General features: G+C 43.9%; 1 protein-coding gene across 4 annotated transcripts; it reads left to right on the top strand.

Annotated features, from left to right (window-relative positions):
• Window positions 1–32,576: 32,576 nt before the first annotated feature.
• Window positions 32,577–228,106, top strand: SYK (spleen associated tyrosine kinase). 4 transcript variants are annotated; one of them, XM_029618695.1, is made up of 13 exons: window positions 32,577–32,705; window positions 105,709–106,164; window positions 124,967–125,127; window positions 143,217–143,355; window positions 145,159–145,240; window positions 150,879–150,928; window positions 192,177–192,240; window positions 200,486–200,663; window positions 203,352–203,561; window positions 207,415–207,604; window positions 211,797–211,937; window positions 214,643–214,755; window positions 227,671–228,106. In XM_029618695.1, the coding sequence occupies exons 2-13, from the start codon at window positions 105,763–105,765 to the stop codon at window positions 227,741–227,743; spliced, it is 1,803 nt and encodes a 600-aa protein (XP_029474555.1). In that variant the 5' UTR covers window positions 32,577–32,705; window positions 105,709–105,762; the 3' UTR covers window positions 227,744–228,106. The 4 variants fall into 4 exon arrangements, with proteins under 4 accessions (XP_029474555.1, XP_029474582.1, XP_029474574.1 ...); XM_029618722.1 differs by having other exon boundaries at window positions 192,180–192,240; XM_029618714.1 differs by lacking the exon at window positions 32,577–32,705 and adding an exon at window positions 37,752–37,787.
• The last annotated feature ends 60,252 nt before the right edge of the window (window positions 228,107–288,358 follow it).

The raw sequence follows: 288,358 nt of genomic DNA on the forward strand, positions 1-288,358 counted from the left end.
GGAAGCATGCTCACATGGACGCACGTGAGTAGGTTTTAAAATCTCCCCCTTAATATTTAGCTGATCCCTTTAATCGAAGGTGAGGCAATCAGAAAGTTCTTAATGGCAAAGCATGGGTAACACCACGGGAGCATTATAAAGCCATGCGGCACACAACTTCAGGACGTACAGCCAGAGGTCAAGGCAAGGATTCCAGTCACTGCAGAGAGAATATATAGAGATTGATTATTTTAATTTTACATTTACTTCCACAGAGCTGTTTGGTTCACTTCACAATTATTTCAGCTTACTTTTCCTCCTGGTTTGGAAATAACTTCACAATTTTAAAATGTAATTAATAAAACAGAATGCTTTGAAATTAAAAGAGCAGCGTTTCTGTATCATTTGCATCAGTTATAGTGCGAGCCCCAGTTACGATTCAGTTTATCAACAGACACATGTTTGAAGAAATAGTTTGCAAATCAGGTCACATGTCTTGGAGGAAGACACATCGCCTATAGTGTATAATCTCTCCTTCATCTTAAAGCGAATGGTAAGTTCATCCAAAGATATAATAGTTGATTAGTGCTACCATAACTACTGTGATCACAGGGCAGGGCCGGTCACACAAGAGTTTTCAGAGGAGTACAAATGAGATGATAAGTAAAATAAGCAGTATGTGCTGCGGAATATTCCTTGTAAATTAGAAGGATGTGTCTTCTCCAGCCATCTTAATTAAACATTTATCTTTGAATATCTACTTCATTGTATCTGGACTAATACTTTGCACTTGCAGTTCATTAAGGAGGGTCTTCTAAGTGATTTTTATCAGATTGACCTGGATCCTATGACCCCTCTTCCCCCAGTCGTTCCTGTTTCATATAATTTACAAATAGCCTTATGTTTATAACTGAGAAATATACCATAAAATTGTGACTTGTGAAATTGTTGCTCATCATAATAAGGAAAATGTATGTCATGTTGTATATATCACATGGAGGAAATGTTAAAACTCTGTGGGGGAACCCATGGACCTGCAAGACCTTTCTTTTGACAACTGGGGTCTGGCAGGGAAAAGTATCCAAGAGCTTTGTACCTGCTTTGCAGCAGGTGCAAAAATAGACATGGCAAAGCAGTACAGAGATTTAAAAATGAAATCTCTGTGCAGATGTTACCTCCCCATGTGCTGGCCCTGCCCCACTGTACCAGGAAGCAAAGTGCGTGTACTGTTTTATAGCACATTTACTTTTGAACCCTAAGGAAAAGGTAATTTTTAGCCCAAGAAATGTATTTAAATAACTACTTAATCACCCTGGCATGTTCCTTTGAACATTTTCCTCCATATAAGAAAATATAATTTTTACTTGTAAAATGGCTCTTCTATAAAACTGAATTATTTTCAAATTGTGTCTGTCCATTTGCATAGATGACTTCGTTCCTAGAGGAGTAAAGATGCATAAACCAAATGAAGGTGAAAAAGGCAATACATGGGAACAAGGAAGCTCTGAGCAGATTGTCCCCTGTCTAAGACTTGTGGGCATGACTCTGGCATGATCTGGCAGCTCCCTGAAGTTTTAGAAGAGCTGATCACTAATCAGGGCAAAGTTGTGACTGCTCTAGCCTAGCCTGCCTACAGAAGGAGTTTAAAAACGATCCTGGATTGAAGATTATAAATGTAAATTAAGGAAAATATGAATAGACTGGTGATTAAAGCGATTGTGAGAGAGGTTTGTTAGTGAGGGGAAAAACAGAAATGAATGACAATAATGATAAATCTACCCCCCAAACTCAAGTGTACAAAAATCTTTCCATTAAGAGAAAACATTGGAGTCTTTTGATTAAATCATTCTTCATGTAAAAATAACCCTCCAGTGCTATTAGAGGTCATGGCAGCGGCCTGTGCAGAGCTAAGAATTATTATGAATTCTCAGAGAGCTGCAGAGGATGTTAAATGCACACATCACTTAGATACTTTATCTGATGACAGATGGTTTAGGACCTTTTTTTTTTTTTTTTTTTTAAATGAAAGTGCCCTATATTTACTTGTTTACTCATGTAAGTTAAAAGACTTCTGCCTGCACTCTGCTGAAGTCCTTCAAATTAACTCAGCTGTCAAAATACATTTACTTTTTCCAACTACAGGATGTTAGCAAACCACAAGTAAGCTGTGAAAGGTCACCAGGAATGAGTGGCAGTAAGTAATGCATTTCACAGTCAGGCCACTGGAAGTTTTCACTAGCATGGCTTTTGGAGGGAGTTGCTGTTCAGACCAGCAGCTCCTTTTGATTGCTATTTTAAAGAGCACAGTTACTTGTATTGCCTTGAATTAATGCTCAGCTAGGCCGTGCCATAGACTGGCTGAAGCCTGGTGGGCATAATAAAATAAAAATTAATGGAAATAGTAAAATGCTATTTCATGTTAAGAAAAGCTTCACATGACAAAACAAACATTGTACTTTACTAGGTTAATCTCTACATTATTCCAATAATTCTAACCATTTCCTATCTTCTAATTGCCTGAGATTCTTCAAATATGTTAGAATTGGAAGTATATTACGTTTAAACTATTTGTGCATTGTAGTTACTTTAATATCAAATTTCACTGTAGTTTGGAGTATTTGCTATGACTTATTCTTTGCAAATTCCTTTGAAGATAAAGTTATTTCCAAATCTATCTGATCTATCTTTAGAATTGAAAGAACTATTTAATGGAATTCATCTCAACAGTACTATCTGGACAGAATGTCTTTCACTGGTTAGAAAGAGAGAATGGGTTGTTCCTTAGTGAAGTTTTAAGTAAGGTTGTATTACAAGTTTTTAGATCTTTGCTTTAAAAAACTATTATTATGTTGGAAACAGAAAACTATTTATCAAACACATCTATCCTATGGTACAGAGACTTAGTAGGAGAACATACTAATATTAACCAATTTTAATATAGAACAGAACTTCTGTCACAACTGGCAACAGATGTTTATTGATCACAGCACGCACCATAATGCATGTATACACATAGGGGCAGGTTTTCAAAGGGTTATGTGCGTAACTCCAAAAACCTGTCCCTGCACGCGCCGAGCTTATTTTGCATAGGCTCGGCGAAGCGCGCAAGCCCCGGGACACGTGTATGTCCTGGGGCTTTGAAAAAGGGGTGGGAAGGGGGCGGGAAGGGGCGGGGCACCAGTCCGGAGACGGGACCGAGGCCTCCATCACAGCGGCTGTGCCGGGGCTTTGCATGCCGGCACTCGGCCGGGGCGCGCAAGTTACGCCTACCCAGAGGCAGGCGTAAATCACAAAATAAAGATAGGGGGGATTTAGGTAGGGCTGGGGGGTGGGTTAGATAGAGGAAGGGAGGGGAAGGTGGGGGGGAGCGTAAGGCCACTCCAATTTCGGAGCGGCTTCGGAGGGAACGGGGAAAGCCATCGGGGCTCCCGTAGGGCTCGGCGCGCGCAAGGTGCACAAGTGTGCACCCCCTTGCGCACGCCGATCCCGGATTTTATAACATGCGCGCGGCTCCCAGAGACTGCTCCCCCATGTCCATCGTGGATTACTCCCGCCCATCAGGTCATCCTTCAATCGTAACTTTCCGTCCTTCTAGCGGCGGACACGGTAGAACCACTTCCCCGTGAGCAGTGCGGCCACGAGGAAGTGGTTCTACAGCTTCTACTCGAGGTACTTCCTAATTCCAAAGAGGAATGGCGGCTTGCGCCCCATCCTTGACTCAGTGCATTAAACCAATTTCTCATAAGAGAAAAATTCAAAATGGTCTCTCTTGGCATGCTGATCCTACTCCTCCAAAGAGGAGACTGGCTCTGCTCCCTTGACTTAAAGGAGGCTTATGCCCATATTGCAATTGTCCCCAACCACAGGAAGTACCTCCACTTTCTGGTTGGGATGACACATTTTCAGTACAAAGTGCTGCTCTTTGAACTGGCTTCATCCCCATGCGTCTTCACGAAATGCTTGGTGGTGGTGGTTGCCGTCATCAGGCGTAGCTCAGTCCACGTCTTTCCATACCTGGACGATTGGCTGATCCGGAGTGACTCACACTCCGGGGTCCTGAATGCACTGGCCTTGACAGTTCCGACCTTACAGACCATTGGATTCGTTATCAACTTCCCCAAGTCATATCTCAATCCATCTCCATGGCTGGACTTTATTGGCACCAGGTTGGATATGGCACAAGCGAAAGCTTTTCTGCCCAGGGATTGAGTGGTCATCCTCTCCTTGCTGGCCACTCTCATTCGCAACAGAAAGAGGGTGCCGGCCTGTCTGCTGCTCTGCCTGCTGTGCCATATGGTGGCCTCAGTCCACGTGACCCCCCTTGGCCACCTCCACATGAGAGGCCCGCAGTGGGCCTTGCGGTTCTAGTGGCAGCAGGCATCCCAGAATCTGGAGGTGCCGGTGATGGTCACAGACCCTCTTCGTCTCTCTCTTACCTGGTGGAAGGCCCTTCCCAATCTGGAAATTGGGCTCCCATTTTCAGTGCAGGAGGTCGCTCCCGGACCCCCGCTGGACTTTTGGCAAGTCTTGTGGGGGTCAGGAGGCCCCCCCAAGCTGGCCAAAAGTCCCTGGGGGTCCAGCGGGGGTCCGGGAGCGATTTCCTACACTCCTGACGTCGGGGGACAAAAAACAAAATGGCGCCGGTGCTACTTTTGACCTGTCATATGACAGGGCAAAGGTAGCGCCGGCGCCATTTCTACAATACACCGCAGGCCCGAGAGTAAAAGATCACACCGGGACCCCCGCTCTGGACCCCAGGTAATTTAAGGCATTTTGGGGGGGTTCGGGAGGGTGGGGGATTTATTTTAAAGGGTCAGGGTGGGTTTTAGGGATGTTTTAGTGTTCCGGTTTTCCCGCCCTCCCCCGATTTACGATTTACACGATATTTACAAAAACAAAACCACGACGATCCGATTCCCTCCCCCTCCAGCCGAAATCGATCGTTAAGACGATCACACGATTCACATCTCTAGTCCTCTTATTGGTTGCTGCAAGACGAAATGCAGTCCATCTATGGGAATCATCATAGATACCATCTTTCATGAAGTGGGTTCACACTAGAAAGTTTTCACAGTAGAAATGATGACTTTTTATGTGAGAAACAAATATCGGAATGTGTAGAAAATCTGGGACCCTTTTTTGAAATTTGCAGGTGAGGACATTGAATTGGCAGCTTCAACTGTTAGTGGCTGAGATCTGGATATTTTTTGTCTTTAATCTCAGCCAGGTGAGGGGTAGAAGTTAGTATGTCGTTTAATTTCCTTTCTAATTTTTTCATATTGTTTTTCAATGGACTCTAATTCTCTTTCTAATGAACAGATTTAATCCATTTTGGACATTTTATACAGAACATCCAGGAATATTGAGAGGAAATTAACCTTTCATATGCTCCATTGTTTCTCTTGTTCAGATTGAATACTGTGTTACACTCAAGTGTTTAATTTGGGATCTATTTTATTGATGTGCAGATTTGCAGTAAAAGTTGGAAAAAGAAATCTGCTGTCTGATATTTTTGTGGAGGGTCCTCTAGTCTTAGTATAATTTTAAAGGGTAAATACTTGTTGTACCCCACTCACGATTTTATAATCCCCTTTCATATCCCCTTTTAGTTACCTTTTCTCCAAGTTCTGTTTCGCAGGGAGGTGGACCCTTGGCCTAGTGCATGATTGGTAGGCTCCCTGGTCAGACCTAGAGAGCGCCTGCCACCAGGAGGCGGAGCACAAGAGGAGACAGAGGCTAGCTGGAGCTTCACCAATAGCAACATGGGGTTCCCTCAGGTTGAGCCCTTGGTTACCCGGGCCACCTGGTCTTAGGTGGGCCTCGCAGGATCTCATTGAGACAAAATTCAGAGGTGTACCCACCACGATCAAGGTTGCGCGGTCGATGTTCAGGCTAGAAGTCCGGGGTGCCAGAGAAGGCCAGAATAAAGTCTCTGAATGTATGGCAAGGATCAAGGCCAGAATCAAGGTAGCGTAGTCAGCCAAAGCAGGGGTCAATACCAGTGGTCAGTCTGTGGATAGTCAGCCAAAGCAGGGGTCAGGTTCTGGGCAGCAGTCAGACGTGGTCAGTGGTCAGGCAGAGGTCAGTTCCAGGCAGTGTGCAGATGTGGTCAGTGGACAGGCAGAGGTCAGTTCCAGTCAGCATGCAGACATGGTCGAGGAAACAGGCAAAGGTCAAATCCAGGTGACAATCAATGTAGTCAAGAACAGGCAGAGGTCAGTACCAAGAAGACAGTCCAAGAGGTACTACCTGGGGAGACGAAGGAACAGGAGGATGAAGGAACAGAAGGATGCTGGAACAGAACTGGAACGAGACTGGAACAAGACTGGAAAAAGGCTGGACCAAGACTGGAACAGACACTGAAAACGCAGAGGTAAACTAGAAATCACAGCATGATTGACCCGATTGCCAAGGCAAGGAAATGCAGGCAGGCACTTCCTTTTAAGCAGCGTTCAATCAGGGCACGCTGCGGAGCTTGGATCCGCCCCTGGCCCTTTAAGAAGCCAGGCGGTCTGCGTGTGCATGCCTAGGGGTGAGGCTGACGCCTCGGAGGACGCCAAGCCCCGCCATGAGGCCTTGCTGGAGGTGGAAGGCCCGGCGACCGCCGCCACACGCCTGGCTGAGCTCACTGCTGAAGCAGGGGAGGATGACCCAGGACCCATGGAAGTCTTGGTGGGGTGAGTAGGCCCGGACGCGGGCCGAGTGCCGACGGGACACGCAACAGTACCCCCTCCCTTCATGCACTAAAAGAAGCTTTTTGTTCTGGTACCTGTTTATGGCATCCAGACCCAAACTGCCCATTTGTCGTTGAAGTCGATGCGTCCGCCATCGGAGCCAGGGTGGTGTTGAGCCAGTACTCCTCCAAAGGTACATTGGTACTGTGCTCTTTCTTTTCCCACAAATTTTCACCTCCTCGGGCGAGACTTGCCTGGGTGTGCCCTATGAAAACCCCGTAGAAGATCCTTGTTGAGGATGTTTTGTGAGGCTCTCAGGAGTTTTCTTCAGCCCCATACTCTTCCCAGGCAAGGAGATATTCCCAGCGGCCTCGACGCCGACAGACGTCGAGTACCTCTCTTATATGGAGGGTGTTGTCGGGTTCTGTGGAGACCTGTGGAGGTAGAGGATCTCTACAAGAAGGCCAAGAGAGCACTAGTGGTTTTAATAAGGAGAAGTGAAAGGTATTGTGGATACCCATGGATCGCGGCAACTGGAGTTGGTAAGTTACTGCTCTGACACGGTGGAGGATTGGGAATGGCCCAATATACTTTGGTGCTAGGCAATGAGAGGGCAGTCGCAGTCTGATGTGTCGGGTACTCAACCACACCTTTTGGTTGGGTTGGAAAAGTGGGGCTGACCGCCGATGAGCATCAACAACCGTTTTGGAACGTTCGGCAGCTTGGGTCAGACGCTTCTTTACTTGGTTCCATACGTTGCGGATGGTCTGTGCTGTGAACTGAGCTGCTGGCGAAGGCACGGAGAGGGGTCCTGGCAAGGGTAGTGGTGGTTGATAGCCAAACACCACAGAAAATGGAGAGACGTCCATGGCGGCAGCAATGTGCATGTTGTATGACAACTCAACCCATGGTAGCAAGTCAGCCCAATTGTCCTGTTGGTCATTTACATAAGACCTTAGGAAGGTCTTGAATGTACGATTAGTTCTTTCTACTTGGCCATTAGCCTGAGGGTGATAGGCCAATGTGAAGCTCAGGGTGATGTTGAACCTCTGGCATAATGATTGCCAGTATTTCGTGGCAAACTGTGGCCCTCGGTCCAAAACTATTTCCTTGGGTAGGCCATGCAGGTAGAAGATGTGCCTCAGGAATAATTTGGCGAGTTTGGGAGCCAAAGGAAGATTCTGCAGAGAAATAAAGTGTCCTATCTTAGAGAAGCGGTCAATGATGACCCAGATGATGGTGTTCTCTTGAGATGGAGGCCGGTTGGTGATAAAATCGGTTGATATACTGGACCATGGTTCAGTGTGGGCTGGAAGTGGTTGGAGAAGTCCTCATGGCCGACCTGTAGGAGGCTTTTGTTGTGCACATACAGGACATGAATCAACATAATTACAGGAATCTGTTACCATGCTGGGCCACCAGTAGAACCATCTTAACATTTCCAGGGTTCTGGCTCGACCAGGATGTCCAGCTAGCTTTGAGTCATGGGCCCAGCGGAGTACACGTACACGTAGTTGGTGTGGGATGACCGTCTTTCTGGCAGGTACCATGGTGGTAACCGCAAGGGACACACAGGCTGGGTCAATAATGTGTCTTGGGGTGTCCGGTGTGTCCTCTGGTTTGAGGGAGCGCAAGAGTGCATCTGCATGGAGGTTCTTCAATGCTGGCCGGTAGCACAGCTCGAAATTGAATTGCTTGAAGAATAATGCCCATCAGGCTTGTCTTGGATTTAATAATTGTGCCTCTTTTAGGTGCTCCAGATTCTTGTGATCTGTGAATATGGTAAATTTGTGTTGTGCACCTTCTAGTCATGGGCGCCACTCCTGGAGTGCTAGTCTGATGGCTAGGTGTTCACGGTCTCCAATTGTGTAATTTTGCTCTGCAGGTGAAAATTTGTGGGAATAGAAAGAGCACAGTACCAATGTACCTTTGGAGGAGTACTGGCTCAACACCGCCCCGGCTCCGATGGCGGACGCATCGACTTCAACGACAAATGGGCAGTTTGGGTCTAGATGCCGTAAACAGGTACCAGAACAAAAAGCTTCTTTTAGTGCAAGGAATGCAGCTTGAGCCTAGGGACTCCAAACCCGGAGATTGGTTCCTTTCTTGGTCATCGCAGTGAGTGGAGCAGCTAACGTGGAATAGTTGGCGATAAAGCTCCTATAGTAATTCGTGAATCCGAGGAATATTTGTAAGGCACGGAGACCTACTGGCTGGGGCCAGTCAAGAATCCCTTGAAGCTTTTTAGGATCCATAGTAAATCCTTGATCAGAAATGATATATCCCAGGAAATGCAGATGATTTTGTTCAAAGATGCATTTCTCTAGTTTCGCATAGAGGTGATTCTCTCTGAGGTGTTGAAGAACAGTTCTGACGTGGGAGCAATGAAACTTTATGTCCTTTGAGAAGATTAAGATGTCATCTAGGTATACAACTATGAATGAATAAAGTAGATCTCGGAGGATTTCATTCATCAGGTGTTGAAACACCGCAGGGGCTTTGCAAAGGCCGAAAGGCATCACTATGTACTCTTAGTGGCCATTCCTGGTGTTGAAAGCTGTCTTCCATATGTCCTCAGGCTGGATGCTTATGAGGTTGTATGCTCCTCGTAGATCAAGTTTTGTGAAGATCTGGGGCCCTTGCAGGCAGTCAAACAATTCACTGATAAGGGGTAATGGGTAACGATCCTTGCAGGTGATGGCATTCAGCCCCCAATAGTCGATACAAGGACGTAGTCCTCCATCCTTCTTCTTCACGAAGAAGAAGCCCGCTCCTGCCTTTCTCGAGATTCTATTTGATGTACTTGGACATCGCCTGGGTCTCATGAAGTGAGAGTGGATAGTAGGGATGTGCAGAGGGACGCCATACGTTGCATTCGGGATTCGTATTCGTCGGGGGGCAGATATGTTGCATTCAGCAAGGGGGCCCCTGATATGTTTATACATTAATTCTTATTCGTTTCCTGGCTAAAATTAAATTAAATACAACCCCCACCCTCCTGACCCCCCCCCCCAAGACTTACCAAAACTCCCTGGTGGTCCAGCAGGGGGTCCGGGAGCCATCTCCTGCACTCACACCCTCGGCTGCCGGTATTCAATATGGCGCCGATAGCCTTTGACCTACTAGGTCACAGGGGCTACCGGTGCCATTGGTCAGTCCCTGTCACATGGTAGGAGCAATGGATGTGCTCCTACCATGTGACAGGGGCTGACCAATAGCACCGGTAGCCCCTGTGACATAGTAGGTCAAAGGCTATCGGCGCCATTTTGAATACCGGCAGCTAAGACTTGGGGGGGTCAGGAGGGTTGTACTTAATTCAACTTTAGCCGGGAAATGAATAAGAATTAACGCATGTACTATTCGGGGGCCCCCCTTGCCGAATGCAACGTATCTGCCCCCCAACGAATACGAATCCTGAATGCAACGTATGGCGTCCCTCTGCAAATCCCTAGCCCCGGCACCCAAGGGCTCAACCTGCGGGGAACGAGGGCTGGTATAGGTGAAGGTCCTGTCCGGTCTCCTGGTCTTGCGCCACCTGGCAGCTACGAGTTCTGCTGCAGGCCTTCCTCCAGTGCAAAAATGGAGGTTAGACGCCAAAGAAATGTCCAATTGCAACTTTGGGCACATATAAAAATCATTGGTCTCCATTTTAATAAAGTTGCAATTGGACATTTCTTTGGCGTCTAACCTCCATTTTTGCCCAAACGGCTTTTTTAGATAGCCTACCCTCCTGCTTTTTTGGTCTTCCTCCAGTGCATCCTCACTACACTCTAGCCGGTCCAAGGGTCCACAACCATAACAGAATCAATGCTTTCCTGCATTATCTGCAAGGCGCAAGGTAGGAGCACTGTGCTGCTTTTGGGTGCTATGCCCCTAATGTCCTTGCCCCTCCGTTGCTGATGCCATCCTTTACTGACTCTGCCTTCTCCCACCCCTGCAACACATGAACTGAGATGAAAGTGAGAGCAGGAAACAGATGCTCTTTCAGGTTGAGCCTCTTCTTGCCTGAGTCTGCCTCTAGTTTTCCCCTGCTAAAAAGAAATCGTTCTTTAGCTTGAGTGGGGAAGACTTGTTCTTTTCCATACTATAAGTAGTTCCACCAGTACTTGTGCTTGTCCTAGGTCCCTATGGTGGAAAAGCCTTTCATCTTCCTTGTGCCATGTCTAATGTCTTGCTCCATGTGGCATAACAAAATTTGACTCAGTCGCTTTGTCACTAGACGTGATAAGTACTGGATAATTGCCGATATTCAGCCTTATCTGGATAAGTTAAACCTGCTATTAAACTGATCTAAAGTTCGCCAGATAAACTTATCCTGCTAATTAGTTGACAGCCAGGTATATTCAGCAGCTCAGCTGCACTGCTGGATAGCCCAGTCAAGTTAGCCAGATATGTTAATTCAGCTAGCTTGGTCAGCCGATTAGCAACTGAATATGGACCTCGCCGTCTCTTACTCCTGCCTGCTCAATGATACAGCACAGCAGTAACACTAACACTGAACAAAAAACAGAAAATTGTAGTTTCTCACTTTACACTCAGTGAGACTGTGTGCCAGTAGAAAAGAGGACAGCCCTTCTTACTTTAAAGTTCTCTGTTATGTTTGGCCGGCTGCGGGAGGATCCTGCTACTGGTCACATTCACCCCGGACAGCCACCAATGCAAGATTGCCTGTCTTCATATCTGAGACACTACCTTATGCTCCTCTGATGCCAGTGTGGCTGGGACATCGCCACCCTGCCTCGGTCATGAGCTTAGCTAGGTGTGCATGTGTACTGCTGAGTACAGATTAAAGGACCTGTGGTGGGAATGCAGCCAGTGGTGCCTCTCCATGACATCAGTGCCTCCCTATATTTAAGCTGAGATCTCCTGTCAACCCTTGCCTCAGCAATGTGTTTCCTGCCTTGCAACGCATGTTGTGCCGCCTAGTTTTTTATTGGATCGGAGAGAGGTTCTCCAAATGATGGAAATGGGGGAAAAAAGAAAAGGACTTAAAGGATTCAGTGAAAGATTCAGGTGTTCAAGTCCCTGCTTGAGCACCAATTGTTTAGCCTGGCTAGCTCAGTCGGTAGAGCCTGAAAGTTTTGGAAAAGGCTAGCATATTTGCTGAGGCGTGTGACTACTGTTGTGTGTGCCGGCTGTAGCAGGCCCGCGGCTAGGCCCTCTTACCCTCGTTTGCCTGCTCCATCACCTGGTTCTAAGAACATAAGAACATAAGAAAATGCCATACTGGGTCAGACCAAGGGTCCATCAAGCCCAGCATCCTGTTTCCAACAGTGGCCAATCCAGGCCATAAGAATCTGGCAAGTACCCAAAAACTAAGTCTATTCCATGTTACCATTGCTAATGGCAGTGGCTATTCTCTAAGTGAACTTAATAGCAGGTAATGGTTCTGCCTCTCTTGTGGCCGTAGGTAGCCGCCTCCATGTCTGGGCCACTCCCCATGCTCCCAGCTCCTCCGTGGATGTCTTAGCTCCGCGGCAGGCCTCCCCGCGTGGTCCATGGGGAGACACCGCTGTATCATAATGCGCCCCTCTCTAGGCACGCGCACATCAGCTCTACCTTTAAAGGGGCCACAGCGGGAAATCACCCCGCGGCTCCGGATGATGACGTCACTGGGTCCCGGTACTTAAGGCCGGGCCCAGCCAGTGCTTCCTTGCCTTGGCAACAGGTCTCCACGCTTTTCGTGTGCTTAGTTGCTTGTTCCTGCATTTCCTCCATGTTCCTGATTTGTTCCTGCTTCTTCTGTGCTCCTGTTCCTGATCCTGGTATCCATTCCTGTTCCTGTGATCTGTATCTACACTGCTTATCTACCTCTGACTAATACCCGGCTTGACCTCTGCTTCGTCTGATCACACTTCTGATTGATACTCGGCTTGACCTCTGCATCGTCTGACTACGCTTCTGCCTGTCTCCTGGTTTGACCTTTGCCTTGCCTGACCATTCTCTATCTAACTCCTGGTTTGATTCGTGCTTGTCTTACCACTCTTCCTTGCCTGCCGACTGCCCTGACTTCAGCCTGCTCTACAATGCTACCGTTGAACCTACTCTGGACTTAGCCTCTCAGGCTTCGGCCTGTTCTTACTCAGGCGCCCCCTATCTGTCTCCTGCTCTCATTGGCGCCTGGGTCTCTGGGTCTCTGCCTCACCTGGACTGGACCACCTTCTTCCACCACTGACTCCCTTTTCATCCCTAAGAAGACCTCGGGTGGAGGCCCACCTAAGTCCAGCCGGTCTCGGTACCCAAGGGCTCAACCTGCAGTAAACAAAGGCTGGTATTGGCGAAGCTCCAGCTGGCCTTCGTTAATCAGCCAGCTCCGCCTGCCGACGGTGGGGACCTGTAGGGCTTGCCCTGCAGGTAGCATCAACCCCACCTCGGCCCAAGGGTCCAACTCCTGTGCAACAACTACATTATTACGTGGCTTTCCTTATTTTCTCTCTGGGCTAAACAAATAAGAGAACTGATTGGGATATTGATTTTGGTTTTAATACTTATAGCTGAGCACAAGATTATTATTATTATTATTATTATTATTATTATTATTAATAAACAAATGATACTTATAAAAGAAATGATTATAACTAACTTGTAATAATTTTCATATTTCTACTAATAAAAAATATACAATAAATAATCCTGAATACAAGTCTTTCTCTTCCTGTAATATATATATATATATATATATATATATATATAATATAAGGTAAAAGAGAGAGAGACATTTGGGGGAGGAAGGTTTAGCCTGACTAAATTGGCAATCTCCTACAAGGAGAACTGAAACACGTCTATTTCCAGAGTTATAAATAGTAAATGTAGGGTAAAGTTCAGTCGGGCTAAACACCTTCTCTATTACCATGTGGTAGTTTACCTGGATGACATTCTAGTCTTCTCAAAGTCTTCGTCAGAGCACCATCATCGTGTGAAATAGGTCTTCCAGAGACAGCGATGTGCATTTGTTTTAACCATGCAACACACAATGAATAAGAGTCAATTTGTTTCATTTGGGGGTCCCCGTAATGAATTGAGAGGCCCCCTGAGTTAAACAAATCTTATTAATTTAATGTAGTTAAAATTTCCAGTCGGGTCTATATCTAGGCTGGAAGCCAGGGCTAAGGCCCAAAGCAAGGGCCATGGCCTAGGCCCAAGTATGATGCCGGTGACTTGGTCTTCACCTAGACCTGAAGCTGGGAACTCACCAGGGCATAGGCCCAGGCCCAAAGCAGAGGGGTGAGCATAGTGCCAAGATCTGGACCTAGGCCGAGACCCAAGCAAGGGCAGGTTACACAGGAAACTTTTCCCCCACTTAATCTGTCAAGAATCTGTAGTCACAGGCAGGCCAGGTACCGATGCTTGAGCCTCAACCCATGCCCAGGCCCGACATTGGGACCCAACCGGAAGGCCAGGTGCAGATGCCTAGGTACTGGGGCCTGGTACGGAGGATTGTTTCTGTGACCTAGACCTCAGCCCAGGCCCAATGCCAGGTCCTGACTCCTGGGCCTTGCCCAGGGTCAGGTCCAGACCCCAAGCCCAGGCCTCAAAGCTCAATTGAACATGTCTTACTTCTTCTTCTGTATTCTTGAAATGACACCGTCCACTGTGGTTGTGATGGAGTTAATTAACTCTGGTGCTTTTTGATGTTCAGCAGTTCAATTAGCTGCCATACATCAAAATGGCCCTGTCCAGAGTTAATTACCTCTGGCACAACTCCAGCAGATGGTGTCGGTTCAGGAACACAGAAGAAGAAAGATGTTGCATGCATTGGATCTCTGAGGCCCAGGCTTCAGGCCTGGGCCTGACCCAAGGCTGAGGCTCTGGCATCAGGACCCAGCCTCTGGGCCAAGCCGTGGCATCAGGCCTAGGCTCGGGCCCTAACCTAGGCTGAGGCCCAGGTGTCAGGACCTGACTTCCTGACCAAACCCTAGCATTGGGACAGGGCCTGGGCTCTGGGCTAGACTAAGGCCAGGAATCAGGACCCGGCTTCTGGATTGGGACCTGCCATCGGGCCTGGAACTAGGCTTTGGCTTAGGTTGAGACACAGGTCTCGGGACCTGGCCTTCGAACTGGCTCCTGTGTCAGGCCCAGGTTCCAGCCTAAGCTGAGGCCCTGGCATCAGACCTAGGCTGAGGAATCAGGACCAGGTTTCCAAGCCTCGGCCTTGCATAGAGCCTAAGCCAAGGTCACAGTGACCTACCATGGCCTCAGCCTACAAAAGGTCAAGGCTTTGGCTTTTGCCTAGGTCTTGCTAGAGGATTCTCACCAGGCTGAGCTGTTATGGTTTTGAGGTGTTGGAGTGGATTCTTGGGTACTGCGGTGATGGCCACTCCCACGGGGAGGAGCCCCGTGAGGAACCGCACTACTAGACTAGACTCGAGACACGCAAACACAGAGATTTGTCTTTTATTATACAGCTGGATGATACCACCAGAGGTGGCAGTAGTGAGGTGATCCAGTAGTAACAGTCCAGGGACCCTCAGCAGAGGAGACCCGTCTCAAAATGGTAGATGTTAGCAGCACACAGTAGTATAGAGAGTTCTGGTTGCAGGTTCCCAGTGTAGAGCTGTAGATGAGACAGACTGATAAAGGTTAGATTACTCACTAAGCTGGTAGCTGTATAGATGTAGATCCCAGCAGGCAGTAGTTGCATTAAAGGCACCAAGGCAGGGAGAGCAGGCCCTCAAGGAGCGAGTATCTGTTATCCTAGATAGGCACCTGAAAGAAAGCAAAGGGCCCCCAAGGAACGGGTACCCAGGTTAGATGAAATACCCCGAAGGGCAGAGAGAGCTTCCAGCGGCAGTACGGAAGCGGCAGAGTAGCTTAGACCGGAGGCGTATCCAATCCTTGCTAACTCGAATTGTTAGCAAACGAAGGGCAGACTAAATACCCGGATGGCGTGATGTCACTCGAGGGGGATGCCCCCGAGGTTCCCGCCATGACGTGGATAAAGATGTGGGTGGCATGCGCATGCGCGCACTCTAGGAGACCCTCAGGAGAAACATGGTGGATAGCTTTGCCATAGCTGTTCTGGGGACGCCGGAGAAAGCGGCATGCAGATGCGGCGGTAGCCATCTTCCCAAGGCTAGCAGGGAAAGCAGAAAGAAAGGTGAGGTACAGAGGTCGAAGCCATCTCAGACCGACGGACGAAACATGAGTAAGTCGATGGAAGGGGTGATCCTGGCCCCAGCATTTTTCTGGGTAGGAGTGATGGATGAAGGGGGTCAGGAGGCCTTGGAAATTCCTGTTTGTTTTTTTATTCTGGGGGGGGGGGGGGGTTTGAGATATTTGATTTGATTTTTTCAAACTAAAGAAATAAATCAAACATTAAATAAATTGAAATTTGTGGGGAAAAAAACCTTCCAAAAATGAACCAAAAAACGAAACACATTTTTTACCCCTGCACATCCCTATCCAGAGACTCCATGAGCACCACCTCTACACCAAGTTAGAGAAATTAATGTTCCAACATGTAGAATTTTTCTTCTTGATATATATTATCTCTCATCAAGGCCTCTGTATGGACCCAGATAAATTAAAAGCCAAAGGCTTTTAATTTATTTGGGTCCATACAGCTTAAGGCCCACTGGCCTTAAGCTGTAGCCTCTTAAGGCCAGTGGGTTTACCTGTTTACCTGTGGTTTGTAAATGACTATAGGCAATTTAGCCATGATTACTCCTCCTCACAGCCTTAACTAAAAATGGCTTGGACACCAAGAATTGGACCACAAACTCTATCCAAGCTTTCAAGCATTTCAAGGAAGAGTTCACCCTTGACCTGTGCCTGCACCATCCAGATCCAATCAAGTCATTCATCTTGGAGGTAGATGATTCTATTCTCAGGATAGGTGCTGTTCTGCTACAGAATAACCATAATGGTACATTAGTGACTTGCTCCTACTTTTCAAAATATTATCTCTGGCAGAAAAGTATTATACCATTCAAAATTGGGATCTACTAGTGGTCAAGCAAGCCATGGAAGAGTGGTGACACTTGCTGGAAGGAACCAAGCACCCAGTAAATATCTAAATAGATCACAAGAAACTAGAACATCTAGCGCAAGCACAGAGACTGATCCCACGGCAAGCCGCTGTTCATTGTTTTTTAAACGGTTTGACTTCAAGTTGCAGTACCATCCCACTGAGAAGAACCGGCAAGCTGATGCCCTCTCACATTTTTTTGATGCTGAGGGCTCTCTGGAATCTCCATGGTATATTATTGACGCAACAAAGATTGTGGTTGCTGTTATATTCATAGTTCCTCCCTGGAAGACCATGGTTTCCCTGAGCCTATGACAGAAGGTTCTTCAGTGGACCCATGACTCCCACTTGGCAGGACACCCAGGTATCACCTGAACCTTGGAATTAGTTGTTCGACCCTACTGGTAGTCTTAGTTGAATGTGAAGCATTACATAGAATCTCACCTCACATGATAAAAATGTGCGAGCATGACCTTAGGGGTTGTTATAGCCCTTGCCAGCCCCCAAGGAATCCTGGACCCATTTGGCATCCCCTCTCTGGTGGCAATACCACCATTTGGGTGGTAGTGAATAGATTTTCTAAGATGACTCATTTCACACTCCTTCTCAGTCTTCCATCTGTGCCTGAACTGGCTAAACTCTTTGTCCAACACATCTTTCGGCTGCATGGGATTTCTCTTCACATCCTCTCAGACTGAGGGTTTCAGTTCACAGCCTTCTATTGGTTAAGGCTTGTGCAAGAAGTTTGGAATTACGTTGGATTTCACCTCAGCTTACCACCCCCAAAGCAATGGACAAACTAAGCAGGTAAATCAAAGTCTCAAGGCCTTTCTATGAGCCTATGTGAACCAACAGCAGGATAACTGGGCTTCCCTCCACCCTTGGACCGACTTCTCACATAATAACCACATGAACAGTTCCACAAGTTCATCACCTTTCTACGTTTTGTTCAGGCACCATCCCCATACACCCAGACCTGCCCTGTTTCAGACTCTCTTGTCCAGGAGTTAACCTAATAGGACAGGAACTCTAGGAACTGTGCCAGAAGACACACTGTCTTCTTGAGCAAGCAGCTGAGAATTTTAAAAAACACACTAACAAGAAACTCCAACCCACACCTCAGCTGCACCCAGGAAGCCAAGTGTGGCTCAGCACTAAAAATCTATGATTGAAGATGCCATCTCTGAAATTTGCACTGCAATTTATGGGTCCATTTCCCATTGAGTGACAAATGGACCCTGTAGCTTACAAATGCAAGCTACCAGCATCTTTATGAATTCATGAAGATTTCCATGTCTCACTGCTGAAGCCTACCATCCTTTCCTGGCTGGGCAGACCACCCCTCCAGATCCCCTGCAGTGGCTACAGAAGAAGACACTTAGTTCAAGGTCCATGAGATTTTAGATTTCTACAGAGCCTGAAACGAGCTTCAATATCTTACCTCTTGGAAGAGCTATGGACCCAAGGAGAATTGTTGGGAAGTGGCCTCCAACTTCTAAGCTTCTCAACCCATATCTGAGTTTCACAAGAGATTCCTCAGGAAACCTAAACCCTGAAGTCTGGGGAGGGGCTTTGGAGTGGGTACTGTTATGTTTGGCCAGCTGCAGGAGGGCCCTCTGATAAGCAGCACTCAACCCAGACAGCTGTTGATGCAGTAGAGCCTGTCTTCATGGCTGAGATACCACCACTACCATGCTCCTCTAGCATCAGTGTGGCTTGGATGCTGCCATGCTGCCCCAGTCACAAGCTTCCCTAAGTACACATGAAGCAGATTAAAGGACATGTGGTGGGAATGCAACCAATGGTGCCTCTCCATGTGTTATGTCTATGGCTGCTGTGCAGCCTCCTCACCACCAGAGGCCTCTCATGAGCAAGCTCCCCTGGCTGGCCCAGTCTGTCCTACCTATCTGCTCCAAGTCCCAAACTCCCTACTTAACCCTGCCTAGCCCATGCCTCGGGGCTTCGGCAAGCTGTTGCAGTTGGGCAATAGCCAGGTATGGTGAACACCACCTGCAGTGGTGACTTAGGACATGAGAGTAGGAGCCAAAGCAGAATCTCTGGTAAGGCTGGTTAGAGTCTCTGGATCTGGGTGCAAGAAGATAGGAGTCTCTGGTGCTGGGTGCTGGCTGAGAGGAGTCTCTGGTGCTGGCTGGAAAGATTCTCTGGTACCGAGTGCTGGCTGGAAAGAGTCTCAGGTGCTGGGTGCTAGCTGGGAAGAGTCTCTAGTGCTGGATGCTGGCTGAGAGGAGTTTCTGGAACATGGTGCATGAGGGTAAGGGTGAACTTTGGGAAACACTGGAACAGCATGGGGGTACGCGTGGATGTGAGTGCAGGTAAGCGTGGTCTGTATACACGAACTGAGTGCAGGTATGGGTGGAATCATGGTAAGCATGAGATTGAATGTAGGTAAGTGTGAGCTGGATAAGAGAACCAGGGTGAACAGGACAGATAATGACTGGACTAGACAAACCAAGTCAAGACTACACTGAACAGGAACCACAAAGGCCGAAGACAGCGAGGCAAGGAAGCAGGGGGAAGTATGTTTTGTTTCCACCGCGGTCACCCATGAAGCAGTTGGTCCCAGCCAGGAAACCCCAGGGTCCAGCCAGCAATCCCCAGGGACCAGCAGCACAGCAGGAACAGAGGGGAACAATGAAGCAGGCAAGGTGGAAGGCTACAGGACAAGAAGAGCAGAGGCCCAAGACCACAGAGCAAGACAGGTAAGCGAGAAGCCTGGAGACACACAAGATAAGTAACATGAGGCTAAAGCAGGGCGCCCAAGGGAACTCAATGCCGAAGCACCGGGCGCTGGCCAGCCAGTGCTCCTACCATGTGACAGGGGCCGGCCAATGGCACGGATACCCTGTCACATGGTAAGGGCAAAGGGCCATCGGCGCCATCTTTATGAGTGGCAGCCGACGGCCCGAGAACGGGAAATCACTCCCGGGACCACCACTAGAGCACCAGGTAATTTTAAAATGTTTTGGGGGGATCGGGAGGGTGGGAGAAGCTAAGGGGTCATCTTTAAAGGTTCGGGTGTTTTGTTTTTTTAATCGGGCCATCGGCGCCATTTTTGAGTGGCAGTCAAAATGGCACCGAAGGCCCGAGAGTGGGAGATCGGTCCCCGCGCCCCCACTGGACCACCAGGTACTCATAAAAGTTCGGGGGGGGGAAGGTAAGGGGTCAATTTTAAAGGGTCGGGCATCACAAAAAAAAATTAACGATGTGAATCGGAACCGATTCCGATTCACATCTCCAAGCAGACTAAGGACAAATGGCACATACAAATTCAAACAAACTTATATATTTTTTTTTTATTTGGTTCAGAGAGAGCTTCAGAAACACATCCTCTGTCTGAGATCCATCAGAGAAATGAGGAAATAAAATGGTGACTGCTTAAGGGTTGCTTTCAGTTTCTAGTTGAAAAACATAATAAGGAACTCATTGTTAATCTATGCAAGTACCTGTAAATGGGCAGGCAGCAATAGGTGTACCCATCATTTGGCATAAGATGCTCACAATGCTAAGAAGCAAAGTGCACCTCTGATGCCAAATGAAAAAAAGGATTCTTGCTGCCATTGGTATCTATGTCTTATGTTTTGTTTCCACTGCGGTCACCCACGAAGCAGTCGGTCCCAGCCAGGAAACCCCAGGGACCAGCCAGCAATCCCCAGGGACCAGCAGCACAGCAGCCCTTTTACACAGGCCCTTCCTGGTGGATGCTCAGACCCAGGTAAGTGAGGAAGAGGAGGATCAGCAGTAGCTATAAGCTCAGGAGCCATTACAGATTCTCCAACCCCTGGGTTCTCCCAGCCCACTCAATGTGTCCCTCAACCTCTGGCTTCATGGAGGAAGTGGGAGCCTATAGAATTGTCACAACCTCAAGCCAGCACACCACAGCACCAGCCTGAAGCACCACGCCCTTGGCAGGAGCAGCCCAGAAGCTCCATCATGCTACATTTGGAGGCCCAAATTTCTGCACTCCACACCACCATGATAGTACCGCCACTATCACTGGTACCAGGCCTCGTACCAGAACTAACAACATCCCCATCACCAACAGAGGAGTCCATGCACAAGCAGCTGGACCAGCTGAAAAGGAGGCATGGGGTATACCTCCAAACATACGGGTAGAACTAGTGCACCTCAAGAGGGCTGTCAACAGGCAGAACCAGATCCTGTGAGATCATATTGCCGCAATCATGAAGAATGTTACGATGTTTGCCGCAGCAGTCAATAGCATGATGAACGTGTGATTAAGATCCTACAAAACATGCCCAAGCAGCCATCTGAGTCTTCCCCAGCATCACTGGAGTCCACATCCCACAGCAGTCCCTGGGCTGACAGATCCCCAAGGGGTAGGCCCTCCAAAATAGATGCCCCCCAAGTGGCAAGCCTCGATGTGGCAAGGGGCCATAATGGACCAAAGGTTGTGGCATTGAATGCCAAATAAGAAGAGTTGTATCAAAAATCCTGGGCAGGCTCCTCTACAGAGTTCCTATGCCGGCTAGATGGAAGAAGCCTGTGGGCCCATCCTCACTACAGAGTTCCTGTGCCGGCTAGATGGAAGAAACCTGCTGGGCCCATCCTCAGTACAGAGTTCCCATGCCACCTAGATGGAAGAAACCTGCTGGGCCCGTCCTCAGTACAGAGTTCCCATGCCACCTAGATGGAAGAAACCTGCTGGGCCCATCCTCACTACAGAGTTCCTGAGTCAACTAGCTGGAAGAAGCCTGCTGGGACTGTCCTTACTACAGAGTTCACGTGCCAGCATGCAGAAGGGAAGGTCTACTGTCAGCCAGTGTGGTCCAGTAGCCTAACCCTAACGCCCTCCTCGATGCTCTGCTCATATTCCATCTTCTTTGATGTGGCCTCCAGTCACGGTCCAGCTGCTGTCTCTTCGCATCATGTCTCATCTCCTGCTCTAGATGCTGGTGTCTCATCTTATCTCAGCACATGCTGCTGCTGCCTCCATTCTGCTGTGTCTTCTCCTGGGCCTCCTGCATCCATTCTGCTGTGTCTTCTCCTGGGCCTTCTGCTTCTATTCTGCACTCTTTGGTCCTGGTTCTGCTGCCTTCACTTGAACTCTGCTACCTTCCCTTGAGTGCACTCTTTCAACATGAACTCTGCTGCCTTGGCCCTTAGGTTGTCCCCTTGAGTGCACTCTTTCAACATATACTATCTGGGGCCTTCATGTGAACTCTGCTGCCTTGGCCCTTAGGTTGTCCCCTTGAGTGCACTCTTTCAACATGAACTCTGCTGCCTTGGCCCTTAGGTTGTCCCCTTGAGTGCACTCTTTCAACATGAACTCTGCTGCCTTGGCCCTTAGGTTGTCCCCTTGAGTGCACTCTTTCAACATATACTATCTGGGGCCTTCATGTGAAATCTGCTGCCTTGGCCCTTAGGTTGTCCCCTTGAGTGCATTCTTTCAACATGAACTCTGCTGCCTTGGCCCTTAGGTTGTCCCCTTGAGTGCACTCTTTCAACATATACTATCTGGGGCCTTCATGTGAAATCTGCTGCCTTGGCCCTTAGGTTGTCCCCTTGAGTGCACTCTTTCAACATATACTATCTGGGGCCTTCATGTGAAATCTGCTGCCTTGGCCCTTAGGTTGTCCCCTTGAGTGCACTCTTTCAACATATACTATCTGGGGCCTTCATGTGAAATCTGCTGCCTTGGCCCTTAGGTTGTCCCCTTGAGTGCATTCTTTCAACATGGTCGGTCTGGGGCTTTTCCTAGCCATCACATAGCAAGGCTGCTACCATCCCCAACATTAGAGCTGTACTGTAGCTACTGGGGGTACCACTTCTGCTTTCTATGGTCTTTGTTGTAATCATGATTGTGCCAAAAGGATAAGATGTTAAGCCTCTTTATGTAATGATGCCATTTCAAACAATGAATGTACGGTCTACACAGAATGTGCTGTGCATATAATTTACAATGTTTTGTGCTACTTGCTATCTTGTCTTTTCAGATTGTGATTACCTAAGACTTTGACTTGGTTTCAAACAGTGGCCTACATGTATTCCCTAATAAAGTGATCACTGCTTTGAAAAATATACTTCCTGATTGGCTCCTTTCATTGTGTGATTTTTGTGTTAATAGTTCACTAGGTACAAGGTTTGCCTGCCATGTAACCTTGCATGTTAGAATGCCCTTGCAGATTCCAAGTAGCCACTTATCTAGCAGGCAAGACTATATGGGCTAGGCCATACAACTGAACACTCAGGGGTAGATTTTTCAAAAAACGCGAATAGGCGTACTTTTGCTGCGCCAGCAAAAGTATGCCTATTCGCCAGCAAAAGTACGCTGGATTTTAGTAGATACGCGCGGAGCCGCGCGTATCCACTAAAATCCTGGATCGGCGCGCGCAAGGCTATGAATTCTGTATAGCCGGCGCGCGCCGAGCCACGCAGCCTACCCCCGTTCCCTTCCCCTACCTAACCCACCCACCCGGCCCTGTCTAAGCCCCCCCCTTACCTTTCTCGGGAGATTTACGCCTCCCAGAGGGAGGCGTAAATCTCCGTGCGCCAGCAGGCCGCTAGCGTGCCGGGACGCGACCTGGGGGCGGGTCCGAAGGGCGCGGCCACGCCCCCAGACTGCCCCGGGCTTTAGCCACGCCCCCGGGCCCGCCCCCGGAATGCTCCCGACACGCACCGAAAACGCCGCGCGGTTTGGGCCCGCCCCCGACACGCCCCCAACACGCCCCCCTCCGAAAACCCCGGGACTTACGCGAGTCCTGGGGCTCTGCGCGCGCCGGTAGGCCTATGTAAAATAGGCTCACCGGTGCGCAGGGCCCTGCTCGCCTAAATCCGCCCGGTTTTGGGCGGATTTAGGCGAGCAGGGCTCTTAAAATCCGCCCCTCAGTGTATACTTCTAAGGAAGACAGCAAGCGGTAAAGAGGAATTGTATTACTGGGGACATTCAGTATTGCCTCTTGTTGCCTTCGTCACACAGCATACTCTTAGCTAACTCCTACTTACATTTGCCTGTATGTAAGATGACAGTAGCTAGCTGCCCAACACTGTATATTGTGTACATGTAGAGCTTGTTTGGTGTTACTGGGAAGTTAAAGTCAACCTCACACAAGATTTTCTGTACGTTTTTTCAATGCGCTCAGCTATTAATGCCTGCTCCAGGCAGACGTTAATAGCTGAGCGATAAATGTGCGTCTGAGGCGCACATTTATTTTTTTGCATTGGAGTGAATGAGTAATAACCTCATTCACATGCATTTGCATGTGATGTGCGCTATCTCATTCACTCCGCGTCGGACGCACGTTAAATAGGCGCTAATCCCCCTATTGCATTAGGGGGTGGATTAGGGCCTATTTAACCTGCGTCTGACTGCGGGTTATACAGTGCGCTCGGCTGAGCGCACTGTATTGCATCGGCCCCTTAGTATCACTATGAGGCAAAACACATTTCGGCAGTCACATGTATTGTATGTCATCTTTACTTTCACAACTGTTTTTCCAGTACTATGTATGGCTCCATTGTCAAGACAAATCCAGAATAGGCATAGGAGTTTTCTGTTACATAATGACTCAAACAGAGAAGCAGAGGTAAATAAAGATGATAGTGAGGAGAGCAGCAGCTAGCAGTCTACTGGCCTCCCTTCCCTGGAAGGGGATTTGGTAGATGAGGCCTATCAGGCAAAGTAGCATTGTATAAAGTTTTGGCAAAGCTGGCTGCCACTCAGCGTGGTGTCCTCGGCTCGTGCGGGGACACATGGGGGATCCAGGGGAAGATCAGGAACTATATCCATTCGTAGTCCATGGCGTAGAGCGAGATTATGGAAGACACAGCTGAACAGCACTGTATCTACAACTTTGGGTGGGGCTTACATTAAAGCTCCACCCATCTTGTTCAAACAGCAAAATCGACTTGAGAACTCCGAAGGTGCATTCAGTGATACGGCTGATAGCACATAAGGCCTCGCTGTACCTAGTCTCTGCCTGCATGTTGGGCATAGCATTGTCACTTGCAAATCTGGCTTGTAAACCACAGCATCCTATAAGACTATATGAGGTTGCCTGCACCTTTCCCTAAGCCTTAAAGGCTGATTTGCCCAGCCTGTGCATGTCACATTGTTCTGAGCCAATATAGGTGCAGGATAGCAGTAGCCCAAAATAGCTCTGCTCTTCCAGACTATTAAATCGCATCTGGATAGTCCAACAATTGCATGCCAGGCCCTCACAACCGAGCTAAGGTTACTGGTGTGTAGCAGGCTTCCAACCATGAATCAGTACATAAGAGCTGTGGAGAGATGTGCATTCTTTTTTGCCGAATTGGAAAATTTCAAAGAAATTGTCCAATTTGGCATGGGTCGGAGGATCCGAATCCTGAGACGGATTTTCCCTGAACTTCGGGGAAAATTTGTTGTTTGGGTTAGCGTGGTGGGAGGGGAGGGGAGGGGAGGGGCACATTTATTTTTAAAAAAAATCTTAAAAAATGGCGTGGGCCATCCATTGCTCCTACCATGTGACAGGGGCTGGACAATGGCACTGATAGCCCCTGTCACATGGTAAGGGCAAAGGGCCATCAGCGCCATTTTGATTAGTGACAGCCGATGGCCCGAGAGGGGGACATCGCTCCCGGGAACCACGCTGGACCACTAGGGACTTTAGGCAAGTTTTGGGGGGGTTGGGAAGGTGGGGGATTGTAAATAATTAGATCTGAACATTGGAGTGGGTTTGGGGTTTTTTTTTCTGTGTGCCCTTTCTCCCCCCCCCCCCCCCAAAATGATAAGAAAACCACACAATATTTTGTGGGGTTTTCCTATCATTTTCTATCATAATACATGACTAATTAGGAAATATCCTACGATATTTTAATTCGTCACAAAAACGATGCACATCCCTATTGGCCTCAGGAGCACGATAAATAGTTTTTTCACTGTACTGCAAAAAAAAAAGTGTAGTTATTTCCCGCATTAAATCCTGTGACAGTGTGCGATACTCTATCTCATGCCGTGCCAGCAGACCCTCATTTCCATTTATTCCGCCCAAACTCCTCCCACTCAAATACTCAGTGTTTAATTTGCATACATATTTTGCACTGCATTATTTATCAGACACGTTATGGCGTTATCGTACATGTTATGGTGTTATCGACTGCGATAAGGCCCTAATGCTAAATTATAAATGACCCAGTTTGTTCAATATACAGTAGATACATAGTGAAAATAAGAGCACATTCTTGGCATTGAGATAAAGCTTAGAAAGCTGAATAATCTTTCTCAGACAAAATCAGATAAAGAGGATCCTCTTGTGACAACTTTACTGCTTAAACAAATGGCATATTGCTGAGACTGCACTAAAGCACCTGCTGCAACAACAAACCAGCATGGACTTGCACTACCCTCTGCAGGCACATGAACGTATTTCTCCAAGTTTGCCATCTTATTTTGGTAGCCAATGCTAAAATTTCTCAGTTGCATTTAACTTACACCTAGGCAACTTGTTTGGGGTCCCCCCCCCCATTTTTCAGGAAAAAGAAACTCTGAGTCATATAGAGCAAATGTAGCAGTAGCCACCCTTTTCTCATCTTCGTTGACACATGCTTTCCCCTTTTCCAGCACTTGGTGACTGTATCCAAATTGAAGCTCAGGCACATGCTGAATAAATATAAAAACCATTTTGTTGTAACCAGGAGATTCATTCATCCTACTTTGGCACTGATTGTAAGACCATCGTGACCCCAGTTGGTTTGGGTGACAGCAGGCATTGACACGCCCCCCACCCCCTGTTCTATTTTGGACAGGTTCTCAATATCAGTGGAAAGGCCAAGAAAAGACTGGCCTCTGCCCATAGCCTGGACCCTATGGTTGGATCTTCACCAAAAGGCCAAGAAGCAGTTTGTTGCCATACCTATTCAGTCTATTGCTATACTGTAGGTAAACACGGCTTTGCAAACAATATTTGAAGCATGACACCATTTGCTCATAGACAACATGCTTTGAGTGATCCCATGTTCCATCTGTGGCCTTATGCCTAGTCCTACACTGCAGTATGTTTACGTAGCATACAAAGCACACCCTAATGTGTTTTGTGGTTTAATTTAATTTATTACAGAGTTCTTATTCTGCCTTCCATGACCAAAATAAAGATTACATTCCAAGGCAGATTACATTCACTAAAAATTACAATAAACAGAAAAATATAGTTTATATCATCTTAAATCCAAAAATATTAAAAGCAAACAAAACAAAAAAAATGCACAGCTTAATCCCCTCCCACCAAGCAATTGTTCAGTTTTAAAATGACTCAAAGAATCAGTCAAGCACTGCAGATGGTCATATGTGAATCACATCAATCCATGCAGTTTCATAACTACAAAAATCAGAATAATCTAAACTGCCAAAATGGTAGAAATAGTTTTTCCATGTTAAATACAACTAAAGTAAAATCATGCAAGCTATTATACAAGGTTGTTTATATGTGTGTGTTCATTAGTTTGTACACAGTTACTGCCCTTCATCAAACCAATAATACAGTATGTGAAATTGCCCATTTGTAAACATCACTCATGCTAATTGTTTTGACAAGTGAAAATACATCTTTGTGCGCCATTTTATTTTAATTAGTAATTCTTCACATTTACTGGCACCAATTATTTTGTAAATGACTTTCATATACTAATATGTAACATCGTAGTAGTTTTCAAGCACAATATAAATCTGTGGCTACATTAAATTAAGGAAATTCCAGACAGGTTACATATAGTGATTGCTTATTTTGTAGAGAAAGTGGAGATTCATAAATCAGAGAACCTTAATAGCACAGCATGAGCATATTTTTCAAAGGTTTTTGTTTGGTTCAATGCTTGATTTAAAATGTGGGCGTCCGTCCATAGAGGGTATGGGGTGGGGGAGGCCTAAAATCCAATCCAGACCCCCTCGAAGTCATCAGAAGTACAGGGGGCGGGGAAGGGCACAAGGTACCCCAGATTACCACCGCACAGGTCCTCCCTTCTCCAGTCCTCCCCCCCTCACCTCAGAGCTGTTTGCTTTGTAGAGCGGCAGTGCCATGGTCCCTCAGCAACACTAACCGCTTTAAAAAGAAAATTCAGTGCAGGTCCTCAGAGCCACCGGTCACACGCTCCTAGGCCTTATGACGGCCTTCCCAGTCCTCCCTCATGGGCTTTCTGTTATTATGGAAGTCTGTTTGCGAGTTGTTGCTGCCGAAGGGATGCTCACAGGCCCTGAGCTGCATTTCCTGTTTCAAGTTGTCTGTGCTGCTATAGGGTTGGGGCATCACCTCTCTACATGACAAGTGGCAGCCTGGAGGCAGGCCCAAAAAGAGGCATGGGGGCAGCAGCAATGCTCTGGTGCCTATCACAATTTGGTGTTGGAAGCAGTTGCCTATGTTACCTAATCCTAAATCCAGCCCTGATGTGAGTACAAACTAACAGGCTCATTTCTCAGTTTGCATTAGGACCCTAACGTGCACGATAAATATTGCAACACACATTAGTAGGGATGTGCAGACCAAAAGTTTATGTTCATAAGTCCATAAGTCGAAAGGGGGGGGTCAATTTCGGTCAATATGGACATATGGAGAATTCCATAAGTTGAGTCTATGTCCATACGTGCACCGATTCCCTAAATAAAAATTTAAACCCCTCACCCTCCTTAATCCCCCCCCCAAGACTTACCAAAACTCCCTGGTGGTCGAGCGGGGAGTCAGGACGCCATTTCTGAACTCCTTTGCGAGGAGCACATGACGTCGGCGTCACGTCGGAGTGACGCGGCGTCACGTGATTCCCCGCGGGTTTGCTCTGGGACCCTCGTTGGACCCAAAAGGAACTTTTGGCCAGCTTGGGGGGGCCTCCTGACCCCCCCAAGCTGGTTTAAATTTTTATTTAGGATCAACAATCGCGATTTCCAACGTATTCAACATAGCTATGTCGAATAAGTTGGAAATCCGATCGTTTTTGCCTCATCACTTTTTTAAGTTAAAAAAAAAAAAAAGTTGCGTTTTACCTATAAGTTCAAAACGAATGCACACCCCTACACATTCGTATGCAACTTTTACATTTAGTATGCAAGTGGGAGGAGTTAAGGGAAATAAGGGTCTGCTGAATGCGGTAGAGTAATACACACTAACGCAGGATTTAATGTCAGAAATAACTACAACTTTTTTCCGTGTGCTGTACCGACACTAATGGGGAAAATGGTTTTTGCTTTATATATACACACACCCCACTGAAAGAGGGGACACTTTAAACAACTTGCGCGCTCCTTCTCTCAGGGCTGCCCACTAAATCTGGCGGCTGCCTGCCCCTGCATCTCTGTGCCCTGGCCAATGGGTGGACAGCATTCAAACTCGGGCTGCTGACTGCCGGGATCCCTTCCCCCCCCCCCCCCCCCCCCCCCCCCCCCCCCCCCCCCCCCCCGTAGGTTCTCCTACTCTTCTTTTCCCACCCAGCTCCTCTCTCTCGCTTCCCCCTCCCTCCCTCCCTCGTTGCTTCTATTCTGGCTGCTATTCGCGCGCTTTCACCCATGTTATACTCGCGTTGCAGGATGAACCTGCCCCGCTTGTCATTAACATGGGGAGTGAAATACATGCGCTCGGTTTGCTGTCCCAAGTCCCCCCCCCAAAAAAACACGCAACAACAGTTTGGCTTTAAATTAGGCTGCAGTTTATTGACTAACTAACCCGAGCCCTTACAATCAACTTTAACTATAACAAACATGTGCCTCTTCCCAAGGCCCTCTTCCCCTCCCCCCCCCCCTTTTTCATTTGTCCTCCACCACCTTTACCCCAGTGGTGGATTGGCCCCTCCCCCCTTTCCCACTTGCTCCGCCTCGAACCATCGAGAGCAAGCTCTACCATGAACCTTAGCCCCGTGGTTCTCCGGTCATCCCGTATAGCAGCCCCCCCCCAACTAAAGGAGGCACTACCCCCCTCCCCTAACCAACTCCCCCCCCCCCCCCCAGCATGCCAACATAACATGGGCTCAGGTTTTCCGCCACTAACTTCTCTCAGGGCTACCCGCTAAATCTGGCGGCTGCCTGCCCCTGCGTCTCTGTGCCCTGGCCAATGGGTGGACAGCATTCAAACTCTGGCTGCTGACCACTGGGCTTCCTTCCCCCCATCCCCCCCCCCCTAGGTTTTCCTACTCTTCTTTTCCCACCCAGCTCCTCTCTCAATCCCTTCCCCTTCCCTCCCCCGTTGTTTCTACTCTGGCTGCTATTCGCGCGCTTTCCCCCATGTTATACTCACGATGCAGGATGAACCTGCCCCGCTTGTCATTTATTTTTATTTTGAGCAAGAATGTTATCTCGAGGTCTCGAGCTCTATGGGACTGTAGTGGGAGCAGCGATGGCCCCAGATTTGGCAAACTTGTATATCACTCCTTTTGAAGAGGTTTTTTTATACAGATCTGAGTGGTTTCAGTTCATACTGTAGTAAAGTGGGTTAGGTACATAGATGATATGGAAATCATCATTACTACAATTACAAGAATTTTTTTAAATGGCTACATTCCTTGGATAACAATTTGAAGTTCTCAGTGGAGTACAGCTAAGAAGAAGGTCCATTTTTAGATACAAAAATAAGTAAAAGGTGTCGGGGTTAAGTACAACTTTGTATCAAAAAGCCATTAAAAGAATTATTTACGTTTTGAAAGTTTTCACCGAGAGCAATGAGAATGAATTTGCCGATTATCAGTTTCTCCATATTTGCCACTTATGTTCCAATCAAGAGGATTTTAAAGTCTAGGCTCAAGACAAGGCCAGAAATTGTCCAGCTCACAGACTTCCCACATGGGCAACTAGAAGAGTTTAAAAACATGCTTTACATGCCAACAGAGCTCTTCTTTTAACTGAGAAGAACATTTCAGAGATGCAGCATCTAATATGTGGATTACATTGTTCCATCAAAGCCACAGATATAACAACTATCATATGTAGACACTGGCATATTATTTTAACCTTACACAAAATGTTTGAAAAGCAACCGTATATGGCGTATGCCTGCATCTGCAATATTAAAGAATGGATAGTTAAGTAGGATTTACCAGTTCCAAGTACACAGAGGAATAAAGAACCACAAAGGCCTTATCTGAGTGGTAAATGCAGGGCAATAATGGCAACATCCTACATCCCAGAAAATCTATGAAGGGTAGCACCAACTGTGAGTTCACATATGTAGTGTACGTACATTGTGATAGATCCATGTTCAAAAATATAAATAGGGAGAATAACAAGGGTGAGAAGAAAGCTCATCTGATTGAGCACCTATGTTGTTTAACTACTGGAGAAGGACAAGCCCCAGTGGTTCAACACAGCATAGAACAGGGACATCACTTTAAAGTGGTCTGTATTGGAACCCATTGGAGAGGGGGAGATTGGGTCGAGTGATTAAATTTGAGAGAACAATTTTGGATCTTTACATTGAAGGCACTGCAACCACTGGGACTTAATGCAGAATCTGAGTGGAATTCAGCCATTTAAGGACATTTACATTTACTGCTAGGTGACAAGAGTGTGTTTTTTTTTTATTGGAGGCTCTCCCTCCCTCTCCCAAATGGACATATATCATGGCAGAGTTGTAGCTGCTTCAGAAAAGCACTGAACAAATATTTGACGTTTTTGAATGTTAAATAAAAGAATATTTTTGGTGATTTATAATTTTACAAAAGCTATACTAAATGTCTGTATCTCTTTCATTTATAGTGTCACCTGAGAAGAAAATGAGAGTGTGAAACATTCACAGTTCCCGCTGAAGAAGAATAATTCAAAAGACAGTCCTGTGCTGGAGAAAAGAAAAAATGAAGATTTTTTACTTGCTAAATACAGGATAAAATTTTTGAGTGCAAATTTTGAAAAAAAATACTAAAAAGAGAGTCTTGAAAGTAACAAAGACTTGATATAATATGGTCTAGGATGTCCATTATGATGATCCTTAAATATTTTATTTGAATTTTTATGGTGTCAACTGAAAGAACAAATGTAAAGTGGAGAATGGCGGAGGATTTTTTTTATTTTTGAATGAAATTTGATCTTCTATGTTTAAAGTATGCTTTCTTTTCTAAGCACACAAATAAAATGACAAATAAATGCAATATTTTTAAATTGTAGAGCTTTGTGCATGCTTTATGTAGTGTGACAGTGTTTATTGCAGGGCATGGGATTGGTTTGTTATTTGCATAAATGTAATAGTGTGTGCACAGTTGTGTTGCTGCCTGCCCATCTTCCTGGGCCAAGGTCCGAGGACTCATTCTATCCTCATGAAGCCAACAGGAGAAGTCATTGACCTCTGTAGAAATAACTACAGCAGTAACTGAATATTGTGGGCACCAAGTGCATTTAACATTCTTTTTCTTTAGCTACTATGCCTGTAAGAATTTTTTTTCCAGATAAATCTGGCATATTTTCTATTTTTTTTTTTTTTTTTTTTTAGTTCCTAGAAGGGGAGGATAATTTTCAAAGTGTTTTTTCCCCACAAGTTTTTCTGTGGGTGACATACAGAAAGCTTTAAAACAATGCCAACTTTTCTCCACCCTTTTGATCCATCTTTAGTTTTGTTTTTTTTTTATATAGAACAGGAAGGAAAGCAAGATAAACAAGTTTTATTGCTGCTACCAATAATCACATGGTTTCTTCATAATAATAATAATAATAATAATCTACATTAATTTGGACCCTCCATCCAAACATGTTTTATAATTATTAATTTTCCAGAGCTATTCATGCAGAGCCATCTCTTGAAGAGAATTAATCTCTGCTTGACAACTTCCAAATAGGAGAAGGGCAAAGTCCCACAGTGCTTGTCATTAGGACTCAGTTACTATTGGATACATTCAAGCATATGGAGATAGCCTGCCAAAAGTCCCACAAAGGATCAGTGAAAGAGGAAAGTTTGTTCTGAGTTGAGTTCCTAATTGCCTTAACTAGATCCCGCCTCTTTCACCTCTTAACAGGTTTATCATCTGAATCTAACTTGCTTGTAAGGAAAATAATGAGTCATGCACGACATTAAGGAAATCCAGCCACTGCCTTTGAGTGAGAGCTAAACTTTTCTAGCCTGAGAGATCGGCATGAAGGGAAGAGGGGTGTTCGATAGGCAGACAGAAAGGTAACGACAATGTTAATTTGTCTTATGCACTGTATACATAGTAACCATTAAGCTGATGCCTTTTGATTGTTGTGACTTTTAATCAGTTTGATCTTGCTGTAAATTAACAAGTAAGCATTTTGGTGATGATCATTCACTAGTAGATTTTTTTTTTTCTAAAACAGAAAGGAAAAAAATTCAGAAACAAAATTCAAGAGAAGAAGCCTATTGTTATGAGTTGCAGTATAATTCATCAGGCTTTGATTTGTAGGGGACAGTAAACAACAGTATTGCCTGTGATTAGTTTGGGCAGTGGAGAGTTTGCCCTACATCCAAAACTTTCTTACTTCCTCTTCAGTGTTTACTGTGTTTTGCATGATGTACTAGTCATGCCTGACTGAACAATTAACCCATAATTTGCCACACCAAGTGCACCTGAAGAAAGGAAAATGATTTTACTATGGCAAACGGGGAAAAAAAAAATAAAAGCATGAGCTTGGCTTCTTTTGTTTTGCACTTTATAAAGTTGAAGCAGGATTTGCAGAAAACAGGGTTTTTCATATGTTAGTTTCTCTTTCTGAGGGTGAGCTATATTTTAGCACTGTCTACAGTGGCAGGAAGCAAGTTGTTAGCTGACACAGAGCCACTGAAATTGACCGTCAATAGAAGTCAGTGGCATCATACTCAACTAATGAATGATTCCATGAAATTGATGAAACTTACATTTTTATTTTGGAAAACCACAAAATCACCCTTTCTTAATAATTCAATGAATTGAAAGTTTTAAGATAGGTCCTGGCATGCTACCCTAAAGTGGTTGAGCGAGAGTAGGGCTGATTTAAAGATTGTCAATATATATATTATTAAATAAATATATTTAATTGCTTTATTTTTATGCCTTTTAGACATAAGAAATACATAAAAATATTTATGAGCAATTAGGATATCCCACTTCAGAAATATGTGAAATCTCAAATCAAAATTTAAATCAAAAGTAAGATTAAATAAACAATTCTTATTTCTCATGTATCACTTGTGTCCTATAGCTATCGTACTTCTAAATATTGTATGCCTTGAATTGTAAAGAAATATGTCTTTAAACACTGGGACTCCTGGCATGTGAGAGAATGGTAAAGCCCTTAGGGATAATATTTTTTTTTCTGTCCCAGGGGGTGGGGCTGTCTGCATTCGGAAGCTGAAGAGTCAGCACCTCGTTTTTCCAGCAGTGAAGAATCCAGCTCCTTATATTTTTGGCTAATTTCTGACAGCTACATTTGCTGTGTCTGCCTGGCCTACTCTTCATGCCCTGCCTCTCTTCCTGTTCAGCACCTTGCTGTGATGTTGGGCCACTGTTGCTGTCCAGTCTGCTCATCCTACTCTGCCTCTCTCCTGGTTATACTGAGGTGTTTTGGCCCAACCAAAAAAATACATAAACAAGAGGAAACCTTCTCTTCCCTGGCCCCTTTGGGATCTTGGAGTTTTGCTGCTGCCCTTCACCTGGCCTCCTCTTCCTCATGTCATGCTTCTTTTCTGGTTCAGCACTTTGTTATGTTGTTGGGCCATTGTTGCATCTTGGCTTGCTTTTCCTGCCCTGCCTCTGCCTTGGTTCACAGCCTTGTTGTGTTGATGCTACTCCTCTTGCTGCCTCACTCTACACTCTTTGCCCGGGGATGTTTGATGCAATTCTTTTTGATCTCTTACCCCTCACAGTATCTTGGGGTGTTGATGCTACTCTTTTTTTGCTGCCTTACTCTTCACTTTATGCCTTGGGGTGGTGTTCATGCCATGTTTTGTGCCACTTTGCCTTCTTTGGATGCTTTAGGGTATTCATCCCTATGAGGAAAGACGAAAGAGGTTAGGACTTTTCAGCTTGAGAAGAGACAGCTGAGGGGGGATATGATAGAGGTGTCTAAAATCATGAGAGGTCTAGAACGAGTAGATGTGAATAGACTAGGGGGCACTCCATGAAGTTAGCATGGGGCATATTTAAAACAAATTGGAGAAAGTTCTTTTTCACTCAACGTACAATTAAACTCTGGAATTTGTTGCCAGAGGATGTGGTTAGTGAAATTAGTGTAGCTGGGTTTAAAAAAGGATTGGATAAGTTCTTGGAGGAGAAGTCCATTACCTGCTATTGATTAAGTTGACTTAGATAATAACCACTGCAATTACTAGCAACGGTAACATGGAATAGACTTAGTTTTTGGGTGCTTGCCAGGTTCTTATGGCCTGGATTGGCCACTGTTGGAAACAGGATGCTGGGCTTGATGGACCCTTGGTCTGACCCAGTATGGCATGTTCTTATGCTGTTTTGCCCCTCTCACAAAGATTTGGCTTGTTCACATCACTCTTGGTACTGCTTTGCCCTCTTTTTGTGCCTTGAAGTCTTAATGCCACTATTGTTGGTGCCTTTGCTCTTGTCTTGGTGCTTTGGGGTCTTTATGCCTCTGTTTGTTTGGGCAGCTTTGACCCTCACGGTGCCCTAAACTGTCCATGCCAAACTGTCCATGTCACTCGCCTGTCCTTTATCTTTCCAGCTGCTCTTGCCCCTTGCCCCCCTCTCCCCCTTCTTGCCTGCTTCTCCTACCCCCACCGTGTTTATTGTAATTTCTGCCTGCTTCAGTTTTTTGTAAACCGGCGTGATGTGACCTACGAATGTCGGTATAGTAAAAGCTTTTAAATAAATACATACATAAATAAATGGTGTTACTTCTCCCCCACTCTTGGTGTCTTGAAATTATGTTCCTTGTGCCGCTGCCTGAAAGTTTCATTAAGCTTGGATAGAAAACCCCAGTGTAAGAGTTAAAAATAGGATGCATTGCTTCCTGGCTTCAATAAAAAGAAACAAATACAATAACATAAAATAAGCTAATTAACTTGGAAACTGAAATGAAGAAAACTAATTGAAAAAGTAAACAAACAGAATAAACAAATAAAGGGGGACATTTATCAATCCACAGTGCTTTACTGCCAGGGGAGAGAGGAATGCATTCCTATAATATTTTGCTCCACGGGAAAATATTGCAGAAGTTTTGTGCTGATTTTATTGAGGAAAAACCTATTTGAAAAAATATTGTTGCAAAATATGAAAAAACATGCGATTGTCATCATATTAAAGGCCAGGAGGCCCAAAATCACACCTTCTCCTAAAGTGAAAGAATTCCCCAGAGGGGTCCTGGAAAACCCATGCCATCTCTAGAGGTGGCCCAGCAGTCTGAAAATATTTAAAAAATATAAAAGAATAATCGCTGAATGATGCCCTACTCCTTTGGCATCCCTTCTTTCCAAAATTGTCACGTTCCTTAGTTCTAAATCCTGCTCAGTTCCTCTTCTCACTGCCAAGGCTTCCAACACCACCCTGCTCCCAGACCTTCATTCCATAACTCAAGTCCCTGGTGTTTATTGGCTCCCACCCCTAGACCCCCTCCTTAGGTAAAAATGTTTCTCGTAGTCTAGTGGCCCACCCCTAACTCCCCAGACCCATCATTACAGGAGACGACATCCCTGGTGTCGAGTGGTGGACTGGAGTAGCCTCCCAGGATCAGGGAGAGTTGACGATATTATCCAAAATGGCACTGACAGTTTTTTGCCCCCATCATGTGCTGGGGCAAAGCTCAGTCAGTGCCATTTTGAAAAATGGTATAAACTGACTCAGGGCCTAGGGGGTGATCTTGGCCACAACTTCTCAAGTAATGGGGGCATTCTGGATAGTGGGGGTGGGCTACTAGATTACCAGGAATGTATTTTTACCTGGCCCACAGGACACCAGGGACTTGAGCCATTGAAGAGGAGGGGCAGGTGGGGCAGGGGAGTTGGAGGCCTTGGGGGGGGGGGGGGGAGGAGAGGAACCGGGGGTGATCATTTTGGAAAGGAGCAGGGTTTTGGAAAGGAGAAGGGTATTGCTGCACAATTATTTTATATATTTTAAAACTTTTTGGATTGCTGGTCTGCCTCTAGTGACAGGGAGAGTGGGTGGAGGTCTTCCAAGATCACTTGGGGGAGGGTTGTTTTTGGGCCATGTGGGCCTTTAAATTTTGCCAAAGGAGCAGCAGGACAAGAGCTAGCATCCTGACACTCCCACGGGAAAATATCTACACCTCTTCAATTTTTGTTAATTGTTCAACTGTTTATTAAACATATAACATCTCAAAAATGTGACGAGCGGATGCTCTGACGCTCACCATACATACAGAAAGATATCCTATCCTTTTATTACAATCATTAGTAAAGCACCCCTCCAAACCCCTAAAGCAAAACCAACCCAACCCCATCCCACCCCCCACATCAACAAAAAGCAGGTTCTGTTTTCGATTTTCGTTAAAATAACACGGCTTCCCTTTTTTTTGAGAAACCACATTATTTTATAAGCATTGGATTACCTATGCATTAGCAGTTTTGCATGCATTTGAAACATTTATACATATAAATGCATGCAAAGCAGCTAATTTCAAAAAGGGCAGATTTTTAACAAAATATTGTGTGATATTGCAAATATCATGTGATATCGCTGCTATATAGGTACTGCATATCATGTGATAAGCATTGTTTTTTCATGTTATAGCCTTACTGCAGCTTAGGAAATGTATCCCCAAATTTTTTGCTGTGAACATTCCTATTGTTACTTCCTTTTTATTTTAAAGAAAGTATTGAGTTGTTGAATTATTTTAGATTTTATTGGATATTTATTTTTATGTACATATTGCTCTTTTTAAAATATTACTTTACTTGTAATATAACTTGATTTTTGTGATTTTATCACCTTGAGCAATATATTGGAAAAGTGGCTTTACAGATCAAAGAAATAAAATTAACACAATTTCTGGGGGGTTTTTTATGCCACAACTTTTGTCCTTCTGTTGTGATTTTCAGTTTGTTTTTTGAGAATAGGAAATTAAGATCTTCTTTTGTTAGTGCAGCATGCTTTATCATGTTTTGAATCTTTCTCAGTATTTTTGTTACTTCTTGGCTCATCTGACGTATTTATATACCAGTGACACTTCTTCACTCAGCCAATTTATATTTCTCTCTTTGTATGTTGTTTTCAGGGAGGACTTATCTTGAGCCTTTTCTTCCAGCCTTGTAGTCTTGTTGGTAACGTTCTAGGTAATGATTTTCACTGCACAAAATTGTAGCATCTCCCCTTTTAGATTGATGTTACAGTGCATTTTATTTCCCTTTTGTGGCTTCCATATCAGTCTTAATTAAATGATTATATTGACTATACACAGCATATCATAAAAAAAAATACTGTATCTTCTCTAATGCTATTGCTCAGAATCTGGAATCCAACTCTTGAACTCTGGTCAAGCTAATTTGCCTATCTGCAACCCTGCTACTAAAGATATAATAAGCTTTGGGTACCCAGTTTTCATATCCTGCAGGTGTTATTTTCTGCTTCACAAAGTTTGCTTCAGTAAATACCATAGGAGAGAGGCCTCAAGCAAAAAATGGAAGTTGCAACTTAAGAAAGAAGAGACAGAGAAGAAATGTTTGTTGGGCTATTTTTTGTTTGATTAACTTTTTGGTTCAATTTCATTTGTGTCTTCTTACTATATTATATTATACTATTTTTAGTGTTCAGAGCCACCAGCTGATGTCATCTATTGAGTCAATTCTAGATTTGCTTAAATCTCTAAACTTTATTATCTGTACTCTCTGGGAACCAAAAGGAGATGTTTTTTGTTAGCAGGGAAGAAGTCTATGACATGAGAACTGTTCCTCAGCCTCCTGGGTTGACAGCCAAGCTGTAAAAGAAAATAGACAGCTGAAGCTGTCACTGGGTGGCTTGTCCCCAAAGAGCAGAGAGGTGCCAGTAGTCAGAAAAAAGTGTGAATGAGCCATGTAAGTGCTCAGGACAAACCAAGGGGCTGAATAGTTGGCAGTAGGGATGTGAATCGTTTTTTGACGATTTAAAACAATCGTCAGATATATTTTAAATCTTCAAAAATCGTTAGAGCCGCGATACAATAGCAATTCCCCCGATTTACGATTTTTTGACCATAAATCGGGGGCAGGGCGGGAAAACCGGCACACCAAAACAACCCTAAAACCCACCCCGACCCTTTAAAACAAATCCCCCACCCTCCTGAACCCCCCCAAAATGTTTTAAATTACCTGGGGTCCAGTGGGGGGGTCCCGGCGCGATCTCCCGCTCTCAGGCCATGGCTGCGTTAATAGAAATGGCGCCGGTGGCCCTTTGCCCTTACCATATGACAGGGCAAAGGTAGCGCCGGTGCCATTTTGGTTCCTGTCACCCGACGTCACAAGTGCAGGAGATCGCTACCGGACCCCCGCTGGACCCCCAGGGACTTTTGGACAGCTTGGGGGGGCCTCCTGACCCCCACAAGACTTGCCAAAAGTCCAGCGGGGGTCCGGGAGCGACCTCCTGCACTCGGGCCATATTGCCAATATTCAAAATGGCACCGGCGCCACCTCACTATGCCCTCACTATGTCATACGACCCGTATGACATAGTGAGGGCAAAGGTAGCGCCGGCGCCATTTTGAATATTGGCAATACGGCCCGAGTGCAGGAGATCGCTCCCGGACCCCCGCTGGACTTTTGGCAAGTCTTGTGGGGGTCAGGAGGCCCCCCCAAGCTGGCCAAAAGTCCCAGGGGGTCCAACGGGGGTCCCGGAGTAACCTCCTGCACTTCGGCCGTCCGATGCCAGAACTCAAAATGGCACAGATAGCCTTTGCCCATACTATGTCACAGGAGCTACCGGTGCCATTGGTTAGCCCATGTCACATGGTAGGAGCACAAGATGGCGCCGATGACCATGTGACAGGGGCTGACCAATGGCACCGGTAGCCCCTGTGATAAAGGCTATCGGCGCCATGATGAAACCGGCACCGAGGGTGTGAGAGTGCAGGGGATGGTTCCCGGACTCCCTGCTGGACCACCAGGGAGTTTTGGTAAGTCTTGGGGGGGGGGGGGTCAGGAGGGTGGGGGGTTGTAGTTAATTTTAGCTGGGACACAAATAGAAATTGCCGTATTAACGCATCGGGGCGCCATACGGCCGAATGCAACGTATATGCTCCCCGACAAATCCGAATCATGAATGCAATGTATGGCGTCTCGCTGCACATCCCTAATATCAGGGAGCTCTCTATTCCAACCGTAGCTTCTTTTGATTGGGTGCTTTGACACCTTTTTTGGGCAGCAACTGCTGCTGCTGGAAAGAACCAGTGTCTGTCACACTCTCCTGGCTGACTATGGCTCCTTGCAGCTTAGCTAGGAATAGAGGAAGTGATTTTTGCCTGAACTGGGAGATGTCAACACAATGCCCAAGCTTATTCATTACCTGCACAAGGAGTGGCACCTGTTGAATTTTTACCACATGCCTAAAACCTTGATTATGGCCCCCATAGCAACCCTTGTGGAACTCAAGTGTGGCCCATCCTCCTGTACTGATGCTGCACCCTGGGTTAGTGCAGTCACAGGCTTCCATGCAATGATCCAGGAATCTGTTCCTCATGCTTCCTGTGGACCTGGAATTCCTGGGCTGCAACAAACCCTGCTAAGCAGGAACAGGTAGCGCATGGTGTTCCAGTCTAGCACAGGTAATGGATACAGGCACCTTGGGGGGGCCTCTTTCTGCTGCTACCTCAACTATTCACATTGTTCATATTTGTCCTCACCAAAATGTTGAGTGCATAACAGTGCACAACCATAATAGTGCGGTAAAGAAGCAGCTATCAATGGGTTCCCCACCCGGCTCAGCTCTAGCAACACAGCTGAAGCTGGCTGGTTCAGACCTCCACAAGCAATTAAGTTATTAGGAATTAAACAGGAAAGAATGGAAAGAAAAAGAGAAGAATGCAGGGAGACAGGGGTCCAGACCAAGTTTTGGTATAGACTTTTGGTATGGAGATTTTGGAGGAGGGGGACTTGCAGGTTGTATACTTGCTGCTCCAGTGTCTAAAATGGTACCGACTGACCTTATGTGCTCTTTTATGAAACATGCAGTTAATGCTTTATGTACTAAAGACTTTATGCCCTTTAATACATTGAGCATTAAATTCTCAGAAAACACCCATGTTAAACTTGGGATGTTAACGTGTTAATGAATGATTTTTTTTTATCATGCCTTAGTACATAGGTTCCTATATTTAGAAATTCTGTCTCTGGCAGTAAGATCCATCCTTTTTTCCATTTTTGTTAGTAATTCTGTTCTGCTCTTTCAAAGTGGGGAAAAAAAAGTTTCTATAGCTTAGGACTGTGTGTTGGAAATTCTTATCGGGCCGATTCTATATAGTGTGCTCGGCCGTGCGCACCGTTTAACACGCGGTTGGCCGAGTGTTTTGACACATGTCTATTACTCCTTACAATGTAAGGGATTTAGCGCATTGAAAACTCATGGCCAAACCCCCTGGAAACTAATAGCACTTATCACATGCAAATGTACAGAAAAGCAGAAAATACTGCTTTTCTGTACACCCTCTGACTTAATATCCTAGTGCTAATAAGTCGGAGGAACCAAAAATGTTAAAAATAAATAAATAAATTAAAAAAAAAGTGCCAGCCAGTCCGGTTAGGAGAAAAGAAGTTCAATTTTAATGGCGTACATTTTCCTAACCGATGACTGTCAGCAGGTTTGTAAAACCAATGCTCGTAAAATTGAGCATCTGTTTCCTGAACCCGCTTACAGAGCCACCTCTCCTAGGCCTAGGAGGTGCTAGGGGCACGTAATCATCCCTAACTCCCTCATTTAAATATAGGATCACATGCCCAGGAGAGGTGGCTGGGCGCGTGATGGGAGACCGGGCGCTCAACACAGAGCGACCGTTCTTCTGCATTTCTTACTGAACCGGTCAGCATATTAGGTAATTCATAAAACCCCTTCCTCAAAATTTCCTAGGTTACAGCCTCTTGTGCCTTTCCCATTTCAGCCATGAAACCAAGCCAAGGTATGCTAACCTGTTTTTGATTGATTGATTTGCCAAGCTATCTAACCAGCATCACAAGAGATTAGCATTTCCATGACAGAAAACACAACAGAGGCAAAGAGTAGAAATCTTCATGGGAACTATAAGTGAGGTTTAGAAATCTCTCTCACTGTGCCCCTGATTAGGCAGCACCTGCAGTTCATGTTCCTGCCACCCCCAGTCTAGTTACTGCTCTGATTTAGTGTTGCATAATAAAATAATAATATGCATTATAAAAAAAAAAAAAAAGAACAGTACTTTCCTCTGTGTGTCTTCCTTGAGCAGCGATGCAGGTTAAACACTGTTGACACCCACCACATCCTGCTAGTCGCTAAAGTACACTAGCTGTGGTACAGTGTAAATTTGCATGTTTTTAAAAAATCTGTCTTGTATGTCCTCTGCCACAGATACTACAGTTCTTTCACAATTTTACAGATGGATAGAATATTACAAATGGGACTACTAGAACAGGAGTGTTGCTCGAAATTTCAAACTATGTAATTTGTCGCCTCACCTCTAACCTCCATGGCTACTCATGGAGGTTAGAGGTAAGGCGGCAATCCTTTTTCTCCCCTCATGCTGTCTCTGACTAGGTTGAACCACTTGCTGTGTATCTTCATTTCCTTGTCTTCTGCTGAAGGTTTAATATTGAACCCAGATGCAGGAGACATCTGCATGTAATATGCGATAAACTGCAGATTCAATGAAGGAAATTTAGGCACGCTACTAGATAAGTATCCTCGTACCATAAGATCTTGGAACAGTCCATGTATCTTCTTCAAGCTGTGAGGAAGGGAATAACATTCCCACTATAGTTACCATGTTTACTGTACATAAACTCTCTGAGGTCCATATTCAGAGGCATTTAGCCAGAATACATAATTCAAATCTATACTATTATCATCAAAGTACTAAAAGTATTTAAATAATATACTTCTTTTATACTCATTCCATTTTATTATGTGTTTAATTCCAGTATTAAATATAAACTAAGAAGGCAATTTTACCAGCAAAAATTATTTTATTTTTTTTTAATTTCCCACCATCCTTTTCAGGTAAAATGAAACAACTGTTAATCTGTAACAAAATAAATATGAAGTACTTTCTGGGTCTTCTTCTTCCAATAGTTCTTAGGTGAACTTCAAACAATATAAGGCAATTGATGCAATAGTCTAATCCTTCTACAGGTTGATTTTATAACCCCCTCTTTCCACTCTAGGCAAGGACAAAGGGGCACATTTGGGTGCTGCAGGCATTGGCTAGCTTTCTATAGCCCAAGGGCTCTGTAGTGGGGAGAAGGAAATGCACCAGGGCCTACAAGGGTTAGGACATATGCACCACAATAGAAGAAAGTCTACTCTTTACACCAGGAAGCATTGTTCCAAAAGGAAAAATTTACTGAAGTACTTGAGCAATTTGGATAATGTTTCTTAGTGTGTTCTCTCTTCTACTGACATCCATACAGAAACAAAAAGTTCAGCCTAAGAGGTTTCCCTTCTCTTACACCCTAGTTAGACTTTCCTTGTATTGGTACATGGGTAAGATTGCTAATTTCCTTTTTTAGCGAGAACTTGACAGTTTCTCTTTGTGAAAATCATCTTGGTCGCACAGAGATGTCCTTTAGGTACAACCTTTTGAGTAAATTCACCAGACTAGCAGCTATCCTTTTCTCCAGACAGTACATTCATCTCTTAAGACAGATAAAGTTAACACAATTGCAGACAAGAAATTAGTGCTAACTCCATTCTCACAAGGATCACCTGTATGTTCTTTCCCTCTCAGGATCCTCCTATACCTCAAGCTTACTTCCCCTCCTAGAAGACCTACAGACTCTGATCTTGAGTCTCAGCCATTTTCTCCACAGAAAACCCAGAGCAGAAAGAAAAGAGAGAGAACCTTCTAGGTTCCTCTGCTAAGTAGCCTACCTACTAGGGATGTGAATCGTTTTTCAACGATTAAAATTATCGTCCGATAATGTTTATATTGTCTTAAATCGTTATAGAACACGATACAATAGAAATTCTAACGATTTATCGTTAAAAATCGTTAAATCGTGTTAGTGCGCACTAACTCGAGTTAGTGCGCACTAACTCCCCGTTAGTGCGCACTAACTCGATTTAGTGCGCACTAACTGAAAATGATACAAATAAACACTTTCCAGGTCACTGAAGGTCAGTTAGGAATGAATATGTGTTCCTATTGGCTGGCTGCCCTCTTATCTATTGATGTTACCAAGGTTACCACTGAGGTGATGGTTGGGGGGATGGGAAATGGAACTGGAAACTCATGAACACCAGCAGAAAATGAAACAAAGTGTTCACACTTCCCAGGTCAGTAAGGTCACTTAGGAATGAATATGTATGTATGTATTCCTATTGGCTGGCTGTGCTCTTATCTATTGATGTTACCAATATGGTTGGGGGATGTGAAATGGAAACAGTTGGAAGCTTGACAAAAAAAGTAATGTAATGATCAGCACTCACGTGACTAGAACTTGTTTGTTTATTATTTTTGTTAGCAGGCACCTGAAATGCTAGTGCATGTTGAATTTGCCAATCACTGTGCATTTTAGAAAGGTGGTCCTGGCTGGAACTGTACACAGTTCAAATATATGTAATTGATTGTTGGTAAGTGTATTTTTTAAGTAGCCACACTGGCACCAGTATGTTTACTTTTCCTCCTACTTAACTCACTAGCTCAGCTTTGTAAGAAGGGCTTCTCTGCTTGTGTGTTGTTTTTGTTTGGTGTGAGGAGAGCAGAAACATCAGATCTTTATTCAATCTACTACAGTCATCTCTTACAGTGCCCTATCCCTATTAATACCAGGAGTGTTGTGATCTTCCTGCACACAGTGCCCTAACCCTGATACCAGTCTGAGACAGCTCCCTCCCTGCATTACTAGTGAGAGGCTGGCTTCACAGACAGGGGGGAGCTGCCTGACCCTCACTCCTGACTTCCCCCATGTCCCAGCTAGTGAATGGTGTGTGGGTGAGGGGGGGGGAGGATGGTGAAGTCTGAGACAGCTCCCTCCCTGCATTACTAGTGAGAGGCTGGCTTCACAGACAGGGGGGAGCTGCCTGACCCTCACTCCTGACTTCCCCCATGTCCCAGCTAGTGAATGGTGTGTGGGTGAGGGGGGGGGGGGGAGGATGGTGAAGTCTGAGACAGCTCCCTCCCTGCATTACTAGTGAGAGGCTGGCTTCACAGACAGGGGGGAGCTGCCTGACCCTCACTCCTGACTTCCCCCATGTCCCAGCTAGTGAATGGTGTGTGGGTGAGGGGGGGGGGGGAGGATGGTGAAGTCTGAGACAGCTCCCTCCCTGCATTACTAGTGAGAGGCTGGCTTCACAGATAGGGGGGAGCTGCCTGACCCTCACTCCTGACTTCCCCCATGTCCCAGCTAGTGAATGGTGTGTGGCTGAGGGGGGGGGGGGGGAGGATGGTGAAGTCTGAGACAGCTCCCTCCCTGCATTACTAGTGAGAGGCTGGCTTCACAGACAGGGGGGAGCTGCCTGACCCTCACTCCTGACTTCCCCCATGTCCCAGCTAGTGAATGGTGTGTGGGTGAGGGGGGGGGGGGAGGATGGTGAAGTCTGAGACAGCTCCCTCCCTGCATTACTAGTGAGAGGCTGGCTTCACAGACAGGGGGGAGCTGCCTGACCCTCACTCCTGACTTCCCCCATGTCCCAGCTAGTGAATGGTGTGTGGGTGAGGGGGGGGGGGGGAGGATGGTGAAGTCTGAGACAGCTCCCTCCCTGCATTACTAGTGAGAGGCTGGCTTCACAGACAGGGGGGAGCTGCCTGTCCCTCACTCCTGACTTCCCCCATGTCCCAGCTAGTGAATGGTGTGTGGGTGAGGGGGGGGGGGGTGGATGGTGAAGTCTGAGACAGCTCCCTCCCTGCATTACTAGTGAGAGGCTGGCTTCAGAGACAGGGGGGAGCTGCCTGACCCTCACTCCTGACTTCCCCCATGTCCCAGCTAGTGAATGGTGTGTGGGTGAGGGGGGGGGGGGAGGATGGTGAAGTCTGAGACAGCTCCCTCCCTGCATTACTAGTGAGAGGCTGGCTTCACAGACAGGGGGGAGCTGCCTGACCCTCACTCCTGACTTCCCCCATGTCCCAGCTAGTGAATGGTGTGTGGGTGAGGGGGGGGGGGGGAGGATGGTGAAGTCTGAGACAGCTCCCTCCCTGCATTACTAGTGAGAGGCTGGCTTCACAGACAGGGGGGAGCTGCCTGTCCCTCACTCCTGACTTCCCCCATGTCCCAGCTAGTGAATGGTGTGTGGGTGAGGGGGGGGGGGGGTGGATGGTGAAGTCTGAGACAGCTCCCTCCCTGCATTACTAGTGAGAGGCTGGCTTCACAGACAGGGGGGAGCTGCCTGACCCTCACTCCTGACTTCCCCCATGTCCCAGCTAGTGAATGGTGTGTGGGTAAGGGGGGGGGGGGGGGGGAGGATGGTGAAGTCTGAGACAGCTCCCTCCCTGCATTACTAGTGAGAGGCTGGCTTCACAGACAGGGGGGAGCTGCCTGACCCTCACTCCTCCGGGGTATTGTGATCTTCCTGCACACAGTGCCCTATCCCTGATACCAGGGGTGTTGTGATCTTCCTGCATGCAGTGCCCTATCCCTATTAATACCAGGAGTGTTGTGATCTTCCTGCATGCAGTGCCCTATCCCTGATATTGGGATGTGTGCAAGAAGATCACAACACCCCCGGTATCAGGAATAGGGCACTGTGTGCAGGAAGATCACAACACCCCCAGTATCAGGAATAGGGCACTGTGTGCAGGAAGATCACAACACCCCTGGTATTAGGGATAGGGCACTGTGTGCAGGAAGATCACAACACTCCTCGTATTAATAGGGATAGGGCACTGTGTGCAGGAAGATCACAATACCCCTGGTATCAGGGTTAGGGCACAAGTTCTAGTCACATTGACTGATCACATTACTTGTTTTGTCAAGCTACCAACTGTTTCCATTTCCCATCCCCCATATACTGTCAGTAGGAAACTTGGTAACATGAATAAATAAGAGGGCAGCCAATAGGAATACATATTCATTCCTAAACTGACCTTAACTGACCTGAAAAGTGTCAAATTGTATCATTTTCAGTTAGTGCGCACTAACTCCCAGTTAGTGCGCACTAATCGGAAAAAACGATTTTTAACGATTTTTTAACTAAAAAATCGTGCCTAAGACGATTTTCTTGCCCTGCCACACGATTTCTATCGTTAAGACGATATGGAAAACGATTCACATCCCTACTACCTACTCTGGACAAGAATACTCCCAGTGAGAAGTATGTGAACATTAACACACACTCCTCCTTTTTATAACATCTATGCATGCCTGTGGAAACCTTAGGTAATTAGTAAGGGGTACTTTTGGGTCTGCCTTACAATTAAATATAATTTTTGGAGGAAATTGGCCTATAATGTGAACAGATCGAGTTGATCTACTGCTTCACTCCTTTTCATATGGAGAATGAATACTCAAGAAGCTCCTAATTCTTCCAGTGCCAATTCTCCCTCATTTTCATGGCTACAGCATCCATGGCATTAAGCATCCTCATCTAACAGGAAGATGCAAGATAGCAGGAGTTCCAGCCTTGAAACCAGCGGAGCCTTCTGGGTCTGAGCACAAAACTTTCTTTTGACCATGGCTTTTCAACACCTGAACTGATGATGCCCAGGATTGCATTTTTTAGGACAACTCTCTTTTTTGGGATCACTTGTAAGGCACCCCCATCCAGACTCCACTGCACAGGTCTCTATCTCCTCTTTTGGTAGCATGCAGGATTTTGCAATGAAGATTAAGTAATAAAATCATTCCTTTCCTCCAGCTGTGGTCATTTCTGGAAGCTGCAGCTACTGAAAGGAAACTGAGAGGTTGAGTGGATGGAAATGGTTCAGAAAAGAGCTATTAAAATGATACAAGGCCTGGGGGGTGTTTAAAAATGGGGCAGGTTTAGCAAGTAAAGGGAGATAAATAACTCTGGTGCATTCACCCCAGCAGACAGCACCATTAACTCTGGCGCAACCCCAGTGGATGCCATCATTGTAATGTGGGCTAAAGAGAGAAAAGGACACCTGAAGATGAGCTCCAAGGTCTGGGCATAACCCTGGAACAAGGCCCAGGTGTCAGTACATGGCCTCCTGGCTGAGGCTCCAGCATCAGGCCTGGGTCCGGGCCTATGCCCTGGCATCAGGACATGGCCTCTGGGTCAGGTCATGGCGTCGGGCCTGGGTCTGAGTCCTGGCCTAGCCTGAGGCCCTAGCATCAGGACACTTCCAGGTTGGGTTGCGGCATCAGGACTGGGTCAATGTCGAGGCCCTGCATAAAGACATGGCCTCTAGGTTGGATCACAGTATTGGGTTTGGACCTGGGCCCCAGCCTAGGCTGAGGCCTCGGTGTCGAGATCCAGCACTAGGTCAGGTCATGGCAATGGGCCTGGGTGTTGGCTGAGGCCCCAGCATCAGGACTTGGCCTCTGGGTTAGGCTGAAGCATTGGGCTAGGGTACAGGCCAAGGCCTTAGCATCAGGACCCGGCCTCCAGGCCGGGCTGCAACATCGGGCCTGGATCCAGGCACCAGCTTAAGCATCAAGCATAGTGTTAAGCTGAAGCCTCTGCATACTCAAGCCCAAGGCTACGGGCCTAGCACTAGGCTGAAGCCTCTGCCTACGCAAGTCCAAAGCTTTGGTAGGGTCTGAGATGGTGGATCCCCACCAGATCGGCTAAGTAGGGCTGGGGGGAATTGTGGCCCCAGTGGTTTTGTGGGAGGGAGGGCTCATTTTCCTTCTTTGGCCATTTTTGGGGGAGGGGTTAATTTCTTGATTCATTTTTTTCACACAAATGAAATGAATCAAGCAATCCATGAACCAAAATTTGTGGGAAAAATTCTCCTGAAAACGAAAAGAAAAATGAAAACACATTTTTTTTCCCTTTGCACATCCCTATTAAATATACTCCACTGCACTGACATCATCAGGAAGTGCCATGAGTCTCTTTCCCACTGTGGGACCTTGAAATCTACTGAGGTTGCATGCATGTGTGCCTACAGAAGTTGAATCACAACTGTCTGAAAGCATGCTGGTGAGGTGTTCGCTGCAAGGGAAGGTATTGTCGTGTGGGTTTGGCAGCTTTTGGGGTAAGCTCAATTGGTCATGGAGTCATCCCACAACTGGCCAAAACATTACAGCACTCCCTCTTCTATGCCATCTCCCCATGGCTCTGGGTTTAGGCTTACATGGGAAGAGGCGAAGGACACTTGAGTGAGACAGAGTACTTGGACTTTGGAAGCCAGTAGCCAAGAGTTTTCTTTGGGATCAAATCCCTTCCAGGAGATGAGGTAGTGGAGCTTGTTTTGGATGTGTTTGGAGTCAAGGATATCTTGAACGTCATAATCCATGTCCTCCTCCGAGGTTATCTCAGTCGGTTTAGGAAGGGATACTGAGGGCCAAGACAAAAGTAGAGGCTTGAAAAGAGAAACGTGGAAATCATTGTGGATCTTCAGGTTAAGAGGCAGTTTTAATTGGTAATCAACTGACTCCTAGATGATGAGTGACTGAAAATGAGTCAATGGAACAAGGTGGAAGCTCTGTAGATGAGTATTTAGTCACACAAAATCCTCAGGGTTAAGATGAAATGCTGACTGGCGTTTTTTGTCAGCTTGTGTCTTCTATTTTCCAGTGGCCAAGGTGAGAAGTTGGTGGGTCCTTTGCCATAGTTTTTCAAGATTTTGGCCCACTATGTCAGCTTCTAGACATGGGGCTGGCAATTGCAGTAACAGACCCCATGGGAGTGTTACCGCATAATTAAGACAGGACACCACATAGTGCTGCACTTCATGCCGCATATCATGCCGCGCATCATGCCGCGCATCATGCCTCACTTGAGGTCACTAATAGTGATGAAAGAGTAATTCCAGTGTTTTGGTTACCCCAGAGTGATCTGGCAGGTGGGAAGCATGGGTCCACAAAGGACCTTCTCCCAAACACCTTTTTTCCCGGTAGTATTGGAACTTCAGCAGCTATCACAATCCTTGCAGGATTGATAATATGGTGAGGAGGTTCAGTCGGATCTTCTGTTTCAATGAACTGCAAAAGGGCATCAGCCTGCTGGCTCCTCTCTACTGATCAGTATCGAACTCAAAGTGGTTAAAAAATGAAAGACATTTGGGTCTAATGTGGATTCAACCACTGGACCTGCTGGAGATACTGCAAGTTTTTATGATTGGTGAAGATGGTGACTGGGTGTCTAGCTAGTAAGTGGCACCATTCTTTTCAGGATAGTTTCACTGCCAGAAGTTCTCTGTATCTGATGGTATAATTCCTTTCCATGGGCATGAACGTTTTGGAAAAGAAGAAGCAAGGTGTAAGAATACCTTTATCATTATGCTGTGTGAAGATTGTCCCCACCCTAGATGGGTCAGGGTGTGAGAGACAGGGATCCTTAAGAAATACTTGCTTCAGGTAATGTAAGGCTTTGACAGCATCTTCAGATCAATTCCTGGTTTCAATAACTTGTTAAGAGCAGTGAGAGGAGGTGCCAGTGAGGAGTATCCATGTACGAATTGCTAGTAGTAGATGACGAAGCCTAGGAACTTTTGCAAGGTCTTGAGTCCCACTGGCTGAGGCCAATCCTGAATGTCCTTCTCTTGTTCCCGATCCATGCACAGACCACAGTGGGAGATAATATAGCTAAGGAAAGGTAGCTTCTGCTGCTTGAAGGTACATTTCTCATGTTTGGCATACAGGTGATTTTCACAGATCCTCTGCAACACTTGTTTAACCTGTTCCTGGAGCATGAAAAAATGAGAATTTTGTCCATATACACTAGGACATGAGAGTAGAAGAGGTCTCTAACAATTTCATTAACCATGTGTTGAAAGATTGCAGGGACATTTCAAAGACTAAATTATATGAGTAGGAACTCATAATGTCCAATGCAAGTGTTGAATGCTGTCTTCCATTCTTCCCCTTCCCATATCCAAATGAGGTTATATGCTCCTCTAAGGTGCAGCTCCACACAGACGGTCAAAAAGTTCCATAATTAGGGACAGCAGTTATCTATTGTTGCATGTTATGGCATTGAGACCCCTATAGTCAATGTCTGGCCTGAGGAATCCATCCTTTTTCCCAACAAAGAAGTGTGCCCCTTCTGGAGAGGACGAAGGGTAGATAAATCCTCATGCTATGTTTTCCTTGATGTAGGTTCTCCTAGCTGACGTTTCAGTAGTGGATAGACCATGCCCCTAGAGGACATTTTCCCTGGGAGCAGTTCGACAGTAGTAGGACCTGTGGGTTGGTAGTGTTTCTGTGTGCTAAAGATGTCTGCAAATGTCATGTACTGAGGGGAAAGGCCCAAAAGGACCGGGGTCAGAATTGGGCTACTGGCACTGGTGAAGAAACCTGTGTGAGGCATTGTTGCTGACAGAAAGGTCCCCAGTAGGCAATTTGCAGAGGCTGCCAATAAGTGGGACTGTGTAGCATTAGATTGACCATTTTGGTCAAAACTTGGAATGATGTTCTCCCTTTGCAGGAGCCTGGTCTGAAAAGTGAGCGGCAGGGTAACCATAGTCAACTGTCCAGGGAGTGGGTTCTCTGTAAAATGAGGAGATGGTAGCTGGCTTCTCCAAGTTCATTGTGGGAAGGTTGAACTGGCATATTAGTGCCTTGTCAATGAGATTGCCTTCAGAACCAGAGTCCAGGAATGCCTCGGTATGCACCTCTACATCATTGGAGGTGAAGTTGATTGGAATGAGTACTTGGGGAGAGGATAAGGGCCAGCTTGGGGTTGCCTCTTGAACCTACCTTAGGCTCAGATGTTTTCCGCTTTCTTGTGACAACGGCCAGCAAAGTGCCCCTGAGTGGTATAATAGAGGCAGAAGTTAAACTACCAGCCCTGTCAAGTTGCATAGGTTCTTGATTGGAGGAAGCAGATGTGGCATCCTTGATAGGAATCAAGGAAATTTGGGCATCAGCCTGAAATATCATCGAGAAGCCTCTCTCTCCTGTTTCCACTCTTGAAAGAGGACGTCCATGCAAATGCCAGGCGTGATCCTCTAATCTGAGTGGCAGGTCTTGGCCAGCTAACTCATCCTTGATGCACTACATAAAGCCCTGCCAAAGATGGCAGTCAGGCTGTCTTCACCCGATGAAGCTCCAAGGCTAGCATCCAGAACCAAATGGTGTAGTATCCAATGGTATGGATGCCTTGCCTAATGTGAAGCAATTCAGTGACAGCTGAGGAGGACTGACCAGGATCATCAGAACATTTCTGGAACTGCTTAGGAAGTTGCTCAGATTCCCCACAAGGGTATTGTTCTACTCTCATTCTGGTGAAGCCCAGGCTAGGGTGGAACCAGTCAGAAGAGAGTATGAATGTCATCTTGGTATGGTCCGAGGGGAAGCTGGCAGCCAGTAGTTCAAAGTGCATCAAGCACTGGTTAATAAAGCCTCTGCAGGCCTAGAGAGCCCCTTTATACCTGGGATATGGAGGCAAATGTAACATGGGTCCCAGCTGTCGAACCAGAGCAGCTGGAGGAGGTACTAGTATAGGTGCATGAGCTGGAATGGAGTCCATTCAGGCTGCATGGTCTTGGAGTATTCTGGTCATATTGTTGAGTTGGTCTTGATGTTGCTGGATTTGGAGAGCCAACCCTGAATTAGCCTCAACCAGGGATGAGTCCACCTAGATAAGGCCTCAGCAATCTGTCATGGTTGTGAGCCCTTGGGCTGTGGCATGGTTGATGTAGTCTAGGAGGCAAACCCACTAGGCCTATGCTGACGGCAGGTGGACTCACTCTTACAAGGACTAGGACTAAGAGTTTACCTATACCAGCCCTGTTCACCACAGGTTGAGCTCTTGGTTTCCAGGGTCCAGCAGGGCTTAGATGAAGATCATGTAAAAAGCAGTCAGACAAAGTCAAGTAGCAGACCGAGGTCAGGGCAGGCAATGAGTAAGTGGTGTCAAGGTCCAGGCTGAGATCAGGGCAAATGGAGTTCAGGCAGTTTCGAGATCCAAACAAAAGGTCAGGGCAGGTGACTGTTCAGTGAAGTCTGTGTCCAAGGCCAGGGTCAAAACCTGAAGTGAGGGAGAGAAAGATAGACAAGACAGGGGCAGAGCACAAAACTGAGACATTGCAGGCAGACATGGGGCAAAACCATGATGAAGCAAGGCAATGAAACAGTGAGGCAAGATAACAACAAGGCAGGATGAGGCAAGGAAACAAGAAGGCAAGCAGGGAGAGAGACAGAGGATTCTTTATAAGGCTCTCATATAAGTCAACTACTTATATCACTAAGGCAAGAGAACATTGTAGAAATCTCATCTTTGTGAACCTTTCCTCACTCAAAATCACATCAAATCTTCATTGATGGGTACTGTGCTGTTTGTGCGTCTCACTGTGCAGGTAAAACTGGGCCCAAAACTCTAGACCATGACCAAAACCTCACCTCGAGTTACTAGCTTGCCTTCCGATAGTGGTACAAATAGTTGACTACTATGTATGCCCCCCCCAAGAGTCTCTCTCTCTCTCTCTCTCTCTCTCTCTCTCTCTCTCTCTCTCTCTCTTTCCACTCTTCTCTCCTCTCCATACCCAAAACAGAATTTGAGATAAATATTGTGAATTATGTTTCAGGCATATCACACAGCTTAAAACCAGGAAAAAGCTGTAGTTATTTCTAAGCATTAAAAACATGCATTACGCTATCGCACACTGCGTTAATGCCCCTCATTTTCATAGACCCTACCCAAATTCCTCCCCTTTGAATATATTTTCAAAATTTGCATTTGCATCTCGTGAATCGATAAATAATGCATGTGATTATGGCGTTATCATGGGCATTAGTGAACTTTGATGAATGACCCTATTAGTTAGACCTGCTGTAAGTTAGCTGGATAACTACAGTCACAATAATCCACCCAATGCCTGACCACTAGATATGCAGTAATCTACGTAGCCGAATAAGTGACTTATCCAGTAAAATGACAACCAATGAATGTACCTGGATATTCAACAGCCACCATTTAGCCAGATAAGTTGCTTCTTATTCGGCTAAGTAGCACCAATTAGTTATTTATTTAGCTATTTATTTGCTTTCTTATTTATTTAGGAGCATTTATAAATTGTCTTACAGATTACAGTAAATATCTCAAAGTGGGTTCAAAAGTCTTCAATGACCTTTTAAAGACTTGTGGATCAACAGTAAGTCACAAGTGCTTGGGAATTCCAAAATATGAGTTCAGCAATTGAAAAAGCTCTATCATGCATTCTGCCAGATGGGCCAGTTTTGGTGAGGGTACCTCTACCAGGGCACAGTTCACTGATCTCAATACTCTAGGTGGCTTGTATATATGGAGGGTCACATTAATCCATGGAGACGTCTTATGAACCAGCATAGCAAGCTTATAATATATGCACTATTAGTTTGGAAGCCACTTCAGTGCAACTAATGTAGAACAGGATTAACATCTTCCCTGATACTGCTATCTGTCAGAATATGGGCACCAAGTTTTGAACAATTTCTAAGGCCATGAATGAAGAAGCGGGCAAATCTACAAATAGAAAATTGCAATAATGTAATGGTGGAAAGATCAAACCCTGTAAGATGGATCGAAAGGCACTGGGGTCTACAAAGGGTTTTAATCTGCATAGAAGACATTGTTTGAAATAAAGGCAGATTTTATTGTATCTTTAATATGATTGTGCATGGACAAAGATGGGTCCAAAATGATCCTCAGATTTTGTACCTATGATTTAATGGGTAATTGATGACTATCAAAACTAAATGTTGATGAAATATCATTAGAGGGACATCTGCTCAAAATTAAAACTTCAGACTTGCTCACGTTCAGGGCTAGTTGGTTATGAAATTGCCACTGCTTAATCACTGATAAACAGAAGGAAATGCATTCAAAGGTGGTGGACCATATGAAGTACCAGGTATAAAAAACTATATCATCTGCATATTTTGCATTTCACACGATGGGACAGCCGAAAGCATATGTCATGTTTGCGGATAAGTTCACCAGGGCTGAGCAGAGGCATTCCTGGGCAGATTTGGGTATGATTTTGGATTTATGCACATACATTTGGATTTTAAAATGTATGTGTGTGAATTTCCACCAAAAGATTTGTGTGGATGATTTAGCAGGGGTTATTTTTATGGGTATATTTGATGGGATAATTTTCAAAGTGGACTTATATGTGTAAATGGATTTGTACGTGTAAGGGAACTTAAAGACTTTGAAATCTCAGTAACTTCAGCACACATTTCTTCATTTTTTTTTTTTTTTATGTATGAGTTTTCAAAATTTATCCCTAAGAAGGTCAGAGTGCCATGCTTTTGCTGAGAGAGAAACTTGAAATACAGAGAGGTGAATTTCCCTCAGACCTGAAAGCTGCAAGTATCTTGAGTTTTTATCAAAGAATTGGGAGTCTTGACATGTATATTAAAAGCAAGTAGCCAGACTAGTCAGTTTTAGAGGACCCGTGGGTAGTCGTAGTATTGTCATCTCTCTGGCGTGGATTGTGGAAGATTTATTTATTTATAACATTTATGATCCTTGGAGGAAATATGGATTAAGATTTCTCACATGGCTGGATCCATTGTGATGGATTCTGCTGAGCAAGCAGCACCATCGCTGGCTGATAAAATCTCACTTAACCCCAGAGCGTTGAAGATTTCTTCTCCTCCTGCCCAGATGACATCTACGGGAGAGGCTCTATAGTCAAGCAGCTCCCTGTGCCTGGTTGTGATTTGGCTGCTTCTAGGGAGGTTTCCTTTCCCACTATCAATGGATCTGGACAGATGACCTCAGCGGGGGTTTTGTCTCTACTGGGAGAATTTGTTTCTTATTTGTTGGGGAGAGCTGCAATGGAGTGCCCCCTGTTCCAGGCCTCAACACCCATGGATGGAGGGGAAGCTGCTGGAACTAAGCCAATTGACCAGGATTCCGGTAATGAAAATTGGGTGAGCACTATTCAGCATGTTTCATTTACCAAACCCTCATTTATTACGTTGTACTCAGTATGGACTGCCTTAGGGCCTCATTTTCCAATATCGCATTGGTATCGCATGCGATACCAAAAAGGGGTGTACCTTATGCTAATAAGCATGTGCATTGCAAATTGCGATATCAGCTATGTGAAAAGCTCTTATTGCAAGTTGCACTATTATCCCAATTTGGGATACATTGTCAGTATATATCGCAGTTCATGATGTTTCTGGACAGGCCTCTTTCAGTATGCTGCAGGCTGAGAGAGAGAGAGAGAGGGGGGGGGGGGGGGGGAGAGAGAGAGAGCGCCTGAGCCTTGCTATAGTGCCTCCTCCCTAGACAGGTATTTGTATCCCTATGGGAGGCCCACCTAGTACTCGAGGTGAGGGTTAAGTATTAGTGTAGGGGGGTAGGGGCCACTTTGACATTCAATGTGAGATGTACGAACAGAACAGTGGTCTCTTGTGAAGATTTGCTGGCCTTCGGAGTGAGGAAACTCACTCCAAGATGAGATTTGGGCAAGGTTCTCTCCACCTAGCTTGATGGACTCTCTACCTGGGTAACAACAAGCTAGGTGGAGAGAACCTTGCCCAAATCTCATCTTGGAGTGAGTTTCCTCACTCCGAAGGCCAGCAAATCTTCACAAGAGACCACTGTTCTGTTCGTACATCTCACGTTGAATGTCAAAGTGGCCCCTACCCCCCTACACTAATACTTAACCCTCACCTCGAGTTACTAGGTGGGCCTCCATAGGGATACAAATACCTGTCTAGGGAGGAGGCACTATAGCAAGTCTCTCTCTCTCTCTCTCTCTCTCTCTCTCAGGCCTGTCTGGAAACATCATGAACCACAATAAACCTTTACTAGCACATGATAAATCCTCCCTACTTTACATTTGCTCCGCCCTCTGAATACAAAATTAAAAATTTGCAAATCGCGTTAACGGCTGTTAGCGCGATTTGCGGAATTATCACCCGCAGTAACTCCATGGAAAATGACCCCCTAAGACAGGAGTATCTTCACTTGTGGGGAAGTTTTGTAGCTCAACTGAAATTTCCTTTACCGAATCATTTAAGAGACTCAGCCTTATCCCGGGGTCCCCCCCAATTCACTTATGACTCCATGCATTTCCTCTATCCAGGCCTGTCACTACAGCGGGGCCATGCCAAGACAGAGATGGTGTGGCTGATGCTCCCGGGCTTAGGGAGATCTAATAGGCTGCACAGGGGACTTCTGCTCCGCGTCCACCATCGCAGCAGCCATCTCAATGGGAATAAAATCTGGCATCACAAAAAACTCTGAAATCTGCAGCTGAGCTGGGCCATGTAAGGGAGAACTAGTAGCTATCTCCCTTACTCTGGATTTGCGTTTAGTATGAGGCATTTTTTTTCAAGGTAAACAAGTTTTTAGGAAAATGCCAAGGAGAGAAGTCTTCATACATCTCAATAGGCAGCCATCTTGGCTCCTCCCCCTTGGACCAGGGCACTTTCAACTCTCCATCATCTCTCTTATGGCTACTAAAATATTGGTAATATTGGTCAAAACATGGGGGCTATAAGACAACTAAGTATGCAACAAAGCTCACTTGCAACCTGATTCTATGTCCCTGCTGGCACTGCTGTCTGCCTCAGCCAGAACTCACCAGTGTGCTATCAAGAAGAGATACACATGCATACCATTCATAGTGGTCCAAATATTGCTTGTGAAATGCATGCTAGTCCCCCTCTACCTTAGCCAACTGCACCTAGATGTGGCTACAGCACCAGTTTTACAGACTGTTGATGATTTTCCTACTAAATGTAGTCCTGGAGGGTAATTTGTAATTGGGGGCTAACACATGCAGCAGATGCTTAAAACCCATGTTCCCCATTACCTGCAGGGACTGGTCATCAAGAGCAATCATTTTTCCAATGTTTCTCATTACAACATATTATGCTGCTTCCTACTTTTTCTGTGATAGTGCTATGGAACACTATCCTATTTTTTTCAATGGTGGGTTGTCGCTTCAGAAACATGACAGCAGGCTGCTGGCCTTCCACCTGACTGCTGGAAGGGGCTGTAGGATCAGCTTTTGGAAAAGTATTCCTCTTCTGATTTCCTTTCCTCTAGCTTTTACCTAGAGTGGCAGAAGGGGTCCCCAAGCTAGTACTGCCACCCTACCCTGATACCAATGATAGCATGTGATTCTTCTTCAGATGATGCTGCATAAGGCATTTGTCAGATGCCTCATTTTCTTCCTTCAACTAATATCCTTTGAACATTGAATACATTGAGCAAAACATGAGTCTTCCCTCACTTTGAAGTCCCACCAGATCAGATATTTTTCTCAAAATCCCTTCTTTACCTCTTCAGGGCTGATTCTGGCACTGGAGTTTTATAGGTGAACTCTGAGGAACAATGCCAGGGACATCACTCACACTTTTTACCTGCACTGGCTGTTCTTCCTCACAATTCTGCTTTTTCAATCTCTTTCCATTAATGAAGTGGAGTCTAATATGTAATTAAATAATCCTCACAAATTTTCTTCAGCTAGTAGCTCTTCAATTTCTGATTCAGGGAATCACATACAGGATTTTTCTTCAGAATCAGTTGATGCAAATACTGCCTTTACTGCCTCAGCAGCAATAACTAAAGATGTGTGCACTGCTGGTTTGAGGCATTTTACTTTTGCTACCTCTGCTGCCCTGCTCCACTCTGCTTTTTACTCTATTAAATATACAACAGGAAGAAGAAAAGTTAGTGGTGGCACATCCTCTCCAAATTACAATGTCTTCTGCCTAAAGCTTTTGTCCTCTCCTGCCATAATGGACTTCAAAAAGACCAACTTCAATATAGGTGTGGGACTGCCTTTTTTTTTTTATTGCTTCCAGCCATGCCAACATTCCTTTGTCTCCCCTTTCCTGACATGATGGAAGTTGTTCAGGTTAGTACACTCAAATATAATAATAATAAGAAGCCACCAACATACTTGAGAAAAGTTACAGGAAAAAAATTAATACAAAAGGGAATTTTTTACTTGCACATAATTACCTACAACACATATTAAAAACCCACATCCCGGAGGTCACGTGATGCGGTGATCCGTGGCAGACGTGCTGCACGGAGCTCCGGGAGCTGCCCCACACTAAAGCCTAAATACCGGTGTTTACAGCAGCAATTATCGCGGTTTTACTGAGGCCACCCGGCTGCTTGATAAGCCCAGATTGCGGTTTCCAGATTCCACAGCTCAGCATGACTTCTAAACTGGTGAGAAAAGAGAAGCCTAAAGCGGCTGACCCGGACCCTAAGATGGCCGACGGCAAGGGGAGCCCGGAGGGAGGAGGGCTGGATGATTCAGCGATATTGCGCCTAACTGAGGCAGTCCTTACAGGTTTAGAACCTAAATTTACAAACCTCAATGACTCTTTAGCCGCCCTCAAGGAATCCCTGAGTGATATTGGCCGCCGAATAGATATCGCTGAAGGGCGGATTTCAGCCGTAGAAGAAGACCACGTGGCTTTAAGCGGGCGGATGTCGGAGGTGGAAAAATCGCTGCGTATGGCCGAAAACAAGGTAGAAGACCTTGAAAACTGGGCACGCCGTAATAATTTAAAGTTTCTGGGTTTGCCGGAAGACATCTCGGAGGCTGCACTGAAACCGTTATTGGAGGAATGGCTACCAAAAGATTTACATCTTCCGGAGCTGCAGGGAAAATTAATAATAGAAAGGGCACACAGGCTCGGCCCCCGGAGAGAGGCAGACCGTTGCCCTCGCCTGGTGATAGCCAGATTTCTGGACTGGGCCCAGCGTTCGTTAATACTGGCAGCTTTCAGGAAAACTAAGGATTTTAAATATCAGAACCAAAAAATTGTGATCTTCCAGGATTTTTCTGCGTGTGTGGCGGCTAAAAGGAAGCAATTTTCCCCTGCCTGCAATGAGCTCTTTAATAAGAACATTAGATTTGCTTTGCAATTTCCAGCGACTTTAAAAATTTGGAAGGATGGCAAGATATTCACTTTTGACGCTCCGGACAAAGCTGTGGACTGGATTACCTCCATGGAGTCTCACCGCTGAAGCCTTACATGGACCTCTGCGGCTAAGGATTGGATGGTCAGATTGTGAGACCTTCAGATGCTGTGTCAGATTTCTTTATAAGCTTTTCTTTTCATTTTCCTTTTATTTGTTTTTCCGCTGGTCTGGACAGTATGGATGGGGAGGCTCCTGAACACATCTAAACATGATCTCCCACCTCGTTCTAGGGGGGTTTGTTAATTTTCTATGCCAGTTTGTTATCTGTTATTGGGGGAGTATGGAAAGTTGGGGATTTCATACTAAGGGGTGGGGAGGGGGCTTTCAGGAAGGTTTGGGGAATGGGGGGTTCTTGGGGACTGGGGACAAATTTATGTTCGTGGATCTCTCTCATAGCGCTATCACTAGTGTCTTGGCTAATTGGGCTCTACATCTGTACCAGATACAATGGAGATGTCAGGGGCTGGGGGTCCAGGCTGGGGGGCCCTACAGCTACTATTTTTATAGAAACCATATACAAGCATGGTTGGGAGCTGTGGATTATGGTCTCCATACGGTATAGTTCCTGGAATGTGGGGGGGATAGGTTCCCCCATTAAGAGGCAACAGATATTAAGCGCATTGCGCAGATGTTGTGCGGATGTAGTAGGGATGCAGGAAACACACTTATCGGAGGGCGAAAGTCAGAAGCTTAAACGAAGTTGGGTGGGAAAATGTTTTTATAATCCAGCAGTTGGAAGGAAGGCCGGTACTGCCATTCTCATACATAAACGGCTCAGTTTCACTCTGACCCAACAGCTTTCTGACGGGGAGGGGAGAATTCTCATACTGGTGGGCACCTTGCAGGGTAAGGAGGTCACTATCTGTTCAGTCTATGCTCCTAATGCTTACACTCATTCATTTTTCCAAAAGCTTGTTACAATGCTCCTTCCTGTTATGAAGGGGTCTCTTGTATTGCTGGGGGACTTTAATTGCGTGCATGACCCAAGTCAAGATAAATCTCTCACCTCTCCCATGGTTAGTGGATTGTATGACAGGGGCATTGCTTTTCTCTGTAGGGAAATCCATCTGGTGGACATCTGGAGACGATTGCACCCGACTGAGCGTGACTACACTCACGTGTCGCGGGCACATGCTACCCTGTCTAGAATAGACTATGTATTGGTGGCAGACAGATTATTCCCTAGAATACAGCAAGCAGAAATTGGGACCATTCAGATATCCGACCATGCTCCCGTGTGGGTGGATGTTGGGATGGGGCCGGAGGCACATTTACCTAAGATGTGGAGATTCCCAAGCTCTTTGTCCACAGATAAACACTTTATTACATTTTTACAGGATAAATGGAGAGAATTTGAGTCTCATAACCAACAACATAAAATTGACCCACAATTATATTGGGAGTCTAGTAAAGCGGTCATGCGCGGGGAAATTACGTCGTATCTCATTGGAAAGTCCCGAGCAATGCATAAACACATTAGTGATTTGGAGGCACAATTAAACCAAGCGAAACTGCAGCTTGCCCAATGTAATTCGAATCAGAATCAACGGCTGTACAAAGACATTTTGCAATCCTTAAATTCTATGTTGCATATGCGCGCTCAACAGGCCCTGCAGAAAGATGCGCATAGACTTTTCCGTTTTGGTAACAAGGCGGGGCGCTTGCTGGCCAATATGGTAAAGATGCAGAGGGGGAAAACATACATTGATAAATTGAAAGATGCGCAGGGACGGCCTATTACTGATAGCAAGGATATATGCGCAGCATTTCGTAAATTTTATCAATCCCTGTATACAGAGGATAGGGTTGGTGGGCCTCAGCAGGAAGAGGAATTTTTTAAGGACCTGCATATTCCAACTATTTCGGAGGCACAATTGGAAAGGTTGAATGCCCCGATAACCCTGGCGGAGCTCCTACATACTATTAGAGGAAGTAAATTAAACAAGGCGCCAGGGCCAGATGGGATGAGCGCCGAATACTATAAAATTCTATTACATCAAGTATCGGAGGATTTGCTCAGTTTCTACCAGCAGGCACAGCAACAGGGCAGTTTCCCGGCAGCACTTACCAGAGCATTTATTACTGTACTGGAGAAGCCTGGTAAAGATCTGGCTTCCCCGGCTGCATACAGACCGATATCACTCCTCAATTTCGAAGCAAAACTGTTTGCAAAAATTATAGCAGATCGCTTGGGACGGGTTTTTCCTGACATTATAACGAGCACTCAAGTTGGGTTTGTAAAGGGGAGGGCTATTAGCTTGAACATGACTAAATTGATTGTCTCCATGGAAGAATGCCAGAGAACCGGTCAGGGGGCTGTGGTAGTGGCCTTTGACTTGGAAAAGGCATTTGATAGGGTATCCTGGCAGTATTTATTTTCCATCCTAGAGAGATATGGTTTCCATGGGGACATTGTAAAGAATATTGCTATGCTGTATCATAACCCAACGTCTGCGATATTGGCGAATGGCCAGGTGTCAGAGGATTTCCCCCTATTTAGGGGGACTAGACAGGGGTGTCCGCTTTCCCCGCTACTATATATCTTATCTATAGACCCTTTATTACGTAAGTTGGAGGCGGACCCCATGATTCAGGGATTCCCCTGGGGGAAGCAAAGTTTTAAGGTTTCAGCATTTGCTGATGACGTTTTGGTCTTTCTGTTAGATCCTCAACAGTCCCTACCTAGAGTTTTACAACACCAAATTGCTTTTGGAAAATTTGCGGGTCTTAAGATTAATACTGACAAGTCAGAAGCTTTGCCACTGAGTGTGTCCTTGCAGAAGGAATGGACGGGTACCTTCCCTTTGAGATGGGTATCCAAGGAAATGTGTTATCTAGGAGTAAGGATTCCTAAGGATGTATCCTCCTTGTATAGAGTCAATGTGGAGCATTTACTTAAAAAGATGGAACATAAATTACAGGCTTGGGTTTCCCTGCCACTGTCCTTAACTGGCAGAATCTTTTTACTTAAGATGATGGAATTGCCCCGCTGGCTCTACGTAATGCACCAACTCCCGATATGGTTGACAAATAAGGATCTTACCAGGATCAATCGAGCCATTAGTATTTTCATTTGGGGCAAACGTAAAGCCAGGTTATCGCTTCCCTCTCTGATGGCGGAAAGAATTTATGGGGGGCTCTCGTGTCCAAACTGGCAGGATTATAATCTCGCTTGTATGCTTAGGCATGTCTATGATTGGGTCAATGGCACGCAGATCTCTTCTCCCCTTCTGTTTATTTTGGAGTGGATGCACCCCTATAGACCAGAAAACCTGATGCAGATTCCAAAGGGTGATATCCCGAGTGGGTTCAGACAGAGCCTTCTCCTTACATCGGGAAGAATGGCATGGTCCTATCTATGTAAGGGGAAATTACGGATGAAGGGGATACTCACACCATTCCTATCCTTGAGGGGTAACCCACACTTTGTAGGTGGCCTAGGCTCGGCAGTATTTGCTAGATGGGCCCAGGGGGGGCTGCGTTGTCTGGCGCAATTCTTGGAGGAAGGCTCGGCTGTCCTAAAAAGTTTTAGTGACCTCCAACAACAATATCGATTACCGGCCACAGATTTTTTTTGCTTACCTACAGGCGAGACATTACGTTCAATCTGTCTTGATCAATGATCAGGACTGCCAGAAATATTATCGGTTACAGGGGATTTTACAACCTAAAGGAGCTAAATCTAATTCTTGTTCTAGATTTTCTGTGGAGTTGAAATGTTTTCCAAATGACAATATCTTGACTTCTATACAAAATAAATGGCTTAAGCAAGCAGGCCTTACAATATCCTTTGCGGAGATAACTCGGGCACTCAAATCTTGTATTACTGTTTCGGAAAATGTTTTGATACAAGAAGTGGGGTTCAAACTGCTTCACTGTATGTATATGCCCCGGGCGTGTGTATATGCCGCTAAACTATGTGACTCCGATCGTTGTCTGAAGTGTGCTACTGAAAAGGGAACCTTCTTCCATAGCGTGTGGGACTGCTCCCAGATCCGTCAATACTGGGAAGAGGTCTTGTCAGCCTTGGATCAGATTTTAACAAGGAACCTACCCAGAGATCCGACCTTTTGCCTCTTTCGCACTACAGACATCATACGGCCGACTATGTCGGTCACTGACAGACTGTTCCTGGACAAAGTTTTGCTGGTGTCGCTCCAAGTGATTACAACTCAATGGATGTCATCAGACAGGCCGACCCTAGGCCATTGGAAAGGACGTGTCTTCACGTTGTACTTATTTGAACATATGACTGCCAAGACCAAATCTATTAAAGCCCAACAGAAATGTTCGGACATTTGGCGTAAGTACGGAGGGACACTCCCTGATTCCCAGAAAGACTTTATTAAAAGACTTCTGGATCTACACTACGAGTCATCTTCTAGATCTCCGAGCACAAGCATGTAAGGAACAGGCTGAATCGAACATTTATTACAGCTTAACCTTTTCAGAGCCTAGAGACTGAGCCTAGTGATGAGAGAGGGTGGGGGGAGGGGGGAAGGGAGGGAGGATTCTTACCACTGTTAGTAACTGAGTGTTAGTGTTGGTTTATCTTCTCTGTTGTACAACAATTCTGCTTTTTATGTGTCTCCAATACTACATTGGAAATGTTATTTTTGTTTATACCTGTTAAAAATCAATAAATAAATAAATAAATAAAAAAAACCCACATCCCAACTACCCAGTAGGTAGGTTAGTATTTTTTGGTATGTAACTGTACTACCCAGTAGGTAGGTTAGTATTTTTTGGTATGTAACTGTACTCCCACTTACTGTACTTGCTAAAAGGTCCATATATGCACGTATGTGGGCCATGCATGAGGGATGAACATTTTAAAAGCCGCATATAGTGTGTATATATGTGCATGCATGGGCTAAAAAGAAGGGGGTGGAAAAGTGGCGGTGTATGGGCATTCTGGGGCATGGTCAACACTTATGCATGTAAATTTGTATTATAAAACTGGGGACTGCAGCTCATAGCAGCTTGTTAGTCATATATACTGTATATTCTGCTGCTCCTGATGAGATGTAAGTCTACAGAAATCACTTTTTAAGCCTAACATGATGGGGTGAGGGGTTCATGTCAACTGGGGGGAGTTCAGACTGAAGAACCAGAGGGTCTAGATAAACTTGAAATAGACTGGGTAAACTGATGGACTACTTGGCAAAACTGGGAATGCCTTTCATGCAAGCATATTTTAAAATCTGCTTACCTGTGTGCATTAAAGCAAGAAAAGTCCTAAGGAAGATATGTGAAGTTTGTTTGCTTGAGTAATAGCTTAAAATTAGGAGCACACTTATATGCAATAGGCATAATTAAATCATACACACACAACTATGTACATGATTTAAAATTCCAGCGTATGTTCACTCACAAACCATATGCATATTTATGTGTGCCCATGCGCTTGTTTTAAAGTTACTCTTCCTGTGCAGAGAACATTCTGTTTCTCTCTCTCTCTCTCACACACACACACAGACGTACCCACACACACTGACAGTACAGTTTATGTCTGTGCTGCATGTAGTGTCGTGCACTAGTGCTGACAGACTCCACACATTAAAAAAGACTAGTGGCTTGGTATAAACTCTTTACTTCAGTTTTCATGCACTGCTCAGTCATCTTTCCGCTGCCCAGTCAGAAACAAAAATATCTCTAGTACTGCTGCAACTCCCACCTTCCCTTAGTGCAGGGAAAAATCAGTAGCAAGAGACACTTCCTGTCTTTCTCTGATGATTGGCACAGTGAATGAAAACAGTGCAGCTCAAAGAGAAGTAGCCCTTTTTTTACTAGTGCCATTGCCAAAAATAAAAAAAAAACTGTTTTTAAACTCTGACAGAGATTAAGTACATGCCCTTCTCTGACCAAAGCTAAAGAAGAAATACAGTGCTTCTTGTACATGCTTAAAATATATGATCACTTGATCCAGGTAGCAGTGATCGGCTACTTTAGGAAAATGCTTCACTGTGATTTGTTGTGTGTGGTTTCCTTGTCAATATAAACTGACTCAGCTCCAACAAGATCGTGAAGTCACACAGGGAAGGTCTGGTTACCATAGTTACTTTCACCTATTGCAGAGCCATCAACTTTAATGGGCCATAGAAACAAATGGGAAAATATAAACAAATGGGATGAATAATATTTTCATTTATGGAACCCCCTCCTTTAATTGTGGGGGGGGGGGGCACAAATTAAATGGAATGATCCCATTTGTTAAGTTTTACCCATTCACTTCAAACAAATGCATATTCCTAGTATTGTCTAACTTTGCTGAGATATTTAGCAGTGCAATTGTGCCACTGAATATTCTTGGCTATGTTAAAGTTAGTCAGAAAATTGTAATAAGCTTTAATAAGCTTTTCACCAATAGACACAGAATGCAAGAAAAGCTTTAGTAAATTAGGGCCTAATTCAGTTGAAATGCAGTTTCCAGCAATCCTAAAATTAGCCAGATATGTTAGCTGAATTAAACTTGTAGTTCAGCAAACTTAGGGAGTCATTTATCAAATTGTGTTAGGCCTTTATCATGGGCATTAGGGCCCTAATGCCTGCGATAATGCTATATGGCGTGTGATAAATACTGCATTGCAAAATGCATGTGCAAATTTAAAATTTGTATTTGAGTGGGATGAGCTTGGGCAGAGTAAATGGAAATGAGGGTCAGTTAATATGGTGTGGGATAGAGTAGCGCACAGTAATGCAGGTTTTCATGAGGGAAATAACTACATCTTTTTTTCTGTGCATTATACCTGCTTACCTGTGTGTTACCGGCAAAACAGTTTTTATCACAAATGCTGGTTGAGGAGGGGAGAGAGAAAGAGAGAGAGAGCCTCTGTGAAGGCTCATATCTAAGTCAAATTTGTACACCACTGTAAGAGGGAGTAATATGAATGCGGGGTGAGGTTTGGGGATGGAGTAGATTTTGGGGGGCTGTTTTTACATGCACGGTTATAGCTACAAAGAGCATAGTTGCCATCAGTGAAGATTTTATGTGATTTGGAGTGATGAATGCATCAAGCTAGGAATAGAGAACATTGTACAAATCTATCTTCTTTTACCTTTCATAACGCCAAATCACAAAAAATCTTCACTGATGGCAACTGTGTTGTTCATACCTATGACTGTGCATGTAAAACTGCCCCCTCTTACAGTGTAATAAATAGATGTGAGCCTCTCTCTCTCCCCAATCCACCAATTGCAATTAAAACCTTTTTAGTCGGTAACGCAGCATGCGATGGATGTCTCGACTTGCAATGTGAAAATAACACAGATGTGGAAAAATACCTATGCAATGCGGTATCAGGAAAATTTTCCTATCCATGCTCCCTTCATTATTGCTGGCACTAATTCTGCGATATTTATAGCATTTCAATGAATCTAGGTCTTAGCTAGAATGCCCCCGCCTCATTCCAGACTTATCCAGATAACGTTTTAGATAAATGTTAGCTGGATAAAGCTGGGCTGGTCAGACTGGTAGAATTTTAAATCCTGTGGTTTATCTGGCTAACCAGGTAATTAATCAAGGCACTTTATTTATTTATTTATTTATATATATATATTTTTCCTATACCGACATTCTTGTACAGATACAAATCATACCGGTTTACATTTAACTTCAATTTTGCCTTGAGGCGGTACAAAGAACTACGTTAGAAAATAAAAAATTTAACAGGAATGTAACACTCTGGTCTAAGCATAGACTTATAAGATCAAGGGAGATTATTTAAACATGTCAGATACTAAGCTCATCCAAAACAAGAGAACTTGAAATACTCATATAGTTAGAAGAAAGTAAAGTTGTATGGAAGGTGAGTTAAATATCCTGAAAGGCTTGGCTAAATAGCCATGTTTTTAGTCTCTTTTTGAAGACAGCTGGGCAGGATTCTCGTCTGAGGTCGTGGGGTAGGGCTATAACATTATAACTATAACATTAGGGCTATAACACGTGATTTATTGTATTTAGCGTGTGATATCGCACAATATATGTGATATTTTGCATCTCTCCACCCAGATAACCCCCCCCCCTATTACAAAAACCTTCTTTGAATGTGATTTGCATGCGTGAATAATGCAAATGCTTAGAAAGAAGGTCATTACTAGTCAGTTTGAAGATGGTCAGCCGTGATAAACTAACAACACCTTTTTGACTAGCGTTTAGAGGTGCAGCGGGATTTTAGGACCCTAAAGGGGTCGTGAGGCTCCTGCCACACAATTAATGTGCAGAAAAATAATTTTAAAAAAATGTGGTTAAATGGGGAGATTGAACTAGGGGTCAGTATGTCCATGACAGTGGTGGCCCCTGAAGTCAAAGCCCTCCCACCCCCCTAGCCCTCCAAAGTGAAGCAGTACAAGCCCCCTGAAGTGATTCAGTCCCACTCCCATGCCCCCAAAATCTAAAGGTTCAGCACCCCCATCTCTTGTACCCTTCCCACACATGGCCCCCTCCAGAAGTCCTCCTACATTAAAATGTATCCCGGGTCAGGGCCAGGTGCACCCACACTCCAAGCCCAATCTGTGCCATTTTCCAAAATGGTGTCAACCTGACCTTGCCCCAGTCATAGAGGGGGACCTCTGGGGGGGGGGCGGGGTGGAAAGTGCAGTGAAGTGGTGGGATGGAACTGAACCTTTTTTAATTTTTTGAAGGAGTTGGGGTGGGTAGTGAATGACATCAGGAGGGCAACGGGGTAGTGGTGGTGGGACTGCTTCACTTCGGGGCGTTGGGGAGTGGTGGGCTTTGACTTTGGGGAGGCTGACACTACCGCACTCATAATGTAAACATATTTTTCTAGTTTGAGGGAGTCAGGGCTGCTTTGGGTTGAAAAAGGGGTACATAAGCACTGACCTCTGCTCAACCTCCACGTTTGGCCATGTTTTTGTTTTTTGGGGTGGGGGGGGAGGGGAAGTGGCCCTTTAAGCTGATGGTGGTACTGTGAGCTTGAGGCTGCCATTGCATTAAAGGGCTGCTCGCCATATTATTTTGTGTTGCAGTGTTTGGCCGCAACATACAGGAATGTACCATACAGCCATTCGCGGGAGGGGCCCCATTATCACACTAACCCCCTCCTGTAGAAATACATCGCAGCTTGATGAGTCTAGGGGTAAGTTTGTGACTAAGCTGGACAAACCACTTTCAATATTGACTTCCCAGAGTTTTGAAAGACTGGATTTTTATAACAAGTCTTGACCCATAACTAGTCCCAAATTCATCAAAACCCGACACTCCGTTCTGGGTAATTTCAGTAAATGCAGAAAGCACAATCTCCAAAACTGGCTCTCAGAATTTTTTGAAACATGGTCCTAAATATCTGCTAAATTGCACTTAGATACTCCGTATGTAAAAATGAGAAAAACATTTACAGTCCTATGTGAAAGGAAATAATGTGGCAATAGAACCGTTAAGGAAGTAACTGTGACCAACAGAAAATGAGGAAGCAAGAGCACTGCGTGTGGTTCCACAGTGTACAAATCTGACAGGCTTGGGGTGTTCTGTTCTTTTCATGCTGCTTTTCAACTTTGTGGCATGATTCTAGCAGAAGTACCTACTTTTTACAATTGGAATTCATATGCATTAGCTGATTTTAGTATTGGTATCTGTTTTACTGGGAATCCTGAGGTTTTGTGGATTTTTGGTGCGCAGGAGGCTCCCTGTTTTTGGTTTTAGCAAAGTGAACTGCATTTCCGCAGTTAATGTGCACCAGACATTGAAGACGCCAGGAATCGCCAGTGCTCTTTCTCTAGATATACGTCTTCCTTCCTCACTGCTCTCCATTGTTTACCATTCACCCTCTGCTCTGCCAGTGACAGAGCTGCAGTTTTGCACTGGTGGGTGTTTCCAGAGGCTGGATCTACCATCCAGAAATTCATACACAGCAGGTAAGAAGTAGCAACTAGAATTCAAGTGTTTCTGCAAAGACCTTCCGAGGACAAAAAGCAATGAATCCGTTTTCTGCTTCTTATTTAGAAAAACAATAATTCGTGGGACCAATAAAATCTTAAAATCCTGGTAAAATTAATTTAAAATAACAAATTATCTGTTTTTTATTTACAGTTTTTGTCTGTTTGAGTTGTTTTTGTTTGTTTAAATTATTTATACTCTAATATAAAGATTAAACATAAAATAGCATGCTATTATCTACCATCTCCCAGAACCATTTAAAATTAAATACATTTATTCATGTAAGAATAATGATATATTTCCTTCTTTTTTCAACTCAGAGTTGCTCAGTTCTAGTAGTAACACTGTGTGAGTGTAGATTTACAACTCAATTTTAACTTTATTAATATTTATATACTGCCCTCTGTCATAGCTCAGGTGGTTTATAGCATAAAACATTCACAATATAAAATACAGATTTTGAAAGGTCAGTCTCAAAAACATCTGGAAGGTCACGGTTTCTGATTCAAACGCACATAAATCGATTGTCCTTTAGTCATCTAAGTTATAGGACTCAGTGAAATTTTGCATTATATCATGTGATATTTGCCTTAATTACAACAGATTTTTTTTCCAAAAGTATTTTTTTTTCTGTAAATTTCTGAGAAACATGGCTGATTAAAAACCTGATCTGGAGATCTCTATGAACACAGCATTCCTCACAAAGTTTAGTCTTTAAAGCAGTCTGACATAAGATGCCAGTTTTTGTTACTATGCTAATTTTTGTATTAACAATTCATCCCAACCATTTTTTTTTTAAAGTACAAATGAAAAGAAAAACAGAAACAATTTTAAGCCAGTATGATTTAATGGCTGCTACTGCCTGGAAGAGATTAAAGGTGAATGCTTTGTAATTTAAAATAAAACATTCTGATCCTTTTGATACTGCTTGCTGTGTGCATTCAGAGCTCTGAAAGCTTTCATGGCAGATTGCAGTATACACAGTGAAAAAGATTTTCAAAATGAATACAATGATATGTTAAGACTATGAATGTTGCATTTTTTTGGCACACACAATTTGGATGGCAAAGAAACCAGGGGTTACATATTGCTTTTGTTTTTTTATTTGGCTTTATTTCTAAACTTCCATCATCTGAGAAAAGCAATTCAGAAAAATGACTGGAGGAGAAATAAGGCACCTGGGTACAAAAGGGATTTTAGCAGTAAGCTGGAAGAGCAGGAACCTATTGCTAGTGCAGTTGAAAATTGTTTTATTATTCCGGAACCATTCAGGTTATGCTCTGGCAAACTTTTAGCATGCTTAAATATTTAATCCTCGAACACCTAGAAATACACTGAAAATGCCTCATGCGGCTCTAGAGGGATGCAGCACTGCATTTGAACATGACAGTATGCAGCGTCCTTCCTTCTTTTTCTTTCTCCTTTTGGTCTTATTTCTCCTCCATTTTGAAATAAAAATAGCTGCTGGGTGTAATACCGCAGGAATGAGTGCCTGCTAAGACCCATGTGCACAGTGAGAAAGTGCAGACAATTTTTTCAGCATTGCCTGTTGCTATCAACCTTGAGTCCAGTGGCCAAATTCACACTTAGTTTTCTAGGACATATCCCTTGCTTAATGAAATAACATTTAAACTAAAGAAAGAAAGACTCGACCAGATACATTGACTGATGTGACCTTTTCTTGGTGTCTAATCCCTTTAAGATTAGGGGATGTGAAGTCAGGAAGCAGTCTTTCAATGTAATCCTCAATGAATATTAATTAATATCCATTCCTTTGTGAGTCCATCAATTTTATGTACATTTCTTGTGGTTTCACAGATAAAACACCATAATCTTGACTTCCAACAGCACTTGTCATTTTCATAGGTACATTCATATGACAATTTATTTGTCATAATTATCTTAGTGCAGTATGTTAAAATGTTTTATTTTAAAATGTTAAGAAACATCATTACTATTTTTACAGTATCTTTGTATTATGTCAAATCATCCAAAGTTTCATCTACAGTTCCTTGCTCTTGCTAGAGTATTAGTGGGGATTACTACTGTGTATATCGAGCAGCCTGAAAAAGAAATGTTTAGCCAAAATTCCCTCACATTTTCCTGCTTCTTGAACTTCACATTGGGAGGTAATTTTGAATGCATTACATTTCCCCGACCACAAGCCAGCTACACAAGTGAAGCTATGAAGAGAGCCCACAAGAAAGTTACTAGATGGAACTTATCAAAGAGTTTCTGTGCTCTTCAAATAGTACAGGAGGAAGTTGCTATTTTTGTGGAACAAACTTTTTCTCTTCTGGGAATTGGGAGAGGGGAGTGGGGCAGGGAGTGGGAAGGGGGGTTTAGGGGATGGAGGAAGGATAGGGGTGGGAGATTCAGTTCCAGGGAAGGGAAAGACCTGGGAGGGAGGAATCCCTCACTTATTCGTCCTTCCCACTGTTGCCTGATCATTTCTTTCTCATCCCCACCTCCCCCCAACCCAGCTTTAATCATCTCTCTCTCTCACACACACATATACCCCATCTCCTTTCTCACATACCCTCACTGTTCCCTGTCCTTTCTCTCACCCTGCTGATTCTCACTCTTCTCTCCTTCTGTTGACTTTTATTCTTTTCTCTGCCCTTCCTGTCAATGACCCCTCCCCATGCTGATTGGTCAGCACCGTAGTAAGAGGAGACCAGTGGGGCCTCGGTCTGTGTCCAATTCCTCCCCTGCAGTCTGGGCCCTTACACACAGTTTAGAGACCATGCAGGACACAATACTGCCACGCAGTTGAACTGCAAGTCAAATTTATGAGCAGCAGGGGAAGAGGAAAAAGTCCAAGGCACTGCCTTTCGCCTCTCTCTATTGCTGGTCAACCAGCACACATGCAGGAAGTAAAGAGACTGGAAGGGGCATACCCCTGCATGTGTCAACTGTGTGTCCAGCTAGCTAGCTGCTACCTCCCAAACCAGCTGTGGTTGCTTAAAATTACACAGAGGACAACAGAATTTTGTGGCAAGGGCAACATTTTGCAGCCCTTGCCCAGCCCTGGATTTGTCAATAGGCACCCATTACATTTGTACCTAGGGTGACAAACAATAAGGGGTGGCAGGGTGGCTAAGATTTGCAGCCTTCCAGCTCCACTGAATCTCATTCAGCAGAGAGCAACCCTCTGCTACCCTGTGACAGCCCCTTAGAGAAGATGGGTCTTGTTGAAAGCACTAAAAGTGTCCAGGGCCAGCAAAATCCTAAATATGGCCCTGCACTTGCCACACCTGTGGAATCATGGGAGACCAGGTGTGCTGATATGAGTGCTGAAATGTGAGTGCACAAGTGTGGTATAAAAGAGAAAGAAGGTATGTGTACAATGTACATGAGACTGGTGTATACATGATGGGAAGAGGAAGTATATATGGCTAGTGAGTGTGCGGGGATGTTTAACAGGTAGGTAGGTAGGGACAGTCAAAGCTGCTATAACAGAAAAGTCCCGTGATGTGCTGCAGCTGTTGCAGTACAGTCTCTAAGGGATGGCAATTTTCAGAAATTATGTGCCCATGTGAATGATAATTGACATGGGTAAAAAAAAAAAAGAAAGGGATATTTGATATTTGCACATACTGTATGTGGATAAAATGCATGCTGTGGTCCACATCATGAACTTGTTCCCAGGATGGTGTTAGGCTGGGAGAAGCAACAATGCATAGTTTTACATTTCTGTTGGAAAATTATCCACAGAAAAAGCAGGTGCAAATTTCAGTGGGAATTTTTGCCTTGGACAGTTTTCAAAAGGATTGCACAAGTACACTATCCCTTTGCGAGCTGGTGTAAAATCCATGGATAAATGCACCTGTACACTTTTCCCATGACTGCACAGTTTTTTCAAAACTACTCCCCAAAGGCGCTGAGGAATGGCTCTGAAGCAGGACTTTATCTCCAGCTCTTTCCTGACATTTTTCCAATTCCATTTCAATAGAATAAGATAGTTTAAAAGGAGAGAAGAGGCAGGGGGCAGTTCCCATAATTTTCTCTGGGAGGAAAAGAAACTGTAGAAATATTTTTTCGTATCATATGAAACGATAGGATCTAAGTGGATGCGAGAGAGGCCACCCAGACTTATTCCTGCTCTAATTGAGAGGCCATGGAGACCAGGCTCTGTGACCATAATGAACTGGGTTCCGAGCATGGCCCAGCCAGCACTCAAACATGAATGCAGAGTAGTATAAGGGAGGTGGAGCTTGAAAGAGAACTGTACCTTCCCCATAGATTAGCTATGGACATGATTGGTGGCATGGCTGATTGGTAAAGAGGCCTGGGGAGGCGGGATCTAAGTCTGGAGGTTGTGGCTTTAAAGGCTGCTGGTTTGCAGTTTTCATCCTCTGTGCCCAGCCATCAGGATCATGGCAACCTGCCCTCCCTCCCTGTGTTTCACGGTGCATTGCATGCTGCATTCTGAATCTTAAGGGGTGTCGCGGTTTGGGGGTTGGAAACATGAGCTAGTTTGTTGAATCTGTGTGTGTGTGTGTGGGGGGGGGGGGGGTCACTGACTAAGTTGGAAGTTAATCTTACAATTTTGGGATTGGAGGATGCCGATAGAGTGCTGGGTGTGCATGTTGGTTAGACGATCAGGAGTTGACCACTGGCATCTCTCTCACAAGTAGCCACCCATGCTGGGTCGTGGTGGGGGTGGGTTTCAACTGATAGTGGTGGTCCTAAGTGAGTCGTAGGGTGTCCCGCTAAGACTGGTGGTGGTCATCCATGATTCAGAGGAGGGCAGGTGTTCCTTGTTATGGCTCGGCTCATATGTTTACACTGTAAGCCCTCTGGGGATAGGGAAATACATAGAGTACCTGAATGTAATCCATATGCATAAATCCCATTAATGCATGGTGGTTGTCTAATGTGACCTTGGAGTCACATTAGACAACCACCTTAATTTTAAAAAACACATCAACAACATTATTAAAGATGGGTTCTTCAAACTACACACTGTAAAAAAAATTAAGACCATTACTCTACCAACACGATTTCCATACTGTACTGCAATCCCCCATTTTTTCGAAAGTTGATTATTGTAATGCCCTTCTGCTAGGCCTACCCAAAACTACCATTCTACCACTACAAATGCTTCAGAATACAGCAGCACGCATTCTCACCAACACCAGAAATATCGGAACATATTACTCCCATACTCAGAGATCTGCACTGGCTCCCCATTGCGCAGAGAATCATAGGGGTGTGCATTCGTTTTCGCCGTATTGGCAATCCGCAACGTATATTGCACAATTCGTAGTATTCGTGGGGAAGCGAAACGTATTGCGATTACCCTCGAATACACAAATCTTCCCCGAATTATACGGCCACCTAAATAAAAATTGAAACAAACCCCCCCACCCTCCTGAACCCCCCAAGACTTACCAAAACTCCCTGGTGGTCCAGCGGGGGGGGGGGGTCCGGGAACCATCCCCTGCACTCACAACCTCGGTGCCGGTTTCATCATGGCGCCGATAGCCTTTGTCACAGGGGCTACTGGTGCCATTGGTCAGCCTCTGTCACATGGCCATCGGTGCCATCTTGTGCTCCTACCATGTGACAGGGGCTGACCAATGGCACCGGTAGCCCCTGTGACATAGTATGGGCAAAGGCTATCGGCGCCATTTTGAATACTGGCATCGGACGGCCGGAGTGTAGGAGGTCGCTCCGGGACCCCCATTGGAGCCCCAGGGACTTTTGGCCAGCTTGGGGGGCCTCCTGACCCTCACAAGACTTGCCAAAAGTCCAGCGGGGGTCCGGGAGCGACCTCCTGCACGCCGGCCATCCAATCCCAGTACTCAAAATGGCGCCGATTGCCTTTGCCCTCAACATGTCACAGGTACCGATGGTCGGCCCCTGTGACATAGTGAGGGCAAAGGTGATCGGCGCCATTTTGAATACTGGCAGCAGATCGCCTTTGCCCTCACTAGTGTTCTAAACATCAAAATCACAGAACATATAGAAAGACATGGTTTAATGGAACAAAGTCAGCATGGCTTTACCCAGGGCAAGTCTTGCCTCACAAATCTGCTTCACTTTTTTGAAGGAGTTAATAAACATGTGGATAAAGGTGAACCAGTAGATATAGTATACTTGGATTTTCAGAAGGCGTTTGACAAAGTTCCTCATGAGAGGCTTCTAGGAAAAGTAAAATGTCATGGGATAGGAGGCGATGTCCTTTCGTGGATTGCAAACTGGCTAAAAGACAGGAAACAGAGAGTAGGATTAAATGGGCAATTTTCTCAGTGGAAGGGAGTGGACAGTGGAGTGCCTCAGGGATCTGTATTGGGACCCTTACTGTTCAATATATTTATAAATGATCTGGAAAGAAATACGACGAGTGAGATAATCAAATTTGCAGATGACACAAAATTGTTCAGAGTAGTTAAATCACAAGCAGATAGTGATAAATTGCAGGAAGACCTTGTGAGACTGGAAAATTGGGCATCCAAATGGCAGATGAAATTTAATGTGGATAAGTGCAAGGTGATGCATATAGGGAAAAATAACCCATGCTATAATTACACAAAGTTGGGTTCCATATTAGGTGCTACAACCCAAGAAAGAGATCTAGGTGTCATAGTGGATAACACATTGAAATCGTCGGTACAGTGTGCTGCGGCAGTCAAAAAAGCAAACAGAATGTTGGGCATTATTAGAAAAGGAATGGTGAATAAAATGGAAAATGTCATAATGCCTCTGTATCGCTCCATGGTGAGACCGCACCTTGAATACTGTGTACAATTCTGGTCGCCGCATCTCAAAAAAGATATAATTGCAATGGAGAAGGTACAGAGAAGGGCTACCAAAATGATAAGGGGAATGGAACAACTCCCCTATGAGGAAAGACTAAAGAGGTTAGGACTTTTCAGCTTGGAGAAGAGACGAATGAGGGGGGATATGATAGAGGTGTTTAAAATCATGAGAGGTCTAGAACGGGTAGATGTGAATCGGTTATTTACTCTTTCGGATAGTAGAAAGACTAGGGGGCACTCCATGAAGTTAGCATGGGGCACATTTAAAATTAATCGGAGAAAGTTCTTTTTTTCTCAACGCACAATTAAACTCTGAAATTTGTTGCCAGAGAATATGGTTAGTGCAGTTAGTATAGCTGTGTTTAAAAAAGGATTGGATAAGTTCTTGGAGGAGAAGTCCATTACCTGCTATTAAGTTCACTTAGAGAATAGCCACTGCCATTAGCAATGGTTACATGGAATAGACTTAGTTTTTGGGTACTTGCCAGGTTCTTATGGCCTGGATTGGCCACTGTTGGAAACAGGATGCTGGGCTTAATGGACCCCTGGTCTGACCCAGTATGGCATTTTCTTATGTTCTTATGTTCTTATGTAAGGCGATCGGCGCCATTTTGAGTACAGGCATCAGACGGCCGGCGTGCAGGAGGTCGCTCCCGGACCCCCGATAGACTTTTGACAAGTCTTGTGAGGGTCAGGAGGCCCCCCCAAGCTGGCCAAAAGTCCCTGGGGGTCTCGGAGCGACCTCCTGCACTCCAGCCGTCCAATGCTCCTACTCAAAATGGCGCCGATAGCCTTTGCCCATACTATGTCACAGGGGCTACCGATGCCATTGGTCAGCCCCTGTCACATGGTAGGAGCACAAGATGGCGCCGATGGCCATGTGACGGGGCTGACCCATGGCACCGGTAGCCCCTGTGACAAAGGCTATCGGGGCCATGATGAAACCGTCACCGAGGGTGTGAGTGCAGGGGATGGTTCCCGGAACCCCCGCTGGACCACCAGGGAGTTTTGGTAAGTCTTGGGGGGGTCAGGAGGGTGGGGGGTTGTAGTTAATTTGATTTTTAGCTGGCACACGAATAGAAATCGCCGTATTAACGCATCGGGGCGCCATATGGCCGAATGCAACGTATCTGCTCCCCAATGAATCCGAATCACGAATGCAATGTATGGCGTCCCTCTGCACATCCCTAGAGAATCATGTTCACAACCTTATCTCTAATACACAAGACCCTACACAATGAAAACATGACATGGTTCAATAATGAACTTTACTTCCACAAACACTCCAGAACCCCTAGAACACAACATGCAGCCACCCTACACACCCCCACACATAAAACCACCACTTTTGAGTCAACTAGGAAGCGTGCGATAACCATAGCTGGACCGAACTGTTGGAACAAGATGACACCGGAGTTACGGCTAGAAACATGCCCAATAAAATTTAAGCAAAAACTGAAAACATGGCTTTTCCTACAAGCTTATACTTAACCCTTACGCTCTCCTCTCTCCCTTACTCCTACAGCCTTGCCCACTAATGTACTTAAATGTATATCCCCTATTGCTTTATCTCCACACCTAACTTTTTGTTGGCAATTTTTCATATCGATTGAATATCAATTGTATATAAGACTTCTAACCCATTTCTTTCTCTCATACCCAGCTTTTCTCTTTTCCAATTGTGTTTTTATAAAATTCATTCTATTTATTTATAGACTTATAAGTTCAGTGAGATAACAATTTGCTTTGTACCACTATATTATTTTTCCCTTTCATTGTTTCCATTGTTCTCTCCCCCCCCCCCCCAGTTAACAAGTTTATTGTAAAGCACTCTTGCATATGTTCGTTAACAAGTTTATGGTAAAGTTTATTGTTTATTGTAAATGTTTATTGTTTATTGTAAAGCACTGTTGCACATGTCCGTTCTATTTGGCACAGCTGCAATGTTTCTGTTAATTGTGAACCGATGTGAGGTTACTAAACAAATGTCGGTATATAAAAACTGCAAATAAATAAATAAAATAAATATGTATTTGGGTGCATGAAAAATTGCTACTGTTTATAACATGAGTGGATATGATATGCTCATGTTATAAAATATGAGTACATATGTATACACAAATGCTCACATATAAAAACCATGAGCTGTGCAAGTTCAGACTTATCTGGATAAGTAGCAGCATCAAGCTAGGTTGAGAGAACATTGCACAAATCTCATCTTTGAGTGAGTTTCCTCACTCCGAAGGTCATCAAATCTTCACAGGAGAGCACTGTTCTGTTCGTACGTCTGACTTTGAATGTCAAAGTGGCCCCTAACCCCTACACTAATACATAAACCTCACCTCAAGTTACTAGGGGGTTCTCCCATAGAGATATAAATACCTATCTAGTAGGGATGTGAATTGTTTTTTGACGATTTAAAATATCGTCCAATATATTTTAAATCGTCAAAAATCGTTAGAGCCGCGATACAATAACAATTCCCCCGATTTATCGTCAAAAAATCGTAAATCGGGGGGAGGGGAAGGGGGAGGGCGGGAAAACCGGCACACTAAAACAACCCTAAAACCCACCCCGACCCTTTAAAATAAATCCCCCACCCTCCCGAACTCCCCCCAAAATGCCTTAAATTACCTGGGGTCCAGAGGGAATGTCCCGGTGTGATCTTTTACTCTCGGGCCTCCAGTGCGTTGTAGAAATGGCGCCGGCGCTACCTTTGCCTTGTCATATGACAGGGCAAAGGTAGCGCCGGCGCCATTTTGGTTCCTGTCCCCCGACGTCACGAGCGCAGGAGATCGCTCCCGGACCCCTGCTGGACCCCCAGGGAATTTTGGCCAGCTTGGGGGGGCCTCCTGACCCCCACAAGACTTGCCAAAAGTCCAGAGGGGGTCCGGGAGCGACCTCCTGCCCTCGAATCGTATTGCCGTATTGCAAAATGGCGCCGGCCACACGGCCGGCGCCATTTTGCAATACGGCAACGAGTGCAACGAGTGCAACGAGTGGGTAAGGGTAGTAACTGCCACAGCAGCAAGTAACTGCCACAGCAGCAAGTAACTGCCACAGCAGCAAGTTACTCGCATGCATGCTTTCTTCGTTTCCTTTAGGACTTGGCCAAAGAAGCAGTCCTGTGCTTTTTCTCTCGTGTCCACGCAACAGTAACCTAGACCATGGAAGTTGGGCCCTCGGTTGATGTCTGAATCAAATTCCTCTTATCCCTCTGCTGTTTAAGCAGGTAACAATGTGGCAGTTTCATTAAAACATTCAAAGCATATTGGTTAAGAGTAGTAATCTCCATGACTTCTGCTAAGGGTAGTAACTGCCGTATCAATAAGTTACACACCCTCCCCACCACCCCGCATGCTTATCTCATTTCTGTCTTCTAGCCTTTAGAGATCCACAGTGTTTATCCCATGCCCCTTTGAATTCTTTGACTGTTTTATTCATCACTACCTCCTCCAAAAGGGCATTCCAGGCCTCTACCACCCTCACATTTGACGTTAGGAGCTGCTTATTACCATTAACTCCATCCAAACTCCTCCCACTTACACACAAAATGTAAAATTTGCATACTAACACGTGTTGCACTATTTACTACATGCGTTGCAGTGTTATTGCATGTGTTAGGGCCTTAACATTAGCGATAAGGCCCTAACACAAAATGATAAATGATCCTGTAAGTTAGCCAGATAGGTAGCACTGCCCAGTTCCGCCCACTCACTGTCTATCTGGCTAGCTATTTACAGAGATAAGTGACCAAAATCAAATTCAACCAGCTAAATAGCATTTGAATATGGATTCTTCAGTGACTAGTTTGCTTTCAAAAACACTGAAACCACCAACCTTTTCCCGTACATTGTACCATGTTCTCAACATGAAAATATAATTTATATGCCTTAACTGGAAAACAATAATGAATATCTTAGTACACATAAGACCCATAATTAATTAATTTCCTTTTTTTTTTCCCTTTTGATATTTTGCCATATCCCTGACAAGCTTAAAGCAAATGCCAAGAAATCAAGCACCAACAGGTAGATAAATATAACTTAAGTATATATTAAAAATCCACAAAAAATAAAAAACTTCATAAATTATTAAAACCTAGAAAACAACTCAGAAGTTTAACCATTCCCTCTAGAACTAACCTTAAACCTGGGGGAATAACCAGACTAGGTAACAAGTTCCCCCATGCCTCCAACAGAATAGAATTACAGATTGCTGGGCTAAAAGCGCTAAATGCAGTTTCTGATAGAAATTATTTTGCTTATCCTAAAGGGGGTTTCATCAGCAGAGGAACTAAAAAATCTACTAGGCTGATAACGATGTGGTAGTAGGGTCAAGTAAACTTCACCCAGTTAATTTAAACATTTTAATATAAATGAAAGCACTTTAAACTCAATCCAGCTCACTTAGAGAATAGCCACTGCCATTAGCAACGGTAACATGGAATAGACTTAGTTTTTGGGTAATTGCCAGGTTCTTATGGCCTGGATTGGCCACTGTTGGAAACAGGATGCTGGGCTTGATGGACCCTTGGTCTGACCCAGTATGGCATTTTCTTATGTTCTTATGTTCTTATGACAGGCACTCAGTGCAACTCCTCCAAAACAGGCAGGATATGATCTCCCCCTATCAAGATATATGCCGCTGTGTTCTGAAGAATTTGTGGATGCTGTAAAAAGCTATCTGCAGTTCTCAGATAAAGGCAAATGCAAGAGTTGATTCTCTTCATAATTGAGTATATAATTAAAGCTAGGTCCTTCCTGTCTTGGAATGACCGTACCTGATGAATATACCAAAAATATATCAAAGAGCTCTTAACTACCACTAATATTTGTGTGGCCATAGTCAACCTGGGATTAATATAAATCCCTCTGCTATGAACCATTGCTTTCAATTGCAAAATGATTCCCTGAACAGATATCTACTCATACACAACATTACCTGTTCAATGGTTAACAGGATTGTATTTAAGTTCCATTTGCCAAACCAGAAAAATATTGAAGCCCATTTGAAGAATAAATAAGAAATTGGTTTCTTATATAAATAATTATTTTCCCAATTTTAGTTACAAATTTAGTGGCGGGAGCAGCTAGCATCATGTTTTTTGTGCACAAAGTAGAGCAGAGGTGGATAGCTCTGATCTTTGAGGGACCCTAATTGGTTAGGTTTTCAGGATATCTTTAATGAATATGCATGAAATAGATCTACACGCATATTACCTGGTTGTATTCAAATCTATTTCATGCATAATCCTCAGGGTTATCCATAAAATCTGACCAATTACAGATCCTCGAGACCAGAGTTGTCCATCCCTTTTGTAGAGAGTCACTCTGAGCATAGAAAGACTGAAGTATGAACTTGTAGGATGTAAAAATGATTCTTGCCTGAAGTAAGAAAGAGAAGTGCTGCGTGAAAAAATAGCGGCGACAGCAGCATCGGCCCCCGAGCAACTGAAGCAGCCGGTAATCAGGAAAGGAGAGAGCAGCACGAGCCTCCTGCGGCCGATGGGATTCTTCCTTCTTGGCCTGCAGGGGCTGGAGGAGGAGCAGCTACCGTTTGTGCTGGGGGGGGGGAGGAAGTGAGTGAGAGAAAGAGAGAGAAGCAGCCAGCCTGCCTGCCTACGTGTGATTGAGAGTCTGTGTGTAAGTGAGAGAATGTATTTGATGGAGAGCATGTGTGTGTGATTGAGAGAAACTGGTCAGAGAGCTGATGTATGTGTATATGTGAGAGACAATGAAAGTGACTGCTCAAGGAGATGACTGATGTGTGAGACAGTCAGGGATGTGTGTGTGTGTGTGTGTGAAAGAGAGAAAAAGCATGGAAGTGAGAACTCTGGGTATGTGAGAAAGCATGGGAGTAAGAAGCCTGGTGTGGGGGTGTATGTGAAAGAAAGCATGGGAGTGAGAGACTGGTGAGTGTGTGTGTGTGTGTGTGTGTGTGTGAAAGAGAGAAAAAGCATGGAAGTGAGAACTCTGGGTATGTGTGTGAGAAAGAAAGTGATTATGAGAGTGAGAAGCCCATATATGTAAGTGGAACACGGGAGTGGGAAGCCTGTGTGTGTATGGCATGAGAGAAACTGTTCAGGAAGGTGACTGGTGTGTGTGTGCCAAAGACTGTTTGGGAGATGATTGGTGTGTGAGAGACAGAAACTGGTCATGGGGGCATGACTGATATGGTGTGTGTGTGAGAGACATGGGCATTAAGGAAGAGGACCATGAGTATAGAGCTTAGCCACTACTGCTGCTTCTGGTGTGTGCTACAGCCTGCATGGAAGAGGAGTAAGAGAGCTGCTGGAGGGGGTAAGTAAAGATGGCTTTTTAAGTTTATTTTTCTTGATTGACTGCCATTTTAATTATTTAATATTATGTGATGTGTCTGCTTTTTTTGTTTGAGCAACAAGTATAGCTTTGGTTTATGTTTATTTTATTTATTTTTATTTATTTATTTATAAAAGAGTTTCTATACCGTCGATAAGACAAATCATCTCAATGGTTTACATGGCATAAAAATGTCAAATAAGTGTTCTGTTATAAATACAGACTTCGTTATTTTCATTAATGCACAATGTAAGTTAATTGTGTGTGTGTGGGGGGCGGCATAGCTGACGTTTCGCCTAGGGTGCCTAATACCCTTGCACCGGCCCTGTGGGTATCCTATACCCTGAAGAAAGGAGGTAATATTTGCAAAGGGCTGGATTCTACTTGCAGAAATCAAGATTTGAATAGTGCTCAGTGTCTAACTTCCAACTTGAGAGAATTAATCAGATATTTAGATAAGTAGATTGTAAATTGTAGACTCAAGTGATGGAAAGGGAGCTAATGACTCAATATAAAGCTGTTTAGTGAAAATAATGTTAATTTACTGTAACAATCTTTTAAAATGAGACTGTAGCCAAATAGCAGAGTCCAGGCCCCTACTTACCAAGGCCCTACCCCTGTTTTGAGTCTATGGGAATAGACTTCCTATTTCATAAAACTGCAAGACATTCAAGAATTATGAAAATTAAATTCAGAATTAGAGGAAAGATATGGCTAGGAAGAACATGTTTTCTTTGGTTCAAGCATATAGCTGTAGGAGACAAATTGACAATTATATATACTGTAGATATTTGTGTCTGCTGACATGTGACCTATTTTTATAGGTATTAGAGACAGTTTAATAATAGTGGTCAAACGTTTTGTGAATTTTACATGCTCTGGTAAAACAATTGCCATAATCAGTTTGTAAATGAATGAAAATGGAAGCAAATAGAATAAGGTTTTTATAAATGTAATTTCATTTTATTTTGGATATCTGCTCCATCTTTCGTGGTTAGATGGTTCCTTCAAGGTGAATTACAATAAGATTTTTACAGACAGATCAGCAAATCTATTTCTGATCTACTTATTGTAATGTATTAACATGTATGGCAACCCTGCTATATATTTATGAACTGCTTCATTATTGAATGACTCGGTATTAGGTACCCTAGATGAACCTTCGGCTTTACATCCCCCTCTCTCCTCCCTCCTCCCTCCTCCCAAACCCTAACCATCTCACAAGCAATTAAAAAGTATGCATTTATAATTCACCACAAGGATCCATGAACTTTCTAGCACTATACCTTCTCCATATATGGTTATTCACCACTAGCATATACCGCTCATCATTACCACTCCCTATTGGCTATATTTACAGTGTTGACTTTTCATAGGTTTGGTTGTTACTTTTTGAGTCGTGGCAATTAGTACTGTTTTGTTATTTATTTATTATATTTAAATGTAATAAACAGGTGCACAGGGGGTAACCAGCATGGAGCAGCAGCTACAATCCCTAACAGAAAGCATGGGCATTACCACCCTTAACCAATTAGCTTACATGATTTTGATGCAATTGCAGCATTGCTCTCTACTTTGACAGTGGGGGGGAATAAAGGGAAATTAGGTGCAGACAACAATGAATGCTGAGCCCTGACTTTTATGATCCAGTGTACTGATATGCAGACCTTAGGAGAAAGCACCGGACTGCTCTTACAGTCAAGCCCAAAAGCAAAGCACATTCAAGCAGCAGCGAACTATCAGGAAGGCTGCTCACCTTGGAAAAATGTTGCTAGCAGTAACTTTGTTATGGATTTGATAGTTGCTTGGTTTTGATTTTTAATATTACTACCCTTAACATAAGGCTTGGGGGTAACCAGCACGGAGCAGCAGTTGTTACCCTTAAAAGAAATATAGGGGTATCCTGCATGGAGTATCAGTTACTACCATAAGAAGCTTTCTGGGCAGACTGGATGGTTCATTTGATCTTTTTTTGCAGTCATACTGGGTCATTCATCAAAATGTGTTAGGGCCTGAATGCACGTTAAATGGTCTAACGCATGCAATAAATAACGCAACGCAAGCTAGCATGCACATTTTAAATTTATTATGCAAGTGGGAGGAGTTAATGCAAATTGGGGTCTTCTACTGAAGATGCGGTAGATTAACACACAGTATTGTGGGATCTAACATCAGAAATAACTACATCCTTTTTCTTTTTGCGGTAGAGGGGATAAACTGTTTTATCGTGCAACCACAGCTGAGAGAGAAAGAAAAAAGAGAGAAATGTAACAGGGAGAATAGGACTCTATATATATCTAGCACTGTAGATGGGCACATTCAACTCAGGGTGAGTTTAGCGGGGTGGTGTTACATACACAGTTTGGTGAGGATCTTTTCAGTTATGTTAATATAGATGGTTTTAAAGTAGTCTAGATGGGAGAGTACTACTGATTTTATGACTGTTTTGAAAGCCAATGGTTGCTGGAAGAGTGTAGTTATTTTACTATGTGTAGATACCAGAAGGCTTTCTGTGTTACTGCTATTATTTGGCTCTTCATAGTGAGAGCTGAGTCTAGGATGACTCATAATCATTTTACCTCTTGCTATGGATATAGGGTAATACATTAGAGAATAATAGAAGGTGAATTTTCTGGACATGGAGTATTATTCACCCTAGGGTCTATGTCTTATCTTTGCTTAGTTGAAATCAGCTAGTGTTTATCAAGTTTGTTGCTGTTTTGAGGCATTGATTGAGGAATGCTTCCATGCTATTTCATGTGTTCAGATATGGTAGAAGCATTTGAATGTCATTAGCATAGATGCAAATTTTGAGTTTGACACTTCTGATGGTGGGGGATTAAAGGTTGGAAGTTACCCTTGGGTGATTTTTATCTGGACAACAGTATATAAAGCTGGATGAATGAATGAATGAATAAATAAATACATAAATAAACATTGAAAAGGATGGGGAATAGTGGGAAGCCATGAAGCACACCCTAAAACAAGGACCAGAATTTGGATGATATCCTGCCTTATGATATGATGTCTGTGAGCCAGAAAGAATTGGATTCAGTTAAGAATGCTGTCCCCTATGCTTATGTTTCACAATCTGCTTAGCAAGATTTGGTGGTAAACCATGTTGAATATGGGGGAGTAATCAAGGAGAACTAAGAGAGTTGATTTCCCTTGTACTACCAGTAGCCACAAGTCATTAATGAGTGAAATGAGGACTGTTTCTGTGCTGCAGCCTGTGCAAAAAACCTGATGGATATTTGTGCAATTTGTTTGTCTCTTTGAAGTAATTTTTCAGCTACCTGGTTCCCATGGATTCTATGAGTTTAGCAAAGGAAAATGGGCAATATTTGGTGCATGCTAATGGGCCAGTATTTTAGTATTGGTCTCATGTTGTTTGTCTTCAAGAGATCTGGATGCCCTTGTAAGGTTTCCCTGTTTTGAATAGGTGCTGGAAAACTGACTAAAGCAGGTCTTTAAGGAGGTAGGAGGGACAGAAATCAGAGGAGCATAGTTTATCTAATTTCCTCATTAGTCTCTTGATGTCTTCATGCCCTAGCCTGTTGAACTGGTTAAGTGGTAGTATTAGTCTCCCGTGATGTGAGTGCAGACGTCGGGTCTGTCTTTCCTAGCTTAGGAGAGAGCAAGGTGCCTGACTTCGAGTATGGATAGTGGGTTTTGACTCTGTTTCTCAAGGGATTTGGTTGATATATTTTAATTTTACATTTTCTGATTGTGTTGGCTTCCCCCCCCCCCCCCCCCCTCTTGTTGGTGTGGCAAAGTTGTCAAATCTTACTTTTGCTTGCTATAGAGTTTGGTTCGCCAGACATTGATTGGTATGGGATGTGGTCAGAGGTAGTCTTGGGTTTAGATATTCTTTATTTCTCAATTGAGTCCCTTTGTCTGGTCTTTTTTGCATTTTGATTATTTTGTTTTGTGGAAGAATTTGGCAAGTCGGGAACATTCCGGGTTTTTTTTTTTCCAAAGATCTGACCTTAAACTGCAGGGGTGCCTATCAGGCTCTTTACAAGAAACAATTCTTTGGTGGGGTTTTCATCTCAATTATGGTATAGAAGTCTTTTTTTGGCTTTGTTAATTGTTTTCTTTTAATTCTTGAAGGATTGCACCCAGTTTAGTCTTGCTTTTTGTTGCCATAATTATTTCCATTGTCTTTCTTCTTTATGGCAGATTTTGTATAGTTGACTAACATGTTCTGAGAACCGAGGCATAATTTGGGTGGGGAACAACTCAAAATCCTTTCTAAACTTTTCTAGAAGAATTTCACTATATCCCTTTGGGAAATGTTTCTGGACCTGAAGCACATTTCCTGACCTAAGCTTTCTGTTAGGACTCCTTGTGGTGTTTGAGGGGTTAAGAGAGATTTCCTTCTTTCTTCATGAGACTCACTGCGGCAGCTGATAGTGACATTTTGCAGCTATGTGGTTTGTTTTTTTTTGTTTGTTTTGAAGGTCCAGTAACTGAGTATATCACAAACGGAAAGGCTGGTAAAAGAGTTTCATTTGTGGACAGATAAAAATCTAAACTAATGAGAGCACAAAGCACTGGTCAAAATGTGAAATTCAGACAAAACAGTGGAAAAAGGCCTCCAGTGAAACATCAGTTATCTGTTTGTTTGTTTTTTTTGTTTTTTTTTTTGGGGGGGGTATTTTCCAGGTTATTCTTATAACAATACTAATTTTCTTTAAAATTAATAGCTCCTCACAAATATATTTATTTATTTATTATTTAAAAACTTTTATATACCGGTATTAGTATGCATACATCATACCGGTTTACAATGTAACTTTAAAGGTAGAAATTACAATGAACAGGGAGGGCGAACAAGGAGGAGTATACAAAGAGCAGGAGGTGGAGGAATTAAAGCAATAAATAAAAACTGCAACGGACTATTTACAGGAATATACAAGGCGTAGGCAAGATACTTGCAGAAGTCGGTGTACTTAATCAGGGTAGGCTTGTCGGAAGAGCCATGTTTTAAGTTTTTTTCTGAACTTGGCGTAACATGGCTCTAGCCTGAGAGTGGTAGGGAGGGCGTTCCATTGTTTAGGGCCTGCAATGGATAGTGCACGGTCCCTAGTAGAGGAGAGGTGGGCTTTTTTCAAAGGGGGAATGGAGAGGGTGCCTTTGTTGACAGTGCGAGTGGGTCGTTCAGTGCGTATAGGACGAAAGGGTTCATCCAACCAATTGGAATTGTGCGAGTGGATGGACTTGTGCACTATGGTTAGAATTTTGAAGAGAATTCGGGATGCGATGGGGAGCCAGTGGAGTTCTTTGAGTATTGGGGTAATGTGATCAGCTTTCCTTGAGTTGGTGATGACCCTGGCGATGGCATTCTGGAGCATTTGTAAGGGCTTGGTGGTGGAGGAGGGTAGGCCAAGGAAGAGGGCATTACAGTAGTCCAGCTTTGAGGAAAGGGTGGCTTGGATGACGGTGCGGAAGTCATGATAGTGGAGGAGGGGTCTGAGTTTCTTCAGGATGTGAAGCTTGAAGAAACCTTCTTTGAGGATGGAGTTGATCTGTTTTTTGAGATTGAGTTGTTGATCTATGATAACCCCAAGGTCTCTTACTGTGGGTTGGGGTGTTATGACGTTGAAAGCTGGATCGTTGGAGATCGGTGGTTTGGGAGGGAGGTGAGGAGAGATAAGGAGCAGCTCTGTTTTGGAGGAGTTTAGAGCGAGGTGGATGTTGGTGAGGAAGTCATTGATGTTGGCAAGACATGTGTTCCAGAAGGCAAGGGCATCTGAGAGAGAGTTGTGAATGGGAATGACGATTTGAACGTCATCTGCATAGAGGTAGAATTTGAGGCCGAGGTCTGTGAGGAGCTGACATAGAGGTGTGAGATAAATGTTGAAAAGGGTGGAGGAGAGGGAGGAGCCTTGTGGGACACCTTGAGACAAGGGATAGAGTGTGGAGTTGGCGAGAAGATTAAATAATAGTTCCTATATATTATGGCACTGGGAGTGGCAAAGTGACACAGGATGTGAACTGCTGTCATTTTAAAATTTGACAGCAATGGGGCAGGTAGGAGTTATGTGGTTTCCCACTCCAATCTACTTCAGGACCTCTTCAGAAGGGGTAAGCGGAGTTTGAACCTGCTAGGGAAAGGAAGGGGAGGTAGGGAATGGATAACTCAAGGTATGAAGTTTGTACCAGGAGTGTATCAGGTGAATTGGAACATCCCATCTTTGTGCCAGGGACTGGGAAGGGGGATCAGGGCATGCAGTCCCTTCACTCTTTATGCCATCGTGGGGTGTGTGTGTGTGTGTGTGTGTGTGAGGTTTGGGGGGAGCGGGTCAGGCTATTAAGCACCTTGATCTTTGATCCAAGGGGTGGGGTAGAAAAGCAACAAAATCTATTGAGATATCCCTGGCCTTTCAGCTTTGCTTCAGGGTGCAGTGTAGGGTATGAAATGCCTCTTAATTACTTTGGGCCAGTTGGCAAGGAGAATTTCAAGACTTTCTCGGGACAGTGAAAATGTTACACCAGATCCTACAACGGTGTTAATGTTTTGGGCTTCACCGAGCCCACAGAAAATAACGGGTGTGGAATGTACACCAAATTATCTCCCATGAGCCCAATAGAACCTCACTTTCATCTCTCTCATTTACATGTAAAGACAAGCTAATTTTAACAAGCCCTCATTACATGTAAGTTATGTCCTTCAAACACAGCAGCCACTTTTTTGAAGCATACTGTTTTTAGTGTGCACAAAATGGCCTTAATGTGCAGGCTAAAGTTTATTGCATAAGCCCCATATAGTTTCTAAAAAGATATTTTTAAAGGACTGTAAAAATGTATTGCTGCATCAAAATTCACCAGTTTTCACACATGGGTGGAATCCATTGAGTAAAGCTGAGAAGTTCCTTCACAGTATTTTCATGAAAATATGAATAAGGGAAAGCTAGACTTGCAACAGTGCCTTTGTACAGATCATTAAAAACACATTGGAGAGTAGAAATAGGCTTTCATTTGAAATGAATTAGGAAATTTCATTGATATCTCCTATTTCATTTGCTTTCATATGAAAATGAACACTAAACACGCTCCCACTACTACTGTTATCATTTTAGTTAGCCCTCCTCTCCCTATCCTCCTGTCTCCCCTATACTCCTCTAGACTCTCCCCAGCTTACCTGCAATCATAGGGGCTTCCTGTTACTTCTGCCCAGGAATACTGCTTGGCGCTATATTCCAAAATGGCCCACTCGAGGGTGATACGATTTTGGTGGACCTAGGATCACTTCTGTCCCTGGAATGAGACCATGATTGCAGGCAAGCTGGAGAGGACCTTCAAATATATGGAGGGGATGAGGATAGGGCCCTTGTACTTTTGATGATGGTGGGATTTGGAGGCTTTTAAAATGCTTTAGTGCACAATATTTGTAAAATAACATGCACTAAAATAAATAAATCAAGAAAATATAAAATCAAAATGAAACAACCCCCCACCACTACTGATATGAAATTAAAACAAAATCCCTCCCTCCCCCCCCCACCCCGACACATACACACACACACTCACCTCTATTAGAGTATGAACACAAAATTAGTAAAGGAATTCAAAAGGATGTGGGATAAATACAGAGGATCCCTAGTGGTTAGAAGCTGGAAATGAAGAAACAGGGTAATCTGTTATAACGTTAGGTGTAACATTTCTGCATGGGTGTACCTGCATGGAATGGCAGTTATTATTCTTACGGGAAGGCATGGGATAAAGGGGACCTGGATTCAGATGACAGCCAATGCTGGGCCCTGACGTTTACGGTCCGGGATAGTGATAAGCAGACATTAGGAAAAAAGCGCAGGACTGCTTCCATGGCTTCTAAGCACCTTCAATCCAACACCATTGTATGAATTAACAAGAAGGCTTCTCACCGTTTAAAAATGTTGCTAGGACTAATTTTGTTATAGTTTTGACAATTGCTTGGTTTCTATTGCTAATATTACTATCTTTAACATAAGGCTTGGGGGTAACCTGCACAGAGCAGCAGTTACTACCATAAGAAACTTGCTGGGCAGAATGGATGGACCATTTGGTCTTTTTCTGCTATTATTATTACGTTACTATGTATTAGGGATGTGCAATCGTTTTTTGATGATTAGGAAATTCGTACAATATTTCCTAAATCGTCATGGATCTGGAAATGATTGCATTTTCTCCGAATATACGTTTTTTTGTTAGTGCGAACTAAAGGGAGTTAGTGCGCGCTAACTCCCGTTAGCGCGCACTAACAAAACTAACAAAAAACAAAAATGAACAAAAATGAACGTTTTTTTGTTTTTTGTTAGTGTGCGCTAACAGGAGTTAGCGCGCACTAACTTCCTTTAGTGTGCGCTAAGCCGAAAAACTATATTTTAACGAAAATAAATGCCGATTCACAGGAAAATGAGATTTTCTCACGGCCACACAAACCCAAAAGCGAAAACAATCAGGCACCCGATGCACATCTCTACTATGTATGTTGCTATGTAACCCGTATGGAGCACCATTTGCTATCCTAAACAAATTGCTGGGCAGACTGGATGGACTATTTTGCCATCATTTACTATATTACTATGTAAAAGACAAAGAATGGTCAGTGATGTGAATCGGTTATTTACTCTTTCGGATAATAGAAAGACTAGGGGGCACTCCATGAAGTTAGCATGGGGCACATTTTAAAACTAATCGGAGAAAGTTCTTTTTTACTCAATGCACAATTAAACTCTGGAATTTATTGCCATAGGATATGGTTAGTGCAGTTAGTATAGCTCTCTTTAAAAAAGAATTGGATAGTTTCTTGGAGGAGAAGTCCATTATCTGCTATTAATTAAGTTGACTTAGAAAATAGCCATGGAATAGACTTAGTTTTTGGGTACTTGCCAGGTTCTTATGGCCTGGATTGGCCACTGTAGGAAACAGGATGCTGGGCTTGATGGATCCTTGGTCTGACCCAGTATGGCATGTTCTTATGTTCTTAAGTGTATCAGTAGGTTCAGATTTGAAAGAAAAATAAAATCATTAGTTATAAAGAACATAAGAAATTGCTATGCTGGGTCAGACCAAGGGTCCATCAAGCCCAGCATCCTGTTTCCAACAGAGGCCAAACCAGGCCACAAGAACCTGGCAATTACCCAAACACTAAGAAGATCCCATGCTACTGATGCAATTAATAGCAGTGGCTATTCCCTAAGTAAACTTGCTTAATAGCCGTTAATGGACTTCTCCTTCAAGAACTTATCCAAACCTTTTTTGAACCCAGCTACACTAACTGCACTAACCACATCCTCTGGCAACAAATTCCAGAGCTTTATTGTGCGTTGAGTGAAAAAGAATTATCTCCAATTATTCTTAAATGTGCTACTTGCTAACTTCATGGAATGCCCCCTAGTCCTTCTATTATTTGAAAGTGTAAATAACCGATTCACATCTACTCATTCAAGACCTCTATCATATCCCCCCTCGGTCGTCTCTTCTCCAAGCTGAACAGCCCTAACCTCTTCGGCCTTTCCTCATAGGGGAGCTGTTGCATCCCCTTTATCATTTTGGTTGCCCTTCTCTGTACCTTCTTCATCGCAACTATATCTTTTTTGAGATGCAGGGACCAGAATTGTACACAGTATTCCAGGTGTGGTCTCACCATGGAGCGATTTAGAGGCATTATGACATTTTCCATTTTATTAACCATTCCCTTCCTAATAATTCCTAACATTCTGTTTGCTTTTTTGACTGCGGCAGCACACTGAGCCAACAATTTTAAAGGATTTACAGGATTACTTTCACTGTACTTGGTCTTCTAAAGTCTTTTCAACACAACTGTTCCTACTGAATCATTACACTTAAGGCTCCTTGCCCCTTTCAAATCAGAGGAATGATGTTTCTGAAAGGGTAACAACAACATAATTCTTTAATTCAGTGTATCTCAAGTTGGTGCTGGATAACCCCCTATCCCGGGGATAGTTAATCCAGTCCTTGAGTGCGGCTAAGACAGTCAAATTTTCAGAATATTCACAATGATTATGCATGAGATGTATCTGCATGCACTGGAGACAGAGCATATAAATGCATCTCATGCATATTCAGTTTGGATATTTTGAAAATCTGACCCAGCATGTGGCACTCAAGAACCGGAGCTGCCTAATCCTTCCCTATCCAATCTGGTTTTCAGGATATCCGCAATGGATAGACATGATACAGATCTATCTGGATTATGGATATCCTGAAAACCAGACTGGCTATAGGGGTACTACAGGACCAGTTTGAGAATCACTGCTTTTTTTTTTTTTTTTAATCAAATAGTGCTGCTGGGCAGCAGGTGATGCAGCTACGTAATCAATAAGGATAGCAAGTTCAATTACTCCCTTTAGAAAGATGATGACCTACACACCCTGTTTTTGTTTTGCGTTTTTAAAACTATTGCTGGTACAGCAATGTAATAGGTGTAGAACTACCATGACAAGTGGAACACTGAAGCTTATCTAATGCAGAGACTTCTGAGAAACTCAGCACTTTAGATATTGTTTTAATAAGAATAGCGCAGCAGTCTCAGGTAGCATGCAGTGAGGCTCTAGTCTTTACTAAAGCATTAGTTCTGGCACTAATGGCTTAGAATCACTATGCCATGCCAAAATCCCAGGTGGAACTAATATTCAACATAATATTTAAAAAAAATCCACCCACATTCAGCTAGTTATATATTTAGACCAGAACCTCCGTCAAGCATTGCAAAGACCATCATACTATTGAAACAGTTCTGTTATATAGTCATCAGTCTATAACACTTTTATATTTATTGTTTCAATGTTGTCTTTATAATTTTTACTTTAAATGCTCTATAGTGCTTTTGTGTATGATAAAAATTTACAAACCCAAATTTATACGTGACAACTGTTCCTCTTACTGTTGTTCATTCAAATTTAGATATGGCAAATGTTCCTCTTATTACTGTTGTAACAAATGTCTTCCCTCACTGTTGCACATCTTCATTAAACTTCATATCAGCAAGCAGAAGTAGAGGCACAAATCTGTATCTCAGGCAACAATAAATCCAAACAGATACTCGTCTGAGTGTTTTGCAGCCTTGCTCATTGTACATTTGTCTCATAAAGGCATAAACAACTAAACACAGCCCTGTATTTCCAGAACTTGCATCAGTGGGTGCTGCATAATCCCTAGGTCCTGGTGTTGAAGTGCACAAGGATAAGAAACAGTCTTTTTTCAGATACTTTCAGAGTATATAGCAAAAGCCAATTGGTTCAAGCCGAGATATCTTCTTGATTGGCTCCTTCACCATTCTCCTGTTTAGAGGTGGACCATCCAACTATATTGCTCACCTGCCATGCTACACTCTCCATGAAGTCCAGCAGTCATCACAGAATTCAATATAAATAGCCAAAATTGTTCATGTTTATTCTTAAAAGGATCTATTTTAAGCTAAATGATCAGAGCAGATGGACTTTCTTGGCACATGCTTAGACTTTTCAGTGGGAGGGACATCAGAGTAACTTGATCCAGATGGCAGCAATAGCCTAGATAAAAAGATGCATTACCATGATTTGTCCTTGGTCCAGCCTCTTTGCCAACTTGTCCTGACCAAGCTCACTGGAGACTCCGATGTCACACATGAAAGAGTTGTTGTCTATAGTTACCAATTAGATACTGCACCGGTTATTCTTTTGGTCGGCATAGCCATAAACTTCAATAGGCCATAGGCTTGAATAGGGAACATAAAAAAATGAGTCAAACATTTGTGTTTACATTTGTTGTCACCCTCCATTTGTTTTGAGGGTTTACAAATAAAACAAAATTGGACTAATTTGTTGCAGGCCATGCCAGTGGAGAGGAGGAGGATTTCTTGTCTTAGTAGAACTAAACCCATAGAAACATAAGAACATAAAAAATGCCATACAGAGTCAGACCAAAGTCTACCCCGTCCAGCATTCTGTCTCCTACTGTACCCAGCAAATCTAAAGGGGCGATCCATTCCCTATTGCTAACTCCAAGAAGCAAGAGATGGCAATTGTCATGTCTATCTTGCCAATAATTGTTAATAGATCTTTCTTCCAGAAACTTGTACAGCCTATTTTAAATAAACTATACCAACCAAAAACCTGAGCAAACAAGTCCTGTAAGTATTAACTATAAGCAAAAGAAAAAATAAGGACTCCAAACAATATATTGCCAATGTAATCCACTGGCTCTTGCACAGAATGATCTGCAACCAGTATCATCCGACTGAACTCTTAATTTACCTCATTTACCTTTTCCCATTGTAAAACTATTAAATCTTAAACCTCTATCAAACAGTTTTCTTGTACATGTTATTCTATTTTGTTACCTTATAACCTTATATCTCTTAGGAACCATCCAATTAATTTTTCAAATATAACCGTAAAAATCAATTTAGCCTATCAGCAGTGGTCCTGCTTTTTTATGATAGCTCAAAAGACTGAAGTGTTCAATCATTCAAAAGCGAACACTCTCCCAATGCTTTCCCTACTCTCCCAACATTGACAATGTTTTGGCTCCTCCGTGATCACCATTTTTTTTTTTTTAAGAAATTATGTGAGCCATTGAGGTTAGGTTGAGAGATTGTTAAGGTTCCCCTGAGGCAGGCACGGGGGTGCCAAAACATTGTCAATGTCTGGAGAGTGTGGAGAGCATTGCGAGAGTGTTCACTTTTCAATGTTTGAGCACTTTTGAGCTGTCATAAAAGAGCAAGGCCACTGTTGATAAGCTAAGTTGATTTTTAGGGTTATATTTGAAAAATTCATTAGATGGTTCCTAAGAGATATGAGGTTATAAGGTAACAAAATAGAATAAGATGTTCAAGAAAACTATTTGATGGATGTTTAGGGTTTAATAGTTTTACAATGAGGCAAATAAAGTGCTCAATTGTATGATACTGGTTGCAGCCCTTTGAGGGCAAGAGCCTATGGATTACATTCGGCAAGAGCAAGTTACAATCTGATACTTTTTTCCCATTAGATATTTTTTGATTCCTTGTTTTTTCTTTTGTTTATAATCAAACTTTTAAATTCATTCATATTATCAGCTTTGGTACAGAGAAGGGCGACCAAAATGATAGCGGGAATAGAACAGCTCCCCTATGAGGAAAGACTAAAGAGGTTAGGACTTTTCAGCTTGGAGAAGAGACGGCTGAGGGGGGATATGATAGAGGTGTTTAAGATCATGAGAGGTCTAGAACGGGTAGATGTGAATCGGTTATTTACTCTTTCGGATAATAGAAAGACTAGGGGGCATTCCATGAAGTTAGCATGTGGTACATTTAAAACTAATCGGAGAAAGTTCTTTTTCACTCAATGCACAATTAAACTCTGGAATTTGTTGCCAGAGGATGTGGTTAATGCAGTTAGTATAGCTGAGTTTAAAAAAGGATTGGATAAGTTCTTGGAGGAGAAGTCCATTACCTGCTATTAAGTTCACTTAGGGGCGGATTTTCAGAGCCCTGCTCTCCTAAATCCGCCCAAAACCGGGCGGATTTAGGCGAGCAGGGCCCTGCGCGCCGGTGAGCCTATTTTACATAGGCCTACCGGCGCGCGCAGAGCCCCGGGACTCGCGTAAGTCCCGGGGTTCTCCGAGGGGGGCGTGTCGGGGGGCAGGCCCGGTCGTCACGTCGTTTAGGGGGCGTGTCGGCAGCGTTTTGGGGGCGGGTACGGGGGCGTGGCTACGGCCCGGGGCGTGGCCAGGGGCGTGGCCGCACCCTCCGTACCCGCCCCCAGGTCGCGTCCCGGCGCGCAACAGGCCCGCTGGCACGCGGGGATTTACTTCTCCCTCCGGGAGGCGTAAATCCCCGGAGAAAGGTAAGGGGGGGGTGTAGACAGGGCCGGGCGGGTGGGTTAGGTAGAGGAAGGGAGGGGACGGTGAGGGGAGGGCATTAGAGGATTCCCTCCAAGGCCGCTCCGATTTCGGAGCGGCCTTGGAGGGAACGGGGGTAGGCTGCGCGGCTCGGCGCGCGCCGGCTATACAGAATTCATAGCCTTGCACGCGCCGATCCAGGATTTTAGTGGATACGCGCGGCTCCGCGCGTATCTACTAAAATCCAGCGTACTTTTGCTTGCGCCTGATGCGCCAGCAAAAGTACGCCTATTCGCGTTTTTTGAAAATCTACCCCTTAGAGAATAGCCACTGCCATTAGCAATGGTAACATGGAATAGACTTAGTTTTTGGGTACTTGCCAGGTTCTTATGGCCTGGATTGGCCACTGTTGGAAACAGGATGCTGGGCTTGATGGACCCTTGGTCTGACCCAGTATGGCATGTTCTTATGTTCCTCCAGAAACAAATTCTACATCTTATTTGTGCATTGACTGAAAACATGCTTTCTTAAATTTGTTTTAAATCTGTGGCCAGATGTTTTAATAAAATGCCCCTTGTTCCTAGGGTAGGTAACCATTCCTTATGAACTTGTTTCATACCCCTCATGATTGACAGTTTGGTTTTAATGACTTGGAGCCATCTAGTAACTAGCCTAAGTAAATCGTGTTTAGAGTGACATATTATAGAGGCCTTTCTACAAATTAATTTTAAACAATGATGACTCTGATGACACAAAACACATATTTTTATTTTGGCACTTATCGTTTATCCTGCCCTGATTTCATACTCTGCCTTCTTTCTCCTGATTTTTTACTTAGCAAATGGAGGCAAAGATTTGGTTGTCACAAATTAATTTTTGTTTCTTTGGTGTCTAGTGATTTGGGTCTTGCAGACAAACAGAACTGTCTCCACAGTTTTAGCCTTCCTCTACTCAATTTTAATATGAACTTTCGGTGTATGATGCAGGTTCAAATAGGGTCTGTTCACAATTCAGAATAAACAATTGCAAACTCATTTCTCTGTGTGATTTGATGCATGCAATCCTTTGGAAAATGAAGTATGTATTATACTCTTTATAATTCATTGAGATGAATAGTATACTGTACTTATAATGCCTCATAGCTGCAATTAAGGACCAAATATACTAATGGGATTTTCCCATTTTGTGTCTATGAGAAAAAAGCTTGGTACATTTGGTCCTAAGTTTCCCAGGTGCACAGTAGTGAGCAAATGATTGAGAATCTAGGGACTTTTAAAATTAATGCCTGTTAAAATCAAATTAATTAAAACCTATAGTGCATGGTGAAGAGACCAGAAAAAGCAAGTCTGGATATTAAAGACAGATGTTTCAAGGTAGAAACATTTGCTTTAGTTTTCTGTTTTTTTTTAATATAAAAATTAATAGCTGTGAGTAGTCTGTTTCTTCAAAGCTACTTCAGCAGACGTCAAAAGCACCATTTCTTTTGTGGTGGTAGTGGGGGGGAGGTGAATGCTGAATAAACAGGATTAGTAATGTATTTCAGTGTGTCTTCATTTTAAAACTGGTAGATAAGAATTGGAGAAGGATTGCTAATTGGTAGCAGGGTACATATGGTATGCCTCATCATAGAAGAAGGGCAAACCTATGGGACCAGATTGGATACATACTAGGATATTAAGAGAGAACAGAGAGGCTATGACAAGTCTGCTGAAGGATCTGTTCAACAGATCCTTAGAGATGGGAGCAGTTCTGCAGGACTGGAGAAGGGTGAATATTGTCTCTCTTTATAATACTTGTGACAAAGAGGAGGTTGAAATTACATTTCAGTTAGTCTTGCAGTGGTGGTAATAAAATTACTGGAGACTGTACTAAAGAAAAGGATAATAAGGATTTAGAGTTGCAGTATCCAAGGCAGCATGGTTATATCAAAGGGAAAGAGTGTCAAACAAGTTTGATCAATTTATTTTATTGGGCAACTAGAGAATTTGATAAGGGGCATTAACTGGATGTGGTGTTATTTGGTTTTTCAGCAAAGCATTTGACACCATCTCACATAGCAGTCCTATAACTGAAATGAGAAGTCTTGAGGTGGGCCCAAAAGTGGAGGGCTAGATTACAAACTGGTTGAGTGCTGGATAATAGAGAGTAATGGTATTGGTAAATGGAATTCACTTAGAGGAAAGAAGGGCGATGATTAATAGAGTGCTTTAGGGATTGGTCCTGGGGCCAGTTCTATTTAATATCTTTGTGAGAGACACTTCAAAGGGATTAAAAAGAAAACTGTCTTTCTACAGTTGACAAAATGAGAAATGATCCAAAAAAACTCAAGTAGTTGAGTGCTTAGCATGTAAGACTCAATAAAAAAAAAACTGCAGAGTCATGAATTTGGGGTACAGAAATCTAAGGGCCTAGTACATGATGTAGGATGAACACTAGGAGAGAAACCTTGAGGGTGATTGTGTCAAATGACCTCAATGTAGATTAATAATAATGTGATAAGGTGGTGGCCAGAGCCATAAGGATGCTAGGGTGCATAGGGAGTGGTATAATGAGTAGGGGGTGATAATACTTCTGTACAGAGTATTGTGAAACCTCATCTAATATATTGTGTCTAGTCCTGTATTAGAGTTGGCTATCAAAATGGTATAGGACCTACACCAAAAGCAATGCGATAATACTAAAGGGCCTAAATATGTACTCCCTAGCACAGGGGAGAGAGAGAGGGAATTGATTTGATGTATGTTTTCATTGTAAACCGCTTAGATATTTCTTTACAATTGGTCTATTAAATCTAATAAATAAAAATAATAGGGATGTGCATTCGTCCTGGTTCTGCCACCCTGAAAAACAAAGCGGATTTTCCCTAAATTTCAGGAAAAATTATTTTTTCGGGGTTAGTGTGCACTAACCCCAAAATTCAGGGCGGCTGAAAAAAATCGGCCCGAACCGCGGGAAAACAACATTTCCTGCGGTGGCCAATAACGAAGGCCGAACCAAATGGCTCGGCCGAATCACATCTCTAAAAGATAATATGACAGAGGAATTCATATGTCAAAGTTATAAATAATGTACAAGAAGCAAACCTTTTAAAGAAGAAAGAATGCTCCACTTTGTAAGGCTCCAATGAGATAGATCAAGAGAAACGTCAGAAAATATTTCTTCATGGAATAGGTGATGGACGCATGGAGTTGATGTCGTGGAGACAAAAACAATAACAGAATTTTAAAAAAGCATGGAATAAACATAAAAGATCTGTGGTTTTGAAGCAGTGAGGGGAAATCCAGACATCAGCTGAGGTCTAAGGTATTGCACCAGAAATGAATTTGGGCAGACTAGATTGGTCTTACTTGCTTTATCTGCCATCATATTGTTTCCATGTTTCTATGTTTTAAGAAAAGGATAAGGTTAGTACATGATCAAAGATCCCTAAAGTATTATTGCTGGAAATGTGAAAGGTATGTCAGTGATAGACCCATGTTCTGTTTCTTAAACATAGGACCTTTCTTTCTCAGAATTATTTGACTTCATCAAGTGCCACATACATTTTCAAAAGGCATGGTATCATGAGAAATTGTCCCTTTTTTTTCTGATTCTGCTGCTCTGGGTCACCGGCCCAATTTTGGACACTGACTGTTTCATCACAGTGTTTTGCTCCTCACCCAAACTCTCCCTTCTCTGGCCAACCTTACCTTCCTATAGCCACTTTAGGCTCGATCATCTCTCTTTCTCCCTCCTATCACTGCTCTTCTTACCATTCGGGGCCACTGCTGTCATTTCTGCCTTCCTGATGTCTTTCAGCTACTATCATAAGTTGCACAGTACTTGCTTCCCTCCATCATTGTCACCATGTGTAAAACTTCAGTTTTCTGCCACCTCTCCTTGCCATTTTGCTAATTAAACTCAACAATCATGATGACCCCCATGTCCATACATGCAATCTATTTATTTATTTACAAATTTTATATGCTGTTCAACTCAGCCAAAACCACCAGAGTGGTTTACAATAAAACACATACATAATAACTACAATAAACAAACATTAAATATACATTATCAGTTATATGTGGCCTCCTTATTCACAATGCATTGCATTCTACATATATAACTCACATCATTTTTTCATCCCCAATAAGTTTCAGCCAGCTTACCCTACCGTATAAAGAAACTTGTTTCAAAAATAAAACTAATTAAAAATAAATAACGGAATAAAATACATATCCTAAAACATATATGCATTTTACCACTTGCCCCATTTTCCTATCATTAATCACTAGGTATGTGAATCGTTTTTGAACGATTAAAATTATCGTCCGATAATTTTAAAATCGTTCTAAACCGTTAGAGTACACGATCCAATACAAATGCCCACGATTTATCGTCAGGAGCATTTATATTGTATCGTTAAATAGGGCACGGGAATTATTTGGGGGAGGGTGGGAAAACCTGCACACCAACACAACCTCTAAACCCACCCCGACCTTTTAAAACAAATTCCTTACACTCCCCCACCCTCCCGAACCCCCCAAAAATGTTTAATTACTTGGTGGTCCAGTGGGGGGGGGGGTCCCCGGCGCGATCTCCCGCTCTCGGGCCATCGACCCCATTTTGGCTACCACTGATAAAAAGGCGCCGATGGCCCGAAAAAAAAAACCCACCCCGACCCTTTTCAAATTACCCCTTTGCTTCTCCCACCCTCCCGACCCCCCCAAAAACCTTTTAGATGTACCTGGTGGTGTAGCGGGGGGTCCAGGAGCCATCCCTTCAATCGTGCCGGTGCCGGTGCTGGAGGTTTCAAAATGGCGCCGATCGCCTTTGCCCTTACCTTGTCACAGGGAGCGACGGTCGCTCTCTGTGACAAGGTACGGGCAAAGGCGATCGGCGCCATTCTGGCAGTCTATCGCCTTTGCCCTTACCTTGTCACAGGGCGCGACGGTCGCTCCCTGTGACAAGATAAGGGCAAAGGCGATCGGCGCCATTTTGAAACCTCCAGCACCGGCACTGGCACGATTGAAGGGATGGCTCCTGGACCCCCCGCTAGACCACCAGGTACATCTAAAAGGTTTTTGGGGGGGTCGGGAGGGTGGGAGAAGCAAAGGGGTAATTTGAAAAGGGTCGGGGTGGGTTTTTTTTTTCGGGCCATCGGCGCCTTTCTATCAGTGGTAGCCAAAATGGCGCCGATGGCCCGAGAGCGGGAGATCGTGCCGGGGACCCCCCCCCCACTGGACCACCAGGTAATTTAACATTTTTTTTGGGGGGGGGGTCGGTGGGGTTTTGTTTATCTGCTCAGGCCTCACTAAAAATTTAACAATGTGAATTGGAATCGGAACGATTCCAATTCACAATCTCTAACGATCCGATTTTTCCCTCCCACCATCCGAACCTGATCGTTAAGACGATCGGGCACACGATTCACATCTCTATTAATCACTACCAGAACCTGGAAGTAAAAAACCCTTTACCATTTTACGAAACCTTAGTAGATTCAGTTTAGCTCTTATTGAAGTTTGCAGTTTATTAAATAGATCTGATGCCATTTTTCTAAAAGATCTTTTTTCAATCCTCTGACTTTTAACCATATTTGGAACTTCCAGTTAATGACTTTGCAAGGACCACATTGCCCATCCAGGTACATAACATTTTAACTTCCTACATAAGTATTCCAGGCCATTGACTCACATATGTTTAAAAACTATTACTAACAGTATGAATTTTACACACTGAGATACTGGCAGCCAATGTGATGTAATGCTGCATTATTTTACAATACCTGAAACTTCATGATCATTGTCTTCAAGACTCCCAACAATAGTATTTACAGTAATACAATATCTTTCTGGATATCCGGCAAAATGGCAATTTTTTAAACATTGGGCCACTTGTCTGGTTAAAATCTAGCTTGAAAAAAAATAACATCTCAGGGGCATTCCAGGGTGGGCCTGCATTATCCAGTTAATTTAGTCAGTTTTCAGTTGTATCTGAAGATTGTATCTGATGATCTTAAGGTAGCCCAACAGGTGGATAAAACAACTGGTAAAAGCCAAAAAGATGCTTGTTGCATGGAGAAAACAATGGTCAGCCGAAAAAGAGAGGTGGTATTGTCTTTAGATAGATCCCTGGGGAGATCTCATTAGGAATACTGTGTACAATTCTGGAGGCTGTACCTTCAAAAGGATGTAAACTGGTTGGAGTCAGTCCAGATGGTGGCTTCTAAAATGATCAGTGGTCTTCATTCTAAAGCATATAGGGATAGACTTAAAGATCTAAACATGTATACCCTAGGGAAAGGCAAGATAGTGGAGATAAAATAGAAACATTTAAATATCCCAAAGGCTTCCATATACAGGAGACTCTAGAACAAGGGGTCATGGGATGAGGGTGAAAGGAATACTCTTAGGAAATATTTTTTTACAGAATAGTGGATACGTGGAATAGCCTCCATAGAGGTAGAGATGAAAACAGTATTTGAATTTAAGAAAGCATGGGATAAATACAGGAGACCTCTGAGGGAGTGATGGGAATTGCAAGGGCTACATAAATTGAATGGATGTATAGACTTGATGGGCCACATAGTCTTTTTCTGCTGTCCTGCTACAATGTTTCTATGAAACTTTAGATCTGCTTCAGTGAGGTCTAAAGTTAAATGGCCTTGTGCGGAGGGATAACTTTCCACGTAGTTATCCCACGGAGGGATAACTTTCCAGATACCTTCAAAAGATATCCCACATAGTTTTCATCCATTTCAAATTCAGGTTGACCTTTTTCCAGTCTGCTATTGCACTTTCCTATTACTATGTCCCTCTGACAAATTATTTTGCACCAAACTCTTGCTAAATCTGGGCCACACTCAATTCCCTTCTCAAACTTCCTTCATCTCCCTCCCCTCTTCACTCTCTGCCCAGCTATGATTGATTACTTCCATGACAAGATTCACAAAATTAGTCTTGAGTTTTCAACCAGATCACCTCTACCTTCCTCTCCCCCACTTCTTTCTTTGACCCTTCCCCTAGCCTCCACCACTCTCTCCAAGTCTCATGCATTAAGTGTGATACTTATGCATCAGGAGGGGTCTCACACGCTCATGCATTTGGCTGCTGGAAGCAGTGACAGCAAAATCAGTAGTGTAAGTACCTGTCTGCAGGAGCCAAAGAAAAGAAGAGAGGCCTAGTGGAGCTGTGGCGGACCCCATCCCACCACAGCACAAAGAGAAGTGCAGTGGGGCCACAGTGTACTCCACCCACCATGGCCCATAGGGAGGGGGAGGCTCTGATTCTGAGTGCGAATGTGTATGAAAGCATGGGTATATGGGTATGTGTGTATATATATATGGGAGAGAGAGAGAGAGAGAGCAAGGTTGGGTATTTGTATGAGTGTGAGAGAGAGAGAGAGCATGAGTGAGTGTTTATGAATGTGAGAGCACGGGTGGGTGTTTGTGTGCCCTTCCCCCACATCCTCTCCCCACTAATCCACAACAATCACAAGGTGACTGGAAATCAGAAGTTCACAGGTATGGGGACCGGGGGATATTTTATCCTTTATAGTTTTAATTATGGCCTGCTGGTTGGAAATATTTTATTGGTGTTTTGTTAAATTTTTTAAATTGAGTTTTTATCTATTGGATATTATTTTATTTATCATCTGTTTTGAAATATGAATTGTTTTGAGTAGTGTAGTTTTACTGTTATGGTTGATATTTTATATTCCTTGATTTTATTGTTTGACATTTTATTAGGAATGTTGTCATGTGTCTTTTCCATTGTTGCACTTCATACAGAGTCTGGCTTGTGATTTCCAGTTCAGTCTTTGTCTATAGGTTTCTGTTTATATTTTATGGTCACTTTATTCTGTACTTGGTGAGGGTCTGTCTGTATTCTGGATATGTGATTGAGGTGAGGTATTCTGCTAGCGTGTAGTTTCTGAGTAGAAGTGTATAGCAGCCTAGCCTGTTCTGCTTTCCTAATAGGAGGTGTATTGGTGTTTTAGGGCCTGGTGTAATATTTGTAGTACTGCCTTTTCAGAGGTAGGGTTGTAACCATTTGAGAGCTGTCTGTTACTGTTTTTACTTTTTGAGTGATACCCACTGGTTCAGTCAGTGCCAGTGGAAGGGTCTGCTACCATCCCAGGCAGTCATCATGTGGCATCATCTCTCTCTCTCTCTCTCTCTCTCTCTCTCTCTCTCCACCAACCCGGGTACCTCAAATCACACACCATCTCTATTCCTCCCTGTGGCTCAAACCTCCTTTCCTCCATTCAAAATAGCCACCCTGAATTCCGACTACACCACCCTACCCACTTCCAGCATCCTAGGTGACCACCTAGTCTTCCTAATGGCCCTGAGTTCAATAATCCAAAATGATTCTGGATGACTAGAACTGGATTACTGCTGTACAACAAAATGTTATCAGTCTTTGGGTCAGCCAGCTCCATTTTGATGGTCAGTAGTTGAAAGGGAAGGAGCAACTGGGGATTGCTCCTTCCCTTTCACAGGATGGAGTATGAGAAGGGCAGTCTGAGAGGGATAGTGAAAAGGTCAGGGTTGGAGTGCTTTTTCAAAGTTTTAAAACCAGATTATTTGGCAGGGGTGATGGAGAAAAAGTAAATAAAACAAAATGAAAATAACTTAAATATTCATTTTCATTTCATTTACAAAAACAAACAGAACGAAATAGGAAATGATGTTGATATTTCCAGGTTATTGTGTAAGTTTCATTTTAGATTATAGCTGAGCAATCAAAAGGGTCAATTTTTAAAAAATACAATCTCCCTAAATTAGGCATTTAAGTTTAAGGACAAATTTTCAGCTGAACTTTGGAAGCCTAAATTTAGACCTACCAAGCATCTAACATAGGGTTTCCCAAAACTGCTGGGTTTTCAGAATATTCACAGTAAGTCTCCAGTCTCTGCAAAATTATCTTATGCATATTCATTGTGATTATTTTGAAAATCCACCTGGCTGTGAGATCCCTAGGACAGGTTTTGGAAGCCCTGGCCTAACATTTGTTTCTCACCCTACTTCCTTGTTGCCACTCACTTTTTAGGCACCTAATCCCTTTGAAAATCTATGCCTTGTTTTTATTACTGTAAATAAGGACAAAACAATCTATTTCCTGTCAAACATTTTCATCTGTTCTAGCATAGCTTGAGAAGCAGAAATTGGGCTTTGAAATCAAACCCAGATCTTCCAACTTGTAGCACCACCAGTGTTTTATTGGACCCAGCCCCTCCTGTCCTCTTTGATTGTTAATGTGTCTTTATTTCTTTAACAATGCATATTTTCTCTTTTATCTATCAGGTATAAAATATTATTTTGAACCACTGGGCAAAGAGAGAAAATCTTTCTACCAGCATGGCAGACATTGCTAACCATCTGCCCTTCTTCTACGGCAACATTACACGCGAGGAAGCAGAAGACTACCTACACCAAGGGAGAATGAGCAATGGACTCTATCTTTTGCGTCAAAGCCGCAGCTATCTTGGTGGTTTTGCCTTGTCTGTGGCTTATGAAAAGAAGTGTCACCATTACATGATTGAGAGAGAGATGAGTGGGACTTATGCTATATCTGGGGGGAAGTCACATGTGAGTCCAAGTGATCTCTGCAACTATCATACTCAGGAGACAGATGGCTTTGTTTGCCTGCTCAGGACACCTTGTAATCGACCTCAGGGAGTTGAGCCCAAAACTGGACCATTTGAAGATCTGAAGGAGAACATGATCAGGGAATATGTGAAGCAAATATGGAATTTACAGGTAACTTGAATGGTATGCCTTCAATAAATAGCCTCTAGCATCTCTTTATTCTTACCATAACAACACTCTTTAGTTAAGATCTTAACATAATGTGTGACACCGTATTTTCTGACCAATTAATATTAAAACCTTGAGTTAACTACATATTATTATTATTAACATGGGGATGATTGCTTCTAAAATTAGCTGTGCTCACTTATATGGTCTAAGTTAGTAGTTATATCACAGCATTGTCAAAAAAGTTCATGGTAAGTTTTCATTTTAGCTTTACAACCAACATTTAAACCACAAATTTATGCAAAGAAAATATCAGTAAAACATGTAAATAAATCATGTTGCAAAAATCAACCTGGATTTAATGAATTAGTGTTTTGCAGTCTATCAGTAATATTAAGAAATTGTGATTGCTTCTATATGATATGGATGCCCACCAATTTGATTTCTTGCTTTGTAGTTTTTTTGTGAGACATTGAAATTGTTCATTTCACATAAAACATTTATAATATATTTTAGTGCATACATTTTCAAGATAAATTAAAATCTGGCTAAAGATGTTGACGGAAAGCAAAAACCTGACAGTATAAATATCATTAGTTTCCATTAGTTTGCTCAAGTTTAGGAATTTTATTTGGAGTGAGTGCTTCAACTTTAATTATTCTATTTAAATATTTTGTTTATTTATTTATTTATTTATTGGCATGCTTCTTTAGTTATTCATTTATACATATTGCCTGCTAGAACATTTCCAAGGTGATGTTCTTGCTGAATAGCATCAAAAACAAAACGTAAAATTGTCAATATGTCAAGTCATCAACATTACCATAAACTTCTGCAGAAAAACAGGATAAGATAAAAAGCCAAAAAGAAATTATCAATGAATCATAATATGTTTATGTATAAAAAATCAAATTTAAAAAGTCATCAGTATTAATAAAACAAATATAAAACTAGTCTGACAGAACAAGGCCCTATCAGGTATAATCCAAATGAAAGACCCAGGCTTTGAAAAGTTTATTGATTGTAAATAATCCAAATACTGCCTGGTCTCTAATAGAAGGTTTGTCCTAGGGATGTGCATTTGTTTTTCCCAAATTAGGCAATTTCAACGAAATTGCCTAATTTGGTATGATTCGGGAGAACCAAAAAACAAATTGTTTCTGAAATTTTGGAAAAATTAATTTTTCGGGTTAGTGCACACTAACGGGAGTTAGTGTGCATTAACTCTGACACATTAGGGCGCACTAACCCAAAAATCGGGCCCCCCCCCAAAAAAAAACCCCCCGAACAGCAGGAAAAATGAAATTCCTGCGGGGGCCCGAAACGAAGCCCGACATGATACCAAAATCCGAAGCACATCTCTAGTTTTTCCAAATTACTGACCAACACTGCTGAAAGCCATCTTACAGGATACAGAGAGGCAGGCTGCTTTCAGGGAAGTGTAGCCAGAAAAGAGGCCTGCGAGGAGTATAGTTGATGGCCTGGTAGATATCATGAATGACACATAGCCAAATAATCCTGCCCATGGCCCTGCAATGCTCCACATAGGCCACTTTAAAGATAATTTGGGGCCAGTTGGCAACTGTGTTAATTATAGAGAACAGGGCTATGATCTCTGTATCTAGCACCTGAGATAATACAAGCGGCACAGCAGTATTCTGGACCAGCTGGAGACAGGCTCAATACTTCTTTGCCAATGAAAAGACTATTAGTGTAGAAGTCCTGTCAGATCTCTATCAGGAACTATATAGAATATTCCATTTGTGTGGGAAGGAAGCATAGTAATTATGTATGTAGTGGGTAGCAACCCCATGTGGGAAAGTGTACATGGTATGTACCTTTGATATAAATACTCTGACCATCATAATATGTTGTAAATTTTCTGTTTCTTCTTCAGGGGAAACGTTATGGCTGTCCCCTGTTTTTTTTCTATTCTTTGTCTTATTACCTCTTTCCAGCCTTCCTATTCCTTTTATATTTTATGCTGATTTTTTAAAATTGATTAGGGGCTCAGTTATGTTCTGTTTTTCTGATTTATCAATTATGGGAGAGGTTCCCTTTACCAAAGAGGAATCCAAGATCATTGGGATCTGTAGAGAGGGATGACTTCAGCCATTCAAAAGCGAGAGAGAGGGGAGAAGATATGAGTCATCATGAACCTCATTCCGTTTCTTTTGCATCTATTGGAGATTTTGGGAGACGAGGAGTGACAGCAGTAGTGTTATGATACTAAAAGGGAAAAGAGCAAATAGCTGAAGCCTGTGAGGAGACTAACGAGTATGAGATGACAGCATGAAGAGGAAGGAGATAAATGACTGTATAAAACTGGATGTTATCTTTAACATTTCACCTATATTGGGAGGGAAGTAATACACTTGCCCTATGCTAAGGATGGGAGAAACATCAGATTACATTAATTGGTTTTACTTTAAACAAGACTTTGAGAAGTCACAGCTGTATTCAGAAGCTGCTGTAACATTTACAAATGAACCAAACAAATATAAATATATAGTGAGATGAGTGACTGAGAGGAACCCAATCGGGAGACCACGCCCCCCCCCCCCCCCCCGACATCACTGAGAGCTCCGTCGGCAGCTGAAAACCGCCTCACCACCAGGCGCCGCGCGCCGGCCATCCATTACTACTACCATGTGACAGGGCCTGGCCAATGGCACAGATACCCTGTCACATGGTAAGGGCAAAGGGCCATCGGCGCCATTTTTATTAGTGGCAGCCGATGGCCCCGAGAGCGGGAGATCGCTCCCGGGACTTCCACTGGACCACTAGGTACTTGTAAAAAGTTTGGGGGGGGGGGGGGTTCGGGAGGGTGGGGAAAGCTAAGGGAACAGTTTTAAAGGGTCGGGTGGGTTTTTTTGTTTATCGGCTCGGGCGCAGCCGATCAACAAAACCGTGATCGGGCCGCAAAGGAGATGCTTTGGCTTGGAGACATAGAGGAGTCTAATAGTGATTGGTTCTTACCCATAGTGTTACTGCTGAAGCCAGATGGGAATATAAGGTTCTGCATTGAATTTAAAAAAGTTAGTGAGGTCTTAGAACTTGACACATATCCAATGCGTCTGAGATCAGCTCAGTTAATCTATATCCTGGACCTTACAAAAGGGTATTGTCAGATGCCTCTCATGCCAGTAGCAAAGGAGAAGACCATCTTCTCGATGCCAGGGGGCTTTTCCCAGTTCACAGTTCATCCTTTTGGAATCCATAGAACCCTTGCAATGTTTCAGCACGTGGTCGACTGCCTGCTCCACCCACATCAAAGTATGCAGCTATCTACTTGGATGATATTGTGGTATGCAGCCCAGATTAGAACATCCATCTATGCCAAATCCAGGCCTTGCTAACTGTCCTGAGGAAAGTAAGATTGATGGCCAACCATAAGAAGTGCTTGCAGTGAAGGCAAGAAGTTCAGTATTTTGGTTATACCCTGGGGAAGGGCAAGTTCATTCTGCAGACCCGGAATATTAAAGTGATCACCCAGATGCCATTCCCGAAACAAAAGTGCAAGTGAGAGCAATCCTAGGCTTCAAGGGGTATTACAGATTAAACAGATTAAATAATTAAACTCTAGAATTTGTTGCCAGGGGATGTGGTTAGTGCGATTAGTGTAGCTGGGTTTAAGAGAGGATTGGATAAGTTCTTGGAGGAGAAATCCATTACCTGCTAGTAATTAAGTTGACTTAGAAAATAGCCACTGCTATTACTAGCAGCAGTAACATGGGATAGACTTAGTTTTTGGGAACTTGCCAGGTTCTTATGGCCTGAATTGGCCACTGTTGGAGACAGGATGCTGGGCTTGATGGACCCCTTGGTCTGACCCAGTATGGCATGTTCTTATGTACAGAAGGTTTATCCCCAATTTCTCAGAGTAGGCAGAGCCTCTCATAAGGCTGTTGTGAAGAAAGCACCAGAGAAGGTCCAGTGGTCAGCGGAAGCAGAGGAGGCTTTCCTGGCTCTGAAAGAGGTGTTATGCTTCAAACCAGTCCTGATAAGTCCAGACTTCACTGTACCCTTCACGGTAAAGACCAATGCTTCAGAAGTAGGCTTAGGAGCAGTCTTATTCCAAAAGAAGGATGGCCAAGAATATCCTGTGGCATAATTTGGGCAGAAGCTGATGCCTCGGAAGAGGTGTTACTGAATAGATGAGAAGGAGGCCTTGGTGGTTAAGTGGGCCTTAGAGGCCTTGCGATACTATCTGCTGGGATAGCAGTTCACACTCTTAACTTGGATGGAACTTTTCAATCTGTGGCTAAGATCTGCAGCAGTCTATTAAATATCATATTGTTAACCATCTCTGTGTGTGTGTGTGTGTGGGGGGGGGGGGTATCCAGGGCATTATTTTACTGATGCACTGTGTCACCACCTTTAATGCTGCCTGTCTCTTTCAACAGGTAGCAATGTGCTAAAACACCCCATCTCCTTCATGGTGGCTTTTTGCTGACATTAAGGACCAGAGGAGAGTGGGAACAGGTGGCAGATGCTCTTCTCCTTTGAGCTTCTTGCCAAGCCTTGCCACTGATTTCCCCCTGGTCAGACTATCTCACTTTATCATGGGCAAGGGATTCCTCATCTTTTCACCACTATCATCAGTAGTGCTACTTGTGCACACCCTTTAGAGGAAAGCTATTCCCACATCCTCCGCCATTGCTATTGCTATTATATCCAAGTCTACTTTTTGGTCCCTGAGGCATGATGGGATTAGAAACTCTCAGTTACAAGCAGTGGCTAGGGGTTTGTAGTCTTACAATGTAGTGCACTCTATTAATGGGTACACCAGTATTATTGTGGAGACACACACAGACAGCAGAACAGATCAATTTTGTCACAAAATATGCCACATGCTATCTGCTTGCTGTCTATGACTATGTAGACTTCCAAAGTTAAATGACAGCTTGACAGTTTGTGGAAAAAAAGTTTCTCTCTCTCTCTCACTCACTCACACACATACGCACACACACACACTCTCTCTCTCTCTCTCTCTCTCTCTCTTTCACTCTATCTCTGTAGTCAATGCATGTAGTCAATACATACTGATTTCTTTTCCTATACACAGAAAATCAGAGAACAAAGAAAAGAAAGGATGTTTTTCTGTCTGGTCAGTGGAAACAAGACACTGCAGCTGTTAAAAACAAATATCTCTCTGCGCTGCAAACATTAACACATTCTTACTCTTGCATGTTCAATGATATGGTAACTCTGCAACAGTGAACAGACAGATTAAATTGCAGTGTCTTCTCCAGTGGCGTGCAATCAGGGCCTTTGGGGGGATTCAATGAATCCCTGAGGCTCAGCCACTGGTGAGCTGGAATATTCAGGGAGAAGAGTGAGGCTGGTGCAGAGGAGCCCCTGGCACAGAGGAGTGACTGACAGAGCCGCCACCACCACCTACAGCAACACTTTTGCTCACATCCTTCTTCTCTCTCCCTGCCCACTGAGGGGAGGTAATTGGTGATTGTGCCAGGGGATGGGAGGAAGGGCAGATGGCTATGCTGGGGGTTAGAGCAAGGCAAGGTGATTATATACCAAGGCCAGACAGAGGAGACAATGTCAGTGTCAGGAGCCCAACCTCATGCATCCCCAGCTATTAGATGGAGGGAGGTTGGGGCAAGATGGAGGAAATAGGTGATGGGAAGGGGAAGAGATGCAGGGACGGTGATAGGAGAAAGAGGACAGAATGAGAGGATATAATTGGGAGAGAGGATGAATGGTAGAGGAATGTGGAGCAGAGTGGAACCGAAGATTAAGCGGGAGAGGGAGAAGGAGATGGGGGTGCTCTGAGAGCAACAGTGAAAGTGAGACAGAGAGGTGGGAAAGGGGACACAGCTGGCTGGGTATGTCTGACTGGAGGAGAGGTCCAGGGATCATTTGTGGGGAGGGGGGAAGGGAGGAGGCAGGCAGAGGGAAGGACTGAGAGGGAAACTGACTGGGTGATGCTGACAGTAATGTTTTTCAGTTGGTGCAGAAAGGACTCAGGCAGCAGTGCATGAGCAGTCCTGAAACTGTGAGGAGAGAGGCTGTGATACCAGAAGCAACATCAGGTACAAAACTTAGATTGCAAGCCCTCTGGGGATAGAGAAATACCTACAGTACCTGAATGTAAACCGGTGTGATATCTCAATTGAGATCGAATGTCGGTATATAAAAATAATAAATAATAATAATAATAATCTTATGGGGCAATGTTAGTGGGAGGTGCAGGGTGGTGGGGTGCTGTTGCAAGAGGAAGCATCTGAAGGGGTGAGCAGTGTTGGGGGATAGTGGTGTTTGTGGTCCTGTCTGGACAGGGACTGGGGGAATAGGCTGCAGTGTATCATGCTTTATCTTCAGGGGGATGGTGTGCATTATTGGTTAAGTAGTACAGTGAGAGGCATCCAGAGGAGCAGAGGGATGGGATTTCATCTGCAGTGGAGAAATGTAGGGAAGGCAGTGGGAAGGGGCGGTGCAAGACAGGGCTGTGCTTTTTCATTTAGAGCCATCTTTATGATGTGATTCACAAGTTATGCTAATTTGCATATTATTGGTGATAAACAATGTTTTGAGATTGATTGGTTTTAAGGTTTAACCTTTTGTATCCTTATGAAGAAATGTCAATAATGAGTTTAAACACTAAAAACCAAATGTACGCTTGTAGTTGTCTCTGTTGACCTCACCCCAACTCCTGGGCTGCCCATATTTTAAGCAATGGAATATAGGCATGATCTAGGAAGCTATATATATTAGGGATGTGCAGAGCAAAATTTTATGTTCATATTTTTTATGTCCGAAAGGGGGTCCCACTTGCGGCCAATATGGACATAAAAAAAATCCAATGAGTTGGGTATATGTACATATGTGCAAAAAAAAAAATTAAACCCCCTCACCCTCCTTAATCCCCCCCCCAGACTTACCACAACTCCCTGGTGATCGAGCGAGGAGTGAGGACGTCATTTCTGCAATCCTTGGCGAGAAGCATGTGACGTCGGTGGCACGTCGAGTGACGCGGCGTCACGTGATTCCCGGCTCGTTCGCGCCGGACGGCTCGTTCGGCCCAAAAAGAACTTTTGGCCAGCTTGGGGGGGCCTCCTGACCCCCCCAAGCTGGCCAAAAGTTCTTTTTGGGCCGAACGAGCCGTCCGGCGCGAACGAGCCGGGAATCACGTGGCGCCGCGTCACTCAGACGCGACGTCACGTGATTCCCGGCAAGTTCGCGCCGGACGGCTCGTTCGGCCCAAAAAGAACTTTTGGCCAGCTTGGGGGGGCCTCCTGACCCCCTCAAGCTGGCCAAAAGTTCTTTTTGGGCCGAACGAGCCGTCCGGCGCGAACTTGCCGGGAATCACGTGACGTCGGCGTCACGTGATTCCTGGCTTGTTCGCGCCGAACGAGCCGTCCGGCGCGAACTTGCCGGGAATCACGTGACGTCGCGTCTGAGTGACGCGGCGCCACGTGATTCCCGGCTCGTTCGCGCCGGACGGCTCGTTCGGCCCAAAAAGAACTTTTGGCCAGCTTGTGGGGGTCAGGAGGCCCCCCCAAGCTGGCCAAAAGTTCTTTTTGGGCCGAACGAGCCGTCCGGCGCGAACGAGCCAGGAATCACGTGACGCCGGCGTCACTCGACGTGCCGCCGACGTCACATGCTTCTCGCCAAGGATTGCAGAAATGGCGTCCTCACTCCTCGCTCCATCACCAGGGAGTTGTGGTAAGTCGGGGGGGGGGATTAAGGAGGGTGAGGGGGTTTATATTTTTATTTTGGCTCAACAATCGCGATTTCCCACATATCGAACATATCTATGTTCGATATGTGGGAAATCCGATCGTTTATGTTGAATCAATTTTTTAAGTAAAAAAAAAATATGAGTTGCGTTTTACTAATGCGGTCAATCCGAATGCACACCCCTAATATATATAGCCAGTGGGCAGCCAACAGTTTCCTAACCCACTAATCTAGTCTTTAGTTATTCAGCTAGATACCTTTTGTAAGCTGTCTTCCTGTCTACTATTGCCGAGGTAACAAATTAAATCCTGCCCAGAATAGGGTGAGGTCTTCTGTGAGATCTTTGTTGGTAGGAGTTGGTTGTGTTATGTTTGGTACTAGTGTGAACCCCTGGGCTGAGGTAAGAGGTGTCTCCACGCACAAGAAGGAGCCCTGTGAGCCTCACCGCCGGTAGGCGTGGTCTCAGCAATGTGAGACACAGCTGTGGAATAGAGTCTTTACTGATAGCAGAAAGTAAGGTTCAGAGCAGGGGGTATACCCAACAATGATGTCCCAGATGACAATTTGGTAGTGGCACGTGGAGCGGGGTAAGCCAGGAAGTCTTTCAGTAGTGAAGAACACTCAGACGTGCAGATTCGATAGTGTCCCGCAGAGTGGGGTTCACCGGAGATGAGTCTCAGAGATGGAAATGAGAAAGGTATCCGAAGTGCAGCAATAACCTGAAGGCAGGGTATACCGGAGTAATTCCTCAGGGAAGAAGCAGTAGTGGCCTGAGCACTGGGTACACCGCAGTGAATCCCAGAACGAGGTTTAAACAGCAGAAGTCCATAGAAATAGGTACTCGCAGGAGGTAGTTCCAGGAGAGGTTCCAGTGAGTGGAACCGATAGCAGTTCAAGGCAGAGGATCCTCCGAGGAGTGGATAACCAGAGATAAGACAGGGCGAACGAGGAGTGGGTACCCAGAGTGTCTCACGCCAATGTAGAAACTGGGACCAGAATTCCAAGGAGTGGAATTCAGTAAGAGGGAACTCCTTCCTAACTCGTAGCAGTGAAGGACCAATTAGCTTAAGTACCGGAGGTGGGTGACTTCATCCAGGAGGGACGCCCCCGAGGTTCCCGCCATGACGTGTAGAAGAGTGTCCCATGCGTTCACGTGCCTAAGTGATTCCTGGACCAAGATGGTGGTCAGCAGCGCCCACGCCATCCCGCGAACACCAGGCTGATCGTCAGTAGTTGGCGGAGGCTGCCATTCATCCAAGGAATGATGATGCAGCAGTAAAAGAGGTGAGCATTAGTGGTCACAGCCGTCTGCGACCGATGTGCGTAACAGTACCCCCCTTCTTAGGGCCTCTCCCCGGGGGTTTCAGTTTCCTAGGATGGGCAATGTGGAATTGCCTGATTAAGTCTTTGTCGATGATGTTGCTTGCAGGTTCCCAACTATTCTCATCGGGGCCAAATCCTTCCCAGGATATGAGATACTCCCAGCGTCTTCTGCGTTTTCTTACATCCAATATATCCTCTACCTGATAAGTGATGTCCTCTTCTGCAGTAAGAGGTTGAGGTTCAGGTGTTCTCTTTGAAAATTCCGAGAGAATGAGTGGTTTTAGAAGAGAGATGTGGAAGGCGTTGTGGATTCTAAGAGAAGAAGGCAACTGAAGGCTGTAAGTGACTGGACCCAGGTGGTGAAGTACAGCGAAGGATCCAATGTATCTGGGCGCAAATTGAGCAGAGGGCAGTTTTAAGCAAATGAAACAGGTGCTGAGCCATACCTTGTCTCCGGAATGTAGCTGCGGAGCTGCACGATGGTGAGTGTCATAGAACTTATTAGCCTTTTGTCCAGCCTTTTGACGTAGTTGCTTGGTATACTCCCAGAGTTGGTGCAGTTCTTGCACAGACGCCTGTGCTGCGGGGTACGATACCGACAAAGGCACTGGGAGAGGAGGTAGAGGTTGACGTCTGTAGACAACTTGGAAAGGTGAAGATCTGGTTGAAGCAGACTGGTGTGAATTTAATGCAAATTCAGCCAGGGGAAGCAATTCGGACCAATCACTTTGTCTGGAGTTAACGTATGCCCGGAAAAATTGTTTTAGCGTACGGTTCATCCTCTCAGTATGTCCATTGGACTGCGGCTGGTAAGCTGATGTGAGATCCAGGGAGATGTCAAATTTTTTGCATAGGGATCTCCAGAATTTTGCTGTTAACTGGACCCCTCGGTCGGAGAGTATGTGTCTTGGCAGGCCATGAAGGCGGAAGACGTGGCGGATGAAAAGCTTCACCAGATCAGGAGCTGATGATAATCTGGGTAATGCCACGAAATGAGCCATCTTTGAAAAATGGTCCACAGTGACCCAGATGGTATTCTTGCTGTTGGATACTGGTAAGTCAACAATGAAATCCGTGGCTATGTGGGTCCAAGGTTCACTTGGTGCAGGGAGTGGCTGAAGGAGTTCCCAGGGATGACCTACCAGTGGTTTCTCTCGGGCGCATGTAGTGCATGACTCTATGTAGATCTGGACATCTTTCTTCATGGTGGACCACCAGTAGAACCTTTGTATAGTGGCAAGTGTTCTGGCTTGTCCAGGATGACCTGCAAGCAGAGAGTCATGTGCCCATTTGAGGATTTATTTTCTGAGTGTCTGGGGAACCACTATCATCCCAGCCGGAACTGTGTGGATAGCAGAGAGGAGTACTTTTGTAGGGTCAATGATGTGACACGTTAAATCAGATATTTCTTCCGTAGCAAAAGAACGGGAGAGTGCGTCAGCACGGCTTTTCTTGTCTGCGGGACAGTATCTCAAGAGGAAGTCAAAACGATTAAAAATTAAAGACCAGCGGGCCTGCCTGTGGTTCAGGTGTTGCACATTACATAAGTATTCGAGGATTTTGTGGTCGGTGTAAACCGTAATTTGATATTGTGCACCCTCGAGCCATGGACGCCATTCCTCAAATGCCAATTTAATCTCCAATAACTCTTTGTCTCCAATCCTGTAGTTTTGCTCTGCTGGGGAGAAGCATCGAGAAAAAAACAAGCAGGGATGTAAGGTGTGGTTATCACTATGTTGGCTGAGGACGGCATCAACCCTGACGTCGGAAGCATCCACCTCTATGATGAAGAGTCGTCGAGGATTGGGGTGGCGTAAGCATGGCTCTTGGAGAAACGCCTCTTTAAGTTCCTGAAAGGTGGTCATGGCTTCTGGAGACCAGCGAGAGGGATTGGCTTCCTTTCGAGTCATGGCTGTAAGAGGTGCGGTCAATGTAGAATAATGGTGAATAAATGATCTGTAGTAGTTAGTAAAATTGAGGAATCTTCTCAGATCCTTGAGGCCAGTGGGTTGTGGCCAGTCCTGAATACTCTTGGTTTTTTGCGGATCCATCTGAAACCCTTTGCTGGATACGGCATAGCCTAAAAAGGGAACAAACTCCTGGTGGAAGGAGAATTTTTCCAATTTGGCATATAGGCGGTTGTCTCGGAGTTTCTGCAGAACGTTAATGACGTCTAATTGATGGCTTTGGAGATCTTGAGAGAAGACAAATATGTTGTCTAGGTATACTACTACACAGCTGTAAAGCATGTCCCTAAAGATTTCATTCATCATGTTTTGTAAAACAGACGGGGTGTTGCAAAGGCCAAAGGGTATGACTAAATATTCATAATGGCCATCGCGGGTATTAAATGCAGTCTTCCATTTGTCACCCTAACGTATTCGTACCAAGTTGTACGCCCCTCTGAAGTCCAATTTAGTGACTATTTTGGCCCCTTGGAGCCTATTAGAAAGTTCAGAGATCAGTGGCAATGGATAGCGACCCTTCATCGTGATCTCATTTAAGCCACAGTAGTCTATACATGGGCAAAGGGATCCATCTTTCTTTCCCACAAAAAAGAACCCGGCTCCAGCAGGAGATTTATAAGGCTGAATAAAACCCTTTTCCAGGTTTTCTTGAACATAATCGGACATTGCTTTAATCTCCGTCAGAGAAAGTGGGTACACCCTTCCTCTGTGGGGTTCGGTGTTAGGCATTAAATTTATGGCACCGTCAAAAGATCTGTTAGGTGGTAAGGTGTCCACCGCCTTCTTGAAAAATACATCTTGGTAAGAAGAGTACTGTGGAAGTAAACCCGGAAGAGATGTGGTGATGGTCAGGCAAGGCATAGGAGTCACAGTCTCTAGGTACTTTCCATGGCAAGACTTGCCCCATTGAGACAACTACTCCAGTCGAAGTGGGATGTGTGTATTTGTAACCATGGCAGTCCGAGTACCACCGGGTGTATTTCTTTATCTAGGACCAAGAAGGACATGGTCTCTGTGTGTAGAGATCATGTGCAGAGTCTGATAGGTTGCATGGAATAGGTGACTTTGCCAGGCAACGGCTCGCCATGAATTGATGATAATAGCAGAGGTGTAGGTGTCCAAACGGTGGGAATTTGTAGGTGCTTCACGAGTTGTTTGAGTATAAAGTTCCCTCCAGCACCAGAGTCTACCAGGGCTAAATTATTGAACTCAAGGGCGTCTGAGATAATGGAGACTGGAAGTGTAAATGGAGGAGATGGAGAGGTGAGACCTAGGAAGAGTCCTCCAGTGGATCCTAGGTGTGAGAGTTTCCCAGACAGATAGGACAAGAGGGCACAGTGTGTCCTGGCTGACTGCAGTACTTGCAGAGGCCTAATCTTTACCGGTGATGTCTCTCTTTAGCAGATTGGTGACTGTGGGCCATTTGCATGGGTTCTTCCTCCTTGATACTGGGTGTGAGAGTAGTCTGGGTGACCGATGTTGGACCAAGGGCGTGGAACCCCTGAGGAGAACTTCTTGGATCCCTTAGTCTCCTGGGATTGCTCACACAGGCTCAATGCGACCAGCGAGATCGATGAAAGAATCCAGAGTCTCGGGGAGTTCACGTGTAGCTAATTCGTCTTTTATACATACCTGGAGACCTTCCAGGAATATGGCACACAGGCATCCCTTTAGGGATGTGCAGAGGGACGCCATACATTGCATTCGTGATTCCGATTCGTCGGGGAGCAGATACGTTGCATTCAGCCGTATGGCGCCCCGATGCATTAATACGGCGATTTCTATTCGTGTCCCAGCTAAAATTAAAATTAACTACAACCCCCCACCCTCCTGACCCCCCCCAAGACTTACCAAAACTCCCTGGTGGTCCAGCGGGGAGTCTGGGAGCCATCCCCTGCACTCTCACACCCTCAGTACCGGTTTCATCATGGCGCCGATAGCCTTTGTCACAGGGGCTACCAGTGCCATTGGTCAGCCCCTGTCACATGGTCATTGGCGCCATCTTGTGCTCCTACCATGTGACAGGGGCTGACCAATGGCACCGGTAGCCCCTGTGACATAGTATGGGCAAAGGCTATCGGCGCCATTTTGAGTACTGGCATCGGATGGCCAGAGTGTAGGAGGTCGCTCCGGGACCCCCGTTGGACCCCCAGGGACTTTTGGCCAGCTTGAGGGGGGCCTTCTGACCCCCACAAGACTTGCCAAATGTCCAGCGGGGATCCGGGAGTGAACTCCTGCACACCGGCTGTCCGATGCCAGTACTCAAAATGGCGTCGATTGCCTTTGCCCTCACTATGTCACAGGGGCCGTACCTGTGACATAGTGAGGGCAAAGGCGATCAGCGCCATTTTGAATACTGGCAGCAGATCGCCTTTGCCCTCACTATGTCACAGGGGCCATAGTGGAAAAAGAAAAAGAGACCACATTACGGAAACACTGGCTGAATTGCACTGGCTTCCCATTGAACAAAGAATACAGTACAAAACACTATGCACCATACACAAATTAATACACAACGAAAACGCAGACTGGCTTAACACAGCCCTTCGTGTACACATCCCCAACAGAAATCTAAGATCAGCCAACAAAGCACTTCTAACGATTCCATCAGTCAAAACAGCAAGACTAACCCAGGTAAGAGAAAGGGCATTATCCTTAGCGGGCCCATACTATGGAACTCCATGCCCTTGGAATTAAGACTACAACGAGAAAACAAAACATTCAGAAAAAAACCTAAAAACTTGGCTATTTAAACAAGCCTTTCAAAAAGAGAAGGGAGAATAGATTCCAGGGAATTACAAGGCTCAAACCAGGGAAGCGCGTGATTCAAAACACCCACACAAACTAAGGGTGTAACTTTTTTAAACTGAATTCATCACCAAAGGATAAGCTAAAGCTAGAGAATGAGTCCCAGACTCAAAACTGCCATATAATTGACCTGGACACAATAGTCATAACACTCATTTAACAACTAGCATTGATTAAAAACTTTGTTACCGAACCTAATGGCACCTGTGTAAACTGTTAGATTTTTTTTTTTTAATTCTTTATTTATCAATTTTTTAAATACAATACAAGAATTACTTGCAGTATTGAAATTACAGAAAAGAAAAAGAAAATACTCATCACGAACATAGAAACATTATACAAGTAACAACTCAAAACTTTTCTGTATCATTTATAAGAAAATTAGAGAAGTATATCCCTCTTGAGCAATTCTATTGAAAATATATCACCATGAAATTGTAAGTTATTTCTCCAAATTATTTTTCCACCGCCATTTAATTAATTCCCAGGAGTGTTTTTAGATGTTCTGGATCCATATAATGGTATGTCTGATCTTTAAGCTTTATTACGCATTTACAAGGGTAACGCAATAAAAATTGACCACCTTGTTCAATTACATAATGTCTTAAATCGAGAAATTTCTTCCTCCTAAGCTGAGTGGTTTTTACAAGATCTGGATAAATCCAGATCTTGTAACCGTAAAAGGTTTTAGATCTATTTCGAAAAAAGTATTTCAAGATGTTATCTTTGTCCGAAATAAATGCTAACGTAACCAGCAAATTTCCTCTTTTCTCAATAACTATCTCTTCCTGGGATTTTTCAAGGAAATCCGATAGGTCTACTGAAGTTTCTTTATTTGGATCTCCTAGGTCTTTATTTTGCAATCCAGATTTTATTCGGTTATTCATTTTAACAGAAGTAGGAGCATTGATGTAGAAAGCTTTAACTATTGTGGGAGTACACTGTTCAGGAATCTTTAATATCTGGTTTGTATATGATCTAAATAGGTCTATTGGGCCCATTTTACTTGTAATAGGAAAATTTATAATCCTCAAATTTAACATACGAGAATAATTCTCTATGTTTTCAATTTTCCTTTGTAATTCCCCTTCATTTTTAATTTGATGGACTTGTACCTTCTCCACTTTTGTTAAACGTTGTTCTATATCGTTTACTTGCTTTTGCTGTACAATCAATACATCAGCATTACTTTTAACAACCAAATTTGTTTCATTTACCACCTTTGTTAAATTCTTTATAGAAGAATCCAATTTAGTCAAATAAGTCCATAGAGTCTCTAAGGTTACATTTGCTGGTTTAGATATCACTTCCTGAATCAACGTTTGTTGGTTTTCATCACCCAGATGATACTTCTGTGCTTTAGAAGGAAGAATATCTTGTTCTATATTTTGATCCATTTTTGGCACAGGGATCTTGTTTTTCAATATTCCTTCCTTTACCAGAATAGTTTCACCAGGTTCATCTACACTCTCTGGATCTCCTTGAGAAATATCTGGCAAACTAAGGGGTGTCCCCCTTTCATTGCCAGGTATAGCTGGAATATCTGGCACCCCTGGACTTAAAGAGATATCTTCGGCCAAAAGAGACTGAATTTGCCCTAACTCGATCTCTTTAGCGGCCCCCTCAACAGGGGTACTACATGGAGAAATCATCCACTCTGTGACAGTCCTTTGGCCTGACTGAGCTGTTGGGGTACTAGAGGCTGGCCTTATCCTGGCTTTCCTCTTAGTATGAGGCATATATTAATCTTAATATGAATCAGCTCAGAGCCTTGGTCAGGAAACACAAATATGGAACTTACATATATAATACACTTCTCTGTGGAGGTCGAGGAGTTTGTGTTATAAGAAATAATAATTATGATGTCTTGACTTACCGAGACATATAAAGGTTCTATACGAAATCCTTTTTTTTTTTTTAATTTTTTACCGCCTTTGACCAAACGTGTTAGGCAGTTCCAGGCGGTTCCGGTCGGAGCCGGTCAGAGCCGCGTGCCCCTTTGGCGCGCGGCTTCGGCGGCGCGCCTCGGCAGCTGCGCGCCGTAGGAAATCAATTTTAAGCGAAACTTTCCAGCCCCTCCTATTCACGTGGCAGCTGGTAATTGGTCAGTCGGTCCAAGCTTCAGGGCGGACTTGCGTCCTCACCCCCGCGGCAATCAAGAAGCCAGAGTTTCCAAATTTTGAGGCAAGTGTCCACCGTCAGGTAAAATAATTCCAGGGGAAACAAACTCAATCCAAAGCGTTGACACAGCTCACCTCGCCTCCAACTGCTCACCTCGCCTCCAACTGTTAGATTTTAATAAAATTACTTTTTGTGCCTTACTGTAAACCGTTGTGACGGTACCCACCTTAATGATGGTATAGAAAAGATTTAAAATAAATAAATAAATAAATAAATAAATAAATAAACTGTTGGTACCTGTGACATAGTGAGGGCAAAGGCGATTGGTGCTATTTTGAGTACTGGCATCGGACGGCCAGCGTGCAGGAGGTCGCTCCAGGACCCCGCTTGACTTTTGGCAAGTCTTGTGGGGGTCAGGAGGCCCCCCCAAGCTGGCCAAAAGTCCCTGGGGGTCCAACGGGGGTCCTGGAGTAACCTCCTGCACTCCGGCTGTCTGATGCCAGTACTCAAAATGGCGCCAATAGCCTTTGACCATATTATGTCACAGGGGCTACCGGTGCCATTGATCAGCCCCTGTCACATGGTAGGAGCACAAGATGGCGCCGATGGCCATGTGACAGGGGCTGACCAATGGCACCGGTAGCCCCTGTGACAAAGGCTATCGGTGCCATGATGAAACCGGCACCGAGGGTGTGAGTGCAGGGGATGGCTCCCGGACCCCCCGCTGGACCACCAGGGAGTTTTGGTAAGTTTTGGGGGGGTTCAGGAGGGTGGGGGGTTTGTTTAAATTTTTATTTAGGTGGCCGTATAATTCGGTGAAGATTCGTGTATTCGTGGGGAATCGCGATACGTTTCGCTTCCCCATGAATATTACGAATAGTGCAATATACGTTGCGGATCACCAATACGGCGAAAACGAATGCACACCCCTACATCCCTGATCCCAATGTAGTTCCGAGGACAGGGTTTTAAACTCTATCACGTACTCAGTTAAAGGTCTGATACCTTGTTGTAGATGCAGGAGTGCAGATTCAGCAACAGTCTTGCGAGTGGGGTCGTCAAATACAGAACAAATTAGGGCAAGGAAACCTGTAAAATCATTGAAGATTGGATCCATTCTTTCCCAAAGAGGTGAGGCCCAGGCCAGGGCTTTCCCATCCAAAAGGGACAAGATGTACATAGTTTTGGACATTACGTCTGGGAAATAGGTAGGTTGCAGTGAAAAATGCATACAGCATTGATTCAGAAAGCCCCTAAAACGAGAAGGTGCAGGCAAGGGCACAGAAAGCCATACAGGCAGCGTCTGTAAAGCAGAGGTGGGTTTGACAGGCATCAAGGCGGAGTCCAGCTGAGAGCTTAGCTGATTGATGTCATTAGCCAAAGTCTGCAATACCTTTTGTTGCTCTGAGATCCGTTGGGCCAGGCCAGGAATGGCACTAGTATGAACCCCTGGGCCGAGGTGAGAGGTGTCTCCGCGCACAAGAAGGAGCCCTGTGAGCTTCACCGCCAGTAGGCGTGTTCTCAGTAACGTCAGACACAGCTGTGGAATAGAGTATTGATAGCAGAAAGTAAGGTTCAGAACAGGGGGTATACCCAACGATGATGTCTCAGAAGATGATCTGGTAGTGGCCTGTGGAGCGGGGTACGCCAGGAAGTCTTGCAGTAGTGGAGAACACTCGGACGTGCAGATCCGGTAGTGGCCCACGGAGTGGGGTACGCCTGGGATGAGTCTCAGAGATGGAAATGAGAAAGCTATCCGAGGTGTAGCAATAACCTGAAGGCAGGGTATACCGGAGTAATTCCTCAGGGAAGAAGCGGTAGTGGCCCATACACCGCAGCGAATCCCAGAACGAGGTTTAGACAGCAGAAGTTCATAGCAATAGGTACTCACAGGAGGTAGTTCCAGGAGAGGTTCCGGTGAGTGGAACCTATAGCAGTTCAAGGCAGAAGGTCCTCCAAGGAGCAGATAACCAGAGATAAAACAGGGCCCCCGAGGAGCGGGTACCCAGAGTGTCTCACGCCAACATAGAAACTGGGACCAGAATATTCAGTAAGAGGGAACTCCTTGCTAACTCGTAGCAGTGAAGGGCCAACTAGCTTAAGTACCAAAGGTGGGCGACGACATCCAGGAGGGATGCCCCCGAGGTTCCTGCCATGATGTGTACAAGAGTGGCCCATGGTCCATGATTTCTGGACCAAGATGGCGGTCGGCAGCGCACACGCCGTCCCGGGAACGCCAGGCTGGTCGGCGGTGGTTGGCGGAGGCTGCCATTTGTCCAAGGAATGATGATGCAGCAGTAAAAGAGGTGAGCATTAGTGGTCGCAGCCATCTGCGACAGACTTGCGTAACAGGTTGTTGTTTATTTTTTGTATATTGATTTGAGGCCAGAAAGGCAGTTAATAAGAACTTTTAATAAAGTCCAGTAGTACAGAATATTTTTTCTGTAGCTGAGCATGTAAGTACGGAGAATACATTTCCATGCAGCCTGTGTATGAAATCCTCAAAAGTGGGACACAACGTCTGCTTAGAATACAAGCTCTCTGGAGCACAGCAGTGACTTATTGTACCTGTATGCAAATGTTGTTGTGTCCTTATTTAGGGTGCAATATAAAAATACCAAAATAACAAGTTTTGAATTGTGCTTAAGAACAATGTACATAGAGATATTAATCACATGTGAGGTTCAAAATGTATTTGCATAGGTATTACCTTAGGAAAGGATACTCTTTGAAAGATTAAAAGGATAATAGAAAAGACAGTACACTTGCAAAGTCTCGGCGATAAGGGCAGGAAAAGTATCTGAGTTAGGGGTTTTGGATAAATATATATTTGCTTACGTGAGGCAGGCATATTATGACTGATATTTTTTTATCCTTATGCATAGGGTGAAGCTCTTGAACAAGCTATAATTAGTCAAAAGCCACAACTAGAAAAGTTGATTGCAACCACTGCCCATGAAAAGATGACATGGTTCCATGGAAGAATATCACGGGAGGAGTCTGAGCATTTCATACTGCTCGGCTCAAAGAATAATGGAAAATTTCTGTAAGTTTTTCTCTTCCCATTGGAACCACATGGTAATAATAATAATGCCTATTTTTCTTTATATGGAAGTTTTTTGGTATACTGAGCAAGGATTATGTCATTCATTATGGGGAATCCCAAGCAATTGCAATGCTATTTATAGCAAAAAATATATCTTGTACCCTTGCATGCTTTAACATAGGCATCAGTAGTCTAGGCTGGTCAGCTTACCTTCTTCTCCCCATTATCGTCTACCTCTCCCCCATACCCACATATTCCTTCCTTTCCCTTATCTCTTTACAGATGACTGACAGAAAGAGAGGAGAAAAAGGATAATGTGTGGCCAAAATATTTACAAGTCAATATGCCAACTTTTCAAAAATTTCCCCACTTATCTGGCAGGATTATGTAAGGATATTCTGGGGATGTTCCTGGGCAGAGCTAAGTTTTCCAGCTAACTCAGATATTCAGAATTAGCCAAATAACTTATCTGGCTAATTGTGGTTGTGCCATAGAGTAGTCCTAAAGATAGCCGGATAAACTTATTCAGCTTTCTTTTTGATAGATAGCTACATTCAATAGTGCAGCTGTACCACAGAATATCCCTCCAAAGTTAGGTGGATAAGACCTAGATTCATCAAAATGCTATAAATATAACAGAAATAGTGCCTGCGATATGAAAAAGAGAGAGAGCAGTAGGGATGTGAATCGTGTCCTCGATCGTCTTAACGATCGATTTCGGCTGGGAGGGGGAGGGAATCGTATTGTTGCCGTTTGGGGGGGTAAAATATCGTGAAAAATCGTGAAAAATCTAAAAATCGCAAAACCGGCACATTAAAACCCCCTAAAACCCACCCCCGACCCTTTAAATTAAATCCCCCACCCTCCCGAACCCCCCCCCAAATGAGTTAAATAACCTGCGGGTCCAGCGGCGGTCCGGAACGGCAGCGGTCCGGAACGGGCTCCTGCTCCTGAATCTTGTTGTCTTCAGCCGGCGCCATTTTCCAAAATGGCGCCGAAAAATGGCGGCGGCCATAGACGAACACGATTGGACGGCAGGAGGTCCTTCCGGACCCCCGCTGGACTTTTGGCAAGTCTCGTGGGGGTCAGGAGGCCCCCACAAGCTGGCCAAAGTTCCTGGAGGTCCAGCGGGGGTCAGGGAGCGATTTCCCGCCGCGAATCGTTTTCGTACGGAAAATGGCGCCGGCAGGAGATCGACTGCAGGAGGTCGTTCAGCGAGGGTTCCGGAACCCCCGCTGAACAACCTCCTGCAGTCGATCTCCTGCCGGTGCCATTTTCCGTACGGAAAACGATTCGCGGCAGGAGATCGTTTTCCGTACCCCCGCTGGACCCCCAGGGACTTTTGGCCAGCTTGGGAGGGCCTCCTGACCCCCACAAGACTTGCCAAAAGTCCAGCGGGGGTCCGGAATGACCTCCTGCAGTCGAATCGTGTTGGTCTATGGCCGCCGCCATTTTGCGCCGCCATTTTGAAAAATGGCGCCGGCTGAAGACAACACGATTCAATTGCAGGAGGCCGTTCCGGACTGCTGCCGTTCCGGACCGCCGCTGGACCCCCAGGTAATTTAAGGCATTTGGGGGGGGGGGGGGGTTCGGGAGGGTGGGGGATTTAATTTAAAGGGTCGGGGGTGGGTTTTAGGAGGTTTTAGTGTGCCGGCTCACAATTTTCACGATTTTCACGATACTTTAAACACCCAAACGGCAACAATACGATTCCCTCCCCCTCCCAGCCGAAATCGATCGTTAAGACGATCGAGGACACGATTCACATCTCTATTGGCCACTATTGGAAACAGAATAGTGGGCTTGATGGACTTTCATTCTGACCCAGTATGCCAATACTTAGGTTCTTATTATATTTTTATTTATTTATTTATAGTTTTTTATATACCGCCGCTCATCGGAGATATCACGTCGGTGTACAGAGAACAGGAACGGAGCGTTATACATTTAACAATGGTTAAAATATAGGTAATTGAACATAAAACAAGGAGTAATTAAATCAATGTTAACCGGATAAATAAGACCTGCTCAATATCAGATCTAAAGTTAGCTGGATAAGAATTAACCAGCTAACTAGTGACTTATTTGGGTATATTCATCAGCCTAGCTGAGTGGAGGAAGGAGTAGTCTAGTAGTTAGAAAAGCAGGCTAGAAACCAGGGTCCACTGCTGTTCCTTGTTATCTTGGGTAAGTCAATTTACCCTCTGTTACCTCAAGTACAAATTTCCAGGGTGATGCATCAAGCTGCGTTAGTGCTCTATCGTGCAATATGCATGATATTTTGCATTTCCCCACCCAGATTCCCTCCACTATTACTATGATCTTATTTGCATGTGATTTGCATGCATGAATAATGCAAATTCATGAAAAAGGTCAATATTAGTCAATTTGATGTAAACATTTTATTATGGCTGATCGAGAAAGTGGTCAGCAGTGATAAAATAACAACACGCATATGAAATGCATTAGATGTGAGGTGGGAGGCTTGGGATCCTAATGTGGGTCCCGAGGCTTCCGCCTCACATTTAAAGTGACAGAAAAAAAACAACTGAGTGCAAACAGGAAAGTAGAGCAGGGGTCAACTGGCGGTTCAAATCCCTCAAAATGTTAATAAGAAAAAAAAAGAATGGTGATGACCCTGGGCCCCCTTCACCCTCCTCAAAGCTAAAACAAAAAATGAGGCCCCACCCCCCTGCAGCTATACCCTCCCCTCACCCCCTCCAAGTGACAGAGATCCCCCCTGAAAGTAAAAAAAAAAAAAAAAAGGGTCCTAGGCCCCACCTTCCCATCCCACTCTCCTCCACTCCTGACCCTCTCCTGTATTCCCCCATATCTTTCAAAGGATCCAGCATAGAGGCAGAGTGCTTCCTCTCACATGGCTCAGGCAAGGTCAGGTCAGCGCCATTTTGGAAAATGGTGCTGACTGGCCTGGGTGCGAAAGTGCACCAGACTCCCTACACTGGATCGTTTTGGGGAGGGGAGAAGGGGGGGCCAGGGCATTACCATTCAGTTCTTTTTTATTTATTAACATTTTGGTGGATTTGGGGCCGCCTCAGCTGGTGACCCCGTGTTCAGAGAGGGGTCAGCACTGATCCCGCTTAAAAAAAAAGTTCATCAGTTTGAGCCATCCGCAGTTGAAATGACCAGACCATATCGGACAACAGTCATCGAAACATTTTAATGACGTCTGCTGGGGCCAATATCATGGTCATTTGAAACTACTCATAAGTATTATATATTAAATTTTATATAGATTTAGTTTTATTTGCAGATAACATACAAATTGTCTCCTATATCAATAAAACTAAGGAATTAGGAATTTTAATAATTGTCCGGGAGCAGTGGAAAAGTAGCTGGAATGAATGTGCCTTAAGCACTGTGTTAGGGCTTCCCAAAATGTGGGTCGGGACCCCAAATGGAGTCGCCAAATCTTTAGCTGGGGTCACAAGTGCCTCAAATGACTACAGTCTTTCTGGAACCAGCTGATCACCAGCCATGAGGGGAAGGGAAGGATAAGTGTCCATGGGCCACTGGAGATGTCCACGGTTTCTTTCTTGTTACCCACCACTGAACCTACCTAAGAGAAAATGTTTCCCCTCACACAGCCTGCCCTCTCTTTCCACCAACTGCCATCCACCTTTGGCCCAGAACCCAAAGGAAAATGTTAGAACATAAGAACATAAGCAATTGCCACGCTGGGTCAGACCAGTGGCTGAAATGTTTGCAGCTTCTTCAGAACACAATGTCTACGATTCTGACTAGGACTAAAAGCAATAACCATATCAGCTATGTTGTGAAGGGGGTACATTGGCTGCCAATGGAATTCAAATTATAATTTAGGATCATCTCACTTATATTCAGATGCCTGTATACATCAACTCCACCATACTTGGTGAGCCTTCTGCCATACTATACTCTGAGAAGCAGCCTTAGATCACCTCAGCAGGCTCTTTTGATTATTCCTCCTCCAAGGGAGGCCAGGTTGACCGTGACATGACAGAATGCATTCCCTTGCCTCTGCTCACTTTTGTTCTGTGGTAAATGTGGTGAGAAACACACCATGCATCTTTTAGTTAAAAAAACAAACCCCAAAAAAACCCCTGAAGGCGTGGCTTTATAACCCGACATTTAGCCAGCAGAATCCTGGAGGGATAGAGTGTGTGTGTGTGTGTGTGTATATGTATATGTATATATATATATATATATATATATATATCTATTAGATAAATGAGACTTGACCGACGTGCTGCAAATGCGCAGTAGAGAGCAGCTCTACTGTGCATGTGCGGGCGAACACGTCGGTCAGAGCAGAGCGTCAGCTCTTTGAAAACATGGCAGCAGGGGCGGCGAGGAGTGGTGGCAGCGGTGGTGAGGAGCGGTAGCAAGGAGCAGTAGCTGTGGCGCGCGCGAGGGAGGGAGGGACCTCCCTCGGAGATCTTCCGTTTGTGCCATCCGAAGGGGTTGTGAATGAGCTGAGAGAGGGGGAATTACTGAAGGGAGGGAGGGGGGGAGTGACGGAGGGGGCAGTGACTGAGGGGAGGGAGGAGAGAGTGTTTGAGAGGAGGGAGAGAGAGGAGGGGGGAGGGAGGAGGGAGGAGGGAGTGACTGAGGGGAGGGGGGAGGAGAGAGGGAGGGGGAGGGAGGTGAGAGGGAGAATAGAGGGTGGGAGAATGAGAGGGAGGGGAGGGGGAGGAAATGGATGGAAAAAAAAATTTATGTAGCCCGTTGTTACGGGCTTAACGGCTAGTATATATATATGCAGATACATAATTTTAGTCATTGTTTGTGTAAATGGTGCGTGTGCTGGTATTTATGCTTGTATATGCCTGTCAATTTAAAAATGTTTGTTCTTAATTATAATTTGGTTTGTTGTATTCACATTCAGGCTAGTCATCGAAGAAATAGAAATAAAATAACTGGAAATGGTTCAGTCAGCTAAAAGTATTCAAATTACTATTGAAGTTTCTTCATGGTCTACTAGTTAGAACCCAGCTGCAGTCATCTTATCAGTATGGACCCAAATAATTTGCTTCTTTATAGATTCCCAACTGTTGGAATCTGATGATTATAATTAAGGATGCACATTTATTTTAAACAAATGTCTTTCCTGAACAAAATCAGTCATTTTGGTTTGTTTTGTAAAATACAAAACAAATCATTATGGTTCTGAAAATCTCCAAAATTTTTGGCTTTATTCATTTTGGAAAATAGCATGCACTATGTGCAAATAGTGCACACTATCTTTAAATAGTGCTTACTTTTTCTGAAATTAAAAAAAATATATGAAAAAACCCTGAAATGAGATTTGGCCAAAAAAAAAAATGGTTGAATACAAATCTAGCAAATTAAGCCAAAAAGTTTGGCTGCGTACATCTTTAATTATTATCATCTTGTCATGCCAGTTTGCACCCAGATAATTTGCTGTCTCATAGCTTGTTAAAAGAATTGGGCATATCTGCAGGCTCTGCATTCACAGACTTCACTGGTTTGGATGGGTAAATTAGATAGTCCATAATGGTCTTGCTCTGCCATCATGTTTCTATCATCTTCCCTCATACTATCACTGTAGGAGATATATATGTATGACTGATTAACTTTAACCTATACTACAAATAATTGGCTGTAGGTAGATCTATGATTTGAATCATTCTTCCACCATTCGGAAGGATAATAACTTGTTTGCCCTTTCTTCCCAATTACTATGGCTCTGTTAGGGATTTTTCTATAGTTAGCAGCTACAGCTCCAAGGCCCCACTAGTGAACAAAATGGATCTCAGAGTTCCAATTAAGACACTGACAAGTACTGTCCCCCAAGAATGTTTTTGTTGTTGTTAAATAAGCTCAATAAGAATGGTATTGCAGTTTATATGCAAATAGTAGTGAAACTATCCATATTTGGTCATGAAATAGTACAATTCCAAAAAATATATAGGGGTAGATTTTCAAACCCTGGCGCGCGTAAATCTCTGGGTTTACGCACTTGGATGGGCCTTATGCATGCTGAGCCAATTTTCAAACGGCCCAGCCATACGCGTAAACCCCGGGACGTGTGTAAGTCCCAGGGCCTAAAAAAAGGGGTAGTTCGGCGGGGCGAGGTGGGGTGGTCGGAGGGCGGGGCATGGCTAGAGGTGCCCGGCACAGCAGCCGGTGCACGCAGCTTGCTCCTACTCCAAGGCAGGAGCAAAAGGTGAAATTTAAAAATTTGGGCTAGTTAGGATAGGGATAAGAGGGAAGGCAGGATAGGGGAAGGAGAAGGGAGACTAGGTTAGGGGATTGGGAAGTTCCCTCCCAGTCCTCTCCTTAATTGGAGTGGACTGGGAGGGAACTGGGGAAGGCCCCAATGCGTCACCGTGCGAAAGTGGATCCCCTCCCCTTGCGTGCGCCAACCCGGCATTTTATAGCATGCGTGCACCAGCGCGTGCATGTATTAAAATTGCGCGTCCATGTGTGCCTTCCGTGTAGCGCGCGAAGATGGACACGCGCACATAGGTTTTGAAAATCTACCCTATACTGTATATCTTCACAAGGTTTCAGCAAGTAGTCAGTTACCATCTTTTTTCAATTTTCATTTTGTGATGGTGACTACTACTATTGGTGCTGTACTCATTCCATCTCTTCTCACTAAAAGCTATAACATAGCCAACAGGTTACTGAGATTTTCTTTCAGCATTGTTGATTTGCTGCTGTATAATTCCTTGGGCAATCAATGTGTATACTCTGCCTTTCTTGTAAGCAAATTCACACTGATAGCAAACTTGAACTCCCAAGGTTGTATTGTAGTAATCAGTTTTTTTCTTTAGATTTTTGCTTTTTCAAGTTTTCACACAGGGAATCCCTGAAGAATATGCTTCATTCCTTAGTGATAATTTGCTCTGTCTACTGTTTTTTAGTGACAGAAATCTAGGAAACACTTGTGGAATTCCTTATTCTCATTTAACCAAAGGGGAACTCTTTTTATCCCTTAATCCTTCCAGAGGTAAAGTTTCTAGACCTTTTAAACTAGTTCTGAAGAAGACAAATCGATTTATTTTCTGCATACTCCTTTTTTTCCTAGAAACAACTCTTGTTTTCTGATCTTCATCATCAACATCCTCCTCCTCCTCTTCAATGTTTATTTTCATTATGTGGTTCCAGTTGAGGAGTTCAAAGCATGTTTCAGCAATCTTAGGCATTACAGTTTAGTTGTTATATGTTACAGTACATATAGACTATGGTCAGGTATTATAAAAAGAATGGATTGGATATACATATTTCTAAATAAAGATAATACCAAATACAAACCCTTTTAGATACAGACTACAAAGCAGGGTTTAGTATGGTTACAGTAAAAAGGTTTAGAATGAGAGCTAGGGAGAATGAGGTTGGGGGCCTGGCTGGAGTCAAAGGCCATTACAATTAGACTGGTTTTCAATCATTTCCTTCCTGAGAAGGTTTGGTTTTTTTTCTAGTGATTGAGAGCTGGAATTCTTTAGGAGCTGGTATCATTAGCCAGTCTTGGATTAGCAAGCGCAATGGTTCATAGGCTATGAAAAGATTGAGCCAGTTGCTGGAGCTAGGTGGTGCCCAGCCTCGCAGGACCTTAAGTCAGGGCGAGGATTTTGAAAATGGTGCAATAGTTTGTTGGCTAACAGTATAGGGTTTTTAGGAGTGAGATGATAGGGACAATTTTATTTATTTATTTATTTATTTAATTTATTTGTTTGTTTTTATATACCGGTGTTCGATCTGGAATATCACATCGGTTTACATTGTAACTTGGTTTTAGGAAGGGGGGGGCCTTCCTATTTACATTATAACTTCGAGAATGCTTCTTATTTAACATTTTAAATTCAAATTCAGAGATAGTGCAAACAATAAAAATTAATCAGAAACGAGAACAATATGTCTTCAACATATAGTATGATATCACATGATTAATTCTAACAGTAGCTTTAGCAGCAACGGTAACAAACAGGAACAATGTTAAGACCAACAGGATGTGATGTGTCTTGGAATACAACAGCTTAAGTAATGTTATCTAGTATGGTTGTGATATAACTAAGATGGGATACAGCAAAGCGTTCTATCTATAGGGGTATTTTATAGAATAAAAACATAAATAATGTAGCTTACAGTGGTTCGGCAATGAATTCAATGAATGTCCATGAAGCGGAGGTAACTGTTTTTAGTGCCTGGTAAGGGTGGTATGGAGCGTATCAGGGTTTGGTGAAGATTAGTAAAGATGTCAGTAGATTGGATTAGAGGTATATATAATGAGAAGAAGTGATCAAGGGATAAATATAGCTGGCAGATTCAACGGGGAAGAGGTTGTAGATGGAAGGGGGCTGTGTGCTTTTGGCGTATGTGATGCATGAGAGGGGGGCGTCTTGTAGAAGGTGAGGAGGGAGGGGCTGGGGGGAAGAGGAGGGAGACGGGGGGACTGGGTGGAGCAAGAAGTACTTCTTAGTGGGGGAGAGGGGGGCTTATCATGGTGTAGAGAAGGCCTTACGGAAGAGCCATGTTTTGAGATTTTTTTGAAGGATTGTTTTGTAGGATCCAATCTTAGATATGTTGGTAAGTTGTTTCAGTGTGAGGGACCAGCTACGGATAGGGCGCGTTCTATTATTATAGTGAGGTGTGTTACTTTGGGTGAAGGGATTGGGATAAGTCCGGTGTTGGTGGAGCGGAGGTTCCTTTGAGGATTGTAAAAATAGAAGAAAGCATTTAGCCAGTTGAAATTGTCGTTATAGAGTGCTTTGTGGATGAGGGTGAGGACTTTATATTGTATTCAGAAAGGAATGGGTAGCCAGGGTAGGTTTTTGAGGATAGGTCAGATGTGGTCTGATCTTTTGCTGTTAGTGAGTAATCTTGCTGCAGCGTTTTGAAGCAACTGCAATGGTCTGAGGGTAGCTGCTGGTAGGCCAAGAAGGAGGGCATTACAGTAATCGAGTTTGGAAAATAAAATTGCTTGGAGGATAGTTCGGAAGTCATGGGTGTATAGGAGAGGTTTGATTCTTTTTAGAATTTGCAGTTTGAAGAATCTGTCTTTTATTGTAGAATTGCTATGAATTTGGAAGTTTAGTTCATTATCTAGGAAGATGCCTAGATCTTTGGTAGTGGAAAATATTTGAAAATGGTGCAATAGTTTGTTGGCTGCCAGTATAGGGTTTTTAGGAGTGAGATGATAGGGACAATTTTACTGGCGTTTAGCATCATTTGAGTTGCTGCATTCTGTATGAGTTGCAGCTGGTAATTGAGTATTCTTAGGCAACACTCAATGAAGAGGGAGTTGCAGTATCCATTCTGGAGATTGTTCAGGCCTGGACCAGTGTTTTTTGGTTTTTTTCAACTATGACAACTAGCCCCTGTGTTGGAGAAAAAAAAGATCTATGCTAATTCATGCCTTGGTCATAAGTAGATTCGACTATTATAATTCTTTGCTGGTTGGACTACCAGAAACAAAGATTTGTATAAGCTTCAGAAGTTCAGCAGCACACTTATTATTTATTTGTTTATTAAATTTATGGCATATATCTCCAGCTATAAATGCTTTTCACTGGCTCCCTGTTCAGAATCAGTCAATTGAAAATTATGCCATTGATATAACATTGTAAAGCAATGAGGGAATTATTTGAGAAGGTATTTAAAATTGTATATTCCAGGAAGATGTTTGAGCTCAGAGAAATATACATTATTTTATGCACTGTTTTTCATACAGAACTAAACTCCCAGAAAGCCAGAAAAATAGATATTTCATGTATTATACTTCTTTGATATTGTTCACCAAGTTCAATGCATAAAATTACAGAGTACAAATTTTTCACAAAATTGGAAGAAGGGACCTTGTAAAAATTGCTTTTAGGAGAAAGAAATGTTTAGGGTAGAGAGTTAATGTAGATTGATTTTAATGATATTTTATACTTTTGGTTGATTTAATGTGTTATTTTAATTTTCTGTATTTTTATTTGTATTGGTTTTAGGGGGTCAGCTTTTAAAGCTAGTGCACGCGAAAAGGGACATTTCACGCTGCCGCTGTGTTTTAGAAAATATAGGCCTTAGTGAGTTGTATGATTGCTATATTATCTCTTATTATATGTTACTATAATCTGCCACAAAGACATGGATGTAGGGGTGAAAATTAAGTCTAATAAATAAACAAAGCAGGTGCATAGAAAGTCCTTTTCTGATCTGAAATATTGAAGCCTTCACTGGAGTAGGAAGCTAGAACTTGGCCTGGGGGAGGAAGAGGGTAATTGGGACAAGGGACCCATCATCTTTGCTTTAGGGGTAAAGGGAGAAAGAAGTGGACTGTTGGATAACTGAGCCCCCAGCATCATTCTGTTTTTGGGGGGATATTGGGGTCACTGAACCCCTTCCTATTATTATGCACTAGGGGGAAGATGGGATTGCTTGGCCCTCACCAGCATACCATCATCAATCTGTTTTTTAAGGAAGAATTAGTGCACAATGGAACCTTGTTATTTCTGCATGGGTGGGGGATGTGCTGTGTTAGAGTGATGAACTCCTACATGCTAACCACATTTGGCTATTTAGCATGTGAGATTTTTAGATGGAAATAGAAACTTTTATGCTTTAGCATGCACAGTAAGAAGTTAAGGTCTTATTCAAGGCAGGAATTATAATTTTGATATTAGTTTAGCACACTGTACATAACATATAAAGGAGAGCATACCATGGTATTTCCATGCACATGCTAACGCCTTATTTACATCTGACATCTCTGTTTACATATGCATTGATGCTATTTTTAGCATTCTCGTGCTAACATCTTCTAATTTTGATTTAGCGTGCGTGTGTAGTCGTTATTGCATGGTTTGCTATTTGTAGCATATGCAAAATGACCTTAACTTGCACACAATGCCGTATGGTACAGACCCTTATCTTTCTTCTTGATGACATAAAAGGTTTCATAACATACAAAGATTTCAGTTTTCTCCAGGTCTAACATGGCCACTAGAATTTTGTATTACAAGAGCAATGAAAATTAATCATTAGATTTTTATGTACTTTGATATAATGACTGTGTGTTTATTTTTATCGATTATTAATAAACAAATGATTCTATGGAATTTCAGCCATGCTCGGCAAGAAAAACAAACAACAATATGTTTAATGGTGGAAGGCAGCCTTCCAGTGAGTTGCTATGGTTATGTTACAGATCAGTGCAAACTGACATTGATCAAGAGTTAGCAAGTGATACACACCACAAGATTTCCTTCTTCCTTTTCTTGCCTTCATTTACATTGCAGGAAACAGTCACCCGGGAGATGAAATCTGTTGAGAGTTTTGCTGAGATCAGAAATACTTTGTCACAGTTGATGTGCCTCTGCTCTCCTTTTTTGCTATGTTCTGCATTAGGTCATGTTCCTGCTACTTCACAGGACATTTTAGGAATACTGTAATAATTCTGCTGTGATGTGCGTTATATGTACTTTTTTTTTTTTTTATGAATGCTTTTATGTTGTTCATTACCTATAGCTTTGGATGCAAGCATCACCTAAATTAATTCAATAAATAAATAGATAATAAATAAAACAAAATGGACTTCTTGATTAATAGTCTAATAGCTTCAAAAGTAAGCTGTAAGTAGCATTTTATTGAGGAAACAGTACTGCATTTCCTGTTTTAACTTATGGAAACTCGTGTTTCTCCCTAATAGACATCAGTCCTTCTGTTTTGGAAACTGCATATTTTAGCTCTTAATGTGACTTGTGGAACCGAGTGTGCGCTGCCTTGGTAGAACTTCTGCTTTTTTCAGGATCATTATTCAGGGCAGCTTGTTGAGTCCGCATGTTGCTACTTAGGACAAGAAAAACTTTCCAGGTTCTCTTAATGGTGCCACTATTCACTTACAGAAAAGGAAAAAATAAGAGGAAAATCTAAGATAAGGTTCTAATTGTAGGTTTTAATTGAGATTAACATCTGTACAAAATCAGTTTTCTGTTCTTTCAGTTCATCACTGGCAGCTGCAAGATAGAGGCACTGGAAAAAATAAAATTTAATATTGGAAAATGACTTTCAGGATAATTTTAACTGCAATCCATGTTATGTACAAGAATGGCTCCAGTCTGGCTCAAATCCAAATTGCATTTGGCCCACATTTAAGTTACAGCAATTTTCACAGAACACAATGACACTTATTGTATCCTAAATAGTTCAACCAAATTCTAAAAGGTAAGTGCGAACAATCTGAGGTTACATAGGGAAGGAAAAACAAAGGAAAAGATAATGAAATTAAGCAAAACATTCATAATTCTATCTTTTCCTCCATCTTCTCTTACCTAGTGCTCCCCAAAAAATCATCTTCTTTTCCCTGAATAACTGGAAAATGAAACTGACTAGGTTTTTTTCACCTTACTGTTTTGTTCAAGCCGTGATGCATCATAAGTTACAAACAATCAAATTCAATCCAGGTAGATCAGAAAATCATTTCAAAGTACAAGCCAGCATGATGTTTTCTGAGCCAAGACACAAGATTCATGTATTTATTTATTTAACATTTTTTATATACCGACAATCGTTTTCAATATCTTATCGGTTTACAGAGAAAGTAATGCAGCACAGGCTTTACATTAAACATGGAACATTGAGTCAACGAACGTAATGGAGTAATACAGCTTAATAAATGTACATATGCGGGGAGCAACACTGAAACATATTTATAGTTGCAGGTAGTGAGGTAGTAACTAGAAACATTACAGTTACAGGTAGAGAGATAGTGAAGTTAAGTGAGACATGGGGAGGGGGGAGCAGCGTGGAGAAGGTATAGGGTGGCAAAAGGCTAGAGGGAAGGAAGCAGGAGTGGGTGTGGTTGGGGGGGGGGGGGGAAAGGCTAATGGGAACAGGGGGGAAGAGGTCTATAAGGGATTAAGGAAAAGAAGATCATGTAAATGCTTGCTTGAAGAGCCAGGTCTTAAGATTCTGCTTACATTTCTTAGGGCATTGTTCCTGGCGAAGATTGGGGGGCATTTTGTTCCAAAGAGTAGGACCAGCTAAGGAGAGAGCACAGTCAGCAGTGCATTTAAGCTTTGTAGCTTTGTGTGAGGGAGTGTGTAAGGTTGCCAGATGCTGGTTTCTGGTGGGTCTGCTCGGGGTGCAAAGTTGAAAATGTTCATTAAACCAGGACAAGTTTTTGGTGAGAAGGGATTTATGGATGATATTTAGGGACTTGTAAAGTATTCTGGAAGAGATTGGCAGCCAGTGCAGTTGTTTGAGTACAGGCGTGATGTAGTCATTCCTATGGGCATTAGCGAGGATGTGGGCGGCCGAGTTTTGGAGCATATGAAGTGGTTGGATAACATTTTTGGGGAGGCCTAGTAGTAGGGATAGCAAAAAAAAAAGGGACCAGCTAGTATCAATTATAATCCCTCAAAATTAGCTAGCTGTAAACATACCACAAATCAATTCTGGTGAAATACTGTTAATAACCAACTTTATTTGAAACGTTATTATTTAAATATTTTTCTAGTTTTTCTTGTTTTTATTTTGAAGAGACATAGACCTCAGCACTGGTAAAACAGGTTAATTAACCAAGTTTTTTGAAAACCAGTAAACTCAATCATGGGTCTTCAAATTTGTCTCTTTTTTTATTTTTTATGATTAAAACATGTCTTCTGATTCTTGAAGAAAATAAACCTTCATTCCTCATATAGTGCATTATAAATACTGCCACATGACAATGTTGGAGTGGTAATTAAAGTTCGTTTGTTATTTGCATTGCTTCTGCAGGAATACACTTTGAAACCGCTGACCAACTCGTTAATCGTTGCAGCGGCAAAAGTTTTTCAACTGCTAACTTACGCACTATTCCGAAAATTTGTTCCAGAATTAATTTATTGGTTTGAAGCCCATATTAATAGATTTTTTATCACAACATAGACGAAACTGATTGTTTAAATCTCTGTCTTGAAAAATGAAATGTTGCACGAATTTTTTCACAACATAGATGAGACTGATTCTTTAAATATCTGTCTTGAAAAATAGACTGTTGCACTTATCTTTAAGACTCGCGGCCACTTTCTTTCATGCCTAGAGCGAGTCTGTGCTAAAAGTCCCCGCCAACGTTAACGTTTCGCAGTAACGCTTCCTCAGGGCGAGTTCTATGAATCAAAAATTATTAAATCATGAGTTCAACAATGCAAATTTTAAGCCGTCTTTTCATTTGTTATTTTACTTACAAAACAAGCTGTGATGAACGCCTACGGGCTTCTTACTGCCGGTTAACATGGCTCTACTTGTTTTATAGTACTTCCAAGTTTTGAATAGTGACCAATCAGACTCCACGTTTCTGACGTACCTGACGTGTCAACGTGACTACGTTCTCAATTTTTTGCCTTGCAACTCCGGCGTCTGACGTCAGAATTTAAAGGGAAATAATCGCTACAAAGATCAAATTCTCAGTATATTTCAACATTGATTTTAAACTGTTTGAAATTTGTATGTATGATGAACATTCTATAAAATTTATCTGATCAAACTGTTCCATTCTATTTTACTGTTCAGTCCCATAGGCTCCTCTGAGCTCAACTTAAAAATCCACTCCTGTTCTCTTGTATACAATATTCTTTCTCTATTTCCACCTCTGACATCTGCAGTAATATGATCAATAGCGAACCAGCGCAATTCATGTGAACCGTGATTTTTCAATAAACAGTGTTCCACGATTGGTGCTGTAATTCTTTTATTTCTCAAACAGCTTTTATGCTCACTTATACGTGTACTTAAATTTCTACGTGTTTGTCCCACGTATAGTTTTTTACAAGGACACAGAATAATGTAGACGATGTAATTAGTCTGACATGTTGTAAAGTGATGTATCTTGAAAATATACCTGGTCAGATCGCACTTGTATTCTTTCAGTTCCAAAGTTTGACTGCAAATTTTGCAGTGTCCACATCTATAATGACCTTTCAAAACTGTACCATCCAATGTCATAGAACTGGCACTTTTCCCTTTTAATGTGGAGGGACATAAGATTTCTTTGAGGTTTTTCCCTCTTGAAAAGGCCGCTCTAAATTCCAGGTTTTCTAATCCAGGTATTAATTGGATAAGATGCCAATGTTTATGTATATTTTGAATGATCTTCTTAGACATTGGAGAATATTTTTTTACACACGTTACCATGTTGACATCTTCTTCCTTAGGAATTGAATTTAACAAAGCTTCTCTGTCATAGAAAAGTGCTCTCTTGAATCCGTTAGTAATACTTTTTTTGGATAGCCCCTTATCTTCAACTCTTTACCTAATTGTGTCGCCTGATTTTTATAGATAGCTGTGTCTGAGCAATTCCGCCTGTACCTCAGAAACTGAGAAAATGGTAAACTGTTTTTTAGAGGTACGGGGTGTGCACTTTGATAGTGCAACATCGTGTTTCTGTCAGTGGTCTTCTTGTAGACGCTTGTCATTAAAGACCCGTCTTCAGTTTTTTCAACTAGAACATCTAGAAAAGATATCTTTTCAAAATGATAAGTCAAAGTAAATTGAATCTTATCATCACATGTATTCAGCCATTTAAAAAAAGATTTTAATTCTATTTCATTACCACTCCATAAGATAAAGATGTCATCAATATATCTTTTATATAAATAAATTTTAGTACCAAATGGTGAATGTTGTATCCAATCTTGTTCAAATTCGGCCATGAAAAGATTAGCCAAAGAGGGAGCCATCGTGGCTCCCATTGCGGTTCCTGAAATTTGTTCGTAATATTTTTGTTGGAACATAAAAAATTTTTTGGTTAATGCTATAGTGGCAAGCGTCATAAGAAAATCACTAGGTATCCTATGTGGCCGATTCCTTTTCTCCAAATATGTCTTAATGATTCTTAAAGCTTCATCTTGTGGAATTGAAGTGTAGAGGGATTTGATGTCGAGAGTGACTAACCATTTGTCAGCAATCTCCTCCTTAACGTCTTCCAAGATTTTGAGAAAATGACTTGTATCTTTGATATATGATTCAATTGTGGGTACAAAATCCTTAAGAAAACAGTCAATGAATCTTGATAACGGTTCTAATAATGAATCATTAGAGGATATAATCGGACGTCCTGGTGGATTGTCCAATGTTTTATGGACTTTTGGAAGAACATATATTGTAGGAACTTTCAGATGTTGGGGGTTTAAAAAGTTGTATTCTTTCAATGTAAGAAACCCCATTACTTTGGCATGTTCCGTATGTCTTTTGATGATTTTTTGTAATTCACTCGTGGGATTACTTGGTAGTTTACGGTAAATGGTTGGATCTTCAATCTGTCGATAAATTTCCTTGACATAGTCTTCTTTATTCATGATGACAATCGAGCCGCCCTTGTCAGCCTCCAACAGGGGTCCCGGAGCGACCTCCTACACTCCGGCCATCCAATGCCAGTACTCAAAATGGTGCCGATAGCCTTTGCCCATACTATGTCACAGGGGCTCAACCCTCTTAAGGAGACAAGCATGGCTTTTAAAATATTATTAACCTTTAGTGTTCTAGAGAAATATAGGGTAGAAAGTCATCGTTTGTGCTGGTGGAATGGAAGCATCTTTCTGAAGCTATTAGGGTGCAGTCTAAAGGTAAGCACTTCACTAATAGATATATTTAGTTCTTTTAAGTATTACCTCAAAATTCCAAAAGCAACAATTTTTTTTTTAATATTGCTGTAGTATCCCAAGGGTAAACAACACAATACATATCTTCAGATAAAGACTGCAATATATTCAGAAGTCATATTCCTATCCTGAAGCTCAGCACTCATTAGATGATGTAATGAAGTCATGGGCATCACCTGAATATTTTAAGTTATTGGTTTTCCTGACCTATTTTTTTCAATTAATTATACTTGAAATCCTGGAAAAATTGTATGTAGCAAGAGTGTAAAGTTTGTTTATTTCTTTTTAATTTATTTAACATCTCTTTTATACCGATATCCGTTCGCACATCGCATCGGTTCACAGTGAACAAACAACTTTTGGGCAGTGCCCTTACATATAACAGAAATCTTGGTGAACTAGGAAGAATATAAATAACTTTTGGGAGGAGCCCTTACATATAACAAGCATCAATGGGTAGATGCGATGGAATAGAACTATAACTATAACTATATACATGAAAGTGCACAGTACAAAATCATCAGACATAAGGCGTTCATAACAAAATATCAGTGTAACATTCATAGGGGGTTTTTTGTAATAGGGGGTGAGATGGAGTAGGCTTGCTGAAAGAGCCAGGTTTTAAGTTTCTTTTTGAAAGTGGGGGTATATGTCTCTATGCGGGGGGTATATGTCTCTATGCGGAATATGTCAGACCGATACAGTAAAGTGCGCTCCGGCGGAGTGCACTGTTAACCCGCGGTTGGACGCGCGTTTTCCACGCACTAGCTTTACCCCTTATTCAGTAAGGGGTAATAGCGCATGGAAAATGCGCGTCCAACCCCCCCGAAACTAATAGCGCCCGCAACATGCAAATGCATGTTGATGGCCCTATTAGTTATTCCCACGCGATTCAGAAAGTAAAATGTGCAGCCAAGCCGCGCATTTTACTTTCAGAAATTAGTGCCTATCCAAAGGTAGGCGTTAATTTCTCTCGGCACCAGGAAAGTGCACAGAAAAGCAGTAAAAACTGCTTTTCTGTACACCCTCTGACTTAATATTATGGCGATATTAAGTCGGAGGTCCCAAATGTAAAAAATAATTTAAAATAAAAAAATTTAAAATCAGCCCGTGGCTTGCGGGTTGAAAACCGAAAGCTCAATTTTGCCGGCGTATGGTTTCCGAACCTGTGGCTGTCAGCGGGTCCGAGAACCGACGCCGGCAAAATTGAGCATCAGCTGTCAAACCCGCTGACAGCCGACGCTCCTTTTACCGCGGGCCCTAATTAGCATATTTTTATTTACTGTATCGCGCATACAGGACACTGGCCTGTGTGCGCGCCGGGAGAGCGGGCGCTTGCACGCTCTCCCGCGTTCCTTTCTGTATCGGCCTGGGTGGTTGTAAAAGAGGCAACTGCATGCTAATGACAGAATATTATAAAACAGTTTTAATCTTAATAAGATGTAACTGGGACACATAAAACTGATACATTTCCTGTGTGCTTATTTTTTTTTTTTAAAGAATCAGAGAAAAGGACAATAATGGATCCTATGCCCTATGCTTGCTCAGTGAGGGAAAAGTTCTGCATTATCTCATTGAGAAAGACAAAACAGGGAAGCTATCTATCCGCAGCGGGAAGAAATTTGATACTCTTTGGCAGGTACGGTATGTGTAATAATAACAACTAAATGGTGAAAGGAAATTTTATAAACTATGGAGTCAATATTTAAAACTGAATGTTTTGGCTAACTTACCTGGGATGTTTTGAAGCATAGCCTTGCTGCTGAATATCTCCCCAAAAAATCTTCGCTTAGCCAGATAAGTTTTATATCCCGTTAAGTTTAGACCTGCTATTGAGCTGGTCTAACTTATCTGGTTAACTTAATCGGATAAGTTTGGATATTGTTGCTTTTGCAGCTAAGTTAACCGGATAATTAGCAGCACCCCCAATCCACTCATTTCCTCCTCACAAGATTTCCAGCTAACTACTTAGCCGGATATTCATTATTCAGCGGCCACCACTTAGCCAGATAAGTCACTACTAATCCAGCCATGTAGGACTCAATATCAGCCTCCAAGAGCCTAAGGCAGGGTGGAAAATTCAAATCTTCAAGGGTCCCTGATCGGTCGTGTTTTATGATTGTTCCTAATAGATATCGATGAGATAGATTTGTATGCACACTGCCTCAATTGTATGAAATCTATTTCATGCAAAATCATTAGCACTATCCTAAAATTCTGGCTAAACAGTGGCCCTGGAGGACTAAGACTGCCCACCGCTGGCTTAAGGTATAGGAAGATCATGACAGGTGGCTTGTCCAGACCAGTATTGCCACTACCCCATCTTCCTGCTCATGCCAGAAAAATATGAACATTTCTCAGTTTCTCAGAAAAGTTTCTTTTAGGTGGTCAATTCACCCTTCTCCTTCTGGCAGCTTTGGCATCCAGGCAGAGATCAGCAGCTGAATATTGGACTCTTCTGAATATCTGTTGTCATAAATGATAGCAGTTGCTGGTAGGCCAAAAAAAAACAAGTGGCGTGATGGGGTGGTGTCGCTCCCATTCCACTTCCTCCGTCTTATAATTTAGTAGCTGGAGCCCATTGTTTCACCTTAACATCAACCTCCACTGATAAAAGGGGCCATTTGACTTCTGTCTGGTGTGCTATTATATTAAGCAAAATTTATTTGCCAGGGCCCAAATAAGGATTTTTGGAGCAAGCAGCAAGTGAATTCCACCTGTATTCTTCATTACAAGGCTTCTCTCCACCAGTGCTTACACTCATAAAGGGTTATTCACCCATTGATATACTGTAGGTGGCTTTTATATTCCTCCCCATATTATGCTGTACCCAAAATAAATTTAGACCCGCTTAAAGAATGAGTGACTCTGCTACATCTTCCTTTTTCCTGGTAAGGGCCTACTATTGGACCAAAGTTGGACCAATGACACACAAAAACAAGACAAGACAACATTGTAGATACCATCCCAGCATGCCAGAGAGAGATGGACGCATATGAATATACACTTGCAGATACACACAATGGATTATGTGATGGATAATGACAGGCACTACCACAACAATTTTGCATGTTTAGAAAGCAATAATGAGTCTCATGCATATGGAAATGAGGCAGCTATTGCATTCCATGGCTTGGAATAGTATGGGTCTGAAATGCTTCATTATGAGGGCAGTTTTTTCCAAAACCCATTTACCTGCATAAATAATACACCCTGCCCAAAAAAGCATTTGTAGTGGGATATTTTAGGTTGTTAATTTTCTCATAGGGATTTTTATTTCTGTGTATAATGTATATATATGTAACTGAGATTTTTTAGAGAGAAAGCTAGAGTGAAAATAAGGTCATCTAGTCATGCTATATATTAACATCTTCAGTTTCACTGTTTGCATTCTTTTCTGCCATTTTTAAACTCTTCATTCTTTTGCCATTTTTTTCTCCAGTTAGTTGAGCACTATTCATACAAAGCAGATGGGCTAGAAAGGGTCCTCACGTTCCCATGTCCACAGCTTGGATTAAATAATAGTAAGTATTTTTTTGACTGTTTGATGAGAAATGATTATAGGCACACTCATTTTAAATATATTTTAAAGAAAATAATTGCTTATTTTTTATTGAGGATGCAAGTATACTGCATGCACTGTTAAGATTCATTAGTCACAGAATTTAATGAAGCTTTCATATCATGTTTAAAATATTTCACTCCATCATAGAATATCTATGTTACCAAATACAAAAATTAAGATGTATGCAGTAGCCCTGATGCAGATCCCCATGCTGCAGAAAAGGTATGATCAGGAAGAAAGAAATGTTTGGAATAAAGTGAAGAGATTCTAAGCAGATGAACTTTTAAAACTAATTATTCCTGATGCAGTCTTTCACCCATTCCGCATTAAAAAAAAAAAATAACCAAAAGGCTTTTTGAAATGTCTACAAATAAATAAGTGGAATGTCAACTAGTGCTGGCAATTTACCCCAGTAAAAAATCCAAGCTAAACATTTTTTTTCATCTCACTTTAAGGCTTTGTCAACTTAGAATTTTTTTCTCCCTGTGGACTACAGCCTCATAAAATATCTGAAGTCAGAAATTTGGTTGCGTGTGCATGTTATAAAACCGGGCGTAGATTTGTGCGTGTCGGATTGAGCGCACAAATCTACACCCATGCGTAGATTACAAAATCTGGCCCTATTTGTGTAAATATGGATCCACAAGTTACTGCACATGTAAGAAAAAGATGTGCCTGTTGTGGGAGTGGACCCTTGGTCTGAGATGGAGTTGGTGCAACCCATAGGGAGGAGCTCTGTAGATTCCCACAATCGGCAAGCAGAGCTGGTTGGAGCAGAGGCCCAACAGGAGCTTCACCAATACCAGCCCTCGTTCCCCTTAGGTTGAGCCTTTAGGTGCTAGGGCCAGCTGGACTTAGACATGGGCCTCTGAGGAGATACAGATCTATTGCGTAGGGTATTACAGGCCAGCATGGAGAAAAGCAGAGTCAGTACAAGCAGTGGTCAGGGCAGGTGGCAAGCAGCAGAGAATGGTTCAGGCTGTTGTCAGATGCAGGCGGAGTTCATTCAGTGTCATGGTTCAGGCAGAGGTCTAGGCAGGCAAAGTTCAAGCAAGTCAATGAGCAGGCAGTGGTCAAAGGCAGATGTAGGTCAAGCAGCTTCAAGGAACAATCCAAAGTCAAAGCCAGGAGTCTAATCCGAAGGGGTGAGGAGAGGAGGAACAGCAGGATAGACAAGACACTAAAGACAGACAAGTGGAAAAGACCACAAAGAAGAACTCAGGAGACCAGATTTGTGAGGGAACCAGAAACAGGACACAGGAAGTCAATTAGACACATAGCGGAACAGGAACCACGCGGCAAGGATCAGGAACCAGGAACACAGAGGCAAACCACTACTCCAATGGAGTCAATCTATTGCCAAGGCAAGGAACAACAACAGGAGTGACCTCATGTACCCCTCAGGCAATGATGTCATCAGGCAGTGCCAGCCCTGTTTCCCAGCACTAGCCCTTTAAGAAGGGCAGGATTGACATGCGTGTGCACCTAGGAGTGCCTGGGAATGATGCAGTATCGAAGGCTGGCTGAGAGCAGTGGTCTGTTGCTCTGGGGAGGGGGGGAGGTCAAAGCAGCATAGGAGCTTCCAGGAACAGAAGAGGAGGACAGCTTGCGGCAGGCTGCTGCATGCATTTCAAGGAGTCTCCCTTGGCATCTGCTGGGACCGGCTTGGGACCGGGAATGGAGATAAGAGTGACTGGTCGTGTGATAGACTCGCAACCTGTTGAACAAAACAGTACCCTCTCCTCTAAACCCCCCCAGCAGGTTTGAGTTTCTTGGCACATGATGCATGAAATTTCTTCAGGAGGATTTTGTCCAATATATTGGAAGCAGGCTCCCATGTATTCTCCTCCATGCTGTACTTTTCCCATTATGTGAGGTATTCCTACCACTTGGTTCGACGTCTGATGTCCAGAATTTCTTCCACCCGATAGGTAGCATCTTCTTCAGAGGATAACACTTGAGGCTCAAGAAGTTTCTTGGAGGGCCACGTGAGAACTAAAGTCTTGAGAAGGGAAACGTGAAATATGTTGTGCATTACTAAGGAAGCTGTTAGGAGCAACTTGTAGGTTACTGGGTATTAGAGATGTGAATCAGAACTGAAATCCAAATCGATTCTGGTTCCGATTCACATCTATAGAGATGTGAATCTGAACTGAAATCTGAACCAATTCTGGTTCCGATTCCCCTCTCTACTGGGTATACCTGGTGGGTGATTTGGAAGAGTCCGATGTAATGGGTAGGGAGTCTCATGGTAGGCATCTGGAGTCGAATATGATGGGTGCTAAGCCAGGCCTTGACCCATAGCTTAAATTGTGATGCAGGTCTACAGTGGACATCCCTGGTTCTTTTAGATCTCTCTGCTGCCTTCTGAAGCATCTCCTCAGTATGGATCCAGAGTTTCTAGAGCTCCTGAGCAGTCATTTGAGCTGCACTTGAGAGGATTGTCAATGGAATTGTTTACAGGAGGGATGACTGTCTTCCATACACAATTTGAAAAGGGCTGATGTGTGAGTTGTGGGAAAATTCTGCCCATGGAAGGAGCGCAGCCCAGTTGTCTTGGTGATCATTCGCATAGGCTCTAAGAAAGCATTTCAGTGTCCTATTTGTCCCCTTGAACTGGTCATTAGCTTGAGAGTGGTATGCCGTCATTATAGTCAAGGTTCATGTTGAAATTTTTGCAGAGGGAGTGCTAGTACTTAGCTGTAAACTAACCCCCCCTGATCAGAAAAAGATAATTGGTGCAGGCAGAAGATGTGTTGAGTGAATAATCAGGCTAGCTTCAGCATCTTAAGAAGAGGGAAACATGAGCCATCTTTGAGAACTGGTTGACTTTGACTCAAATAATTGTTCAGCCGTTAGAGAGGGGGAGAACCACCACAAAACCAGTGGACACACAGGTCCAGCGTTCCATGGGGGTTGGTGACAGCTGTAACCCCCAGGTTCATCCCACTAAAGGTGTCTGCTGTGTGCAGGTGGGACAGGAGGCCCATACATGTAGGCCTAGACATATCTCTGTATTTGGGGCCATCAGTAGTATTGCTGGAGCAGCGCAAAAGTTCAGGCCCATTCAGGGTGATCTGCGACATGGGAATTATGGGACTACTTTAACACTTTTTCTCATAGTTTGCGTGGAACAACTTTCTTCCCTAGTGGAACAGTCATGGTGGAGGCCAGAAAAATCTGAGCTGGATTGATAATATGCCTGGGTGGATCCGGGGTGTCCCCTGCCAGGAAGGACCGGAAGAGGGCATATGCTTGGACGTTCTTGGTGGCTGGCCAATACCTCAATTCAAAGTTAAAACGTGTGAAGAACAGTGACCAGTGAGCTTGGCGAGTGTTAAGAACATAAGAAAATGTCATACTGGGTCAGACCAAGGGTCCATCAAGCCCAGCATCCTGTTTCCAACAGTTGCCAATCCAGGCCATAAGAACCTGGCAAGTACCCAAAAACTAAGTCTATTCCATGTTACCATTGCTAATGGCAGTGGCTATTCTCTAAGTGAACTTAATAGCAGGTAATGGACTTCTCCTCCAAGAACTTATTCAATCCTTTTCTAAACACAGCTACACTAACTGCACTAACCACATCCTCTGGCAACAAATTCCAGAGTTTAATTGTGCGTTGAGTAAAAAAGAACTTTATCCAATTAGTTTTAAATGTGCCCCATGCTAACATCATGGAGTGCCCCCTAGTCTTTCTACTATCTGAAAGAGTAAATAACCGATTCACATCTACCCGTTCTAGACCTCTCATGATTTTAAACATCTCTATCATATCCCCCCTCAGCCGTCTCTTCTCCAAGCTGAAAAGTCCTAACCTCTTGTCTTTCCTCATAGGGGAGCTGTTCCATTCCACTTATCATTTTGGTAGCCCTTCTCTGCACCTTCTCCATCACAATTATATCTTTTTTGAGATGCAGCAACCAGAATTGTACACAGTATTCAAGGTGCGGTCTCACCATGGAGCGATACAGAGGCATTATGACATTTTCCGTTTTATTCACCATTCTAGGACAGGGAACTACCTATTAGGGATGTGAATCGTTTTTTGATGATTTAAAATATCGTCTGATATATTTTAAATCGTCAAAAATCAGAGGCGATATATAATAGGAATTCCCCCGATTTATCGTCAAAAATCGTAAATCGGGGGAAGGGGGAGGGCGGGAAAACCGGCACACTAAAACAACCCTAAAACCCACCCCGACCCTTTAAAATAAATCCCCCACCCTCCCGAACCCCCCCAAAATGTCTTAAATTACCTGGGGTCCAGTGGGGGGGGGTCCCGGTGTGATCTTCCACTCTCGGGCCACGGGTGCGTTGATAGAAATGGTGCCGGTGCTACCTTTGCCCTGTCATATGACAGGGCAAAGGTAGCGCCGGCACCATTTTGGTTCCTGTCCCGTGACGTCACGAGCGTAGGAGATCGCTCCCGGACCCCCGCTGGACCCCCAGGGACTTTTGGCCAGCTTGGGGGGGCCTCCTGACCCCCACAAGACTTGCCAAAAGTCCAGCGGGGGTCCGGGAATGACCTCCTGCACTCGAAATTGTGTTGCCGTACGGCCGGTGCCATTTTGCAAAATGGCGCCGGCCATATGGCCATATTGCCGTATTGCAAAATGGCGCCGGCCGTACGGCAACACGATTCGAGTGCAGGAGGTCGTTCCCGGACCCCCGCTGGACTTTTGGCAAGTCTTGTGGGGGTCAGGAGGCCCCCCCCAAGCTGGCCAAAAGTCCCTGGGGGTCCAGCGGGGGTCCGGGAACGACCTCCTGCACTCGAATCGTGTTGCCGTATTGCAAAATGGCGCCGGCCAGATGGCCATTTTGCAATATGGCAACACGATTCGAGTGCAGGAGGTCGTTCCCGGACCCCCGCTGGACTTTTGGCAAGTCTTGTAGGGGGCAGAAGCTGGCCAAAAGTCCCTGGGGGTCCAGCGGGGGTCCGGGAGCGATCTCCTATGCTCGTGACGTCGGGGGACAGGAACCAAAATGGCGCCGGCGCTACCTTTGCCCTGTCATATGACAGGGCAAAGGTAGCGCCGGCGCCATTTCTATCAACGCACCAGTGGCCCGAGAGTGGAACATCACACCGGGACCCCCCCACTGGACCCCAGGTAATTTAAGACATTTTGGGGGAGTTCGGGAGGGTGGGGGATTTATTTTAAAGGGTCGGGGTGGGTTTTAGGGTTGTTTTAGTGTGCCGGTTTTCCCGCCCTCCCCCGATTTACGATTTACATGATATTTAAAAAAACAAAACTGTGACGATCCGATTCCTTCCCCCCCCAGCCGAAATCGATCGTTAAGATCCATCACACGATTCACATCTCTACTACCTATTGCACTCAATTATAACTCAGGCCTGGAAAGTCAAGTAATCATATCCAAAAAATTAACCAGTATAAACTTCCTACTGAACCTACAGAGCTCATAGACACATGAGCTCCATAGATTTTTATTTGTAAAACAATTGTGCTCTAAAGGTGCTTAATTTTTTTTTAGAAAGTACCAATATTTTCTCTTGTGCATCAGATATCACTTATGCATATTTACTGCTCATATAAAAATATAATGTTATATTTGTTCCTCTTGTATTGTAGGCAAAATTGATTTTAGTATCGCTCCTCGACCTCCTGGACACCACCCTGGGGTAAGTGGCACATACAATGGCTCTGTTTTGCTTGTAAAGAAACAGAAAAAGTCCTCTCTATCTTTAATACAGCAGTTTCTAAGCAGTTTAATAAGAAGAGGTCCAGAATGTGCATAACCATGCACAGCATACTGAAGTGCGATAGCTTAGGGGGTTATTTTACAACTCATGGACTTTTTGCATGCGAAAAACACCCTAATGCATACAAAAAGCACCATAACGCATGGTATAATGCTAATTTGGAAAAGGGGGAGGAGTTAGGGATAGAATGTATGTCATGCAATCTTTTTACAAATAGCATTTTAAGCTGTGGAGAGAGAAAGAGAGACTAGCTATGGCATTTCTAGTAGTTAGATATTTATACCTCTACAGGAAGCCCACCTAGTAACTCGAGGTGAGGTTTAGGTAGTAGTTTAGGGGTTAGGGGCCACTTTGACATGCTGAGTGAGACGTACAAACAGAATTGTACAATCTTGTGAAGATTTGATGACCTTCGGAGTAAGGAAACTCACACAAAGATGAGATTTGTACAATGTTTTCTCAACTAGCTTGATGTTACCCAGGTTGAGAGTCCATCAAGCTAGGTTGAGAGAACATTGTACAAATCTCATCTTTGTGTGAGTTCCTCACTCCAAAGGTCATCAAATCTTCACAAGAGTGTACTGTTCTGTTCGTGCATCTCACTCAGCATGTCAAAGTGACCCCTAATCCCAACACTACTACCTAAACCTCACCTCAAGTTACTAAACGGGCCTCCTGTAGAGGTATAAATACCTAACTACTGGAAGTGCCTCATAGCTAGTATCTCTCTTTCTCTCTCTCTTAGGAATTGCAACAATTGTGGTATTACTGCATAGTGGGAAAAGGTTATCCCACTCTGCAGTAGTACAACACACATTGTGATAAATAGGTTATTACTATAAAAGGTGTCCCTCTTCCTATCATATGCAATAGTTTGGTAAATCTAGCCCTTCACTGGAGTCAGAATCCAAATTTAACTCAGACACCAAGACAACCTGTGTACTTAGGATTTTTTTTTTAATGGGATATGCACTTGTGTTTTAGACTTTGGCTCAAAATGGTCTGCCTCGCCATTAATCTGACCCTTTCAGTACACTGTTTATCCTGATCATGTACCTTTACATGAGCACACTTGGACTTCTTTTTAGATCAGAGTAAATAAAAAGCCAGAGCAACAGTTTAATCTGAAAGGAGACAAATGTTTACAGTTTGTCATAAACCCTAGGGATGATTGACTACTTATATCTCATTCAATTATTCCTTTCCCATTCCAAATGGGAGTATAGGTCATAGTAGCTTTTCATTTGTGTTAGGATGTGTCAAGTCCTTTTCCTTTCCTTAAAGTTCTGTACATCAAACTCACATCGCAAAATAATTTACAACATTATTATGGAAATAAAGGGGGAAAACCATGCAAAATAAAACAAAAGTAGCCAAAAATAAGTATTGGAGGAACATTTCAGAAGACCCTGTCACAAGGCAATGAAAAGATGAAATAAATGAAACAATAAGCTGAGTCTCACACTTCCATCCCTCAGAGGGTACAGCACAAAATCAAGAAATCATAAAAAGCGTCATTGCTAAGAGTCAAGAGTAAGACAATACTAGCAGGTATTCATAACACAGTCTAGTGGCCTCTAAGTATGAGGATCCATGCTCGGCAATACTCAATGGCAGAATCTCCTATCAGAAACGGAAACTCAGAGACAGACAAATTATGTGATTCTGCAGAGTTTTCATAGAGAATTAATCTTTGTATCCTATTATTTCAAAGAATAAAAATAGGTCTATTACTGTTTTGATTCTGGAAAAAAAAAAGATTTCTTGAAGATTGTAAACAATTACATTGGCTCAACATAATAATTATTCAAAGATGCTATTGTATATGAGCTTTTGAGGCCACTAACTCAAAAAGGATAGAGAGAGGGTAGAAGAGGTCCAGAGAAAGGCAACCAAAATGGTGTGGGGTCTGTATCAAAAGACTTGCGGATCTAAATATATATACCCAGAGGAGGAGAGAGATGAGGGATATGATTCAAATATCAGACATATATTGAAAAGGCACAAGATAAAACCTTTTCCAGTGGAAGGGCTCATGATATTAAACTCCATTGGGTTAGACTCAGGAACAAAAGGAAGTAATGGGTGGGGATACCTGGAATGGTCTTCTGGAGGAGGTGGTGAAGACAGAAATGGTGATGGAATTCAAAAGGGCATGGGATAAACTTAGAGGACCTTAAGTGGGAAGAGGATGGAAATGAAACACTGAAGTAACCTGTGGTAACTTTGCTTAAACAAGAAGGCAAGGCGTAACCTGCATGGATCGGCAGTTACAACTCTAAACAAGAAGGTGAGGATTTAACCTCTATAGATCCCTAAATACCTTGCTGGCAGACTAGATGGGGCATTTTGGTCTTTATTTGCCATCAATTACTGTTTTACTATATAGGCCCACATAAGCATAAGAAGGAACCTATGTAGTCTTTAAAATCCCCGTACAATAATGTCCTTGAAAAAAGATGTTGCCCCAGTAAAAAGTGTTACTGCCTGCGAAGAACCCAGAAAGGAGAAAGAAGCAGCAAGCAGGCCTTGTTCTACATTCCTTGTTGTAATGTAACTTTCACTTTCTGTGTTAACTGGTTTACCCCCTAGTTTATTGTAAACCGGTACGATAAGACCTGGTCTTGAGCATTGGTATATTAAAAGAACTTAAATAAATAAAATAAATAAATAAAATAATGTCAGGCAGAATGAGGAATAAAGGAAGGGAAACAGCAAATGGCAGAGGAAGGTGAGGTTCACAGAACTGAGAAGGGGGCAAAGTAGTAGAAAGAGATGGCAAACAGTCCACGCCTCCAATCAACAATTAGCAGCAATATTAGCCAGCGTTGATCGGTGCCTGCTGTACCATTCCTGTACTCAGTTCAATATTTATATGGGGTAATGCAATGATTCGATCCATAGATAACTGCAATCCTCTCAATGTATGTTTTAATTATTTATGAACAAATGTTCCTTTTCTAAGATCTTTATTTCTAAGTCACAAACATTTCCCTTGCTCTGAAACATTCTATTAATTTGTTTCAATGACCTTCTGACATGAGAAATCCATTTTATGTTTAAACAATTTTATTGGATTTTCAGCAAATACATTAACAAAGGGGAGGGTGAGGTCTGATCCCTCCCCCACAAAAAGAGGAACCCAACACTATAGCAACATTACCCCCAGTCCCAAGATCCCCTCCCCTCCCCCCTACCCTTAGAGTCCAATGCTGGTGGAACAGACGAATGGTGCCAGGCAGTGTAGACTTGGGCGCCAGGCAAGGCCATCAGAAGGTCAGTGGCCTCACTCACTCATTGAGCACGAGGCTACGCGCCCGGGGGATAGCTGTTGAATATATGGATTCCAGATATTGAAAAACCACATTTTTCTTCTCTGTGTTGCTTACATTTAAAGACTGCACAACACAATCTAAGTCAAACTAAGAATGATAAGAATCATTTGGGGTATTAGATAAATGGAAGGAGAAAAATAAGTAGAGTAATCCACAACAAAGAGAGAAAATTAAAAACTGTTTGATTTTGAGGATCAGAACTTATAAAACATACTTGACAGCCATGCATTCAATTATTAGATGTTCCCTTAAATTACTGCACAGAATGCCAGTATCAAGTCATAATACTATGTAGGTTCTGCATTCAGAAATTCAAGATGTGAAATCTGCTGTCAACAAAGACCCTCACTTGTCCACTTTACAGAAATATCTGTACACTTTGATATTCATTACATTAAGCCTCAGCATGCAATTTTGTGAGAAAATTACCAGTCAAAGCCCCCAGTTTCCTGCAGCAGTTATTTCAAAATACTGTGGCAAGAGTTGGCAAATTCTATGGCAAACTTCATAAATGATGTGGTAAATTAGCATAATTATATTTGCAATCTAAATAATATACTTTTTGTTTTACTTTATAAAAATTGTCCTTTTCTGACATTTCTGTGTTCAAATAATTTAATTGGTTATTTAGAGGAAAAGGGAGCATATTGATTGGGGCTGGAGAGAAAAGAGGGGAAGGGACGAAATAGGGATATCACAGAAGAGGGAAAAGGGACTTAGAGGAGGGAAATGAAGATGGATTCTTAGGCAGGATGGGTAGAGGGATAAGAACTGGAGGAAGATAGAGGCACAGAAGGAGAGGAAGGAGAGAATGAGGGATTCAGGGAAGATAAGGAAAGGGAATGAGAGGAGTGGAGGTTGGGAAGAGTGTTCAGGAATTGGGAAGAGGAGGGAAGATTGGGAATGGGGAGATTGGAAGAAAGGGACTGTCAGGAATGGGGCTAGAAGAGAAAGAGAAAAGATTGGGATGAGGAAGAGAAGAGGGATGAGATGGGATGGAAGGAAGATTAAGATGAAGAAGAAAGAAGACAGAGGCAGGACTGGGGATGGGGTGGAGGAGATTGGGATGAGGCTGGAGAAGGAAGAAAACACAGTCCTCCATCCTCTCTTTCCCTTATCCTCCCAAAGCCCCTATGACCCCCACCTCTAATGTTCTCACTCACATCCTATACCATTTTCAATCTCCTCAGTCCACTTGCACTTACAATGATCCCCTTATTCACACTCTAGCCCTAATCCCCTCACTCTCCCTCATTCTGTCATGGTTTTGCCTACTGTGCAACCTCACCATGCCCTGATCCACTCTGCTATGATTCCTCTTCACCAGCAGAGGCCTCCAGTGAGCTCTGCTTTGAGCTACCTGAGCCATCTCCTCACTGGTCACTTAACTCAGCCTGTGGTACAGCCTCCTCCCACCAGGGGTTCCTCAGTGCTGCTCACCCCACTCCTAAGTTCCAGCTCCATTTAACCCTGCCTTAACAGAACCATCTTGCCTCTTCATGAAGTCAACCTTGGCTCTCTGATCTGGCATAGTCTTGTACTTTGCTTTGTGGCCTCTGGACCTTCTGCTCTCTTGTTCCTTGTTTTGTAGCCTATCTAGGCCATACCTTTCCTTGTGGCCTCTAGGCTTTTGTCTCCCTGAACTTTGCTCTGCAGCCTATCTAGACTTTTCCTTGATTAGTGGCCTTCAGGCCTTTGCCTAGCAGCCTTTGTGTCTCCAGCCTTGCTGCCTTTAGGCTTCTGTGTTATCTTGCCTAGCCCTTGTCCAGTCCAGTCCTAGTCTCTCTTGTCCAGTCTAGACCTTTTCCTGGTTTTCACTCTCTGTTATGTCAATAACTTTTCTGGCCCCAGGCTGTATCAAGTTCCAGTTCCTGCCTGTATCCTGCCTTGCCTGTGTCTCTCCAAGTCCGTGCATAGTACCTTGCCTTGTCCATGTTTGTGTTCAGTCCCAGTTCCAGCTCAGTGTCCTGCTCCAGTAACTGTTCCAGTCTTAATCCAGCCTCTCCAGCCTTGTTACAGCCTTGCTCCAGCTTGTCCAACCTTGCTCCAGTTTGTTCAGCTTTGAGCCAGCCAATTCAGCTCTGTCCAGCTTGTCCAAACTCACTTGATGTACTGCCACCTACAGCAAGGATCTTCTAGATCATAAAACCCAAGGGCTCAACATACGGGTGAAGGGGCTGACTAGGAAGAGGCTCAATCCTTGTCTAACCCAATGTCCTGCCTTGCAGTCCTGAACAGCTCTTGGGGTGGTGTGCCCCTAGATCCCAGTAACCTTGACAGATTCACTTCCCCCATCCCCTCATTTTCTTTTGTTCTCCCTCTCTAGACACACTTGATCCCCTCATTCACCATAGCTTACTCACTCTTCTTTCACCCCCGTTCCCCCCCCCCCCCAGTTACTCACTCTCCTTTCCTCCCTGTGCCCTCTACAATCCTCTATCTCACTCTCCATTGCTCCCTCCTCCCATGATCTCCTCATTCTCCTTTGCTCCATGTCCTCCATGATTTCCTCATTCCCCTCCTTTGCTTCCAGCTGCCCCTTCTGCCTCCAGTCTCCTTACTCATCTATTTATTTATTTATTTGTTTGTTTTTGAAGTATTTGTTACCCACCCTTCCTACATGTTCAGAGCAGGGTACAATAAAGAACACACATAATTGTTAAAATAAAATAACATAAACAAGTACAAAGATGATGTCTATATAAGATGGTATAATATGGGCATACTTTCCACTCATATATTCTGGTTGCAGGAGCAGCAATATTACAGAGGTACATAATAAAGAAAATATTCTAAGTGAGGAGCAGGTAGATTAATGAGGTATAAAATAATGGGAGGCATGCAACAATACTTTTAAAAGAGGCTAGTTATCAGCAAAAGCAAGTTGAAAGACATGTGTCTTCAGCAGTTGTTTAAACAGCTTAAAATCTTTAGTTAATCATATATTGTTTGGAAATAGGAGGAGGACGGAAGTCTTGCTTTCAGCATCCTGAGCCTTGCTGTCCACCTCCTCCTCTGCTGCTGGCTCTGAGTCACTCCTTGAACCATGTGGCACAGTAAAAAAAAAAAAAAAAAAAAAATGTTCCCAATGGCATGATCATGCTAATTTTGTGCCCAGAAACTCAAACATTTTTTTTGGCCAAATAATGTGAGCATGTTACTTTCTGAGGGGAAGCTAAATTAGACTGAACATGCTAAACTGAATATTTTTATTTCTCGTTTTTCTCTTGACATCTCCTTCTGGCTTCCAAGGTGAATACAAGTAAGTCAGACACATGGAGATTGTTTTCAGTGCAGAGGAAAGAAGTGACAGTGATGTTACACTTCAGGAGAGGAAATCAAAGGGGGAGCAGAGAGTGCCAGGAAAGCAGGAAACATGTAGGAGTACATGTTTAGATCCATGTGATCTCTGCATCAAGAATATCTTCAAAGAGAGGTGTGAGATGACATGATTGGGTACAAAAAGAGAATATGTAAGGAGAAAACTTAGAGAGGAATCTGGCTGCCTTGATTCTGAAGTACACTGGCAACTAACCTTCACCTCTTCTTTATTACTTTGCTGTGGTTTAGGCACTGCACCGGTTATACCACACAGTTTTCTAGTGCCTCAAAGCTCACAGATATGCATTCTGCACTCAAACCAAAATGATTGGTCAGTGTAAAAAAGCTATTGAGGATCAGACTACTTGAAGACTCTTAATGCCTATGGGGCCTTTGCTGCATTGGCATTGTTAAAGTAGTCAGAGACTGATATCCTCTGGTTACCTATTGTTTAGAAATACATTTGCCGCTGTAAAGAAAGGCAGATTTATTTTTGATGTGCATAAGGGTGTCTCCTTCATCAAATCCATTTCTCCATCATTTCTCTGCTACATGTCTTTTCTGTATTGCTAGTGCTCTGCGAAAACTTTCCTTTCATATTGGAGAGAGGCTGGAGGAAGGACTGGGAATCCACTGGTTAATCAACTGCCCTAGCTGGGATAGAATGGGATGCTCCCTGGTTTAGTGAGCCAGAGAGGGGGGCTAGAATCCATTGAAAAAAGGCATGGACAAATGTTTAAATGCCAACAGTTGTCACTGGCCAGTGCAGCCATAGCAAGGACAGAAATGATCTTGAAAATCCAGTACCTCGGAGTCTGTTCATTTCCATACTAGGTATGTGCAGGAGTAAAAATTCATTTTTTTTTTTTGGGGGGGGGGGGGTGCCATGAATTTCATTTTGTTTAATGTTTATTTTGTTTCTTTAATTAAAAAATAAAAGAAAGGGGGTCTCCCAAGGCCTCCTGTCATAACTACCTATCCCTCCAAAGCAGAAAAGTGCTGGGGCAAGGATCATTCCCTTCCCTCGTTACCTGATTCAGGGGGGAATCTGATGATCAGGCCTAGGCCCAGGTTGAAAGCCTCAGCCTTGCATAGGTTTAGGCTGCAGTAAGTCTCCCTGACCTTGGCCTAGCCCCTATGCAAGGCCTAGGCTTGAAGGCCTAGGCTGGAAGTTGAGGCCTTGGCCTAGGCCCAAGCCAGGGCCCAGCCCTGAGGCCAGCTCCCGATGCCTGGGCCTTGGCCCAAGCCCAGGCCCAGCACTGGAGCCCAGCCCAAAGGCTAGATCTTGATACCTAGGCCTCTGTCTAGGCCAAATCCTGAGCCCAGGCTTGACCCTAGTGCCTGGCTCAGAGGTTGAGTCTCAATGCCTGAGCTTCAACTTAGGCCAAGGACCATATCCAGGCCTGATACTGGTTCCTGGCCTGGAGGCCAGGTTTCAACTCCTGGGCCTCTGCCTATACCAGGGCATTGGGTCATACTGAATTCCGGGGCCCAGCCTGGATGCCCTGTCCTGATACCTGGACCTGGGTCCAAGCCCAGGTCCAACACCGAGGCCCAGCCCGGAGATTGGGTCCCAGTACCTGGGCCTCAGTCCAGTTCCATGTCTGATGTTGGGGCCACGGCCGAAGGTCAGGCCCAGACTGGATTGCAGGCCACATAGGTCCTCTTCTGCCTTGTTTCTTCTTCAAATGATGGCATCCACTAGGGATGTCTCAGAGTAAATTATATTCGGTGCTTTCTCCTCAGTGGAGGGCACCATTTTAACCTCCTCAATTGATGAAACCAATTTCCTGTTGTTCAGCAAAATGGCACCCTTCACCAGAGTTAATTTACTGTGGTGCATCCATGGTGGACACCAACATTTGAAGAAGAAATAAGACAGAAAATTACCTATGCGGTCTGTACTCTGGCCTCTGGGCCTGGGTGGTGTTGGGACCTGGCCTCTGGACTTGACCTCAGTGTCCGGCCTTCTACTAGGCTGAGGGCCTAGTAGAAGGCCTGGCCTCTGGATCAGGCTCTGGTGTCAGGTCTGTGCCTGGTCCCTGGGCTGGGCCCTGGAATCAGGCCTGGGCCTGGCCATGGCATCAGATCTTCGACAGATAAGCTAAGTGGGTATCGTATAATTTTCTGTCCCCAGAAACAATTTTCCAGCCTGTGCCTTTGCTCAAGTCTTGACCAAGACTCCAGCATTGGGCCAGGGCCTAGGCTGAGACCCTGGCATTGGGCCATGGCTTATGCCTATGTGAGGCCTGGCCTGCAAGGCCAAGGCACTATCATCACACCTGGGTGTAGGCTATGGCACCTGCTTTGGACCTATTCCCTTGGCAAGGCCCTGGCCTCGGGCCTAGTTGTAGGCCCAATGGTTTACCTTTTTTAAAATTTTGATAATGAAACAAAATTCAGATGAAATTTAAATAATTTCATTTTGAAAATAAACCAAAACGAAATAGGAAATGTTGTTGTCATTTTGCATGTTGTTTCTCCTGAATGCACATCCCTATTCCACAGCAGTGTGGCTTGAAAAGTTTGAATTGCCCGTGTGAGGTGTTTTATTTTTTAGAAGACATATTTGTGATGTGAATATGTGCATACATATAAGAATTTCCTCAAAAAATGTGTTAGCTGTATTATATTTTGGAAAAGAGACATGTGGTCAAATATATTTATCTCCAGTGCCTATAGTTACAGTTATACTCTGACATCTCCTATCCATCTTCATTTTTAAAGCCCTCTTAAGTTTACTGCATACTGTGCAGTAAATGTATGGAATGTTTCCAAGCTTACCATTTTTCTTTTGGAATGAACTGCAAATCACTAAGAATTATTTTTTACTACTAATGCATGCTTGGCCGTATACTGTAATACTTTAATTTCATGGGTCTTTAAGCACTAGTTCCTAAGAAAATCTCAAGTTTTCTTGTTTCTTACTTCATCTGTTGCTTATCTGTAAAGCTTTTGCTAGCATTGCTGAAACAACTTCCTCAGGTTGTTTTATTGCTAAAATCTGGTTTGAAAATGGTCTGCATGTTTTAAGAACCTAGAAGGAAGTATATTAGACCTTAATGTATAAAAGCTTTCTACTGTAATTAGAAATGAAAGAATATAACAGGATGCCCCCTTTTATGTGAATGATTGACTTTTACAAGGGTAGCAGTACAATTGCTTTTGCTCCATGTGCAAGCTCTTTTTTTGTTTATTTACAAATATAAAAGTTTATCTCAAAGCACATGTTCAGTGCATACACTGTTCATACATTGTTCATGTCATGCAAGTTTGTCTTTTCTTTGTATGACCTATAAACACATTTTTTGCAGCAGAAACCAATAAGGCCTATGGATTCTTTGTCATGGAAAAGCTTGAAAACTCTTGCAGACAGTGCAAGTTAGTTAATTGATGTCTTTCTATAAAGGCTGTTCCTCTCTAATTCCAGGAGCAGCATGCATGTCTTTATGCCTGCCTGCTTCTGAGTTACTCTTACAGAATTCAGCTTATTATGTTACATTTTCAGAGCTCAACAAATGGGAAAAAAATGAATACATTTAAATGTATTTGCTATCATATTTGGCGTGTCTTTTTCTGCTCTTTCTGCATTTACCTAAAGAATGTCAGTAATGTGGGCAATATTTGCAGGCCTTATGCCATACGTATTTTGAACCTATTTCCATGAAGGTCCAGTAAAATGACTCAACTCTTATTTTCTGAGAACTGTGCTTGGTGATAGGTGCATTAGGGTGTGGGAAAACTTGTTCTTTATTTGCTGACTCTTTAAATGAAAATCCCAAGGAGAATTTCACTGCACAGGTATCATGAAACCACAATCTATGCTGGAATCATAATGTGGAAACCTTTCTACAAAAAAAGGCAACAGTCTCTGAAGGAAGAAGGTCTTCAGTCTTCATTGTAAGGGTCAGTAAATGAGATCAAAATACCCAACCCTAGGTAATGCACCGTATGTAATTGATTCAAATAGAATACCCAGCGTGCATGGTAGGCATTTCAAAATGCCTCTATGTAATAGATCAGGTGCACAGTAGTTGTTGATTTCATTTTGTAAAATATTCATATCCCAGGTTTTCATTCTAAAAACTTTTGAATAATGTGCTGGTGCCTCTACAATCAAGGTCGAATGCAGTTTATGGAAAAGTGGGAGTTTTATTTCAGTGTAGGAGACAGAAAAAAATGTTCAACTTTTAGAACTACAGTGCAAAAGATGTATTTATTTTGAGAGGCAATGGAGTAAAAGAGATGCAGTCAGTGCAAATTAAAGTTTTGTATTACAGGATGATCTTGTAAGCAATGTTCCCTCTAAGCTGCTGGGAAGAGGTGGCAAGGCAAGACATTTCACCACCCTTTTCTCCATCTAGCATTGCTGCAGCCATTTTGTAATTTGAACCATGCAAGCTTGACATTTGCAGACTCTAGAGCCTTGTGCGGTTCAAGCGATGAAACAACTGGAAAATCAACAAGCTAGAAGGGTGTTGGCACTCGTCCGCCACCACCATGCCTTTCAGCTTAAAGGTAACATTGTGACCACGTTGATATTCTTCTTCTTTTAACTCACAGTTTTAAGATTTCTACTTTTTCTCCTAAATCAAAAAGAGATGGGCAAATCTTTCAAAAATGGTTTGGTGGAAATTCACCAGATTTTTCAAAAGATTCCTAAAAATCAAACAAAATCTATTTGAACCCAAGTCTGAGAATTCACTGGATTTCTAGAACTGATGCACCTGCAGTCAGGTTCCAATGAACCAGAAAGTTTGACTTGAGGTGTCATGATCAAAGGAGCTGTCTGCAGGTCATGTTTATGAGATTTATGAGCACCTAGTTAATAGGAGAAAAAGAGAGAGCTTTTTTTTTTATTTTCAGGTTTTGTGCATGTTTTTTCTATTCTTATTTTTTTTTTTTTTGCATTTGTTTTTTAATAGAATATGAAAGAGTACAGTAGGGTGGAATGTCAGTAGTGTTGAGGAGCAAGTGAACCAGCAACAACTTTCCTTCAGGTACCACAGTTTTGCCATCACCAAACACCACCACCATTGCCTAGAGCTGCTGCTGTTGTTGTGGAAGAAGTGAGTTCTGAGTTCAGTGAGCAGGCACAGCCAGTTGCACTGGTGGTCCAGTAACAGCAGAAAAGGGTAGAGGAACAGAGGGAGGAAAAAAAGGTAGAGGAAGAGAGACAAAGTGGTCATACCTTCCACTGCTTGTTATGGAAGATCCTGAGCAATGGAACATTTTTGACTGCCACTAGATGGCAGTGTGCAGACCTCTGTTGTAGTTTAGTTCACTGCAGATAGTGTGACACTGCCATATCTTAGGAGCAGGAGGGCACACAATTAGGGATTCCTGATTACCTGCCTCCGACAATATCATCTTAAGCTTTCATCAAGCTCATCACTGGCAGACTTGAACACTGTGGTTGATGCCAGAAAAGACAAAGCACTGGTCTTCCCTTACCCACTAGTACAGTACCTGCCTCCACTACAAGTAGCATCATGGTATTAGGAGAGGGGTAGCAGCACCCATTCTGGAACCTAGCCTGGAGGAGCTGTTCTGTGTGAGGACTGGGATGTTCTGCACATTCTGCAGAGATGTGATCAGCATTGGCAACCTACATGGCTAAAAGCCAGGAATAGCATAATGATTGCCTGGGTGCCTGATGCAGTATTTAAATGAGGAGCTGCATAAAAAGGGTGCGCTAGGAGAGAATTGTGTGTCCGCAGTGCTCAATTGTATTGGGTGCCCACAATAGCAACGGGCACTCAATACAAGTATCTGTTTTTATCCCGCTTCTTCAGGCCAACGTTTTTGTTATTTTGCTGTTGCTGAAGTGTCTAAATTGTGCGGCCATAAGACTTTTTTTTTTTTAATTAAGCCAATAAACTTTCCACTGCAAACAGTAAATTAAAGTGTCACAATGATACTCATGGTAACACAGAGGACCATATCCTTGTATTTCTCATGAGCACCTCCAGGGCTTGAGATAAATTTGCCACGTTAAAAAGTGTGTGCTGGGAACCTAGCACCTTCCTGTTATGGTTATTGGTGTTTGGGTGGATCCTTGGACACTGTAGCAGCTGACCACGCCTACGGGGGGCAGCCCCGTGAGGGACCACAGTGTCAGGCTAAACTCCAGACAGACAAACACTGATTTTGAATCTTTTATTAAACAGTATATGGAACCACCAGAGGTGGCAGTAGTGAGTAGAGGTGGTAGAGCCCGGCTGGGCGCGTCTCTCACAGAACGCTGGAACGGATCCTCTGTAAGCAGTGCTGTAGTGGAAAGAGACTGAGAGTTATGAGCACACAGTAGAATTAGCATTCAGAGTCCCAAGTAGAATACGAAAGCTCTGAGACAGGGAGAGCAGGCCCTCAAGGAGCGAGTACCTGATCCCTTAGAGCAGAGAGACTCAGTGGTGTTGTACTCACTAGCAGTAGCAGAGATTCCACTAGACGAGAGGTCTGGCACCAGAGCAGAGGGCAGGCCTTCGAGGAGCGAGTACCTGATTCCGGCGAACCTGTACTATAGAGAAAGATGTTTCTGTACTCACAGATAGTGACTGTAGTTAGTTCTTCCAAGTAGAAGGTAGAAGTTGCATGCAGCTACACAGGGAACATGGGCCCTCGAGGAGCGAGTACCAGTTTCCTGATAGACCTGAAAGAAGCAGAGAGGCCCCCGAGGAGCGGGTACCCCGTTAGTGACCCCAAAGGGTAGTAAGAGTTCCAGTTAGAGATGGTGTGGCAAAGTATCTTAGGAACGGAGAGCGAATCCCATCCGTACGATTCCTGAAGTTGCTAACTCAATGAGATAGCAAATGCGGTAGGCAGATATACCCTGGAGTCGTGAGGTTCGCGCCAACGTGGAAATAAAGATGAGGGTGGCGTGTGCGCACGCCGCCCTCACCTTGAAGGAGCATGGCGGGAGGCAGCACCAACACCGGAGAGGATGGCAAACAGATGCCGCCGCGGCCATCAGTCCAAGTTGAGCGGGAGGAGCCGCAAGTAGAGAGAGGCAGGCGGGGCGAAGCCATCGAAGACTGATGGACGCAACACTTCCTGCATTGGGGGTAATAGTTAATAGCCTCAGCAACATGGAATTTACATGTGATGGGCGCTATCGACTGCGCATTTGGGTGTGATTTTAGTCACGCTAATCTCCTTATTGCATCGGGTGCTAATCTAGCACATCCAAAATGGGCATCCAACCGTGTGTAAACCTGTGCGAAAGGCTGGTCGCACTTTATTGCATTGGCTCCTCAGCTGCAGCAGAAGGCATTGACATGGGTTAGTTGAATAATTTTAATTACGCACTGGAGAAAATACAGAGAATCCAAGTAAATAAAATAAAGCAAGTTTATTTTCCTCCAGTTCCAACATTCCCCCTTAAGCAGCCCCACAGCATGGAAGTTCACAGGACTATTTTATATCAGATTTTCAACATAAAGCAAATGAAAGAGAAGGAACATAAAATTAAAAATGTTAAATTATTCCCTGAATAGTGTACCTAAATACTATAAACAATCACTCACTTTATCTAATGAAGAATAAGGTAGCCCATGTTCATTTGAGTCTACCAAAGATTTTCCTGCTTTGGTAGGCAAAAATAAAATTACTGGCTTCCATAGTTTTTCAAACAAGACAGGGTATTTATCACTTTTCAGCAGAGCTTTCATTTTCTCCACAAACATACGAGTGCCAAAAAGCATCAGTCAGGAAGACTAGTATCAAGTCATATCAACATTTTATGGTTAAACATTTTTTACTGGCAACATTGAAATAGAAACCAACAAACGGTATAAGAGAAACAATATTTGTTCCCATTTGTCCCCACATACATCCCATCTTCCATCCAAACTCCACATTCTCAATCCAAACACCCCTATCATTAACATAAGGACAGATATTATGCATCATCTTCCCCTGAATCCATAACTGAGACAACTTATGTCCATCTCATTACCTAAATGTTCTTGTAAGTTTCAGTGCATTTTACAGCTGCATCAGCAATCTATCATTGAAGAAAAACCATGTTTGTCTAAAGATGGCTTATTCTTTGGCAGATTTTATGTTGCAGTGCGAAGATCCATGTAGATCATTTGATTCTTCCATTCAGCAAAAGAAAGAGATACTACCTGTAGCCAGCTGAACAATATGCATTTCTTGCATAATAAATAGCCTTATGAAATTTTCCAATTAAGATGGGAACATCTAGATAATTTAACACAGCAAGACAGATGTAAATGGCACAGCCTTCCCGGTAATCATTGCTAGGTATTGTCAATAGATCATTTTAAAGTGTATTTTCATGAAATATAATTTAACAATAAGCATTCTGTTAAGTGCAGAGTTTCCCCATATGCCAAGCAGACAGGAAATGGCTGATCTATGAATAACAATTCTTGTCATACAGTACAATGATTGAATTACACTGTCCCCATAACCAGCTGCATGATCACACCACCACACACAAGGCAGTAGTACAGGCGTGGCCAGCTCCATCGAGAGCCACCAATAGGCCATATTTTCAGGATATCCACAATGAATATGCATGAGATAGATTTGCATACATTGCCTCCATTGTATAACAATCTGTCTCATGCATATTCATTGTGGCTATTCTGAAAAACCTGGCTCGTTTGTGGCTCTTGAGGACCAGAGTTGGCCACCCCTGCAGTAGTGCAACGGAGCGGTGTTCCTGTCACTGTTTTACTCTTCGATTCAATTCAGTTATTCCTAATTTAAAGGAACCCAGCAGATGCTGTGTAATAACCTACACTGATGTTTTCTCAGCACGGTTAGTGGTGGCATCAGGCAAGTAGGATTTGTAGTTCAGCATGTTTATAACATCTGTCACTGTGCACCACACTATTGCCACACAGATGTACCTGTTAGCAGCAGCCCTAGACCACTTACTGGTCTATTGCGATGTCACTGGCAACGTGAATGCCCTCCCTTTCTCTCCTTCTCACATAAACAGTATTGGTAAACCCAGGCTACTGAAATTCCACCGGAATGAGGCAGACAGTCAAAGAACCCCTGAGTGGCTATTCTGAGGAGTAGATGTCTTACCCAATTAAAAGTGTGGCTGAATCTAGCAGGTCAAATTTCAACCAACCAGATTAAATGCTACTGCAGTGGGCTTCCCTTTAAACTTAACTGGTTAGCACTGGAAATCAGCACTTACCGGATAAGTCAATTAAAAAAAACAAACAGCTGGTGATCCCAGATCCCTTTCAGATGGATATCGATTAAAAAACGTTTTGCAGAAGCCCCCTCCCTTCATCCCTGCACCTCAAGCCTCCTCCTGGAATAAATAAAAAAAAAAAAGAGGGAAATTGGATTCCTCTTCCGTTACCCCATCCTTCTTTCCTGTCTCTTAAATATCACTTACCATGTTGACCCAGACCACCACCACTCTGCCCCCCCCCCCCCCGAATCAAGCAAAGTAACCTGGAGGAAGCTGGAAGGAGGGATTCTGGCCTCCTTCGGGCCAGTGGGGCTTCCCTTTTTGTTCTGGCAAGAGAAAGACCTGGGTCCTGCTCCTTGTTCCCTTCAGGTTACTTGGGGGGGGGGGGGGGGGGAGGGGAGGGGGTTCTGAGAGGAAGTTGGCACCAGGATGTTAGGGATTGGTAGGGCGGAGGCAATATTTTATACACGAGGGAGGGAGGGGTACAGGGAAGGTGATTGTGTCTCTCTCTCTATCTTTCCTTTTATTTTTTTCAGTGACAGATGCAAGACTGGGGAAGTTGGATTGTGGGGGTTTGGGGGGCAGGGGTTGGTGAGGGTGGGATGCAAAGGTTGGGGAGGGTGGCCTCCACAAATTTTTATTATTTCCCATGAGGGAGGAGAATCGGGGGGGGGGGGAGGGGGAAAGGGGCATATTTTATTATTTTTTTCCAAATCACATACCTGTAGAAAGGGAGGAGGAGATTGGAGCTTTTAGGATTATGTTTTATTATTTATGTATTTATTTGTTTGTTTACTTATTTATTTAATGAGTTTTATATACCGTCATTCGGTAAAGCCATCACAACGGTTTACAAAAGCTCAAAATGCAGGATTTTAACAATTGAGCAAAAAGGGATAACAGGAAGTATATTAAACAAAGGAGAGATATTCAATTGCAAAGATATTAACTGGCATTTGCACTACAGGTTGCACTAAGGGGTGCACAAAGGGGTATTGTATGGGTAATCAATGAATATTGGCTAGAATGATTTAGGCCTGATATTGGAACATGTAATTTGTCTGGCTAAAGTTAGCTGGTGAGTGCTGAATATCAAGATAACTGGTTCCCTGTACCTACCAGGATCAGTCCCCCTTCCAGCAGATGGAGTCAATTAGAACTTTGAAGGATGCTTCCTTATAAGGTAGTGCACCCTCTACTAATCCCCAGTATTCTCTTGACTCCAGCAGATGACAGTGGTGGCTTTCGTTCCCCACTGAGATGACTAGAAAGCTATTTTAGGAATTTTCTCTATTTTCCTCAGCTTTCCTTTCTTTTGGATGGATCAAGTTTAATTAAAAAAAAACCAAAACTTTGAATTTTGAATTTTCTGAGGGAATTATTTGGAGAGCTTTCCTGTAGCCTCCGCTGCTGTTTTAGTGGGAGCATTCTATTGCTTGCAGGCAGTACTATTTGCAGCTCTCCCCACCCCTCCCATCTCTGTTGTCGGGGTAAGTTTGTTTTTATTTCCTTTTGACAGGTTATTTCCTCTCTTCCTCTCTCCGGGGTGCAAGTCGGTGGTGCCGACCTCTCCCCCTGTGGCTGTTATCCGACCCGCTGCCCCTGAGATGCCCGTTTTTCCTCAGGGCAGCCAGCACAGAGAGGCGTTATTCCTCTGTGCCTCTATCTGTGGGTCGCTGAGGGATAGAGAGAGAGCAGGACTGAAGTGGAGGCTATTACCTGCTTCTTATACAGCCACGAACCTGGTGAGCATGAGGAAGAAAGGCTGAAGCGGAGGTTTTTCCTGCTTCCCGCAGCTTTAAACCTTGCCTGTTTCTCGCTTTAAGAATAGCTGGTTCCCTCGCGGCTCAGTCAGAGTTCCATATGCCTTGTTTGTCCAGGTGCTGCGCTTGTGGAGAGCCCGGGTCGAGACTCTCCTGCGAGGGAATTTGCACAGATTGCCTCCCTGGTTGGGGAGGGACCCTCTCAACCACCGGGCTGCTCTGGTTCTTGACTTCTGGCATGCCTCGATGCTCAGGGGCTGTCCCCGATCCCGCTGACCGCAGGAACAGTGGCCATTTTGTCTCCAGACTCAGCTGCTCCGGCGCTAACAGGAGAAGAGTAGAACGCTCCTTTTTCATCTCAGCCGCCGGTTTTGACACCCGTTCACCTCTGGAGCCTTTCCTCAGTCAGGGGATCTTCCTCCATTGGGGCCACCTCTGTTTTCCATGGATTTTGTTCTGCTTCACAATGCTTATCTGGCCAGAATGGGCCAGCACCAGGAATTTTTGGCGGGACCTCCTCCTCCTCCTAAGGTACCCAGAATGGCTGATTCCACTGAGGTCTTGGGAAATGCCCAGACCATGGGGAGTGCCCAAGGGTCAGCAGTCCCAGGATCAGGGGTACCTCCGACAACCTCAAGCACTCCGAGGGTCCGTTTGGTACACCCCTCTGTGGGGGGGTCTGTTCCTCAGCAGGACCCGGATCTGGATGAACCTTCAACTATGGCTTAATTGGAAGGGGATGATCCTAGAGTCCTGCGGATCTTCCAGAGGGATGAGCTGGACCCCCTCATTCCACATATACTACAGGAATTGGACATTGAGGCCCCTCAGGACCCGCCTGAGCCTAATCCACCAGCGAAGAAAGGGGACCCCCTTCTGGCTTGGTCCTAACTTCCGCCGTGTAGGTCCTTTCCTTCCCATCCCACGTTCCTTCAACTGTTATCCAGGAAATGGGATTCTCCGTAGACCTCCCTCAAGGTCGCCAGAGCCATGGATAAGCTATATCCTCTCCCGGATGATTTCCTGGAGCTTCTTAAGGTTCCAAAGTAGATTCTGCAGTCTCAGTGGTGACGAAAAGAACTACCATTCCAGTAACGGGTGGTGCAGCCTTGCAAGATCTTCAAGATCGAAAGCTGGAAGTTTATCTTAAGAGAGTTTTCGAGGTGTCCGCCCTGGGGGTCCAGGCGGCCATTTGTAGTTCCTTCGCTCAGCATGCAGGCCTCCGCTGCCTTCAACAGCTGCTCAGCTCCCACAAGTTGCCTCCTGAGGAAGCACTTCAGGCAGACCACCTGGAGGCCATCATAGCATATGGAGCAGATGCTCTATATGACATTCTGAGAGTACTGGCCAGATCTATGGTTTCTGCAGTCTCAGCTAGATGCCTCCTCTGGCTTCGCAACTGGTCGGCTGATTCTTCTTCCAAGTCACAGCTGGGATCCCTACCCTTCAAGGGCAAGCTACTATTTGGGGAGGATCTGGACCAGATTATCAAGTTCCTTGGAGAGAATAAGGTACACAAACTGCCAGAGGATCGCCCTCGTTTTTCTAGGTCTTTTAATTCCACTAGAAGCCAATTCAGGAATCAATGTCGTTTCTGCCAGGCAAGGACTGCAGCTCCTTGTCAGCCGTCCTCTCAATCTCAATCCTGGACTCAGTCCTTTCATGCCCGAAGACAGCCCCGCTCTGGTATGGCCCAGGGGATGTCCTCCAAGTCTTATTTATTTATTTATTTATTTATTTAAAATTTGTATATACCGACATTCATCCAGGATATCATATCGGTTCACATTGTAACATAAACTGGCGCTAGGCATGGCGCTTTACATTGAACGATTAAAACATGCGAACAAGGTATTAAAAGGGGGTGGGAGATAACATGGGAAAGTTTGCATTAAATTATATTAGGCAACGTTTGCAATATATACATATGTACAATGGAAAATAAAGACTAAGAAGTGCAGGCAGGCTAGTGAGGGAGAAAGGGAAGGAGGAGAGAGGAGAGCTGAGAAGGAGGGAGGAGCGGGGGAAAGAGGTAGGAGGGGGAAAGAGGAGAGAGGGACAGTGAAGGGGAAAGTAGAGGGGAGAGTGGAAGGTGGATATAATGGATAGGAAGAGTGAAAAATTAGGTGTATGCTTTAGCAAAGAGCCGGGTCGGCATAGCTTCACAATGAAGCTATGCCGACCCACTCCCCGATCACCAGGATAGGGGGACGTCTCTCCCTTTTCTACGAGGAGTGGGTCCTGGATATTCTAAAACACGGCTACGCATTAGAATTTGCTTGGTCGCTAAGAGACAGGTTCTTCTTCTCTCCATGTGGCCCAGTCCAGAAACAACTCATAGTCCGGCAGACACTCTACAGGCTTCTGGCTCTTGGAGTGATTCATCCAGTCCCCCCCCCCATGGAAGTAGGCCAGGGACATTATTCAGTATACTTCGTAGTCCCCAAGAAAGAAGGTTCCTTCCACCCGATCTTGGATCTCAAGATGGTCAACAGGGCCCTCAAGATTCCCCATTTTTGGATGGAAACCTTGCGCTCCATGATAGCAGTGGTACACTCCGGAGAATTTTTGGCCTCCCTGGATCTGATGGAAGCTTATCTACACATTCCCATCATCCAAGCGCACCAGCGTTTTCTGCGATTCAAGATTCTGGGACAGCATTTCCAGTTCCAGGCTCTACCCTTTGGTCTTGCGACCGCTCCTTGAACCTTCATGAAGGTGATGATAGTAGTAGCTGCTGCTCTTCGGAGGGAGGGAGTCTTGGTGCACCCATACCTGGACGACTGGCTCATTCGGGCAAAATCCTCAGCCCAGTGCCACCGGGCAGTCGACAAGGTATTGACGCTTCTTCACTCCCTCGGTTGGGTTGTCAACTTTGCCAAGAGCAGCCTTTTTCCATCTCAGTCTCTGGACTTCCTGGGGGTGCATTTTGACACAGCGCTGGGCAAGTGCATGAGCCCCCGGATAGGGCTCATGCACTCATAATTCAGATACAGCGATTCATCGGTCTCTCACTTCCAATGGCATGGGATTACCTCCAGGTCCTGGGATCCATAGCTTCCACCATCGATCTGGTCCCCTGGGCGTTTGCACATATGCATCCCTTACAGCACACCTTGCTCTCCCGCTGGAAGCCGATGTCTTGGGAATTCCAAGCCATCCTTCCTCTCCCACAGGGAGTCAAGGACAGTCTCTCGTGGTGGTTCAACCTGTCTCATCTTCTCCAGGGTGTTCCTTTGGACATCCCGAAATGGGTAATTGTCACGACGGACACCAGTCTCTCTGGCTGGGGAGCGGTGTGTCAGATGAGTTCTGCGCAAGGGAAGTGGACGCCATCCCAAGCAACTTGGCCGATCAATCGCTTGGAGACCAGAGCAGTGCCTCTGGCATTGAAACGCTTCCTACCTCTCATCCATCATTGCGCAGTCCGAATACTCTCCGACAATGCGACCACTGTGGCCTACATCAATCGCCAAGGGGGCACGAGGAGCCTACATGTCTCTCGGGAGACAGACAGGTTGATGGCGTGGGCAGAGACTCATCTCTCCTGCCTAGCGGCTTCCCACATCGCAGGCGTAGACAACGTTCAAGCCGACTTTCTCAGTTGTCAACATCTAGATCCGGAGAGTGGAACTCTCAAAGCAGGCGGTGAATCTTCTGTTCCACAGATGGGGGACCCCCTATTGGATATAATGGCAACCTCCCGGAATGCCAAAGCAGCTTGGTTCTTCAGTCGCAGAAGAGTACGGCGCAGAGGGAATGGACGTCTTAGTCCTCCCCTGGTCCCGTCATGTTCTCCTCTACGTGTTTCCCCCTTGGCCTCTGGTGGGCAAGGTGCTATGGAAAATAGAGTCCCCCAGGGTCCGGTAATGCTGGTGGTGCCGGAATGGCCCATCGTCCGTAGTTTGCAGACTTGATCAACCTCGCAGTAGATGGACCTCTTCGTCTGGGTCACTTTCCATGCTTGCTGCGTCAGGGTCCGGTATCTTTCGCCCAGGCCAATTGCTTCTGTCTTGCAGCCTGGCTGTTGAGAGGCGCTGGCTGAGATGGCGTGGATACCCAGAGGCCGTTATCTCGACCCTCCTCAAGGCTAGAAAGACGTGTACCTCTATCTCCTATATCAGGGTATGGAAAGTTTTTGAGAACTGGTGTGCCTCCATACCTGTGTCACCACGGACCACTTCTGTGGCTCAGATCCTATCTTTTCTTCAACGGGACTGGACAAGGGTCTGGCCTACAATTCGCTGAGAGTGCAAGTCTTTGCCCTAGGCCAGTGGTTCTCAATCCTGTCCTGGGGACCCCCCAGCCAGTCGGGTTTTCAGGATATCCACAATGAATATGCATGAGAGAAAATTTGCATGTTATGGAGACAGTGTATACAAATTTTCTCTCATGCATATTCATTGTGGATATCCTGAAAACCCGACTGGCTGGGGGGGTCCCCAGGACAGGGTTGAGAACCACTGCCCTAGGCTCTTTACTTACATCAATGAGAGGGAACTTCCCTCTCCTCTCACCCAGATATTCGATTCCTCAGGGGTTGAAGCACATGAAACCCCCCCGGTCCACGCTCTTTATCCTTCGTGGAGTCTCAATCTCGTTCTCCGAATCTTGGTCGGTCCACCCTTTGAACCCATGTGTTCCGCGAACCTCAAGGATATCACTCTCAAGACGGTTGTCCTGGTAGATATCTGTTCTGCCCGCAGAATCTTGGAGCTTCAAGCACTCTCGTGCAGAGAGCCCTACCTTCGTTTTATGGATTCGGGAGTTTCCTTGTGCACTGTGACTGCTTTTCTGCCCAAGGTGGTTTCCGAGTTCCACTTGAATCAAACGGTAGAGCTTCCATCCTTCTCAGCAGATGCATTGGCGGATCTATGCAAGCTAGATGTCTAGCATATCCTCATTCGCTATCTGGACATCACTAATGATTTTCGCTGGTTGGACAATCTTTTTGTTCTCTGGCATGGTCCAAGGAAGGGGGCCAAAGCATCGAAAACTACCATTGCTCGCTGGCTGAAGGGGGCGATCTCGGTGGCCTACATTGGAGAGGGTTGACAACCTCTGGCGGGTGTCAAGGCCCATTCTCTTCGAGCTCAGGCTGCTTCCTGGGCGGAGATGCAATCGGTCTCGTTCCAGGAGATTTGTCGAACGGCAACTTGGAAATCGTTACACACCTTTGCTCATCATTATCGTCTACACATACAGTTGCCTACTTTTGTCTCTTTGGCTCTAGGGTCATTCGAGCATGGGCTTTCTGGGGCCCACCCTACGTAGGGAGCTTTGCTACATCCCATGTCTGGACTGATCCGGTAGTACAGGGAAAAGAAAATTATTCCTTACCTACTAATTTTTGTTCCATGTAGTACAAGGATCAGTCCAGAAGCCCTCCCTGACTGTTTTATTGGGTTTGGGATTGCCTCTCTGCTCAAATTGTTCTTCAGTGCATTTTTCCTTTGGGCTGGTTAATGGTTCATTCTGCAATTTGTTGTTTGACACTGTTTTGTGCCTTTTGCCACCACTGTATTTTTTACTGGAATTCTATTGTTCTTGATCCATCCTGATTTTCCTCCTTGCGTTTGATATATTCCATACTGAGGATTAGTAGAGGGTGCACTACCTTATAAGGAAGCATCCTTCAACGTTCTAATTGACTCCATCTGGTGGAAGAGGGAGATAACCCACTGTCTGGACTGACCCTTGGTACTACAGGAACGAAAATTAGCAGGAAAGGAATAATTTTCTTATAATATTGACTGTAAAGCCTGTTGCAGATTTACTGTTTATTGTGAACCGAGGTGATGTTATTAACGTGCCGCAGTATATAAAAAATTATGAAATAAATAAATAAATACTGTACCTGCTCCCTGCTCTAACAATGCCTCCAAATCAGCTTCCTTTTTGACTGGCTAAATCTGTTTGCATCATGATTTTGTATGTACAAATTTAGTGAAGCAGAGGGGGAATGCTTTGAAACCAGAAAGATTTAACTGGCTAACTTGCAAAGGGGCCAATATAATAAGACCTGCAGTGAAATTGGCGCATTTTTCAGCGCATTTTCTTTTTAATGCACATGGCAAAAGCAGGCTCCTCCAACGGGATATTATAAGAGGATGGCATGCAAATGAGATAAGCATAAAATATGCGCAAAACAAAATCCATGCAGATATGCACACTACAATGCACGCTGAAGGCCTAATGCAATAAACCGTGCATAAACCCGCATTGATGTGGTGACCTGTTGATTCTCGGTTGAAAGCCTTTAAAACAGTAGTGAGTCAGAGGTCCAGGAGTAGGGCTGTAGGTGAGGAGAGCAATGTCTCCTTCATGATCCATTACCAACCGCGTGGGAGCTATAATGTCAGATCCGGTGAAAGGGGAAAATGCAGTACAGATTTGGAAGGCCACTACAAAAGCCATTTTCTGACATGTGCCTGTTCCCTATCTGACTTATCTTCTGGCTTCTGCCATTTAATTTTTGACTTTCAGACATCGCTTACATTTAATTCCTGCCTGACCCACGCACTAAATAACCTACTTAAAAAAACTTGCACAAAAGCCAGCGCAGCTCTCTACATTGCTCATGAATGGTTAATTGCCTCCTTTGCATGACATTGGCATGGATTCACGCTAAACCAGCCACAGCTTTTTGAGCGTGTTTGTGCGCACATTTTTCTGCACTAACCCTGTTATTATGTACATGCATAAGATTAGTGCGAGAAGAAACACGCATAATACCATGCGCAAAAAAACCCATGGCAGCCAGGTCTGCTCCAGCTTATTACATTGGCCTGAAAATCAGCTGGTTAAATCTTTTGAAAATTGATCACAGTATGTCAAACCTGAAAAATCAGAGAATCCAGCAACACAAACCAGATTGAAATTCCCTCCTGGTTTGCATTGACCTCAAATTGTTTGCAGGTCTTTAATTAATAAAATTGTGAGAACTTGTATTCTCTGCAACGTGAGTTAAAACAAGAAAAATATCCATTGTCTTTAAGCCCACCATTTTGTTTCTACTGTCACCCAGTAATAATCACCTAGTCAGTGTGTTCATTGACCTCAAAAAACTGGTTTATTTATTCATTGCAATTCTTGGACCAATAAAATAACTGCAAAAGCCTATCATCTTTAATCTGCTGTCTACGATGAGACATGCACTTTAGAAAACAAACTGTCTTAAAATCCTGTGTAAACTATGAACAACTGGAATAATTTTCAAATGCACTTTCCGGCTCGTGAATGGGCTTTTGAAAATTACTACAATACAAGCTACTTTACGTGCGTAATTCCATTTAAATTGCCTCCAGTGTTCAAATATAATAAGTTCATGTTTGTCTTTTACAGTAAGTTCGAATTCAGTTTACTTAAATAATGTTCATAGATAAGTATGTACCCAATGCTTGCAACACAATCCATGGAAACATCTGAGGCACAGTAATGTTATTGTAAGTTATCTGCAAACTAATTTCCTGGCCACATTGACTTTTTCTTTTTGACAATTATGGTTTCTAGAAGTTTTCCAACAGGTGGATTAATCTCAAGATTCAAATCCTTACTCCTTTCCAAAGCCTGGCAGCAAAAAGGTGCTCTTATTTGCATAGCATTTGCAGGTTTTTAAATGAGTGATGGACTTACCCATATTCAGCTCATCTAATTTCTTTTATTTCTTTTGTGATTTGTTTACTTTTTGCATAGGCTTTTACTAAGTGTGTGATTTATCTACTAACATTCTTAGAATTTTATGAGCTGTCTGCTTCTTTGAACTGTTCTTTAAAAAAATAACAGTAATCATGCTGTGCACAAATATGGCTCAAATTCACAGATTTAAACTAGTGATGTTAGGTTAGGACTTTGAGAAGACAACTCCAGTATCCAAAATATTAGGTTATTCATTGTAAAAATAGAAACCTGGCAACCAAATAGCAAAAAAAATAAAAGTATGCATCAAGGACTCTTTTCATCCAAATTCAGGACTTAAAAATTATTCCTAACAGCAAGACTTGGGGAATAACATTATTCAAACTTTGTGTTAATAAAATCTGTTTGAGGCCCTGAATATCTTTGGAAAACTAAATTCTCTATATGCAGGTTATTAGGATCAGCTGCTTTGATTCTGGTCCTCGAGATAACTGGGGCTGGGGATGCTGTACAGACAGTGTTCACAGCTCCTGGGGTAGGATATCCCAGCCATCATGAAACAGTGGCACATTGGGCCATACTTAATTTACGTGATTGCAGGGTTTTGAAAGATGCAAATTCCCATCTGAGAACTGTCACTGCAATGACTATGCTAATTTAATTTGGTGGGGGAAAATCTCTGGGTAGTCAACTTGTTAATCCAATCAGCTGGATGCCCAAAGGCGCAGAAGGAAACTTCTGGGAGATATAATATGCATAACTCTCATGATCCCTTTTCATATGTACAGTCATTCTCCTGATTGTCCACCAGCATCTTTAACTGGATTGAAGAAGAGCTCTAATCATACTCATACCATGGTGGCATTTCAAAAAAAAGGGAAGAAGTTATAAATATTTGCCCTTGCTTCAGTCATCACAGAAACCATTGTATTATTTCCCTTATTGCTATGGTTTGTTTAATGATTGTGCTATTCTCTGATTCATAATAGTTTAATTTGAAACACATTAACAATAACAGATGTGTATTGTCTGATAACTCATGGTTGTTTTTTTTTAATACTACACATCTTACAAATTCTGCCAGGGGTATGTAAACTTATAAGCACAATTGTATTTAATTCCAATTGCTCCCCTATGAGGACAGACTAAAGAGGTTAGGACTTTTCAGCTTGCAGAAAAGATGGCTGAGGGGGGGATATTATAGAGGTCTTTAAGATCATGAGAGGTCTAGAATGGGTAGATGTGAATAGGTTATTTACTCTTTCAGATAATAGAAGGACTAGGTGGCACTCCATGAAGTTAGCAAGTAGCACTTTTAAAAATTAATCAGAAAAAAATTATTTTTCACTCAACACACAAGTAAGCTCTAGAATTTATTGCCAGGGTATGTGGTTAGTGCAGTTAGTGTAGCTGGGTTTTAAAAAAGGTTTGGATAAGTTCTTGGAGGAGAAGTCCATTAACTGCTATTAATCAAGTTGTCTTAGAGAATAGCCACTGCTATTACTGGCATCAGTAACATGGGATCTTCTTAGTTTTTGGGGTACTTGCCAGGTTCTTATGGCCTGGATTGGCCACTGTTGGAGACAGGATGCTGGGCTTGATGGACCCTTGGTCTGACCCAGTATGGCATGTTCTTATGTGTGTAAACAATTTGAAACACTTGCATGTACTTGGAATCACCACTTCGCCAATACCTTCACCAGTTCATCCAGTCCTCCTCCACTTCACCTAGATCTTGTAGTTTTTCACACTGCACTTCCCACGGTTTACCCAGATCCTCCCAATCAAAAATTGCAGTCTTGATTTCACTTGCATGAGTCAATTAGCCGGTGTGAAAGTGTCTGAAGAAGTTCAATAATATATACACATATATCTCTTACAAAATAGCACCTTCTGCACATTCTTCTTAACCCTGCCCCAGAACATCCCTAGCCTGTCTCTTTTTTCCATGGCAAAATGTATGTGTGAAATGGAAAATACACACATACTCTTTACCAAATAGCACATGCTACTTATATGTGTGTATGCTATTTTTACATGCAAAACTCTTTTGAAAATGTACTCCATAATGCATAACATTTCTTTTATATTTAGAATGCAGTAAAGAACATTATACATGATTTAGAAAGTATCTTATGTTGTTTATTGAAATGAGAACAAATAAAATGGCCTCAAGTAGACTGACATGGCAAGAAGAGATATCTTCTATTATAACTTGAAAACACTCAAAAATAATAATATTTAAAAAAAAAACCCCCACACAGCATAACATACTAGTGATACGCAGGGGCAAATATTTGGGGGGAAGGGGGTAAGATTTGATTAATTTCAGTTCATGTCATTTCCCAAGCCAAAATAAAGCATGAGATTTTAAAAAACGAAAAGAAAAAATGGATCCTGCTCCCCCTGGTCCTTTTGTCCCCTTACCCTTTTGTAGCATTGTTCCAAGGGTAGAAGGGAAGCAAGAGTGATCCCTAGTCATTCCAGCCTTGCTGGCTTTCCTTTAATATTGGCACTAGCCTCAGGGCTAGCTAGTGCCTTATTAGTTTTCTGGATGTAAAGCTTATTTTAAGGCCATATTACTTTACAGCTATATTTACTTTATGGTCATAAAGCAACAACGATGCCAGATGGTCCATTCCATTTTTAAAGTGAAACTGGCAGGGCAGGAGTGAATGGGGATTGCTCCTAATTTATTTATTTTAATTCCACCTTTTAGTACTTCAAAACAGGTAATGTTCAAGTATTGTAGATATTTCCCTGCCAGAGGGTTTATATTCCGATGGTACCTAATGAAATAAAGGGCAAGTGGCTTTCCCAAGGTCACAAGGAGCAGCAGTGGGCTTTGAATCCTGGTTTGGCTGGTTTACAGCCTGCTACTCTATTAGGCTACTCTTCCACTCCTTTTGCCCTTGGCAAGCAGTGTACTATGAAAGGGCTAGGAGGGTGGCAGGCGGTGGCAAGGGTGGTAGGGGCCACTGGAAGGGCTTCTAGTTTTTTTTTTAATTTCTCTGCTAATAGTGTGAGCTATTTTCTAATAGAATGCACTATTTGCCAAAATGAAAAACCCCAAAATTTTCAGGATTTTTGGAGTCAGTATGGATTTTTTTTGCTTGAACTTAAATAAACCAAAGATGGGTATTTTGGTTCAAAATGCACATTCATTTCAAACAAATACTACACAGAAAAATGAAAAATATCTTTCACACCCAGCAGAACTCAGTCCCAAGGATCTTGATCATACTCATGTAGGGAGAAATGAATTAACATAGGAGCATCATGACAGTATCCAAGAAACTTGATTACCCCATCTATCAGTTAAAGCAGTGTTTTTCTCCATTCCCTTCTGGAGGCACAATCTAACCAATCGAGTTTTTAGGATTGCCACAATGAATATTCTATGATTGCTGAGAAGATACTGTATATTTATATTAGTTGGTAGATTGAAAAATAATGGCCGAATTTTAAATTGGCCACCGCACATGCCACGAGCATTTTTGAAAAGTGCCTGGCCACACACATAAGTGGTGATACTTGCACAGGGACAGAGGGCCCGCCAGGACAGCAGCCATTAGCCGCTTGTTCCAGGGAAGCGCTTGCCGGCAGCCCGGCCGGTGTGTGTGTAAATTCCTTCTGTTCTTTTTGTTGTTGTTGCTCTGTTAAACTGGTTACCCCTAGTTTACTGTAAACCGGTACGATAAGACCTGGTCTTGAGCATCGGTATATTAAAAGAATTTAAATAAATAAATAAATAATAAATAAATAAGGAGAAGTAAGTAAGAGAAATAAGAAATGAGACAAAGTAGGTTAGGTTTAGGGGTGGGGAAGGAGAGGGGAAGGGGAAGGAAGTTTAGGCAGGGGGTTAGGGAAGTTCCCTCCCAGTCCGCTCCTTAATTGGAGCAGACTGGGAGGGAACTGGGGAAGGCCCGATTGTGTTGCTGCATGAACTTTGCAAAAATTCACACACACCCCCCCCTTGTGCGCATGTGCGTGTGGCCAATGGGTTTTTACAACATGTGCACGCTGGCGAGGGCATGTTATAAAATCGGTGCATCCATGTGCGTGCGCTGGGAACCGCAGTCACATGGATGCATGCGTATGTTTTAAAATCTGTCCCTAACTGTGTAACAAGCAAGTGAATCTGCTTGATAATATAACAGTAGGACTACCACTCTTTCAGCTAATACATCAAGGGGCGGATTTTCAAAGGGTTACGCACGTAACCCCAGAAAATCCGCTCCTGTGAGCGCCGAGCCTATTTTGGATAAGCTCGGCGACGCTGCGCAAGCCCCGGGGCATGCATGTATGTCCCAGGGCTTGAAAAAGGGGGTGGGGCGTGGGCGGGGCCGGAGCCTCCAGGCACAGCGGCCATTTGCCGCTGTGCCCGGGATTGCGGGCCGGCCTTCACCAGCGCATGCAACCTACAAAGGCAGGCGCAACTTAAAAGTTAAAGGAAGGGGGGTTTAGGTAGGGCTGGTGGGGGGGGGGGGGGGGGGGAGGGAATGGAGGAAGGCTGCGCGGCTCGGCGCACGCAAGTTGCACAATTGTGCACCCCCTTGCGCGTGCCGACCCTGGATTTTATAACATGCGCGCCGCTGCACACGCATGTTATAAAATCGGGTGTAGATTTGTGCGCGCCGGGTTGCGTGCACAAATCTATGCCCGTCCGTATTTTTTAAAATCTGGCCCCAATTGTATACTGAATATTCACCTTGGTCCACTTTTATACTTTTTTGCGTTTTTCAGCTATGCAAATAAAAATTGTCTACATAATAACAGGACTCTCCATGAGTGAGCATTTAAAAAGGACTTTAATCCCCCTGAAGCAGAGTTTGAAACATGGATCCGTGTTGGGGTTACTTCTACATTTGATTTATTAAGCTAAGTACATGCTACTTTTTGTGATTGCCGATATATTGGTTACCTCGCTCAATCTTTATGCTTTGGGTCAAGTCAATGTCTACAAAAAATCTTTATTATGTGGAGAATTCTATTTGCATAGCTGAAAACGCAAAAAAAATATAAAAGTAGACCTAGTAAATATTCAGAATACAAATGATATATTAGCTGAAAGATTGGCAGTACTACAAATATAAAAAATTCTTTTCTCTCAAATATGCTCATGAGTATTTTGAATTAGATGACCAGGGACATTGTTCTTTTGATTTTGTGATTTATTTTTTGTTCCTGCATTTAAAATTATTCAGGGGCTATTTTTGGGTGATTGAACTATTAAAAGCTGAAATGAATGACTTTACAGTTTTACCATGTAAAGATGCATTCATTTAAAACAAATGAGTAAAATTTGACAAATAAGAACATTTTAGGTTCATGTAAGAGGAGCCCTCCAAAAATAAATAAGTTGCTTTCCTTTTCACTATGGAAGGGCAAGGAGCAGGACCACATAAAACAAGCACAAGTAAGATTGGAAGTGAGGTAAATCTCAATTTTCAGAAAAGTGTGTTCACGAGGAGCTAACTAAATTGAAAGCAGAGAAAGTGATGGGGCTGGATGGGCTACATCTGAGAGTATTAAGGGAATTTAGAGATGTTCTGATAGCTTGGCTGGCTGAGCTTTTCAATGCTTCTTTAGAGTCTGGAGTAGTTCTAGAGGACTAGATATAGGCGGATGTGGTTCCTTTTCATAAAAATGGAATTAAGAAGGAGGCTGGGAATTACAGACCAATTAGTCTGACCTCTGTGGTAAGTAAATTAATGAAATCACTGATAAAAAAGAGGATAGTACAATTTCTGGAATTCAATCGATTGCAAGATCTGAGGCAGCATGGTTTTACCAGAGGTAGATCTTGTCAGACAAATCTGAACAATTTATTTGATTGGGCAATCAGAGAATTAGATCAAGGGAGAATGTTAGATGTAGTGTACTTCAATTTCAGTAAGGTCTTTAATATGGTCTTGCATAGGCAATTTATATATACAAATTGAGCGTCCTTGGAATAGTCCCCAGAGTGAGTGCCCGATTGGCATAGAAACGGAGTGCACGCCAAGGAGGGGGATGTTACAAGCAGTGTGCCTCAGGGATCAGTCCTTCGACTTTTTTTTTTCAACATTTTTGTCAGTGACAATGTGGAAGGATTGTCAGGAAATGTTTGTCTTTTTGCCAATGATACCAAAATCTGCAACAGGGTAATGTGCCAGGAAAGTGTGAAAAATATGAGGAGAGAGCTAGTGAAGTCAAGAAATGGTCTAGAATCTAGAATTATGCATTTAAGCTGCAACATCCTAAGGGAGAGGTACAGAATGGGGTGAAATTCTTCTAAGGACAAAAGAGCAGATTACATCTGATGATGATAAGGTGCCCTAACAGGTGAATAAAGCAACTGTAAAAGTCAGAAAGCTGCTTGGTTGCAGAAGGAGAGAAATGTTGGGCAATTAAACGGGAGGTGATATTGTCCCTGTATAGGTTCCTGGTGAAACATTTGGTATACTGTGTACTAGGGATGTGAATCGTTTTAGGACGATTAAAATTATCGTCCGATAATTTTAATATCGTCTTAAACCGTTATGGAACACAATACAATACAGATTCTAACGATTTATCGTTATAAATCGTTAGAATCGTGAGCCGGCACACTAAAACCCCCTAAAACCCACCCCCGACCCTTTAAATTAAATCCCCCACCCTCCCGAACCCACCCCCAAATAACTTAAATAACCTGCGGGTCCAGCGGCGGTCCGGAACGGCAGCGGTCCGGAATGGGCTCCTGCTCTGAATCTTGTCGTCTTCAGCCGGCGCCATTTTCCAAAATGGCGCCGAAAAATGGCGGCGGCCATAGATGAAAAAGATTGGACGGCAGGAGGTCCTTCCGGACCCCCGCTGGACTTTTGGCAAGTCTCGTGGGGGTCAGGAGGCCCCCCACAAGCTGGCCAAAAGTTCCTGGAGGTCCAGCGGGGGTCAGGGAGCGATTTCCCGCCACGAATCATTTTCGTACGGAAAATGGCGCCGGCAGGAGATCGACTGCAGGAGGTCGTTCAGCGAGGCGCCGGAACCCTCGCTGAACGACCTCCTGCAGTCGATCTCCTGCCGACGCCATTTTCCGTACGGAAAACGATTCGCGGCGGGAAATCGCTCCCTGACCCCCGCTGGACCTCCAGGAACTTTTGGCCAGCTTGTGGGGGGCCTCCTGACCCCCACGAGACTTGCCAAAAGTCCAGCGGGGGTCCGGAAGGACCTCCTGCCGTCCAATCTTTTTCGTCTATGGCCGCCGCCATTTTTTGGCGCCGTTTTGGAAAATGGCGCCGGCTGAAGACGACAAGATTCAGAGCAGGAGCCCGTTCCGGACCGCTGCCGTTCCGGACCGCCGCTGGACCCGCAGGTTATTTAAGTTATTGGGGGGGGGTTCGGGAGGGTGGGGGATTTAATTTAAAGGGTCGGGGGTGGGTTTTAGGGGGTTTTAATGTGCCGGTTTTTCGATTTTTCGATTTTTCAACGATTTTTATTAACGATTTTTTCACGATATTTTACCCCCCCAAACGGCAACAATACGATTCCCTCCCCCTCCCAGCCGAAATCGATCGTTAAGACGATCGAGGACACGATTCACATCCCTACTGTGTACAATTCAGGAGACTGCACCTTAAAGGATACAAACTATTGTTTATTTCCCTCCCTCCCTACCCCTCTACCCACCCACTCCTGGCTTTACTTTCGTATATACTCTTCCTTGGTGTCCTAAATAATTAGCTTCAATTACCTCACCCCCAATTACTTAGTAGTTCCTTACAGCCTAGACATAACTTATACTGTCATATTGCTTGTTAATTTGCTTTGCATACTCTGCCTATTGATCTTTACTGGATAACACATATTTTTAGTTCAAATTCCTATTAAAAATCTTTGCTAGGGACTAACCATACCTTACCTAATCTTTAGGATTTTAATTAATCAGAGAGAATGGCTTTAATTCAATGCAACAATTGTGGTGCTTATATCCAAAGGCCTATCATTTGGAGAACCAAGGGCTGTCCCTTTTGCCTTCAGCTGTCTAAAATTAAAATGGAGCTGATCCATCTAAGGGAACAATTGGATTGGATTCAGTTAACCTCCTCTTCCTTGAAACATCATCTGTCACCCATTTCCCATAGCGGTTATGGAATCCCAGGAAAAAATATTTTACAGTGGGCTTAGGTAGATCTAGACATGTGACAATAGGGCACCCACCTTCCCCAAGTTTACAGCAACTTGTGCCTCAACACCCACCCCCACTCCCACAGAGTTATCAGACATCTAGGATTCAAAAATCCAGAATCAACTGGATAACAGTAGGTTCTGGCAGAATAAGACCTGTGACGGACATTCGAATCAGCTCAAAGAAACAGAAAAGGTTCCTAGGAAGTACAACATAGCAAGGGAGAAAAATTGGAAAGCTATGACTACAAATGCTCACAGTTTGGACAATAAAATCCCAGACCAACAGGCCTTAATGGTGGAGGCAGACTTGGATGTTGTTGCTGTCATGGAGACATGGTTCACGGCCATACCGGGCTATAATTTGTTAAGGAATGACAGAAAGGACAAAAATGGGGAAGGAGTAGCACTTTAAGTCAAAAATAATATCCAAGCAACTGAACTGCAAGGAAAGTGGGGTAGAGAAGAAGCATTATGGGCCATCCTAAAATAAAGATGACAGTACATCCATTTTTACTGGAGTGGTGTACAGGCCTCCGACTCAAATGGAAGAACTAGACAGAGATCTGAAGGGAAGTGTTGATTGTTGGTGATTTTAATCTGCCGGACATGGACTGGAGAATCCTTTCTGCTGAATCTATCAGAAGTAGAGATAGTGGATGCCCTGCAAGGGGCTCTGTTCAAACAAATGGTAATGGAACCCACGAGGGAGGGAGTTTTAGTTGACCTAGTGCTCACTAATGGGGATAATGTCTCTAATGTCCCAGTGGGTGCCCACCTCAGCACCAATGATCATCAAACATCATTGTTTGATATTGAAAATAGAATCCAGAGAAATGTCACAAAGACCCAAGTTTTGAACTTCAAAAAACAGACTTTGTCGAAATGGGGACATATCTGGAGGCAGAACTTGAAGACTGGGAGAAAATGGGAGAGGTCAAACAGTGGGAGAAACTAAAAGGAGCAATTACAAAAGCAACAAATCTGTATGTTAGAAAAGTAAACAAAAGTAAGAGAAATAAGAATCCAATCTGGTTCACAAAGGAGGTGGCTGATGTAAGAAAAGCAAAAAAAACAGCTTTTAAGAAATATAAAGAATCCCAAAAAGTAGAACACAGGGAGGATTATCTGGCGAAACTGAGGGAGATGAAAAAAGTAATCAAGAAAGCAAAAAGTCAGGCAGTGGAAAGGATTACCAAGGAGATAAAGTGAGGTGACAAAACATTTTCAGATATATCAGAGAAAGGAGAAAGGTACATAGTGGTATAGTGAAATTGAAAGGGGATAAGGAGAGAGATGATGAATTAGCAGAAATATTAAACAAATACTTCAGTTCAGTGTTTACTAAAGAAGACCCTGGAGAAGGACCGTCACTTGTTATCAAGACTGTAGAAGGGGGTGGAGTAGACAAAACTCCATGTACGGAAGACAATGTATGGGAAGAGCTAAGAAAACTGAACATGGACAAAGCCATGAAGCCTGATATGGTTCACCCCAGAATACAGATGTGCTGGTGGGTCTATTGTGTGACCTGTTCAATAGATCTTTGGAAAAGGGTATAGTGCCCAGTGACTGGAGAAGAGCGGTGGTGGTCCCGCTTCACAAGAGTGGGAGCAGAGAAGAGGCTGGAAACTACAGGCCAGTTAGCATGGATTCACAAGGGGAAGTCCTGTCAGACAAATCTAATGGATTTCTTTGATGGGGTGACAAGAGAACTGGATCAGGGAAGAGCGCTCGATGTAATGTACTTGGATTATAGTAAAGCTTTTGATACGGTCCCACAAAGAAGACTCATCAACAAAATGAGAAGCTTGGGAGTCAGCTCCAAGGTGTTGGCGTGGATTACAAACTGGTTGACAGATAGAAGACAACGGGTGATGGTAAATGGAACCTTCTCTGAAGAGAGAATGGTGTTAAGTGGAGTGCCACAGGGATCGGTGTTGGGACCAGTTCTGTTCAACATCTTCGTGAGCGACATTGCGGAAGGGATAGAAGGTAAAATTTGTCTATTTGTGGATGATACTAAGATCTGCAACAGAGTGGACATGCCGAAGGAGTACAGAGAATGAGATAGAGAGGTTGAAGATATGGCAGCTGGGATTCAATGCCAAGAAATGAAGAATCATGCTTCTGGGGTGTGGTAATCCGAAAGAACTATATGCGTTGGGGGGTAAAGGGCTGATGTGCACAGAGCAGGAGAGAGACCTTGAGATGATAGTGTCTAATGACCTGAAGTCGACGAAGCAGTGTGACACAGCGATAGTCAAAGTCAGAAGAATGCTGGGCTGCATAGAGAGGAATATCTAGTAAGAAAAGGGGCGTGATAATCCCCTTGTGTCCTTGGTGAGGCCTCTCCTGGAATACTGTGTTCAGTTCCGGAGACATATCTCAAAGGAGACAGAGACATGATGGAGGTGGTCCAGAATAGGCCGACCAAAATGGTGGGTGGTCTCCATTGAATGACTTATGAGGAGAGGTTGAAGAACCTGAATATGTATACCCTGGAAGAGAGGAGGAGCAGGGGTGATATGGTACAGACCTTCAGATACTTGAAAGGTTTTAATGATCCATGGTCGTCAACAAACCTTTTCCAGTTGAAACAATTTAGTAGAATTAGGGGTCACGGAGCAGCAGTTACTACCCTTAAGAGAAACATGGGGGTAACCTGCACTGAGCGGCAGTTACTACCTTGGGAACTTACTGGGCAGACTAGATGGACCATTTTGGTCTTTTTCTGCCATCATTACTATGTTACTATGTTAAACTGGTTGGAGTCTGTCCAGAGAGTGGCTACTAAAATGGTCAGTGGTATTTATTTTAAAGCATATGGGGAGATATGATAGAGCATTTAAATACCTCCAAGGTTTCTTACACATGAGGCAAGCCTCTTTCAAAGGAAAGGAGGCTATAGGACAAAGGGTCATGGGATGAGGGTGAAAGGTAATATTTCTTTACTGAGAGGGTAGTAGATGCATGGAACAGCCTCCCAGTGGAGGTGATGGAGACAGAAACAGCATCTGAATTTGAGAAAGCATGAGATAAACACAGGGGATCTCTGAAAGAGTGATGGGATGTGTAAAGCTAAATTAATTGGGTGGATAGGCAGTCTAGATAGGCCACTCAGTCTTTCTCTGCATCATGTTTCTTTCTTCTTCTATGCAGATTGCCACAAATTGGAACTTATTCAAAGGAGAGAGGTCTTGGTGGATGTAGAAGTATTGTCCACTATAGGTCTGATCACTTCACTGATTGAATAGGGCATGTAGCTAGACCAAAGACCACCATTAAGTTGATCTTCTGCACCTCAGTCATTTGGTCCATGTTAGACTTTATGATACTCAAGACTAGTTTGCTACCTGACAAAGTAACTGCGGGGTTATTAGGCCCAAGTGCACTGATACCCTGCTTGCCACCACTGCCAACTTACTAATCCTCAGGAAGCCAATGAAAGTAGAGGAAAAGGCTGTTCTAAAGAGTACTGCCTTCCTTGAACTCTAAGGTAGGAATGCAAAGACAACATGCTAAAGGCAAAGCAGCTCCTCATGCGTAACCTGTCAATGGGAGTCCATCAAGGACCCTGCTTCTTGCATCCCCATCATGATCTTTATTACTTTGAATATGTGTACCAAATTGGGCCAAACTTTTGCTTTGATAAAGAATGCTAGTCCTGCTAACTGAGTGTGCACCATTCTCCTAAAGATGTCCTACTGCTTAACTTCTAGAATGTAACTGATCACCAGAGATTTGGAGAACAAACCACTCCACCAGCAGTGGTTGTGGAAGAATATTGACATTCTGCTATATTCTCTGATGTATGCTCTCCAGATAGCAGGCACAATGGATCAACAGAGCAGTTCCCATTCTGGGTTCTGAAGTACCATATACTATATGTTCCTGGAATGGTTATTGCACTGCATTCCCCCCTTGGAGCCAGCCAGCTAAACAAGGATGACTTACTAGAGAGAGAATCAGCACTCTTATTACAGGTAGCATAAAATAAACTCCCACATGAGCTCAGAGACCAATGGGCATTTAGTGGACTGGTGGTTAATAGGGATGTGAATCGTGTCCTCGATCGTCTTAACGATCGATTTCGGCTGGGAGGGGGAGGGAATCGTATTGTTGCCGTTTGGGGGGGTAAAATATCGTGAAAAATCGTTAAAAATCGTGAAAAATCGAAAAATCGAAAAAACCGGCACATTAAAACCCCCTAAAACCCACCCCCGACCCTTTAAATTAAATCCCCCACCCTCCCGAACCCCCCCCAAATAACTTAACCTGCGGGTCGTTAAAAATCGAAAAATCGGCACATTAAAACCCCCTAAACCCACCCCCGACCCTTTAAATTAAATCCCCCACCCTCCCGAACCCCCCCCAAATAACTTAAATAACCTGCGGGTCCAGCGGCGGTCCGGAACGGCAGCGGTCCGGAACGGGCTCCTGCTCCTGAATCTTGTCGTCTTCAGCCGGCGCCATTTTCCAAAATGGCGCCGAAAAATGGCGGCGGCCATAGACGAAAAAGATTGGACGGCAGGAGGTCCTTCCGGACCCCCGCTGGACTTTTGGCAAGTCTCGTGGGGGTCAGGAGGCCCCCCACAAGCTGGCCAAAAGTTCCTGGAGGTCCAGCGGGGGTCAGGGAGCGATTTCCCGCCGCAAATCGTTTTCGTACGGAAAATGGCGCCAGCCATACGCGTATGGCCGGCGCCATTTTCCGTACGGAAAATGGCGCCGGCAGGAGATCGACTGCAGGAGGTCGTTCAGCGAGGCGCCGGAACCCTCGCTGAACGACCTCCTGCAGTCGATCTCCTGCCGGCGCCATTTTCCGTACGAAAACGATTCGCGGCGGGAAATCGCTCCCTGACCCCCGCTGGACCTCCAGGAACTTTTGGCCAGCTTGTGGGGGGCCTCCTGACCCCCACGAGACTTGCCAAAAGTCCAGCGGGGGTCCGGAAGGACCTCCTGCCGTCCAATCTTTTTCGTCTATGGCCGCCGCCATTTTTCGGCGCCATTTTGGAAAATGGCGCCGGCTGAAGACGACAAGATTCAGGAGCAGGAGCCCGTTCCGGACCGCTGCCGTTCCGGACCGCTGCTGGACCCGCAGGTTATTTAAGTTATTGGGGGGGGGTTCGGGAGGGTGGGGGATTTAATTTAAAGGGTCGGGGGTGGGTTTTAGGGGGTTTTAGTGTGCCGGCTCACGATTCTAACGATTTATAACGATAAATCGTTAGAATCTGTATTGTATTGTGTTCCATAACGGTTTAAGACGATATTAAAATTATCGGACGATAATTTTAATCGTCCTAAAACGATTCACATCCCTAGTGGTTAATGACTTCTATCACAGCAGAGTTATCACACCAGAATATCACCCTCCTATCACCCAATTGTTTGCCTCAATCATGCAAAGACGCCACAAAGAGGAACAGCTCCATAAAGATACCTTGCCTGGTACCTGGTGCACTCCACCTACCCTCGGCTGACCAACTAGACCAGATGTCTCCTGATTTTCCCCCCAGCTGCAGAACATAGGTTCTCAAGATGTGCCATTTATGTCTATGTGGTCTGTGCCATTGTCATACCAGGGACCACTGGAAGGGGAGAAGGAAATGGCACATTGGGGCAGTGAATCTGGGCATGGACATCCTGTTACAGGTGGTGTTCATGTTCTTCAGCACAATGACCACCCATTTCACTAAGACATTTAGAAATAGATCAACATGCACCAAATTGTTGAAGGGGCCATGACTCTCGAAAGCTAGTTACAAATGTATTACCTTTATTTCATGGCTCCATTGCTATGGAATTGTTTTCCGACAGAGATTATGACTTACTTAAATTACTTCAGTTTTAGGAAAAAATTTGAATACATGACTGTTCCCTGTTTCTTAAGGGAATTATGTGAGGATGTTGGGGATTATGGGTGTCATGTGAGAGTTGCTGTGGAAAAATAAGGTAGGAGATTTATTTAGATGCATATCATTTTTTATTTTGTTCCAAATTGCAGGTGATTAAATGTTGATTGGGAAACAAGTTTAGGAGTTATCTGTAAATAAGAGGAAGATCCCTGGAGTTTGATGATGATTGAACTGTAACACTATATAGGTACATATCTTGGAAAGGAGATACAATAAACAATATTCACAAAAGAAAAGCAATTCAATAAAAAAAATACAACACAGTTTGAAAAAAACCCAACCTCTTAAAAGACAGGAAATTATGGGTCAGCCCTGTAGCTCAGTGGTACATGTGGGAAAGTTGGGTTTGATTACTGAACCTGGCTTCTGCTCCTCAAGGTAGCTGGGATTGGGGAAGCTGCAAACAGAAAATATACAGGCTAAAAGCATTCTTGCACTTTGCACCTGCTATTTTGTAGAAGACAATGGAGGTTAAAATACCATGCATGCATTTGAAAATGCCAGATCCACAAGCTGTTTTACTCTCCTAACTTAAACATGCCCAGAAGAATGCCCTTGTTAATGTGTCTAAAAGTACACATTATGAACCCCATGTATGTTCTAAGGAGGGCAGACAGACCAATTTGTTGACTTGAAAATTACGCTCTACATTGTGTATGTGCTTTTAGTTTGCAGGGTGGATTTTAGATGTTTCATCTGCTAGCCTTCTGCCATCTTGGAACTTGATAATGGACCTGAGGGCATGATTTTGGCATGAAAAATTTGGCACCAGGATACTTTTGAAAATATATATTTCAAGAAAAATGGTGCATTTTAAAATTGCAGTAACACTAAGAGGAGACAAATTCAGGGAATATTAGCAGGCATTTTTCAAAATTTTTCAAGAGTTCTTTCCTTTCATAAACTTGATATACATTGAATTAGGCATGCAGAGTAGAGATGTGCTTTTGTTGGAAATGAAATGGGAAATTTCCATAAAATGTTCTATTGCATGTCTTTTTGTTTTCAGATTAAATGAAAGAAAAATGCATTTTCTATTGAGTTCATTTTGTTTCATTTTCTAAATCTTCAAGCCCCACCCCTGCCTTGAAATGAACAAGAAAAAACTCATCAGGACCTCTCCTCATCCACTCTGTCCCCCAGAGCCTCCACCTTCAGCTTCTTATCCCATTTGTTTGTGGAAAAGAGCAGGAACAACCCCCAGTCTCTCCTGCCCCATTAGTACTATATCCAAAATAACATCGGATGGCCTAAGGCCTGCACCAGTTTAGAGAACGCCAAATCACTTCTGCACCCTTTATTTATCCACAGACAGAGTGAGAGGCTGGTAAAGGGGGGAGGGGGGAGGAGATAAAACGACTTACATTTCATGGTCATCCATCTACCATTGATATTTACTAAATTCAGACCCAAGCTTTTCCACTTTTTGTTTCTATTTGCCGCATCTGAAGGAAAATATATTCTTTTCAAAGAAGATGATTTCAGTGCGCACCAATGTTCTCCAGAGAACCATAAACAACCAGAAAGGAAGACAAATGTTTGCCTAGAGCATCTCTGAAAATGAAAATACTATATATATATAAAATTTTAATGCTACACATGAAAAATTTGTGCATAAGCCATTAAAGTAAAAGAGCTTTCAAATATTTGCTGTACTTGTTATGCTTCTATTGCTTTTGTTTGTAGCTTTGCTAAAGAATAACTAAAAAAATAATCTTGGCTTTACTCTCCAGTTCATTGTGAACCTAAACCTTTCTTGCATCAGTACTACACTGATATGAACTTAATCAAAATATCTATCAGAGGATAGAAAGATTCCATGCTGTAAAATGAAATAATCGATCTGTGTTGCTTCAATCATAGCAGGACACTGTTGCTCGGTCTAGCAGTCTGAAAAATGAATACATGCGCTGTGGGGTAGAGCAAGGTAGGCAAAATATATCTTATTTCACTGATCCTATTTATTTTGGTGGTGATGATAAATGTGTTAGCACTCAGACAATACTGCAGAATTTATAATAGTTGGTTTTTTTTTTTTTAACTCTTCCATTTAGTTTATTGCCCTACTAAAATGCTTTCAGGACGATATGGTATTTGTAATTGCTTTACTGCTGACAGACGGGCCGATACAGTAAAGTCTGCGGGAGAGCGGGCGAACGCCCACTCTCCCGGCGCGTGCACCGGCCACTCGCCGGTGTGCACGATTCAGTATTTAAATTAGGTCCAGTGGTAGATCTGGGTAAAAGGAGGCGCTAGGGACACTAGCGCGTCCCTAGCTCCTCCTTTTTGACAGGAGCAGCGGCTGTCAGCGGGTTTGACAGCCGACGCTTAATTTTGCCAGCGTCGGTTCTCGAGCCCGCTGACAGCCACGGGTTCGGAAACCGGACGCCGGCAAAATTGAGCGTCCGGTTTTCAGCCCGACAGCATGGGCCGAATTCAAATTTATTTATTTTTTTTACTTTTTTTACTTTTCGGGACCGCCGACTTAATATCGCTATGATATTAATTCGGAGGGTGCACAGAAAAGCAGTTTTTACTTCTTTTCTGTGCACTTTCCCGCTAATTTCTGAAAGTAAAATGTGCGGCTTGGCTGCACATTTTACTTTCTGTATCCCACGCGCATACCTAATAGGGCCATCAACATGCATTTGCAAGTTGAGGGCACTATTAGGTGCCGCGGGTTGGATGCGCGTTTTCCTCCCCTTACTGAATAAGGGGTAAGTGAAAATGAGCGTCCAATAGCAGGCTAACAGTGCGCTCCATCGGAGCGCACTGTACTGTATCGGCCTGAGAGTGAGGGCAGTTTTCAAAAGCCGTTTATGCAGGTAAACGACTACTTCCTCAGCAGGTGTTGCTTTGCTTTGTAAAGTTTCTGTAGATTAATAAACCAGTATCAAAGATAACAAGAGAATGAAAATTCAGTGGATACTTTACTACATTGGAATACAAAAACAACTGGTAAGATGTGCATTGTTGGCTGTAATATTGTGAAATTTGCTGTTGGTCAAACACAAAGGGCTCAGTTTTCAGTAGTTTTCTTTTTCTGTGCTTACATCAATAAAAAAAAAAAAAATAGGACACCAAGTCTCTTGAGAAGGAAATGTATTTTTAATGCAAGTTTCGCTGTAATTAAATTATTCCTTTATTTATTTATTTTAAACATTTGTATTCATCATAATCCATACAAGTTTGAGAGTAGATCACAATCAATACATTCAGTTTATAATAGTAAACCAATACAGTGACAAGCGAACATAAAGCAGAGCCTAAACATATTTCAGACCTATAGCTAGAACAAGGGTGGCATTCATTTCTCTCACATTCTGGGAGAATAGTAAGCCCTTCACCTTTAATCTAAGATAAGTAGTCAACTTCCTTCTGAAGCTCACATGAGAGGGAGCTCCACAAGACAGGAACAATTACTGAAAAAGCCCTCTCAAATGATAGAACTAACAGGGCCTTCCCAGCCAAGCATAAAGGACAAGAGGTCACAAAAGGCATCAAGACCTTCCTTAAATAACAAGGGCCATTGCCATGAATGGCTTTAAGAATCATAGTGAGTACTTTAAATTGAATTTGTAACACATGGAGATGTTTGAGAATGGGTGTAATCCTGTCCCGAAGCCTAATACCACAAACTGGCCTAGCTGATATATTTATTTGCATCAACTGTAGTACGCAGAGCAATGATTTCAGAAGCCCCAAGTAAGCACTGCAATTGTCAAGAAAAATTCAAACCAGTGACTACACAACTGTGCAAAAATCTGCCTTGCTCAAGATGTAATGCAGCCGCCTCACTGAGAAGTTTATAAAAGGCAAAGGCTGCTGCAGTGTTTATCTGACTCCCAATTGAAAGTCTCTCACTGGGGAAAATGAAAGGTTACCAATTTTTAACCGTGTAAGATTGCTTGGAGGAGGTGAGCAATCCACCCAAAGGACCACAGTCTTCTGGAACTTGAGCAGAAACTTATTAGACACCACCCTGGAACTTGTGGCCTCCATGCTGCTAATTATCACAATCTTGTGATAAAAGAGCCCTATCCATATTGTAAGACGTGCACACACAAGAGAAAAAGATTAGGAGAAAGTCCGTAGAATGCACTATGGACCAGCAGAGAGATTTTGAAAAGGATATGGAATAAAAGTTCGAAAACTAGATGATATATGTGTGGTCATATATATCTACTTTTCACATATACATGAGAGCTGATTAGGCAGTAATATTTAGGGCCGGATTTTAAAAGGGTTATGCGCATAAGGTAGGCGCGTAACCCTTTTAAACCCCCCCCCCATGCATGCTCCGAGCCTATTTTGCATAGGCTCGGTGGCACGCGCAAACCCCGGGACGCGCAAGGGGGGCGTGTCGGGGGCGTGTCAGGTGGGCGGCGTGAATTTCAGGGCGTTCCAGGGGGCGTGTTGGGGGCATGGCGCCGGCCCGGGGGCAAGGTCGAGGCCTCCGACCAGCCCCGGGTTGGGTGATGGGGCGCAGAGGTAGGGGGAAGGTTTAGATAGGGCCGGGGGGGTGGGTTAGGGAGGGGAAGGGAAGGTACGGGGGGGCTAGAAGGAAAGTTCCCTCCGAGGCCCTGATTATGGGGCAAGGGTGAAGACCCATGGATTGGGTATGGCTGAAAGGAGCTGGTCTTTTTTTTTTTTTTTTTTGTGGACCTGGGAGAGATGCTGAATGAACTGGGAGGGGGGTCAGCACACTAATTGTTTGCACAGGGCAGCCAAAAAGCTAGCACCGGCCCGGATTAAAAAATAAGGGGAAGATTTTATAAATCTACGAGCATGCGAACAAAAGTACGCTGGATTTTATAAGATATGCGCGCAGCGCGCACAGGGCTCGGAGCGCGCAAGTTGCACAAATGTGCACCGCCTTGCGCGCGCCGACCCCGGATTTTATAAGATACGCGCGCGTAGATTTATAAAATCTACCCCTTATTTTTTAATCCGGGCCGGTGCTAGCTTTTTGGCTGCCCTGTGCAAACAATTAGTGTGCTGACCCCCCTCCCAGTTCATTCAGCCTCTCTCCCAGGTCCACAAAAAAAAAAAAAAAAAAGACCAGCTCCTTTCAGCCATACCCAATCCATGGGTCTTCACCCTTGCCCCAAAATCCATGGCCAGTGCAAGAGGATTAGATGCCCTAGGCAAACCTTATAGCCTTTGCACAACACACCCCTTCCCCCAACCATCCTTGGCCCACTCCACACACACACACAGTTAAGAGTTATGCATTTATAACATTTTACATTTTATAGGATTCCAAGACAGAAAAATCACTTACATTATATTTACATGCACTGCTGTGATGCCAACCAGAAATCCCTGCAAAAGAAAACACTTGGAACCCATATGGTGAGATCATAAGAACCTGCCATACTGGGTCAGACCAAGGGTCCATCAAGCCCAGCATCCTGTTTCCAACAGTGGCCAATCCAGGTATTAGGCCTGCTGTGTGTTGTGTGTGGGCTTGACCCTCTGCAAAGCCTAAAACACTAATACACTTCCTGTTAGAATACCTCACCTTATTAACACATGCAGAACATAGACAGACCTCACAAAATACAGAATAGAGCAACTGTAAAGTAGAAATACAAATATGACAAAACCTGAACTGAAAACCACAGGAAGCAGACTCTCTGTGCTGTGCAACAATAAAAAAAAAACAGGACCATCACCATTCCTCAAACATCAAACAAAATCAAGAAATATAATAATACATAATCACACTAATAATATTTCTAAAACAGAGGACAAATGAAAGATTGAATAATTTTTAAAAAATGTACGTATATGTCCCACGCACCAGTAAAATATTTCTAAACAGTAGACATTTCAAATAACACCTGAAAAATAAAACTAAGAAGGATTTAAAGCATTCATGCTCTTCATACCTGGGAATTTTTGATTTCTAGTCATCCTGAGAACGTTGTGGATTACTGGGAGTGGGATGCACAAACTTTCTTATATAGGGGTAGATTTTTAAAAATTACGCGCGCACGTCCAGCACACGCAAGGGGGGGGGTAGAATTAAGCAGATTTGTGCAGTGACGAGATCGAGGCTCCCACAGTTCCCTCCCAGTCTGCTCCAATTTAGGAGCGGACTGGGAGGGAACTTTCCTACCCCTTACCCTAACCTCCCTTCCCTTTCCCCTCTCCTCCCCACCCTCTAAAACCCCTTTTTTTTTTTACCTTTTATTTCGCAAGTTACTTCAGGGCTCCACCTGAAGTAACTTGCACGCGCCGGCAGTGAGGAAAGGCGCTGCCCCAGTCTTCCCTGCTCCGCCCCCCAGTCCATCCTGCTCCGCCCCGGGACTTCCCCTTAACAGATGCCTGGCTCTCTGGGGTTATGTGCACGGCCGGGCCCTTTCTAAAATGCATGCAGCGTGCACAAGGCCCAGCTGCAAGCGTAATCCCCGTTTTTTACGTGCAGGAGGGTTTTAAAATCTGGACAAAACTGTATATGCACACACACACACATGATCTTTCTCCCACACACACTCAAGTGTCTCCAGCTCTTCTTTGGTTGGGATCTGCCAGCAGCCCAGGACCCTCCTCTTCATTTTGCCTGCTGGCAGGTTGGGATCTACCTACATCCCCTTTCTCTCTCATATACACACACGCAACCCAGGCAAGCTCCCATTCATACCCATAACCCCAAGCAAGCTCCCATTCACAAACTCTCACCCATCTCAGGCAGTTTTCCATTCTCATACATTCACCCCTCCCATCCCAGGAAGGCTCCCATGCATGCATGCACACACACACACATCCCAGGCAGTCTCCCATTTACATTCACCCAAAATTCTGGCAGGCTTCCATTTACATCCACTCATCCATCTTAGGCAGGCTTTCATTCACACACATCCCCCCATCCCAGGTAGGTTCCCAGTCTCACACACACCTCACCCATCCCAGGAAGACTCCCATGCATGCATACACACACACAGACACACACACACACACACACACCCCAACCCAACCATCCCAGCCACCCATCTCACCTATCCCAGTCAAGCTTCCATTCACACGCACCCACCCAGCCCAGGCAGGCTCCCATACACACACACATAAATGCATCATTTGATCTTAACTTGCAACCTTTCCTGCAACTGATTCTCCATCATAAAATAAAAAGTGGTTTTCTACTTTCCCATCTTTAGTTTTGAGTTTTGCCATTGACATTGTTCTGAATGATTCAGAAAAGAAAAATCTCACAAATGGGACCAAGCAAACCTCCAAGAATACTCATCTTAAGCTTTTTCCTCAGGAAGGCAGGGTCCACGGTGCCTCTTATTCCTCCTCCGCTGCTGCTGCTGATTGGAGATGTCTCGCTTTCACTGGAGAAAGCAGCATTCTGGGGCTCCTCCTGCATGCCAGTACCGTGGTATTTAACACTCGCAGTGCTTGGACTTCCTATTCATCCCATGCATCGCACAAGGAGCATTAGAGGAAGTGCTAGCACTGCAAGTGTTGAATACTGTGGGGCTAGCACATGAGAAGCTGCAGGACGGGCTTCCTCTTGCATGCTGGGATGTGACATGAAGGTCTCCTGCTTCTTTTGCTGCTGGTGGGATAGGGTCCACCAGCGGCTGTGCAGGTCTTCTTCTGCTTCTGCCGCCTTAGGATTGGGTCCACTGGTGCCACGCAGGAGGGGATGTCAAGTAAGGCCCCGTGCAATTGCATGATTTGCACACCCAGTGGTGCCGGGCCAGTTTTTAATCAAGTATTTCTAAAACTTGAATCACATACATGAAGATGCAAGGATTTAAAATGCAACTAGCAAAGCGTGAGGCCTCCTTTCCTTGAGAATGATGCAATTTCCTGAAGATACAATATAATGTAGTCTTTGTTTAACTTTCTGTCAAATGAGCGTGCCATGAATTTCCAATCATGTTTCAAATCCAATAAGGCAAAAATGTATTCTACCACATTGAACGAATAAACTGACAGATGACTTACCTCTAAACCAGCTGACATAATCCTTGAAAATGCATCAAACAGTCATAATTCCTTGTTTAATGGCACTGGATATCACATGATTCTATACAGAATAGCATTAGATAAACACATCAAAATAGTCACAACTCTCTGTCTACTGGCAATAACTATCAAATGATTCAATGAAAACTTTTGTTAAATAAACACATCAGTTCCTTGTCCGAAGAAGATGGCTTTCATTTCAATTGCTTCATGAAAGTCTGCATATGCAGTGAGCCATAACTGTTCAGGGAGAAGGTTCCAGAATATAAGCCCTGCAAACAAGAGGGTCTTTTCCCAAGTTTCTGAAAGGTGTGCAAGACAAGGGGAGGGGATGTCGAGTAAGGCCCAATGAGCAGATGTCAGTACAGTAGATGACAAGGGATATAGATGGCCCATCTACTCTATCCAACAAAATTCAATTTCATGGCTACATTCTAGGGTGGAATCCCATGGTTCCTTCTTGTTTGACGATGCAAATGGAAGTGAAAAATCTGACAACATATTAACTACACTTTAAGAATTATATTCATCAAGAGAATAAGCAAAGAGATTGTGTAATCAGTAGGGAAAGTGCATTAATAAAAATGTCATTTCATATTTTTCATTTAATTCCCCCCCCCTTTTTTTTTGCTTTTTAAAATGTTTCATTTAGTGGGTTTCATTTGAGTTATAATAGTGTGCACTAACTTCAAAATACAGGTCAATTTTAAAAGCGCTGCGCGTGCACGCCCCACATATGTGCAATGTTAAAGAGCCGTAAAATGCACACCTATGTTCCCATGTGCAAGTGAGAAATAAGGGAACAGAAAAGGGGTGAGGCATGAGCATTTCAAGGCAGGGCCAAGACTTATGCATGGAACGCCAAATTTTAAAAACAAAACCCGCAGCACGCATACACTAGATATCCACGTAACTTCACTGCTTCTCCTGATGAGGATCGCAAGTTTTAGGGCTTATAGGACAGGGTGAGGGGTCTGGGTGAACTGGGCAGCATGCAAGATGAACATCCAGAGGGGTCTGAAAGACCTCACTATTAACTGGACAACTGGTGGACTAATTGGAAAACTGGGAATGTGCCTCGCTCGAGCATGATTTAAAATTTGCTGCCATACGCATGTAAAAGCTGACTTGGTCCTATTGAAGACACCCATGCATGAGCTGTTTTCGAGTAAACTCTTAAGATTAGGAGCATACTTATGCGCAGTTGGAACGTTTCAAAATATATGATGGTAACTCTGATACCTGCATGCAGGTACACATGTACGCGCGTATGTCGGCTCTCCCCAAAGATTGCAGCCATTTTATAACATATACGTGTATATGCATGAATGTATAAAATAGGCTGTAAGTGTGTACAAGTGTGCATAATTTCATACAGACGTGCACACGTGTACGCATATGCCGCCTCTACCATGTTAGTGGGGGGATTTCAGTAGACATGCCTGCCAACTCAATTATCAATTAAATCAGTTCATTCCCAGTTTGCCCAGTTAAGGGATCAGACTTCCTAAACCACTCTGTTAATAAGCCTCCCTTTTACCCTGCTAGCCTCGACCTTAAAACCCCGCTCACCTCTTTATTTCTTTTTATTTTCTGATTTACACGCCATCCATAGCAGAAGTAAAGTTACGAAGTAGGGGACCCCGGCACATGCTTGTGTGCATAAGTATTTACATACTGGATTCATTGAGAAATCCTGGCATGCCCATGCCCTGTCCAGACCATGCCCAGGCATCGCCCCTTTTTTATAAAAATATTTTGTGCGAATTCGCATGTGCTTTTTAAAATCTGTGCATTTTGCACTGGCCTGACTTCTCTGTGCAGATTCCAGCTTTGGCAAGCAGCAGGCTTTTAAAATTCACCCCATGCATATAAGTGCACCCAAAATTAAAAATTTTAGCGTATTCTTCCTCACGTATGTACACACTCATGAATGGCTGCATGCATGCCCAATTGACCATAGTGAGCACTTAGTCCAATTAGTTTGCACTAATCAAAGTAGTGCGCACTAAACGAAAATCTTAAAAAATACCAAATTTCATGATTTTTTTTCTATTGTTGCAGTTTATAAACAAAATGAAATGAAATAGGCAGTCTTTGACATTGTCTATGTCATTAAAAACAAAAACATATCCCTAATAATTAGTCTGTGATTTTGCACAATAACTACTTTGTGCTTTGACTACAAGGTCCTAGCAAGGATGCCATGCCCATGGACACTGCTGTTTATGAAAGTCCATATGCAGACCCAGAAGAAATAAGACCAAAAACGGTTTACTTAAGAAGAGAGCAGCTGATACTGGAAGATATCGAACTTGGTTCTGGAAACTTTGGTACAGTAAAGAAAGGAATCTATAAAATGACAAGGTAAGTTTCTGTTTTTTGGGGGTTTTTTTTTAACTTGTGTCCCAATGTACTAAAGGAATTTTCCAAAATAGGGGCCTAGGCATTAAACAATGCTCAAAAAAAATGTGTTAATGTACATATTGTTAAAAATTGAATGTGCTTTTTTCAAGCCTACTTGACAGGACATGCAGTACATTTGATCATATTCACACAGAAATAAGCCTCAACAGCATTCCCATGGTATTAGCATGCATGTCAACCTAAAAAAAAAAAGCATAGCATCTCGGTGTGTGGCAGCTAAGCTATACAAACCAATGTGCAGGCAATAAACACAGAATGTTCAGTCCTCGTCCTCATAGCTCTTCCTCATTGCTTCAAAATGGTATAAAAAGGAAGCCCAACGCAGAGTGCTGGTTTTCAGTGCTAATAGGAGAAGTGGCAAACAACTGCACCCCCAGCAGAGGAGTTTGAAAGAGCACAAGACGATTGAGTGGTCTGTGCTGTTCTTTTGGTGTAACTTTCTATTATTTATTTATTATTTATCCATTGTTCCAAGTCTGTAGGTAAGAAGGTGAATTAGTGAGCCTGCCAATCTTCTGTGCAAGTTTGGATTTTAAGAGTGCAGTGAGAGGATGTGGCTTGGGAGAGAATGATGGAGAATAGAAGACAGCAAAGCAATGGGGGGCTGATGCAATAAATTTGCGTAGAGAGCGGGCGCTGAACAGTCAGCACCCACTTTCTTAACGCGCCCCAGGTGCCCCCAAGGGGGGCGCCATGCAATATTTAAATTAGGGAGTCTCGTTAGGAAGGAGGTGCTAGGGTTGCTTGCGCGCCCCTAGCGCCTCCTTGCTAACGCGAACCCATTCGGCGTCGGCGGTCTGCCGATTAGGAAAACAGACACCCAGTTTATCGGCTCTGGTTTTCCTAAACGCCGCACAGCCAGGGGCTTCAGGGAACAGACGCTTGTCATTCGAGCATCTGTTTCCTACACCCTGACTGCCAGTGTTTTTTTTTTTTCTCTATTTTTTTAACTTTATTTAGTTTTCACTTTTCCTCCTACTTACTATCGCAATGATAGTAAGTAGGAGGCAGTACAGAAAAGCAGTTTTTCTGCTTTTCTGTACTGATTTAAGGAGCTCTCAGCAATTAACGCCTGCTCTAGGCAGGCGTTAATTGCTGAGTGCTAGATGTGTGTCCTAGAGGCACTTTTTTTTTTTTTGCAACTGGAGTGAATGCTCATAGCCTCAGTCACATGCATTTGCATGTGATTAGCGCTATTAGACTCACTCCACATTGGCTGCACGTTGAATAGGTGCTGATCCCCTTATTGCATTAGGGGATTCATTAGCACCTATTCAACCTGTGTCTGACTGCCGGTTATACGGTGTGCTCGGCTGAGTGCACTGTATTGCATCAGCCCCTGTGTGTGGATGAAGCATGAGAGTTAAATTCTTGGTAGGTCAGGCAGGGTTGGGAGGGAAGAGGAAGGAGAGGGATGGAGTGACAGGAGGAGAGCCGAGGCTACAAGAATAAGGCCAACTATGTTGTAGATAGAGGCAGTGAGGCACAACATAGTGGTGGTGCAATCAGACCAGAAGGTTATAGGAGAGACACCGCATAGCCCAGGCCATTCCCATTAAACAATGGTTGGAGAAATACAGAAAAGCACAGCAGAGGTGAAGAAAGTGAAGAAGATAAAGCAAGGATAAGAAAGGGAGGCAGGAACGCTCCAAAGCATGTGCCTCCTATATCTGTGCAGGAGGCAGAGGTGAGGGAGCAATAGGAGGAGGAGGAGAGGCAGGAGGAGAAGCCTGAGGCTGGACTACAAATTACAGCAGCATGGATGTAGCATTTAACTGAGGAAGAAAATGAATTCAAGAGAGCATAATGTCCACATTATGGAACTGGTCTATGAAAGCTAAAGGTTGAAGATCATGCCCCCTCCCCATCCTCCCCTTTTCAACCCTAACCCTCCACCCACCCAGTACCTTCAGATACCCCTCTTCTGCCACGATTGTAGTGCTCATAGCACGATCCTGGTGGCTTGCATCCTTGCTGTGGCAATCATTCTTGCCACTACTGCACTGAAAAGTACAATGGCGGAAGGGGGGGGGGGGGGCAGCAACCTTTCCGTGATCCCCTTTTCACTGCAAAGGTTCTGTGGGGAGGGGAGGAACCAATGGCTCTCCTCCTCCTAGAATACCATCTCCCTCTCACTGAACTATAAAGTTGAGCAAGGGAGCTCCTGTGAGCCTATCTCCCTTCCACCACACTCAAAACTGTGCCGGGGGAGGGGAGAGGGGTGGGGAGACGGCCCTGCTTCAGTCCTCCCTGCCTCCTGATTCCTTAGAACAATTGTTCCCATTGATCCTCACTCCAGATTCGCTCTCACCCTAACCCCCTAAAAGGGCCCCTCAAACCTGTCCACATCAAGATGGCGGGAATGAGGGAAGCTTAACCTTCTACTGGTTTGGCATCCAGCATACTTCTGACAACAAAGCTGCATGTGTAAAAGTGAATATATTACTTGTCCCTTTTGACAATGAATAGTGAAGAAAGCAGAAGACGTACAATGGTACCATGTAGGCTTCCCCTTTATCAGACTGGATTTACTACTGATGCCTTACCGGCAGATACATATAAAACATGTATGAAGCAAGAATTCTGATACAAAATTTTGCTGAAATACGACTTTTTTTTTTTTCCCAGGACTGAAAAGCAAGTTGCTATTAAAGTGCTAAAGAATGAGAATAATGATCCAGCCATTCAGGATGAGTTGCTTAAGGAAGCCAGTGTAATGCAGCAGCTGGACAATCCCTACATCGTACGCATGATAGGAATATGTGAAGCTGAGTTCTGGATGCTGGTTATGGAGCTGGCAGATTTGGGTCCACTAAACAAATTTTTGCTAAAAAATAAGTATGAATTTGATTATTATATTTATATTTTTAAAGCTTATAAATAAGAGCAGTGAAGTTTCAATTTTTTTATTCAAATCAATTTAAAATAGTATTTTCCTAAAATATTTATGTATATATTTTCATAGTAGAACAATTAAATGTTCTATTTAATTTAATTAAAGAAGTCACTGATGGTTTACATACATAGTGGATAAGAATATGACAAGCCAAGTCCGGTGCTCAAGCCAAGCAGTCATATCAGGGCCAAAATGCTGCTCCTTTCCTCACAGGCCCTCTTCCTCTCCCATTCCACATCCATCTGTTTTCTCCTATGTTTACCTTCTTGTGGTACACAGCACCACAGGTGGGGAGGAGGAAGAAGGGAGCCTGCTCTGCCAGCAGAGAAGGCCAACCAGCACTCGAGTGGCTTGGAACCACACTCCGTGCTAAGGTACTTTTAAGATCTCACTAGCTGTGGCGAAGATCTCTTTGACTTCGGAAGGGAATATTTTGATCTTTGGATGGGCAGCTTTGAGGATCAGGCAGCAGTGGCAGCAAACCAGCATCTAGAGTGGCAAGCAGGCAACTGGATGCCAGAACCTTAGGCTACGTGAAGCATCTATGAAGTGCTCAGTGGACCACTGCAAGCAGTAGATGGCCACAGCACAAGGAGAAAAGGCCAGTGCACAGTGTGGCAGACCTGGGGCTGAGAAAGACCTGACATCCCAGAGCAGAAATATCCCCTCAGGAAGTAACAATCGACACTGCAACTTGTATACATCAAGGAGCAGAAAAGCAGCAGCAAAAACAGATGCAGGGAAAGAGAGTCAGAACCACAAAGTGCCATCAAAATAACCCTGAAGCCCAGTGCAACCAGGCACATAGATTAAAGATCAGCCATAGAGAGAGAGCCCCTGGGCAGGAGAGGAGTTGAGCAGTTTCAGAAGGCAAGCAGCCACGTGGTTCAGTTGATAGGCAGTAGATGGTGCATTCGTTTGAGACCATTTTTGTTTTGTATATGTACATCCTGGAATAGAGGAGGTGCAGGAGAGATATGATACAGACCTTCAGATATCTGAAAGGTTTTAATGATTCACAATCAACAAAAAACCTTTTCCGTTGGAAAGAAATCAGTAGAACTAGGGGTCATGAAATTAAATTCCAAGGAGGACAACTCAGATCCAACATCAGGAAATATTTCTTCACGGAAGAGTGATGGATGCCTGGAATGCCCTTCCAGAAGAGATTAGAGATGTGAATCGGAACCGGAATCGGTTTGGATTCTGGTTCTGATTAACATGTGTTTTTTTTTTCATCGGCCCGATCGCGGTTTTATCGGCTGCGCCTGAGCCGATAAACAAAAAACCCACCCCGACCCTTTAAAACTAATACCTTAGCTTCCTCCACCCTCCTGACCCCCCCAAAAAAAAACTTTTTACAGGTACCTGATGGTCCAGTGGGGGTCCCTGGAGCGATCTCCCGCTCCCGGGCCGTCAGCTGCCACTAATCAAAATGGCACCGATGGCCCTTTGCCCTTACCATGTGAGAGGGTATCCGTGCCATTGGCCGGACCCTGTCACATGGTAGGGGCACTGGATGGCCAGTGCCATCTTGTGCTCCTACCATGTGACAGGGGCTGATCAATGGCACCGGTAGCCCCTGTGCCATAGTAAGGGCAAAGGCTATCTGTGCCATTTTGATTACTGGCAGCCGATGGCCCGAGTGCAGGAGATCGCTCCTGGACCCCGGCTGGACCACCAGGGGCTTTTGGCAAGTCTTGGTGGACCCTCTTGACCCCCACAAGACTTGCCAAAAGTTCAGCGGGGGTCCGGGAGCGATCTCCTGCACGCGGTCCAGGGGCGTGTCTGGGGGCTTGGCAGAGGTCTGGGGGCATGGCCGAGTGCCCCGACACAGCGGCCTGTGTTGGGGCCTGCCATGCCGGCAGACAGCCGGCACGCGCAAGTAACTCAACAAAATAAGGTAGGGGGGGAATTTAGGTAGGGCTGGGGGGTGGGTTAGATAGGAGAAGGGAGGGAAAGGTTGGGGGGGAACAAAAAAATGTTCCCTCCAAGGCCGCTCTGATTTCAGAGCGGCCTTGGAGGGAAAGCCATCGGGCCTCCCCTAGGGCTCGGCGTGCGCAAGGTGCACATGTGTGTACCCCCTTGTGTGCCCTGACCCCGGTTTACTAAGGCTTTTCTCCCATTCTGTGTCTATGAGAAAAATACCTAGTAAATAAGGCCCACTGTTTCCAAATAGTGCATGCTATTTGCCCCAAACAAAAAAAATTATCAAAATGAAAAACAAACTAAAGACCCAAAAATTATATATAAAAAAAAACAGAATTGAACTTTTTGACCATGCACATCCCTATCATTTGGAGAGAACTGAGCAGAAGCTGAAGGATGTGCAGGCAACACAGCAGCCTGACTGAGAAATGGAGCTGGAGCAGATGATAGCCAAGATCCGTGAGGGCATGGTCTTGAATAGATACAGAATGGCTTCACTCCATGGTAAATGATGCAGGCAGGCAGTGGTCCCCAAGCAAAGGTGTACAGGGCAAGTGGAACAGGTGAATTCTGACTCTCCTGTCAAGGCATTCCCCACAGTGTCAGAGGACTTTGCCATTTGAAGTTTGATATAAAATAAATGATTTAAATGCAACTCATGACTAGAAAGGTATTAATAAGCTAAATGATAGGGATGTACAGCCCAAAAATGTTTGATTGCATTTGTTTTTTTTAATTTTGTGGGTTTTTTTAATTGTTTGGTTTATTTATTATTTTTTTTTTGGTTCAGTTTGTTTGCCAAACTGAAGAAAACATTACCCTCCCCCCCCCCCAAAAAAAAATCCAAAACAAAATTAAAATAGACTTAGCCTCCTGTGACCTTCTAAGTACCCTCCTGCTCTGTAAATTTGAACCCAGGGCCTGGGCCTGTCCAGCCAAGCCTTTCCATGCCCTTCTTACCCTCGTTAAATTATACAGAGATCGGTGACCTCTCTCCCCAGCTCCTACTCATCCCCTTCCCCCAATTTCTCCAAAAAGATCCTTAAGGGCAGGAGTGAAGCCCACTTGTTCCTGCCCTGATTCCTGGAATTTTAAAATTGGCCTTGGCTGCCTGGAGGATGGCACTGAAGTGATTATCACCAACTGTTTGGAGTAGCCCAGTTGGTTGGCAGCCATGAAGATGGTCTAGTAGACCTAATGGAAGAAAATGAATACATGACTATGATTAGTAGCCTTTCAATGACAAAATGCATTGGACTTGCTAGTGAAAGTAGGGAAGGTAGGGGGCTAGTGGGGGGGGGAGGGGTATTCTTTTATTTTGAAGTTTATATACTGTCTTTGTAAATTCAATAATGTATTAGTTAAGTTGTTTTTTTCTTCAGTCAAGCTATGGCCATTTTGTTCCCACTACCTGTATCATATGACAAAGTCACTGGGATGGGGAGGGGTTACAACAAGCTACAAGTACGTCTACAATGTTTCTTTCATAATTTCTTTTTATTTATCAATAAATTATTTCCATCATGTAACACTATACTTCTGGGGTAGATGAATCCCACATACACTTGGTCTCAACCAAATATAACTTTTCAGTGGATTGCAGCATACACACATGCACAAATCAACAGTAACCACTGATTTTGTTTTTTAACTGGGATATCACATATTTATGACTGTATAAATACGTAGAAGCTAATTTTCTACTTACCTGTTAAAATTTGTCCTCAGTATTATCTGATATAGCAGCTAAGTGTTCAAAAAAACAAGGACAACCAGAAAGTAAAGTATTATTTCAGTTATCTATACATGCACCAGCAGTTACTGAAGTTAATTGCTGCTTTCTTATGGAAGTCATTGTGATTTCAGGGATATCACTCAAATAAATTTAACAGAGCTGGTTCATCAGGTTTCCATGGGAATGAAATACTTAGAGGAGAACAACTTTGTGCACAGAGATTTGGCTGCAAGAAATGTGCTGTTGGTCACTCAACATTATGCCAAAATCAGTGACTTTGGACTATCCAAAGCCCTTAACTCTGATGAGAGTTATTACAAGGTAAGAATTCTATATCCAGAAGTGTGACTTTCATACAGAATGCATTTTTCTAAGGAGATTCATAGTATTAACTAGGGATGTGAATCGTTTTTTGACGATTTAAAATATTGTCCGATATATTTTAAATCGTCAAAAATCGTTAGGGCCACGATACAATACCAATTCCCCCGATTTATCGTTAAAAAATCATAAATCGGGGGAAGGGGGAGGGCAGGAAAACCGGCAAACTAAAACCCCCTAAAACCCACCCCCGACTCTTTAAATTAAATCCCCCACCCTCCCGAACCCCCCCCCCCAAATGCTTTAAATTACCTGGGGATCCAGCAGTGGTCCAGAACGGCGGCGGTCCGGAATGGCCCCCTCAATTGAATCCTGTTGTCTTCAGCCGGCGCCATTTTGCAAAATGGCCGCTGCAAAATGGCGGCGGCCATAGACCAAAACGATTCGACGCAGGAGGTTGTTCCGGACCCCCGCTGGACTTTTGGCAAGTCTTGTGGGGGTCAGGAGGCCCCCCCAAGCTGGCCAAAAGTTCCTGGGAGTCCAGCGGGGTTCCGGGAGCGATTTCTTGCCGCGAATCGTTTTCCGTACGGAAAATGGCGCCGGCCATATGCGTATGGCCGGTGCCATTTTCCGTACGGACGATATTTTAAATCGTCAAAAAACTAGGACTGCTGCTTTTTAACATATTCATAAATGACCTAGAAATGTGAACGAGTGAGGTGATCAAATTTGCTGATAATGCAAAATTATTCAAAGTTGTTAAATCACAGAAAGATTGCAAGAGGACTTTGCAAGACTAGGAGATTCGGGATCCAAATGGCAAATGGCAGATGACATTTAATGTGGTCAAGTGGAAAGTGATGCATGTAAGGAAGAGCAACCCAAATTATAGCTACACAATGCAAGGCACATTGGGAGTCACCACCCAGGAAAAGGATCTAGGTATCATTGTGGATAATATGTTGAGTTCCTTTGCTCAATGTGCGGCAACAGGCAAAAAAGCAAATAGAATACTAGGAATTATTTGGAAAGGAATGGAGAATAAAACAAAGAATATCATAATGTCTTTGTATTACCCCATGGTGTGTAAGTTCTGGTCAACACATCTCAGAAAAGATAGAGCAGAAGTAGAAAAGATAGAGATAAGGGTGACAGAAATAATAAAGGGGATGGAATGATTCCCCTATGAGGAAAGGCTAAAGAGGTTATGGCTCTTCAGTCTGAAAAAGAGATGGCTGAGGGGAGATATGATAGAGGTCCATAAAATAATGAGTAGAGTTAAATGGGTAAATGCAAATTGGTTGTGTTTTCTTTCAAAAAGTACAAAGACTAGGAGACATTCAATGAAGTTACTAGGTGAAACATTTAAGACATATAGAAGAAAATATTTTTTTACTCAACGCATAATTAAATTTTGGAATTTGTTGCCAGAGGATGTGGTGAAAGCTGTTAGTATGCCTGGGTTTAAAAAAAGGTTTAGACAAGTTCCTGGAAGAAAAGTCCATAAACCATTATCAAGGCAGAGTTGGGGAAATCTACTGCTTATCCCTGGGATAAGCAGCAAAGAATCTGTCAACCTTTTGGGATATCCACTTCCACGGTGGGGGGTAAAAAGTGGAATTGGATTCAAACAAACAACTAGGGCCTAACCTTTATGGTTTGGGGTACTGATAAGCATGGATTAACTTGCAATTGTTTTTCAGTAATTTTAAGATTATAAAAAAGGTGATTTGTAGAAAATGGTTTAGTTTTAAATTGTGGGAAAACAATTGTAATGTGGGTTGTAGATTGCCATCTCCTATAGTTCCTCCTTCAGTACTAATTGATGATATACAGTAGGATTTTACGATGAGGCATGGAATTTAGATGTGCTGTTGGATTCAAAATTGTCAATGAAGGCTCAGGTAAAAACGGTTATGCATATTGCATTTTATAAATTGCGGCTTATAAGACTCCTTAGGAAGATACTTCCAATTCAAGATTTTTATTTAATAGTCCAGGCAGTGGCACTAGTTTTGAACAATTTTGATTACTGTAACGCTCTATATGCTGAACTTTTGCAGCACCTCCTACAGGTTTTACAATTGGTTTAGAATGCTGCTTTTCATCTTTTGGATTACAATGAAAGTGTTACGCCTGGGTGGAAGAAGCTGCATTGGCTTCCAATCACCCAGAGGATACGAATTTAAAATAACTGTTTTATTACATAAAGCACTTTATCAAGAATCATTTTGTTTGAGTGATAAGGTTTCTTGGTATGTTGCTTCTCAATTCCGGCGTTCATCTTTTCAGTCTTTACTAGTTGTTCCATCTGTTCAGAAGTATAAAATAAGTGCAACTAGAAAAATGGCATTTTCTATAATGGGTCCGGATGTGTAGAACTATGTCCCACAGGAGGTTTGCAGTCAGACAGATTGCCTGGTAGTCCATATAAGATATTGAAAGCTGTTCTTTTTAAACAAGAATTTATTAGCTAATGTTAACAATTTATTACATTGCTTTATAGATATTGTTTTGTATTTGACTTGTATGTATGTTTTATTGTTTGATGTATCACTATGTATGTACATTTTAATCCACAATGGCTATGTTTTAGAATTGTGAAATATAAATAAACAAATGACCTTTTTGCTGCCACTTTGCCAAAGTCTAGGGGCCTTGAAGTTCTTTTCCCCTTCTGATGATGTCTGCCAAATAAATTTATTAAAATTGATAAGAAAACCTCAATTTTGGAGCCTCCAAATAGGTTGCTTCTCCCATTGAGATTAATGTTATATGAATGAACAATTAAAATAAATCAATATTTTTTTTCACTTAAAATGAACTAGATGAATGGAGGTGACCTATGAAACAAATTAATGAATGGAAACACAATTGTTGCCTCTTCACATACTGAGTACAGATGGGTCTGGGAGCTTATAGATAGCGTTTTGGTTTTTTTTTTACCCCTTTCTTTAGCCACAGCAAAAGCACATTTTAAAATGAAAGTGTAAAGGAAAGCCATTGTGGCATTTTCATTTTCAGTGAAATCATTCTCAGTTTTGAAGCATGAGCTAATGCAAATATTCTGAATATTTAAAACCATTTTGCTCTTATTTTAAATCTACTCTGTCAGAAAACCAGTAAAGCAAGCAAATTTTAGTTTATGAAAACACTATCTCTGTCTCCCCCCACATAGCGTAATTATTGGGAATGTAGGTAAACTTACCATCAATGTGTTGGATTTCATTTGGTAGTTAAGCATAATAACTAAGATCCCCCTTTATTGTTATCATTGTTATCCTATTTATGGGAAGGTACCAGCCTATAAAGATGTTGAAAGCTCCAATTTATTCACGTCCTCCATTACAAATGTTAATGTTGTATATCAGGGTGCTGATCAAAACTCTAGATCAGCATCATGCTGATAACTGTAAGGCATGAATGTAGCATGAACAAAAAAAAAATGAATGGAAACATTTGAGCCAAGCAGGGTTTTACCATAAAGCTCCATGTCTGTGAGGTGAGGTTGAACCAGTCCAGTCTTTCTACCCATTGCATACATGGAATTGTAGTTCCTGTTTCTTAAGAAACCAGAAGTACAACTACACATCCATGTCATGAGAAGAAAAGCAGAACTAGCTCAACCTTTTCCTACAGATACAGAGCTATATGGTAACCTTGAATCTAAGAAACAGATGACCTGCTATTTGAAGGAACCCGAACAGTAATAGTGGCTCAGTGCCTACAGCATGAGTTCTCAAACTGAAGCCTCAGGACCTGCTTGCAAGTCAGGTTTTCAGGATAACTAATATATTATGCAAATGAAGCTTGTTTTTTTATCAATATGACTCATGGATATTAATTATAGATATCCTGAAACTCAGACTTGGTTGCTAGTAATTTTGGGAGCTCCTAGGGTAAAGGACATCTGTTCTGGGTCCTTCACATACTCCAGATTAGTTCAACTATCAGTGGCGATTTTCTGCTGTTATCATGCCAGGTCACCAACCCAGAATCTTTTGTAAGGTGGAGGCTGCCACTGGACCCAAACTGGTAGCTTTTTTATTTAAAAAATATCACGGGTAACTATTTATATTTTTTGTAAGAGTAGTAAGTAACCATAACTAATTCTAAACTTTCATAACATAACTTTTACAATGCTACTGCTGTGTCTTATTTTTTCTGTTTTATAAATTTAACTCTTTTAAAGGCAAAAGGTCATGGGAAATGGCCAATCAAGTGGTATGCCCCAGAATGCATTAACTTCTTCAAGTTTTCTAGCAAAAGCGATGTTTGGAGCTTTGGAGTATTAATGTGGGAGGCATTTTCCTATGGACAAAAGCCATATAAGGTATATATATTGCATGTATATTGATTTGTAGCATGCTGACTTAGTCATTTGCAAGATATTGTGTTAGCCATATAAACTAATTTATGAGATCGATAGTGAGGTGGTACGTGGAAAAGAAACCCAGGAAACTTTACCTGGTGCTGAATATTAGCACTCACTGGTTAAAGTTTAGCCTCACTATGGAATGCTCCCAGATCCTCCTCTTTGTACCATGCTAAATTTTGTCCAGCTAACAGAGGGGAATATTTAAATCTCTGGGTTTGCCCTATTATCTTGAAAAGTTACTTGGACAAACCCTTTGAATGCTGACCTAATAGACAACTTGTATTATTTTCCCTAAGGCCTGGAATGGGTTCCAACAACCCTGGGTCCTACTATGAACCCCAGCGTCATCTTGTTTCTTCTTTATGGGACCCAGATATAGAGAAATAGACTCTGGATTATGCCTGATACACCGAGATAAAAATGGGCTCAATGATGCAACAATCCATGGCTTAAACTGTATTTGACATGCTGGGACCAGGGTTGAACTCCAGTCCTAAGACCTATAAAACAGAGGCATTAAAGGTTATCTTCAGGTTACTCTAATTGCTTAAACCTTGATGACTAAATTAAAAGAATGCAGGGAGCTGAAAGCCCTTTCTAACCATTTAACTAGAAAGTGCTGTCTGGCCAATAAAATCCACTTTCCGGCTAGAAAATGTAGTTGAATAAACGTATCTGGTTAAATTTGTGGGGGTATTCAATAGCTTTGCCTGAATACACCTGACTATGTTAAATATAGCTAGATATCTTAAAGATTGGCAGTGGTAAGAATCTTTTAGGCAGTGTTAGGGATTTTAAAACTGAATAGTTGGTGTGGGCAGGCAGACTAGATAGGCCATATGGGCGGCCAGACTAGATAGGCCATATCACCTCCTCCAGCTGCTCCACCAGAGCATCCCTCAAAGGTACCCTATACATCCCATCCCTCAAGAATGCTCACCTCACCTCTACAAGGGATCGAGCTCTCTCCATTGCAGGCCCCACCCACTGGAACTCACTACCCACGGATCGCTGCCTTGAGCCTTGCACCACCAAATTCAATAAAAAGTTAAAGACTTAGCTCTTCAAACAGGCATACCCAGATTAGGTCTCCCGCGCTTCAACTCCTCTGTAACCTCACTATGGATTATTTATTGTTCCGCTCTTAAGTTTTTTGTTAAGTTTTGTTCTCTAGTTAGAATCTTCTACTCCTCTCTATGCCATCACTGTTTACAACCCCCTACCCTTCCCCTGTTCTATGTACTTTCTATCTTAGTTATGATATAAACCGATATGATATAACCACTAATATCGGTATAAAAAAGCTGTTAAATAAATAAATGGTCCTTTTTCTGCCATTATGTTTCTATGTTTTGAAAATTATCTCACTGTCCTCTAATTAAGATACATTTTATTGTGTTAGTCAAACTTCATGCCTTAACATCTTATATTTGTTGTATAATCATATCTAATAGGGATGTGAATCGTTTTTTGATGATTTAAAACAATTGTCAGATATATTTTAAATCGTCAAAAATCATTAGAGCCGCGATACAATAGCAATTCCCCTGATTTATCATCAAAAAATCGTAAATCGGGGGAGGGGGAGGGCGGGAAAACCGGCACACCCAAAACAACCCTAAAACCCACCCCGACTCTTTAAAAACAAATCTCCCACCCTCCCGAACCCCCCCAAATGTTTTAAATTAACTGGGGTCCAGTGGGGGGGGTCCCGGCACGATCTCCCGCTCTCGGGCCACGGCTGCGTTAATAGAAATGGCGCCGGTGGCCCTTTGCCCTTACCATATGACAGGGCAAAGGTAGCGCCGGCGCCATTTTGGTTCCTGTCACCCGACGTCACGAGTGCAGGAGATCGCTCCCGGACCCCCGCTGGACCCCCAGGGACTTTTGGCCAGCTTGGGGGGGCCTCCTGACCTCCACAAGACTTGCCAAAAGTCCAGCGGGGGTCCGGGAGCGACTTCCTGCACTCGGGCCGTATTGCCAATATTCAAAATGGCGCCGGTGCTACTTTTGCCCTCACTATGTCGTACAGGTCGTATGACATAGTGAGGGCAAAGGTAGTGCCGGCGCCATTTTGAATATTGGCAATAAGCCCCGAGTGCAGGAGGTCGCTCCCGAACCCCTGCTGGACTTTTGGCAAGTCTTGTGGGGGTCAGGAGGCCCCCCCAAGCTGGCAAAAAAGTCCCTGGGGGTCCAGCGGGGGTCCGGGAGCGATCTCCTGCACTCGTGACGTCGGGTGACAGGAACCAAAATGGCGCCGGCTCTACCTTTGCCCTGTCATATGGTAAGGGCAAAGGGCCACCGGCGCCATTTCTCTTAACGCAGCCGTGGCCCGAGAGTGGGAGATCGCGCTGGGACCCCCCCCTTCATTGGAACCAAGGTAATTTAAAACATTTTGGGGGGGTTCGGGAGGGTGGGGGATTTGTTTTAAAGGGTCGGGGTGGGTTTTAGGGTTGTTTTGGTGTGCCGGTTTTCCCGCCGATTTACAATTTGACAATTTTTTAACAAAAAAACCATGACGATCAAATTTCCCTCCCCCCCAGCCAAAATCGATCGTTAGGAAGATCGATCACACGATTCACATCCCTAATATCTAATGTTAGCAACCATGCTTCATTCCTGGAAATGTTCATCCCTATTTCAAATCTTTATCTGTTCAGGGAATGAAAGGAAATGAAGTTTCCCAGATGATTGAAATTGGATTGCGAATGGATGCTCCTGCTAACTGTCCTCCAGAGATTTATAACATAATGAAACGCTGTTGGACATATAAGTGAGTATCTGCATCTAATCTACATATGTGATTCATGAGGGGCACTTGCCCATACCATTTTTGACTCCTTAAGTGAATTTAGTTAAGTGTACGAACTTCTTAAACAGTTATCACCAGAATTGCTGTACAGTCCCTGGCATTATTAATAATGTTACTCCCTTATTAAAAATAAAGTGTGTTTTCTTATTCTTATATATCAGTACTGTATTATCCTGCATGCCTAGGGAATAGGCAGCACAGCTTAACCAAATATTCCCTTTAGAGCCCTCTGCATACTTTCATTTCACCTCTGTTCACCTTCCCTCCTGTCCCATGCAGGAAACAGGAAGAGAGGAGGTGATACCAGAATGGACAGAGTACACAGCACAGCAGAGAAAAGCTACTGTTCTCCCAATTCCAGCCTCTCCCTTTCACTCATCTCTCCCCCCCCCCCCCCCCCCATATCTTGCAGGGAACAGAGGGGGAGGGGGTATTTCTAAAATGGACAGAGCATACCTAATCCAAACTCAAGCTCAATATTTCACTCATTTCCTCTCCTTCTCTCTTGTATAACTCCTTTGAAAATTACTCCATACTGTTTAACTACAGTAAAATAAAATACCATGAGAAAATTGCAATAGTCCAGCTTGACAGATTGGAACAGCAATTAGTTAATTTTATTATCACAGACTGCCAGACAGATCTAGCTCTGTGGTTAACTACATTTTTTACTAGGGCTTCTAACATTTCATATTACACACTATGGGGCAGATTTTGAAAGGGGTATGCGCGAAAGATACGCGCGTACCCCCTGAAAACCTACCCCAAACCCCCCTGCGCGCGCCGAGCTTATTTTGCATAGGCTCGGCGGCGCGCGCAAGCCCCGGGACGCGCGTATGTCCCGGGGCTTGCAAAAAGGGGTGGTCGGGGGCTTGACCAGGGGGCGCGGTTAGGGATCAGGGGCGTGTCTGGGAGGCATGTGGGCGGTCTGGGGGCGTGGCCGAGTGCCCCGACACAGCGGCCTGTGTCAGGGCCTGCCGCACCGGCGTGCGTAAGTTACTACTGCCCGGAGGCAGTAGTAACTTCTTCAATAAAGGTGGGGGGGGGTGTCTAGATAGGGCTGGGGGGGGGTGGGTTAGGTAGGGGAAGGGAAGGTGCGGGGGGGGGGGTAGAAAGAAAGTTCCCTCCGAGGCCGCTCCGATTTCGGAGCGGCCTCGGAGGGAACGGGCAGCGCGTGCAGGGCTCGGCGCGCGCAAGTTGCACAAATGTGCACCCCCTTGCGTGCGCCGACCCCGGATTTTATAAGATACGCACGGCTATGCACGTATCTTATAAAATCCAGCGTACTTTTGTTCATGCGCGTATGTTTTTAAAATCTACCTCTATGCCTTTCAATCTGGCAGTCCTAACATGCATTATTGAATTATTTGAGTACACAACTTTAAACCGGTGCTTATTTATACTGAAAAAAGGGGCCAGTTCTCACATGCAGGGTCTTCCATGGGGGTAGGATGGGAAGAGGCATCCATCCAAAGCCCTGACCCCCCCCCCCCCCCCCCCCCCGCAACTGGCCACGGAGTCTATGAAAAGATAGCTTTGCAAATATTACACCTGACCCTGGAACACCAATACACCTCCCATCAGGAAAACAGAACAAATCAGACTGCTACAGGTCACTATATAGAAACTACACCCTATCAGCATACCTCACCTTTATCGCAGAGACAGAACATGGGCAGTCTCTCACCAAGTACAAAATAAGTGACCACAAATTATAAATAGAAGTATGCAGACAAATATTAAACTGGTAATCTCAACATGCCGACTCTGCATACAGTGCAACACTGGAGAAATAGAAACAGAAATGTATATCCTGCTGTGCTGTGCAAAATACAAAGATGTCAGAAACTGCATATTCACCTTCCCAAAGCTGACATATTTGAAGTGCTAAATCAAAAGGAAAAAGCTTTATTTTCTTCCTTTTGTTGTCTGGCGGCCCCTATCCTGTCCCCTCACCCTTGCCTTTTCCCTCTCTTTCTTGCTCTCCTGGGGTTCTCTCTGTCTCTCATCTCCCTCCTCCCAGAAGGCAGGCTGAAGCCCCTTTCTCTTTTCCCTGGGGACAACCATGCGTCCTCTTTTCTCTCCCCTTTCCCACTCAGGCAGGAGTCTCTCTTCCCCAAGATCCTTCTCAAAGCAGAAGAAAGGACACAGGGAAAGGACACAGGGAGGGGGAGTGAAGGCAGCATCAGATGCTTTTTTTTTTTTTTTTTGGGGGGGGGGAGCAGGTGACCCACAGAGCAATTCAGGCTGGTGGAGGAAAAGGTGCCAGTACTCAGTGCCTGCATGTGCCCCTGAAAAAAAAGACCTGCTTCAGACATTTAAACAAATGCCTCTAGGTCATTCTTCTGATTTCTTTTCACTTTTTGACACTAATCATCTGTGCTTATCCCATGACCTCTTAGCTTAGAAATCAAAGGGTAGTTCTGGTTGAAAATGTATCTGTGGTGCTTCGGGTAAAAGGCAGTTTGCCGCTCCTGTTATAGTAATGCACGTGTGACTCGGCAGGCTCAATATTTCCTGAATCAGAATCAACTAAAAAAAGAATACACCGGCTCTTATGCTTTACTTGCATCAATTATTGCAGTAGTATTTTAGCAGGCACTATAAATAAGAATTCATATTGACTTCAATTGGTTTAAAATTCTGTCGCTCGCAATGTTACAGGTATAGCATAATGGAAGAGGACCCTGGTGCTACATTGGTTACCATTTATGCACAGAATTTGGTTTATGACGCTATGCTTACTCTTTAAGATTCAACGAGGGGAGGGGGGAGGAACAGGATATTTCTGTAACCACATTATTCTGTGGTCATCTCGAGCTAGTTTACTGGCTACTTCCTATTATTTGTACATCTGTCATCTGCTTGTGAGTGGACATTTAATTGTGCTGGCCTGACTCACATTAGAGATGTGAGAAGTGCAGCATTATTTCATGTTTCATAAAACGGTGAAGGAATAGCTTTTTAAGAGTGCTTTTCACTAAACTCTCTCATTGTCATCTAAAAAGTAGTTTTAAAATCACCTTACCCCATTTTAAATATTTGTTTTTGTGTTCATAAAATATTTTCAGTAATCCATATTATGAGATTTTTAGTTTTGTAGTTACTATGTAATTTGAATCAGCTTTATTATAGGTTTTATACTACTTATTACTGGAAAAATAGTCTATTCTTTTTTGGCTGTGAGGGAAGTTATGCATGATTTTAATTCATTTGTGGGTAATGATTAAATGGATTTAAAATAATGCCTGTAATATTATGTCCAAGTTTTTATTTTATGTATTTTAAGTTTTATATTGTTCCTCACTCGAGGTGCTTACTTACGAGCAAGCAAGTTACGAATTTAATTACTGAATTGAAATGAATGAAAGGCCCTTATTTTTTTTAGCCTGCATGACCTTTTCTTTCAAAACTACTTCCAGTAAGTCAACACATACACGTAGAAATATGTGTACACAAACTTTTGCCCTTATTATATCAACTGTGTGGCAGGAGCTGCAGAGTTTATAAACCAATGAGTATCTCCGCCCACATTAACAAAAATGTTGTGTGGCACACTGGCCTCCATGGGGCAGGCAGTGTGGACGTAGAGAAGACGCTTGTGGCTGAAAGAAGAGCTGGGGAAGCACTGAAAGCTCCACCAGTCTCTCTTCCAAATTTTAAAACAATGAGGTGTGGGTGGGTGGGGTGGTGCAGACCCAAGATGAGGGCATCGAAATGAGCCGGCGTCCACTATACTCATGTGCAGGAGAAGAGAGAAGTCGGTGTAGTGCGGGCAGCTGGCTCAGTGAGTTACCTTGGCTGCAGCACCAGGCTGCCTGATTTCTTGTACTGCTGCTGCTTCCCACGGTCAGAATGAGTCACATCCAGTACTTGGTGCACACCGTGTCCCCCATCTCACTCAATCCGGGGATAAACAGAGGCTAAGAATCACAGGAGGAGGCTGGGGCGGAGGAGGAGGAGGAGTTGTGCCCGGCACATGAGTCGCATAAAGAGGGACCCAGCTATCCATGCCCTGCATGCAGCCCACTAATTACCTCATTCTGGGGCTTAGGCTGTAGCTAGGAAGACGAGGCACGCCTGAGCACATATATTCTCCTTCATGAGCCATCACTGGTTATCTCTTGTTGCTGTGAGGTGCTGAGAACAGGGGCCAGTCGCTGCTGAAGATCTGAGCATCAGGCAGGCAGTGGTGACTTTCCGTGGCCTACCTAAGTCTCGTCTGAAGGCTATCAATGTGCCATGCTACACCGGATGGGAAACACAATTGTATACACACATTTTCATAAAGCCACATACTTTCTATACATATTTTATTAAAGCACACCTGTATATTTTGGGCCGGATTTTAATAGCTACGCGCGAGTGTAGATTTGTGCGCGCAACCCGTCGCACACAAATCTATGCCCAATTTTATAACAAGCGCGCGCAGCTGCGCGCATGTTACAAAATCCTGGGTTGGCGCGCGCAATGAGGTGCACACATGTGCACCTTGTGCGCACCGAGCCCTAGGGGAGCCCTGATGGCTTTCCCCGTTCCCTCCGAAATCGGAGTGGCCTCGGAGGGAACTTTCCTTCCGCTTCCCCCACCTTCCTCTCTCTTCCCCTATCTAACCCGCCCCCCCAGCCCTACCTAAATCCTCCCTACCTTTATTTTGTTATTTACGCCTACCTGTAGCAGGCGTATCTTACGAGCGATCCCCCGGCACGGCTGCTGTGCCGGAGGCCTCGGGACTGCCCCGGACCGGTGCTCCGCCCACACCCCCGCCCCTTCCCGCCCCTTTTTCAAAGCCCCGGGTCATACACTCGTCCTGGGGCTTGCGCGAGTCGCCGGGCCTATGCCGGATTTATGCTCGCAGGGCTTTTAAAATCTACCCCTTTATGTGCAAAAGGCTTGTAAAATGCACATAGAAGTAAATTTTCAAACACCAGCGCACACCAATACTGTGAGATATGTGCATGGCTTGGCTGCATGCACACAGCGGGCCTTTTCAAAGGCCCACGGCCAAGCTCATATCTCCTGGTACACGTAGAAGAGCCGGCAAACAAAAAAGGGGCAGGGTGGGGCATGGGTGTTGTATTGGTGGGCCAGGACTATGCCATTAGGCACTGGCCCGCTGCAGTGCACACCAGCAGCCAGCCGGCCTGTGCAACTTACTACTGCTCGGGAGAGCAGGTAAGTTGGAAAAAAAATAGAGTGGTAAGGGGGGTTTTAGGGTTCAGGGAGGAGAGGGGAAAAGGCAGGCTGGTTAGCTAGGGGGTTAGGAAGTTCCCTCCCAGTCCGCTCTTTTCTTGGAGCGGACTGGGAGGGAACTGGGGAAATGCCCTGTCGCGTTGGTGCTCATTTCTTAAAACATTTCCCCTTTGCGCGTGCGAGCCGGCACCTGCACGCATATGCGCACGCTGATATAAAATTGGGCCCATATTTGCATATGGGTACCGGATTTTATAATATGCATGTGGCGACTTGCACATGTTATAAATGTGGTGTGCCCATGTGTGCATACCGGGAATCGTGCGCACACGGATGCCTGCGCGCGGCTTTTAAAATTTACCCTATATATGTATTGCAGTTTATGTCCAGAGGCTGGGAGTTTATAAAGTATGTACACACTCAGCTGATTAAACTACTTACTTGTTCATGCACTCTTAATCACCATTTTGCTGATACCTTCCACCATTTCACCTAGATTCACCACCACTTCACCATAACGTTCACCATCACTTCACCCAGACCCCCCCACCCAAAAACTGCAGACAAAAGACGTGTGATTTCTTTTTCATGACTCAATTAGCAGATAAAAAAGCGAACAGAACCGTTTAGTAATGTAAGCAAGGCTTACAAATACTAACTTTTGTGTGAACAACTGAGTCCCACCCTGGAACGCCCCTAAACTGCTCCTGTTTTAAATTTATATTTACACACAACACTAACACACACACTACTTGCACACATACATGATACTTAAATGCGTAGCTTCGTATTTAATACCCTGAAACCTTTCGAAAATTACTCCTTATATGCTCAAGTAATACTTGCACACTGGAAGCTCAACTTCCAAACCTAACTGCAGTACAGCATTTGCATGTGTAGGGGGATATGTGAAGATTAATTCTAGTATTTTATAAACTGTGGGAACCGCGCTGTTTAGAAAGTTTTAGGTACTTCTTTTCCAAAGTAGGTGCATATATTTTCAATTCTACAAAACCCATACTTTTATAAATATATGCACATATATTTTATGTGCAAAATAATTGTGACACTGCGTGAATAAACACTCAGAATTAAACACAGACGCAGATATTTTATAAAGCATGTGCATATATCATTTTGAAAACATTTGCTTGTAGATCATCATTAGCTCCACCAGTTTACCCAGTCCTTCTGCGGTTCACATAGTCTCTCTAGGACTTCACCCTGAGCCCCTACCAGTTCACCCAGATCTCCCATCAAAAAACTGAGAACAAGAGAGACTTGATTTCACTTTTGTGAGTCAATTAACAGCTGTAAAAGTGTACAAATAAGTTTTCTAATGTATATATGTACATTTCTTACAAAACAGTACCTACTGTATGTATTTCTAACCCTGCCCCAGAGTACACGTAGACCACCCCTTTTTTTCAGGTAAAATATATGTGCAGGGGCGGAATGTGGGAAAATAGTGGCCCGGGGGATTTTTCTCCATACTGGCCCATGGGTACCCAATTACATATACAATATAATTTACATATATAATTTACATATATTTTACATATATATGTACACACCCCTATATTTCGGCATGGTCCTCCCGTATCAACACAGTACTATTTGCCAAAACTCAAAGAGTAACAACCCCATCTATGAAAAAGAATACCAGAAATATTACACCAGAATCTAAAATATCAATACACCTCCTATCAGGTAAACAGAACAGGCCAAGCTACTACAGATCCCTACAGAGAAACTACATGCTAAAAGAATGCTTCATCTCAGTCTTTGCATGCAGGACAAAAACTCTCACCAAATACAGAATAAAGCCACAAAAATTATAAATAGAAATGTGCAGACAAAAACTAAACTGTAAAACGTATCACGCAAGACTCTATACAGTACAACAATAGAAAAACAAAAATGTCACCATTCCTCATGAAACAATCAATAAAATCAAGATATATAAATCATGAATCATAATTATAAAATCATACTAATAAAATAATTTCAAAACAGCTGATGAATAGAATATCCAATAATTAAAGACTCAAGCAAATTTTGAAAACTTTACCAAACACCAATAAAATATTTCAAACAGCAGACACATCACATACTACCCAATAATTAAAATGGTAGTCAATCAAGAAAAATGAACTTAAAAAGCCACCTTTAATTACCCTCTCCAGCAGTTCTCCTACTCCTTTCCCTTGCAGGTCACACCAGAAGCAGCAGTATCTGCTGAAGCTGTCCTCACGGTCCTCTTCCTTGGGGACCACAACCAGTCTCTTCTCTCTCTCTCTCTCTCTCACACACACACACACACACACACACACACACACACACACACACACACACACCAGTCATCCCCTCAAGACCAATTTCTGTCTCTCACACACCAATCATCTCCCCAACTAGTCTCTCTCTCTCTCACACACACATACCAGTCATCTCCCTCATCAGTCTCACACATACACACGTCACCTCTCTGGCCAGTCTCTCTCAATCACACAATGCTCTCGCTCCCTCTTACACACAGGTTTTCAATCACATACATGCTCTCTCTATTTCACTTACACACTAGCTCTCAATCACACACATGTTCTATCTCACTTGCAAACAGGCTCAATCACACACATGCCCTCTCTCACAGCCACAAGCCAGCCAAAAACATGTTCCATCTCTCTTGCATACACACATTGACACACACAAGCACCTTCCCTGACTCACATATACACCACACACATACAGAAGCACCCTCCCTTTCTCACATGTACATTACACTCTCACCGAAGCACCTTGCTTTCAGACTTGCAGCATTTTTCACTTTTACTAAAAGTAAAAGTGATGATCCCAACCGTTAATTAAGAAAACCACATTCCTATCAGAAGGCGAAATGACACCCTTCCTTCAGGTTCTGTCCTCCCAAGGGACAGCCACCCACATCGTACAGCTTCTCTTGTTTTACGCTTTCAGGGGTAGATTTTAAAAGAAGCGCGATCAGCCTACTTTTGCTTGCGCATCAGACTCAAGCAAAAGTACGCTGGATTTTAGTAGATACGCGCGCAGCCGCGCGTATCCACTAAAATCCTGGATCGGCACGCGCAAGGCTATCGATTTTGTATAGCCTGCGCGCGCCGAGCCGCGCTGCCTCCCCCCGTTCCCTCCAAGGCCGCTCCGAAATCGGAGCGGCCTCGGAGGGAACTTTCCTTTGCCCTCCCCTCACCTTACCCTCCCTTCCCCTACCTAACCCACCCACCCGGCCCTGTCTACCCCCCCCCCTTACCTTTGTCGGGGGATTTACGCCTCCCGGAGGGAGACGTAAATCCCCGCGCGCCAGCGGGCCTGCTGCGCGCCGGGCCGCGACCTGGGGGCGGGTACGGAGGGCGCGGCCATGCCCCCTGGCCGTAGCCACGCCCCGTACCCGCCCCCAAAACGCTGTCGACACGCCCCCGCAACGCCGCGCGCTCCGGCCCCGCCCCCCGACACGCCCCCCTCCGAGAACCCCGGGACGTACGCGAGTCCCGGGGCTCTGCGCGCGCCGGGAGGCCTATGTAAAATAGGCTTCCCGGCGCGCAGGGCCCTGCTCGCGTAAATCCGCCCGGTTTTGGGCGGATTTACGCGAGCAGGGCTCTGAAAATCCGCCCCTTAGGCAATAAAGCAAGTGTCTTTATTCAAACTATCAGTCATATGATTATTCATGTGGGAGATATGGAACTGAAAGACATCCTTAGTCACCTTCCCTTTTAACTGGGAAGATTCCAGTCTTAGTCATTTATAAATATACATTTTCTAAAGGCTTAAAAAAAAATAGCAAAACCGTTTCAGATTGGAGCTATTCTGGTCTTCATGCTTAAATTATGCTTAAAAAAAAACAAAACCCACCTGGCATCAGTATCTTAAATTTGTGATTTTGCTGAGATGAACATTTTAAATATTTTAATTTTGTTTTGCTTTAGTATTTGTCTCTACCCACTTTGCTAAATTTTATTTTCCAGAAGAGGGATGCTTAAAATTCAGTAATTTCATCTTTCATCCAACTTTTCAAAAGTTGCGCTACCAGCACAAAAGTTGAGGTATATGTATTATCACATTTCATTTTTTTTTAAACTGGCAGATTCCTTTCTCACATACATAACACACACACACACAGAAGCACCCTTCCGATCTAAGGCCCCCAGCTGAATAGCTGGTCTCTGGCGGCGGTTAGCAGCACCGGTGTTCACTTCTTTGGCCCCGAAGGTCAGCGGGGGCTGAAGAAATTAAAATTGAGGCCGGCGGAGGCCGAAGAAAAGAAGATGGGCGCCTCCCAGCCAGCCCCCGCTTGAGGCTGGCTGGGAGGCCCCAAACAGTGCACAGTATCTCATCTGCACTAAATTTAAACAAAAGAAAATTATTGTGCTCTGGGGTGGGGTGGACCCTTGTCTTGTGGCAGTGGCAATGCACCTCCTGGTAGGGACCAGGAGGTAACTGCCCCCAGGGGGGTAGAGCACAGAAGGAGACAGAGGCTAGGAAGAGCTTCACCACTGGAAGCCCAAAGTCCCCATTCCCCCCCCCCACCCCCCGCCAGGAGGAGCCTGTAGGGACCCAGGCTGCTTGGACTTAGGTGGGCCTCCTGGGAGAGTGGGTGGAAGTCCAGCATGCCCACAGACAGAAGGGAACACAGTCAGGTTCAAGACTGGAGGTCAGGTGGAACAAGTAGGACCAGAAGAGCATAGGTGATAAGGAGGCTAGGAACAGAGCCAGATTCTAGAGACAAGGTCAAGAGTAAGCCAAGGTCAGTACCAGTAAGACAGTCTGGAGGTACTACCTGGGGAGACAATACTGGAGAACTAGGAACAGAACACAAACACAGTGACAATCTAGCATACACACCAACACTCAATCTTCATCCTGCCAGGTCAAGTCTCCAGCCATCAGCAGGAACACAGAAGACCAGTACCAATCAATAGGAGCATCCAGGCCAAGCAGCTGAACAAGGCAGATATATTCCAGTTCAAGTGGATGTTCTTGGAATTCTTGAAGTGGGATCTTGAACCCACAAGCTTGGAAACAAGTGTTCTTGGATTCAGGGATGTGTGGGCTGGGACCCACAAACTAGGAATCAATTCTTGGAAGCACCAAGAGTGGGACTAGAACCCATGACCTTTGGATCAAGGTCACTTCACCTTATGCATTGCACCACAAGGAAGTGCAGGCAGGGACTTGCTTATAACAGAGAATCAATCAGGGCGCACCGCAGAGCTAAGACCCGCTCTTGGCCCTACAAGAGGCCGGGTGGTCCGTGCGCGGGCATAGGGGCGTGTCCAACAGCACCGAAGATGCCGAGCTCCGGCATGAGGCCTGGTGTGCAGTAGAAGGCCCGGCGACCGCCGCCATGGGACGCTGGGGCTTGGAAGTGCTATCAGCTGCCGCTAGGGAGGCTGACCCGGGACCTGCCGTGTAACCATGAAGGTGAGCAGGCCCGTGCGTGGGACGGGGCGCAGACTGGGCGCATAAAAAAATCTAATGAAACAAAAAAAAAAAGGGGAAAAAATGAAATGAAACAAATGTTTTATCACTGCATACCCCCTAACATGCATACATGCTACTTACATGCAGAACATCTTTGAAAATTAACTCCATAAAATTCAATTTCAAACATGTAAAATGATATTTATGTAAATAAAATATCAAAAGGAAATAATCAAATTTTAAAAAATGCACAACAAATGCAAAGCCAATACAACTGAATGAACCAAACTATTTTTTTTGTACTAAAACAAATAAAAAAAACAAAATTACATTTTTTTTTTGTGTGTGTGTGTATCCCTATGGAAAAGATATGTTTTCAACTTCCTCCTGAATTCTAGGTAATTTGTTTCTTCCCTGATTTCTATTGGGAGACTTTTCCACCAGAAAAGGTACAAATCACTTTGTGAGTTCCAGCACTAATAACATCAGCTGAGATGATCTTAATTCTTGCCTTAGTATATATTGTCTCATGGCATCTTTCAGCTACCCTGTTCCATTTCCTTTAAGTAGATGGAATAACAAGGTAGAGATTTTGAACCTTATCCTAGCCAGTACAGGTAACCAAATAAAAGTTTATAACATTGGGGTTGCTCTCTCTGTTTGTGACTTTTGCAACACCATCCTGGCTACTATATTTTGTACCAATTGCAGCCTATGTATTGGTTTCATTGATAAGCCCATATAGGGGAAGTTTTATAACATCATGTATAAGTTAGCTGGCAAATATGTGCATGAGTTACACAAATTTTTAAAGCTGATTTATATACAAAATTCTGCTTTGTAAATTATCCCAGTAAAACTATTTGCACACAGTTACACTTGCTATTTGATATGCAGTTTTGCCAAGAGAATTTTCCTGTATACTTTTTAAAATCAAAAAGTATGCATGTATGTCTTAATCCTGCCCAGGCTCCATCCTCTGAAATGCTCCTCCTCTAGCAATTAACAGTATGTTTATACAGTGTGTATGCATGTAATTTTATGTGCACATCAGTTGCACAAATTTTTAAAGAGCTATTTTTGTAAGTAAAGCACTATTTTACTCACAGAAGTCACTAAAAATATTACCCTCAGAAAAGATATTACCATAAACAAGATTTGAGGTCATGATGAATAGAGATGTGGTCATGAGGATCAGAGACCCAGTAATTGGGATCTAGCCTCTGGGCCGAGCCTCAGCATCAGGCCTGGCACCGGGCCAAGTTCCTGGTATAGGGACCCGATCTCCAGACCAGGTCCCAACATCAAGCCTGGCCAAGCCTTAGCCATGGTGGATCCACTGATGAGGCCTGGGCCTTGCCTCAAAGCATGGGCTTTGCTTAGGACCTAGGCTGAGGTTGTGGCAACCTATCATGGCTTAGGTCTACGCAAGGCCGAGGCTTGGACCCGGCTTAGACCTTGTCAGTGGATCCGCCCCAGACTAGGTAATTGGGGGCCAGGAAGGATTCTAGCCCCAGCATTTTTTTGGATGGCAGGGATGGGTGGGCATGGGGTGGTTAAACTAAAGAAAACAAAATAAACATCAAACAAAATGAAATTCATGACAAAAAACACTTCAATAACAAAATTAAAAAATGAAACACAATTTTTACCCCTGTGCACTCCTAATGAGGAAAAGAACAACTCTCTTAAATGCATCTTAAAAGTACCTAAAAAGGGCACAATAGGTAAAATATCTTCAGTTTCTAAAATGTCCGTTTTGACACTTTCTGTATCTGCGTCTGCAATGAAAAAGAAGGGTCCACGTTCACCTCCAAATCTCTAATTTCCTGAGTGGAATTATGTAGAATGCTTTCTAGCAGTACCTTACCTAGGCCAATAAACAGATTCTGTAGTCCCAACCCTCAACACTTCACTTTTGGTTGTACTAAGATTATTACTAGACAGCCAGTCTGCCACTTCTTGTAAAGCAGGTCCGCTACTACTCCCATTTTAGGGGAAAGCTTTTTTTATGGGAACTAACAACTCTATATCATCAACATAGAATTATGCTGTGAACTCAAGTTTCCTAATAATGTCACCTAGAGAAGACAGAAACATAACAACTTTAGTCTGATGCAGTACATGAGCTTCTTCCTGAAACCACTTACCCTTTTATGATTGTATATTTGAAAGCACATTGTTCTGTTTCAGAGCTTTCACTGTAACACAGTACTCTTCTTCTGCTTACAGTCTTGAAGACCGGCCAGGATTTACGCAGGTGGAGCTCAAGCTTCGTAACTACTACTATGACATCTCCCATTAATGGCATCTCTGGTATTGAATTCTGCTCACCTTCCTCTTCTCACTGGAGCCTGCAAGAAAACTTTAACAGGGAAACAACTTTAAAACTTGAGAAACAAACCTCATCTGCAGAAGGATATAAAATATGGCATTGCCCATGCATCAGAAGGCACTGCTATATCTCAAGGAAAAAAGAAAACCTTTTCATAAAAAAAAAAAGATGTCATTCCTCAGGATATTATATGTTTGCTTGCTGTTTGCACAACATACTTCCTTTTAAAAAGCTTTAAATACTAGGGATGTGAATCGTTTTTCAACGATTAAAATTATCGTCCGATAATGTTAATATCGTCTTAAATCGTTATAGAACACGATACAATAGAAATTCTAACGATTTATCGTTAAAAATCGTTAAATCGTGTTAGTGCGCACTAACTCGATTTAGTGCGCACTAACTCCCCGTTAGTGCGCACTAACTCGATTTAGTGCGCACTAACTGAAAATGATACAAATAAACACTTTCCAGGTCACTGAAGGTCAGTTAGGAATGAATATGTGTTCCTATTGGCTGGCTGCCCTCTTATCTATTGATGTTACCAAGGTTACCACTGAGGTGATGGTTGGGGGGGATGGGAAATGGAACTGGAAACTAACGAACACCAACAGAAAATGAAACAAAGTGTTCACACTTCCCAGGTCAGTAAAGGTCACTTAGGAATGAATATGTATGTATGTATTCCTATTGGCTGGCTGTGCTCTTATCTATTGATGTTACCAAGGCTAACACTGAGGTAATGGTTGGGGGGATGTGAAATGGAAACAGTTGGAAGCTTGACAAAAAAAGTAATGTAATGATCAGCACTCACGTGACTAGAACTTGTTTGTTTATTATTTTTGTTAGCAGGCACCTGAAATGCTAGTGCATGTTGAATTTGCCAATCACTGTGCATTTTAGAAAGGTGGTCCTGGCTGGAACTGTACACAGTTCAAATATATGTAATTGATTGTTGGTAAGTGTATTTTTTAAGTAGCCACACTGGCACAAGTATGTTTACTTTTCCTCCTACTTAACTCACTAGCTCAGCTTTGTAAGAAGGGCTTCTCTGCTTGTGTGTTGTTTTTGTTTGGTGTGAGGAGAGCAGAAACATCAGATCTTTATTCAATCTACTACAGTCATCTCTTACAGTGCCCTATCCCTATTAATACCAGGAGTGTTGTGATCTTCCTGCACACAGTGCCCTAACCCTGATACCAGTCTGAGACAGCTCCCTCCCTGCATTACTAGTGAGAGGCTGGCTTCACAGACAGGGGGGAGCTGCCTGACCCTCACTCCTGACTTCCCCCATGTCCCAGCTAGTGAATGGTGTGTGGGTGAGGGGGGGGCGGGGGAGGATGGTGAAGTCTGAGACAGCTCCATCCCTGCATTACTAGTGAGAGGCTGGCTTCACAGACAGGGGGGAGCTGCCTGACCCTCACTCCTGACTTCCCCCATGTCACAGCTAGTGAATGGTGTGTGGGTGAGGGGGGGGGGGAGGATGGTGAAGTCTGAGACAGCTCCCTCCCTGCATTACTAGTGAGAGGCTGGCTTCACAGACAGGGGGGAGCTGCCTGACCCTCACTCCTGACTTCCCCCATGTCCCAGCTAGTGAATGGTGTGTGGGTGAGGGGGGGGGGGAGGATGGTGAAGTCTGAGACAGCTCCCTCCCTGCATTACTAGTGAGAGGCTGGCTTCACAGACAGGGGGGAGCTGCCTGACCCTCACTCCTGACTTCCCCCATGTCCCAGCTAGTGAATGGTGTGTGGGTGAGGGGGGGGGGAGGAGGATGGTGAAGTCTGAGACAGCTCCCTCCCTGCATTACTAGTGAGAGGCTGGCTTCACAGACAGGGGGGAGCTGCCTGACCCTCACTCCTGACTTCCCCCATGTCCCAGCTAGTGAATGGTGTGTGGGTGAGGGGGGGGGGGAGGATGGTGAAGTCTGAGACAGCTCCCTCCCTGCATTACTAGTGAGAGGCTGGCTTCACAGACAGGGGGGAGCTGCCTGACCCTCACTCCTGACTTCCCCCATGTCCCAGCTAGTGAATGGTGTGTGGGTGAGGGGGGGGGGGGGAGGAGGATGGTGAAGTCTGAGACAGCTCCCTCCCTGCATTACTAGTGAGAGGCTGGCTTCACAGACAGGGGGGAGCTGCCTGACCCTCACTCCTGACTTCCCCCATGTCCCAGCTAGTGAATGGTGTGTGGGTGAGGGGGGGGGAGGATGGTGAAGTCTGAGACAGCTCCCTCCCTGCATTACTAGTGAGAGGCTGGCTTCACAGACAGGGGGGAGCTGCCTGACCCTCACTCCTGACTTCCCCCCATGTCCCAGCTAGTGAATGGTGTGTGGGTGAGGGGGGGGGGGGAGGATGGTGAAGTCTGAGACAGCTCCCTCCCTGCATTACTAGTGAGAGGCTGGCTTCACAGACAGGGGGGAGCTGCCTGACCCTCACTCCTGACTTCCCCCATGTCCCAGCTAGTGAATGGTGTGTGGGTGAGGGGGGGGGGGGAGGAGGATGGTGAAGTCTGAGACAGCTCCCTCCCTGCATTACTAGTGAGAGGCTGGCTTCACAGACAGGGGGGAGCTGCCTGACCCTCACTCCTGACTTCCCCCATGTCCCAGCTAGTGAATGGTGTGTGGGTGAGGGGGGGGGGGGGGAGGATGGTGAAGTCTGAGACAGCTCCCTCCCTGCATTACTAGTGAGAGGCTGGCTTCACAGACAGGGGGGAGCTGCCTGACCCTCACTCCTGACTTCCCCCATGTCCCAGCTAGTGAATGGTGTGTGGGTGAGGGGGGGGAGGATGGTGAAGTCTGAGACAGCTCCCTCCCTGCATTACTAGTGAGAGGCTGGCTTCACAGACAGGGGGGAGCTGCCTGACCCTCACTCCTGACTTCCCCCATGTCCCAGCTAGTGAATGGTGTGTGGGTGAGGGGGGGGGGGAGGATGGTGAAGTCTGAGACAGCTCCCTCCCTGCATTACTAGTGAGAGGCTGGCTTCACAGACAGCGGGGAGCTGCCTGACCCTCACTCAAGCAGAGAAGCCCTTCTTACAAAGCTGAGCTAGTGAGTTAAGTAGGAGGAAAAGTAAACATACTTGTGCCAGTGTGGCTACTTAAAAAATACACTTACCAACAATCAATTACATATATTTGAACTGTGTACAGTTCCAGCCAGGACCACCTTTCTAAAATGCACAGTGATTGGCAAATTCAACATGCACGTGTCTGCTAACAAAAATAATAAACAAAGAAGTTCTAGTCACGTGAGTGCTGATCATCACATGTCAAGCTTCCAACTGTTTCCATTTCACATCCCCCCAACCATTACCTCAGTGGTAACCTTGGTAACATCAATAGATAAGAGCACAGCCAGCCAATAGGAATACATATTCATTCCTAAGTGACCTTTACTGACCTGGGAAGTGTGAACACTTTGTTTCATTTTCTGCTGGTGTTCATGAGTTTCCAGTTCCATTTCCATCCCCCCAACCATCACCCTCAGTGGTAACCTTGGTAACATCAATAGATAAGAGGGCTGCCAGCCAATAGGAACACATATTCATTCCTAACTGACCTTCAGTGACCTGGAAAGTGTCTATTTGTATCATTTTGAGTTAGTGCGCACTAACTCGAGTTAGTGCGCACTAACGGGGGAGTTAGTGCGCACTAATCGGAAAAAACGATTTTTAAACGATTTTTTCAACGAAATAATCGTGCCAAACACGATTTTCTTCTCCTGCCACACGATTTCTATCGTTAAGACGATATGGAAAACGATTCACATCTCTATTAAATACAAGCCTTTTTAAGTTTGTCCTGCAAAATGAATAACAGAGCTTTACAGAATGTTTTGATGTTTTGTTCTAAGTAAATATTCCTAGATTTATTTTAGGTTGGAAAAGCCTTTTTTTTAAATATTTCCAATCTAGTAAAAACTAGATATCCATATTATAAATTGTGAACTCCATACTGGAAACTCTTACTTGAGAGGACTTGCTGGGTGGTTAACTACCCCCATTATACTAACATCCTCAGGGAAAGAAACCAATTAAATAAGTAGTAAAACATTGCATCTAGCACCCATGATGATAAACTTTGATGCCATCAAGTTTGAGGTTCATAAGGGCTGTTTATGTAATAGAGTGCAGTTCTTATTTACATTTCTCATCCAATGAAACCGATTAAAACTAGTTTTAAACTGCAAAATGAATGGTCTTCAGTCAACAAGGGAATTTGTTTTAAACTAGTTTGAAACCATTTTCAAATGCATCATGAAATAGTTATGGACTTTATTGCATCATTTTCAGGCCATTTTATCCACTCAGAGGACATAATTCCAAAGGGATTTGACAAGGCCACTATGTAGTTATCCAGCTAGATTTCTCTGGGGGAAAACTGCCACCCTCCCCTAAAAGCGGTTAAAAGTTATGTGCAGGCTTTCACAACACATGCACTATTAACCAAATTAGAAAGACATTCCTAGGGGTGTGCTTAGGTCAAGGGAGTAAACAACATGCATACATTTGGTCATTCAAATATTCTTTTGGTGTTTTGCACCCATTCTGTAGCGCCGCATACCCTGTAGGTGATTTTCAAAGGGGAAATTATTCATGCTTCCCTTTGAAAATTGGCTGTAAGGTTTGTGGGTATGAAAGTGCCTGTGGATTTTGCAACAAAGCGGGCTACTGAAAATTGTCCCCTCCGTGATGTTCCGGAGACGGTTCCCAGGAGCCCCTCGTCAAATTATTATAAATTGTGTCGCACCTAGTGAATCAGACTTAAGAGCTGTTTGAGAATAAATTTGCAGTGCATCCTTACATTCACCAAAGAACAGGACTAGCATGCAGAGAAGAATTAAACAGTATAGGAGAAGCATGGGAAAACACTAAGTCAGTGCTTCTCAACCATTTGTAGTTTGAGGAGCGCTTTCTCCTGCTCTCTTCCATGCTTCATGTCCATATGCCATTAGGAAGCAAATATGGGTGCAGCTGATCATCTGACCTCCCTGCCTGTCTCATCTACTGCTGCCAGTAAGTCCCACTGTATTGCTTGCAAGGATAATAGGTAGCATAACTTTGCTTTCTGTTTTCATATTCTCTAATGATCCGTAGTAAATGCAAAATATCTAAATTTCTATATCATCCAACATACAATATGTAATATTTTAGTCGCTACACTAAAATATTTGCCTATTTGGTTGACATTTGGTTTCCAAGATTTATTAATTTCGTTTGCAAGTCTGATTCCGTGTTTTGGCATTGTTGTCCCACCCCTTAAAGCTAATTCCCCTCACAAAGGGGTAGATTTTAAAAGGTGCACGCACGCGTCCATGTGCATGTGCTATCCGGCGCATGCAGCTGGACGCGCTGATTTTATAACATGCACAAACCGGCACACATGTTATAAAATTATTGGGCCGCGCGCACGTAAGCAGCAGACTTTGTAATCCGCATGCGCAAGGGGGGGGGGGGAGTAGATTTTTGCAAACCTCGCGCGGCGGCGCATTTCAGCTTTCCCCATTTCCTTCCACTTCACTCCAATTAAGGAGCCTTCCCCTCGCCTTCCCTACTCTTCCCCTCTCCTCCACACCCCTAAATGCTAGATTTTTTTTTTTACCTTGTTTCAGCTGAAGTAAGTTGTGCGCGCTGGGAGCAGGGTCTTCGGGACGGAGAACAATGGCGCTGTCCCAGCCCACTCCCTGGCCTGCCCCTTTCAGGAAGGCCCGCATTTATGCATGTACCGGCCTTTATGCGCGTGGCTGGGACTTTTTGAAAATAGGCTCGGCGCACGCAAGGCCCGCCACGCGTGTAAAGGCTGGATTTTATGCACACGGCCTTTTTAAAAGCTACCCTAAAATCTCCTCCATCTACCCAATACCTGGACCTTTCTCTCTCTCCCTCTAATTTTCTCCTATCTAATATATTTCTCCTTTCTCTCTGTCTTCCCTTTATCTCTTCTCTCTCTACCACCACCATCCTGGATCTATCCCACCTTTTACTCTTTCTCTATTCCTGAGTCATGTCTCCATCTCCCAGACTCTTCCCAATACGTAATCTTCTCTCTCTCCCTTCATCTTGGGGTTCTCTTTTCCTCTCTTTCACCCTGCTCCTTATCCAGTGTCATTTCTCCCTACTTCCTCTTCCTTAGCCTATTCCCAGGACATCTCTCCCTCAGTCCCTGGTCCCTCCTCTCTTTCTCCTATTCTCCTTACCTCTGCCTCCTAGTTTCTCCTTCCTCTCCATCATATTCAGTACCTCTCTCTCTCCTCTCTCTTCTCTTCTTCTCTTTCTCCATCCCTACCCCCATCTTAGGTTTTGTCTCCTCTCTATACATTCTGTCCTCCCCCCCTCCCCCCGCATACATACATGATACCTGTTGTGCTCTATCATTCTATAATGGCTTCTCCACAACTCTGTTTCAGCTTGTCGTCCCGATTCTCTCCTCACCACTGGCCATCAGAAGCATCAGTACCTAATACCGCATCAGTGTCCTATGCTCCCTTTCCCAAGCATTCATATCCCTCCTTCCTCACTTCCCCCAATATTATTCACCACATTGTGTACTGCTTCCTCAACTCAAGCATTCATCTCTTTCACTAATTAAATTCACCACTTTCTCCACTCACCTCCTTTCAGCATCCTCCCCTTCCCTCCCCACAATTCATTCTTGCTGGATTGGAGCTCTGGTTGACTCTCTCCTCCGCTTATTTGGAACTGGCAAGTGGATTTCAGAGAAGAGCCCTGTCCTCCAGGCAGCAGGTGAGGTGGGTAGGAGGGAAGGTCTAGATCAAGGCATAGAGGCTTTTCTCTCTCATTCTCTGCTGCTGTGTAAGCCCCCCTTTTCCTCTATTTCTCTGCTGATGGGTGACTTCTTGCTCCGGCACCTCCCCTCCTTTACTTGCCAGTGTTGCCAGGTTGCCACGGGAGCAGGAGTGAGGTGCTGGAGGAGCAAGCAGTAAATTTGGGGCCCAGTCCAATAGAGTCTAGGCATGAGATGGGGTGAGGGAGAGGATAATGTTGGGGTTGCTGAGAACCAAGGCACACCAGTTGAGAAGTACTAAACTAGGTGACCTCTCAAGGTTCCTTCAAACATTATTGTTCTATGATAGCCAAGCATTGTTTAACCTAACCCAACCCTTAGAGCTGATTTGTGATTTATGTATCCCGAGTAAGAGGAGATGGGAGGGAAGGAAAATGACAGGCAAGAGAGAGAGAGACAGAGGTGGAGACTGAACAAGAGGCACTGAGATAAATAAACAAAAGAACAGAAAGATAATTTATTTAAAAAAGAAAGAGATCTGCAGAAATAGGCAAGAAAGACGAAAGAGTCAAAGCAGTCAGAAAAACAATTCCAATAAGCAGGTATTTGATGGATGGGGTGTAAGGATTACTAGAAAATATGCCATCTTGCCATGTGATTTTGCTTAAACATAAATATTTTTAAATAAAATGAATTATCTTTAAATCCTTTGTCTCAGCTAAAGATCAGGGGCATGAGTTGTGATGTCATCAAGCATTGATAAAGCAGTCTTGCTGCTGGTTAGTGCATGAAGACATTTCAGCTCAGGGACAAAAGATGCAGTCTGACAAATCAGAATGTTGAAGTTTTCTCAATGTGTTTTATACAATAAAGTGTTTTACTCAGTTCTGTATGTATTAAAAATAAAATGTGTTTTATTATGCTGTGTGTCCACCTACTCTGGATGTGACTTGAAGGTACAATAGAGGTTTTTTTGTTTGTGGATTCTGTGCTGTTTTTTCAGTGGACAGTACCTACTAATCCAGGAATCTTCATTACCAATGTACAGGAGATGGGCCTCTTGCAATGGAATGAAGAGTCCTAGGATGATGGATGCATGGAGCAGCCTCCCAGTGGTGGTGGAGGAAACAAGGACAGCATGTGGTTTCACGTTAATGTGGGACAAACATAGGAGATCTGTGAAGGGATAAGGATTGTAGAGCTGAGCAGTTGGCGTGGATGAGGAGACCCAGAAAGGCTATATGGGTCTTTTTCTGCTGTCATGTTTCTCTGTTTCTATTTGAGAGACTGTTCTGGAACCAACAGGCAGTAGGATCATGTCCAGAAAGGCGGAATTCAAGGAGGTAGAGGAGCATCTGCAGGTATTGGTGAGGAGTGGGGGGAATGTTGCAGGGAAAGTCTTTGAGGATTCTCATTGGAGACTGGAATCTGGATTGAAGGGTTCTTCAATACTAAGCTCTCTCTTTGGCCTGGTTAGAAAAAAGTCATGAGGAAGAGCAGCACAATGAAAGTTCTTTGCTCACTTCTATGCAGTCTGCTCTGCATATCATTAGCTTTGAACATCAGGTGCCATGTGTGGCAAAAAAAGCATGCCAAAATCATTTGGGGCAATTTTACCTCACATTTTGGAACATAGGCCTCTTATTTAGAAATTTTGATGCCTAGCATCTTTGATGGGTTTTTTTGGGGGGTGGGGGTGGGGAATGTAATGCTGTTCTCATGCACAGGAGCCAGTTGATATTTCTGTGGGTCATTATTTCTCCTCCTCTCAATTGTCATCTCCTGGATCTCTTCCTGCAATATAACAGCAGAAAGAGAGGCCATTTCACAGTACCTAAGAAAATACTGGCTGGCCCATCGTTAAAGTAGTGGAATGTAATGCTTTAAGATCATTTTATTTAACCTGCTGTACTGTACGGAAATGTTTGTAGAATGCATATCAGTGCTATCCGGCTATGTTTATGCCCCACCCCTAGAATTCATTTTTTTATATGAGAAAGTTTTAACCAAGTAACAATTTAAAACTTACCCAGTCAGTGGGAGGAGGGAGGGGTGTATTTAAAAACCAAGGTTTGTCTGGCTAAGTCCCCGAACTTAGCTGGAAAAACCTTTGAACATGGACCCTCATTATTAAGAATTAAAAATAACTTAATCCTCAAGTACATCCACTGTTTAATTTTGAAGGGCAGAGGTTGCTTGTTCAAGACTCAAAAGACTCTAAAAGACCAGTTAGAATAGAAGAGACAAAACTCTTTTTAATGGTAGTGGGGAGATTGCATCCCATCTCCTTACTTCTCCCAACTGCTCTGGAAGTCACCACAACTCATCTCGGGCCTGAGCTGTTCCCTCCCCATTTTCCTTGAGCTTATGACCAGGTACTGGTGACTTTGTAAGACTCTCTTTATTTTTCTGGCACCACTACATTTTCTCTTCCTGATGCTAATCCTCTCAAATCTTCTTCCTTGCTGCAAAACACAACTAACACCAAATCCCCCTTCCCCTTTTCCCTACATTTGCTATCTCACTTGCCATTCTGTCGTCTCACTCATCTCCACTCTCCCTGACAGCATCTCATTCCTGTTGCTGTTGTCTTACCTCTACCTCTCTTCCATGTAATTTATTGCTCCCAGTCATGGCCCTCCAAGGCAACTTTCATCCCATCAAACCATATCCAACTGCTACCCCCTCCAATGTTATCACTATTCCCCTTCTCACTTCCTCTTATGTTCCTTCCTCTTGCTCCCTGTGGAATGCCCACTCTATTTCCTAGAAGTTTGCCTATGTCATGACCTCTTTATACTCTTCATCTCCTTGCCTTGACTGAGACTTGGCTTTCCCATGAGGAATTTGCTTCAGCTGATGCGCTCTGTCGTGGAGGTTATCTTTTTTCCCATACACCTCACACAGCAGGCCACTGTGGAGGTGGTGGTGTTTAACTGCTGCTCTCCCCCTCCTGTAGGTTTCAAACTCTTTTCTATCTCAATCCCACTTTTTTTTTCTATTGAGGCTGATTCCATTCCATTTGACTATTCACCCCAATACCTCTCTAGGTCGCAAACATTTATTGACCTCTGATAAATCCTCCTCCTCCTTCTCCTTTCTCACTGACTGATCCTGGCTTTCCTTCTTCATCGAACAATCTTCCCCTTCCCTTATTCTTGGTGACTTTAACCTCCATGTTGATGAGCTGCCTGACTCTCTTATACCTCAAAATTCCTTTCCTTAACTGACTCATTTGATCTCCAGCCCTGCTCTACCACTCCTACTCACAAGCATGGCCACTGTCTTGACCTAATCCTTTCCTCCAACTGCTGTCTCTTAAATTTCTCCACCTCATTTCTTCCTCTCTCAGACCATCATCTAATAGAGATTCACACTAAACCATACCCTTCTTCACAGTCTCATCCAGTCACCTCAACACCTTTAGGAATCTCCAGGCTATCAAGCCTTGTATCCTCTCCACTATTGTTTCATCTCTCCTTTCCTGCATTATTAATTTTATTTATTTATTTAGTAGTTTTTATATTTTGCTGACTCAAAAAACGTATTCAGTGTGGATTCCAAATTAACATATATAATATATAAAAAACACAAAACTGTTATGAACACTGCCCATGGGCTCCCCTGCAAGCAAGCTCGTCCTACCTTGCTGCCTTCCCGACGCGGCACAGAGCCGCCGAAGTTAGGCCTTCCGGTGCAGCCAGAGCCGCGGACTTTCCTGCTCTCGCGGCCCGGAGGCCGCCCCTGGTGCCCTGCTTCACCGCGGCAGGAGCCGCAGACTTCTCTGCCTTTCTTCGCGGCTGGAAGCCGTCGCCAACGCCATCATCATCATCTTCGCGACAGGAGGCCGCCTCCCCGAGCTCGATTGGCGGCTGGAGCCGCTGCCGTCTTCGGGCTTGCGTCCAGGCCCAGCCCTGCTGTGTCTGCGACGTCGACGTCTGTGCAGGCTGCTGTCCACAGTCCTGCACAGCTTCCTTCCTGCCTCTAGGCACATGGCTGTGCCTCTCTGCTGAATTTAAAGGGCCCACAGCCGGCTATGCCTTGGGCCCCACCTTGTGACTGTTTCCTGCTGCAGCCCTATAAAAGGGCTGGTCTTGCCATTTTTCCTTGCCTTGCATTGGAGTTACTTCACTCTGGAGGGTCCTGCCTGCCAGAGCTCCGTCAGGTCTTCTGTCTTCTTCGTGGAGCTCCTCGTCTCATCTCGTCTTCTCGTCATGCCATGTCTTGATTACCTGAGGTCCCCGTCCAGGTGTCCTGGTGTCTTGTCTTTGACCTTCCACTTCCTGATGTCCCAGGTTCCTTGGTGTCTTGCTCCTGTGTCTTCAGCGCTCCTGAGACTTCTGTTCCTGACAGGCCTTTGGTCCCTCGGATGACGTCTTTCCTAAGTTGGAGTGGCCTGCAGGTGGAATCCGTTCCTGTGCTCCTGAGCCGTCTTGTCCTGCCAGCCTTTGTGGAGCTCCGGATGACATCTGACTTCGTCGTCGGAGTCCCACCTCGACTGGATTATTCCCTGCGCTTGTCCCGCTCTCCGCGTGGTCAGTGACCAGCCTCCTTGGGCTGTGTAGGGAGCGCAGTGGGACAGGGTGGTCTGCGACCAGCCCATTGGGTCTGCCCATGAAGGTTGGCTGAGTAGGGCACCCTGAGAGACAGTGCCAATGTCCACCTTCCCAGCTTCTCGTCTCGTCTGGACTTCGTCAAGTTCCTCGTCTTGTCTCTGATGTTGTCGCATCGACCCTGGTCCCTGATGCCATCGCATCGACCCTGGTCCGTGATGTCTTCGCATCAGCCCTGGTCTCATGTCTTTAATAGCCTTGGTGTCATGTCTTCACTTCAACCCTCATCCCTGATGCCGTTGCATCAGTCCTGGTGTCCTGTCTTCCACTCGCATCAACCTTGGTGTCATATCTACATGTCAAGGCCTCCGTCTGCCCTCATCCTCAGGCTGGCCTGCTGCTCCATACCGATCCATGCGGCAGGTCCGAAAGGGCTCGGAACGGTCAGAGGACCATTCCCCTACCAACATCATCTTGTTGTTGGTGCTGGGAGCTTGCAGGTACGGCAGAGGGTAAGACCGTGTCACTGCCATCCTGGAACACGCCGTCAACCCTCGGTTCAGTCCTGGATTCGTCTAGGGTTGGGCTGAGGCCCTAGGGCACACTAAGACACCTGTTACATAACAAAAACATTTTAAAAAATTCTGAAAAACATCAATAAAACAAAAAAATAAAACACAAGCTTTATCAGAATGCTAAATTTAAAAACCTTGAATTAAGCTCATCAACCAAGGACTGATCCCTAACTGGTTGTACAAGTCTTCTCCACCCCTTAATCACATTAATGAATAATCAGAACCCAAAGCCAGTTTGTACTCTATCTCTGCAAACACTATTCTAAACAAATTATAAAAACTCAATGACAACCAACTCCCCCGCCCACTCCACACTTTCCTAGATTGCTGAAAAAACCCATACCTATGAACCACTAATTAAATAACCCTCCCACACCCAGGTTCTGTTGCACTGGAGGTGGACCCTTCCCAGCCCTGAGATCTCTCCTTCCTTACTGATACTTGAGATCCTTTTTCCTCTTGCCATAAAAAGAAAATAAATTATACCAATATAATAAGCAAGGTTGGGAAAATAGTTTACTTTTATAATGTAGGGGCAGTGTCCTATTGTGGATTGCCAACTGGTTAAAAGATAGAAAACAGAGAGTAGGGCTAAATGGTAAATTTTCCCAATGGAAAAAGATGAATGGTGGAGTGCCCCAGGGATCTGTTCTGAGACCAGTGCTTTTTAATATATTTATAAATGACCTGCAAATGGGAACAACAAATGGGGTGATCAAATTTGTCGATGACACAAAATTATTCAAAGTTGTTAAATCGCAAGAGGATTGTGAGAAAATTGCAAAAGGACATTGCAAAACTGTGAGACTGGGCATGCAAATGGCAAATGAAATTTAATGTGGACAAGTGCAAAATGATTAACTTAGGGAAGAGTAATACAAATTATAGTTACACAATGCAGGGGTCCACATTAGGAGTCTTCACTCAGGAAAAAGATCTAGGTGTCATCATTGAAAATACATTGAAGTCTTTTGCTCAGTGTGCAGCAGCAGCATCCAGAAAAGCAAATAGAATGGTAGAGATTACTAGGAAAGGAATGGAGAATAAAATTGAAAATAACATAATGCCTCTGTATCGCTCCATTGTATGACCTCATCTTGAGCATTGTGTTCAGTTCTGGTCACCACATCTCAACAAAGATATAGCAGAATTAGAAAAGGTACAAAGAAGGCCAACCAAAATGATAAAGGGGATGGAACAATTCCTCTATGAAGAAAGGCTAAACAGGTTAGGACTCTTCAGCTTGGAGAAGAGATGGCTGAGGGGGGATATAATAGAGATCTATAAAATGAGTGGAATGGAATGACTAAATGTTAATCAGTTGTTTTACTCTTTTGAAAAGGATAAAGACCAGGGGACACACAATGAAGTTACTAGGTAATAAGATTTAAAACTAATAAGAGAAAATATTTTTTTTTTACTCAATGCATAATTAAGCTCTGGAATTTGTTGCTAGAGTATGTGGTAAAAGTTATTAGTGTAGCTGTGTTTAAAAAGGGATTGGATAAGTTCTTGGAGGAAAAGTCCATTAACCATTAAGACGGAGTTGCAGAAATCCACTTATCCCTGGGATAAGCAGCATGGTATCTATCTACCCCTTGGGATCCTGCTAGGTACTTGTGACCTGGCCTCGCCACTGTTGGAAACAGGATACTGGGTTTGATGGACCTTTGGTCTTACCTAGTATGGCAAGCCTTATGTTCTTATATATAAATGTAATATAAACAATGGAAATGTTTGCCAATGTGCTTCAGAAATTTCTAATTTCTGCCACAGGAGCTATCTACGCTTGAGCTGCTGCAGGAAACTGTGAGGCTGTGCCTTACATATTCTGCTCCCTGTTGTCCAGTCTTACAGCAAAGCAAGAGGGAGGAGGACCACAGTGCCTAGGGCTGGCAAAATCCTAAACCCATCATAGGCTAGGAGGCTGTAAGCATTTTTTGTATTATTTTGAGACTGAAAGCTTGAGGTTTTTTCCTTTGTAAAAAATGCTGTCTTGGCTTCAGCAGCCTTGGCTATGTCATCCTGAGAGGGTTTGTCCTTTTACTTCCTCACAGCCCTGCTGTAGATTGGTAACTGGTTTAAAACATAGGAAACAAAGAACAGGACTAAATGGTCAGGCTTCCCAATGGAGAAAGGTAATACTGGAGTGCCCCAGGGATCTCTACTGGGACCAGTATTGTTTAACATTCATTAACAATATGGAAAAGGGAGCAATGAGTGAAGTGATGAAATTTACAGATGGCAGAAAAATATTCAAAGCAGACGGTGAGGAACTGCAGGAGAAGCTTGTCAGACTGCAGACCTGGGCATTTAAATGGCAGAAAACATTTCATATAGGTGAGTGCAAAGTGATATATTGCACACAGGGAAAAATAATCCTACACAACGCTGGATTCAATATTAGGAATTACTACCCAGAAAAATGACATCAAGTTACTGTGAGTAATGTGTTGAAATCCTCAGCCCAGTTTGAAGCAACAATCAAAACAGCAAGTACAATATTAGGAATTATTTGTAAAAATATAGAGAATAAAATTCAGAATATCTGTATAGATCTATACTGAGACCACATCTTGTGTACTGTGTGCAGTTCTTGTTTCCCCATCTCGGAAAAGATATTGTAGACTGGAACTAGATAAGGACAGAATAGAGCAACAAAAATTACAAAGGGGATGGAAAAGCTCCCTTATGAAGAAAGACTAAACAAGTTAGGGCTCCAGTTTGGAGAAGAGAAGACTGAAAGAGGATAAGACACAGGGTTACGAAATCATCAGTGGTATGAAAAAGATTAATAGGAATGGTTATTTATAGAGGTGGACCCAAAAAACAAATCGGAAGCCGATCCAAGATGACTATGTAGCGACTAAAGGAAACAAGATCAATGTATTAAAGAGACCTTTATTCTTAGAAAAAAACGTGTCCGACTCTGGCCGAGTTTCACTCTTATCAGAGCTGACTCGGGGGCCAACTGTGTAGGAAACTCTTTAGAGATAGTTACTCTGGTCAATGATCAGCAGAGGTATACATGCATATTGTGAGATATTCTTAAAAATGCTTCCGCTTATGTACTCGCTATAGCGAACACTTCCTTCTTTAAATTGCAGTTATTAATACGATATTCGCCGGAGCACATGAAAATGGGGCTCATAAGCGCATCTGCTCATATGTTTCAGACCATTGTAGCTGGTTAACCTTCTTTAAAATACAGTTGTTATTATGAAATTCACCGGATCGCATGGAACCAAGCTGCAGCGTGGTTTCAAATATTGTGGTCACTCAAGATCTTGTTTCCTTTGATCGCTACTTATTTATAGAGATGTGCAAAGCCTGAACCTTTCGGTTTGGACTTCATTTTCGGCCCGCCGAGGGAAATTTCATATTTCCTGTGGTTTGGGCCTTTGTAATTTGAAGGACCCAAATTTCGGGTTAGTGTGCGCTAACTCGCTGTTAGTGTGCACTAACTCCCCATTAGTACGCACTAACCCGAAAACCAAATTTTCCTGAAACTTTTGCCTGATTCGGCCTAAACGATTGCACATCCCTAGTTATTTACCCTTTCAAATAGCACCAGGAGTAGGTAACACTTCATTAAAATAACTGGTAGCAGAATTAAAACAAAGAAAGTACTTGTTCAATCAACATACATATAAGCTGTGATATTTTTTGCCAGCGATCAAGGTTAATAATATAACTTGATTTAGAAAGGGTTTGGAAGTTTCTGGAGGCCAGGTCCCTTAACAAGTATTAGCTAGGCAGGTATAGGGATTGCTAACTCTTATATCTGCATATGGGTGCAGGCAGGAGATCTTCCCTTTGAGATCTGCTAGGTGATTCCAGATGACACAGGTTGGCCACTGTCAGAGACATGATGCTGGGCTTGATAGATCATTAATCTGACCCAGCAAGGCACTTCTTGTTTTCTTATGTTAGTAGCATTAGTACATGATGGTGGTTACACAATGTGCTCATTAAACACACATCAGCTATAATATGTTTTGGTGTATGGACCACCTTGTTGTGTTCTTATTTATTAAATATTCCTGGCTGATTGCCACCTAAAGTAAGGACCTAACATTTACATGCTAGGATGACTATGTAATACAGAGATCCTTTTCTCAGAGTGTAAATTGTCAGATCCCAGCCTAACACGATAGACCCCAGCAGAGAGGAGGGAGAGTGGAATGATTAAGAACATAATTTCCATACTGAGCCAGATGGAGAGTCCATCAAGCTCAGCATCCTGTTTCCAACAGTGGCCAATCCAGGATACAAGTACCTGGCAAGTACCCAAATATTAAATAGATCCCGTGCTATTAATGCCAGTAATAAGCAGTGGCTATTCCCTAAGTCACCTTGACTAATAGCAGTTTATGAATTTCTCTCCAGGAACTTGATCAAACCTTTTTTTTTAAAACCCAGTTAACACATATAATAGTGCCAGAAATCGCCATGTAGGTACCAGTGTGGATGGACCTTTCAGCTATTCAGCGCCTCAGCAACAGGGCCTCCTACCTTGGTAGGGCATGTTGCTTTAGTTCCTGTTTGTCTCATCCTGCCTTGCCTTGTCTCTCCATCTTGCCTGCGTTGTCCAGCCCAGCCCAGCCTTGCCTTGTCCTCCATTCTGCCTGCCTCATCTAGCCAAGCCTTGCCTCGTCTCTGCAGCCTGCCCTACCTTGGCGTATCCAGCCCTGCCTGGCTCTCCCACCTGTCTTGTTGTGTCAGCCCTCCTTGTTTCATCCCTGTCTTCTCTGTGGACTAACTTCCGGATCTGATCTTCACCTGGACACTAATACTCTTGCTTGCCACCTGACACTGACCCTTTCCCGGCCATAGATTATTCTTGCTTGCCGCCACCTCTGACCATTGCCTGCCCTGGATCATCTGCCTGAGAGACTTTCACCTAAGTCCTGCCAGCATCTGGAACGCAAGAGATCCACCTGCAGGGAAAGGGGCTGGTAAAGGTGAAAGTCTCTTCTCCGGGTCCCTCCACTCGCGGTCAGTGTGGGCCTGTGGGGGTTCAATCCCTAGGCTGCATCAACCACACCTCAACAGCAAGGGTCCTCGCCCGTTACCACAGGTTGAACATAAAAGATCTGAACCGAACTAAAAAATAGGCTGCATGTTCCTCAATTACTCTTCCCTCATATTGCTCATTCCCATCCTTTCTCTTCCTCTTTGCCTGTTTTCTCTTGCATCCTTTCCTTTCCTTGCCCCATTTGCTCTTTCTCCCCTTTCCTCATTTCTCAATTTCTTCCTTCCTCTTCCCCATTTGCTGTCTTAGCCCTCCTTTCCTCTCTTGCTTTCTCCTCCACCCCTTGTTTTACTTTTTCTACCCTTTGCATAATAACAGAAATGATGGCAGAAAAAGACCAAAATGGTCCATCCAGTCTGCCCAGCAAGCTTCCCAAGGTAGTAACTGCCGCTTCTGCAGGTTACCCCTCGTTTCTGTTAAGGGTAGTAACTGCTGCTCCATGCAGGTTACCCCCAAGCATTTTTATTCATTCCCATCCTCTAGCCTTTAGGGATCCACAGTGTTTATCCCTCCTCTTTGAAATCCTTCACAGTTTTAGTCTTCACTTTCTCTGGAAGGGCATTCCAGGCAGTCTCCACCCTCTCCATGAAGAAATATTTCCTGACATTGGTTCTAAGTCTTCCTCCCTGGAGTTTCAAATCGTGACCCCCCTAGTTCTACTAAATTGTTTCCAATGGAAAAGGTTTGTTTACGACCATGGATCATTAAAACCTTTCAAGTATCTGAAGGTCTGTATCATATCATCCCTGCTCCTCCTCTCCTCCAGGGAATACATATTCAAGTTCTTCAACCTCTCCTCATAAGTCATTCGATGGAGACCACCCACCATTTTGGTTACCCTTCTCTGGACCACCTCCATACTGTCTCTGTCTCCTTTGAGATACGGTCTCCAGAACTGAACACAGTACTCCAGGTGAGGCCTCATCAAGGACCTGTGCAAGGGGATTATAACTTCCCTTTTCTTACTAGATATTCCTCTCTCTATGCAGCCTAGTATTCTTCTGGCTTTGGCTATCGCCATGTCACATTGCTTCATCAACTTCAGGTCATTAGACACTATCACCCCAAGGTCTCTCTCCTGCTCTGTGCACATTAGCCCTTCACCCCCCAATGCATACAGTTCTTTTGGATTACCAAACCCCAGATGCATGACTCTGCACGTCTTGGCATTGAATCCCATCTGCCATATCTTTGACCATTCTTCCCGCTTCCTTAAATCCCATCTCATTCTCTCTACTCCTTCCTGCATGTCCACTCTGTTGCAGTACTTAGTATCATCCACAAATAGATAAACTTTACCTTCTATCCCTTCCGCAATGTCGCTCATGAAGATGTTGAACAGAACTGGTCCCAACACTGATCCCTGTAGCACTTCACTTAATACCATTGTCTCTTCAGAGAAGGTTCCATTTTCCATTACCCATTGTCTTCTATCCATCACACAGTTTGTAATCCACGCCATCACCTTGGAGCTGACTCCCAAGCTTCTCATTTTGTTGATGAGTCTTCTGTGTGGGACTGTATCTAAAGCTTTATTAAAATCCAAGTAAATTACATTGAGCGCTCTTAATTCCCTTTCCTTCCCTTCTCATTCCCTGTCTCCACCTCTTTCATTGTCTGTATTTTTCTTTAATCAGAATAAAAATAGAGCCAGAATCATGCTTGTAGAAGAGCAACAGCAGGCACAAGGGCCTGCTGGATCCCATGAGGAGGGTGAGTCCATAGACTCCAAAAAGCAGAAAAATCAGCTCTGGGAGAGTGGGCAACACTCCATCTATGCTCCATCAAAGCTGGATTAATACCAGTGCTGTCAAAGTAGAAGCCAGGGCCCTTTGGCCGAAAGGGGCCCATCTCAAAGAAAACACGTAACCTCTTTACTAGAAACAGAAAGAGATACTGCCTGTTCTCTCTTCCATTTTCTTTTTACCAACATGAAAGGCTGAGGTACCTGGAGTACCAGCTAATGGCAGTGGGAGAGCTGGAGAGGGACAGTAATACACAACAACTATGACTGCTCCTCTGTCAACCCCACCTTCCTCAGAAACAGTTTAAAAAGAAAGTAGTGAGAAGAGACGAAAAAAAGGAATTATATAGAGCTGTGAGAAATGAGGGATGAAGGGAATTGTGTAGGTCTGGGAAGGGTGAAGGTGGATGGAGAAGGGTTCATTGAAAGCTAGAAGGGGGAAAAACTTAAAAAGGGAGTTGATGGAAGAGTGAACTAAAGAGGAGGACGTTGATGGAGAACTGGACTTATACCACATGAGGCACAGCATAGAGGACTGCAGCTCTTCCTGATTCCCCACAAGTCGTGACATGCATGTGGATTAGCAAAGACCTGCAACCATTAAACCACGGAAACATGTGGAGTGATGTTGCATATGGAACTAACTGCAAGCTATTTGGTGTGGTAGTGCTCAACCTATGTGCTTTAGGGTATTAACAGATCGCACCAGAACTGTAAGAGATACTAGCTATTGCTCGAAGCAAAATATTCTGCATATTTTCTGGGTACATATAGCTGCACTACATGACTATCAGTAAGCCATAATGGTCAAAGGTCTTGCAGCACCCAGACATTTCAATATCTCTGTAATGCTAGCTGTGATCGGTGACTTGAAGGCAGGAGGTTCAAACACACCTAACTGTTGCCTTCTATGATGTCAACCTTTGCTCAGGAGAAATGTGTGTGCTCTTAGAGTCATTAGAGTCATTAATCTTAGAGTCACCTTCGCTGCCATGAGTGCACGCCGTGACCTCGGATGTCCAGCCGGGCACTCAGGTCACGGCGTGCGCTCATGCACTCATTCACCATCGCCGGCGAGGGCTGCTGGAAGCCGCGTCTTGCATGGGGAGCATCCGATCTGCCCCGGGCTGCTGAAGCCGCTCTCGCTCTCGCTGCCAGCTGCCCCTGGGAGGAGGGGAGAAGTACTGGGGCTGCTCCGGAGACCGGCACCCATGGACGCGGCCAGGGCAGGTGAGCGGGGGCTGGGGGAAAGTTTTCCTGATCCTCAAGCGTGGCTTTCCCGGTGCGTTGGATTTTAGGTTGGGCAGGCAAGAGTTTAGTTATGGAGGTTTAGAGGTTATGCTTGGAAACAACAGGTCCTTCCTTCCTGCTCTGGAGCTGTCAGCTCGCCCGCACAGGAGATCGGCACCCATGGACATGACCAGGGCAGGTGAGCGGGGGCTGGGGGAAAGTTTGCCCGATCCTGGCTCCTCTACACATCTTGTCCCGGGGGGCGAGAGGGTCGTTTGCCCATGAAATTTCATCTCTCTGACCTGACGCTCCACACTAACACAGGGGTAAGGGTAGGCGGTAAATTAGCAGGTTAAACACGCAGCAAAACTACAGGTTAAAAAGGCGATAATCGGGCGCATGTTACTGTATGGGAGGGAATAGCTAATCCGATCATTTACATACCATATACATGCCGTGGGCGGAAAGGGTTACCCGTTGATTTAAAGAAGTGGTAAGGTTGGGTTAAAAGGGATAGTGAATCGCGGGATGGACTAATGCGGCCAAATTGTGAGTAGAAAGCGGGTTATAAGCAGGGTAACCGCGGCCGCGCTTTACTGTATAGGCCTGTGTGTTTGCAGTCATTCACAAACTCATGTGCCATCATGTCTCTTTTAGTGTCACTATGATGCAAAACACCTTATGGCAGTCACATGTATTTTATGTCATCTTTACTTTCACAACTGTTTTTCCAGTACACTGTATGGCTCCATTGTCAAGATGAATCCTGAGTAGGCATACATGTTTTCTGTTACACAGTGACCCAGACAGAGAAGCAGTGAGAGAAAGAAAAATGTTAACGAGGAGAGCAGCAGCTAACAATCTATTGGCCTCCTTTCCCTGGAAGGGGATTTTATAGATGAGGCCTATCAGGCAAACTAGCATTGTATAAGGTTTTGGCAAAGCTGGCTGCCACTCAGCCACTCAAGGGGAGATCAGGAACTATATCCATTCATAGTTCATGGCATAGAGTGAGAATATGGAAGACACAGCAAAGCAACTCTTTATCTCCAACTTTGGGTGTCACATACATTAAAGCTCCACCTGTCTTGTCAAAACAGCAAAATTGACTTTTGAGAACTCTGAAGGTGCACTCAATGACACAGCACGTAGCACATAAGACCTCGTTGTACCTCATCTCTGCCGGCGTGTTGGGAATGGCAACAGGGGTGAGAAGCCAGGTCCTGCAACCGTACCCAGAATCTCCCTCAGCAATGACAGATTTAAGCCATCAATCATAGCACTGTCACTTTCAGATTTGGCTTGCAAACCACAGCATCCTATAACACTGTACAAGGTAGTCTGTACTTTTCTCTGAGCCTTAAAGGCCAATTTGCCTTGCCTAAGGGCATGTCACATTGTTTGGGCCAGTATATGTGCAGGATAACAGTAGGCAAGAGTAACTCAGCTCTTTGGACTATTAAATCGTATCTGGGTATTCCAACAATTATGTGCCAGCCCTCGCAACCGAGCTAAGGCTACTGGTGTGTAGCAGGCTGCCAACCTTGAAGCAAAACATAAGAGCTGACACACCTGTGTTAGCTGAAAAAACAGTACCTCATGGTGTGATTGTGAATGTCCCTGCCTGCTCTGCAGTATGTCTTCCATAGAAACCAATCTGTGAGCACCTACACAGGGAATCTGCCAGGCCACCAACATGCACAGGACATTCCTTCTGGTTGAGGTGTGTGAGGCTCAAGAAAAACTGTGGCCAACAATCTGGCCACATGTGATCATGCAGTACCAGCAGTGTGGACACTTCAAGTTTGTCATTAACCATTGAGATTTAAACAGCTCCCAATCGGGCCGATACAGTAAACTGCGCGGGAGAGCCGGCAAGCCCCCGCTCTCTCGACGCACACCCAGGCCACTCTCCTGGGCGCGTGATTCATTAAGCCAAGCTATGCAAATTAGGGCCTGCGGTAAAAAGAAGGCGCCAGGGACACTAGCGCGTTTCTAGAGCCTCTTTATTAACAGAAGCGGCGGCTGTCAGAGGGCTGACATCCGACGCTTAATTTTAACGGCATCGATTGTCGAACCCACTGACAGCCACGGGTTCGGAAAACGGATGCCGGCATAATTGAGCGTCCGTCTTCCAACCCGTGGGCCACGGGCAGATTTTTATTTATTTTTTTTTTTTGGGGGCCTCCGACTTAATATTGCTATGATATTAAGTCAGAGGGTGTACTGCTTTTCTGTACACTTTCCCGGTGCCGGCCGAAATTACTGCCTGCCTTTGGGCAGGCATTAATTTCTGAAAGTAAAATGTGTGACTTCGCTGCACATTTTACTTTCTGAATCGCGTGGGAATAACTAATAGGCCCATCAACATGCATTTGCATGTTGCGGGCGCTATTAGTTGTTTTGTTTTTTTTTTGGGGGGGGGGGGGGGTTGGCCGCACCCTTTCCACACGCATTTACTGTACAAGGGGTAAAAATAGCGCTTCGAAAATGTGCGGCCAAACGCACCATACTGAATCGGCCCTAATGGGAGGAGAGGAATAAGGCCATTTTGAAAAGGAACATGTTGAAAGTGTATAGTGCCTACTCACACACCAAGTTTTATTGCCAGTGCATTGTTTGCTGTCACAAGATTAGCAGGCCTCTGCAGCATAAGGAGAGAAAGCCAGGCCCTGGGGCAATGGCCTGCAGACATAACTGTACAAGCCTCTTGTCATGGCAGCAATGCTTTTCCTCCCCCCACCCCTCCCCATTCACCCTCCATGTCTGTGCTATTTCCCACAAACACATACCCAGAGATGAAATATAGAAAGCAGAGTCTCTCTTAACTATGAGCCAACTGTGACCATACAGGCTGTCCTCAAACTTTTCAAACAGTCCCGATTGCCTAAATACAAACGAATCATGCATGGCTCCTAGGTACCTGGCCACCACATCGAGATTGTGCATTTGAGCGTCACAGACCACTTGATGGAGTGGAAGAGCTTTCTGTTGCAGTACATCTCCTCCTTGTCACAGGGTGGAATGATGGCCACGTGAGTGCAGTCGATAGCTCCAGAACATTGGGAAAGTTTGCAAAAGCATAAAAGCCTCTCTTCAAGTCCATCAAGTCCTGCCTGTCCCGAGGAAATGCTATGCAGTGATTAATGCGATCAGAGACTGTTGTGATGACCTGGTTCAGACAGCGGGAAAAAGTGGTTTGGGACATTCCCCCCATGACCCCTACTGTCGTTTGGAAGGAGCTGGTTTCCATGAAATGCAGGGTGGCCAACAGTTTGATGAGACCCAGCATAGCGTGGCACCTTTCGGTGAACAGATCCAAACCCCCTCAGATTTCTTCATACAATTCCAGGATAGCCTGAGAGCTGAGACAGTACCTGCAAACCACATAGTCCTCTGGCATGCCCAACAAGGATGTTCATGGAAGAAAGATGTGCTCCCTGTATCTCCTGCACCATGGCTGCCTGTGTGCCAGGTGCTGCCCTGGACCTCGATCCTGCGGGGCCCATGCCTCGGCCTCCAGTGCAGGGACTGGAACAGCCCTTGCCTGTTCTTAAGGTTGCTGTTGTTTCGCTTGTTGTTGTGTGTGGCGAGCCTCCCGAAGCATCCAGTATACCCCAGCAATTAAACTTGCCACAAACATTATGGCTTTAGGAAGCTAAACCAGGTAAGAACCGGTGTTGTTATTGGGGCAGGAAGGCCTGGTATGTGAGTCCATTATAATTCCTCTTTTTATGCGTGATAATCACTGGGATAATACCCGTGATCCACAATATCGGTCCTGGGAACGCGATAAATATTTTTTTCACCATGCTGCAAAAAAAAAAAAAAGGTGTAGTTATTTCCAGTGTTAAATTCCACGATAGTCTGTGTTATTCTATCACACTCCATGCTAGCAGACCCTCATTTCCATTTACTCCTCCAATACTCCTCTCACTCGAATACTCAATTTTGATTTTGCATTTTGCATTGCATTAGTTATCATGTGCATTATGGTGTTATCGAGCGCAATAAGGCCATAACTGAAATGATAAATGACCCAGTATGTCTCTAAAATGTCCGCTGGATTACTTCTTATCTATGCAGTGAAAAGTGTGTTGTGAATGTACATGTATTCATGCATGCTTTCAAATAGCTAAAATTCCACTTAACCAGATATGGCTGACTTAGGTAGGTTAATTATATTTGTGCATGTGTAAAAGGCACCAAAGTATTTGAAAATATACTCCAGAATGCAAAATTGCTTATCCAAATCCAGTTCAAAATTGTAGAGCAACATCCCAAAGCAGCCTTACCAGACCAGATTTTGTACATAGAATCTGCAATACTGACTCATAGGCACTAGATGGCAGAATGACTCTTTGAAATATTATCCACCAAACAAATATTATTTGACTAGGAAAATGAAGCTAAATAAAAAAGTAAGCCTTTCAAATTACAAAATATTTTCTTATTTAGGGTAAACACCTTTTTTCAGTAGATACAAATAAAAACTCAGGTCGATTCTTAGGTTTCCTGACCTCCAGGGTTTCTGAACAGTGTAAGTACTGTATTAGCCATAATGCACTTGTTAGCACTGAGTCTGTTCCAGCTCCTTAGTCGAACTCTCCAGTAATATACTCTTTACACCTATGGTAGGATAGAAGCTTTATTGATTGATAGATTGGAAATGAATGCCTAACCAGAAGCCTTTTCTGTATCATGTTCCTTCAGTATCTCTATGTACTCAGAAATTAAAAGACCCCACTTTCCTGTCAGCTCCAGACTCACAACACTGGACAAGTCTTTTGGACAAGTACCACTTCTATCCTGGGCCCGCCACAATAGATGAAAGCTGCAATTTTATTCTGATCATAAGAACATAAGATATTTCATACTGGGTCAGACCAAGGGCTCTTCAAGTCCATCAGTCCAAGGGTCCATCAAGTCTCCAACAATGGCCAATCCAAGTCACAAGTACCTGGCAAGTACACAAACATTAAATAGATCCCATGCTACTAATGCTGGCAACAGCAGTGGCTATTTCCTATTGATTAATAACAGTTTATGGACTTTTCCTCAAGGACCTTATCCTGTCCTTTTTTAAACCCAGCTACACCAAATGTCTTAACCACATCCTCCCTTTACATAACTCCTCTACTTGTTGGAACCCTCTTTCTCTTATCACTTTTCTATACTTCTCATAAGTCCTTACCTACCAAGCTTCTCCTCTAATCTTCTTTGATATTTTATATTTCTTGATTATATTTGATGGTTTATAAGAAATGGTGATGTTTCTGTTTTCCACATTTTCACTGCATACAGAGTCTTGTTCCTTGTGATTTCCAGTTTACTTTTTGTTTACACGTTTGTATTTATACTTTATGGTTTCTTTATTCTGTATTTGGCTAGGATCTGTCTGTATTATGCATGATATCTTTATTCTGTATTTGGCTGCATGTGTGACTTAGGTGAGGTATTCTGCGAGCATTTAGTTTCAGTATAGGGACCTATAGTAGCTGACATGTTCTGTTTTCCTAAAAGGAGCTATATTAGTATTTTAGGGCCTGGTGTAATATTTGCAGTGGTATCTTTTCATAGGCAGGGTTGTTACTGTTTGAGTCTAGTAGTTAAGGTTTTTATGGTATGGTAAGTTTCTTATATGTTCTGAGTACAATTTTTGCAGGGTTTTGCAATGTTCCTGGTAGTGGAGGGAGTTTGTGTTGTCCTTACCAGAATTTGAATGTCATTTTTTTATGGAGAATGGTAAAAGGAAATGTCCTTGCTCTGCTCTGCACCCTTTTTTGGGGGGAGTTGCTGTGAACACAGGGTACTGAAGAATTTGAGGTGCAGATTTTATATTGAGATTCTGTCCCACTCCCATATAGAATAAATTTTATTGATTGATAGTTTTACTAGATGGTTGAAACTAGCCAGGGGTTTCTTTGTTACTTAGAAGCTTCTTCTGTCTAGAGATGCAACTGACATGCATACACCAGCACCTTGTGATAATGGTGCAAAATATTCGTAGCAGTGCCTCTTGCTTTATGAGTGGGGGTGACCTGTCTCGTCATGTATAGAATTTGGTAACAGGCAGGTGTGGAGAGAGTCATTGGACACCCACCAAGATTGAACTAACAGGGTGGTTTCCCTTTCACAGAAGATTTTCCTTAAAAACTAATTGAAAAATATCTATATATCATGTAGATGAGGGGTGGGTTGGGAGGGAAATAAGTGTACCAAACCTCTCTCTCTTCCGTTCCCTTTAAGGGATGTGGGCCTATCTCAAACCTCCCTCCTTCTTCCTTCTCCATCAGTCTTTTACTCTCTGACTCTGCTCCACAGCATATCTCCAGTGCTCGAAGCTCTAACTTTCCACATATGTGCTGCTGAAAGCAGTTTTGATATCCTTTATTATATTTGGAATAATAGGTCCCCCACTGTAGAGGCTCTATTTTCCAAGGAGGCAGAAACAGGCACAGAATTGTAAATGAGTTACATGAACTAGGCTTTGGGGAAGTGATTATACTGAAGGATTTCTGGTGACAGTATTACAAGCACAAATGAAAATTGTGATTGACTTATGTGTGTCTCTAGGATATATGTTTGTCTTGTACAGTACTTTATTTTGTAATGCATCAAATAGGAATTTTAATTCTGCAAAATTCCTGAATCTCATTAATGACCAAATATCTGGAGAGATGCAAGCAATTGATTTTTTTTTCTCCCAGGCCACTAAAATGAAGGCCTTCTAGCTATCTCAGAGATATTCAGCTCTGTCCCATGGAGATCTGATGCTGTGCATAATTTTTTGATCACCTCCACATTTTGAAGAATAGATGCAATGGCTAGCAAGTGATTTATGTTTTATTTTATTTTACATCTGCTTTCTTGCAATATTTTACTATATTCTGTAATATACTGTATGCATTCATTGGAAAATCCTCTGACTCCTAGAATTCAGGGTTTTCTAAGATAATTTAACTTCATTTTTCATTGCAAGTTATTTAAAAGTGTACTATAAGCTCTTTTCTATGTAATGATAGCTCACATTGCTGGAATTATATATATTGCATTAAATATTCCAAGCATTTGATTAAACAATGTAAACTAATCAGGCTAACTGAAATGAGCTTTTATGTTCAGTCTTGATCTTGCATTCAAAGTTTGCATTAATGAGGAAAATGATACTTTAGTCATCCAGAGAAGAAAACCTAATCAAGATAGATTTATACTGCATACTCATTTGAAAGTTGATGACTTCATCAAGCTAGCTAACAAAATAGCATCTGCTCAGAGCAAAACTGTTTACAAAGAAGCTCTACCATGGTTCACATTTTCTGCCGACCTTCTTTATGAAGGAATACACAGAGAATGCTCTAATTTTAGAAATACAGTAGACAATCCATTATGGAATGAGTTGGTTTAGACAGATGGAAACCCAAATCCAAACCAGATAAAAGGGACAAGAAAGAGAAATCAAATGAACTGAAACCGTTGAGCCACACTGGTTCTGACTCAACCTTGGTCAAAATAAAGAAAAACCTCAAACAATTTGTATAAGGGTATGTTACGTATATTTCACTACATGCTGACCTGGAATCGTACTCTTAACAATATACCTTTACACACCTATGCATTATTTATTATTTTTGTAATCCCTGTTAGTAGAGGTGCAAAAAATAAAAAAAAAATTAGGTGCTGAAGTATTCATATCTTGCATTGGTCTATAGGCTCAAAAACAGTGAACTAGCCTCAGAGGTATCTCTCAGTGATCTTTCTTACTGGACAAGGAATTCCTTTCCCTTCTGCGGCTAGAACAGACTTCTCCTTCCTGGATATGACTGCCTCTTCAGACCCACCACGATTTACAGGCAGTTTGCACCTCAGGAGAACCGAACCCTTGGAAATGGATTCAGTCTACAACACTTTGGATTGATAGTTGCAATACTGCCAGGTTTATTAAATATGTAACAAGAGTATTCAATTCATTCTACAGGCTTCCACTGTAAAGAATTCAGACACCCGGTAGCAGCACTATAAACTCTGCAGTATAATGTATTCATGTCTGACAAACCTGCACAATTCATCTGAAGAAAGTTCAGTTCCTCCATTCTGAGGCTAAGATAAATGATGAGACTTCCAAGTTAGGCTGTTCACTTTGGTGTGTTCCCATAATTTCTCCTAGGGGCTCTTCTACAAGAAGTTAGGACTTAAGCCTTGTTCCCATTGGTTTCTATATCAGGGAGCAAATAACACGCTGCTTTTGCCAACAACCCAGAAGAGAAAAACCAGGCAGAAATGTCTTCTCTCTTAGTGCAAATCGCACTCTTTAAACTAGTAGATGTCACTCTATGAAATCAACAAGGCTTAAAGGTACAACTACCATTTTATTTATTGATCAATTTTTAAAATATTTGTTGTGTGCATGTGCATATCTCCTGTGTGGATGACATATAAAATATACATAATTCATAAAACAAAAATAAAAACAGGTTATTAAGAGAAAACAACAAAATATTGCATCTGGCAGTAAAGAATAATCAATGATTAAGAACACACTGCTGTCAAAAAGGTAAAAATAGTACCTTCATGGGATAAGTCTGGTTATGTACCTGCATATGCTTTAAGACAGGATTTCAGCTGTCTTCGGAATTGTTTTGTACAAGAGATTAAGTGGAGTTGCTCTGGGACAGAATGCCAGAAAATAGGACCTGCAATAGAGAAGGCCCTGTCTTGAGTCTCACCAAGTCATGCATGATACATTGATGGAATCTCTAATAATCTCTTACTAGCAGATAGCAAAGACTTTCCTAGGTGGTAAATTCATAGAATTCAGAACGATGACATCCAGTGTATTCAGCATTTTATGGATGAGAGTAGCAACTTTGAATTTTATTCTCCACTAGAAAGAGAACCAGTGAGTGACTTCAAAACTGGAGTAATATATTGTCGAAGACTGATACCAGATAAAACATGTGCTGCCAAATTCTGTACAATCTATAAAAGTTTAAGTGAAGTTATCAAGTAGACCAAGACATAAAGTATTACCTTTTCGAGTCCTGAAAAGATTAGTGCCTGAAAAACTGACTGAAAACAATGCATCCTATTACCTCCCATGAGAAGAGGTTAAGTGAAAATTAGGTAGAGGTTAAACATGGACCATATAGATCTAAAGGTGACATATTTGAGACCAGGGTCGCATTCCCCTACATCTGAATTTTTTCAGACTTCTGAAATCTCATTAGTGACAACCCACACAATTTCAAATACTTGAGACAGATATGTCAGTTTGGAAACTGATATTATGAGGTAATAAAAACATGGTTATCATTCAGTAGATTAAAACTGAATGCCTCAAAATCAGAACCAATTTTTTTTATCAACTGTTCCAGACTCAATACATTGTCCCACCCAATAAGTTTACTTTTGAAGATCATACAATTCCTATAACAAACTGTGCTAGAAATCTAAGTATACTCATAGATGCAAAACTCTCTATGTCAATAACATAGCTGCAATTGTAAAAAAATCTTTTTTCAAATTAATAATGCTAAAGAAACTCAAACCATTGCTATTTGAATCCGATTTCAGATCAGTAGTCAAAGCATTGGTATTATCTGGCTTTGATTACTGCAACTCTCTGTATCTAGGATTCCCGGCCATGACCATTCATCCTCTTCAACCCACCTCGCAAAGACCATATCACACCAACACTTCAATTTCTGCACTGGCTCCCAATCTCATACCGTATTAAATAAATACAAAATCTTCACTATAATGCACAACTTAATCTACAGCCCTTCATCAATCTGGCTATGCTCAATGCTAAGACTCTTATAAACCTGCTTGCCAACTACGTTCAATGGATAAATGCATACTTGAAATACCCACAATAAGGACAGCGAGATTAGACCTGATCCGCAAGTGTGCTTTTTCAGTCACCGGTCCAGTTTTATGGAACTTCTTACCAGAAGCCATTTGTCTTATTTCCAATATAAAAGATATGCAGTCCCAAAATTTTTGGTTTGGTTCAATTTTTCATTTCAAGCATTAATTTTCATTTTTATTTGGTTTGTTTCAGTTCATTTGCCAAACCCAAAATACATTAAACAAAATAAAGCCCCAAAGCAAGCCCCCCCCCCCCCCCACCCAGGACTCCAGTGACCTTAGCTAGCCTTACCAAGCCAAAAACTGCCTTGAGAGAAGCCCAGAACCAAGCACTTGTCCTGAGGTAAAGCCTGGCACTGAGGCCTAGTTCTGAGCCAGGTGACTGCTAGGACCTGGGCTTGACACCAAGGTCTATCCTTGGGATGTACCTGTCCCTGGGAGCCTAGTTCCAGAACCTGCCTAGAGCAGGTCAGGCCTGATTCCTTGACAAGTACTGGGACCGGGGCACTCCTATCTTGGCACTCTCGCCTCCTTTCCAGTTCCAGTGTTCAAATGGATAGAAATGATGCATAGCCACTCCCACCTGCATCCTGGTGTTTGAAAAATGGCAACATCCAACAAAGTAATGTCAATTCAATATCTTCCTCTAATGTGACCAATGCCATTTTATTGTAAGGCCATACATTACCATATCTGTACAACAGAATGACGCTGACTGTACCAGAGGAAGGCAATGCAATGATGTTATTTTAGCATCATCCCCAGGAGGATAGTGCCATTTTAAAGCACTGGAATATGAGTGACAGTGACTAGGCACTGATCCTGCCCATTTCCATTTTGGAGCCAGGAATAGGGTAAAAGGGGTCAGGAGTGGGAGCTCCCAGGTCCTGGCACTTGTCAAGGACCCAAACCCAACCTGCTCCAGACAGGACCTGGAACTAGGGCTTGGCACAAGGCCTAGCCAAGGGCTAAGCCTGAGTGCTGGGACTAGGCAGAAGGCCTAGGCCAGGGTTAGTCCTCAGGCCTCTCATAGGCCTCGGTGATGGGTCCAGCCTGGGTCTAGGCTAGAGCTGAGCTAGACCATGGCACTGGGCCTTCAGTGGCCTGTTTTTTCTTAAGTCCAATAAATATGAAAATAGCTGAAAATGTATTTTTATCGGAAGCTATTTTTAGCTCATTCCATTTGGAGCAAACAGAAAATGACCTCAGTCTTTGCATTTACATCCCTACTGCAGGATTTCATGTGTGTTTATACTATGTATTATTGTCATATGATTTATATGCCATATTTTGATTTCATTTATTGTTGCAGATCACATTGGGCAACTTTGTAGCTAGCATGATTAAAAAATATAAGTATAAAAATAAAGTAATGCACAAGAAGCAAACTTTTTCATTCTAGGACAAGAGGTTAAAATATGAGGCTCGGAAGGTGTAGAGTCAAGAGTAATAAAAAAATGTTTCAGAGATGTTTCAGAAATAAGAAATACAGGGGTAGATTTTCAAAGGGTTACGAGCGTAGGATACGTGCGTACCCCCTGAAAACCTACCCCAAACCCCCCCTGCGCACGCCAAGCCTATTTTGCATAGGCTCGGCGGCGCGCGCAAGCCCTAGGACGTGCATAAGTCCAGGGGCTTGCATGGAGAGGCGTGGCGGGGGGCGTGGCAGTCATGACGCAGCGTTTCGGGGCGTGGCGCGGGTGACGCAATGTTTCGGGGGCGGCTCCGCAGGCGTGGTTTTGGCCCGGGGGCATTCCAGGGGCATGGCCGCACCCTCCGGAATAGCCCCTGGGTCGGGTGATGGCGCGCCAACAGCCCGCTGGCACGCGCAGATTTACGTCTGCCTCCGGCAGGCGTAAATCCGCCGATAAAGGTAGGGGGGTTTAGATAGGGCCGGGGGGGTGGGTTAGGTAGGGGAAGGGAGGGGAAGGTGAGGGGAGGGCGAAAGAACGTTCCCTCCGAAGCCGCTCCGATTTCAGAGTGGCCTCGGAGGGAACGGAGGCAGGCTGCACGGCTTGGCGCGCGCAGGCTGCCCAAAATCGGCAGCCTTGCGCGCGCTGATCCCGGATTTTAATGGATATGCACGGCTACACGCGTATCTATAGAAATCCCGCGTACTCTTGTTCGCGCCTGGTGCGTGAACAAAAGTACGTGTTCGCGCTAAATTATAAAATCTACCCCAGCATTTTCAAATTGTTAATTAACTGTTTACTAGCAGTAAAGAGGTTTGGATTTAATTACTCACTTTTCCAAGCCTGTGCACAAGACATATTACAATTCATGTAGGGTACATAGGTCCCTGCCCCAGAGAGGGCTTACGATCTAAGTTGGTACCTGGGCAATGGAGGGCAACAGTGATTTGTCCCAAGTCACATGGGGCCTTAATGGGAGAAGAAAGATTTGAACCCTAGGTTTCCCAGCCCACTGCTCGAAGCAGAATATAACTCAAATCAAATAAATAACTACTTACCTGGCCACTCCTCCAGCAGGACATGTAGACTGTGTTCTGCTAAAGGGGTGGCCATTCATTTACAAACGAAATAAAAATGCAACAAAACACTGCTAAATTAGGCAGTAAGCTAAACTTTATTTTTCCCCAACTATGAAGTCTTTTTTTATTCAACTTTCTTCTGTGGACATGCAGTGTACTTTGGCATTATGCTACCACTGTTATTTGTGTGCTAAAAAAGCAGAGAAAATGAAAGTCATTTGTATTCCCTATCAACCTAATCTGATGGAGGCATTTCAGAGCTCCACTCAATCAGAACAAATATTCTAGGACTTAGTGGAAATTGCAGGTGTTTTCTGGAAACTTAACTTGGCGTGGTGGTGGTGGTAATGAGGTAGAGAATCTCCAACGCTCCCTTCAGATCAGTCTCAGATGCATTTTTTCGCTGGAATGAATAGTTGTTTCTTTTTACAAACAAAATAACCTATACTGTTGAAAAGACTAATAGATATTGGCCTATCATGTCCAATTATCTAGGTCAGGTTCTCTGAATATTATTTTTTACATGTGTGCATAGAGAAAATTTACAGTTAGGTTTGTTATTTTGGTTCATTTGATATTATTTTTTATTGGGTTTGCGTATTTTAGTTCTCAGGTTCATTCTTTTCATTAATTAAGTTGTTGCATGTGTTTCTGTTAAATTTAATGGGAGAGGCTATTCATCCTATTTATTTTATTTTATTTATTTATTTTTAATTTTTATATACCAAAATTCTTGTCGGGACTACAAATCACTCCGGTTTACATAAAATCCTATTTTGAAATCTAACATCTGTCCATGTTTTATGAAACTCACAGGCAGGCATCAGTAGAAGAGGGAACTGCACTGCAAGGTACCATGACTGGGAAAAAGTGATGCCAACATAGGCACCGTGAGAGTGGCAAAGCAGTACCAAAAGTGTTAGGAACACCCAAAAGCACTAAAAGAGGGGTAAAGGGCACAAACAGTTGCATGAGCACCACAGGGCACCATGAGAAGGGCAAAGCAGCACGAGCGATGGGAGGAGTAACCCATAGCACCATGGAATGATGCCCTGAAAAATTCCATCAGTTAGGTCTAAGGATATAGATATTAAAGTTATTACAGAGGTTCTGGACTTAGGTGTTATTTTAGATACAGAAACTTTTTATGATGCCCCAAATTCAGGTAATAACTAGACTGACCTCCTGACCCCCCCAAGCTGGCCAAAAGTGCCTTTTGGGCCCAACGAGGGGTCCGGGAGCGAACCCGAGGGGAATCACGTGACGCCGCGTCACTCCGACGTGACACGGACGTCACGTGATTCCCCACGCGTCCGCTCCCAGACCCTCACGGAACTTTTGGCCAGCTTTGGTAAGTCTTGGGGGGGGGATTAAGGAGGGTGAGGGGTTTAAATTTTTATTTAGATCAACAATCGCGATTTCCAACGTATTCAACATAGCTATGTTGAATAAGTTGGAAATCCGATCGTTTAAGCCTCATCTTTTTTTTAAGTTAAAAAAAAAAAATAAGTTGCGTTTTCCATTTAAGTTCAAAACTAATGCACACCCCTATTATATTCTAGTCTGCTGAAAATTCACCTTTGAGCACTCCAAATGTTATAGAATGCTGCTGTAATATTAACTACTGGAACATCCTCTAGGGAGCATAATACACCACAGCCAGCTCAGTTACAATGGTTACCCCTAGTTTATAGGGCCGGTTTTAAGCTGGTGACATTTGTTTAATAAGCATTGAGAAGGGATGACCCCAATACTTTAAAGATCTTTAACTGCCATATAGACTCACGTGTGCACTATGGTCCACGGATAAGAAACTGTTATCAGTTCCATCCTACAAGGATGCCCATTTGGAATCTATTTGGTGGCGAGTATTATGTGTTTGAAATTGTAATTTGCCCTAAACTACTTGCCAAGGTAGGATGGAATATAAATATTTTAAAATGAATGAATGAATGAATAAATAAATGGAAAGGGCAAAGCAGAATAGTTTCATGAACAGCCTAAGGCACTGTGAAAGGGACAAAGCAGCACCAAGAATGGCATGAAGACTTCAAGGCACCATAAAAGGGACAATATGCACTAACAATTGTGGAATAAAAACCCCATGGCATGAAAAAGGAGCAAATATGGTACATTAAATCTCCAAAGCACTAAGACAATGGCAAAGAATTCCATGAACACTGCATAAAGACTTCAAGACACAAAGGAAGTGCAAAAATCACCAACAGTGGCACTGAGAGAGGGGCAATGCAGAACAAATAGTGGCATGAAGACCCAAAAGCTCCAAGGAGGGGAAAAATGGCACATAGTGATATAAACACTTCAAGGCATAGGGTGAGGGGAATAGCAACAAGCACAATGTCCAATAAACTACATGAAGGGTAAGGTATTAAGAGGATTGGCATTAATACTCCAAAGAACAGAGGGCAAAATAAAGAGGCAAAAGGGGTGGAATCAACACAGCAAGATGTTATAGAACAAAAGAGGGGCAGAGCAGGAAGAGCAGGCCAGGCAGCAGGGGTGGTCTAAAACCAGAGCAAGGTGCTGAACCAGAAGAGAGGCAAGGCATGAGGATCAGGCTAGGAAGTAGCAGTAAGAGTGGCTTCTGGCAAGATATAGCAAGGTGCTGAGGCAAAAACCAAAAAAGTGGGGGAACTGGTCCAGTGTAACTGTGCATTCAATCCTCCTGCTGCTCGTATGGAACTTTAGGAAAACCAAGCAGAGGTAGGATGCTCTTAAGGAAGACCAACATTTCCATAAACTCTGGTGCCAGCTGTGAATGATGTTGACTCATGATGTTACCTGCTATTGAAAATATGTGTTCACTAGGCATGCTGGTTAGTAAGTATGAAAGGAAATGCTGGGCAAGCTTGGTAAAGTCCAGCCAGACCATAACCTTCTGTTCATTCTTTGCTGAGTAGTCTGTGCCCATGAGTTTGTTGAACTCTCCAAGGTACTGCAGGACTGCAGTTTGTAAAGGGCCCTCATTTCATGGGAGCACAGGTACACTTTTTTCTGTTGCCATGGCCTATGACAGGGACCCCATTTTGGAGTGGCAGATAAAGATGGAGAAGGAAGTAGTAATTTTCAAGATACTATATGGGGAGACCACTTTTTCCTCTGATGCATCCATAAGAACATTTGCGGATGACACTAAGATCTGCAACAGAGTGGACACGTCGGAAGGAGTGGAGAGAATGAGACAGGATCTAAGGAAACTGGAAGAGTGGTCGAAGACATGGCAGCTGAGATTCAATGCAAAGAAATGCAAAGTCATGCATATGGGGAGTGGAAATCCGAATGAAATGTATTCGATGGGGGGGGGAAGGCTGATGTGCACGGAGCAGGAGAGGGACCTTGGGGTGATAGTATCTAATGATATGAAGTCTGCGAAACAATGCGACAAGGCGATAGCAAAAGCCAGAAGAATGCTGGGCTGCATAGAGAGAGGAATATCGAGTAAGAAAAGGGAAGTGATTATTCCCCTGTACAGGTCCTTGGTGAGGCCTCACCTGGAGTACTGTGGTTCAGTTCTGGAGACCGTATCTTCAAAAAGACAAAGACAAGATGGAAGCGGTACAGAGAAGGGCGACCAGGAAGGTGGAGGATCTTCATCGGATGACGTACGAGGAGAGATTGAAGAATCTAAATATGTACACCCTGGAGGAGAGGAGGAGCAGAGGTGATATGATACAGACTTTCAGATACTTGAAAGGTTTTAATGATCCAAAGACAACGACAAACCTTTTCCGTAGAAAGAAAATCAGCAGAACCAGGGGTCACGATTTGAAGCTCCAGGGAGGAAGATTCAGAACCAATGTCAGGAAGTATTTCTTCACGGAGAGGGTGGTGGATGCCTGGAATGCCCTTCCGGAGGAAGTGGTGAAGACCAGAACTGTGAGGGACTTCAAAGGGGCGTGGGATAAACACTGTGGATCCATAAAGTCAAGAGACCGCCAATATAGAGTGGGTGGCTCACCAGAAAGATGGCTACTGCCCGGAGACAATACCCTTATTAAATAAACATACAGATGCTTACTGTGACTCCAACATCGCTCTAAGCTTCAATGGCAAGAGGAAATGTGGAAAAAAGGATTTGCTATCACAAAGAGGGGAGTAGCTGGCTTGTTACGGCGGTTACTACCCCAAACCAAATAAGCCTAATACTTCACTTTCCAAGCATATACAGCATAGTTCTCTGCTTCAACGGCAGGGGAGAAGAAAAGAGGGTTCGCACTCACAAAGCGGGGAGTAGCTGGCTTATTACGGCGGTTACTACCCCCAAACCAAATGTGCCTGATACTTCGCTTTCGATGCATATCCAGCATGGCTCTCTGCTTCATGGCATGGGAGAGGCTGATACATCAAGCATTTCCAGCATAGCTCTCTGCTTCAACAGCAGGGGAATAAGAAAAGCTGAGGCTTCACGCATATCCAGAATAGCTTCAACTGCAGGGGAGAAGAAAAAAAAAAAGGATTCGCACTCACAAAGCAGGGAGTAGCTGGCTTGTTACGGCGGTTACTACCCTAAACCAAAAGGGCCTGATACTTCACTTTCAATGCATAACCAGCATGGCTCTCCGCTTCAACGGCAGGAGAGAAGAAAAACAACCAATAGGGGCTGTATGACATAGTCTGGGTAAAGGGAATAAACATGGGTGTAGCTTGCTTATTGCAGCAGTTACTACCCCTACTACCCCTAACTAATCAAGCTAGGTATTTCACTTGGATGCAGATCCATCACTGCTCTCTACATTAATGGTGGGGGTGGAAGGGAAATAGAACCAAGAGTTAAGAGAAAATGATAAGTATGAGAGAAAAAAATGTGTGAAGCTTGCTGGGCAGACTGGATGGGCCGTTTGGTCTTCTTCTGCCGTCATTTCTATGTTTCTATGTTTCTATGTTTCATGCCATACTGGGTCAGACCAAGGGTCCATCAAGCCCAGCATCCTGTTTCCAACAGTGGCCAATCCAGGCCATAAGAACCTGGCAAGTACCCAAAAACTAAGTCTATTCCATGTTATCGTTGCTAATGGCAGTGGCTATTCTCTAAGTGAACTTAATAGCAGGTAATGGACTTTTCCTCCAAGAACTTATCCAATCCTTTTTTAAACACAGCTATACTAACTAGGGATGTGAATCGTTTATTGACGATTTAAAAAAATCTTCGATATTTTTTAAATCGTCAAAAATCCTTAGAGTGCACGATACAATACAAATTCCCCCGATTTATTGTCAAAAATCATTAAATCGGGCACGGGAATTAGTTGGGGGGAGGGCGGGAAAACCGGCACACCAAAACAACCCCTAAACCCACCCCGACCCTTTAAAACCAATCCCTTACCCTCCCCCACCCTCCCGAACCCCCCCCAAAATGTTAAATTACCTGGTGGTCCAGTGGGGGGGGGGGGGTCCCGGCGCGATCTCCCGCTTTCGGGCCATCAGTGCCATTTTGGCTGCAACTAATATAAATGGCGCCGATAGCCCGATTAAAAAAAAAACCCACTCGACCCTTTAAACTGACCCCCTTAGCCTCCCCATCCTCCTCGGTGCCATTTTTTTTTAGCGCAGCTGATGGCCTGGGAACGGGAGATCGCTCCCCGCGGCCCCCCTGGACCACCAGGTATGTGTAAAAAGTTTTTTTTGGGGGGGGGGGGGGTCGGGAGAGTGGGGGAGGCTAAGGGGGTAATTTTAAAGGGTTGGGGTGGGGTTTTTTTTATCGGCGCGGGCCTCACTAAAAAAAATTTGTGATGTGAATTGGAATCGGAACCGATCCCAATTCACATCTCTAACGATCAGATTTCCCCCCCCCCCCCCAGCCTAACCCATCATTAAAAAATGATCGGGCACACGATTCACATCCCTAATACTAACTGCACTAACCACATCCTCTGGCAACAAATTCCAGAGTTTAATTGTGCGTTGAGTAAAAAAGAACTTTCTCCGATTAGTTTTAAATGTGCCCCATGCTAACTTCATGGAGTGCCCCCTAGTCTTTCTATTATCCGAAAGAGTAAATAACCGATTCACATCTACCCATTCTAGACCTCTCATGATTTTAAACATCTCTTTTTAACATGATTTTAAGCTGAAAAGGCCTAACCTCTTTAGTCTTTCCTCATAGGGGAGCTGTTCCATTCCCCTTATCATTTTGGTAGCCCTTCTCTGCACCTTCTCCATCGCAATTATATCTTTTTTGAGATGCGGCGACCAGAATTGTACACAGTATTCAAGGTGCGGTCTCACCATGGAGCGATACAGAGGCATTATGACATTTTCCGTTTTATTCACCATTCCCTTTCTAATAATTCCCAACATTCTGTTTGCTTTTTTGACTGCTGCAGCACACTGAACTGACGATTTCAATGTGTTATCCACTATGACGCCTAGATCTCTTTCTTGGGTTGTAGCACCTAATATGGAACCCAACAATGTGTAATTATAGCATGGGTTATTTTTCCCTATATGCATCACCTTGCACTTATCCACATTAAATTTCATCTGCCATTTGGATGCCCAATTTTCCAGTCTCACAAGGTCTTCCTGCAATTTATCACAATCTGCTTGTGATTTAACTACTCTGAACAATTTTGTGTCATCTGCAAATTTGATTATCTCACTCGTCATATTTCTTTCCAGATCATTTATAAATATATTGAAAAGTAAGGGCCCCAATACAGATCCCTGAGGCACTCCACTGCCCACTCCCTTCCACTGAGAAAATTGTCCATTTAATCCTACTCTCTGTTTCCTGTCTTTTAACCAGTTTGTAATCCACAAAAGGACATCGCCACCTATCCCATGACTTTTTACTTTTCCTAGAAGCCTCTCATGAGGAACTTTGTCAAACGCCTTCTGAAAATCCAAGTATACTACATCTACGGGTTCATCTTTATCCACATGTTTACTAACTTCTTCAAAAAAGTAAAGCAGATTTTTGAGGCAAGACTTGCCTTGGGTAAAGCCATGCTTTGTTCCATTAAACCATGTCTTTCTATATATTCTGTGATTTTGATGTTTAGAATACTTTCCACTATTTTTCCTGGCACTGAAGTGAGGCTAACCGGTTTGTAGTTTCCCGGATCGCTCCTGGAGCCCTTTTTAAATATTGGGGTTACATTAGCTATCCTCCAGTCTTCAGGTACAATGGATGATTTTAATGATAGGTTACAAATTTTTACTAATAGGTCTGAAATTTCATTTTTTAGTTCCTTCAGAACTCTGGGGTGTAAACCATCTGGTCCAAGTGATTTACTACTCTTCAGTTTGTCAATCAGGTCTACCACATCTTCTAGGTTCACTGTGATTTGATTCAGTCCATCTAAATCATTACCCATGAAAACCTTCTCCATTACAGGTACCTCCCCAACATCCTCTTCAGTAAACACCTAAGCAAAGAAATAATTTAATCTTTCCGCGATGGCCTTATCTTCTCTAAGTGCCCCTTTAACCCCTCGATCATCTAATGGTCCAACTGACTCCCTCACAGGCTTTCTGCTTCGGATATATTTTAAAAAGCTAGGAAGTAGCAGCAAGAGTTATTATATATCGACATTCAATCTGAGATATCACATCAGTTTACATTAAGGAACTGTAGGTATTTCTCTATCCCCAGAGGGCTTACAATCTAAGTTTTGTACCTGAGGTAATAGAGGGTAAAGTGGCTTGCCCAAGGTCACAAGATGCAACAGTGGGACTTGAACCCTGGTTTTCTAGTTTGTTGCCCACTGCTCTAACCACTAGGCTGTTCTTCTACCCTTACAACTCCCATTCCTGCACCTTCATCACCAGCTTCTCCTGCCAGTAAATTAAAATCTTGGACTGGAAAGCAATACATCCTTTCAACAGTGGGTCATATAGGGTTATCAGATATAAGGATCCAGCTGGGGAGACATCAGCTTGTTAGGGAAGTAGACCCTTGTGCTGTGTTGTGGTTGGCACAGCCAAATAAGCAAGCCCATAAGGCCCATACTGACAGCTGGCAGACAAACCCCAAGGTGGGACTGCTCCCCCCCCCCCCCCCCACAGTTGAGCCCTTGGGTTCTGACTGTCATCAGGTCTTAGTCAGGTCCCTAAGGTGGCAGCAGGAGCAAGTATCCAAGTCCAATCAAAAGTCAGGGCAGACTGCAGACAGAAGGAACCATCATACAGGCCAGAGGTTGAGGCAGCCAGCAGACAATGAGAGCCAGTCTACAGGCCAGAGGTTGAAGCAGGTGAGAAGTCAAATCTGACAGGAAGAAGTGGATCCAAAACAGAAGGTCATGTCCAAGTGACTATCAGGAAAGTCAGGGTACAAGCAAAGGTCATTCCAGAGAGTTAGGCCAAGGGAGACGGGGCAAGGCAGGGACTAGGATAGGAACAGATCAATACAGAGAAGACCAGAACAAGACAAGGAGAGATGAAGAGTAACACACTAACACCACTGGAAGCTGGTAACCAGGAACACAAGCAGACAAACACAGAGAGAGTAGAAACACACATTGAGGAGCAGATCACTCAGGAGATCAGTTGCCGAGGCAAGAAATGCAGGGAAGAATGGGTTTAAATGCCCGGAGGAGGGTGACATTATCCGTGAGCGACTTGCACGAGTTCCATCAAGGTGCATATATAATGCTTGTACTTGTGAATGTGCACCTGAGCTGGGGTTCAGTGGGGATCCACCATTGGCATGTAATGGTGGCATTCTTCTGCGAAGACAGAGCTGGGAGCTGGTGATTCTGGTGGCTAGAGGAAAGAACTTGTGGGTTATGGGTCTCAACAGAACCCCATCTCCAAAGATCCCTCCCCAAATTTCTGGGCATGGGCTTCCTGGGGAAATGTTGATGGAACTCACAAATTAACAATGGAGTTTGGATGTTGGAGGCTAGCTCCCAGGAGTTCTCTTCAGGTCCCTAATCCTTCCACGCTATGAGGTATTGGAATTTATTCTTAACTCTTCTCAGATCCAGGATCTCTGCTATCTCATATTGGGTTTCTTCTTCGAGGAGGATGTCAGAAGGCTGAGGTGGAGGTCTCAAAGGGAAGGACAGGACTGCAGGCTTCAAAATTGAGATGTGGAACACATCGTGGATACAGAGCACAGGTGGCAATTTTAGCTTATAAGCCATGCACACAACTGACAGACCATGGGAAAGGGGCCCACAAATCGAGGTGCAAACTTAAGTGATGGCTTGCGGAGTCTTACATTTCATACTGTCTCCTCTGTTTGCAACTATGGTGCTGGACAGCATATCTTCTCTGTCTGTATCTTTGACTGGGCTGTGGCTTGTTCCAAGAGCCAGTGGGTTGACTGCCAAACGTTATACAGCTCCTGACTCTTCAGGTGGTCAGCGGGGAAGGCTACAAGGTATTGTGAATGATATCCCTAGACCAGGTAGAAGTTGAGTTGCTTAAGTGGTTGTTGTGACAGGCCTCTGCCCAAGGAAGAAGGGAGGCCACTTATCCTGTAACTGGTTCACATATGAGCAAAGGAAGTTTTTGAGGGATTGATTCGTGCACTCGGTCTGTCCATTTGTTTGGGAGTGATGAGAAATCCAGGGTAATTCCAACCTTTTTGCACAGGTTCCTTCAGTAACGTGCAATAAACTGGACTCTGAGGTCTGAGAGGATATGGTGAGGAAGTCTGTGTAAAGAGAAAACATGCTACATAAATAGCTGAGCCAACTCCAATGCTAAGGGTAGGCTGGGCAGAGGGATGAAGTGAGCCATTTTGCAAAATCAATCCACTATCACCTAGATAGTAATATTGCCATTAGAGAAAGGGAGGCCAATAATAATATCTGTAGCCAGGTAAGTCCAAGGTTCCTTGGGGGCTGGTAGTGGCTGGCTATTACAGACCCCAAGACTGAACTCAGGAACTCTTATTTGCTGCACATACTGGGCAGGATTCTACATAGTGTTTCACATTTTGCCTCATCTAAGGACACCAGTAGTGCTGTGCAAGTAAATCCTGGGTCCATAAGACTCTAGGGTGTCCTGCCAATCGAAATTCGTGAGACCATTGCAGCACTTGCTCCCAAAGCCATTGGAGAACCACCTTCTTCCCAAATGGCACAGTCATGGCGGTCGCTACCAAGATCCTTGCCAGGTCAATAATGTGACATGGTAGTTCCGGCCAGTTCTCAGAGTCAAAGGAGTAGGATAGGGCATCAGCACCAGTTTTTCTCTGTGGGATGGTATTGCAGTTCAAAACCAAATCAATTGAAAAATAGGGACCATTGAGCTTGCAGGGTGTTATGACCGTCGGTCACAGACAGCTGCGACCGATTCAACTCACGTCAGGTGTTGCTCTGCTCTCCTCTCTGGGTCAACTCACGGCTGGGGCTAGCCACTGCCATCACATACCTCCGGGTTCTCAAGGCTCCTCATGGTAGCCAGGATGCTGCCACCACCCACGCTGACTCTGGGCCTTCCTAGGCACGTGCACGCGCCACTGGGCCCCCTTTAAAGGCCCAATGGCGGGAACTTTAGGAGCGTCCTTGCCCTTTGCTAGTTGACTTGGCAACGAGTTCCTTCGCCTGGTGCTTAATCCTGTCTCCTCGGACCCGTAGTTCCTGTATCAGATCTATCTGCGGCTCTAGACCCTGGCTTGGGTACCCGCTCCTTGGGGGCCTGCTCGCTATCCAGTTGGAGACCTTGTCTCCAGGCTTCAACACTCCTCAGGGTAGCCCCTGCACCTTCTAGGGTTCCTGCCTGCTGGCTTCCCTGCTCCTCGGGGTGGTCCCTCGAACTACCTTACTTCTTGTAGACTCGACTCTGCGCTCCCTCGCTCCTCGGGGCAGTGCCTACATTCTACAATAGAGACTTTACCCTGTGCTTCCCGCTCCTCGGGACAGTGCCTACGTTCTGCATCAGTGACTGTACCCTGCACTTCCCCGCTCCTCATGACAGTGCCTACGTTCTGCATCAGTGACTGTACCCTGCACTTCCCCGCTCCTCATGGCAGTGCCTACGTTCTACACCAGTGCCTGTACTCAGCACCTCCCCACTCCTCGGGGCAGTGCTTTCGTTCTCTAACCAGAGATTCCATCATGCGCAGCCCCACTCCTTGGGGCGGCTTACATCCCTACTTTGGAGATTCGACTCAGGCATCCCCGCTCCTTGGGTCAGCCTATGTCATCGCACCATAGCTTCTCTTGCTGCGCTGTCCCGCCCCTTGGGACAGTCTCCGCTGCATTCCTCCAATAGTTCCTGTTTTGCGCTCCCCACTCCTTGGGTCCTACTCAGCGCTCCTCTGTCAGAGGCTCCTGCTCTGGTACCTGCATCTCCAACTCACTTGAGTACTGTGGTTTCCTCCAAACTGTGTCTCTTACCCGCTCCATGGGACACTTCACAGTACTCTCTCTCTACAAGCTCCTGCGATCAAGTGGCCATGACGCAGGACGTCATACCTCTCTACCACTGTATCTCCTGCTGCAGATGACCTCTCCTCCCAACAGTGAGGACCTGTGGGGCTCTTCCCCGCAGGTGGTATCAATCCTCACCTCGGGCCAAGGGCCCACGAAACCCACAAATCCTAACACTGGGGATTCAAGCACTGAGCTTGCAACAGGTACTCCAAGTTCTTATGATTGGTACAGATGGTTACCGAATATCTAGCCCCCTCTAATAGGTGGTGCCATCTCTCAAGAGCTAACTAGATAGCTAACAGCTTGCAGTCTCTGATGGTATAGTTCTTCTCTGTAGGTGAATACCTATTGGAGAAGTAGGCACAGCCCCCACCCTGAGAGTGGAGGCATCTACCTCTAATATAAATAGCCAGGTGGGATCCAAGTGCTGCATGCATGATGGAAGGCCTAGACTGCTTCTTCATTCCAGTTGCATGTATCTGTGCCCTTCTTGATAAATGCCCTAAGTGGTGCAGCCAGAGAGGAGTAGCCATGAACAAACTGGTAGTAATAAATGGTGAATCCTAGAAATTGTTGCAGGGCCTTGAGCCCTATCAATCGGGGCCAATCCAGGGGGACCTTCATCTTGCCGGGATCCATACAGAGATCAGTTCAGGAAATGATATATCCCAAGGACAGCTCCTCTTGTTCAAAGGAGCACTTTTCCAATTTGGCAAAGTCATTGCAGATGCTGTTATATGTGCAATGGGTAATTAGGAACACAAGCAAATGCAGGGAGAGTAGCAGCTTGCACTGAGGAGCTGATCATTCAGGAGACCCGTTACTGAGGGAAGGAGTGCTTGGAAGAGGGTGACTTCATCTGTGAGCAACTCCCGCAAGTTCCCACCAAGCTCTCTATATAATGTGTAGACTTGTGCGCTCATGCGCCTAAGGTGAGTTCTGCTGGGGATCCACCATCAGTGTGTAATAGCAGCATTCCATTGTGAAGACAGATCTGGGAGCCAGCGAGTCTGGTGGCTGGGGGAAGTCTTGTGGGCCAAGGGTCTTAATACACCTGTGAAGAGGAGGAGGTGGGCACTGAAAGAACTGTTGGGAGCAATGCAGATATTGTCTGCCCTTCCCCTCCTATCAAGAGCCCGTAATTTCATCAAAAGGGATGTCAAAGCCTTGGCAGTCTGTTGAACTTGTGGATCTTGGACTGAGGACATTGCCATTGGCAGGTGGAGTCAGACAAGGCAGAGGTCCACCTGGAGCTTCACATTTACAGGCCCACGTTCCCCTTGGGTTGAGCCTTTGGGTGCTGGGGCCGGCAGGTCTTAGGTGGGTGCCTCTGCTGATGGTCGGAAGGTGCCTTGAGGTCGTTGGGCTGGTGTAGATGTACTACAGGCAAATCTGGAAGCAGGCTAAGGTCAGTGACAGGCAGCATTCAGGAATGTCCAGGAGACAGGCTGAGGTCAAAACCAGGTATCCGTCTGAAGGGAAAGGCAGGGATGGATAGGCAAGGCAGGAAGTCAAGGAGCAAAACAGGTGGGCAAATGAGGAGATATGGAGGACTGAAGACTGAAGGACTGAAGAACTGAATAACCAACCACAGGAGCTGGAGACGAAGACAAGGACCACTGAAAATGAAGGCAAGGATTACTGTAACTGAAGATGAAGACAAGTAGCTGTTTCATTTCCTGCTCGTGGCAGGCCTGGGACCGGCTTTACTCACCCCCAATGCCCGGGTCCTGGACCTGGCCCTTCCTCTTTGGCAGCAATAGGCAGTCACCTATGAGCTTGCGCTCCTGCTATGCTCCCAGGCTCCTCTGGCAGCTCTGCAGCCTCCTCTGGTCCCAGTCGGGTATCCCCACGTGTGTTGAGGGGAGACACCGCCATCACCTAGTTCCAGTCTGTCTGCCTTAGGTGCACACGCACGCACCTTCTCTGACTTTAAAGGGGCCGTGGTGGGAAACCTTTCCACGGCCCCGGATGATGACATCTCCAGGCCTTACTATTAAAGGCAGACTCCGCCATTCAGTCTTTGCCTTGGCAACAGGTCTCCAAGCTTCCTGTCATGTGCTTAGTTGCTGCTCTTTCGTTTTCCTGTTCCTGTATCTGACCTAGTTCCAGTCTTCGTGTTCCTGTTCCAGTCCTTGTGTTCCAGTTCCAGCTTCCTGATTCCTTACTACCCGTTGGATGGATTCCTTGGCTTTGACCCTTGCTTGTTCCTGACCACGCTCTGGTTGGATTCCTTGGCTTGACCCTTGTTTGAACCTGACCTTGTCTCCAGCCACCTGCCCTGACTTCAGCTTGAACCTGACCTTGTCTCCAGCCACCTGCCCTGACTTCAGCTTGAAACTGACCTTGTCTCCAGCTGACTGCTTTTGACTTGGCCATTCTTAGGCTCTTGCCTACTTGCAAGCCCGGACTTATCCTGTTCCTATTGCTTGCCTGTCTCAGTCTGTCCAGGCTTCTGGAACCAGGCCTAGTCTTCAACTAGCTCTGTTGGACCCTGTGTTTCCACTGCTTCCTGACACCTTGCCTTGAACACTCTCTCCGGGATCAACCACGTGGAGGCCCGCCTAAGACCAGCCGGCCCCGGTACCCAAGGGCTCAACCTGCGAGGAATGAGGGCTGGTATTGGCAAAGCTCCAGTCGGCCTCTGCTTCCCATTCAGCTCCACCTCCCAATGGTGGGGACCCACAGGGGCTTCCCCATGGGTAGCACCAACTCTTCCTCGGACCAAGGGTCCACCTCCACAACAGATTTCCAAGGACATGGACTCAGTAGAGCTGTCCACCCTCCAGGCCATTCCGGGCCTGGCCTTAAAGATCCAGGAATAGCAGTGGTTCTTGGAAGCATTTGTTACCTCCATTGAATGCCTCAATGCCCATATGGACTCTCATGCTGGTTCCATGGCTTCTACGACCACGCCACTCAGTTCTCAGGCACCGGCTACCTCAGCCAGAGCTCTGCTCACCCTGCCCGTTCCACCTCACTTCAATAGGTATCCGAAGCTCTGCGGACGCTTCATCATTCAATGCTACATGTAGTTTGCCCTTCAACCCTTCATCTTCCAAGATGATTTCATGAAGGTAAACTTTATCCTCTCATGCCTAGAGAGCAAGGCGTTAGCATGGGCATCTCCCTTATGGGAGCGTGCGGACTCTCTTCTCCAGGAACTATCACGCTTTGTGTCTACCTTTTGTCAGACCTTTGATGATCCAGGGAGGCAGGCTATGGCTAGTTCGAATCTTCTACATTTGTGGCAAGGTCATCGAGCACTCAATGAATATAGCTTAGAATTCTGGACCCTCGCTACGGAGTTGGGCTGGCAGGAGGCCTGCCTTTGAGCCATTTATCTAGATGGCCTGTCGCCTCAACTCAAAGATGAATTTGCAGCCCGCGAACTACGCTCCTCTCTCTAGGATCTCATTGATCTTGCGGGTTGCATAGACCATTGCCTTCAGGAATGCCACTGGGAGGTCCAGGTACCCTGGAACCCCACTGCAGAACATTCTCGTTCTCCACCTTTGGTGAGCCCCGCTGTCTACTAAGCTTGAAGAACCCATGCAGCTTGGACATGGATGCCTTACCCCCGAGGAGCACCTTAGGTGGAGGCATTCGGGTCTGTGCTTGTACTGTGGAGCTGCAGAACACTGCCTGTCTTCATGTCCCGTCCATCCGGGAAACTCTGGCCTGAGTTCAGTAGGGGTCCTGAACTTGGGCTCTACCTCTCCAGGCCCACAGCTAACACTACTGGCTACCTTGACCTGGAACTCTTGTTCCTTCCCCACCTTGGCTTAGGTCAATTCAGGAGCCAGCAGGAATTTTCTCGTGAAGGATTTGGTCCAAATCTTGGGCATTGCTACCTGTCCCATCGAGAAACCACTACTCATTGCCGAGACCCAAGCTATGTCTGACCATATCCGTGAAGACTTGGCTAAAGGCTTTATCTGTCCCTCCACATCACCTGCCAGTGCAGGCTTCTTCTTTGTCACCAAGAAGGATGGGTCACTATGACTATGCATAGACTAACGTGGCTTGAATGTCATCACTCACAAGGATAAGTACCCTCTGCCTTTGATTAATGAGTTGTTCGATTGCCTCCAAGGGTCGACCATCTTTACCAAGCTGGACTTATGAGGAGTCTACACCTGGTTCGTATCTGTCCTGAAGATGTCTGGAAGACAGTGTTTAATACCAGAGATGGACATTATGAATACCTTGTGATGCCATTTGGCCTTTGCAATTCCCCTGTAGTGTTCCAATGCATGATCAACAAAATATTTTGTGACCTGCTCTACATGAAGGTCGTCGTCTACCTAGACGACATCCTTATTTTTTCTAAGGATCTTGTTACCCATCATTTGGATGTCTGCATGGTGCTGCAGCGCCTGCAGGAGAATCACCTATTTGCCAAGCTAGATAAATGCTTGTTTGAGAAGCAGAACCTACTCTTCCTGGGCTATATCGTTTCCCGACATGGCTTCTCCATGGACCCCAGTAAGCTACGAATCATACAAGACTGGCCCCGACCTATGGGCCTTTGAGCACTCCAGCGGTTCCTTGGTTTTACCAACTACTATTGCCACTTCATAGCCAATTACTCTCTGATTGCCGCACCCCTCACGGCCCTTACCCGTAAGGGTAGTGATATGAAAAACTGGACACCAGAGGCGATTGCATCCTTTCAAGCTCTGAAAGATGCCTTCTTGTAACCCGACCCTGAACCGCCCCTTCAATGTTGAAGTTAATGCTTCTGCCATCGAAGCTGGGGCGGTAGAGTCAGTTTTCCCCAAAAGGGGTTCTGCGTCCTTGCTACTTCTTCCCACAAGTTCTCCCCCATGGAATGAAATTATAGCATCGGGGATCAAGAACTGCCCCTGGCTGGAGGGCGCCCAACATTGGTTTACAATTTTTACAGACCACAAGAACCGTGATCATCTCTGCACACCCAGCATTTAAATGCTCGCCAGGCCCGCTGGACATTATTCTTTACCCAATTTGACTTTGATCTTCAATACCGTTCAGCTGAGAAGAATCTTTGGGCTGATGCCCCATCTCGTTCATTTGAACCCGAGGACTCTCAAGAACAACCGCGGCACATTATTGATCCTGCCTGTATTTCCTTGCCTGCCACTATGACTGTGCCTGCAGGGAAAACTGTGGTGCCCCGCAGGCTTCATGAAAAAGTGCTACAGTGGGCACACGATTCTAGAGTAGTTGGCCATCCTGGAAATGCCCAGACTTTGTCCCTCTTACAGTGCTACTATTGGTGGCCCACCATTTCCTCTGATACACGTGCATACGTAGACTCTTGTCCTATGTGTGCCCAACAGAAAGCTCCAATGGGCCGACCCTGGGGCCTGCTGCAGCCTCTGCCTGCTTCTGAAGAACTCTGGACTCACTTGTCCACTGATTTTGTAGTAGACTTCCCAATGTCAATGGGGGAAACACTGTCATCTGAGTGATTATGGACAGGTTCTCCAAGATGGCTCATTTTGTGTCGCTTCCTACCTTGCCTTCAGCACCCGAACTTGCACGTCTGTTCTTTTTCCCTGTTTTCTGTCTCCATAGATTACCTGAAGACATCGCCTCAGTTTATTGCCCGCTACTGGTGCTGTCTATGCAAAAAATTTGGAATCTCCATCAGCCTGAGCACTGCCTACCATCCCCATGCCAACAGCCAAGCTGAGCAGATAAACCACTCCCTCAAGTACTTTATCCATGCTTACTCCAATGACCAGCAAGACAAATGGGCCCAACTACTCCCATGGGCTGAATTGTCTCATAATTCTCACATCGCTGCAGCCTCGGGAGTCTCCCCTTTCTCACAGGTGTACAGCAGATAGCCATGGCCTCTTTTGCCGATTCCCCTTTCAGTGCCTTTTCCAGCAGCCCAGGCAACTGCAGATGCCCTTCACGCCTTATGGATGCACACTAACTAATGATTGCACCAAGCGGCTGCAATCCTTGGTCACCCTTCGCAGACCTGATCCTGAATTCCAAACTGGTGACAAAGTATGGCTGAGCACCCGCCATATTCGTTTGAAGCTCCCCTCCCAGTGGTTCGCTCACAGGTATATCGGGCCTTTCCCGGTTGCTCGACGCATTGGCCCAGTGACTTATCAGCTCCATCTGCCATCTACGCTGGGAGTACACAATTCTTTCCATGTCTCACTACTCAAGCCTCTAATGCTATCTTGGCCTTCCCGTAAGGCTCCAGTACCTTCTCAAGTCATCTCGGAGACTGACACGATCTACCAAGTACAAGAAATCTTGATGTCCGGAGGAGAGACCACCGTTGGGAGTACCTCCCCTCTTGGGAGGGGTACAGTTCTGAAGAAAATTCCTGGGAACCAGCTTGTAACATCTTGGATAAAGGGCTTCTTCATCAATTCCACCCAGACCTCCAAGAGGGGGGCGTAAAAGGGGGGGTACTGTTGCATTTCCCAGTCACAGCAGGCCCACGACCGGCACCCGGGTACCGGACTTGGCCCTTCCTCTTTGGCAGCGGCAGGCAGTCACCTACGCGCTTGCGCTCCTCCTATGCTCCCAGGTCCTCCGGCAGCTTTGCAGCCTCCTCCGATCCTAGTCAGGTCTCCCCTCGTGTGTCTAGGGGAGACACCGCCATCACCTAGTTCCAGTCTGTCCGCCATAGGTGCGCGCGCACTTTAAAGGGGCTGCGGGGAAAACCTTCCCACGACCCCGGATGATGACGACTCCAGGCCTTACTATTTAAGGCAGGCTTTGCCATTCGGTCTTTGCCTTGGCAACAAGTCTCCACGCAGGGCTTCCCCACAGGTAGCGCCAACTCCACCTCAGGCCAAGGGTACACCTCTACAACAGTAACTAGAACTGAAGTCGAAGAAGCCGAAGGAACTTGCACTATTAAATAGTAGGGAGACCTGTTGCTGAGGCAAGGAAGAGGTACACAGGAGGGTATTTTATAGGCTTAGTGGAGTGAAGTCATCAAGGGTTTCCACCTGCACTTTTGCCACCGTGGGCCCTTTAAAAGACAGGCTGTCAGGTGCGCGCATGCTCTAAGCAGAGCCTGAATGTGCGTCGCCAGCTTCCTGCCATGAAGAACCTCAGCAACATCCTGCTGCTTTGAGGAGCAGCATCTGCTGCACTGGGGAGTCAAGAAGTCTGGCTCAGTCCAAGAGATAAGTGTGGCAGTTTGTGGGAGGAGCCCACGAACCACCAAATGCAACAAAAACCCTGTAACTTCTCCTCCAAAATGTTTATTATGGGGACGGCTGTGCCCAAGGTGGCCATTGTTGAACTCAAATCCTCTGTTCCATTTTTGAAGGTCTTCAGAATTTGAACCACCTGTGTCATGTGTAACTAATCCTGATTCCCCAGGGAATGATCCACAGCAATCTAGGCATCTACAGACAAATTGTGAAGTGATGTCTGTTGCTCCACTAACCTCTGCAAAATCAGGTAGGTATAATTCCATTAGGTGCCTACCTCCTTAATAAGGTGGTTCACAGGTGTCTCCACTGCTTCCTTCTTCTCACAGAGCATATATGCGCCATTCAGGCTCCAATTAAAATATCATGTTATTTTCCTGCACCTCTTTATCAGTTCCCACAGCATGAAGTGTCTGCCTTCCTTGGCTTCCAAACCAGGATGTTCTTTAGAGCCACATTCCGTCAAGGATCCACCATTTTCTTTTTTTTGCCTTTCAAAAATATTTAAAAAAGGCAAAAAAAAAAAGAAAATGGTGGATCCTTGACGGAAATGCTGTACCCAAGAAGTGGACACGGAACCATACCATATTGAAAGGGCCACAACACATGAACTAGTGTCACAGGCCCCTGATGAAGTATTGACACGAAACACGAGCCGTGTTGGGCAAAGTAGAGTGGCGGCTCTCGGGCAGAGCGGCGGCTCTCGCAGCATAACGCCTGTTTCAAACCAAACGGGGTGGCTTCCGGATAGAAGAGTGGAGCGGTGACTCCTAGGCAAAAGAGCGGTAGCCCCCAGACAAAGCTCTAAGGGAGAGCGGCGGCGCTTGTTCGATATTAAGAAGTCAAGAAAAAGTTAAAGATGTGTCCTACATAATTGACTGTTTAAAACCTTTACATCTGTTTTTTTCAAAGTTAGTGAATGGAAATCAATGATTAAAAAAGTTCTTTCCTCTAGCCACCAGAAAATATAAGCAGAAATGTGCAGACAAAAACAACTGGAAACCTCAACAAGTCAGACTTATATTTCAAAACTGCTGACCAATAGAACATCCAATAATTAAAAACAAATATATATTTTTTTTTAATTCCACCAATCACCAACAAAATATTTTAAAACAGCAGACTCATTAAGAAACTCCCAATAATTAAAACCAATAACAAGTCATACTTCACCACTATACATACTTGTGAACTTTTAATTTCCAGTCATTCTGAGATTGTTGGGGAGATGGGTGGGTGCACAAACTTTTTTCTCCCTCACAGTCTCTGACATTTACATGCACCCTCAGGGTCTCTGACACACACACATGCTCCTTTGCGCATGCTTACACATGCACGCTTCCATCGCACATATACTGATAGCTGAAAAACCTAAACTCTCCCATCGCACTTATTGGTGCATGTGTACACACATATGCTCCCTCACACACACTGATACTAACACACATGTTCCATCTCTCACACATATTCTCCCATGCACACATGGCACTCACACATGAACATGCACACACCCACACTCACTGACATTCTTTCTCTCACTCTCCCCTTTGCTGCCTCTAGATATACAACAAAACATTTTTACTTACATTGGTGCTCAGGGGGAATCTAGGCAGGGATACTTGATGATGGTCCTAGTATGGGAAGAAGTGGACAGGAAGGTCCCACTGCCTTCCAGTCTTTAAGATCATGAGAGGTCTTTAATGAGCAGATGTGAATTGGTTCTTTACACTTTCGTATAATGGGAGGACTAAGGGGCATTTCATGAAGTTAGCAAGTAGCACATTTAAGACTAGATGGAGAAAATTCTTTTTCACTCAACGCACAATTAAGCTCTGGAATTTGTTGCCAGAGGATGTGGTTAGTGCAGTTAGTGTTGCTGGGTTCAAAAAAGGTTTAGATAAGTTCTTGGAGGAGAAGTCCATTACCTGCTATTAATTAAGTTGACTTAGGGAATAGCCACTGCTATCAGTAGTATGGGATCGCCTTGGTGTTTGGGTAATTGCCAGGTTCTTGTGGCCTGGTTTGGCCTCTGTTGGAAACAGGATGCTGGGCTTGATGAACCCTTGGTCTGACCCAGCAAGGCAATTTCTTATGTTCTTATGGCCTGGTCAGTGGCAGAGATTAAGGAGGTTCTTCCTGCAGCTGAGATGTGAAGCGAGACAGTGGGAGAATTTCCTGCCGCCGCAGTGATAAGGGAATGAGGGGATCAGTTGCTAGTCAGCGATGCCACGGGTTTTTAAAAAAAGGCAGGCCCATGTAGCCATGGCCATGGGGAAGAAAAAACTGAGGTGCAGACCCATGGAGAAGTGGCTCCAGCCGCACAAAAAACAAAAGTAATGAGCTAAGCAAAGAGCCTCAGCGCAGGCTTCCGTTCTACCGAATGAACTGCTGAAGGGCCCGATATTGATCACAGTAGCTCTGCAGGCATGGAGCCACTGTGCTCAACACCAGTCATGTGACGGACCTGACCGGCCCACTGGGGCATGCCCAATGCCCTGATAGGACAATCTGCCCCTGCCCCAGACACCCCACCCAAAAACTGCAGATAAAAGAAGTAACATGATATTTGTTTTCCATGACTTACAGTAAATAGTAGGTGTAAAGGTTTGTATGCAAGTTGAATAATGCATACACAGGCCAATGCAATACTGTGCACTCAGGCAAGAGCACAGGTTAACCCCCGGTTGGACATGTGTTTTGGACTTGCATCCATAACTCCTTATGCAATAAGAGGACTGGCACATTCAAAATGAACGTTCAAACCAGCGTGCAGCTAATAGCGCTCATCACATGTAAATGCTATGTTGATGAGGCTATTAGCTAGTACCCCTGATGTAAAAAATAAAAGTGCCCCTGAGGCTCACATTTTAACCCTCAAAAATTAACACCATTCCCGGAGCTGGCATTAAGTCTTGAGGAGCCCCAAAAGTTTAACAAAAAAGCAGAAAATAATACTTTTCTGTGGTTCCTCTGACTTAATATCATGGCGATAACACTTAAGGAGAAAAATAGTTGAGCGATAAGGATGCACCAAGCTAGAAGTTTTTAGTAACCTACATAAGCATATTAATGTTAAAATCAAACTGCCTAATTTGTTCCTAACAATCAGGTTTAATTTACACACCTAGTTTATTATTTTACATTGTTACCGTACTATGATGGCACACGAGTAATTTGTAATCTATACCACCCATATTTCTCTTTATCGTGCCCTTCTGTAAACCGTTGTGATGGTATTTAACTTAACGACGGTATAGAAAAATGTTTAAATAAATAAATAAATTAATGTCATGGTGATATTAAGTCAAAGGAACCATAGCAACGAGAAAAAAAAAGTCTTGTCAGCGGTCAGGTTAGGAAAACGGATGCTCAGTTTACTAGCATCCATTTTCCTAACCCGTGGCTGTGCGCGGGTTAAGAAAATGGATGCTCATAAAATTGAATATCTCTTTTCCTAACCTGCACACAACCACCTCTCCTGGACTCCCAATGCCGAGGAGGTGCTAGGGATGCACAGTTTCCCATAGTCCCTCCTTTTTAATGCAGCGGCTCATTTGCCTAATGCATCACACATCCAGGAGAGGTGGGTGGGCACACATTAGGAAACTGGGCACTCAATTATAAGTGCCTATTTTTTCTGCATGGATATTGCATCGGCCTGAGAGTGCTTTTTTTTTTAAATATCTTCTTATGCATGTGCTTCAAAACTCTACCCTAGAACAGTCTTAAAATGACATCTTTTTGTCTGTATACATTTATTCATGAAATTGCAATACATGTATACTACAAGTTTTTGCAAAATAATACATATGCTCATTCATGCTTTTTTCATGTGCAGCGAGTTTTAGTCACACACATTTTTGGAAAATTACTTCATAATTTCCCATGCTTAAATCAACTTTAGCTGCTCCACCATGTTCTTTCTTGACCTCTCAATTCTGTATCTACAACCATCCTCCACATCTATCCCAAGTATATCCATTCCAAACTTTGCTACAAAGCTGGCCTCTAGTACCTCGACAGGATGGACCTTCTCAAGCATTTTCATCTTTCTCTATGATTCCTACAATCCTTTCAATGCAGAGTAACATTGGACTAAATGCTTTCTTTCAAAGTATATGTAGAGAGAAGATGAAAAGGAAAAACAGCAACTGCAGGAAAATCCTCTGAAAGCTGGTCACCTCAAAATAGGGAGTCAACCCAAATACTTTGTTCTATGCCACAGCAAAGTATGCATGACAAGAGTGGGAATGATTCATATATGTCAAGAAACTAGATCCTGTACTAAATGACAGCTATCATGGAATAACAGAATAACTAAAACTAATAAGAAATAGTAACTTCTACTTACTGACTGACTTTATACCACCTGATATCAGGAGAAAATTAAAAAGCCAAAGGAAAACATTATGGCAGATCCATTATGTTGTTGCATGGGACTAACCAATACTTTTAAGTTCAAAAGAGCTTTATGGCAAGGGTTGTACTTTTGCATACAACAAATGGCCAGGCAATATTGAGATTATGGAATGAAAGACAATGCACAGTTGGATGCAATGAAATAGATTTGGAATCCCAGGATCAATACTCACTAATCAGCATTGTGATGTTTGAACCACCAGCGCAAGCAAAGTAGTAGATAGAGACTGGTAAGATCAAATGGTGCTACTGTACTAATACATACAAATGCAGAGAAGTGCAGACCATGGAGCATCTTCTGCTTGTTTTCCAGCTTCTAAGGAAGACATTATGAAAAGGACTTTGCTGTAGTAAAGAAAAGAGCCATTGCTCATGAACAACTCTTCAAAACAAGAGAAGGAAAGAAGCCTGTCACAGATGTCCAGAAAATCTAAGGTATTGTCTCTTTCTAGGTCAGACTAAAATGAAATTCAGTGGTCCATATTAGGGATGGGCTTTCGGAAGAAATCAAATAGGAAATGAGAAAAAAATTCCTATTTTGTTTCAAATTGTTTTCTAAACAGTACAAGTTAAATTCAAATGAAATTTTGTTGGAATCCTGTTTCATTTAAAAAATTTACTTAAAAAAAAAGTCACTGGTTGGGCCTAGGCCTAGGCACGAAGCTGGAACCTCACCTAGTGAGTAGGCAGAGACCCAAAGCAGGGGACCTAGCCTATGCACAGGTGTAACTCCAGCACCTTAGCCTACGACTTGCCTAGGCATAGGCACAACTCGATAAAAGAGCTACTGTTTACACCTGAGCGCAACACCAGGATCTCGGCCTAGGCCTTGGCGTGTTGCTGGGACCTAGGCCAATTCCTGATGCCATGACCTGGACTGGTGCCAAGGCCGGGGACTCAGCCCAGACCAAGACCTGAAACCACAACCCAGCCCAGAGACTGGGTCCTAAACCAGGGCCTCAGCCTGGACCCAGATCCGATGCTGGAGCCCAGGCCAGGTCATGGCATCAAATTTGATAAGTATGTGGGGAGGAATTGTTGGGAAAAAGCATGTAACTTTCCTGGAGAGTCCAACAAAACAGGAGGGTAGACTATCTAAAAAAGCCGTGAGGGCAATAAAATGGGTTAGACGCCAAGGAATGTCCATTTAGAACTTTTATTTATGGAGACGTATTCTTCCAATGTTGAGCCCTACATTGGAAGAATACGTCTCCATAAATAAAGGTTCTAAAAGGATATTCCTTGGCGTCTAACCCATTTTGTTGCCCTCACAAATTTCCTGGAGAGTGTCAGACAAAATTTTTCATAAAACCAGCAGTCATGATATTGGCCACTTACTTAGTATAATCTCATCAGAATCCGAAAGAAGGATTGTGGATGATAAGAAATCTTTCATACATATCGTTTAGTCTAATTATGCTAAATAATTGTTGGAGTTTGTCTTCAATCTCCTGTCTTTTTCTGCATCTACAATTGTCTCTTTGGTGTCATATTCTTCACTAGACAGCTTTAAAAAGACAGGAGTTTAGACAGAGGTTCAGGGAGTTGTGGCAAATTAAGAAACAAGCATCTTTATCTGTAGGTCAATCACTTCCCCCTTGAACTCTCCCACATTTGTTTATCTTGCCAGGTCTCCATGCCTCTCTCAAGCTTTCTAATTCTCCAGTAGAGATTCTTATCCTCCTTACTATGTATCTTCCCAAGACTAATTTGCTTTTTATATATTGTAAGGAGTTATGTATCACCAAACAGTATCCATGAGTACAGTGAGGATCTGTAGTGTTTCTTGCTGAAGTGTTTTTTATGGTGTTTTTGATTGTTGGGTTCCATCTTGTCTGGACATCATCTGTGTAATTTTCCTGCAGCTTCTTGTGTGGGATGTTTGGTCTTCAGAGCTTTCTTCAAATATGGATGGTAGATAGGCCAAAGAAATATTTGTAATCCAGACCTAGAAGAAAGCAGAGAGATGCGGGGAAATTTGTCTTGCCACATTTATATGCCTTTTGAAATCTAAAAAGAATCTTCATGCATTTTTAAACTATGAGAAGCAAAGCACTAGTATATCCACCGAACAATATACGCCCTAAATGAGGTGATATATATATACAGTATGTAAGTCCAAATACATTCAGAGCTGTTTTGTATAGACTAAGACTACACATATATCTCTAAGTTTATTGCACATCTATGCGTCAATAAAGTGATCAGCACTTTGGAAAAAGTGTTTGAATTTGTAAGTTATCCACAGAATTGTAAATGCAAAATAGATGATTTCATTAAAATCTTAAATTGCATAGGAACATTTTTAAGACAAACACATTTCACATTAGAATTTGGGTTTTCACTGATATTTCATCTGCTAAAAAATAAAATTATTTATTTATTTAAACATTTTTATATACCGGTATTAGTTGTGGACATCATACCGATTTACATTGAACAAATTAGGCTTGGAAATTACATGTTAACAGGGAAAAACAGAACTGGGAGGGGGGTAACAAGAAGCAGCTATGAAGAAAAGATTAACAACAATTGGGTCCTCAATATGAGGAAAGAATAAACACTGTGTGGTGATACATAGGATGGAAGGTTTGTGGACCTTCTATTCTGGATAAGCTTGTTTGAATAACAACGTTTTTAATTTCTTTTTGAATTTGGTCACGCATGGTTCAGTTTTTTAAAAAATGCTTGTTGGTATTACTAAACCTTCAGAGGCCAATTTTCAGTGCCACTTAGCCGGATAAGTTTCAACTGTTGAACTAAATGGTGACAGCTGAATATCCAGCTCCATTCAGCAGTCTGCACTTAGCCAGATAAGTACTTAATTGAATAAGTACTTATTCAGTTAGGTCATGGGTGGTAAATGGGTTTCAGGTAGGTGTTACTTGTCTGGTTAACTTAGCAAGATAAGTGCTGATATTCAGACTTAGCCAGTTAAGTTAACCATATAAGATGGAAATGCTCAGTAGACTTATTCACGTAACTAGAAATTTCTTTGGGGATATTTAGCAGCTGAGCTGTGCTGATGAATATCCCTTGTAAGTTAGCTGGATAAGTGTTTCTGGCTAACTTACTTAGAAAGATTTGTTTGGATTTTGAACCCCTAAAATCTACTGATGTATTGATCTAAAAAATTGCAAAATCCTAACACAGATATGTAACGTTAAAAATGAAATAAATATTTTATTCTAACCAGAAAGAGTGTATCCCTTAAAAATTGCTTGTGTATAATGCTGCAACCTTTTCATATTTCCTAATTTGAAATCACTTAAAAAGTACAGTAATCTTGTTGCTTTATACATTTGCTCTCATAAGAATATTTTCTGTGAAAGAGAAAAATATAAATGCTTTCCCATTCATTCTTAAATAATTGCTTTGGGTATTTTGCAGCACTATGAATAAGGAAGAGTTACTGGACGCAAGCCACAGATCATTCTGGATGTTTTCACAAGCCAAGGTGGTGGAACAGTCCATCTCTGTCAGGTCACACAGAATGTACACTTTTTACGCAACTATTTTTTGTGGTGGAATCTAATGGGCTGGTATTTGGGACATCTGCCGGAAACAAGACATTCTTTGTGGGACTCTCATCTCATCTCAGCTGGCCTCACTTTACCGGTTACTGAAGCCACAGCCTAGGCCTGCTTTTCAGGTCTGGTTAAGAAAAAACAGCCTGGTTAGAGCTGATATCAACCCTTGTGTTTCTATCCTAGGTGAACCTTGCACTGAAACAGAGAGCCTGAAGCCCAAATCCTATTTTTGTGAACAAAAAGGAAAAAAAAAAACCATGAGGAGCTGGTTTGCATGCATGCTTGTGGTGCAAAAAGCTAAGGACCTCACCACCTGTTAATCCTAAATATAGGATAGGTTTGCTCCATGTTAACAATAAAATTGAATATTTAAAACAGTTCAACTGTCACTTTGCCCTTAAGTTCCTCCATGGTAAGATGATAAAAATATATATATATAATTTTCTGACCCTCAAACACATTGCTCTTTCAACATCTGGATTGTGATTTGTGACAGGATATTAAGAATCACCATCAAGAAAGAGTACAGTACATTTAGATGTACCGATCTGAATTGAGATATTAAGCAGATTCCATATGCTTTATGTGACAATTTCTGATTCAGATTCTGACATTTTCTTTGCTTTTAACAACATCATATTATTTTATTTCATTGTATGCATTATCAGCGCAATCAGTGCACAAGTTTCAGAAAGTGAAATAAAAGCATTGTTTGTAAATTATCAAAGATACTAAGAAGGATTTGAGATTCTTTCACATTCCAAGTATTTACAAGAAAAATATTTTAAAAATCAAACTATGTGGTATATCTTTTTAATAAATTAAAAAAAGACTTTCTCTGGCCACTTTTCAAAGTAATTTCCACAGGTAAAACAGTGCAGTACCCACCGCGGAAAACATTTTTTTTTTTTTTTAGAAAATCTCCTGTCCTTTACGCGGGTAAATATTTTTCATTTTTTTATTTGTTTCAAAACATTTATATTCTGCCTTATAGAACAATAGTTCAAAGGCAGATTACAACTAAAATATTGACAATTAATGATACTAAAACATTGTTCACATACAAACATTAACATATAAAGATACTTAAAACAATAAGTCAATAAAATCAATCAACAAAACAGAATCAGCAACATAATCACAGCCAGGATTAATGAATACTTTCTCTTAATCCACAATTGGGTATACTATAATAAATAAATGCATCTTTAGCAGTTTCCAAAATTATCAAATTTCCAACTCATCCCTCAGTTCAAGGGGTACAGCATTCTACAAAATGGAAGCTATAATGGTGAACATTCTAGCAAAATGTCTGCAAATGAATCTGCTTGATAGATGGAATAGTCAACAGATACCATGTGGTAGAGCACAAAGTAAGCACAGGCATATATCAGTGCAAGCAAATTTTTAATTACAGCGAAGCATCTTTGCTTAAAGCTTTGGCAATTAAAACAAGTAACTTGAACTGAATATGCACAGCTACAGGCAACCAATGTAGCTCAATCAGCTCTGTGCCAGGGGTACCCAACTTCGGTCCTCAAGAGCCATAAACAGACCTGATTTTCAGGATATCCACAATGAATGTGCATGAGATATATGCGCATATGGTGGAGGCAGTGAATGCAAATTGATCTCATACATATTCCTTTTGGATATCTTGAAAACCAGCAGGATTTGGGACTGGTGAGGACGGAGTTGCCTACCCTGCTCTATGCACATACTTCTACCCTCAGCGATGAGAGGCATTTCTCGGGGTGGGGGTTGGGGAGGGGTTTAGCACATGTAGAGATTGTTATTGAGAAGTGCTAGGCACCTAACTTTAAGAGTTAGGTGCCTAGATATTTAAATTAAAAAATTTGCCATCTCTGAGC

This window comes from Rhinatrema bivittatum, chromosome 1 (assembly GCF_901001135.1).
Source record: "Rhinatrema bivittatum chromosome 1, aRhiBiv1.1, whole genome shotgun sequence".
In the NCBI taxonomy this organism is placed as follows: Eukaryota; Metazoa; Chordata; class Amphibia; order Gymnophiona; family Rhinatrematidae; genus Rhinatrema; species Rhinatrema bivittatum.

Bases quoted from the DNA above. Each gene is read 5' to 3' on its own strand.
- SYK (XM_029618695.1), top strand. From the start codon at position 105,763: ATGGCAGACATTGCTAACCATCTGCCCTTCTTCTACGGCAACATTACA. The intron at 192,241-200,485 runs GTAGGCAAAATA...TTTGACTACAAG, and splicing joins GCGCTGTGGGGTAGAGCAAG to GTCCTAGCAAGGATGCCATG. The intron at 203,562-207,414 runs GTATGAATTTGA...TTGTGATTTCAG, and splicing joins AAATTTTTGCTAAAAAATAA to GGATATCACTCAAATAAATT.